The sequence below is a fragment of the Podarcis cretensis genome (genome assembly GCF_951804945.1).
Source record: "Podarcis cretensis genome assembly, chromosome: 8".
Taxonomy (NCBI): domain Eukaryota; kingdom Metazoa; phylum Chordata; class Lepidosauria; order Squamata; family Lacertidae; genus Podarcis; species Podarcis cretensis.
Window position 1 is genome coordinate 86442519 of NC_137177.1, and position 281544 is coordinate 86724062.

The 281544-nt window shown below is 46.9% G+C and overlaps 11 protein-coding genes and 3 long non-coding RNA genes across 38 annotated transcripts in view; 7 read left to right on the forward strand and 7 right to left on the reverse strand.

Annotated features, from left to right (window-relative positions):
- Positions 1-1417: 1417 nt before the first annotated feature.
- On the forward strand, positions 1418-22365 carry PPP1CC (protein phosphatase 1 catalytic subunit gamma). 2 transcript variants are annotated; one of them, XM_079987589.1, is made up of 8 exons: positions 1418-1708; positions 12207-12338; positions 13322-13552; positions 16012-16116; positions 19589-19812; positions 20492-20626; positions 21459-21519; positions 22287-22365. In XM_079987589.1, exons 1-8 carry the CDS (start codon positions 1654-1656, stop codon positions 22298-22300), a joined length of 957 nt encoding a protein of 318 aa, XP_079843715.1. In that variant the 5' UTR covers positions 1418-1653; the 3' UTR covers positions 22301-22365. The 2 variants fall into 2 exon arrangements, with proteins under 2 accessions (XP_079843715.1, XP_079843714.1); XM_079987588.1 differs by lacking the exon at positions 22287-22365 and having other exon boundaries at positions 1419-1708; positions 21459-22182.
- A 3948-nt stretch (positions 22366-26313) lies between these two features.
- HVCN1 (hydrogen voltage gated channel 1) lies at positions 26314-56783 on the forward strand. Of its 3 annotated transcripts, none has more exons than XM_079987616.1 (6): positions 26314-26995; positions 45030-45265; positions 51448-51552; positions 53542-53773; positions 55334-55446; positions 56466-56783. In XM_079987616.1, the coding sequence occupies exons 2-6, from the start codon at positions 45068-45070 to the stop codon at positions 56529-56531; spliced, it is 714 nt and encodes a 237-aa protein (XP_079843742.1). In that variant the 5' UTR covers positions 26314-26995; positions 45030-45067; the 3' UTR covers positions 56532-56783. The 3 variants fall into 3 exon arrangements, with proteins under 3 accessions (XP_079843742.1, XP_079843744.1, XP_079843743.1); XM_079987618.1 differs by having other exon boundaries at positions 26314-26950; XM_079987617.1 differs by lacking the exon at positions 26314-26995 and adding an exon at positions 38322-39662.
- Positions 56694-78394, reverse strand: TCTN1 (tectonic family member 1). Of its 2 annotated transcripts, XM_079987503.1 has the most exons (14): positions 77946-78381; positions 75863-75983; positions 72680-72810; positions 70192-70361; positions 69830-69917; positions 68879-68988; positions 68570-68590; positions 67654-67779; positions 63605-63730; positions 62629-62713; positions 61578-61716; positions 59981-60134; positions 59595-59720; positions 56694-57730 (listed from the first exon to the last, which is right to left on the reverse strand). In XM_079987503.1, the coding sequence occupies exons 1-14, from the start codon at positions 78301-78303 to the stop codon at positions 57587-57589; spliced, it is 1899 nt and encodes a 632-aa protein (XP_079843629.1). In that variant the 5' UTR covers positions 78304-78381; the 3' UTR covers positions 56694-57586. The 2 variants fall into 2 exon arrangements, with proteins under 2 accessions (XP_079843629.1, XP_079843630.1); XM_079987504.1 differs by lacking the exon at positions 59595-59720 and having other exon boundaries at positions 77946-78394.
- A 4200-nt stretch (positions 78395-82594) lies between these two features.
- Positions 82595-84447, reverse strand: LOC307222422. Its single transcript, XR_013841750.1, has 4 exons — positions 84352-84447; positions 83854-84208; positions 83548-83780; positions 82595-83145 (listed from the first exon to the last, which is right to left on the reverse strand). It is a non-coding gene; the product is annotated as an uncharacterized lncRNA (long non-coding RNA).
- On the forward strand, positions 84365-106209 carry PPTC7 (protein phosphatase targeting COQ7). Its single transcript, XM_079987544.1, has 8 exons — positions 84365-84498; positions 84818-85065; positions 86115-86343; positions 96879-97058; positions 99832-100030; positions 102195-102318; positions 104626-104755; positions 105917-106209. The coding sequence occupies exons 1-8, from the start codon at positions 84468-84470 to the stop codon at positions 105973-105975; spliced, it is 1200 nt and encodes a 399-aa protein (XP_079843670.1). The 5' UTR covers positions 84365-84467; the 3' UTR covers positions 105976-106209.
- Positions 85485-86005, reverse strand: LOC307222427. Its single transcript, XR_013841755.1, has 2 exons — positions 85892-86005; positions 85485-85859 (listed from the first exon to the last, which is right to left on the reverse strand). It is a non-coding gene; the product is annotated as an uncharacterized lncRNA (long non-coding RNA).
- A 1435-nt stretch (positions 106210-107644) lies between the features above and the next one.
- RAD9B (RAD9 checkpoint clamp component B) lies at positions 107645-126865 on the reverse strand. 9 transcript variants are annotated; one of them, XM_079987570.1, is made up of 11 exons: positions 126794-126865; positions 122790-122860; positions 121810-121873; positions 121365-121479; positions 120470-120569; positions 119016-119122; positions 116689-116795; positions 116252-116316; positions 115197-115319; positions 112381-112519; positions 107645-110933 (listed from the first exon to the last, which is right to left on the reverse strand). In XM_079987570.1, exons 2-11 carry the CDS (start codon positions 122819-122821, stop codon positions 110808-110810), a joined length of 978 nt encoding a protein of 325 aa, XP_079843696.1. In that variant the 5' UTR covers positions 122822-122860; positions 126794-126865; the 3' UTR covers positions 107645-110807. The 9 variants fall into 9 exon arrangements, with proteins under 9 accessions (XP_079843696.1, XP_079843691.1, XP_079843689.1 ...); XM_079987565.1 differs by lacking the exon at positions 126794-126865 and adding an exon at positions 126592-126619 and having other exon boundaries at positions 121810-121959; XM_079987563.1 differs by lacking the exon at positions 126794-126865 and adding an exon at positions 126368-126573 and having other exon boundaries at positions 121810-121959.
- A 60-nt stretch (positions 126866-126925) lies between these two features.
- Positions 126926-134144, forward strand: VPS29 (VPS29 retromer complex component). 3 transcript variants are annotated; one of them, XM_079987620.1, is made up of 5 exons: positions 126926-127035; positions 130811-130822; positions 132023-132214; positions 132757-132992; positions 133730-134144. In XM_079987620.1, the coding sequence occupies exons 1-5, from the start codon at positions 127033-127035 to the stop codon at positions 133845-133847; spliced, it is 561 nt and encodes a 186-aa protein (XP_079843746.1). In that variant the 5' UTR covers positions 126926-127032; the 3' UTR covers positions 133848-134144. The 3 variants fall into 3 exon arrangements, with proteins under 3 accessions (XP_079843746.1, XP_079843747.1, XP_079843745.1); XM_079987621.1 differs by lacking the exon at positions 130811-130822 and having other exon boundaries at positions 126938-127035; XM_079987619.1 differs by lacking the exon at positions 126926-127035 and having other exon boundaries at positions 129197-130822.
- Positions 134145-135328: 1184 nt separating this feature from the next.
- LOC307222416 lies at positions 135329-137747 on the reverse strand. 2 transcript variants are annotated; one of them, XR_013841743.1, is made up of 3 exons: positions 137629-137747; positions 136363-136491; positions 135329-136312 (listed from the first exon to the last, which is right to left on the reverse strand). It is a non-coding gene; the product is annotated as an uncharacterized lncRNA (long non-coding RNA). The 2 variants fall into 2 exon arrangements; XR_013841744.1 differs by having other exon boundaries at positions 135329-136491.
- An 18323-nt stretch (positions 137748-156070) lies between these two features.
- Positions 156071-192484, forward strand: PAX8 (paired box 8). 6 transcript variants are annotated; one of them, XM_079987551.1, is made up of 11 exons: positions 156071-156154; positions 156445-156549; positions 171368-171533; positions 173201-173401; positions 173600-173688; positions 178607-178735; positions 180574-180740; positions 182027-182150; positions 183077-183178; positions 189931-190020; positions 192111-192484. In XM_079987551.1, exons 2-11 carry the CDS (start codon positions 156525-156527, stop codon positions 192179-192181), a joined length of 1164 nt encoding a protein of 387 aa, XP_079843677.1. In that variant the 5' UTR covers positions 156071-156154; positions 156445-156524; the 3' UTR covers positions 192182-192484. The 6 variants fall into 6 exon arrangements, with proteins under 6 accessions (XP_079843677.1, XP_079843681.1, XP_079843680.1 ...); XM_079987555.1 differs by having other exon boundaries at positions 180577-180740; XM_079987554.1 differs by having other exon boundaries at positions 173204-173401.
- A 25509-nt stretch (positions 192485-217993) lies between these two features.
- PSD4 (pleckstrin and Sec7 domain containing 4) lies at positions 217994-249670 on the reverse strand. Of its 2 annotated transcripts, none has more exons than XM_079987451.1 (16): positions 249523-249670; positions 245667-246851; positions 245066-245138; positions 242234-242672; positions 235699-235905; positions 233295-233375; positions 232129-232241; positions 227800-227858; positions 227500-227592; positions 226485-226528; positions 224632-224801; positions 224302-224372; positions 223311-223456; positions 221696-221840; positions 221354-221497; positions 217994-218670 (listed from the first exon to the last, which is right to left on the reverse strand). In XM_079987451.1, the coding sequence occupies exons 2-16, from the start codon at positions 246744-246746 to the stop codon at positions 218407-218409; spliced, it is 3129 nt and encodes a 1042-aa protein (XP_079843577.1). In that variant the 5' UTR covers positions 246747-246851; positions 249523-249670; the 3' UTR covers positions 217994-218406. The 2 variants fall into 2 exon arrangements, with proteins under 2 accessions (XP_079843577.1, XP_079843576.1); XM_079987450.1 differs by lacking the exon at positions 249523-249670 and adding an exon at positions 249263-249411.
- Positions 249671-255934: 6264 nt separating this feature from the next.
- Positions 255935-264751, reverse strand: LOC307222389 (interleukin-1 receptor antagonist protein-like; the record flags this gene model as incomplete). 4 transcript variants are annotated; one of them, XM_079987623.1, is made up of 5 exons in its annotated part: positions 255935-257020; positions 258356-258480; positions 259643-259731; positions 260597-260642; positions 264613-264751. In XM_079987623.1, the coding sequence occupies 5 exons, from the start codon at positions 264749-264751 to the stop codon at positions 256808-256810; spliced, it is 612 nt and encodes a 203-aa protein (XP_079843749.1). In that variant the 3' UTR covers positions 255935-256807. The 4 variants fall into 4 exon arrangements, with proteins under 4 accessions (XP_079843749.1, XP_079843752.1, XP_079843750.1 ...); XM_079987626.1 differs by having other exon boundaries at positions 264618-264717; XM_079987624.1 differs by lacking the exon at positions 264613-264751 and adding an exon at positions 262609-263442.
- On the forward strand, positions 264750-269001 carry TMED4 (transmembrane p24 trafficking protein 4; the record flags this gene model as incomplete). The annotated part of the gene is made up of 5 exons (XM_079987613.1): positions 264750-264942; positions 265069-265169; positions 266288-266413; positions 266707-266853; positions 267722-269001. The coding sequence occupies 5 exons, from the start codon at positions 264750-264752 to the stop codon at positions 267869-267871; spliced, it is 717 nt and encodes a 238-aa protein (XP_079843739.1). The 3' UTR covers positions 267872-269001.
- A 1400-nt stretch (positions 269002-270401) lies between these two features.
- The window catches only part of DDX56 (DEAD-box helicase 56), a 16392-nt gene continuing 5249 nt past the window's right edge, over positions 270402-281544 (forward strand). The window contains exons 1-7 of the mRNA XM_079987514.1: positions 270402-270488; positions 270585-270746; positions 272054-272214; positions 273760-273930; positions 275592-275682; positions 279509-279753; positions 280295-280423. Coding sequence (XP_079843640.1) covers positions 270432-270488; positions 270585-270746; positions 272054-272214; positions 273760-273930; positions 275592-275682; positions 279509-279753; positions 280295-280423 — 1016 coding nt within the window. The 5' untranslated portion in view covers positions 270402-270431. The remainder of the gene's footprint in view (positions 270489-270584; positions 270747-272053; positions 272215-273759; positions 273931-275591; positions 275683-279508; positions 279754-280294; positions 280424-281544) is intronic.

The window sequence follows — 281544 nt, forward strand, 5'->3', positions numbered from 1 at the left end:
AAAGCTTTTGATCCAGTTTATTGTAGCTGAGTTTCTTCAAGGCAGGGCTTAGCCCCAGAGCACAAGAGGCAATGCAAAGGACGAGTGTCTCTGAGCATGTGCAAATTGTATGGGGGCTCAGCTGGTTAGAGCATGGTGCTAGTAATACCAAAGTTGCAGGTTCGAGCCAGGTAAGAGACAACTGCATATTCCTGCATTGCGGACAGTCGCACTAGATGATGCTTAGGGTCCCTTCCAGCTCTGTGAAACTCCCGTATGAGTAAAGTTTGCAACTCCTGTAAAATTAAACTTCTGGAACTGGGAGAGGGGAAGTGAAGCTTTATGGTCCCAATTTCCAGACACACACCAAAGTTTCTTGAACCCTCATTTTAGAAATTAAGGCTCCGCTCGCATATGAACAAGTGTCACATTGTGTTGTTGTTTAGTTGTTTAGTCGTGTCCGACTCTTCGTGACCCCCTGGACCAGAGCCCTCCTGTCTTCCACTGACTCCCGCAGTTTGGTCAAACTCATGCTGGTAGCTTCGAGAACACTGTCCAACCATCTCGTCCTCTGTCGTCCCCTTCTCCTTGTGCCCTCCATCTTTCCCAACATCAGGGTCTTTTCCAGGGAGTCTTCTCTTCTCACGAGGTGGCCAAAGTCCTGGAGCCTCAGCTTCAGGATCTGTCCTTCCAGTGAGCACTCAGGGCTGAGTTCCTTCAGAATGGAGAGGTTTGATCTTCTTGCAGTCCATGGGACTCTCAAGAGTCTCCTCCAGCACCATAATTCAAAAGCATCCATTCTTCGGCGATCAGCCTTCTTTATGGTCCAGCTCTCACTTCCATACATCACTACTGGGAAAACCATAGCTTTAACTATATGGACATTTGTTGGCAAAGTGATGTCTCTGCTTTTTAAGATGCTGTCTAGGTTTGTCAGTCACATCCTTTCCCAAGAGCTGTTTGTGCTGGCTTCATGTGAAAGGCTTAGGAAATAAACAACAGAACTCTGCGCATGTTCAAGGGTGCTCTTTCCCCACCACATGTTAAGGCTGAAAGCACTTAGTGTCCGCTTCCCCCATCTCTGTCTCTCTTTTTGAGGAGGATTTCCTTTCTTCTTTTTATCTCCCCCCAAATGCCCTTCAGCCTTTGAGGGGAAGAAAGAAAGAACGAGCGAAGAACCACCTCTCCGCTCCGCCCCCCCCCCGCACCGGTGCCGACTTATCTATCGGCGGAAGGATTTGAGCGCGCGAGCGAGAGAAACGAGGCTCTGCGAAAGACAGCGCGCGCAAACGGCCCAGCAGGCTGAAGGGAAGCGCTGCTTCCTCAATCTTCCCGCCCTTGCCTGGAAAGAAGTCCCCGGCCGCAGCTTCCTCTCGTATATCCCTGCGCGCCCGAAGGAGGCGGCTCCTTGTGAGGGGAGGAGGGAAAGGCGGCCATTTTGTTCGCCCGCCGACGCTGTTTGCGGCATCTCCACCTCCTCCTCCTCCTCCTCCGGAACGAGCGAGCGACCGAGCGAGCTGGGTTGGGGGGCGGGAAAGCGAGAGAGGGAGGAAAGGGGGCGCGCGGTAGGGCATTCCGGAGAAGGAAGGAGCCAGCTCGGGAGCGGGGGAAGAGCCGCGCGGGTCGACCCGGCGGGCTCCGGCTTCGCTCCCTCGCCCCGGCCGCTGAGAGGCGATGGCGGATATTGACAAGCTCAACATCGACAGCATCATCCAACGGCTGCTGGAGGGTGAGCGAAGAGGGCGGCTTGAGGGGACGGAGCGGCGCTGTGTGGGGGGGGGGTGGATAAGGATGTCCAGTGAGGCTGGATTAAGGGGGGGGCGAGGGCGGCGCGTGAGGCGGCTTCCTCGGGGGTCGCCGCCGCGGTTTGGGGAGGGGGCAGCAAACCATTAAAAGGGGAGGGGTTGCCCACAGTCTGGGGGGGGGGTTAGGAAGAGCGCGGAGGGGCGAAGGCCGTTTTATTTTATTTATTTATTATCCCACCCTTTAGTTACAAAACAAAAAGCCCCACTGACTATAGCTCTCCTCCTATTATGGTTACCGGTAATAATAGTAATAAATGAAGCATAATTGCGTGACGCCGTTCGCCTCCTCTTCGATTCCCGTTTCAGGCACTTTTGGGGCGCTTCTCCCTTCTTCCTCCCGTATCTTGGGAGGGTGCAATGGGGGGGAGGAAGCGTTGTTGTGTTTGGGGGAGACCCGAAGGTGTGGAGGCCAAGGGAAGGGGGTTATCTAGGGTGTCTTTGGGGGGGCTGTTGTAATGTTCGGGGGGGGGCGCCACCAAAAAATGAGGGACGTTTCTGGGGGGGGGGGTTGTACTGGTGGACGGGCGTGCATGTAGTGGTTTAGATTTAGGTATGCGTGTGACTTTATTCGTTTACAGTATATACTGCATCTAAATGCTGCTGCTGTTGTTCCCTTTGCCACAAAAAAGAAAGAAAGAAGAAGACAGGAGAGACTGGTAGGAAGGAGGAAGCTGTGATGGTTTTGTGTGTGTGTGCAATATATATTTTGAATATGGGGTACGTGGATTATTTGAGAGAGGACTCTTAACAATACAGAGATGTGTGTGTGTGTGTGTTTGAATATGGGATGTATGGATACACACAGGTCAAAGTGGTATAGAGAGGATCCCTCCCCCACCGCCCCAAACGTGTAACTCTCGGGGGGGGGGTGAAGGTTTTGCTTGAGAAGAGTAGGGATTTTGGAGGCCCTTGACAGACTCTGCTTGGGGGAAAATGAGTATTTGGAGTGGAATTGGGGGTGGGCTCCCAATATTTATTTGCACTGGTGTTTCTGTAGGGAGGGGAAAAGTGGGTTGGGGTGGATTGCAGAGGAGCAGTGAGATTGAGGAGCATTATTGGGAACAGAATTTGGGGTTGCTTGCCTGTGAAAAAGTGTTCCCATAAAGTGGAGGGGTGAAGTAAGGGGATGCTGTTGAGGGCAGGGTGGGGAGAAGCTGCTGAACCCAATTAGGAATGTTTTTTTTTATTTCAGTGGGCTCATTTTTTTTAAAGTGCCCCTTTGTGGTTCTGTGAGGAGGTGAGGTGAGGTTAAGAGTTTCAGCCAGAGGAAAGGGAAGTAAAATAGTAATTGTTGTGGGTGGGGAAAGACTATGTGGAGGATGGTAAGAGGGCCCCTCACATATGCATAGAACATATCAGGGTATCTGAAATCCCATAGCCCTCCGCTCATCTCAATTCTGACTTTGTCTTTGGACTCTCCTGAGTTGATTTGGCAGGGAAGGAGGCAAGACTAAAGGGTTCACATCCAAGATGGAGGGTCTGGAGGTGCTTTGTTTGTGCCTCAGTGATCTTTTTTCAGATTACAACAGTCTCTTCCTCAGTTCTTATACACTCCGTGTGTCTGTGTGTGTGTGCATACACAAACATATAACAAAGATAGGTGGGAGTGCACACAATTCTTATTCTGATACATTAGATGTGCATGCAGTGCTTTATTCTGATGTTTTCTTTGGGTAAGTGCATAAGTAGTAGGTTGGTCATTTTTCATTGTTTTGCCCTCTGGTTAGCAAAGTGGAGTCTTACTTCTGTAGTAAGAGAAATCAGTGTTGGTTTACTTTCCCTCCCGAAGCTGCATGACTGCTGGCCTGGGGAATCATGAGGGCGTTTAAATGTTGCTCACCCTCCTATGCCAGTCTGTTGTGGCCATTATTATGACAAGGGTGAAGCTTGCAAACAAATTAAAAATTTAATCCTTGTAGCAACATGAACATTTGACTGCTCTAAAGACATGATTGTGAGCCACATGGATGTCTGCTCATTTGAACATTTTCATCTGACTGACCTTGGTGCTGGGGTTGTTTCTGATATGCTGTGTTCCCTAAATCTTAGATAGTGCATGTTTTGATTTCTAGGTTTGGGTAAACATGCTTATAAATCTTGGCTGAGGTGAAGCGTTGTGAAGTAGCTGATGACAAATTATCCTTGTAGCAGCAAGCAATATCACATTTAGCTAGGGAGGGAGGCTGCACTAATCTAGCTTTGTCTGAGTCTATCCAGGACTTATACTTGAAGAGTTCAATCAGGGAATTAACTTTTCATTTGATGCAAAGTAATCTGCAGCAATGTGGTCTGAGCTAAATATAAGGGATATGTCTTGCTGTAGTCTCTCGCCTCACTTCAGCGTCCCTTCCAGTTTTTTAAAGATACCTTTTAAAAAGTCTTTCTCATTTATTTCAGCATAGCCATGGAAATGGATAGGATTTGTGAATGTAGGATATTTGGGGTTGGATAAAATAGAACTAGGGCTTGCCGATCGAAAGGTCGGCGGTTCGAATCCCTGCAGCGGGGTGCGCTCCCGCTGCTCGGTCCCAGCGCCTGCCAACCTAGCAGTTCGAAAGCACCTCCGGGTGCAAGTAGATAAATAGGGACCGCTTACCAGCGGGAAGGTAAACGGCGTTTCCGTGTGCGGCTCTGGCTCTGGCCAGAGCAGCGATGTCACGCTGGCCACGTGACCCGGAAGTGTCTCCGGACAGCGCTGGCCCCTGGCCTCTTAAGTGAGATGGGCGCACAACCCCAGAGTCTGTCAAGACTGGCCCGTATGGGCAGGGGTACCTTTACCTTTTAAAATAAAACTAGAGACATTGCTTCCATTGGTTTGGTGTTAGTCCTTTTTCCACCACCTTGATTTACTTAAAAATATAATTTATCATGTCTCCATCTCATCAATGAGCTTAAATTTAGGATGCCAACAATATTGATTTAGTGTAGATTGATTTCTCAGTAATTTCAGTGTTAAATTTCTTGCTACATAAACTTAGAAAAGTTTGTGTAGACATAACTCTAGGAGCCAAGCAGGGCACGTCAACATCTTAAAAGATAATATAAATCGTATGGCAATTTAATGCTAAATTTGTGTTAATAAAATGTTAAATCATTTAGTAATGGAGAGAATTTTTGAAACATTTCCACTTGGAATTTATACTTAAAAGTAGCTCAGCCCCAATGAACGTGAGACTTCAAAGAGGTTAATGTTGTAAGACATATTTGGTTGATTTGTGTATTGGATAGTGCTGTTTAATTGTATATTTATACCCAGCTCTTCCTGAAAAAGCTTGGGTTACTTTCCGTGTGGTCTCCCAGTCTTTTTCCTCACTGTTAATTGGTGAGAATTGTGTAATTGTTCAAGGTCTAAAAAGAACATCTCCTTGACTAATAATTGATACGATCAACAAGGAAGTAAGTTTAAAATTATCAGAGAAATTGCTATCTCAAAAGGTAAGAGACAATAGTAAAATCATAGAGTTGGAAGAGATCCCGAGGGTCATCTAGTCCACCTTCTGCAATGCAGGAAGAGCAACTAAAGCATCCATGACAAATGGCTACCCATCCTCTTCTTTGGACCCTCCAAGGAAGGAGAGTCCACAATCCTCCTGAGGGAATCCATTCCATTGTCAAACTGCTCTAACTGTTAAAGTTCTTCCTGGTGTTTAGTCAGAATCTCCTTTCTTGTAACTTGAAGCCATTGGTTTGAGTCCTACCCTCCAGAGCAGGAGAAAACAAACATGCTCCATCTTCCATGTGACAACCCGTGAGAGATTTTGAAGATGGCTATCATATCTCCTCTCATTCTCATCTTTTCCAGGCTAAACATGCCCAGCTCCTTCAATCATTCCTCATAAGGCTTGGTTTCCAGATCCTTGATCATCTTGGTAGCCCTCCTCTGCATACGTTCCCGCTTGTCAATATCCTCCTTAAATTGTGGTTCCCAGAACCGGACACTATACTTCTGTTGATGCAGCCTAGAATATCATTAGGTCGTCGTCTTCTTCTTCTTCTTTTTCTTCTTCTTCTTCTGTTTCTCCTGCATCACACTGTTGACTCGTGTTAAGTTTATGGTCTACTAAGTCCCCTAGATCCTTTTCACATGTACTACTAGTAAGCCCGATGTCCCCCATCTTGTATTGGTGCATCTGATTCTTCCTGCCTAAGTGCAGAACCTTACATTTGTCCCTGTTGAAATTCATTTTGTTAGCTTGCACCCAGTTCTCCAGTCTGTTACGGTCATCTTGAATTCTGTCTTCAGCTGCATTAGCTACCCTTCCCAGGTTGGTGTCATCTGCAAATTGGATGAGCATCCCCTCAATTCCTTCTTCCAAGTCATTTATAAAGACATTGAAAATGGACCCAGGACAGAACCCTGTGGTACCCCACTTGTCACTTTTTCCCAGGATGATGAGAAACTATTAATGAGCACTGTTTGGGTTTGGTCAGTCAACCAGCTACAAATCTACCTAACAGTTACCTCGTTCAACCCACATTTTACCAGCTTCCTTACAAGAATACAATGGGGAACTTTGTCAGAAGTCTTCCTGAAATCAAGATAAACTTACCGGTATGTCCACAGCATTCCCCTGATGCACCAAACCTGCAATTTTATCAAAAAAGGAAATGAGATTCGTCTGGCATGACATGTCTTAGTAATCACAGCATCTTTTTCTAAGTGCTCACAGACTAACTGTTGAATTATCTGTTCTGGGTCCTTTCCTGGTATCAAGGTCAAGCTGACCGGTCTGTAGCTACCTAGGTCTTCTTTTTGAAGATGGGGGCAACATTTGCCCACCTGCAGTCTGTAGGGAACTCACCTGTTCTCCAGGAATTGTCAAATATAGGCAGAGGCTGTAAGATTACATCTGCAAGCTCCTTTGGTACCCTTGGGTGCAGTTCATCAGGCGCTGGAAATCAACACTTGTATGCTACTGCTACTACAGTTTGGCATAGATGTAGAGGAAAACCATAGTTTCATGCTGCAGCAGGAGTGGCTAGCCTGTGGCCCTTAAGATGTTGAATTATAGGTTTCATAATCCCTGGCTGTTGACCATTCTGGTTGGGGCTAATGGGAGTTGTAACTCAGCAACATCGGGAGGACCATAGGTTACCCACCCCAATTCTATGGGAACAAGCTGTTGCCAGGTATTTTGTCTTTAGTGCCCACAAGGAGTTAGATTTATAAATGCAGCCCTGGGCCCAAGAAAGTTTGGGGACCCTGGTTTGAAACTAAAAGCAGGAACTTTCAATCTCCTGGTAGGCATTATGAGGAAGAAGTTATTGTAAAGAGAAACTGGTATTCTATCGTTTCTGGACTGAGCCAGAGTGTCCAAGGTCTTTAGTGGAGTGGATGAGAAATGACCATATACAGAAATTCCATTTTGCAATTGGGTAGCTGCTGGATCTGAGAGGGAATGATTTGCCCATGAATACTGGTCATTTCATGGCTGTATTGAAAATTCAAACTCTGATCATCTGAGTTCCAAGACATTAGCCCCTAGGTAGTTGGGGATCTGTTAGCAAGCAGTGCTAACCACTTTTCTATATGACTGGAAAGTCTTGTAAATGCCTATTAACACCAATGCAAATGCTGGCTAGCTTTTTCATTTATTATTTCATTTATTATTCTTTTGGTCCTGTCTACAAATAAAACGTAATGGCCTGGTTCTGATATAACTAGGAACTATAGTTTCCCATTATGAGAATGATCCTGCATGATGACAATTTGGCTTGTATATGTTCCTATGCCCATCATGCAAGAGGAGAGTAGGGCTGGGCAATATCTAGTTTTCAATGAAGTGATATATCGCCAACTAAACATCATGATAAACTGATAACACTGTCTGAAATAAGGTTGGCTTCATGGTTTTCCCTGCATTGTGATTTTTGCCAGTGCCTGCTCTTGTAATTTGCTGGCCCGCACATGAGGCAGGGGTGAGCTGAGCTGGCAGAATTGACAGGGGCTGCAGGAATCAAGAGAAGCATTGGCTGGCTTCACAGTTTCCCGCCATGAAAAATCATATGCATAGCACACATATAATGATTTGCGATATATTGCCAGGTCAAAAATTATGAAATGGTATGGATGATACAGACTTCAAAGCAGTTTTGGACAATATATTGCCCAGCCCTAGAGGAGAGATTATCAGTAACTTCTGCAATCATTTTAAAATGAACTGTAGTTCCCTGTTATGTCCTAACTCAAGGGCCTACGGTTTGTTCTAACTATAATTAGCTAATTGAAATTTATCGATGAAGTTCTGTCAAGTCTTATTTTCTATTAGGTCACACAAATGGCTGACTAGTATGCGAGGTGGGGCTACTGATTTTTTATTTTTGTCTTCATGAGATCTGAAGGAAGATATTAAGGATGCAAATATTTCCCATATATATCATTTAAGTATTTGTTTGCTTCATGGAGAATTTCCTTAAAGCTCAAAATGGTTTCTACAAAAATCACAGAAAGTGACTAAATCGGTTTGCTTTTAGCAGGGAAAGGGGTGGATTGACAACTGTCCAAGACTGCACTGTCCAAACCCTTGATACACACAGTGAACATTGTTGCAGTTAAGCTGGTTTACAACATGAAGGCTTATTTTAGAATAGTAAAGTTAGTTTAGAACACTATAGAAAGCAAAAAGCTGTGGAGAAGGAGTGAATTCGGGTATCAACTCTTGTACAATGTTATATAATGATTACATAATGGCCACTAGTGATAGCTGTGGGAGATGACATTAAGGTATCAACTGAGCTCATGAATAGGGTGTCTCCTCTCTCTCTGCAAGTAGCCTAATTCTGTAACCCCTCATTTAGAGGTTACATCAGCATGACTTCCCTCACAGCATCTTTTTTGTGGGATTTCCTGCCTTGGGAGGTCTGCGTCCCATCTGCCATTAAGTAAACAACTCCATTTCTGAAAATGTTTTCCCCCCTTCTGACCATAGATTATGGTGGTTTGATGTTCATACAAAGGAACAATACAACTATCAGGGTATTCACAGGGAAAAGCACTAATTTCTAAATGATGGTTCACTAAGCTACAGCAGCTTCTTATGAGATATACTGTTCAGTGATCCCTTGCAAATAGTTGAGCCCCAGCTATTTTGTTCTTACAGATCAGATTTATGATGACACTTTAAATCTCTGGATACAGTATATTCAGGGAGTGGGAATTTATTTACGCAAAGCAAAGTTTGGCAGAACAGTGTTGCTCCTTGGTTGGACCAAGAACAAATCCCTTAATTTGTTAATATTGAAGGAATGTCTGTTTACAAGAGGTTCATAAACTACTGACAAACTACACCTAGATATATTTTTTCAGATCTAGTTCTAACTTGAAATTTAAGTGTGTGTAAATGTCAAATATGAAAGTAGCAAAGGCTTCAATGTTACAGCAACTTTAATTGGTTAGATTAATTAACAATATATAATTGACTTAAAATATGATTAATTGAGAAGCATTTTTAAAAGCATTTGAGAATTCTGAACAGACAAATCACATTGCAAAATAGATAATAGATTAGCTGTAAGTACCTGCTAGGGCTGGGCGATATTGTAGTATGTTGTCTGAAACTGGTATGACATTCAGATTGTGATACTGGTTTCAGATATTGAGCTGGCAATAGTTGCTTTCAGTAGTTCCTGCAAACAACAAAAATGTCTGAAATTTCAGTGCTTGAAAAATTTATGCTATCTCTGCAACATGTGCAAATTCTGCATGCTTTCTAGAGGTAATCTCTTCTCATTTTAAGTCATACCACTTTCAGAGATCTTGGTCATACTTCTTTATTGGGTGATTTAAGTAGCAAGTTGGAACCTGGCGTGTAGGCTATGTTTTCCAGCTTCTCCTTGAAGACATCTAGTAAGGGAGAGTTTATAGGAAATGACTAGAATTCCGAATGGCATCAAATGCAGATTGCTATTCTAGGATACATTCCTTTTCATCTCTGTCTGGCCAAACTTCTCTGCTTGTGGGGTTGATGAGAATATAAGCTGAGGCAGTGGCAGAAGCTTCTGTTTCACAGATGCTGCTGAAGAGTTTTGCCTACAGGCCTTTGGTTCCCTCTTTAAGAGCATTACTACAAGCATATCGTTTCTAAAATGCTTGATCTGTTTTCTGTCTATAGAAGCTTTTAACACGGTAACACCCTTAACTGTTTAAAAGCATATAATGTAATTATCAGTGGGTCATTTCTATAAACTCTGTTGCTGATGGACACTTTGCATTTGAGGCTGGCTGCTTATAGTTTGGAAGGAGAACTTGGGGCAATTGCTTTATCGCTCAATAGCTTCATGCATAATCACACTGCAGAGATGGGGAAATATATCAATAGGTTTATGCTTTATTACTTGTGTTAAATATTTTAATTGCACCCTCAATATATAGTAGTAGTGATAATGTCACCAATGAATGCTAACAACTGATGGGGAAGAAAAATTGAAACATGTATTTGCTCATGTCACAACCATTGCCCTGCAGTTATTCTGCTGGTAATTGCAACTCCTTTCTGATACTAAACTTCAAAGTAAATCGTCTTAAACTACAGCCTTTGAGCTTTTCAAAGCTTCGGTGCAAGTACTTTAAACTGTTTGTTCTGCTTCCTGTATAACATCAATACACAGGTGGTGTCTAGATTGAAATTGGTCAATAGAATATGTTGCACTGAAAACAACACATGCATCAATTGGGGAAGGCTCTGGGAAGGCTGAGTTAGTTGCACTGCTCAAACATAAGGTAGCATGTCTGACTGGTGTGAGAGGAACATTCTTGCCATCAGGTTTAATTAATTTGAAGTAACTCTTATTGGGTTTGGTGTATATCATACTCTGGCTTAGCTTGGGACCCATGCAGTTTTCAAATTCCTCTTGGTTTTGAATTAAGATATTCAACTTTTGTACCTCTTCCCTTCCGTGTAATTAAGAATAGTTGGGACTGCAGCTTACATGGGGGTTTTGTTCCTGGGGGTTACATGCAAAAGCAAAATTTTGCAGGGCAATCGGAGATCCTGTGAAATCTCAAGACAGGCTTGCAAGTACCTCCAGAGCCCAGTAAGCAAGAGTCTCCTGCTCTTTTTCTATTTATTTAACTATTGGTGATAACTTGGAATCCTTTGCTTTGTCAACTGACAGTAACTTGGGAGTTGTATGCAGGCAGTGCCTGAAATTCCCCAGGCGTGTTTTGCAACTGGTGCAGGTCCAATTGTAACCACATGGAGATCTTTAGATGCCTGTTTGGCAACGGATATCTCCATCTGGCTGGCCCCTCCAGCTTGCTTAAGCAGGTAAGCAGAAGAGCTTGTTCAATTTATAGCCTACCTTTTCCTCCAAGGAGTACATGGTTCTCCCCCTTCTCAGTCAATCCCTACAACAACCTTGTGAGGTAGGTTAAGAGGCTGTGACTGGCCCAATGGCATCTAGTGATCTTCAAGACTGAGTAGGGATTTGAATCCTGATCTCCCAGTCCTTGTCGGACACTCTAACCACAACACCACACTGATTTCCTAGAGAGTACTTCTGTGGGGCAGCTATATAAATTAAGTAGGTAAAAATGGGGAAAGCAGAATATCACTTGGAGAAGGATCTGAAATACTTTCCTTGAAGCTTGAATTTGTTGTATTCTAGATAGTTTTATTTGATGTTTTAATGCATTGTAAACAATTTGCTTTTTTCAATTATAAAGCAGTAGAGAAATGAAATGAGTAATAACAATAATAATTTCATCTCAAAAAAGGGCACCCAGACATTCCTTTGTGGTGACCATAACCTAGATTTAAGGTGCCATTGGGCAATTAGCTTATATATCTTGAGTTTCTAACACTGTTGCAGGTTAAACTGAAATAGGACCATAAATGGGTACTGCTATTTAAAACATATTCTCCTCTTTGGGAAAAAAATTTTAACTGCGTAATCTTGTCAGCTCATCAGAAGGAGCAGTGCCTTAAATCTATGATTAATCCATGTGACTGTTTTGAGTAATATACATGTTTGGGAGAGGATGGAGTTGGAATAAGCAGTGTTGCACTAGATCAGTTGTGCTTCCTGGGAAAATAAATACCACTGGTGTAGAATCTGTTTCATATGGTTGTCCTCAAATTATAATTCTTGTATCTGTAGCCTAAATATTTCACCAGCATAAAATACATTGGTGCAGCCTATATATGAAGCATTTGTTTCCTGGACCACTAGAATTTAGGAAATAGGCAGTGTTTTCATTATTTGCCTTTTAATTCCAGCAGTGGGCAAACTTCCCTCAGCTTGAATCAGAATCTGCTTGGTAATCATGAGCCTTCTCTGTAAGAGTTCAGAAGATATTTCAAGACCCCAAATTGGTCATTTCCATTTATTGTAAATAATCTGTTTTATGTGTTTAATGATGATTGATTTGAAACTCAGTAGATCTCACTTGCTAAACATGACCATTCTTTTTTTCTTTCACAGTAAGAGGGTCAAAACCCGGTAAAAATGTGCAACTTCAAGAGAACGAAATAAGAGGATTATGCTTGAAATCTCGAGAAATCTTTCTCAGTCAACCCATTCTGTTAGAACTTGAAGCACCGCTTAAAATATGTGGTAAGCATTGAGATTTGTTGGCTCCAGCTATTCCTTTTTTAATGAACTGATAATGATGTGGCACAACTTCTTAGGTGGTATTTTCACCATCTCTGAAGATTGCAAATCCATTAAAATATTGCTGTCAAAGTACTCTAGTCATCCTATGCAAATCATGCTACTTGAGGGCAAAAGTAGAATTGATTTGAATAGAATTCTGAAGGGAAATTTCTTCAAGTAGACAGAATAAAGAGGACACAAATCCCAGAAAGACGAAGCTTTATCCTTCAACCCAGTGGAGATTTGATTTTAGGTTATGGATACAGGCAACGACCAGTTTGCCTGGGGGTTCTGTTCCTGACCCCTGTGTGCATTGGTGGAGCATGCATAAGCCCGCTTCACCACATTATTCCACTGCCCTTTTACACCCTCTTTTTCAACCACTTCCTCATTGCTGTGATGCACATGGGCGTGCATCAGTTAGTCGTTGTCTGTATCTGTTAGTAATATCCATAACCGTTTGTATACTAAAAAGTGGTGGCCCATTTTTCTTCATCATTGCATGATTCTGTAAGTTGGAGCAGAAGGTCTTGCTTTTCACAAGAAGTCAAAGTAAGTTGTGTTAGATACTGCTTAATGCAAAAGATTTAATATTAAACTGGACTTGCTTAGTCGGAATTAATAACAAATAAAATTTTCACTTCAAGCCAGCTTCAATTTTTAGGACTGGCTTTGTTGTGCTTCTAACCTCACAGATCACAAATAATAGTATGAAAGTTTGTACTTTGGAGAAAACAATGGTACAGTCCATTGAACATCTCTTTGCAAAAACACCAATGAATGGAATAGGAATTGCTAATTGGAGGAAACTTACTGTTACATATGCTTACTTTTCTTAATGTTGTGTAACAATTCTTATTCTTTAAAGTGAGTATATTAGCATGCATTTGCTTTAATGAGCCAAACTCTCAAACCATATCAACACCATTTTGTTTTGTTTTAAGGTGACATCCATGGACAATACTATGATTTACTTCGACTCTTTGAATATGGAGGTTTCCCACCAGAAAGCAACTATCTATTTCTTGGTGACTATGTTGATAGAGGGAAACAATCTTTAGAAACAATTTGTCTTTTACTGGCCTACAAGATAAAATACCCAGAGAATTTTTTCCTCCTTAGAGGGAACCATGAATGTGCCAGCATTAATAGAATTTATGGCTTCTACGATGAATGTAAGTACTTCTGGTGCTGTCTTTTCAGACTTTGGAAAGTGATTCATAGTGTAAATGGCACTATTTTTACTATAAAATAACCTCTGGGTTTGGGGTGAGTTGCTTATTAATGACAATACTGACTTGCCTAGTTAAGAGATTTTTCTATCATTTTGGCAGGTGAAATATAGTCTTCTTGTTCTTCCTTTGCTCTCTTCAGAAGAGAAAGGAGCAACTACAGTCCGGTCTTAACTGCTCTGCCAGCCTCCACTTAAGTGTTAAATTAAGCTCATATTTATAATGTTAACTTTTTCAGTTTGAGTTTGCAAGTACAAAGCTGAACCCATTCCTCCTTGAGTGGGCACTGGGTGGTGTTGTCTTACTCCAGTTGCTGGACTGGATGTGAATTCCTCCTCTTCCTTGGAGGGCAGTTCATTATCAGCCTTGCTTGAAGATAGGACATACCTTGTTACTGCTCTTCTGGTCCTTTAATAATCGATTGATTGGTTGTTTAAAAGCAAGCCTGATTGAATTGCATGCCTTTTTTGTGTTCTCTGCATGGTGGTTAAGTACAATAGGGATGCTCCATGCCATGACACAATGTGTAATCTCTGTTTCCTTTTGTTGCACTTTCTGGAATTGACTGTAAATTCAGTTTCTGGCTGTTCCATTTGGTGATATAAACCTAGGGTTTGAAAAATATACGTACTTGGTTTCAGGGCTTTATGAATCAGATAGTCTGGTTTTCCTATAGCCTCTGTCACTTGCTTGTCTTTAGTAACCAGTGTGCCATTGAGCCCACTGGTTTTAAAATGTGTTGAATCACATAATTTATATCAATAAACACTGCATTTTTCACAGATACATTTGTACTAAAAGTGGTTTACAAAGAACAGTAAAAGCTTAATACTTCAGTAACTGCCTACAGCAAACCTACTACAAACTTTGTGGTTCGTATTAATTGAGGTGGGAGGAGATCCACTTTTTCAGCAGCTTCAGATTAACATTGCACCATTACTCTCCCCAGTGATTTTATAGTACCAAATGATGCTAATGATGGCATTTGCCATAAGCCTTGCAAAGCATGCTCATATTTCTCTGTTTAACGACTTCTTTAATGGATACAAAACAATTAAGCACCTGCTTTGCATACAGAAGGTCCCCAAGTTTTATTCCCCAACATCTCCGAGTAGGGATGGGAAAGAAGAATCCTGTCTGAAACTGCTGCTGCCAGTCAGTGTAGATAATACTGAATTAGATGTCTAACTTGGTATAAGGCAGCTTCCTTTGTTCTGATTTGTCTGGGACTGCCTGCTCACTAATATCTGTAATCCCAGGAAGAATTGTTAATAAAGCAGAACATGTGATTAAAAACACAGCCAAACGATCCCTTTCACATTACAGCTTTATATTATGGAATAGTCTGCAGTTCACTGGTTCCGTCTCGGTGGTTTGAACTCCCTGTCCTTTTAATGGCTTAACTCTCCTGATGCTCAGGTGTATTTTTGTATCTTGTAGGCCAATTGCAGCATTCACACTTATATTCTCCTCATACTCCCCACCCCTTCATTCAGTGAACTTCATACTTAGTCAGGTTTCTAATAGGTTCAGCATAATTTGTTGGTTAGGCTTGCTTGGAAGCAAATTGCGGAAACTGTCATGAGTGCGATAAGAGGATTTGCACTTGATGCCGTCACCATTTGACAGCATCTTAGGCAGCATGTGCTTCAGTAAAGTAAGAGCAATGTTCAAATAGGTCTTAGGATATGGGAGCCTAAATTCCAGGTCAAGACTAAGGGTCAGTTATCAGTGGTGAAGATGCACTGAGGGATCATTAGCAAGCTCATGGCTTATTTTTGCCTTGGGAGTCTCTAAAAGCTAGAACAGTTATTAGAATAGCATCTATATGTGAAGAGGGTTGATGTGATGACTGTAAGAGCCCTACTTGACTGGACTAAAGATTCATCTAATCAAGCATCTCACAGGTAGAATGTGAAAGCACCTTTCCAATTGTTGTCCCTCAAAGCTTGTATTTAGGGGTGCACTACCTCTGAACACAGGTGACGTTTGTCATCAGGGGTTTTAGCTGTTGGTAGCTGCCGTGAATTTGTGTCACAAGCTTATTTAAAGCCATCCAAGCCACTGACCACACTGTGGCTTGTGGAATGAGCGCCATACATTAATAATGTGCTGTGTGAAGTAGTACGTTTCTGTGGTCTGTCCTGAGCTTCTTGCCAGTTTATTTCTAGAGCAGGTATTATGACAGAAGGGGGAAAGATCCTCAAGGGTTTGAGATACCCCTGTGTTTGGGTTTTAGCAGGTATGGAGAACAGTTCCTCTCTGCCAACACAGACTAAAACCTTAATGTTAAGCAGGTCAAAGATACAAAAATGTAAATGTAGGTCTCCTTGTCCTCCCTATTCTCTTCTTCTGCCATTGTTAAAATCCAAGTGAGTTCATGTACTGAAATATCTCCCTAGGTAAAAGAAGATACAACATCAAGCTGTGGAAAACCTTTACAGACTGCTTTAATTGTTTACCAATTGCAGCCATTGTGGATGAGAAAATATTCTGCTGTCATGGAGGTAAGTTGATATATGATTTACAAAGTGATACTTGCTTGACCATCTTGGGTAAGTCAGCATTAGAGCCGCTCAGACCCGTGCAGTGGGGCGGCAGCTGGGTACACTTGCCCCGGGCCCTAGAAGATTAAGCTGGCCAGGGGCCCTTGCCAGGCACCACCTCTTTTATTTTATTTTTTTAATTTTATAATGTTATTCTAACAAGACTCCTGCCCCGGGCCTCAGGCAAGCTCTGTGCAGGCCTGGAGCCACTTTCTCTGTATTACAGGGCACTGCATTTCTTTCTATCTAAAGCACAGGTTGAGCACACTGCAAAGTTTCACAGCTAATGTCAATTGAGATAATGTTTCTAACTCTTGACAGATTTTTGGTGTAACAATGTATTGAATAATGTTTGTCCAAGCAGCCTATTCGTACCCTTGTCTGCATAGGGGAACACCTGCAAATTACTTTGACCGAGTGTGATATAGGAAGGAGTTATTATATACCAGAGTTGGTCTGAATATAGTTCCCTCCCCCATACCATTTGAACTGCAGTCATGACAATGAATCACCAGAGGAACGAATTTGGTGACGGGAAGTAACCATGTATGCATTTGGTGACGCCACCATTAGAGTGAGGTGACTATAGGGTGCTCCAGCTTACATGTTACTGTAACGATGGGGCTAATGGATAATCTGAGACAGAATGAGAAGTAGACCTCTACTGAAAAGGCCTAATTTTGTAACTGCCGGAACTCTTCCACTGAAATATGATGCTATAAATGCATGCTATCTGCTTGTGGGTAATTGCATACTTGTAGGTAATTGTAGGTTATCTGGACAGTTCCCAGTGCCATGTTATAAAAATACTTGTATTATACTAACCTAGCATCTCCTGACCCATTTTTGATTTAAATATTTAGCCTTGCCACTCCGGAACTATAAGCAACTGCTTATAGTTGCTTACACAGGCAAAAACATCAGGGTTGCAATACTAGGCGTTGAATTGGGAGGCTACAGCTGAACAGATGTGTGGACAAATATTCTGACCTTGCAGAAAGGACAGGTCATACCTCTTTAATTTGAGGCAGCTGCTTTAAAGCAATAAATTGTCCTACTTTTGAGCAGCTTAGATATAGTGACTGTCTGACTCTGTGATGGGCAGCTTGCTCTGGAGATGGCTGGTGTGAGGGGAAGGATTAATTCTGTAGCCTTCCTTGCTCCTTCATTCACAGCCTACAGCAGTACTGGAAAAGAGATGGATTTTTTAGCACTGAGTTCCATCTTGAAGAAATTTATTTTTTGTGCCAATCAACCCTACGCTGTGTAACTCCTCCAAGCCAAATTCCAATGTATAATGGGGGGGTTAAAAAGCGGGTGGCGCTGTGGTCTAAACCACTGAGCCTAGGGTTGCTGATGGGAAGGTCGGCGGTTTGAATCCCCGCGACGGGGTGAGCTCCCGTTGCTTGGTCCCTGCTCCTGCCAACCTAGCAGTTCAAAAGCACGTCAAAGTGCAAGTAGGTAAATAGGTACCGCTCCGGCGGGAAGGTAAACGGCGTTTCTGTGCACTGCTCTGGTTTCGCCAGAAGCAGCCTAGTCATGCTGGCCACATGACCCGAAAAAAATTTCTGTGGACAAACGTTGGCTCCCTTGGCCAGTAAAGCGAGATGAGCGCCACAACCTCAGAGTCATTCGTGACTGGACTTAACTGTCAGGGGTCCTTTACCTTTACCTTTAAATCTCCCAAACAAAGCTGTGTGTGGTGTCCGAAAAGGTACACTGAAATCCATTTTCTTGGATCAGTTCTTGTTTGAAAAACCATGGGACATTTTTCCTGCTCCAGTACATTAACATTGATTGCAACAAAAAAAATTAATAGACTACTTGGTGTGGGTGTGGGTGTCCCAGGCACTTTTTATATATAGAAAGAAAACTAAATTGTATGTTACTGAAATTTGGGGGCATTGTTAATCATTGTGCAGATAACAATATCCTAGTTTATGAAAATCACATTGTAAGTCTACTGTGTGAATCGTGAATTGAAAAGTGCATCCATTTGTCTCACAGTCATGGTAACTGGTTGTAAGATCCTACATGGGAATATTTTAAAGACATTTTACCTCTTTAGGTAAAAAAAGGAAAGCATGCAAAATGTATATTGTACAGTACAACACTCACTCTCTCACATACATACTATTTACCACCTTGATATATTTTATGATACAGCATTATAGAAATATTTTTATTAAATAAATATACGGAAGGAGTTTTGGTTCAGTGCTTGCATAAGAAAAAACACTATCTCTGTAGTACCAGCACCTTCCCACTTATGTAGGGCTATGTTCCTGGGTACCATGCATATACATGAAATCATGTGTAGTTGGAAACACGCCTCTAAAAAGCCAAATTCCACTACAACTGCCCTCTCCACACCTCCTTTCTCAAACTTCAACTCTCCATAGGCATCAAAGGTTGGTGCAAAGGCTCCTGGAATTGCTAGCCATTTTCCCGTTCTTTTTGAGCTGTTTTTGCCCATTTCACACCCTTCTGCAGTTTAAATCAATTTATTTAATTATTTCCCTAACCACACACGCACGTGAGTCAAACATGCATTAAGTGAGGAGATGCCTGTACTATGTTGCTTTGGGTACCTGTTTTCACCGTGGTGATTCTGTAAAGGAGTTTGTTCCTCTTCCTGTTAAATTTTCTCAACTATGACCTCTTTAAATACCCTTGATCTGCCACTTTCTCCTTACTTCAAATTTTTATATTCAGGGATAAACTTACCCTACAGACCACCACTCTTGCACAGCTGTGATCTCTTAGTACCAAGTATTCAAGATACCCAGTCTTGGGTCTGAAGCATGGGGATGCCTATACAGATGTCCTATTCATGGGCATTTCCCCCTATGACTCTTTAGTCTTTTTAAAGTACAGCCATTCATATATATTTATGTGCTAGTTACAAAGTTATATCCTGTAATTCGCTTTGAGAACCTGAACCACTTGCCCCATCATCTGTGAGGCATACCAAATCAGATGCTTCCACCTAGCTGGCTCTGCAGGTGGAACATGTTTTATTTTGTTTCTACGGCCGTTTCTTTCCAGCATCATTTATGCACATAAGTCTCACGACCACTGACTCTTCTTGCACAGTACCTAGGCAGCATGTGATGTCTACAGCCTTCACACCATTCATGCAAGGCGCCATGGGGGCCTCACACCAATCACAAATTCCTATGTTCCTAATCAACTCTACTGCTACCAGTCTCCTTGCCTCGCAGTAGCATGTCCTTGGCATGAGAGGATAGTTCATACCAGAAATGGGACATATCTGAGGAATAATTTTGGATTGCACTGGACAGCTTCCTCAGAATAAGCGTAGATGAGGTTGCAGTTGGAATGAAGATATTGTCACTGCACAGTGTGTGCATTTGCTGAGTGCCCAGCATGTGAACAAAATGCAAAGCAGCTGCATCTTAATCCCCTGCAGGCTTATCGCCAGATCTCCAATCAATGGAACAAATCCGACGAATTATGCGGCCTACTGATGTGCCAGATCAAGGCCTCCTTTGTGATCTGCTGTGGTCTGACCCTGACAAAGATGTCCTGGGATGGGGAGAAAATGACAGAGGAGTTTCTTTCACGTTTGGAGCTGAAGTGGTTGCAAAGTTCCTTCATAAACATGATTTGGATCTTATATGCAGAGCTCATCAGGTAAAGACCAAATGCTAAGAGTTGATCCTGGGGAAGGAGCCACCAGCTCCTGGGCCCCACTGGACACCCCTTGGTCCACCACACAAGAAACTGGTCAGTCTCTCCTATTTTTCCCCTCCCCCTTCAAGTTCACTTGCCCCAGAACAATGCTTGCTTTACGAGTTCCTGGCCTTGCTGATCTAGCCTTGTCTCTAAACTGCAGAATGACATGAAACAAGCAGCTTGTGAGGTTAATGTGGTTTTGTAGCTAGAAGAATGACTGGGCCCTGGAGGCCTGGATTCATAGGCACAGCCATAGAACTTCCTGCATAGACCACTATGCCACTGTTATTCAGTGTCCCATGGTAAAAGATGTAGATAAATGCTCAGAGCTTCATTCATATATGTATATATATAGAGAGAGAGAGATGGTTACAGATCATCACAGAATGGGGTGGGGAGCAGGTGAGATTGGGAGTGGTTTACACTAAGACCACGTCGTGATGACATGGCACAACTGTGGTGAGATTTGAACCAGGGACCTCTGAGATCACGACTTGGGTTAGCAACAACACCAAAGTAATTCTGCTGCACTAGAAGGAGTGGAAGGAGGATTATAAAAAGGTTAGGAGTGTTAAAATTATTGCTGTTGTGTGATATTCACCCCCTTTCAATTAATTGAATTGTCTTTGCTTTAAAGGTGGTTGAGGATGGATATGAGTTCTTTGCAAAAAGGCAACTGGTAACTCTGTTTTCTGCCCCAAATTACTGTGGGGAGTTTGACAATGCGGGTGCCATGATGAGCGTGGATGAGACTCTAATGTGTTCCTTCCAGGTACAGTATATTTTTAGGGTTTAGGTGCCTCATTTTCCCCAATAATGTTGCTTCTTTTCACTTTAAAGCTGGTCGTCCTTAAATTAAACCAGAATCATAAGCACTTGCTATTTGAAAATGCGTTCCATTTCCTTTAATCTGTGCTGAGGCACCAGCTTGCCATAAAATAAGTAGGACAGCTGTAATCTGTTCCACCTTGAATTGGATTGTCCAAAGAGTCATGGCTCTTCCCTGCTGCCTAATGCTGGTGATCTGAGAGGAGGCATCAAAAATTGCAAGCAGTGGGAGGGAAAGCAGGGTGACATTTATATCCAAGGTGCTGCTGTTTACCTTTATAGCCCTAAATGGATTAGGCCAGAGGTCCCAGGAGCACCTGTTACTGAATGAGCCTTTCCCATCCCGTGCATTGAGATTCTGGTGGCACCCTGCTTAGCTACTCTCTTAAGTGAAGAAATGTTGTCTTCCTCTTGGAGCAAGGCTATTTTGGCAATAGAATCTGCATTGACATTCCTGAAGACCCTTCTATTCCCTCTTCCCTTTGGGAGTGGAGGGAGTCGTCTTTTCCTACACTGCAATATTTCAGTAAGGTGAGGCTGTTTAAAATTATTGCCCTGAAAAATAATTATTTTTGTGTGTGCCAAGACCCTGAATGAATGATTTTACAGCTCTAAGCCACCTAGCCATGCCCATTGGGTGGAAATCAAAAAATTATGGGTGTAGAATATATATAGCCAGGTTTTGGGATAACACCAGCGGCCCCCTTCTTGTGCTCTCATCTCTGTTCAGCTGCATACAGTGCTTCCATTGCTAAGAAAGAACATTGTCATTCCAGATTTTGAAGCCTGCCGAGAAGAAGAAGCCCAATGCTAGCCGGCCTGTAACACCACCCAGGGGTATGATCACAAAACAAGCAAAGAAATAATCACTCTTGGCCCTGCCTAGTTGGGACTTGTACTATAGTATATAATCATTTTTAAAAAACGGTAACTTGTATCTGTCAGCTTGCTAAGACTAGATTAATGTGTTTGTGGGGTTTTTTTTTTTTTTCTTTTCATTTTGATGGATGTCGTTTGCTGGTTGTAACAGCAAATGAGACTTTCTCCCTTCTCAAGAAGAGTTTTTTAAAATTCTTATGTTCATTTGAAGAGAGAAAAAAAATGCTTTTTTCCCTTATTGTTCCAGCTGTATACTTCACAGCAACTTATCCTGTCATTCCGGGTAATTGTACAATTGACTCCTTGAACCTGTACAGACCAGGTGGTGTGTGATTCCTGCTTTTCTTTTAGGACCTTAAGAGGCACTCGTGTGCTGCAAGACTAGGAAACTGATTACTGTCGAATTACATATTGTTTATACGAACCACTGTGAATGTCTTTTATTTTATTGTTTTAAAGGGATTGCTTTTTTTTCTTGTCATGTACACTAGTTACGTTGCTGTCAGCATTTTGAAACCACCCCATAACCTTTGCCAGCTTCCCTGGTATGATGTATATTTTAATTCAAGCACACTTCCCTCCCATATACTTCAAAATGACAATTAAAGCCATTATTTTAAAGGTTTGTGTCTCTTTTTGTGAAACCAAAGTGCATAGAGAAAACTTGTTGGCACGGCTCATAGGGATTCATTGGCAGTATCTAAGTCAGGTTTTTTCCTCTGCAGGAAGGACGACTTGAACTAGCAGAGAGTAATGCTGGGATCAGCTGGGATGCAGGATTAAAGCCTTTTGATACTTCCCCTATATTCAATGTCGAAGCTTGCTACTGTGCTATTTTAGCCAGTTCAGAAAGCTGTCACGTGTGGAGAGCTGTTCAGAGACTTGCCTGAGAATTAGAATTCCTTTTAGGGTTTGTTTGTTTGTTTGTTTGTTGCAGCTGAAGACTTATTCCACAAAGTTTAAAAAACAACCAGCTACAACAGTGAACACTGTTCACCTGTTTCTATGAATATAACACAGTATCCTGTGGTGTGTTGTTTTTTTTAATTAAAAAAACCTAATCTTTTTGAACAGATGACAGTGTACAATACAATGTGGTAAAATGCTTATTAAATGAATAACTTGTTAAATCTTCTCAGTGTCAATTTTATCAGTATTGCATGCATGCAGGGTAGAATGCAACTTTTGAAAAAAATGTTTCACAAAGAAGCTTGAGCCTACCATGCTGATGAGTCCTTAAGAAATTGAAATTGAACAGCAGCTGTTCAAAATGACAGGCCAGGATACACACCTCTGAACCATTCCTGACAGTGCAGTGACCAACTGGGCCTGGCTGTTCCTCCTGTGGTTCCCTTGTTAGAAAGAGTGAAACCCAGTGCTCCAAGAGAGTAGATTTCAACTGGGCATCTTCTGGGATGAGCATAGATCAGCTTTGCAACAGCTGGTCAGCTTGCAGGCAAGTCTAGATCATAAGGAACTGCACCTAAAGAGTGCCTGTTTCAGAGTCTACTTGGGTTGGATGGGCACAAGATTTAAGAGGCCTCTCTGGGGTCTTAACTGCCAGCAGATATGCAGGACTTTTAACAGGAAGCAAGCAGACTGCATGGATTGTCAGAGAAGGCTGTCTTGCCCAGGGGACCAACAGTTGTGCAGAGTGTGTGTTCATTCCCTTTGTTTCATACAATGGAAAAGGAAGGAACCAAAAACGTACTGCAGACCCAGGGCCCTTTTGTTAACACACTTCAAGATGCACTGCAAAATGCAGAAGTGGAAAAGGGCATGCAGAGCTCGTGCCATCAGCTCTTGAGTGAGTCACGGCTCAGAAGAAACTGCAGATATGCCCTGTATATTCTAAACTGTCTCTCATTCACTGCAGTTGCATAGGTCAAAAGCAGTGAGGGGAGGAATGGTGTAGCAGGAGCAAAGGAGCCTAGCCAGTGTAACTGTTGGGTTGATATTCCTTGCTCTTTTTCCCCCCTCCTCCCTATGCTGAAATAAGTGCTTGCATGCTTGGCATTGCAGCTCTGTGTTCTCCAGCCTTTCTAGTTTACTGCTGGGTCTTGAGACAGTCAAATCCCTAGTTTCTCCTGAATGGGGTAGGATGGAGAGAGAGAGAACTTTTTCCCAGGCCTTCAAATCTCCAGGAAATGTTAAATCTATAAAATAGTTAATACACATCTAGTTTTTCAAATCCCCAGTTTTCATGAGCTGGCATGGTTGAGAGGAGGTCCCAGCAGGGTCTCCTAAGGTTGGCACAATAGGAGCTGGGAATTTTGTCGCCTGAGGCAGAGCAGCAACTTTTGTCACATCAAAGTGTGCATCGTATCCAAGCCCAGTCAAGTTGTTTTGGCACCCGAAGCAGAAAAGCCCCATCCTTTCCATAATAAATAATGATTTGCTGTCCTTTCATTACACCCAATGGAAGATGGCCATCTCAATCTGCCTAATGGCATGGCCAGCCCTAAGGCCAGTGAACTGAAAACACCTGTGTGAAAAGTGTGTACAGACCTGCCTGTGTGTGAACTGCCAAATGGGTTTGGTGCAAGTTCACACAATTACATTGAAGATAGACCTGGAGTTGGAAAAATTACACCATTTGGAAAAGGCAAATTTCTTCACAGCCAACATGCATGCATATACAAGTCCGCATTGTACAACCACAATAGTCTCTGAAAAAGCATGCAGATATAATGCTGGGTGGGCTCTTAAGATTGGTTCATACTGTGACACAGCTTGTCATAAGCTAGAAGTAGCTACCCAGGCCTAGCCTTGCTCTGAGGCCTTGTATGATAGCAGATAGATCCAACCTATGAAGAAAACCCACCAATATGCTATGCAAACTCAGAGTGGCTGGCAAAACCCAGCCAGATGAGCAGGATATAAATATTATTATGTACAGAACATGAACATTGTCAGATGTGGATTGTTTCTACCTTTACCCCAACCTGTTGAGCCTGTGCATGTTTGCAGTATGCTCACTCTTGAAAAACCTTTCAGTTAATTCATATTAATCTCTTTAGTCAACATAGAAGATGCCTGGAATGGTTTCTTTTGGGGCTGGTCCAAAATACAGCTGCTGGGGGCAAAGGACAAGATTGCACCCCTATTCCATGTGAATGAACATAGTAATTTCATTATTTATACCCCACCCATCTAGCTGGGTTTCCCCAGCCACTCTGGACGGATTCCAGCACATATAAAAACAATAAAATGTCAAGCATTTAAAACTTCCTGATACAGGGCTGCCTTCAGATATCTTCTAAAGTTGCGTAGTTCTTTATCTCATTGACATCGGGGGGGGGGCATTCCACAGAGAGGGCACCACTATCCAGAGGGCCCTCGTATCTGGACCTGTGACCTGGCTGAACAATGGGGATGCTCCTTCAGGTATACTGGGCCGAGGTCAGCACCAACACTTTGAATTGTGCTCGGAAATGTACTGAGTGTTAAATTGTCCCAGCGGCTATTCCCAGTCACCAGTCTTGCAGCCATATTCTGGTAGCCCTAAGCAGGAGATAACCAGAGCATGCACTACTCTGGCAAGACCGTCTGCAGACAGGTAGGGTCTCAGCCTGTGTACCAGATGGAGCTGGTAGACAGCTGCCCTGAGCACAAAATTCACCTGCGCCACCATGGACAACTGAGTCCAAAATGACTCCTAGGCTGCACACCTGGTCCTTCAGGGGCACAGTTACCCAATTCAAGACCCGGGAGTCTCCCACACCTGCCTTCCCTCTGTCCTCCAAAAACTACTTCTGCCTTGTCAGGATTCAGCCTCAGTCCGTTAACCTCCATCCTCCAACCAGCTCCAGACACACAGGACATTCGCTGCCTTCACTAATTTCGATTTAAACGAGAGGGATAGCTTGGGTATCATATGTTTATTGGTGATTATCCAGCCCCCCACCCCACCCCAATGATCTCTCCCAGCAGCTTCATATAAAAAGCATGGGGGAGAGAACAAAGCCCTGAGACACCCCACATGTGAGTCTAGGGGTCTGAACACTCATCTTCCAACACCACTTTCTGGACACAGCCCAGGAGGAAGGAGTGGAACCACTGCATAACGGTGCTCCCAACTCCTCTAGACAGTCCAGATGGATACCACACTACCCAATGGTAGGACTGGTCCCACAAATGACTATGGAAGGAATGAGGGAGGCGTGGCAGGCTGGACCTCAGGCAGTTAAAGATCATAAGGCAGAAGCTTGCATAAACCTAACATGTTCTGAAAAGGGGTTGCTATGAGACAAGCTGCATGATAAAACGATCAGCATTTCCACCTGCAGTAAGTGAGTGATGACAATACTTTGCAGGATTGTCTAAATCAGGGGTGAGGATCCTGGTGCCCTGCAGATGGTTCTGTATTCAACCCCACAACATCTCTGGATGCCTGGCTCTGATGGGAATTCAGCAACAGTCAGGGTGTTTCTCTCTCTACAGAGGCATTCCCTGCTCTCAGGTGGAAATGCCTCTTCTAAACCGAGTTACAGATAGGTAGCCGTGTTGGTCTGCCATAGTCAAGACAAAATAAAAAAATTCCTTCCAGTAGCACCTTAAAGACCAACTAAGTTAGTTCTAGGTATGAGCTTTCGTGTGCATGCACACTTCTTCAGATCCACATCTGAAGAAGTGTGCATGCACACGAAAGCTCATACCTAGAACTAACTTAGTTGGTCATTAAGGTGCTACTGGAAGGAATTTTTTTATTTTGTCTTCTAAACCGAGGCATTCTTCCTCATCTTGCATGTTAGCAGGCACTGCTACTGGGGCGCAGCCACTCCGCCCGCTTGCAAAAAAAGGAAAGGGGAAAAAGCGCGCCATCAGGCAACGGGAAAGCGAGAGATGAAACTGCCGCTGACCACAATATGGTTTTCCTCGCCTCCAAATTTCCTCCTGCGATGGAGACACGAGGAGGAGGACGACGAAGTTTTTGCAAGCCAAGCGAAGAAAGAAAGGAAAGGAAAGGAAATTTCCTGTGCAAAACAGGAACTTGAGCTGGAGGCGGGGTGTCCTGCGCGCACACCCACGCCTGGATTTGACCAGCCCCCAATCCTCACCCAACTGGGGATCCAATAAATAAATTCCTGGAAACTTTACTTTCCTGGAAAAGCCCAAGGGGCAGAATGGGAGAGATTCTGGGGCGGGCGGGAGTCGCTTTAGAGTTTTATCTACAGTTTATTTATTTATTGCCCCCAGATGGTCCTCCTCCAAGCCGCCGCGATCCGGGTCGCCGGGACTTGGGCTGCATCTGCGCTCCTCCCTCCTCGTTCTCTCTCTTCATTATGAAAAGAAATCCCACTTTATGCACCAATGAATAGCAGGAAGGCGGAGAAAGAGGCGGCGGCAGCAGCCTCGCCATCAGCAGCTGTGCAGCGTCCGGTCTTGGGTAGGCTGGCGGTTCTGGCTCTGCTCCCTGCTGCAGCCAGACACGGTACTGGGGATGGTTTTTTGGGGGGGAGCGGGGAGCCAGTGGGCAGGGCAGGGGGGCTCCCGAGCAGCACTGCCCCGCCTCTTGGGGTGGCAAGCTGGAAACATGAACCTGAGGCTCCGGGCATCCCAGGGAGGAAACGTGCGCAGCCCCCCTGGTCCCCAACTCTGCCTGGAGGGGGAGCAAGGAACAAGTTTCTTTCCCTCGATTCCCCCCTCGAGGAGCTGCCTTGGGTGGGGGGCGAAGGGGTGCAGAGATGCTCCCTCCCCGTTCTTTGTCTTAGGTCCCAGAGGCCTCGCCTTCGGGTTTTTGGGGGGGCCGCTGGGGGGTAGTTTGCTGGTCTTGTGGGCTCCTGGGATTTGGTGAAGTCAGGAGGCGAGGGGTTGTTGGGTCAAAGGAGCAACAGCAAGGAGGGAAAACGAGACAGATAAACGGATGGTCTTAAAGGGGAATGGGTGGGTCCGAGCCAAAGCCAGGGTTCATAAAAACAGTATTTTAAAATAATAACTCACATATGCCACCCTTCCTTTGGGGAGCTTTGGCTGGTCTAGAGTGGTTTTACTAAAAGGGTTTGAATATTTCCCCTAAAAATTAGGAGTGGGAAATGGGTTGCCTGGGCCTTAAGGGAGCAAGGCGGCTGTGTCTCCAGTTACCCAAATTGTGTGTGAGGATGTGTCTTTTTATATATACAATTGTAAAGCTGAAGGAACTCAAAGAGTCATCTAGACCAACCTCCTGCAAAACATGTTTTAAAACCCTGCGCAAACCTCACCTGATCCATGAGGAGTTAAAATGTGGAATCGGCTCTTGACTACTTTGCCTTCCTACCTTGTTTCATCCCTGGCAGTCTAACTTCTCTCTTTTTAAAGTGTATTTAAAATTGCATCTACCCATAGCACTAGCATTTTCTAGGTGTGGTGTAGGGTTCAGGAGTGGTGCGGTGCCATGAGGAAGCCTGGAGTGTGAATGTGTGAATCTTAGAGTTGTAAGTGACCCAGAATATCATCCAGTCCAACCCCTGCAACACAGGAATCCTGGACTTCTTTGTGTTGGCTCATTGGTCCTAGACAAGAGACCCAGTTTGCCCCTTTCAGTCTCTGGCTTTGCAACAAGACTCAGGTAGCAAAGTCCCGTGGAGAGTGCATTAACTTATGGTCTGTGTGTGTGGTTTGGGAGCTGCACGGTCAGGGGAAAAACAATGCTGTCCAGGGTTGTAAAGACTGCAGAGAGAATAATTGGGTGCACTCTTCCCACCTTAGATCAAATCTGTGCTTCCAGGTGCCATAAGAAAGCTGCAGAGATAGCACAGGATAGTGATCTCTTTCAGCTTCTGCCTTCTGGAAGAAGGTACAGGGTTATAAAGACTAGGACTAGCCACCTGAGAAACAGTTTCTACCCAAATGCGGTTTTGGTTTTAAACGCAGTACGTATAAGGAGTCTCTATGGGAGTATATTGCATTCATAGCTGTCAACTTCCAGATTTGAAAATAAGGGATCAGCAGCCTCACCTGTCCTGGAGTCTACGGGATATCTAACAATCCCGGATAGCAGCAGGGAGCAGCGGGAAACGGCGCTGAAATAAGGAAATTTCCCACAAAAAAGGTGAAGGTTGACAGCTATGATTGCATTTAAAAATGGGATATCAAAGTTTTTAGGGGGCTAACCAGGTTGGGATAGCTGGGATAGCAGGCTTGTTGGTTTTTGAATGTCTTATGTAGATTTTTCAGTTTCGTTGTTCTGTATGGGACAATGACAATAAAGGTTATCGTACTGTATCGTATTGTCCTGATGGGAGCTGCAGAGAACCCATGCGCAGGACAAGCGCTTCTCCACTCCTGTCCAACTGTCCAGGTCAGAAGCCTGTGTTAAAAGAGCTCTCGGGGTAAGGTAATTTGAGATCACTAGCCATGATGCCTCTGGGCTACTGAAGGTGGCATGACACCTCTGGATATCCCTTGCTGGGGGGCAAAGTGGGGCAGGGACTGCTGTGTTTGTCTCCTACCTGCAGGCTTCCCAGTGTTGGCCACTGTGAGAACAGGAGTCTGGATGCTGATGCTGATATTTAATGATAGCAACCATTGCTGACAACAGGGGGGGAGAGGCTCAGGCCCCCTCAGCCTCTCTATCTGGCCCTCGGGACAGTCTCCCTCACTTGCCCTTAAGAGCCCTGAACTAAGACAATGCCTCTTGTCTGCTTGCCTTGGTCATTTGACCTTTGCCTGGTTGGAAAATAGAAAGGTGAGAGCCACATCTATTGCCCTGCAGAATCTTTTGCCTCTGCCCCCCCCCACAGCATGCGGCCCCCAGAAAGTTTCCCACAAGGCAGTGCAGCCTGGAGAATCTCCCCCTCCCCCGCCTGACTTGTTGCCTGCTCTTCCTCAAAGCTAGGTCCAAGGCGACTAACAACAAAATGCAAAAGAGAACAGTAAAAACAGCAAAAGCAATATAACCTTTCAAGAAATGAGTTGGCATCAAAGATAATTGGCCCTGTTCAAAGCAGTTGGCAGCACGATAAAGCAAAGCCACGAAGCCCCCTCATTATGGCCCTTGGGGACAATCCAGCAAAGACGCTTATCAGGACGAGATTCCCACCCCCCACCCCAGTTTCATCTGATCCTGCAGGGCTCCTCTGAAATATTTATTGCATGGGCGTTGAGCAAAGGTGCTGCTGTCTGATCTGGGCCCATGATGGGAAAACAGTCAGCAAGTTGTCATGAGCACAGTGCAACCTCAGCAGCCCTCCAGCAAGTTAAATTCACAAGGCCACTCTCTGTTCCCGTGAGGTTTGTGTTTGTGTGTGTTTTTGGGGCTCAGACGTAGAGCATGTTTCACATTGTGCTCTTTCAACGGCTCTTCTGCCGTTTTCCATGCTGGGCTCCTTTAGCAGGGCGGACAGGATATAAATGAGGTGGAGGAAAAGGAGAGCCTGAGAAGGACGTGGAAGGCACAGCAGAAATTAAATGGGAGCAAACAAGGGAGCCCAAGATGTTTCAGACCTTGCTGGTCCTCTTGCTGGTCCTTCAGAGGAAAGCAGAGCCAACATTCTGATTTCCAGACAGGCATCTACGGTATTCTAACTCGTTTGCCCAAAGTGACCAGTAAGGTAGCAAAAGGGGAGGAAGCCACCTTGGGCTGTGTCCAGTTGCCATTAAGGGTGGCACAGTGGGAAAGGCACAGATCTGATCCACTCGCAGGAAACTCCAGCATGCAAAACTCCAGTGGAAAGGCATGTCCGCTCCTGTTCTGCTCAATGGGGCTTACGTAGGAAGACCCCTCTGGACATCTTGGCCATGCGTAGGGCTGGCGAGATTTTTTTGCTGCTCTCAGTGACTTTACTTGGTTTGGTGTTACCCTCCTCCCCTCCTCCCCACCCAGCTACAAAATTAATTGCTAGGTAATTCGTAACTACACGGTGTTTGCTTATCAATATTTAATACACAAAATAATTTATAAATGCCTTCTTAAAGGTAAAGGGACCCCTGACCATTAGGTCCAGTCATGACCAACTCTGGGGTTGTGGCGCTCATCTCGCTTTATTGGCCGAGGGAGCCGGCGTACAGCTTCCGGGTCATGTGGCCAGCATGACTAAGCCGCTTCTGGCGAACCAGAGCAGTGCACAGAAACGCTGTTTACCTTCCTGCTGGAGTGGTACCTATTTATCTACTTGCAACGAGAGCTCACCCCGTCGCGGGGATTCGAACCGCCGACCTTGTGATCGGCAAGTCCTAGGCTCTGTGGTTTAACCCACAGCACCACACGCGTCCCTAAATGCCTTCTTAATTTGCTTTAAAATATTTCTCTTTTGGAACTTTAAAAGCCGTAGAAGAGACGTTCAGACAGCACAGTCAGGCCTCCTCTCTTTTCTCTTTCTCATTTTTTGGTCAATTAAAATGCAGCCCAAAGCCATTGTTGCTGCCATGCTGGCAAGAGATTTGCGGCTCAACGTCTACCCAAAGTGGCAGGGAGTGTTGTGACCATTTTGTATGATGGTAGATCCCAACTCCCATCATTCTTCTCTGGGGCTGATGGGAGTTGGAGTCCAACAGCACCTGGAGGACCACAAGTTCCCCATCCCGTGTGTGTGTGTGTGTGTGGATTTCTGCCTTAAATAGGGCTGGGGAACTTGTGTCTCTCCAGGTGCTGTTAGACTCCAGCTCCCATCACGGCTAAACACTTCAGGTTGCTTACCTCCTTCACTAAGTGAGGAAGAAACCTTTCAAGGGCCCTTCAATGTTAATGAAAATATCCCTGTGTTTGGAGGTAAACACAGCTGGATGCTTAAGGTGACGGTTGTGACATCTCTGTGTGATGCAATTTTGTTCCGTTTTAAATTTAGTGCAGTTGATGTTAGAGGTCACGGTTAAGGTGTGGTACCTGTCATCATGACGGTAACTCATGTCCTGGGTTATGACATTCAGACTGAGGTGTGTTTGGTCTTGTTATTCGGCTCACTGGTAAATATGGGTGTGAGTCAAACATAAATAAATCACTATGTAGCAAATTACGTGGAAATGCCAAGTCAGAGAAGTGTAAAGGGGATCAAACTGGTTTTTTGTCCTCCTCGTAGCTTTTTTTAACGACTCTTTCTACTAAGTTTATAAATAAATTATAACATATTTCATGGAAATAACATTGTAACTGTAGTTCATGAATCATAAAACAGTAAGTGTGGACAATGCCATATAAAATCCGCTAGTAACCCACAGTACGGAGGAGGAAGTATGGATGCAGCTTAGCTATATAATTATTATTACATTAAATTATATAAAAAAAGTATTGTCTTGACTTCTAAAGTAACCCTGAAAAGTAACCTTGAAAAGTCATTCAGTTTCTCCAATAAAATGGTGTCCCAAATCTTTTTTAACCATTTTGAAATGGTTTGTTATCTGTAAAGCTTTCCATTATGTGGCAATACAGATAAGATCAATATAGGGACCGGCCCTGCTGTTAGGTAGGGTGAGGCAGCTGCCTCAGGCAGCAGATTTGGCGGGACAGGAGAGGAAATGGAGGAGAGAGCTGTGGGTGCTGTGTGGCCCACCATCTATTCTCCAAACTGCTTTGCTGCCTTTAGTTGTAGTAGAGGACACTATCCTGCTGTCAGCACCAAAGTAAGATTCAACGGCCTATCAGTTGTCATCTGTGCACAGAACTGGGATGGCCAAATACCTTTTTCCTAGATGCCCGCCCCCTTAAAAAATAAAATGAAAAAATAAAATTGCCAAGCATGTAAACCTGAATGTGTATAAGTTGTGAGTTACCTGTACTCTGGTGAGATGTTAATTGGGGCAGTGCCTGAAGTTGTGTTGAGTAGCTCATCGTATCCTTTGTACAATGGCAGTAAAAAAAAGAACAAAGAACTTTCCCAGTGCTACTTGCCTTTTGAGATAGCATTTCACTTAAATGAAATCAAATGCTATCTCACAAGGCTAGCAAAGGAACATTTTATCAGAAAGTGTCTGAAGTCAGAAAAGGCTGTGTGCTGACCCCTGGAATTTGCATTCCGAGTGTTCCTTTTCTGCAAGCTCAGGACATTTGAGTGGAGAATCTTTAACCAGCAAAATTCTTCCTTCGGGCTTTAATGAGAGATGGGTGGAGGGAGGTATTAATAGGGCCAGGAGTGTGTAGCTTTTCTGAGCAAAGAGTTCAAAACCTGCCTGCCACGGTGTTTGTAGCAAAATAATAATAATAATAATAATAATAATAATAATAATAAAATTTATTTATACCCCGCCCTCCCCAGCCAAGGCCAGGCTCAGGGCGGCTAACAACCAATAATAAAAACAAGTTGATTAAGATACAATTTAAAAGATTAAGATACAATATTAAAACATTAGGGTGCAATCTCTTCATAGGAGGAGAAAGGAAAAAGGAAAGAGGGGGAGGGAATCAAGTTGACTCCAAGCCAAAGGCCAGGTGGAACAACTCTGTCTTACAGGCCCTGCGGAAAGAAATCAGATCCCGCAGCGCCCTGGTCTCATGAGACAGAGCGTTCCACCAGGCTGGAGCCAGTGTTGAGAAGGCCCTGGCTCTGGTTGAGGCTAATCTAACATCCTTAGGGCCCGGGACCTCTAGGGTGTTGCTATATATGGACCTTAAGGTCCTCCATGGGGCATACTGGGAGAGGCGGTCCCGCAGGTACGAGGGTCCTAGGCCATGAAGGGCTTTAAAGGTCAAAAGCAGCACCTTCAATCTGACCCTGTACTCCACCGGGAGCCAATGCAGCTGGAAAAGCACTGGGTGAATATGCTCCCATGGCAGAGACCCCGTGAGGAGCCTCTGCGTCACCACTCCCAAAAGAATGCAGAGTGTCTGTGCAAACTTAAATGTTTTGATGCAAATACAGAAATGAGGCCTGTCGTTTAAAGTGAATTGCATCTGTGCTATGGGGGAAGTCTTGTCTCGGTGACCTGTGTGTCCCCTAAGCTGACTGTGTGGAGGCTAACTGTGAATGAGTTGGTTCAAGGTGCCTTCTCTCTTCTAGGAGGGGGGTGTCTTTACCCCCCCCCCATTCTAACATGGAATGGAAAGTCCTTCAAATCTTCTTCTTCTTCTTTGGCAATCCCTTGTAGCTGAGTAAGATTGTCTTCCATAAACACGGTTTTAACAATGAGTCCATAAGTGACTGTGGAGGCCAATTCTGGATCCACATTTCCTTCCACAGTGGGGACATTAGTTTCCGGGCGGGAGTTGATCACGGTGTGGATTTGCCAAGCGTGCCTTCCTCTTAGCACGTTTCTCACTTATGTTCTGAGTTTGAGTGTCTTCAAAGCCCATGACATTTTGGTAAAGGCTGTTCTCCAACTGGAGCGCTCGCAGGCCAGTGTTACCCAATTGTTGGTGTTTATCCTACATTTTCTTAGATTTGCCTTGAGAGAGTCTTTAAACCTCTGTTGTTGACCACCAGCATTACGCTTTCCATTTTTTAAGTTCGGAATAGAGTAGAGTAATAATAATAATAATAATAATAATAATTTTTTATTTATACCCCGCCCTCCCCAGCCAACGCCGGGCTCAGAGCGGCTTACAAGCAATAATAAAAACAAGATGAATGATTACAAACTTAAAAACAAAAATAAAATACAGCATTAAAATAATGGAACATTAAAATATTAAAATGTAGCCTCATCGCAGGAGGAGAGGAATAGAGGACTTTCAACTAGAGCCAGTGTGTTGTAGTGGTTAAGTGCGGTGGACTCGTAATCTGGTGAACCGGGTTCGATTCCCCACTCCTCCACATGCAGCTGCTGGGTGACCTTGGGCCAGTCACACTTCTCTGAAGTCTCTCAGCCCCACTCACCTCACAGAGTGTTTGTTGTGGGGGAGGAAGGGAAAGGAGAATGTTAGCCGCTTTGAGACTCCTTAGGGTAGTGATAAAGCGGGATATCAAATCCAAACTCTTCTTCTTCTTCCTGGGATTTGTTTCCAAACCTGAGGAGATTAGTGGCCTCAATGAGCCAGCGGCTTTCTGGGCAGCTGCCCCCATCATGCCATCCACCCATCACAAGGGCATGATTCTGGGCAGCGGGACCTAGGGAAGCGAGCAGGACTGGCACATGACAGCAGGCTCCCAGTGCCAAGTTACTCTTTGGGTCCAGTATCAGCACCCGCCATGATTTTGCAGGGGAGTCTATCCTTTTTGGAAGGCGGGTGGCGCTGTGGGTTAAACCACAGAGCCTAGGACTTGCCGATCAGAAGGTTGGCGGTTCGAATCCCCGCAATGGGGTGAGATCCTGTTGCTCGGTCCCTGCTCCTGCCCACCTAGCAGTTAGAAAGCACGTCAAAGTGCAAGTAGATAAGTAGGTACCACTCTGGCAGGAAGGTAAACAGCTTTTCCGTGCGCTGCTCTGGTTCGCCAGAAGCGGCTTAGTATGCTGGCCACATGACCCGGAAGCTGTACACCGGCTCACTTGGCCAATAAAGCGAGATGAGCGCTGCAACCCCAGAGTCGGCCGTGTCTGGACCTAATTGTCAGGGGTCCCTTTACCTTTTACTGTCCCTTTTGGGATTTCTAGCTTTCTGGGCTCAGTGCCCTCTCCAACGTACAGAGCTATAGCCGCACCTGACACACCCTTCTATCCTTCCTATAGAGCAGTGTTTCCCAAACTTGGCTCTCCAGCTGCTTTTGGACTACAATTCCCATCATCCCTGACCCTGCTAGCTAGGAATGATGGGAGTTGTAGTCCAGAAACAGCCAAGTTTGGGAACACTGCTACAGAGCTTATAGCCAGAGATACCTATGCCCCCCTGGTTCTCTCTGTTCCACCAGGTTTCTGTGATGCTCACTGTATCAGGGCGGGTTGTATGGAGAGAGTCTCTTCCTTTAAATTCCTGGGAGTTTACCTTACTGGAGACCTCACTTGGAAAAACAATATAACTCAGGTGGTTAGGAAGGCCCAACAGAGACTCCATTTTCTCAGGGTCTTGCGAAAGAACAATTTTAAACAACAATTGGTGACCTCCTTTTAACGGTCCACAACAGAAAGTGTCCTCACATATTGTATCACAGTGTGGTATGCTGGCTTGACAGCCACGGACAGAAAGTACCGTATTTTTCGCTCTATAACACGCACCCGACCATAACACGCACGTAGTTTTTAGAGGAGGAAAACAAGAAAAAAAATATTCTAAACAAAACAGTGGATGTTTGATTTTTGTGGTTCATGCTGTGGCCACAGACATGTGATCTGACAGTGAGTTTGGAGTAGCCCAATGCAAAAATCCTGAGGATCCTTTGTAACCACGTTTTAAGTGAGGAGGGAAGGAAAAGCACTCAAGGGACAAGGAGCATGCGTGGGGTGGGTGGAGAAAGGATGCTGCTAATAATGAAGAAGAGGGGTATAAGGGGAGAAGGCTCCTCTCCCACTTTGCTCCTTTAAAGCAAGCAGGCTCTGCTTTTCTCCCTCCTCCCCGCTCATCCCCGGCTTAGCGAGCTGAAAAACTTTGCTGCTATTTAGCGAGCTGAGTGGGGAGGAGAGAGGGACAGAGAGCCTGCTTGCTTTAAAGGAACCAACCGGACAGGAGCCGCTTACACTTGTGGGCTCCTCTCCTCTCCCGCTTTGCTCCTTTAAAGAAGCAGGCTCTCTGTCCCTCTCTCCTCCCCACTCAGCGGCTCTTCTCCCGCTTTGCTCTTTCAAAGCGAGCCACGGAGGAGGGAAGGAAGGGGAACCATGGATCCTCTGCTCACGACTGCAGCAGATCCCCCCCGCGACCCGTAGGCATTCCCTCCATAACACGCACAGACATTTCCCCTTACTTTCTAGGAGGAAAAAAGTGAGTGTTATGGTGCAAAAAATACGGTATTTACAGAGGGTGGTGAACACAGCACATGATATCATGGGCTGTCCCCTGAGTCCTCTAGATGACATCGCAAGGGATCGTTGCCTTAGGAGAGCGAGAAAAATCCTCAGGGACGATTCAAACCCTGGCCAGTACCTCTTTAATCTTCTACCCTCAGGCAGGAGATATAGAAGTATAACCAGTCGTACCAACAGGCTAAAAAACAGTTTCTATCCGTGGGCTGTTAGGCTGCTGAACGGAAAATAATACAGTGCAACCGACTATCGGAGTTGGTGTGTTGTGCGACAAGCACACAGAGTGCAATGAGATCGAGTGTTTGTGGGGGGGGGAGAATCTCGGTTAATTTCATTGTACACAGGTTGTACATTGGCAATAAAGGTATTATTATTATATCCATAAACCCTTGGATAAAGTCTGCCTCTTAAATTTGGCCTCTCCCAATTGCTTTCTGAATTGGATTTCCCTTTAAAGTGGCACAGTATTCTTCTTTTTGGCATTGTTTCTAGATGCCTCCCAAACTTATGACAGCTGAAGAGCGCTCCATTCTCTGCCAGTGTCTGGAGCGGGGAATGCTTTGTTCTTAAGGGTCAGTTTGCTCTAAACACTGCGCTACAGTAGCTAAGAACAAAGAACTCGGGTTTGGGCCAGCTGACAGCCCTTGGAACTCAGCCCTTTATAATAATAATAATAATTTATTATTTGTACCCTGCCCATCTGGCTGGGTTTCCCCAGCCACTCTGGACAGCTTCCAACAAGAAGAACTTCAGTAGTAGTGAGTCCTCCGGAAAAACAATCTCTCAAAGGACCTGTTGATGGCATTTTTACCATTGTACCGTGGAGAGTGTATTAAATTAAGGTCTGTGTGTGGGGTTTGGGAGCTGCACAGCCAGGGAAAAAACAATGCTATCCAGGGTTGTAAAGACTGCAGAGAGAATAATTTGGTGCACTCTTCCCACCTTGGATCAAATCTATGCTGCCAGGTGCCATAAGAAAGCTGCAGAGATAGCGCAGGATAGTGCGCACCCTGGAAATGATCTCATTCAGCTTCTGCCTTTTGGAAGAAGGTACAGGACGCGGGTGGGGCCGTGGGTTAAACCACAGAGCCTAGGACTTGCCGATCAGAAGGTCGGCGGTTCAAATCCCCACGACGGGGTGAGCTCCCGTTGCTCGGTCCCTGCTCCTGCCAACCTAGCAGTTCAAAAGGACGTCAAAGTGCAAGTAGATAAATAGGTATCGCTCCGGTGGGAAGGTAAATGGCGTTTCTGTGCGCTGCTCTGGCTTTGTCAGAAGCGGCTTAGTCATGCTGGTCACATGACCTGGAAGCTGTACGCCGGCTCCCTTGGCCAATATAGTGAGATGAGCGCCGCAACCCCAGAGTCGGCCACGACTGGACCTAATGGTCAGGGGTCCCTTTACCTTTACCTTACAGGGTTATAAAGACTAGGACTAGCCACCTGAGAAACAGTTTCTACCCAAATGCAATTCTGGTTTTAAACACAATATAAGGAGTCTGTTGAGTATATTGTATTTTAAAATGGGGTTTCTGAGTTTTTAGGAGTTTTTGAATGTCTTATGTAGATTTTTCAATTTCGTTGACAATAAAGATATCGTATCGTATCATATTGTATCGGATCGGATCGGATCGGATCATAGTACAAAGTGGGGGGGGGGCAGTTGCTTTCCTTTCCCTCCCACCCCCAAAGTACCCACCCACCTGAGACCCAAACTGCTCTAGGAGTCTTCTGTTGTGGGGCAAGGAGACACACTGCAAGACTTTGTTTGTTTTGAGTCCTCTTCTTCTTTCCTTGTCTCCAACCCATTGATAGTGAGCAGGCAAGCAGGTGTCTCGCAGAGTGTGTTGTGACCCCTCACTTTGGGGCCTGCCTGAAAGCCCCACCCCCCATGGCGGTTATTTTATGAAATGCTTCTACAGTGGTACCTCAGGTTACACACACTTCAGGTTACAGATGCTTCAGGTTACAGACTCCGCTAACCCAGAAATAGTACCTCAGGTTAAGAACTTTGCTTCAGGATGAGAACAGAAATCGTGCTCCGGCGGCGCAGCAGCAGCAGGAGGCCCCATTAGCTAAAGTGGTGCTTCAGGTTAAGAACAGTTTCAGGTTAAGAACGGACCTCCGGAATGAATTAAGTACTTAACCCGAGGTACCACTGTATATGGGTCTGCACGAGGGTCTGCATCCATTCTTGGCCTTCCTCAAAGCAGATCCATTGAAATGAATGAACATTGGTAACAAGGGTCCATTAATTCCAGTGAATCCATTCTGAACAAAAATCGGTTGGCTGCAATCCTTGGTGGGCACAAAGACTTTTGTGGTGGCATTTTTTCAAAAATAAAAATAAAAATGGGTTGTGTTTAATGTGGACATAGTTCTTCATGAAGTTTTAAAAACTAAATAAATTTTTGGAACAAGGACAAGCACAGCTCCTCATAGAATACTCTGCAGTTTTATTTTTATTTTTGCAACATAACCTTGAAGCGTACCCAAGAACAGACCACCGGATTTTCTGGCAACTTGCTTTGCTTCTTCTAAAATATGTTTGAGGGAAAACCCCAAAACAGGATGGGGTGTGTGGTTGGCTTCTGTTTACTGTCCGGTTACCTGCTCTAAGCAGTTGATAGTTCAGTCGCTCATCCTGCCCTGATAGACCTCCTTGCCAAAGTTGCTCTGTATGAAGCTAAACCTGTTTTTGAGTGTTTCAGAATTGGTTTGCAAGCGACCTTGACTGTGTATCACAGAAAAGCACCTTGTGTTAACTGGTTCACTTCTAAGTAGTATCAACAGGTGCTAGATTTGGCTAAACTGCAGCTGACCCATTGCGTTCTGGGGCGGATTTGACAGGTATCAGACTCCCCACCCTCCACCCCCATTCATTCACAAAATGTTCCCGTCCAGTTGTCTGACTTTCAGACAGCTTTGCGTCAGATTCCAACCCACTCCCCCCGAATCACTCGGGACAAGTGGCTGTTAACTTGCTGAGATATGGCGATAGCTTGTGTACTCATAACAAACATGCTGAGGGGTTGTGGAGTGGGTTTTTAAATGACTGGATGTTGACTGTAACCAACATTAGTGCGCTTCTCGTTCTCTCTGTCCAACCCCCCAACCCATAGCGAGAGTTAGCTAGGCAGGAAGCAATGCGGGCGTCCTGCATCCGTCTGCATTGCAACAGTATACCTCTTATGCAAAATACCAAACGAGACAGGAAACTTTGCTTCGCTCGGCTGTCTCAGCGCTTTGCTGATACTTCCAGTCCCCGGCTTTTCCCTGCCTGCAATTGTGTTTTCTCCCCACTGCTGCTAGTGAAAGCAGAGGCCGTGCGTGGACAAAGAGAGAGGAGCAGACTAGAAGAGGTAAGAGCGAAGGCATGCTAAGCTAAGTGGGGGATCAGGGAACTACGGTGGCTTTCTAGCTGGATGGAGGAAGTGGAGAGAGGAAAGTTTTCTTCCCTCTCTCCGGACGCTGGAACTTGTGGACGTCCAACAAAGCTCAGGGTTGGAAGTTTTGGTGGAACACGCTGTCGCAGGAGGCAGTCATGGCCACCAACCTGGGTGGCCTTGAAAGAGGATTAGACAGTTCATGGAGGAGAGGGTTCTCCATGGCTGTGATCGATAGCTGCACTGGAGGAAGCAATGCTTCTGAATGCTGGTCATTGGAAACTGCAGGAGGGGAGATTCCTGCCCTTGTGCTCTGAGAATTTCCCACAGGGATCTGGTCGACCAGGTCAGAACATGATGCTGATTCGAGCGGCCACTAGCCTGATCCAGCAGGGCTGTTGTTGTGCCTGTATATTCTTATGAATATATATTCTGCATCCATCTTCATAATAATACAGTGCTACCTCGTTTTTTGCTAGGGACGCAGGTGGCGCTGTGGGTTAAAGGGAGGATGGAGAGGAAGCAGCTGGAGCTGAATCAAGGCCCTCCAGCTGCAGGTCCAGTTTTATCTGTTGGTTTGCAGGCAGTTATATCTGTTGGTTTGGGACACGGGTGGTGCTGTGGGTTAAACCACAGAGCCTTGGACTTGCCGATCAGAAGGTCGGCGGTTCGAATCCCCGCGACGGGGTGAGCTCCCGTTGCTCGGTCCCTGCTCCTGCCAACATAGCTGTTTGAAAGCATGTCAAAGTGCAAGTAGATAAATAGGTACCGCTCTGGCGGGAAGGTAAACGACGTTTCCGTTTGCTGCTCTGGTTCGCCAGAAGCGGCTTAGTCATGCTGGCCACATGACCCGGAAGCTGTACGCCGGCTCCCTTGGCCAATAAAGCGAGATGCTCGCCGCAACCACAGAGTCGGCCACGACTGGACCTAATGGTTAGGGGTCCCTTTACCTTTTTATATGCTATATGGTAATTTATGGACCTAATAGGTATCTAAACCCATTTGCACATGTTGCCATGGTCCATGCAGAATGTAGGCACCGTATATATAGAAAGGAGCAAACCAGTGATATTTGAGGGAGAAGGCTAGCAGGCAGGACTTACATCATAGGAGCCTACACAACACAAAGCACTGTTGCTGTTTGTAGGTTTTATTTCATTTCATTTGTTTTTTATCTTATATTTTGGAAATGTACATCCAGGGTTTTTTCCCATTAATTTTTTGGGGGGCCCCAAGAGAGTGGGTCCCTAAGCTATAGCTTTTTTAGCTTATACATGAATCCGGCGCTGCTTGCAGTGGCCAACCAGATGGGAACCCAGTGGGAAACTAGGCAGCAGAACATGAGCACAAGAGCCCTAACCATAGCTGTCAACTTTAAGATTTGAAAATAAGGGATCAGCAGCCTCGAAAATAAGGGATCAGCAGCCTCACCTGTCCTGGGGACAGTCTACGGGATATCTAACAATCCGGAATAGCAGCAGGAAACGGCGCTGGAATAAGGGAATTTCCCACCAAAAAAGGGAAGGTTGACAGCTATGGCCCTATCCACTGAGTGGGTCTATAGGGGAGGAGGAGGTCTTTCAGCTAATTCAGGGCCAAGTCACTCGGGGCTTCAAATCCCTTGAATTGGGGCTGGAAACCAACTGGCAAGAAAAGCAGCTGCCTTGATACAAAGGCCATTTTTGTTCTTCGGGATCCCCGGCCCAGTAATCTGGCTGCTGCATTTAGAAGCAGCTGAAGTTTCTGAGTCATCTTCAGAGCATGTCACAAGGACCCAGACTGGAAGTTATCAGAGCACAGAGTACTGTGGCCAAGGCATTTATGCCCCGTTTTAGTAGATGAACCAGGCAGCTCTTTGTCACCTGAGCCCTCCGGGCGCAGTGATGGATCCCATGAATGCTCTGTGGTGGTTTTATGAACAAAAATAGATCCAGAGAAGCAGAATTTCTAGAGCACTGGACAGGAGGTGGAACTTGATGTCCTCCAGATGTCATTGGCCTACACCTTCCATCCTCCTTGTCTATTTCCCATGACACCTGGAGCGGAAGGAAGTTTCAATCCAGCAACATCTGGAGGACCGCAGGTTCCCTGTCCACCTAGACCAGCCTCCTGCTTCCATAAGTGTCCGGTTAGTTGCCTCCAGGAAGTCTACAAATAGCGCCTGAACCCCATCCTGTTCTTTGTCCCTGGTGCTTGATAGTTAACAACATTGTTTGGGGTAGTGAATTGTCCCCCAGAACCATACATCTAAGGCTCTTGGCTCCATTCTAACCAGTCAGGTGAGAGTGATTCAACAAGGAAGGCGAGCTGATCCTTGTTGATCTTGCTTATCTGGCCAGTGTGAACATTAGCAAACCATGTAAGCTGTTAAAAGAAGTCCAGGATGTGATCAGTGGGGCACATTCTGAGTTAGTCTGCAAAGTTCTTTGCTGCCTCTTAAATCAGTGCTTTACGATGCAGCACAATGCTATCTCTGCCTGCCCAGAAGTAAATCCTGTTGAATTTGGTGGGGCAGACTTCACCGGACGTGAGGCTACGACTTTGGCTTGGACTGCTGCAATGCGCTCTGTGTGGAGCTACCTTTGAAGGTGACCCGGAAACTACAATTAATCCAAAATGCGGCAGCTAGACTGGTGACTGGGAGTGGCCGCTGAGACCACATAACACCGGTCTTGAAAGACCTACACTGGCTCCCAGTACGTTTCCAAGCACAATTCAAAGTGTTGGTGCTGACCTTTAAAGCCCTAAACGGCCTCGGCCCAGTATATCTGAAGGAGCGTCTCTATCTCCATCGTTCTGCCCGGACACTTAGGTCCAGCACCGAGGGCCTTCTGGCGGTTCCCTCGCTGCAAGAAGCCAAGTTACAGGGAACCAGGCAGAGGGCCTTCTCGGTAGTGGCATCCGCCCTGGGGAATGCCCTCCCACCAGATGTCAAAGAGAAAAATAACTACCAAACTTTTAGAAGACATCTGAAGGCAGCCCTGTTTAGGGAAGCTTTTAATGTTTATTAAGTTGTTGTATTTTAGTGTTTTGTTGGAAGCTGCCCAGAGTGGCTGGGGAATACCAGTCGGATGGGCGGGGTATGAATAATAAATTATTATTATTATTATTATTATATTATTTGGCCTTAACCTTTGGCACTGCAGCCTTTGAGGCTGTGCAGGAGGAATTCTTCATTTCCCCTGTGATGCGCCACTGAGAGCATGGCATGATTTTTACATGGTGGCCTTTTCCAGATTGCGACACTGTGGCCCTCTGACAGCCAGCCTTGCGTCATAGCAAAGAGCCTCAGCTGTCAGCTGGGGAAAGTCCATGGTTTCCTTTGTCTCGAATTCAAAGTCACAAGCCTTTGACCTGAAATGAAAGTGAAGTCTCAGGAAACGTAGGAGTGGGAGAGCAAAGTGTCTGTTTTGCCTTCAGAAGGCACCAGGCGCGACCCCTGCTGTCAGTCAGGGTCGCCATTATGAAACTAGATGGATCCATGCTCTGGCTTGGTATCGAGATCTGTCAACTGCTGTTACCCAGGCACGGTATTCAGTTTCTGGGGAGAGGACTGGTGTGTCCAAGTCCTGGTTGTAGACTTCATGGCAGCATCTGGTTGGCTGCTGTGGCAAACCAAATACTGGATTAGAAGATGGCCCTTTGGTCGGATCCAGCAGCCTGACTATTCTGATATTCTTATGCCTTCATGCTCCCATTTGCTTGCCTTGAAACCTTATTCCTTTGTCTCCTCACCCTTCCGCTACCATCCACCCTGCCTCCCACCAAAAATGAAGATTGTTCCTCTTGGATTGGACAGGGGCTTTTGAGGTTTGTTTTTTTGGGTTGGTTGGTTTCTATTTCTTTATAAAGCAGCAGGTGGTGGTTGGTTGAAAATTTGTATACAGTGGTACCTCGGGTTACATATGCTTCAGGTTACATACACTTCAGGTTACACACTCCACTAAGCCAGAAATAGTGCTTCAGGTTAAGAACTTTGCTTCAGGATAAGAACAAAAATCGGGCTCTGGCAGCGCGGCAGCAGCAGGAGGCCCCATTAACTAAAGTGGTGCTTCAGGTTAAGAACAGTTTCAGGTTAAGAACAGACCTCCGGAACGAATTAAGTACTTAACCCGAGGTACCACTGTACTACTTGAAAGTAAGGAAACCTCTAAGCAGTTTACAAAATTACAATTCCCCCCTGGAGTGGTTTAACACAATCACTCTTTCCACAATCACTCTTTTAACACAATCACTCTTTGAGAATTGCAGCTCAGACAACTCTCAGCACCCTGTAGTTCCCAGGATTTGGAGCAGGGGGGTGACTGTTTAAAGTGGTATCATAGGGCTTTAAATGTATGGTGCTGAAGGGACCAGGAAGCTACTTTCTACCAAGTTGAGCTATTACCCCAAACCGCTGCTCTGTCCCAGCTCCTGCCAACCTTGCAGTTCGAAAGCACGCCAGTGCAAGTAGATAAATAGGTACCGCTATGGTGGGAAGGTAAATGGCATTTCCATGTGCTCTGGCACTCATCACGGTGTCCCATCACGCCAGAAGCGGTTTAGTCCTGCTGGCCACATGACCCGGAAAGCTGTCTGTGGACGAACGGCGGTTCCCTCGGCCTGAAAGCGAGATGAGCGCCGCAACCCCATAGTTGCCTTTGACTGGACTTAACCATCCAGGGGTCCTTTTCCTTTACCTTACCCCAATGCTCTTCCCAGTCTCTATCAGTGAGGCTTTTGAGGGCTCTTTCAACCTCTCTCCCAGCCCTGGTACCCAAGATCCTTCTAAATGGAGGTGCCAGGAATTAAACATGAGACTTTCTCCAAGGTGCTCTACTCTTGATCCCATGTTCCCTTCCTCTGATTTCTTTTATCCCATCAGCCACTGCAGCCTTAAAGGCTAGAAACTTCTTTTACAGGGGAGGGGAATTCTTAGGATGATGAATGTTGCCCTTGTGTGGTGGAATAGCAAAAGACACGCATGATAAATGGTCTCCACCATTACCTGTGCACAAGGCAGGTAACAAAACATAGGGCATTGGGTTGGTCCTAGGAACACCCCTGCTTAACCAAACAATGGTTCTGAATCTACCTTTTCAACCATGAGGCCTAGGTCTAGGAACTTGCTGGTTGCTTTTAAATGCTGCTTACTCCAGGGGTGCTTCAGATATTTCCAAACTCTGAATAGGGAAGTAGGTATCATCCCCCCCAACACACAATCCAGACATTTTTAAAAAATAGTCTTGTACTGTGAGATCACATGATTTCTTCTTCTTCTTATCCTTTTGTATTGTCATTCCTTAGAGGAAGTCCAGCTGTCGTGTTCTCAGGCAGTGATGCTCTCAAGCTTTCCCTCCACAGTGTGTTTCTACAGGGTGATGCCCATTTGAGCTGCCACCATGTCTATGTACCTGAAGCATTTCACCGTTGTGGGGGATGATCCTGCTCAGTGGAACAATGACTACAGGAAATGGGAGGAAGAGGAGATGGAAGAGGAAGCGAAGACCCCTGAGACTGCCGTCAAAATCGACTCTTCCCCCAGGACCCCAACCTTCCGGGAGGTGATGAAGAAGTTGTTCCAGTCACACAAATTTCAGGTACGTGGCAGGTACCTGCTCTTATGTGATTGGAAACATTGGTGGCCAGGAGACCTCAGTGTTGTATGGCATGCCCAGCTTTGAAGGCAAAGAAGACAGAGGACTCTAGGGTTAAATTGGTGGCCATTGCCACCAGCAAGAGCAATTGGACTCCCAGTCAACTTGGGGTCTCCAAATACTTTGTGTGCTTTCCTTGTAATCACATTTTTTTTACTGCAGTTGTTCTTGGGGTGTCTTTTCCTCAAAGGCACTTCAAGCATGTTTGGAGCAGCAATAAAACACAGTTTTTCCATATCACGTTTTCTAATCACCTTCTTAAAGGATGACACTGGACTTCCAAGTTTAAAATTTGGCTCATAATTATAATTTTAAAAGCAATTACTTTTATTACACGTGTTTTGCAAATGTGTGAAATTCAAAGCACATTCTTTCCTCCTTATGTTGAATTCTTGCAGTGTGGTCAATCAGTTTGTCCCAGATGGGTCAGGGAGATGGTTGCCCTCCATGTAAAGCTTACAGTTGCAGCCACCTGAGATATGCCATGGAAACTGTGCATCGTATTTGTCATGTCCTTCAGGAGAGTGCCAGGGAGGAGTCTGTAGAAAGTGCTGGCCTGCAGGCCCAGGGGGTTGCCCCTTTACAAGCCACAGACTTTACGCTAAGAGAGTAGAACTTGGGGAAGGAGAACTTGAGGAAGAGACTTGGTGGGTCAGTTGCAAGGCTGGAGATCATGCGGTTAGAAAAAGAGGGCTGGAATTGGGTAGTTAGAAAAATAGTTGTTGGATAGCTCTTAGACAGCTACAGTGGTGCCCCGCAAGACGAATGCCTCGCAAGACGAAAAACTCGCTAGACGAAAGGGTTTTCCGTCTTTTGAGGTGCTTCGCAAGACGAATTTCCCTATGGACTTGCTTCGCAAGACGAAAACATCTCGCGAGTTCTTGCGATTTTTTTCCTCCCCCCCCTTTTTCTAAGCCGCTAATAGCCGCTAATAGGGGTGCTTCGCAAGACGAAAAAACCGCAAGACGAAGAGACTCGCGGAACAAATTAATTTCGTCTTGCGAGGCACCACTGTATTAGAAAGATAGCCGAGAGTTGTTTGATCCAGTGTTGTGTCTGGATCTTGTGATCCCCATCCTAGATTCTTGTTCACTCGATCCCTGTGGCTTCACCAGTCACACTTACTTCACCTCCTTTTACACGACTTTGTGTGTAAATATCAGTGGATCTTGTCAGTTCCCTGCTAGTAACCTATGAGACCAAAATCTGTGTAGAGTGGTACCTCAGGTTACATACGCTTCAGGTTACATATGCTTCAGGTTACATACGCTTCACGTTACAGACTCCGCTAACCCAGAAATAGTGCTTCAGGTTAAGAACTTTGCTTCAGGATGAGAACAGAAATTGTGCTCTGGCGGCGCGGCAGCAGCAGGAGGCCCCATTAGCTAAAGTGGTGCTTTAGGTTAAGAACAGTTTCAGGTTAAGTACAGACCTCCGGAACAAATTAATTACTTAACCAGAGGTACCACTGTATTTTTGTCAAGAGTTCACCCATGAGACCTGCAAGCAAGAGAGGACTTGCAAACTTGGAAAGAACCAAGTTCAGTGAATTCACTGACTCAGCACAGCAATGTTGTGGGGTCCTGCTTCCCTGGTTTTCCTGCTTCCCTGGTCCTGCTTCCCTGCTTTCCCAATTGAAAGAAATACACAAGTCTTCTCCTCAAGGTCTAAAACAGCCAGGAAGGCCGCGTTGTCAAAGAGACCTTCACCAGCTGAATCATCATCTGCACCAGCTTCAAACAGAACCACAAGACAAAACACAAAGCTCCTGAACTGGAATCTATGCCTAATCTGTTAGAAAGAGGGCAAGGAGCACATCTTCAACATAACTTAAGAGGTTTTGTTGTGAATGACAAGACATTGCATGCGGCACATGCTCATGGAATACTGATTGCTGCTAACAGAAAGCACCGTACAAACTTTTGAAAGCATTTTACTAGCAGACGCGCAGAAAACCCAGGAACAGGCTGTGACTTCGGATGTTGCCATGGAGCAGCTGGTAGAATAAATTCCACAGTGTTTCGATGGGAATGGGCAGCTTGTATTGCTAGTAGAATGCTCACCTACAATTATCCCATATCCACATATAAAGAAAAAATCCAGTTGCAATAGCATAGCAATATATGTGACAGGGCCAAGGAAAAATTAATTTGCAACTGTGCAACTTACTGTTCCAGCTAAGTTTACCTTTTCTGTAGTCCAAACTCTAAAACCTGATGTCTTGGTTCCTGCTGTAGTTGTATAAAGCTGCAGTTGTTGACTTTACGCTTTTTCTCTAGCATCAGGAAGAAGATAGCAAGGGCTGTCTTAAACGTATGTGACGCTGGGGTACAAAGATCTGCCCCCCCCCGGTTGCCCAGATTTTTTGACCTTTTTTAAGGGGGGGGCTCCAAAGTTGCTGACCTTTTTTAAGCCAAGGTTCCCCAGAGTTGTGGACCTTTTTAATAATAATAATAATAATAATAATAATAATAATAAATAATAATTTATTATTTATAGCCCACCCATCTGGCTGAGTTTCCCCAGCCACTCTGGGCAGCTCCCAATAAAGTGTTAAAAACAATACAGCATTAAATATTAAAAACTTCCCTAAACAGGGCTGCCTTCAGATGTCTTTTAAAGAGAAGATAGTTACTTATTTCCTTCACATCTGAAGGGAGGGCATTCCACAGGGCAGGCGCCACTCTGTCTGGTTCCCTGTAACCTCACTTCTCGCAATGAGGGAACCGCCAGAAGGCCCTCAGAGCTGGACCTCAGTGTCCAGGCTGAACAATGGGGGTGGAGACGCTCCTTCAGGTATACTGGACTGAGGCCGTTTAGGGCTTTAAAGGTCAGCACCAACACTTTGAATTGTGCTTGGAAACGTACTGGGAGCCAATGCAGATCTCTCAGGACACCACCACACATATCTCTGCTCAAGAAAAGAAAACAGGAAACATAAGGGGCCCAGCACAACAAACCAGGCTGAGGCGTCGGCAATTGAGCAAAGTTGGTCGCCTCGTGGTGTAAGCAGCGTGGGCCTCTCCATGGCCGCACGCCAATCCCAGATGCGCAGGAGGGCGGCGCAAAGCTGCCCGCAGAAGAGCCTGCTGCGGTGCTCCGACCAATGGATCTTCCCCAAACTCCAATTCTTGGGCCCCGGACTCTTGGCCTTGCCCCACACCCCTGGCACCTATAGTTAAGATGGCCCTGGAAATAGCAAAGGTTGGACAGAGTTTAATTGGCATCTGTCAAATGATGAGGCAGATCTGTGGATTTCATGCTTGGGCTCAACACCCTCACAGATGCTGGCCTGTTCTGAAAAGCTGAGCCAGCAGCATACGTTGGCCAAGATCTTTTCTGCAAACTTGATGCAGCTGAAATGGGCAATGGACAATCCGTATAAAAATCCATTAGAGGTCCTGCACACTGCATGGAACCTTGCATGTTACTGGAAATCAAATGGATGGAGCCAGTTTAGGAAAAGCATAGATGGAAGGGGAGCCAGGCAGCCATAGAAATACAGGAAATGCCTAGTAATTTAGCTTAGTATTGTTATCAGCAGCACTTCAAGGTTTCAGACAGGACTGTTCCCCAACCTTACCTGGAAATGCTAAGGATTGAGACTGGGCCTTCTGCACGCAAAGCATGTGATATCCCACTGAATATCTTCCCATTAAATCTGTCCTTAAATTGTGCAATATTCACCCACTTGGCAGGCCTCTTGGCAAATGGCCCGTTTTGCAATTTTCTTATTCTTACTTCATTTTATGTACTGGTACCTTAACATACCTGACTCATTTGTAAACCAGAAGTGAAATGGTGTGTACACACACACCTTTAATCTCCAGCAAAGAAATTGATCACGTTATGGAAATTCCACATAAGGAAAATCAAGTCTTTCAAATGTCAGGGTTTGAGTCTATAAAATGGGTGGTACTATAGTAAAAAACACACACACATGGGGTTTTAAAATAAAGTGATTTTAAAAATGTATAGTACACCACCATCCTGGTGAAGGTGGGTAGAAAATGTGATGTGGAAAAAACCTGATTGTACACAATAGCCCAAAATGTGAAAATCCAGGGCTATTTTCCAACTAATGTACAAACTAATTTTGGTCAACGTTGAATTTTTGATTCCGTATACTTTGTGTAATTTCACAAACTCTCCCCTCAACCTAATTTCCCCTTCACCTTCCTCAATTCTGGGATAGTGGTTTAGTCTAGGAAGACAGGGAACAGGGGTGCATCTAGATCAGTGTTTCCCAGGCTTGGGTCTCCAGCTGTTTTCTGACTACGATTCTCATCATCCCTAATCGCTGGTCTTACTAGCTAGGGATGATGGGAGTTGTAGTCCAAAAACAGCTGGAGGGCCAAGCTTGGGAAACACTGATCTAGATGCACCATCTCTGCTTCTCTGGGTGGCATTGAGGTGGGCAGGCTTCTCTGGGTGCCCCAGCAGAGCTCCTTGACCTGGGCATAAGGGACTGGGGGGCACGGGTACAGCTCCTTGCCAATGGCACAAGGAAGCCTAGGTATGTATCTTGTTGTTGTTGTTTAGTCATGTCCGACTCTTCATGACCCCCTGGACCAGAGCACGCCAGGCACTCCTGTCTTCCACTGCCTCCCAAAGTTTGGTCAGACTCATGTTTGTGGCTTCGAGAACACTGCCCAACCATCTCGGCCTCTGTCGCCCCCTTCTCCTTGTGCCCTCCATCTTTCCCAACATCAGGGTCTTCTCCAGGGAGTCTTCTCTTCTCATGAGGTGGCCAAAGTATTGGAGCCTCAGCTTCAGGATCTGTCCTTCCAGTGAGCACTCAGGGCTGATTTCCTTCAGAATGGAGAGGTTTGATCTTCTTGCAGTCCATGGGACTCTCAAGAGTCTCCTCCAGCACCAGAATTCAAAAGCATCAATTCTTCAGCGTTCAGCCTTCTTGATGGTCCAGCTCTCACTTCCATACATCGGGCTTAGTGGTGCGTTGCACCAGGGCGCTGACCTCTCAGGGGCATCCCAGCGAGTGAGGGAGCTGCGCAGCTTTGCCGGCAGCCTCCACTTTCCCTGCACGCCCCCCCCCCAGCTATGCCCCATCAACCATATGGCTGGCGGGCATGCAGCTTGCCTCCCAAGCCTCCGCGGGAGGAAAGCAACTCTGGGAAATGGGGGGGGGGGGGCCGCAGGTGGAATCTTTGAACCACAGCGCCGGATATGCTTAAGACGGCCCTGGTTATCCCAAATGGAAAACAGTATTGTTAAACTTGCATCCCAGCTCTAAGCAATTCCGTGTGGTTATAAAGAGGAATCCTCATTGGAGTCTCTCAACTTTCCTGCCAGGTAGCGCTGTGGGTTAAAGCCTCAGCGCCTAGGGCTTGCGATCGAAAGGTCGGCGGTTCGAATCCCTGCGGCGGGGTGCGCTCCCGCTGCTCGGTCCCAGCGCCTGCCAACCTAGCAGTTCGAAAGCACCTCCGGGTGCAAGTAGATAAATAGGGACCGCTTACCAGCGGAAAGGTAAACGGCGTTTCCGTGTGCGGCTCTGGCTCGCCAGAGCAGCGATGTCACGCTGGCCACGTGACCCGGAAGTGTCTCCGGACAGCACTGGCCCCTGGCCTCTTAAGTGAGATGGGCGCACAACCCCAGAGTCTGTCAAGACTGGCCCGTACGGGCAGGGGTACCTTTACCTTTACCTTTACACTCGGCCATGGGTAGGCAAACTAAGGCCCAGGGGCCGGATCCAGCCCAATCACCTTCTAAATCCGGCCCGTGGACAGTCCGGGAATCAGCGTGTTTTTACATGAGTAGAATGTGTCCTTTTATTTAAAACACATCTCTGGGTTATTTGGGGGGCATAGGAATGCGTTCATATTTTTTTCCAAAATAGTCCGGCCCCCCACAAGGCCTGAGGGACAGTGGACCGGCCCCCTGCTGAAAAAGTTTGCTGACCCCTGCACTAGGCTGACAGACAGTGAGCTGCCGAAGGCCAAGCCTAATGGTCTGCACCACCGCACTTGAGCCGCAGCTTTTGCCTCATTCTCCTCATCCCAGCTGCCACCTTTCTTCCATGGCTGATGAACACCTCGACTTTTCAATCTTCTGCTTGGTTTCAAAGGTTTGCATATTTATTCTGTTCTGATTTCTTCCTCCCCCAGATCTTAGTTGTCTGCCTGGTTATTTTGGACGCCATACTGGTCCTCGGGGAACTGCTTTTGGACTTGAAAATCATCCACCCTGACAAACATGAGATTGCACCCAAGGTAAGGGCAATAGGGGAGGAATCTGCATATAAATCATGGTTCATGTGTTGCAATTCTGTGAAGTGTAGAATCCAGCTTCCTCAGAACCTTAACTTCTCATTTTTAAAATAAGCCAGTTGCTAGACCTGTAAAGATGCATATATATACTTGAAGAGATTTGTGTAGTGCCCTTTCTCTGTGAAGCAAATATGGGAAGGTGTGTATGTACATGTGACCCACACATCCCATAGTTTGCTACGGGTTGGTAAAAGGTAAAGGGACCCCTGACCATTAGGTCCAGTCGTGGCTGACTCTGGGGTTGCGGCGCTCATCTCGCTTTACTGGCCGAGGGAGCCGGCATACAGCTTCCGGGTCATGTGGCCAGCATGACTAATCCGCTTCTGGCGAACCAGAGCAGCACACGGAAACGCCGTTTACCTTCCCGCTGGAGCGGTACCTATTTATCTACTTGCACTTTGAGGTGCTTTCGAACTGCTAGGTTGGCAGGAACAGGGACCGAGCAATGGGAGCTCACCCCGTCGCGGGGATTCGAACCGCCGACCTTCTGATTGGCAAGCCCTAGGCTCTGTGGTTTAACCCACAGTGCCACCCGCATCCCGCTACAGGTTGGAGCCAAGTAGAAATGTATGAACCTGAAATATATCAAATAACGCTATATAAATATAAAAACTTGACCTGTATAATAAATGAAACATACATTAAAAAAACAGAATCTTAGATCTCAAGGGAGGCCAGAAGGCGTTTTGTTAGTTGAGCAGCCTCTACTGTAAATTTAGCTGCAATAGATGTTGCAGACCTATTTGAACTAGACAATGGATATTTAATCTTATCCATAACAATGAGGGTAGCAAGCAATGCTAAATATTTCTCTGAATCTTTATGCCTAGATGTTTTGTACAGTTCAGAGTATATTGCATAGCGTGTGGAGTTCTCAGTGGAAGGGTTTGCCTTCCACAAATGCAAAACGGGTTGATCTCTGGGGATTTTCTTGAATCTCCCTTCCAGAAAATTAAGACTTTATAGGGCTGAAAATGCTTTGTGGAATAAAGGTAGATTTAGCTCCAGTAGGTATTTCTCTTCCCCATGGTACAATCTAAAGCTGGGGAAAGTATTTGAAACTCTGGGTGAAGCAATAGCATCCCTGTGCTGTTCTGCAACAGATCTTGGAACAGTGTTGTAAATATTGCATCGGCTAGGTTGGATTTCAGCAGCAAAAGGGCCACTGGATGAAGCCAGTACAGTTGTACTGGCTTTTTTTGAACAGCTTAGTTCCCGAATGTTTTGGCTTCTCAATGCTGTAAAGCCGGAAGTGACTATTCTGGTTTGCAAACTATTTTTGGAAGCCAAACATCCGATGGGGCTTCCGTGACTTCTGATTGGCTGCAGGAGCTTCCTACAGCCAATCAGAAGCCGCACTTTGGTTTCCGAACGTTTTGGGAGCTGACCGGACTTCTGGAACGGAGTCCGTTCGACTTCCAAGGTACGACTATATATCCAGTACGTTTCTGAGCACAATTCAAAGTGTTGGTGCTGACCTTTAAAGCCCTAAACGGCCTCGGTCCTGTATACCTGAAGGAGCGTCTCCACCCCCATTGTTCAGCCCAGATACTGAGGTCCAGCTCCGAGGGCCTTCTGGCAGTTCCCTCACTGCGAGAAGTGAGGTTACAGGGAACCAGGCAGAGGGCCTTCTCGGTAGTGGCACCTGCCCTGTGGATGTCAAGGAAATAAGCAGTTATCCTATTTTTAAAAGACATCTCAAGGCAGCCCTGTTTAGGGAAGTTTTTAATATTTAATGCTGTATTGTTTTTAACACTCGATTGGGAGCCGCCCAGAGTGGCTGGGGAAACTCAGCCAGATGGGCAGGGTGTAAATAATAAATTTATTATATTATTATTATTATTATTATCCTCAGTCCAAATTTACTGCTTGCTCTCCAGGTGTTGTTGAAAGTATATTAACTTTTGCCTTGTCCTCTTTGCACCCTGGCAGGTGTTCCACTACCTGAGCCTTAGCATCCTCACCCTCTTTCTGGTGGAAATTTTCTTCAAACTCTTTGTCTACCGGTTGGAGTTCTTCCATCACAAGTTTGAGGTCCTGGACGCCATTGTTGTCATCATCTCATTCGTTCTTGACATTGTCCTTCTCTTCCGGGAGCATGAGTTTGAAGCACTTGGACTGCTGATCCTTCTTAGACTGTGGAGAGTGGCCAGGATTATAAACGGTAAATCTTGAGGAATAGATGGATTTTGTTATGGAAACATTCACAGTGCACAGGCACTAACACCCATCCAGGAATTTATTGAAGAAAGCCATTGTTTGCCGTCCCAAGTATTGCCTGAACAACAAACTTGCAGCCAGACTTCCTCTTCATCATTTTATTATTTGGCCACAGACCCATTAGAAAAGAACAGTTGACAATTTAAAACATTCACTTACAATATGAAGCAAATGACTAAAACATATATTACATAGAACAAAGATAAAATTTGAGATACAAATTGCACAAGACCTTTGAGTAGAGAACAGGAACTTGGCCATTATCTCTGTTATTAACTTGTTTGTATCAGCCGAGAAATATCCAGAGTACTGTTCCAGTGTCCTTCCAAGGTGCTTCCTTATTTTGGAGCGGGGAATAATCTCTTGTGACCTTCTCTATGAAGATTACATTCAACAAAGACCTGACCCAAAGTTTTGACTACTTCCTATCTCCACAAGGACACAAACAGTCCTCACATGGGATGTCTCTTTGTACTGTAGGAGGGAGGTGGTTAAATCTGGCCCTAGAAAAGGCCTGGCGATACTTTGTCAAATGACCTAGATATGTGTCATATCTAGAAAACGCATGTCAAACTAAAAAAATATTGGCAATCAATATCCTTGATCCATTGTTCTAAAGTAGATTGTATAGCAGAATTTGATTGTAGGCAGAGGAAGTCCAGAGACTTCTGGACCATTCAAATCCAGTCCCCTCTTTCTGGTATCCTTGACCTCTCTTCCCAGGCCTCCAGGCCTTTCCTAACAGGAGTGCACACTGCTCGTGGCTTTGTCCTGCGTGCGCACACCCACACTGCCTTGTTTTCACCCTTTCTGCCTCCTCCATCGTCATTCTTCCCTTGGGTCTGCTGAGACTGTTTCCACATGTAGGTTCTTGTGACTTAGCCCCTAACGCTTGGCAATACCAGTCTGCTTGCAAGGTAAGGTAAAGGTAAAGGGACCCCTAACCATTAGGTCCAGTTGTGACCGACTCTGGGGTTGCAGCGCTCATCTCGCTTTATTGGCCGAGGGAGCCAGCGTACAGCTTCCAGGTCATGTGGCCAGCATAACTAAGCCGCTTCTGGCGAACCAGAGCAGCGCACGGAAACACTGTTTACCTTCCCGCCAGAGCGGTACCTATTTATCTACTTGGACATGCTTTCAAACTGCTAGGTGGGCAGAGCAGGGACTGAGCAACGGGAGCTCACCCCATCACGGGGATTCGAACTGCTGACCTTCTGATCGGCAAGTCCTAGGCTCTGTGGTTTAACCCACAGCGCCACCCGCGTCCCAAACCAACAGATATAACTGCCTGCAAACCAACAGATAAAACTGGACCTGCAGCTGGAGGGCCTTGATTCAGCTCCAGCTGCTTCCTCTCCATCCTCCCTCTCTTCTTTCCAGTGAGAGGAACATCCTAGAGGACAGTTGTGAGGATAACCGCTGTAAAGAGCTCGTGAAAGTGATCCCTGGGTCTCAGCCAGTAGGGCCTGGCTAACTTTCTTGTCCTCTGTATCCATTCCCCAAGGAATCATCTTGTCGGTGAAAACACGGTCTGAGCAGCAGATGTCCAAGGTGAAGCAAGCCAACCTGCAACTCACCCTAAAGGTCCAGGAGATGGAAGCTAGCTGTGCAGAGAAGGTAAGGCCGTATTTTCAGTGGCTGAAGCTCTGATCCAGCTGCATCTAACTGAGTCGGCTTGAAATTAAGTCGCAGAAGCAAAGGCACAGGACAGGGAGCAGCTTTAGCAGCCACACACCCAACCTCATATTTGATGCCAGGCACATGACGGCGAGTGTGGCTTAGGGAAAGCAGATGCATGTGACAAGTTAGGACACAGACCATGTGATTAGGCCCATGGGCTGGAGGTTCCTCATCACTGATGTATTCCTTTTGAGAGGTGAGAACATCAAGAGCCCCTCTAAGCTGATTTTCCCCTTGCTATCTCTCAAGTTTTGCTTCTGCGCTCCATGCTCCCTTAACTGTCTAAAGAGGCGTTTGGGTTCACGATGGGCAAGTGCTCTTGAACAAATCACCGTATTTTAAGAAGTGGAGAGTCAGGTGGATCTTGCAATGTGCTCCCACTGACTAGAGCAAGTAGAGGGAACCCGTGACGCTCAAGATGTTGCTGGATCAGAGCTGCCATCACCCCTGGCTGTTGGCCACCCTACTGAGAAATTGGTGCCCTCCAGAGTCTTGGGCTCCCAAGGTCCCATCCCTGGAGTTGAGAGAGGGCAGCTAGCACATGGACCTAATGCATGCTCACGGTGTCTGCCTTTTGAGGGGGTTTCATGGGGTAGCCAGTGAGAATCCACCACTCCTGACTGGGGCAGAATAAGCTGGCTGCCTCTTTGTGCTGTAGAGGATTAGTGGGTGATGCAAGCAATCAAAGGCTGCATATAATTTGTTCTCCATTACAGCACACAACCTCAAAAGATGTGCAGGTTATTCCTAGGATGTGATTTATGCTGAGTGTTCACCTAGGTTGGTTTTCCATTTAGCCTTCTGAAAAGCTGTTTGGGAGGCTGTTACAAAGTGATTAAGTTTTGACATTTGTTTCGTTTTTGTTTCTTCCACCGCAACTCAAAGCTGGGGGAATGTCCGCTAGTTCCCCATAAACAGCCTCCCAAACTGACCTCAGAATTACTCTTCTCCAACAGGAGCTGGAAATCGAAAGGCTTAATGCTGTGTTGAAGCAACATGGACTTGTCGGCCAGTCCAGATAGGGCCCAACGGAGCCAGTGCCGCCACGGAGAAGCTAATTTTGTTTCCATACTGTGCCATTTTGAACATACTCTTTTGTACATTCCCTTCCATGCCTAGAACAATATTCTATCCCTATTGCTTGTTAAGACTCAAGTGTTGAAAAAAATAATAATCCACATATCTGAAAACCAATTATTACAATCTTTAATTGTACAGCTGTACAGTTTTTAAAAAATAGCAAAAATAATTTAATAAAAGTCAAATCTGTGAAACCGGTTGGCATTGATTAGCTTCACAAAACTGCAAGTTACTATTGAAGTACCTAAAGAGGAAGGAGGAGGGATGGCAGGTGAGTCAGTGGCCTTTTCCCCCAAATTCCTTTCCCCCCAAATTCCTGGGTGTGCCTGACAGAGCAATTCCTTTAGTCTAAAAAATAAAATAAAATAAAATAATAAAGCAATGTCTTTTCCTACTTGCAGGACCATGGAAATGAATATAGGAACATGCATTGGGCTTTGGAGAGTTAGTAGTTCTGAAGAATGGAAAACATGGGGGAAATAAATTCGGAAGAAATATCAAGGTGTGTAGTACAATCCAAGTGTGTGTGTTGGGGGGGGGGCAGCAAAGGTGGGAACTGGAGCTTCCCAGGAGAGGCGGAAGCAAAGTATAGCCATCTTGATTCACAGCTCCTTCCTTTACAATTCCCTGCAAAGATGGTGACTGTCCACATATTACAAGAGGAGGGGAGGAATGGCTCTGTCCTGGGGGTAGGCACAGCACAGAAGTTGAGCTGCACTCCACAAAGCCTCCACTGTAGCACATGATGGAAACTGCATTTGCTGAAGGACCCCTCTCTCTCACTGCCAAACAGGATTATGGAGGGGAGTTGCTGCTGTTGTCTCCTCTAGTCCAACCCTGCCACAGCTTATTTGGGGCTCCTTTCCCCACATACTCCTTTTCAGACAGGCAGCCAGTCAGTATTTTGGAAGGGTCTTTGATCCCAGTGGAAGAGTGGTTTGAAACCTGGTTCCCTCTCGCTTTGAGAAAAGGAAGGAAGAAGCAGTTCACGCTGCGACTAAACAAAAGGGAAGAAAAAGTCGAAGGGCAAGTTGGCTTCGATGGTTGGTCGTGCTTTGTAACCCGGCTCAGCGGGCGCAGAGACGTCAACAAAAGTGGCAGAGCTGAAGATCTGGATTGTTTGTTCGCTTCCTGAGTCAACCTGCAAGAGACAGGCAGATGCATTCCAAACCCTGGCTCCGCTTAAAGGTAAAAGGTAAAGGTACCCCTGCCCGTACGGGCCAGTCTTGACAGACTCTGGGGTTGTGCGCCCATCTCACTTAAGAGGCCAAGGGCCAGCGCTGTCCGGAGACACTTCCGGGTCACGTGGCCAGCGTGACATCGCTGCTCTGGCGAGCCAGAGCTGCACACGGAAACGCCGTTTACCTTCCCGCTGGTAAGCGGTCCCTATTTATCTACTTGCACCCGGAGGTGCTTTCGAACTGCTAGGTTGGCAGGCGCTGGGACCGAGCAGCGGGAGCGCACCCCGCCGCAGGGATTCGAACCGCCGACCTTTCGATCGGCAAGTCCTAGGCGCTGAGGCTTTAACCCACAGCGCCACCTGCGTCCCTCTGGCTCCGCTTAGGACAGGCCAAAGAAATGTTTCACTTCACAGAATGAATCATGCAGAACAGGTCAAATGCTGAGCTCCAAAATAAAAGAGGTTGTTGTGTCAGTGTTAGCTGGCAGAATATATATGATAAGGAGCCAAGGTCAGGAGAGCTTTAAGATCAGGACCGTGCATGTTTAGAGCACCAACTCAGTACAAAAACATTTCCTTTCCAGCTATTGTGGGGTTTAGCAGCAGCTAGCTTCAGAACTGAAAGGAAGACACAACAGGCATGCTGGAGAGATAAAATGCAAGAAACACAGGGCTCCTGTTGAAAATGGCAACTGCATCTTGTTGCCCCTGCTCCTTGTTAATATGTAGTACACTCTACCCTGAATCCTGATGTCATTATACAGTGGTGCCTCGCAAGACGAAATTAATCCGTTCCGTGAGGCTCTTTGTATAGCGGTTTTTTCGTCTTGCAAAGCAAGCCCACTGACAGCTTAGCGGATTAGCGCTATTAGCGGTTTAGCGGCTTTTAGCGGATCAGCTGATAAGCGGCTTAGGGCTTAGGAAAAGGGGGGGGGGAGGGAAAAAACCCCGCAGGAACTCGCAAGACATTTTCGTCCTGCGAAGCAAGCCCATAGGGAAATTCGTTTTGCGAAGCGCCTCCAAAATGGAAAACCCTTTCGTCTAGCGGATTTTCCGTCTTGCGAGGCATTCGTCTTGCGGGGCACCACTGTACTGCATGCCCCATTTCCAGCGCCACACCACTGGCTGCTCCGAGGGTACGTGGCCATGGGAGAACTCACACAGGGCATGGGCACCAGCGGGCAAGCAAGCTGTACCATGGGGAGAGAGGGGCAGTGGATGCTTTCAGCAGCAGTCCCGTGCTGCTTGTTCAATCACATTTATTCTCCTACTTTACCAACATAAAAGCTCAAGGCACATAATGAAAGAAACATGCAATTCAAAGAGGCCCAAACAGGCTAGTGGAAGTGTCTCTCCCATGCCGAATGATTGGCTGGCTTCTGAAGTGCAAGGGTGGGGAGGTGGCAGCTGGGGAAAAGAGGCTGGGAAGGACCCCTCTCTTTCCCCTCTCTTTCTTTTTCCATTCCACCCATATTTCTGAGAGTCCCTTCCTCCCTCGTTCCACTTTAGCCACAAGGAACTTGCAGGGTTCCAGGTACCGCCACAGCTAAAAAGGACGGCTGCTTAGCAGGTCCTCCTACAGAACCCCAGGAGTCCATAAAGCTTACTTCCAAGCATGCTGGGCGACCACTTCAATGCCACCTTTAGAGCGGAAGCGTGAACAGAACCTTCAACGTGCCAAGATTTCCTTTTGAGTGGGAAAAGCCAGTTTCATTAGCCAGACATCTCTCTCATATACAGACATGGAACCTTGCAAATGTGAAAGCCAGTTTAGTTAAAAATACATGTGAGGAGCTCCCTTCTATCACAGGAGATCACCACCCACCTGGGGCAAGGCGGCTGTCATTACCGTTGCTGTGAGACTCACGATTTTCGCCTGGGGGTTAACTAAGGAGCCATATTTAGTCCATTTCACTTCTATTTGAAATGACACGGGAATTTCGCAGGTGCTCTGAAAAAGGAGACAAGACGTTTTGCTAGCTACAAGGCATCATTGGCAAAAAAAGAGAGAACTTCAGGCTCGTTCCAGCTGCCCGAAATGGATCCCCATTCCTACTTATGCTACTGAAGACCCTCCAGGATTGCAGCCGTTACATTTCCCCAGATAGAGACGGAACTTAAAATACAGGTGAAGAAGTTAGAGGGCCAAAAGTAGTAAAATTACCTCATGGCTACCCATATTGACTTAGGGCAGGGTGGGCATACTCTTACCGGTTCGGTGACGTTGTTAGAAATTTGCAGCCAGTCCAGTTCATTCTGAGGCAGAGAATCTCCAAAAGAGGCCACGTAGTCTGGGAAGTTTTGACCCTTCAGCACACTCAGGAGCGCTGGGGACAAGAGCCTGCAGTCCGCATCCTTGGTAATTCTTTCAGAAAAGAAATTTCTGTGTCAACAGTGCTGGACGGCAACCAACTAATGAACCACTCTTCAAGAGCACCACATAAAGGCTACTTGTGGAGCAGTCTAACCACGCCTTTCCCATCTTTGGCTATTCTACTCAATGCGACGGTGCTACTGGCAATGTAAGGCGGGGTTGTATATTTGGGGGTGGAGGGGGGGAGAGAAAGAAAGTCAATAAATCACTTACACCATTCCCATTCCTCCATTTTGTCTACCTGAGTCAAAAGGTGAGTTTCATTTATTTCAAAGTTAGCATAAATGCAAAGAGGGGGTCTGCGGTCAGTAAACTGGCAATTGCCCTAACAGTGGAAATGCAACCTTGGCTGGCAACTCAAGTTTTGCCAGAGTGACACTTTGAGCAGGGGGTGGCAAGTGCCCACCCTATTGGCCAGGGCTGACCAAAGACATTTTGGTACCTGAAGCGAACCACAAAATGGCTCCCTGCCCCCAAACACACCAGGGAAGGAGTGATTGAAGATCTATACCAGAAAGATGTGGCATTTTGGGGGGAGGGTGCTGCTGAGGAGGAAGCAGATCTGGCCGCTAAAGAGAATGCAGCTGTTGCTGCAACAGCAGCAGCGGGCAATGAATTCCTGGGCTACCCAATTTGCTGCCCCTGTGGATCCAGCATGCTTCGCCATTTGCTTCGCCTTGCCTCATAGGCCTGCCGGGCCTGTCCCTGGCGTGCTGGAAATCAGCTTTACAGCCACCACATCTGAAATCGTTGCAGGAGAGATCGCTCTCTCTTTCTTTTAGAAATGCCCAAGCAAAGGGACACAGCAGGAGGAGGGAGTAGTGTGTGTGTGTGTGTGTGTGTGTGTGTGTGTGTGTGAAGGAATTGTATTAGACCGTGTTTGCTGAAGCAAAGTCCAAAATTCAAGATGGAGGCACCCAAGGGGCATGAAACTCTGCCACTCTGCTAAGTGAGATGCCAGCATTTTCCTTGCAACCCAACACGGTGATAAACAATTTCTTCAGCATGGAAGTAAGAATAGGAATGGGACGTGGGTGGCGCTGGGTCTAAACCACTGAGCCTTGGGCTTGCCGATCAGAAGGTCAGCGGTTCAAATCCCCGCGATGGGGTGAGCTCCCGTTGCTCAGTCCCAGCTCCTGCCAACCTTGCAGTTCGAAAGCACCCCGAAAAGTGCAAGTAGATTAATAGGTACCACTCTGGCAGGAAGTGGTTTCAGCGTTCCACTGCGCCAGAAGCAGCTTGGTCATGCTGGCCACATGACCCGGAAAAAAAGTCTGCAGACAAACGCCAGCTCCCTCGGCCTGTAAAGCGATATGAGCGCTGCAACCCCAGAGTCGTTCGTGACTGAACTTAACTGTCAGGGGTCCCTTTACCTTTTAAGAATAGGAAATGGCATTTGGCATGTCTAAGTACAAGACTGGTTTCAGCCCTTACCGTAGTTGGCATCCAGACAGCATGCTGTACCCAAACAATATTGGGGTTCTAACTCCTTCCACAGCTAAACAATCCTGAGCAGGTGTACTCTTCATGAGGGTAAGCTGGCCAGCTTCATTTGTGCTCTGAACAATTCCAGATGTAGATTTAGAGTCAAGGGGAAACTGCACAACATCTAGAATCTGAAGGAGCGTCTCCACCTCCATCGTTCTGCCCGGACACTGAGGTCCAGCGCCGAGGGCCTTCTGGTGGTTCCCTTGCTGCGAGAAGTGAGGTTACAGGGAACCAGGCAGAGGGCCTTCTTGGTAGTGGCACCCGCCCTGTGGAATGCCCTCCCAGCAGATGTCAAAAAGAAAAATAACTACCAAACTTTTAGAAGACATCTGAAGGCAGCCCTGTTTAGGAAAGTTTTTAATATTTAATGCTATATTGTTTTTAACACTCGACTGGGAGCCGCCCAGAGTGGCTGAGGAAACCCAGCCAGATGGGTGGGGTAATAATAATAATAATAATAATAATAATAATAATAATAAATCTCTGAACTGCCTTGTCACACCTTGTCAGAGCATTATTACTTGCTCCAGGTGGTGGCCATTTTTTGATCCTGGAACTTTCTAAACAGCTTGCCCAAACCCAAGCATCACCCACAAAATGATGGGGATGACATGGCTTCTTCCAGCTCAGTGAGTTCAGAAGAGCAAAACAGGCAAAACCAAAAGAAAAAACCTTGGCCATTATCCCACTAAAACTCCCAAAACCAAAACAGCCAAGATAGTTGGCAATGGTCTGTTGTCTGTGCTGGAGTAAGACAGTTAATTCTGTGAAGACTGTCTGGCACCAGTTTCCAGTAGAAAATTTAGAAATTGCTAATTTCGTTGTATTCTTTCCCATATGGGACTACTGTCTTCTGTTCAGGATTGAACAAGTTAAAATTTCTCAGAGAAATAATCCGGAACTGATTCAGCCTTGAAAGAAATGAGCACTATGAAATGTAACTTTTTCCCAGGCAGGGACAGTTCTGCAGAGCTGTGATAAGTCATGAAAAAAGGATATCCAGCAGTCCGAAATCCAGCTTTTATTGGTAGGCCAACAACATAACCAGGGCTTCCGCTGAGATGAACAGGTTGAGTTTCTTGCTATGTGCGGAGGGGACATAAAATACAATACCACTTAATTTTCCATGAACCATTTGTGGCAAAGCAGCTAATAGGAAAAATCTCCTTCAGGATTATAGATAAATTGAATTACTGTTTTCTAAGCAGCAAACCATTTGAATAATAGAGCTCATGTTATTATTACATTGTTGCTTCAGGTACATGCAGAAGACACACAGGTATAAATGATTTTCAGAACCTACGCTTTGAAGGAAAAGAGGAACACACTGAGCGACTGAAATCCTTGTTTTTTTAAGACAGCTGTGCCCTGCCACACCATCAGCTCTAAAATATTGTTACAAACCAGCTTCCCACAAAGTTATTAAAAATATTTTGGGAAGCTGCAACCCAAAGGTTGATCTGCCAAGACTGGAAAAAGTCAGAGCATCTGTCAATAGAGGCTTGGGTTAATAAGAATCTGGGACATTGCTTGCCTGATTAAACCAAGATGATTAAATTAACGAATTTAATAAGGGCCAGAGGAGGAAGATATCAAGAAAACGGATTTGTTGAGAAGTGGAGTTTATTTATTAGATACTGGGAAAAGTGTAAGATGTAATGAAAACCTCTACACAATGTTGGGTGAAATACAGACTGAGCTATTATAAAGTTTGTTAAGTTCTGTAAGATAAAAAAAACTAGAATAATCATATGATCATCAGGACTAACATATTAGGAGGTGATTATGGATGTTTAGACAAATTAATGTGCAAAATTAACCATGCAGAGAGGAGACATAGATTGGTTATTGTATGGTACAAATGCAGCCACAGTAATTGAATTTGTGTTATATTATAATATCGTGTAACCTTTTTAAATTTTTGTTTTGTTAAATCTTTTTTGGATCTCAAAAATATTAATTTGGGAAATTACCTGAATGAAACGGATCTCAAAGGACTGCAATACAAAACGTGCCATCATGTTAATGGTCCCCAGGATCAAAGATACACCTACACTGGCAATTTCACCTGCCTCTGTGAAGGTAATAAGGTAACTTGCCTGAAATACAAAAAACAAGTAACGTTTTGCAGCTTAACTAACAGGAAGGTCCACAGCTCTTTATCATTTACTAAGGGCTGCCACCTGTGCCCACTTCACTCACCAATCCCGCCAATCCCCCAAACCATGCCCCCACTCCCCTTACAGCAGGGATCAGCAAACCTTTTCAGCAGGGGGCCGGTCCACCGTCCCTCAGACCATGTGGGGGGCCGGACTATATATTTTTTTGGGGGGGGGGGGAATGAACGAATTTCTATGCCCCACAAATAACCCAGAGATGCATTTTACCGTATTTTTTGGTCCATAACACTCACTTTTTTCCTCCTAGAAAGTAAGGGGAAATCCCCCCTTTAAATCCATATCAACGAAAAGAAAAGAACTCACACTGAAACTCGTGAGCAGAGGATCCATGGTTCCCCTTCCTTCCCTCCTCCGTGGCTCGCTTTGAAACAGCAAAGCGGGAGAAGAGCCGCTGAGTGGGAAGGAGAGAGGGACAGAAAGCCTGGTTACAAAGCACGGATCCACATGGATCCTCAGGATTTTTGCACTGGGTCGCCCCAAATTCACTATCAGATCACATAGCATGTCCATGGCTACAGCTTGCACCAAAAAAAATCACGCACCCACTGTTGCCTGGGGCCACAGTGGTGCAAAAACGTGGTTACAAAGCATGGATCCACATGGATCCTCAGGATTTTTGCATTGGGCTACCCCAAACTCACCGTCAGATCACATGTCTGTGGCCACAGCATGAACCACAAAAATCATACATCCACTGTTTCGTTTAGAATTTTTTTTTCTTGTTTTCCTCCTCTAAAAACGACGTGCGTGTTATGGTCTGGTGCGTGTTATAGAGCGAAAAATACGGTAAATTAAGGCACACATTCTGCTCATGTAAAAACACGCTGATTCCTGGACCACCTGCAGGCCAGATTTAGAAGGTGTCTGAGCTGGATCCGGCCCCCGGGTCTTAAGTCTGCCTACCCATGCCTTACAGCTTACCCAAATCACACTCTCTCCGTCGTTCTCCTCTTGATCCTGCCCCCCCCCCACGTCTTACTGCCCACCTCACACCAACACCAATTAGGAGGGTGAGGAGAAGGGAAACAAAGGGCAGCAACAGGAGACCAGGACACTTGCTGGGGAGCTGCCGCAACCTGTCCTGGCTTCTTCATTTTATGTTTTTTATATAATATTTATTGGTGTTTCAAAAAGTTACAAGAATAAAAAAAAAAAGAAAAAGAAAAACAGAACGTACAAAATACAAAAAATAGAAACAATTAAAAACAAATCCATCTTTCCATATCTTATCTATCATTTGCTTGTTTCCTTGACCTCCTCGCACCTCCCTTTTTTGTATTCTAGTTCATTAGTTGTTTCAGCAAATCCTTTCCTTCTTTGTTTTTATCTTACTAATTTATCTTAATATATTGTAACTTTACATTCTGACCTGTTAACAATCCATTTTTACTTAATCCTTTATAACATTACTGCTAAAACCACATAGCTTCATTCCAGCATCCATCTAACATTCCTTAATTTTACAATGTTTCTGTAGATAGACTTTAAATTTCTTCCAGTCTTCTTCTACCGACTCTTCTCCCTGGTCTCGGATTCTGCCAGTCATTTCCGCCAGTTCCATGTAATCCATCACCTTCATCTGCCTTTCTTCCTGGGTGGGTAAATCTTGTGTCTTCCAATACTTTGCAATAAGTATCCTTGCTGCTGTTGTAGCATACATAAAAAAATTTCTATCCTTCTTTGGCACCAATTGGCCGACCATGCCCAGGAGAAAGGCCTCTGGTTTCTTCAGGAAGGTATATTTAAATACCTTTTTCATTTCATTATAGATCATCTCCCAGAAAGCCTTAATCTTTGGGCACATCCACCAAAGGTGAAATAATGTCCCTTCAGCTGTCCTGACTTCTTCAGCTGTTTGCGTGGAGTCCCCTCCTGCCTCCATGTCCTTCTTCCTCAGCCTCCAATGTCGCTGAAGCCAAAGAGGTGGCATCAGTGTGAGGTGGGGAGCTCCACCAGCCTGTCACAGCTGCTCCTCCGCAGCTTGCCTGGGCCACCCACCACCTGAGCGGCTAGCCTGGGCTGCCCAACTGTTCGCTTACCTGCCCATGTCTCTCTCCTCTTCCCTCTCCAATGCTGCTGTTCTGTTGTCACGCGGTAGTTTGCAGCACTATCCTTCAGCAGCTACACAAACTGCAGCATGGCGACATCCTTACATTTTTATTATATACAGTGGTGCCCCGCAAGACGAACGCCTCGCAAGACGGAAAACCCGCTAGACGAAAGGGTTTTCCGTTTTGGAGGCGCTTCGCTAAATGAATTTCTCTATGGGGTTGCTTTGCAAGACAAAAAAATCTTGCGAGTTCCCGCGGGTTTTTTTTCGCTCCCCCCCCCTTTCCTAAGCCGCTAAGCCGCTTATCAGCTGTTCCGCTGATAAGCCGCCTCTCAGCTGATCGCTAAAAGCCGCTAGACCGCTAATAGCGCTAATCCGCTAAGCCGTCAATGGGCTTGCTTCGCAAGACAAAAAAACCGCTAGATGAAGAGAATCGCGGAACGGATTAATTTCGTCTTGCGAGGCACCACTGTATAACAAGGTAAGTTATCCGAGATGGGAAACCCTTTTTCAGACCAAGCGCCACACTGTCATCTGGGCAACCTTCCAGGGGAAGGCACAGGCCACCAGCTGGCAAGGTCAGAGGCACAAGAGAGCAAAGCAACAAATGCAAATGTTACTTTTGTTCAGCAGGCTAGTTTCTCTCCGCTCCATCCAGGAAATCAAGAGGTCAAAGACACATCCCAGTCAGGAAAAACGCACAAGGGTATGAAGTAGGGCTGGTAAGAGGTGTGGCCTGGGTAGAGTACCCAGGGCCGCATGGAGAGGCCTGGAGGGCCACTTTTGGCCCTCGAGCTTAAGACTGCCCATCCGATTTATATAGTGCCCTGGGCATACATTTCACCTCATCATGTAACAGAAGCAAAATACATGTTCTTGTCCCATACAATCCAAATACTGATGTGGGGTGGGGAACCCAGAGGGAGAAAGATGGCTGCTCGCTGAAATTTCTCCTTTACAGTGGTACCTCGGGTTACATACGCTTCAGGTTACACACTCCGCTAACCCAGAAATAGTGCTTCAGGTTAAGAATTTTGCTTCAGCATAAGAACAGAAATTGGGCTCAGGCGGTGCGGCGGCAGCAGGAGGCCCCATTAGCTAAAGCGGTGCTTCAGGTTAAGAACAGTTTCAGGTTAAGAACGGACCTCCAGAACGAATTAAGTACTTAACCCGAGGTACCACTGTATATTCTAACTGTTGCATTATCGTGATGTTGATTTTATGTACTGTTTTGTTTTTATGCTGCTATTTTATAGTTGCAAGCAGTATTGAAATTTTTTTTGGAAATATGAGGGATAGGAGTTTTTTAAGGAAAACCAAGCAAACTCAGTTCCACGTGGTTATTAGGCTTTTTCCACAGCTGAGTTGAAAGTGCTTCACCATGAGGTAGGATTTTAGAATGGGCTTGATGGTTTATATTATGTTCTTAACTGTTACTATTGTTCATCCAGTGTTGTTATCAGCTGCCTTGGGCATAATCCAGTGGGAAAATGCAGAAATGAATGAATGAAGGCACTGTCTTGAGTTTCCTGGGAGAACTCTCCAGAGCAGCCTTAGCAGAGCCTGCTCTAGACATAACAGAGAGTCCTTTGGTTTCTGATCCTTTGAGCAAAATGGGTCCAGCAGAACCAGCTCTTCACGCCTGCTGGCAAAGTGTCTGCTATTTTATGTTCATAAAATTGATGAAGTTTGTTTACAGTTCTACATGTCACCTGGTTTCCAGAATGGAGCACAAGCCCCTTCTCCTGTCTTTTCAAGAAATGCTGAGTTGAAATGCTAACTGCACACTTACCTCCAGGACCACGTTACTGCATGACTGACCATTCAATATGGGGAGAATCAGAACATCAGTGTTCTTCAAACGAGTGCGCAGCCCCTCCGGACTCTGCACGGTTATGGACTGAATGGTGATATTCACCTGTAAAAATACAACGGAGCAGCCTCAACAAATCCATCTGGCTGCAATCTTGTGCACAAACCAGGCAAAGAGAACTTGGCACATTCACTAAGCTTGCGTGGCTGAGAAACTGACATGCAGAGCTTCCGTGGGAGAAAGCTTGGAAAGCTCTGATGTACAGGAAGGAAAGAAAACAAATCCAAAAAATGCTGAGGGGAACAAAAACACATGCAAAACCTTAGGAACATTTAGAGGAGTAAGTAGAGCAGGGAAGGCTTTAGCGCCTTTTATCCCAGAAGATTTAAGATCCCAGCGCTCCCCTCCCTGCTGACCCTTCCCTTGGAAAAGGACAGGGATGAGGAGGAGGAAGAGGCTTAGATGTCACTACTTAAAGCTACGCTCTTCCTCTCTGTGATTGCCCTCCTCTTCAGAAAGATCAGCATGGGGAGATAGTAATCATCATTTTACAAAGGCGATCAGGGCACTTTTAAACAGCAACCCTCCCACCAACCCAGCATGCGCTTTGCTAGCACCTTCCTACAGAAAAGACCAGGAGGGGGTGTTGGATGCAATTGTGAAAAGGAAAGGGGAGGAGAGGCCTTGTGGCTCCAGGTTTTTGGCCCAGCCAACCAACAATTGTAGACCCCTCACCATTGGTATGGTGGCTGACTCAGAGCCCCACTTAATTAGAAGGTCAATTCGAAGGCAATTAAGCCTTGATTGTAGCATCAGTGTAGTAAGAGACTATATCCAATACAAAGTGCCCACATATAAACAGCAAATCTCTCAAACAGAATAAAGAGACACTTACCACGAGTCTTGACTCTGGTGTCTAGCGGGAATAATAAAGAAGAAGCATTTTAGACACAGCTGCATTAGCTTTTGCAAAAGTAACAAGCGATTAAGCCTCCATCCCAGAATCCTCCACTAATAAAATTCAATTCTTGTTAGAGAACTTGGGGTCTTGTAAACGTAAGTTATAGTTGCCGCTACAAATGGTGCTTACTTTTATTTCTGAATAAAAAGCAGATACATGTGCAATCCTGATTTCCTACCCCACCCCTCAGTTTGTTACATGCAAAATTCCACCCTCTGGCTGGTTCCCAAAATAATCACCTACAGCCAAAACACTAGAACTGGTGTAGAGCTGCATGCTGAGGCCTGGCAGGGTGGTGCACGCATCTCCCGTGATCATCGTGTTGCATTTCACTGCCTGGTTCACAAGAAACCCTGGAGAAACCACAAAATACAAGAGAAGTGCCAAAAATATTTTTTCAGGCTACTAATAAATCCAACTGCACATCGGCGGTCAAACAAAACCACTAAAACGTTTTGCCAGCAGACAGGGACCTTTTTGTTTAGACATGCTGGCCTGTAAGTACGGTATGTTGCGATGGGCACAGAGATTCAGTAATTGCTCTCCTGGTTTTTACTGTTGTTTAACCTGTCTTGCTTTTATGCTTTTTACTTGGCATTTTACTGCAATTTAATTGATTATACTGCAGAATAATAACAGCAACAACAACACTTATTAAGCAATATGATATATTAGTACAGTGGTGCCTCGCAAGACGAAATTAATTCGTTCCGCGAGTCTCTTCGTCTTGCGGTTTTTTCGTCTTGCGAAGCACCCCTATTAGCGGCTTAGCGCTATTAGCGGCTAAGCGGCTATTAGCGGCTTAGAAAAAGGGGAAAAACTTGCAAGACTCGCAAGACGTTTTCGTCTTGCGAAGCAAGCCCATAGGGAAATTCGTCTTGCGAAGCACCTCAAAAGACGGAAAACTCTTTCGTCTAGCGAGTTTTTCGTCTTGCGAGGCATTCGTCTTGCGGGGCACCACTGTAGTGGTAATAATGATATTATTTGTTGTGAAACAACCTGTGATCTTTGGACAAAGGGCAGTATACAAATTTAATAAACAATAAACAAAAATACTTGTTAGTTACCTTGAGCGCCATCTGGTGGACAGGCAGGTTACATATTTACAAAATTAAGCAATATTTGTTGTTGTTCAGATAAAGCCCAAATAGCAGGGTAGAAAGAGCCAGGAAAGGACAACACATAATCTCTGACCTGCAGGGTTACCGTGGGTACACCAGGCGAGGAAGAGAGGAGCAGGGAGATTTAGAAACCCATCTGATGTCTGTATGGGATCGTTATACTGTCAACAAAAAACACAGGCGGTTTTATTTTGAACTGTAACCACCTCCCTTCCCAGCTGGTAATGCCAAGAACCTTGGGACATTAAGGATATGGTGCTTGAGTTTTCTTGCTTTCCCCTTTCCCTCCACATCCCTTTTCCTCAAATGCTGTGTCTTTTTAGACTGTAAGCCTAAAAAGAAACTGTGCTATTTTCACTGATATGTAAGCCACTCTGAAAGTCTGGCTAAAGAGCTTTCTTTGAATAAATAATTAACAAATTATCCCCACTTTACCTTGTACTTGCTGGTACTGTTTGTACTTGTAGCCTGCCGGGTGTCCAACTCATCCACAAGTGCAAGGTTGTTTTCAATATCAAAGGTATTGTCGCCAAATTCTTGAAGCAACCTATCAAAATTGTGCATAGTAGGTATTTCTGGGGCTTGGAACGATAAGGCAGCTTTGTCTGTGGGTGGGTAGAGAAGAAAAAGCGCTTCAATGTAGTACATTTAACTGAATTTTGGAGTTTATTTTTACAGTGGTACCTCGGGTTACATACGCTTCAGGTTACACACTCCGCTAACCCAGAAGTTGTTCTTCAGGTTAAGAACTTTGCTTCAGGATAAGAACAGAAATTGTGCTCCGGCGGCACGGCAGCAGCAGGAGGCCCCATTAGCTAAAGTGGTGCTTCAGGTTAAGGACAGTTTCAGGTTAAGAACGGACCTCCGGAACGAATTAAGTACTTAACCTGAGGTACCACTGTACTGAACTTTTGGGACTCATGGAAGTTCTTCCCAAGTCTGGGATCGTACAGAAAAAATGCCACCACATATTGGGACAAGATTGGAAACAAGGTAGAGACTGCTTTAAGAGCATGTGTGAATGGCCATTGAGACCATGCTATGGGCCATCCCATAAAGTGAAGAAATTTGTCTACCCCCATCAGAGGCAGCGAGTTGCACCCAATATTTGGGGGGGGGGGCATTGTGCGTGCATGACGTCACATGCATGCCACCCCAACCCAACCAGGCTGACTTGGCCCGCCATCCCCCAACTGCCCACTGCCTTACTTTTTGTTCACTGCCATGAGACTGAAGCTGCCTCAGCAAGGCCACCTCCTCCCCCTCTGCCGAAGGCGCCTTAGTGATAATGAAAAGGACGCACCAGGGAGAAGACACTTCACCCCACCACGTCCCGGGCAGAGATCACTAGCACACCTTCCCAGGTGGAGCCCTGGTGATCATCAAAAGGATGTGCCAGGGCGAACCGGCTCCCTGGCGGAGATCGCCAGCACACCTTTGACGAAGGCGCTCCGGTGATCGTCAAAGGAACATGCCGGCATGAAGGCCCCCTCAACATTGAGGAGGCCCAGGACATCTTGGCCCACAGGAGCTGGTGCACCTGATTCCTATAAATGTACAGAGAGCAGGAATAGTGATGTCCAGGAGACACGTTAACAGGGGCTGGAAGACTAGAGCAGAACACTCAGGTGTATTTGGCTGCTTTTAGCTTTTGTTACCAACCTCAGGTCTTCAGGAGGGGGCGATATTCAGATGTTAGTCGTACTCAAGAGTTGACACACTGAAATTAAGTAAATTTATGTTGGGTATCACCCTACAGAATGGGGGTGGAGACCTGTGGCCTTCCAAACAGCTGCTAGACACTGACCCATAAGCTCCAGCTAGCATGGCCAATAGTCATGAAAGCTGAACTCCAGAAGCATCTGGAGGGCTAGTTTCCCAACCCTGCTATAAATGCCTCTAAAGTAAATCAACTGTATTAATGAAATACAGTGGTGCCTCGCAAGACGAAATTAATCCATTCTGTGAGGCTCTTCGTATAGTGGTTTTTTCCTCTTGCGAAGCAAGCCCATTGACACCTTAGCGCATTAGCGCTATTAGCGGTTTAGCGGCTTTTAGCGGATCAGCTGATAAGCGGCTTATCAGCGGATCAGCTGATAAGCGGCTTAGGGCTTAGGAAAAGGGGGGGGGGGGGAAAAACCCCGCAGGAACTTGCAAGACATTTTCGTCTTGCTAAGCAAGCCCATAGGGAAATTCGTTTTGTGACGCGCCTCCAAAACGGAAAACCCTTTCGTCTAGCGGGTTTTCCGTCTTGCGAGGCGTTCGTCTTGCGGGGCACCACTGTACTTATTTTATTATTTAAAGTATTTTTTTCTCAATTTTTCAACAAAAATAAGAAAAATAAAAAACAAACAACAAACACTTTAAAAAGATTATTAAAGCCCCCCTTCATTTACATACTGAAGGCAGTATGCAAGAAGCAAGAAATATTGGGGGGTGCTTTTTGGTAAGTAGTTTACCACTTTCTGTAAGGCTACTTTTGAAGGATTTGTATCTTGAAAGGCAGGATATAATAAAATAATTGGGACAAATTATAGGGGCAAAATTATACAACAGTAAAATACCGTAACATTGCCATAATACACAGAGGCAACTAAAGACAAACGGAGCAGACTAAGCAAGAGCCAACTATACACTTTAAAGCATCTTGAAGGAAGTTCTGACACACTGCGAGAAAATGACTGTATTGCTGGCAAAGGAATTCCACAGAGAAAGTATGAAGTTGAAGATTAGTGAGTGGCACATTGTATGTCACCCTTTCATCCTCTCTCCACCGTGTGTGTGTGTGTGTGTGTGTGCGCGCGCGCACACACACACACACAGATGACAGGCTTCTTCTTTCTCTCTTCATCTCAACCCTCAACACAAGGTCTTTGAAGAATCAACCAGACAAGAGGTTCATGCCCGACTTGGCTCTACTTACTGTTGGTGGACTGAATACAGAAAATGCTGGGGTTGACCTTGTTGGCTAATTGAAAGATCCTCTCTGGAGGATGCGCTGTTGGATCTATTGAATAGAGAGCTTCTTGCTGCCTGCAGAGATGCCTGTCACCTCTGCAGGGGAAAAAAACATAAAAATTAAAGCTAAAAAAACAAACAAACCTCTTTTCACATAAGACATCCTTATAACACAGGGCAGGAGCAGCCCACGGAATGCTTCTGGCACCTGACATAACACTGCAGCAACCACGTGCTATTATAGCTCACCACTCAAGCCTCAGACACTAAAAACAAGGCATATAAATGATAAAGATAATTTATTGCAAATGATTCTGGGAAAAGGGTCTACAACAGCTGGAGACCCTTACTGATGTCATGCAGCAATATCAAATCATACAAAGGAGTTTAACAAGGAATATTAGATATTGTTCAATAGATTTTCAACCTGCAACCTTCCTTTGGAGTGATATTATCTGTTTATATATGTATATTCCTTTTTAGCCCTATGAAAATACAACTGTTAAAAGTAATGAATGGTTTCCTGTATGAGACAAAGGAAAGCTTTCTATTTACTAGAAGTGTAAATGCGCAGCCACCTCTGAACAGCAGCAGAAGCCAAAGTGGAACAAACTGCAGGGACCTTAATTGTCTCTGTGGAGAATTTCTGATCCCCCTTTTTCTGCCACCCAAAAGGCAGGTGTGTGAAGAGAGCGCGGAGGCGGTTTCACCCCAGCGTCTCACGGGGCCTGGGCCAATGCAGCTTGTTCCTCCCTCCACTTTTCAACATTGTGGTGTGTCACTATATTGGGATGTTTGGCTGATGATACATTGCAATGTTGAAAAGCTGATATCGCCCAGCCTTACTCTGCTGAGGGCTAGATTCAAATCCTGGCTCAGTCACATAGGTTTGAGTGAATCTCTTGTCTCACCTGATACATGTGATTACTGCTATGACCAATGAGAATGGAGCTGAGAGCACATTATAGATCAGCTCCCCTGCAGCAGCTTCACCTGCCACCTCTATCGTTCGTTTTAAGCTTAGGTTTCTAATTTTTCCTTAGTTCTAACTTGTATTTATTGTTAATAAGTGATTACAGTGGTACCTCGCAAGACAAATGCCTCGCAAGACGAAAAACGCGTAAGACGAAAGAGTTTTCCGTTTTTTGAGTCATTCCGCAAGACGAATTTCCCTATGGGCCTGCTTCGCAAGACGAAACGTCTTGCGAGTTCTTGCGAGTTTGTTTCCTTTTTCTTAAAGCCGCTAAGCCGTTAATAGCCGCTAAGCCGTTAATAGCCGCTAATAGCTGTGCTTCGCAAGACGAAAAAACCGCAAGACAAAGAGACTCGCGGAACGGATTAATTTCGTCTTGCAAGGCACCACTGTATCGGTAAGAAGAATGTCAATGCAAGGACGTGTTTGTGTACAATGCCTGACATTTTAGCAGCACTTTCCAGAGGGAACAGCACATAACTTAAACACATGTGATTTGCCTCTCCACTGGCAAGGCCACACTTCTTTTCATAACAGAAAATTCATCTAAAATTCAATACACTTTTGCTTTGCTGTCTCTAAGAGATCTGAAAGTACCTGAACGTGGGTGGCAATCAGCAATGTGGGCCAGAACAATGGCAAGCATCAATCCCAGTGATGGGGTGATTCATTTCCCACAGAGCTGGAAATAAGCCCTCACAGTGAGATTGGGCTGATGTATAGAGAAGGGAATAGTTTGATAAGGGTAGCCTTTTGTCCCCAGAATTCACAGTTATTTCAAGCAATCTTCTTCTTAAAAAAAAAAAAAGTGAACAAAACCAGTGTTTCAAGCCCTGAATGCTGCAATAAAAACTTGCTGGCATATTTGTATTCAACAAAAATGCCACCAACCAGCCTGGCTTTATTTGGTTGTCTCATTCACAACATACAAAAATACCAGAGGCATAAACAGCTGTTAAGAGGAAAGCAGCTAGATTGCCTAGAGAAAGAAAACCAGAGCAAAGCTCCCCATGCATAATATGTGGTGCTTTAGTAAGACAGAGCGGGGGCAGCAGTGGGACATGAATAGCACATGCTGTATACATAAATCCATCCTTACAAACGATCCCTCGATGGGTAGAGAATTATCCTTCCAGTATGGAGACATGAAAAGCATTGCAACCCTTCTTTTTAATTAATTCTGGGATATCAAAGCCAGGAATTTTGTGCTGGATTTTGTGCAATTGATCACATATCAGAAATGCACAACTCGGCATATTCAGAGAACATCATCTTACATTTGGCACCTTACAGTGAGTTTGTGGCTTTAAAACCTGCAAGGCTAGCTTGAAAAACTGTGGGTAATGGTCAGCAACATCCTAGAAGTCAGAAAAGGGGTTGAGAGGGCAAGATAGTTCCTTTCTTGGCTAGTAGAAATTTGGCAACATTAATGTATGTGAGCAAATTCAACTCTACTTGCTCAGTTTCTCCAATTCTACTCCTCTTAGCCAATAGCCTGGATTGCCTTCTAGTGAAAAATGGTTTTCCCTTTGCAACAAAGCCCTGTTAATAAATACCCCGGGGGGGGGGGAGCTTTCTTCTGATTTAAATATTTTTTACACTGCTCTTCTGCTGAAAAAGGCCCCAGAGATTTTTTTAAAGACAATGAGAAAAATATTTCAGCCCAAAAGATATACAAAATCCTTAATGTATTTTCTGTCTCAAGCACCATTTCTTAATATCTAAACTAAACCAAAAGTATTTTATATGAATACTATTAAAATAAAAGTTCCTGAATGGAAAGCGGGGGTGGGTGTCAATTCAAACATGTAGCTTCTTACTCTTATGGGGCTGTACCACCTCAGAATACTCCATTTCAAAACCACTCTGTATATGGAACGCTCATCCATCAGAGAGACTAAGCTGCTGACCTTTCACATTCATGCACATTCTGATCTGGGGAAGCTTCCAGAGAAATTACCTCCCCCCAAGTATTTTGGGGTGCTACAGTCCTACAAGCCATATTCAAAGCTGCATATTTGAACCAGCTCTTCTTTCCATTCCGCTCAGAAGCTGCACTGCACTGGGTTTACAGACTGGTTTTTAGGCAAACATATAGATATCCTGAGGCTGTACTGCAGCACAGACCCTTCTTGAACTTATGAATCAAGCCATGAAGCACGTGCAAGCACTTACGTGACAACAGGAACTGAACACATAGTGAAGAGGCTGAAATCTGCAGCAGTGCATATGGGGTCACAGCAACAATTTACATCACACTGGTCCACCAGGAGGTCACAGACACACAACTCGGCCACTGAAAACAAACAGGTTTTCACAAATAGTACTGAACGTTAAACCTAAGGGGGGGACAAGGAAGTCCCTCTTCCAGGCGCAATACTGGATACGGCCCAACTTCTTTCTTCTATTATATACAGAGCCACAAAACCTGAAGGTTTAAAGGACTTGCTTTCATGCATAGTCTCTCAAAATCTTCTTCTCCATATTCATGCAGCTTATTGTGTGCATTTTAATACTAGTAATTTGTGTTTATATGAATGTACAATAAGGGGAAAGAAATACTGAAATGGGGATACTGAAATAGGGTCACACTTAAATAAATGAACCTGACATAATTATGACTTAGCTGGCTGCATCCCCCCTTGTTTTAAAGATTTTTAATGCTTTTGGTTTCCAATGGGCTTGTTTTATGGTATCTAATTTTAAAACAGCTCTGCATAATTTGCTGTGCTGCTCATCTGCACTGAGAGGAGCTCTCCAGAGCAAACCAAACGGTCCACCTGGTTCTTCATCCTTCCATCTGTGGCAGAGAGCAGCCAGCTGCGTGCACTTGCAAGAGGTACCTGAAGCCGCATGTCCCTCCAACACCTAACAAAATGCAGAGCGATGCGGCTTCCGAGCAGCAGGGGCTGAACTTGTGCAATACACGTGTATAAGAAATTGAGCAAAGATCTATCATAACAGTGATAATCTAAGCTGGAAATGTAAAGAAAAGGAGGGTACCTTTTATCATATGTGGTGGACCTGCCCCAAGGTGAAAGACTTCTGGGAGAAGATTTATAATGAATTGAAAAAAAATATTGAAATATATATCTATTAAGAAACCAGAGGCCTTTCTTCTTGGAATAACAGGTTTAGAATTGCCCAAGAAAGATGTTAAACTGTTTTTGTATGCCACAACTGCAGCAAGAATTTTGTTAGCTAAGAAATGGAAAACACAAGAAGTCCCTATAGTGGAGGAATGGCAGATGAAGATGATGGATTTTTCGGAGCTAGCCGACCTGACTGGAAGAGTCCGCGACCAGGAGGAAGAGGAGTACTAGGAGGAATGGATGAAATTCAAAGACTATTTACCGTATTTTTTGCCCCATAAGGGGCACCGGCCCATAGGACGCACCTAGTTTTTTGGGGGGGAAATAAAGAAAAAAAATTTATCCCCCCCCCCAGGCGCGGGGCTGAGGCGGGAAGCTGTCCCCCGAGCTTGCGGGGCTGGCGGCGGGGAGAAGCAGGCTTCTCCCGCCGCCAGCCTTCTAACCAAGTCGGGGGACAGCGGGATGGCGGCGTTCCGCCTCCCCGCTGTCCCCCGAGCTTGTGGGGCTGGCGGTGAGGCTCTCCTGAAGCCTGCATTCGCCCCATAGGACGCACACACATTTCCCCTTCATTTTTGGAGGGGAAAAAGTGCGTCCTACAGGGCAAAAAATACGGTAGTTAAATATGTTAAGATAATTTCAATTGGAAAAACTTGCAAATACCAGATAGGTCATGTTAGAGATTAATATGTTTAAAGTTAAAATAGAAAGAAAAAAATATGTTAAGTGATTAAGTTAATTTTATGAGAAAATTGGTTTTGGAAAACTGTTATAATGATATACACTGAAATTCACGGAGGGGAATTCGAGGAAGTCACTTAACAATGTTACTAAGGTTGGTTTAAATACAGTTGAGATTTATGTTTGTCTGTTTGTTTAAATTTTTTTTGGAAAATTAATAAAAAAAAATGGGGGGGGAGAGAAATACACGTGTATAAGAACATCAGAACTGCACCACTGAGGGGGCCAGAAGTCCGCACTGCTCCGCATCCTACTCTGAACAGCGACTACGACGGAGGCCTCCAGGAAACTGGCCACGTAGAGACGCCTGCGCTGCGGTTCCGAGGTAGACTCCCCCTGTATCTGGAGGCTCCATTTAGCTGCCGGGCCTACCACCTCTTCCCTTTCCTACCCTCCCCAGATCGCTCGTGGCGGGGCTGGGGGCTCACCGTCGGTCACAGGCGCGGGCCACGGACCAGGTCGGGGAGTCGTTCCGGGGTCCGGCAGCTCCGAAGGGACGGGCACCCCCGCCGCGTCTGTCGGACTGGGCTTGCTGCTAGCGGGGCCCGGGTCGGAAGTCCACGCAGGGCTGCTGGCGGGGCCTGGACTAGGGGAGGCCTGGCTGGGACTAGGGGTCGGGGGAGGCGGGGTACCCGCTGTCGGCGCCTCCGACGGGGCCTCATCCCAGCCGGTCGGGGGCTCCGAGGTGGCCGCGCTCGTTGGCGCTTCCGTGGACGAGGAGAGCGGCAGTAGGAGGCAGGCCGCGAGGAGGCCCGGAAAGAACCGCAGCGGCGACCCGGGGCCCATCCCGCCTCCCCGTCAGGCCGCCGCGGCCTAGGCAACAGCGGACGCCCGCCGGGCGGTAGCTATGGAGACGGCGCAAGGCACGACGGGAGCCTCGCCAAATCCCGCTGCAGACTTGAAGCCGGAGGCTTCGTGTAGAACAGCGCCGACCCCGAGGCATCATGGGAAGGAAATACAAGCATGGCGCTGTTGCTGTGGCAACGACCTTGAGGCCCAATGTTGTTGTTGTTTAGTCGTGTCCGACTCTTCGTGACCCCCTGGACCAGAGCACGCCAGGCACTCCTGTCTTCCACTGCCTCCCGCAGTTTGGTCAAACTCATGCTGGTAGCTTTGAGGACACTGTCCAACCATCTCGTCCTCTGTCGTCCCCTTCTCCTTGTGCCCTCCATCTTTCCCAACATCAGGGTCTTTTCCAGGGAGTCTTCTCTTCTCACGAGGTGGCCAAAGTATTGGAGCCTCAGCTTTGGGATCTGTCCTTCCAGTGAGCACTCAGGGCTGATTTCCTTCAGAATGGAGAGGTTTGATCTTCTTGCAGTCCATGGGACTCTCAAGAGTCTCCTCCAGCACCAGAATTCAAAAGCATCCATTCTTCGGCGATCAGCCTTCTTTATGGTCCAGCTCTCACTTCCATACATCACACCTGGGAAAACCATAGCTTTAACTATACGGACCTTTGTTGGCAAGGTGATGTCTCTGCTTTTTAAGATGCTGTCTAGGTTTGTCATTGCTTTTCTCCCAAGAAGCAGGCGTCTTTTAATTTCGTGGCTGCTGTCCCCATCTGCAGTGATCATGGAGCCCAAGAAAGTAAAATCTCTCACTGCCTCCATTTCTTCCCCTTCTATTTGCCAGGAGGTGATGGGCCCAGTGGTCATGATCTTCATGAGGCCCAATAGTAGGTCCAATTGCCAACAGCGAGTTTTCCAGGCTGAAAAGGGATGGCGGGTCTGCAGCAGCCTGCATGCCAGTTGCATTGCTCAAAGTGTCCCCTTGCTCCCCTTTGGCAAGAACAGAAGCAGGCCATGCCATCCCACACACTGGACCAGCTTTGGCCCAAGTGCCGTTGGTTCCAGCCGTTGACCTTGACCCTAAGCACCCAAATACATGCAGCTAGACTGAACCTTAATTTTCCGATCCAGCCACTCTGCCCTTACCATCAGAAAGTTCTTCCTGATGCTTAGCTGGAATCTCCTTTTGTGTTACTTGAAGCCAATGGTTCAGGTCCTTGCCTCCAGGGCAGGAGAAAACAAGTTTACTATATCTTCCATGGGGCAGCACTTTAGGTATTTGAAGATGACCATCATATCTCATTCTTCTCTTCTCAAGGCTAAACATACCCAACTCCCTCAACCGTTCTAATAAGGCTTTGCTTCAGACCCTTTATCATCTTGGTCACCCTCCTGTGCACCCATTCCAGCTTGCCAATATCCTTACATTGTGGTGCCCAAAACTGGGTATAGTATTCCAGATGTTGTCTGACCAAGCAGAAGAGAGTGGTACAATTACTTCTCTTGACCTTGATGCAGCCTAGAATAGCGTTAGATTTTTGTGATGTTGCATCACACGGTTTGACTCACGTTAAGCTTGTGGTCTTTTAATGTTGACTTGACCCTTAAATCCTTTTTACATGTACTTCTGGCAAGCTAGGTGTCCCCCATCTTATATTGGTACATCTGGTTATTCCTGCCTAAGTGCAGAACCTTACAACTGTCCCTACTGAAATTCATTTTGTCAGTTTGAGCCCAGTTCTCCAATTTGTTAAGGCCATTTTGAATCCAGATTCTGTATTCTGCGGCATTAACTACCCTTCCCAGTTTGGTGTCATTTGCAAAGTTGATGTGCACCCTCTCACTTCCTTCGTCCAAGTCTTTTATAAATACATTGAACGACAGGCCCAGGACAGAGCCCAGCGGCACCCCACTTGTCACTTTTTCCCAGGATGATGAGGAACCAGTAATGAGCACTTTAAGTCAGTCAACCAGTTACAAATCGACCTGTTACCCTATCCAGCCCACATTTTACCAGCTTTTCCCACAAGAATATCATGCGGGACTTTGTCAAAAGCCTTACTGAAATCCAGATAAACTATGTCCACAGCATTCCCCCGGTCCACCAAACCTATAATTCTTTCAAAAAGGGAAATGAGATCTGTGTGGCATGACATATTTTTGAGAAACCCATGCTGGGTCTTAGCAATCAAAGCATCCTTTTCTAAGTGCTGACAGACTGTTGAATTATCTGTTCTAGGATCTTTCCTGGTCCTAGAACCAGGAAAACTCACTGGTTAGTAGTTGCCTGGGTCTTTCCCCCCCTTTTTTGAAGATGGGGAAAATATTTGCCTGCCTCCAATCTGTAGGGACCTCACCTGTTCTCCAAGGATTCACAGAGATTATAGACAGAGGCTCTTGGATTACATCCACAAACTCCTTTAGTAATCTTGGGTGCAGCTCATCAGGTCCTGGAGATCTGAATTCATTTAAAGTAGCTACGTATTCCCTTACTACCTCTTTTCCTATCATTCTCTGTCTGACGCCGGCGGTGTGCAGGAAATGTGAGTTTCTACATACTGAGAATATAGAAACTTCTTTTTATGATTATGGAAGAAATTAATTATATCCCTGCAGATGGCTTCCTTCCTGCTCCACCTCACTGATGAAGTTCCCCCCCATTATAAATGCTCAGCCACTTCAGTATCTGAGCAGCAGAGGGCGCACTGGAGTATGTTTTGTTCATTCACAGGAGACTTCGAATAACATCTAAATAGCAAAACTTCCAGTTTATAGTTAATTCTCTTTGCGTGAGAGTATAATATTTTCCAGAAGTCCCAAGCTGGCAGAGGGCAGCAGTGTGAGCTGATTATTACTCATACTGCCCATTGCCAGTGTGACTCACACCTGACCTAAACCAAGAAGGATCGCTATTCAATGGTGCAAGTCTTTTCTCTCTGTTGAAACTGTTGGCCACTTTCTGATACCACAGCCAACATCATCATGTGTCTAACACAGGGGTAGGCAACCTAAGGCCCGGGAGCTGGGTGCGGCCCAATCGCATTCTCAATCCGGCCTGCGGATGGTCCGGGAACCAGCATGTTTTTACATGAGTAGAATGTGTGCTTTTATTTAAAATGCATCTCTGGGTTATTTGTGGGGCCTGCCTGGTGTTTTTACATGAGTAGAATGTGTGCTTTTATTTAAAAGGCATCTCTGGGTTCTTGCACTCTTTAAAAGAAGTGCAAGATAATTGCACCTAAGCAACGGCAACCACAGTGATCAAGCGGATGAAGGAATTCCCCCTACAATGCAGCATCTTGAGACTTTTTAGTTTAGAGAAAAGGTGACCAAGAGTGACATAGTTCGAGGGTTTTAAAATAATGTTTTTTTTTCTCCTCTCATAATACTAGAACTTGTATAGGCCAGAGATCATTAACTTTTTTGCATCCTGAGAGTCGCCTTTTCTTCTACGAACAATCTTCAAGGGGCTGCCCATTGGCAAGGCAGGGGCCAGAGGTAGAAATGGACAAAGCAGCAACTGGAAAGTTTACCACTGTGAAGTAGTCTAGTTTCAACACAAACACACACCTCTATTCTCTATCCAGGCAAGCAGGAAGCATTATCAAATTTCAAGGGTGCACTCCAGCTTGGCAAAAGTGCTTAAGGAAACTGCAAAGCATATCTGGCGAAGGGTGTGACCTGGGGAAAGAGGGTGTTGTCTAGGGAGCACCCCAAGGGCCAGATAGAGCACCCTGGAGAGAAACATGTGGCCCCTGGGTCTCAGGGTCCCTAGCCCTGATATACACTATAAGCTTCTAGGGGCAAGGTCCTGTCCCACTTCTGCTGCAAAGTGCACATGCACTGATGACAAATGTATAAACAAATTGTGATGTTCCCTTGAAAAACAAACTAGTCTAAAATGTTCTTTAAAAGTCCCAAATTGGCACCAACAGAAGATCAAAGTTCATCTCCTTGGTGTCTGTGCGTGAGCTGAATCCTCCCCACTCAAAGTCCACATGCCCTTTCTACCCAATCAATTTAAATTGCAAAACAAAGCCTTGCTGGGAATTTAACTCAAATGAGCCATGCAGAGTAAGAAAAGTGTTATTATTATTTTTTAAGATTCCTAGCAGCTGCACAGTAGCCCCTTGGGAAATCAGAAGGGGGCCTGACATTGAATACAACCCGACTCCTCCTCGGGATTTGGGTTTAAGAAACGGAACCTGCCATGCCAGCGGAATACTCTGCAAAGAAGGATCAAACCTCTGCCAAAGCGTATACCATTTTTATTTAATTAAAATAGAACATTTGGTGCAAAACAAGTTTATTCATGGCAGCTGTAACTGGCTTGTATGTGTGCCTGTGAGATTAAAACAAACGTACTCATCTCAAGTAAGATGAAAACTGTACTCGCCCCCCCCCCATGCACTTAGGATCCTTCACTGTACAGTTTTACCTAGATTTAATTCCATGGACACTTTATTATTCACGATTTTAGCTCCTACGAAAGTCACAGGCAAAATGTTGACAATTGAAAAGGCAAGGGTATTTTGCACTGGTACCATGGTGATAATGTCTTCCATTATCTCCCCCAAACATTCTCCTTCAATTAATGAACAAACAAATTGTTGAAGGTTGCTCAGAAGAGTCTGCATGAGGTTGGCAAATAGAGTGGGAGGCCTCCTGATTCCTAAACTGTCTCTGTCCCTTTGATCTCTGTGCTGAGCTGCACTTTGAAGTCAAACTGATTTGCATTAAGTGGCATCCTCTTTCACTTCTACATCTCCTCTCACGTTTTCTCTGAATCTCGAGTGGCAATGTCATCTTGGAGAACAAAGGGGCAAGCATGGCTTCTTTGCTTCTCCAATCAGTTTCCTATCAAGAATACACTCCCCTAAGATTTCATCAGGGGACGCAGGTGGCGCTGTGGGTTAAAGCCTCAGCGCCTAGGACTTGCCGATTGAAAGGTCGGAGGTTCGAATCCCTGCGGCGGGGTGCACTCCCGCTGCTCGGTCCCAGCGCCTGCCAACCTAGCAGTTCGAAAGCACCTCCGGGTAGTAGATAAATAGGAACCGCTTACCGGCGGAAAGGTAAACGGCGTTTCCGTGTGCGGCTCTGGCTCGCCAGAGCAGCGATGTCACGCTGGCCACGTGACCCGGAAGTGTCTCCGGACAGCGCTGGCCCCTGGCCTCTTAAGTGAGATGGGCGCACAACCCCAGAGTCTGTCAAGACTGGCCCGTACGGGCAGGGGTACCTTTACCTTTACCTTTAAGATTTCATTCTGAACGCCTTCCAATGAAAGGTGTGCTCAAAGCAAAGACGCATTTCACTAAAGGTAACTTCTTCTGTTGGATACAAACTCTAGATTTCATTCAAAAGACTGTCAAAGGAGAGAAAAAAATTCAGTGAAATTCTCTTGGACAAGACTGAACTATTCCAGAAGTGTCATGATCCCCCATTGCTCAATTAGATATGTAAGCTACTGAACGTGCTCTGGTCCATGGGGTCACGAAGAGTCGGACACGACTAAACGACTAAACAACAACAACAAGCTACTGAACTTTACAGGGCCTACAGCTTCAGGGTGCAGAGAGGACTGCGCTCATGCAGCTGCAATCTTACACACACTTGCGGGAGAGTAAACCTTCACTGCGGGGCTTATTCCAGACTAAACCCGCCTCCGCTGCTCCCCTCCCCCCTTTCTGCAGCCGTCTGAAGGGTTTCACGTGTCTGGACAGGGAAGGAAGGAGGGATCTGGTTGTGGGTCTGGGAATCTGCGAACACTTCCTCCACGCCCTCCCTCTCCACGCCGTGACGCCGCCGTTGCCCTTTTGTGACCTTGCAGCGAGGCTGGCAGGAGCGTCTTCTGCGGGGATTTGCATGGCGGCACCTCGGAAGAGGCGTCACAATGGTCCTCCTCACTAGAAAACACAGGAAACGAATAACGAAAACGTGAAGGCCCCAGCAGGGGGAGGGTCTGTCTCCGAGGGGGGCTGCCACCCGGCCCTCTGCTGCTCAGCCCCCTTTTGCTTCTACAAGAGAGGGAGCGGGAAGGGAAACTTACCTAGGAAGAGCCGCACATGGTCTTGTAGGGCCAAGAACTACAATTCCCGGCAATGCCGCGCTCGCCCGGCGCCGGCCAAAGAGCAGCAGAACAACCGCCTTGGGGGAGCGCGCTGCATGCCGGGAGTCGCAGTCCAGGCTCCGAACGGTAGGACGCCACAACGTCCGTCCCCCTCCCTCCCTCCCTCCCTCCCGCGCAAGCGCACTTAGGCGCAGCTGACCTTCACGAGCGGCGAACGGAGAGAGGGGCGGGCTATGCAAATGAGGGCAAGCCGCGCAGCCAATCGCGGGGCTGGGCTGGCGCCGGAGGCCCGGATGTGAGGGAGCTCAGAGGGGTTTCCCCCCCCCGCTCCTCCGCCCCGCCTCTCTTTCTCCTCGCCGGCGAAGAGGCGGGGCTGACCTCGCGCGCCTCCCTCCCTTTCCCCCCTCCCTCCCTCCCTCCCTCCCTCCCTTTCTCTCTCCTTGAGGAGCCGCCGGCGGAACGCGGGCCCGAAGCACGCGACGGGGCGGAAGATGGCGGCTGGAGAGCCCGGCTGCCGGACGCGGGAGACACGCCGCCGGCTGTGAAGGGGGAGCGGACGAGGAGGACGAGAAGAAAGAGAAGGGGAAGCGGCGACGGAGGAAGAAGAAGAAGAAGGGAGGCCAAGAGCGGCTGTGGGCAGAGCCCAGCCCCCGACCTGAGGGGCCGCCTCGCGCCCAGGCGCCTCAGCCTGAGGTGGGGGTTCAGGGCCCTCCCGGGAGGGGCGGCCGGCCGGCCGACAGGCACTCCTTTCTGTCATTTTGGGGCGCAGCTGAGAGGCGCCTCCTGAAGAGAAAAAGGGGCTGGGAACGGGGGTCGTCGCTCTGAGGGGCGCCGGGCATCCCCCTCCCTCAGGGGGGCCTCAAGGAGGAGGAGGAGGAGGGCCGCCCCCCCCCGGTCAGAAGGGAGGCACTTAACTGAGGAGAAAGCCGTCTCTTTTCGGGGAGGGGGGGCTGAGCGCCCCCACCTCAGAGCCCCATTCTGAAGAGGGGCTGCTTTCAGTGGGGGGGGGCTGACTCCCCCCGTTTTTTATTGTAGTTCTGAAGCGAGCCTGGTGGGGAGGAGGGGCAGGGGGTGGGGTCCTTGACCCCTGGCCTTTAGGCTAGGGCCTTATCCCGACGAGGAGCTGGAACTCCCTCCGGTGAACTTTGACGCGCTTGGAAGGCCTTGGGAAATGTGCACCAGGGGAAGAAGGGGTCCCGTTTAGGAGGAACGCATGTCACGGGGACCTAAGCGTGCTCACAGGAAGGAAAAACCTGCCTCAGCCTGGAGCCCTCTTGAAACTTAAGGCATTGCTTCTGTCTTTGATCTCTCATTTGGGTGGGAAGCATAGGTAATGTAGTTAAGTATAGAGGCCCCTTCTAGAGAGAGGCAGAGAGAGACCTAAGGGCTGAGTTTTCTTTTTGGAGAGGGCAGGTAAAAGTGGTGGAAAAGGAAGTCTCTAGGAGACTGAATATAGGTATAGAACATCTATATATCTATATCAATATCTATCTATACACACACACACACACACACACACACATATATATATATATATATACACATACATACACACGCACACGAATAGGAAAGGGCTCTATTTCAAAGTTGAAATAACCTTTTTGTTAGAGAAGAGTTCAAACAAGGGCCCCCCACTTTTGGAGGGGTCCCCACTGGGAACCCTGGGTCTTGGGGTGGCCCTAGTTCAGAGCGGACTACGTTGGCTCCGGTGGCACGTCTGCCCACGGTTTCCCTCGTTGCAGGCGGTCGGCTGCTGGGCTCCCCACACCATGTTCTCAGTCCTCTCCTATGGCAGACTGGTAGCCCGGGCAGTCCTCGGTGGCCTTTCTCAAACAGACTCTCGAGATTACAGCCTGGTGACTGCCAGCTGTGGCTTTGGCAAGGACTTCCGCAAGGGCATCTTGAAGAAAGGCATGTGCTATGGGGATGACGCCTGCTTTGTGGCCCGGCACCGATCTGCAGATGTTCTAGGTGAGTGATGGCTGAGGCTGGTCTTTGTGTTTGTCTTCCTCCTCATGTTTGAATGTTCTAAAATAGCACCCCGAGGTAGTATTTGAAAAGGCCTTATAATTGCATATCTGCAGGCTGCTGTCTGAGAGCAAAGTGTGCCAGGGAGACAGTGAAGTAGACTCCATGATTGTGGGGGGCTCCAGAACTGATCTTGCCCAGTCTTAAGTTCCTGTGTGGGTTGGTGTGTTGCTTTGCTCATCAGGACCTGTCCCTAATAGCTCCCCTGCAGTTCCAAGGTGGCTGCTACGTTTTTTTAAAAAGCATTTTAGGTTTCCCCATCTTTTCAAATAGCTTGAACTTAAACTCTTAAGGTGTCCCCCCCTCCCTTCTAACCCTGCAAATGAAACAAGCTGTTGGAAGCAAACACTTCCTGTCTTTAGCGCACCTTGTGTCCTTGTCAGGTGAAAAGCAAAGTGACATTGAAAGCGGTTTCAGATGTCAAGCTTCACTCCCCACACCCACTTTCCTGTGGTTTCAGAGCTCCCTGCAGATCTTCAGTGCAGTGCAGCTGTGCTGTGTCAGATGTCACAGGAGCAAAAGGGGGAAACCTCCTGAGTGCAGGCCCTTTGTGGGGGATGTGACTTCTGAAATGCCCTTTTGCTTGCTGAGCAGCAGCAACATGAATGTAGATTGCTAAACACTCCTTGGTGCATGGCTTATTTAGAGTTGAAGATTGCTCTTGTGTCTAAACATATTATGTTAGTGAAACTTGGTGTTGCCATGGTAGCTCCATATCTGTTATAATGAGTGATTTATTTTTTTAAAAAATGTTAGTTGGCTTTGAAACAATGTTTTGAATAGTACATTTAAAAGAATCTTGTCAGATGCCCATGCTGTAGTTCTGTATATGGAGGACAAAGAAAAATATATCAACCTTGGTCATGCAGCGCAGTTCATCTTTGTTCTTAGGCCATAACCCACAATGCAGTTTGGCTGTTCAAGTGTCTTATCTAGCATATGATCCATGTTGAAGGGAAGGTCAGTAGAGTTCTTCCTTTCTGTCAATAGAATTTCTTGCACTGTTAATGGAAAGGGAGTGAGTGATGGATTTCTATCAAATGAAAGACAGATTGGAGTTTCCTTGGTTCTGCATTGCTCTTTAATAGTATAGCTGGGCATTTTTTCCTCTGGCCCTTATTTTGGTTGGATTACAGTGAATTGTATGGCAGGGTTTGATGATGCTATGTCATTGTGTTGCAGTAGTCCTATGTAAGCAGCCTTGTAGTGTCACTGAAGTGATGCGGGGATTAAATCCTTGTTGTTTTCATTTTTAAATACTTTGTTTCCTGTACTTTATTACTGTTACAGCAAGCAGATTTTATTTTATGTATTACATTTATATCCCACTTTTCCTCCAAAGAGTTCAATGTGTCATATGTAGTTCTCTCCATTGTAGTTTTTTCCTAATTCTTCAGAAAGTGATTTTTGTGGCTTAGTATTCTTTGGATGACTGTTCTAACAGCCCCCCTCTTAATTTTGATTTAGGTGTTTATGCCCTCTTCAGTCAGTTAAGACTGACTCCTTAAAGCAGCTTACAGTTGAAATCCACCACATATTTTTGTGTGTGTTTGTGTTTTTGTGTGCGCTCTCTGTGTTCCGTCTCTTCTGGCCCATGAAAATACACAGGTTCCAGACTCTTTCATGGAGAAGGAACTATAGGTGAACTCAGGCTAGCTGGTGACAAAGATTAACCTCTTGCTGTCATTTTTCTATTGGTTCCTTAGCCCAATCCACAGTGGATGAAATAAAATTCTCTTTTTGTTCTTAGTTCTCCATTTTAATTTTTTTTTAAAGATACTTTTATTAGGCTATATAATTGGATATTTTGCCCTTCTTTCCCTCTGTTTGCCCTTCTTTCCCTGCATGTTTGGTAACCATGTTAGCTTTTCTCTGCTTGGTGTCCTGTGCTCTGCCTGCATCTTTTGTTCTAAATTTCAAATGTCTTCAGACACTTATGCAGCTTCACTGTTCTGGATTATCTTAATTAATTTTATACAACCTATAAAATAAAATGCAGAAGAGCTTGGTACAATTAGATTTTTTTATATATAAATAACGGTGTAGAATGTCTTTAGCCAAAGAATGAGTTTAAAATGTGTTTCACTTTTCATTCAGTCCAGATTAGCTTTATATATTACTCATTCGCGGATATAAGCATGCCAAGAAGATCTCTGCCTTCAGTTTTGAGAGTCTTTGTGGGCTGGGTGTGGGTGTGGAGTAGCCTCATGAGCTGCTCCCATCCAGTGGAAAAAAATTTGCAAGAGCTCTTGGAATCTGCCCAACTTCCAAGTCCCTGTTTGACCACAGTTAAAAAAAAACACACCCCTACACATGGCCTTTTTCTGTTGTGCAGTTACTAGATTTGAAGAGCAGCCCTGCTGAATCAGACCAAAGACCTGTCTCTTTCTGCTTATGATTCCCAGCAGTTGGTATTCAGAGACATACTGCTTCTGATACTGGAGCTATTATGACCAATAGCCACATCCTTTGCAGCTCGGTGGTTACTGCTGCTGTCCTGTGCACTGTTGCCATCAAGGGGGCTTAATTCTAAGAAAGGCATTCATAGTACTGCACCGTGTCAGCTGTGAGCCAGGAAGCCCTCAGTTCAAATCTCACCTATTGTACTATCTTAGCAAGTGGATTAAGGCAAAATATTTGCCCAGCTTCAGGCACTCTACTGCATTGTGGGAAAGGTAATAATGGCCTTTCTTGTAAAAGGGAAGGGGTTGTCAGCTGTTGACACTCTGCTGAAATTCCTACATTAATAGAGAAGTTGTGAAGAAGTGCTTTGAACACTTGCAGTACACTATCTTTATAAACGCTGATATTTTCTGGGGCTACATGGCGACTTCCTGCAGATACCAGTGCCTTGGCTGCCTGAGGTATGAAGGTTTGGTGCCAGCTATTGGTTACTGTACATGTTCTGGCCTTTCACCTGTAACTGCTTCGCTAGCTTTCCTTTCATGGCAGTTATTGTAAAAGATCCTCCATAGGAATTCAGGAGAGATCAGGGTCTGTGGTGATGAAAATTTTAACTCTGAAAGGCTTACGTGAAAAGAGCATGAAACGTGATTTTGTTGCAGAAGTTGAAGGATCTTCCTTATTCCCTTCCTTAGCACCTTGTCTGGGACAGTAGTCGACAGCAGTTTACAATGAAGCAAAAGCCACACTGAGAATGCATCAAGCATGTTTACATATATGGGGATAATTTGGATCGTTTATTCTTCAATTAGATTGTCATAGATACTTCGTAAGGAGTACATTGCTAGAGTGAGGAAAGAGCTTGGGAGATTGAAGCGAAGATTACAGGAAGCTTTCTGTAGATTCCTGTGTTTCCAAGCTGTTTTCTGCAGCCACAAGGAAAATGTGTGGGTTTTTAAAAAAATAAAATACTGAAACTAGAGACTTGCAGGTTTGTCAGAACACCAGGTCCTGGGTTTCTGTGCAATTTGGCCAGAGTTAACAGCGTACAGACAGGCACACATTGCTTGGGTTTTCCTTTTTGGCTCTTACACTGTTGACAAATCCTAGGCTGGGCGTTTTATGAGAGATGGCATTCCAAACCTTTTAATCATTTTAATAAGTACTGTTCAACAGTACTGTTGAAAAGCAATAGATAAATATGAAATCAACGACATTTCAAATATTTCTTGGAAGATCATAGAATTGTAGAGTTAGGATCATCTAGCCCAACCCCACACAATACAGGAATCTCAACTAGATCATACATGGCAGATGGTCCGCCAACTTCTGCTTAAAAATCTCCAAGCGTAGGTCAGCAATAAAAGACACTGTTATTGAAGTTAACTCTTTATTCAAGGATTCAAAACAGCACAGGCCTAGTGATCCCAGCAACTGACCACTAAGTCTTGCCCCAATGAGGCAGCTGTGAGGACTACAGGCCTCCATCTTCCCATCACTTTCTAAGGCTCCTCTTTTCCAGGGTCTTTCCCAAGCAGTTGCAAACTACACACAACCAATCTCTGCTCTGCATGTTTCATTTCTCTGCATATTCTAGGAGATAAGGGGGAGGGTAGCTGGCTGCAGTAGGAGGACCTGTTGCCTCTTCTGTTTCCTCTTCCTCTTCCCAGTCTGCTCCTTCTTCTCCCTCTGTCCACTCAATGTTGTCCCACCACCACTTCCCTGTCTCTGAGCCTTCTTTCCCTGGGGATACCCTTTGGGTTTCCCCAGCCTGTATACTTCCCACCACTCCTTGGCATCCAGCCAGTCCGTGACACCAAGGTGGAGTCCACCACCTCTTGTGGGAGTGTATTCCCCTATCAAACTGCTCTTGCCATCAGAAAGGGCTTCCTGATGTTTGGCCAGAATCTCCTTTCTTGTAACTACCCTCCGGAGCAGGGGAAAACAAGCTTGTTCTATCTTGCAGTCAAGTTTGCAGTCATAGCTACTCAGAAGCAAGCCTCATTAAACTAAATGGTGCTTACTCCCAAGTAACTGGGTATAGGACTGCAGGCTCAGGAGCATTCCAAGCTCCTGGCAGATAGATAGCCATTGCTGTATCCACAGCCTTGCTCCTTGCACTGGAAAGGTGGGAGTGGGGAAAATGCAGTTTTGCTGCATCAGCCCTCAAGCTGACATAGCAAAGTGGCCTTTGCCATCTTGTGGATGGCAGGAGGGTCAGCTAATCCTGTTGGCCCAGCTGCACCCCAACATCATACTGTTTTGACTATTCCTGGCAGGGATACTGCTAGCAGTAACTTCCACCCACCCACCTTTTAGGCTTGTGCATTGGGATGTTGTTCACGAGCAGAGCTCCCCTGCCTCATCCAAAACAGGGATTGAAATTGTTCTGTCAGTCTCTCAGTATGAATGAGGCTGAGGTTCTTATTAATTTCATCCCACCTCAAAGCATGTATCAGTCTTAATTCTTCTGATAACTCAAATCTCCTCCTTGGAAAGACAACTCCTCCAAAGCATAATCAAAACAACTCTGCTTAGTGGAAAAAAATATTCACCAGTGTAAGCCCAGTTTAGGCTGAAGGACAGTCTGTGAAAATGGTAGGTGATGAGCTAAGGGATTATTTTGTTAGCATAAAAAGAGGCTTGCATCCAGGGATCTCATTTGAACCATGCTATTGCATAATTATTCTGCTTTGTGAATGCTGGATGGGTAGACAGAGTAAAGAAAGGCACACACAAGGAACTAATGCAGAATGTCCTAAGGAGGGAAGAATGCAGACGGTGGGCGTTTTGCAATATTACTTGCATTTTTAGTAAAAAAAATGCTTTTGGCATGGCCAGGTTTTCTAGTATCTTAAGATTTAACACTTACAAGTAAATGTCTTTAGTTGGTGTGGAGGGCAGCACACAGGTCTTTTGGTCTCTGATCACTGACAGGTGAAGGAATTCTTGTAAGTGCCTGCTTGTAACTGTTTTTGGCCAAAGGTGTGGTTTGTTGTTGGCCAAAATAAAACTGCATCTTTTAGAATCGTTTGTGCAAGTGGGAAAGTAAAGCTTGGATCTGATCCTCTGGAGTTTGAATAAGTGGTTGTACCAGAAATGCCCTGCTTGCTGCCGACACAGCATACACCTGCCCTCCCCTATAGCCTACAAAGAAGTTCACTGCTACCTCAACTACCATTTGATTTTGTGCTTGCTTGCCTTGAGTATCTGTAAGTGATGCATGCACAGCATGTAACCAGGCACTAACTCTGGGGACTGTCCTCCATATACAGTGGTGCCTCGCAAGACGAAAAGAATCCGTCCCGCGAGTCTCTTCGTCTAGCGGTTTTTTCGTCTTGCAAAGCAAGCCCATTGACAGCTTAGCGGATTAGCGCTATTAGCGGTTTAGCGGCTTATCGGCTTAGAAAAGGGGGGGGGGGAACCCGCAGGAACTCGCAAGACATTTTCGTCTTGCGAAGCAAGCCCATAGGAAATTCGTTTTGCGAAGCACCTCTAAAACGGAAAACTCTTTCGTCTAGCGAGTTTTCTGTCTTGCGAGGCATTCGTCTTGCGGGGCACCACTGTAGTCAGAAGAACTGTGTAACTGCACTGCTTACCAATGCCGATGAGATATGTCTTTCTGCCCTCACCAAGGAAGCAGAGAATCAGAGTGGTTAAGAGTTATGGTAAAGAACTGACTAACAGAAACAAAGGTTAATTTAGTATGTTCAGTGAAATACAAATAAACTAAATTTTGTAAACTGCTTTGAGGGATTTCTTTCTCTTTTTTACAATCAAATGGTGCATAGATTTTGTGAAATAAATAGGGTTAACTTATCCAGCCATGTTCAGTCTTTAAATCCCATGCTTCAGATATTTGAGATTTTTTTTTGTGGCCATGGGTTTCCATTAGTTTTTAATCAAACTAGTTTTTTAGTGCAAGAGGGAAAATGTATTGATACAACATACAGCCAGGGAATTTATACGGACACTGTTCCTGTGGAACTGTCCTTGGTTAGTTCTGATGAAATGATGCTACTGCTGGTGATTTCAACACAGTGAATAAAGCTAGGTCTGTTGCCCAATTACAGAAATCTTAGTTGATTAATGGACTGAATTTGCCTAAGTGTAAAATGAAGAGTTCTGACATAAGTCTGCTTTGTTTTTAGATGTACAGGCATAATCTTTGATAAGACATGTTCTTTCCTACATAAGAGAGAAGGAACTGGACTGCCTCTTTTAAGATGGAGTTTGCCCTCTGTAGCTTTTTTCCTCCCTCCAATACTTAACAGTTAACCATGAAGCAGGTCTTTAATTTTTTAATCAGGTGAATCATTTAGTCGATCAGAAGTTTTTAAAATTGATCTTTAACTGTAAACTAAACATTTTGGCCCTACCCAATCCCCAAATCCCCTTTGATGCCCAGTTCTAAAAACAAGAACAGATGAAAGTCTCTTTTCTATGATATCCAAAGAGAACTTTATTGTATTAATTAGTTACAATGCTTTTCATTGAATGTCCTCAATCCCAAAGCAGGAACCAAATTAATAAAAGGAAACAGGAGAAAAATATTATTAAAAATAATATACAAACTTTGCAAAATCATATAAACAAGATCAATAAACAACTGAACAATTTTATCATAAGGTAAACTAGCAAAATTACAAAATTGGTATCTGAAGAAGTGTGCATGCACACGAAAGCTCATACCAAGAACTAACTTAGTTGGTCTTTAAGGTGCTACTGGAAGGATTTTTTTTGTTTTGACTATGGCAGACCAACACGGCTACCTATCTGTAACTAGCAAAATTACAGTAACATAACTTAATATTTCGAATGCAACAAAGTACAGGCCTCAGGGTTGACCTTGAACATGGGAAGTTATAGGAGACTTGAACAGTTGGGGAAGTAGGAGTTGCCTTTTTGTATATGCATGAAGGCACTTCTTTTACAGTGTGTTGTGGCTGAGTTGGTGATCTATAAAGAGTGCAGGTTGGGATTCCTGGTCTCCCAGCTGACTGTCTCTGCAGAATACACTGTTCAACACTTTCTGACTTGATGCTGAGAGTGACTTGCTGGGTTTCAGAACTGAGGAGTCTGGGGGTGATGGAATTCTAGGATGCTTGTCCAGACGTGGGAGGACTGATCAAATGTTAAGCAGCATTTAGAGGAAGGGGAAGTTGATGAGGCAACCACAAGGCATACATACAAGGTTGCTTAAATATGTTTTCTTTAGCTAATGTGCTGGCACGATTGCAATCTCCAGAGGCTTATGCAGAGGCACACTTTCAATTTACTTGTAGTTGTGTGTTTCTGCTTCTTGTATGGCTTACCAGTCAAGGCCCATTGTGTTTAAGCTGCAAGACCTGCAATGAACTTGCCCACGTTCTGTCAAATGACCCTTTCATATCTAATGTAGGCATATAAGAAAATTCCTGATCCCCACCCCAAATCAATTAATCAGATGGGGACTGTGATTTTTTAAACCACTGATAGAGAAATCAAATGGTTAATCTAATATTAACTTTTAACATATTGCTTAGAGCAGTGGTTCCCAATTGGTGGTCTGTGGACTCCAAGAGGCCATCATAACTGACCCAGGAAGTCTGTGGCACCATTCACATAAAAACTACCATAGAGATACCAACATTTTCAAAAGCAGAGGGGCCATGGCTTGTTTTTTAAAAACAACCCCTGATTTCTGTGGGGGTTGCGTTCCAGGTCATGTGTGTACAATGGTGGAGCACATATAAGCCCGCCGTTTCGCCCACTTTTTCTACCACTTCTGGGTGTGCAGCAAAGTGCGCACGCGTGGTCGTGCATGACTCCAAACAGTCGTTGCCAATACTTTGCTAATTGGGAACCACTGGTTTAGAGGATTCATGTGCATTTCCTAAAGAAGAAAGGAAGGGTGTTCTTTGGTATTCAGAGTTATGGTATCCAAGTTTTGCTTTGTATACTACTTGTGGTGTTACAAGAGGGGGATGGTCATAATGCTTGCCTTCTGGTATTGCATTGTTTGGGTGTGTGTTTTTAAAAAAATACAAATCCTTTAAAAATGGTTCTAAAAGGTTATGGACTATTTTGGGGAGAAATCTGATTAATGCTGATAGTCTGTTCAGAGTCTGGCGGTAACATGCCGACAGATTACATAGTTCATGCCAAGGTCAGCTGTAAACCCTCCATCTCCAGTTCAGCTGGCATCCTAAGTGAAGGACATTTTACAGATTAGTAAAAGGTAAAGGTACCCCTGCCCGTACGGGCCAGTCTTGACAGACTCTGGGGTTGTGCGCCCATCTCACTTAAGAGGCCAGGGGCCAGCGCTGTCCGGAGACACTTCCGGGTCACGTGGCCAGCGTGACATCGCTGCTCTGGCGAGCCAGAGTCGCACACGGAAACGCCGTTTACCTTCCCGCTGGTAAGCGGTCCCTATTTATCTACTTGCACCCGGAGGTGCTTTCGAACTGCTAGGTTGGCAGGCGCTGGGACCGAGCAGCGGGAGCGCACCCCGCCGCAGGGATTCGAACCGCCGACCTTTCGATCGGCAAGCCCTAGGCGCTGAGGCTTTAACCCACAGCGCCACCTGCGTCCCCTATTTTACAGATTAGCACATTTTTATTCATGTGTTTTCAATTCTAGGATAGAGACTTGCAGCCTTGGGGAGCAGAGATAGCTCAGTAGGTAGAGCATGAGACTCTTAATCTCAGAGTCATAGGTTCATACCACATGTTGGGTAAAAAGATTGCTGCATTGCAGGGGGTTGGACCAGGTGACCCTCGGGAGCCGTCCCAACCCTTCAGTTCTGTGATTTTGTTTAGCAGATTTATCTTCCTTTGACTCACTCCCTGATAGTTGAGACAGTGACTCACACTGCATCCTGAATCATTTAACATGAGCTTCATGCATTCCATAAAATACCAAATGTTGACATTAGCAGGCTGAAGAAAGTTTCTGAACCAAATAAGTTGAATGTTATTAGAGAGAGAGAGAGAGAGTTGTGTGTGGTGTGTGTGTGTGTGTGTGTGTAGAGGCTGTAGATACTCAGCAATACCCCTGAAAATATTTCTTACTCTTATTTGACCATGGCAAAATTCTCAGGACTTTGCTAAACGACTTTGCCTCTTATTACTTTACCCTTCAAACCCTTCTGCAACTGCAAAACTACTGCAGAAAGTTTACGGCAAAGGCCCATTCTTGATCTTGATGCCTGATGGTGTTGGATAACAATGTTTGAGAGAAAAGGGCTCCACACTGTCCAACCATTCTGGGAGCCTATAGCTGTACTAGCTTATCAGCCGACCACTTTCTCCTGGCAAATGTGCAGAAATGCACCATTCTTCTCTCCTGCCTATGTTCATGGTTACGTGGCTGGCGCATGTTTGATATCTCAAATAGTGTTAGCATCTCCTCAGGCTCAAAATCAGCTGAAGTTGAAATGTGCATGTGAATTCATGACTAAAACTGTATCACTGCATATTAGCCTGCCTAACCCGTTCTTTTCCCTTTTCTTACATTTTGGTGCTGAAACTGGTTAAGATGAGGTGAAGTGCTCATCTTCAAGAAATATAGGTGGCCACCAGCTCATAATCGATTCTGTTCAGAGGTAATCATATCTGTGCCCTGAGTTTCTTAATGCATCCAAAGGGGCACAATCGCTTTTGGTTAAAACTGGCAGTATCACAGTTCCGTTATGCAGATCTAGGGTGCTGCTTCACATGAGAATGTGGGCCCATTTAGAGATGAAGAAACTACCCCTGGATAATACCAGAAAGAAAGTAAAGGTGACTGTCCTTGGTCCTGTTGACTTCTGCATAACTTCCCCCTCCCCTGTCTGTCTTAAGCTAGTTGCATAATAAGCCCTTATTTGGGGCTTTCAGCAATCAGAAGTGATTATATACCGGTACCTCTGTGCTTTCTGCATGGCATATTGAATTAGGAAAGTGATTAGTTTAGAAAGTCTTCAGAAATATTAGCAGATATGGAGAATATTTAATTAAACCTCACCAGCTTTGCATGTTTAATGTAAATTTCATCTTCATTAATGCTGCTGAGGAATGTATTCATAATATGTGTGTATATATATTCTTTTTTAGGGGTTGCAGATGGTGTTGGAGGCTGGCGGGACTATGGTGTTGACCCTTCTCAGTTCTCAGGGACTCTCATGCGCACTTGTGAACGCTTGGTCAAGGAAGGACGGTTTATACCAAGCAATCCTGTGGGGATTCTCACCACGAGCTACTGTGAGCTGCTGCAGAACAAAGTACCTTTGCTTGGTAAGCATAAATGGTCTCTCCTCTTTCTCACATCGGTCCACTGGGGTGTATTCTTAGCCAGCCATATCTATAGCGCTGTCCAGTAGTTAAGCTGGGAAGTTCTTCAGTTATCACCTCCTGACAGGAACTCCTTGTTTGGCCTAGGTCAGGAGTGGGGAACCAGTGACCCTCCAGATGTTATTGGATTACAGCTTCCATCAGCCCCAGCCAGCATATCCAATTCTCAGTGATTATGAGAGTGGTAGTACAAGAACAAGTGGAGGGCATCACATTGTGTACCCCTGGCCGAGGCAAGCCATCTTGTAAGACTCTCACGACACATGCCATCTTCCGACAAATGCTTCCAAAATAAAAGGTGGCTTTTGGCGCAGGTGGCGCTGTGGGTTAAAGCCTCAGCGCCTAGAGCTTGCCGATCAAAAGGTCGGCGGTTCGAATCCCTGCGGCGGGGTGCGCTCCCGCTGCTCGGTCCCAGCGCCTGCCAACCTAGCAGTTCGAAAGCACCTCCGGGTGCAAGTAGATAAATAGGGACCGCTTACCAGCGGGAAGGTAAACGGCGTTTCCATGTGCGGCTCTGGCTCTGGCTCTGGCTCTGGCCAGAGCAGCGATGTCACGCTGGCCACGTGACCCGGAAGTGTCTCCAGACAGCGCTAGCCCCTGGCCTCTTAAGTGAGATGGGCGCACAACCCCAGAGTCTGTCAAGACTGGCCCGTACGGGCAGGGGTACCTTTACCTTTACCTTTTGGCCACAAAGGGGAAGTGACCCTGGTTTGGTACCACATTAAATAAGCGAGCAAACAAAAATACTTTGATGACAATTCTGCTCTTTCAGAACTGGTTGCTGATTTAGGCAGATATATGTTTATTTGGGAAAATAAACTGCAAACGCTTTCAGTTTGAAGTCCCATTGCTTCTCCTTTGAATCTGAGCCCCCCTTTTTGCAGGATGATGCATCCCTTGTACTTTGTTGCCTCTACCTTTTATTTTTGGTTGTCTAAAAGCAATATGGAGTTGCCATTATTGGTTTCAGATTTAACTTCCCCACTGGGAATACATTCCAGCTGGGTGTCAGTTTAGGAGAAGTCTAGCGGTGGGTATTTGCACTATGTGCTTTAACTTTAAACACCTGCTGAAAACTTTTCTATTTCTCCAGGCTTAAGGAGGCAATTAAGAACACATCTTTCCACAATGGTTAATTCATGTCTATTTTTAACTTTTCATGTTTTTATTCTATTTTATTTTATTATCAGCTGCTTTGATATTATTTTTGAGATTGCGGTCTATAAATATTTTTTTTAAATATATAAGTTAAAAAATAAAATTGCTGTTTACATTTTACGTTCATGCCACTCTCTTGAACTCATGAAAGCAAGTGGGTCTCGCAACAGAACACTGCAGTGTGGAATATGCCAGTTCACTGTTCCTGCCAGCCAATCAGCCAGGTCTTCCAGATAACCCAATGACCCCACTCTCCACTCTCACCCCCCAAGACACTGTGATCACTGAGCACACCCCATCCTCAATCAGCAGGTTTTTTTGGGGGGGGCTGTTGCCTCATAAGTAGTTTCTCCTAAATATTATTTGTACTTCTGTGTACCTTGGAAGATAGATCCCTATGGCATGCTGACACCTCTTTCTTGTTCCTCAATAGCCCCATTTCACCCACAGCCCTGTGAGCACTTAAGGGGGTGAGTTTGATGTTAGAGGGAGTGATGTTGGGGGTCTTGAAGGAGCAGGATTTTGCTGTGTTGAGAACCAGCCACACTAATGGAAACGGACAACCTTTAGCACACTAAGTGCAAGTTACTTTTCGCACCGCACATGCTTCTCACCTGACCTTAGCTGCTCTGCCAAGAGGTCTCTGTAAGTATGTAAGCTATATTTAGCTGGCCTCTGCTGAGCTCAGGAAGAGTCATCCCTTTTTCATTACACACCTAAAGAACAGGCATTGGCTGCAGCATTTTCCCTTCAGTTCAGACGTTGCTGGAACTGCTTAAATGAGCTCTAGTTTCAACTTACATCATGACTAGTTTTGTGGAAAAGTCCTGACTTAACTGAATGTTGGCAAGGTGGCCTCGTGCTGTGAGTGCCTGTCCCATTCATCTTGACCTTCTCAGTTCACAAGAGCATATGAGCTCCATGTTTGGCACTTGAATTTCTAGTTGCAGTGCATTTCTGATCAGCTTGACTCCTTATCCAACACTTCTAGATTTTTTCCCTTCTTTTAACTGCTGTAAATTTCTCCCTTATCTTGAATGCTTTGTTAAGCATTCCTTGTTAGGAATGCCAATATAAGAGCCAATGTGTCAGTTGCTCACATGTATTCAATGGACCAGTGATGAGATAGTAGAGTACATGTTTGCCTACTGCTTTCCAACCTCCTCAGCACTTCTTTGGGGGCCTGCTGAAATGAATGCATGTTACATGTCTACCTCCACAAATCTTGGTTGAAGAAAGTGCTTAGAGTTGGTAAGAATCCAAATAGCTGCTTATTAAGTTTCAGAATAATGGTGGCATTGCTTTTAGAGCTCTGATGTGCTACCTTTAAGAAGAGCTGTGTTGACTTACCAAGAGAACAGCACTGGAAGTCTGTTCCTGCTAATTAGAAATAGCTTCTCGCAGTAGTTGGAAAACAATAGAAATTCTGTTCAGCTCATTTCCATGTAGTTTATCTCTCTCAGGTTCTTGTCCTTGCTGCAGCCAGTGGACCCCACTTAAAGTAAAAGCAGCTGCATTTATATGTCGTTATCTAAAAAATATTTGATTTTATTTCCAGGGAGCAGCACAGCTTGCATTGTAGTTCTGGATCGGACAAGTCATCGTTTACATACAGCAAACTTGGGGGACTCAGGCTTTTTGGTAGTCAGAGGTGGAGAGGTAGTACACCGATCTGATGAACAACAGCACTACTTCAACACTCCGTTCCAGCTGTCAATAGCACCACCTGAAGCTGAAGGGGTCGTCTTCAGTGACAGGTGAGATTTTTAAGTATGAGTGGTCAGATCTAAATTCCCCAAAACAATTATGTTGGGTGCATCCCCAGTGAATTGTGAGGGGAAGCTGTGCTCACACCCCATGTCCCAGAATGTGTAACTCCCTTTTTCCAAACAAAGGAGAAGTATGGGAGATGGTCTTTTTCTGCTCAGGGGTTTTATGGTTGCCCTAAAGGGGCTTTTCTCCTCTCACTAGCCTGGCTTCACTCATTTACAGTGATCATTAGAGGCAAAGGTGTCTCCTCCTTGCATGAGGCTGTGCGAGGGTTATGTATGGAGTATTCCTCATCTCTCTGATAGTTGCATGTTACAAAACTCCACTTTACAAAACAGAGCTTTGGCATAAAGATGGTTAGGGTGTGGTGTTAGGTTCCTTTTATGCCTCCAGATCCCTGCTTCAGTTTGACTTTCATGTGTGGCCACATTTGCCAGGGCCTCAAATGCCACATTTTAAAATTTCCCTCCTCCTGACTTGTTTATGTCTTGCCGTTGGAAATATTTTTTTGGCTATAAGAGTGAATTTGGCTTAAGAGTGAATCAAGCTGCTTTTCCAAGTTGAATTCCTGGAATGGGTGCTAAAAGTTCGTTCTTTGTGGCTGCTCTGCACTTGCAGCAAGATTCGAATGGAGATGTGGAAAAAGCCTTGTCCCGCTGAGTGCATTCACTTGTGTCCAAAATAGCTCTGTGTTCGCCCAGCATGCAAATGCTGTCATGCTGTCCTGTTCATTTCGGGGACCTCCTTCTCACTCTTGGGATTTGGATTGGGAATCTGCTAATTTTGCATACTCTGGCAGTGAGGTAGCAAATGCTTGAAGAACAGAGAGGGAAGCATGTGACTGCAGCTTGTATTTCAGTACGGTTAAAAGCTTCCAGCCGTGTGCTGTGCCCAATCAAAATGAGCAAAACTCCCATTTGGCAGAACACCAAGGTCCACGATGGGAGTGTTGGAAAAGCACATTCTGTTCAATGGGAACTAGCGGCTTAAAAAGGGTACCTTAGCAAAGGACTTGAAGCAAGATTACTCCCTTCCCACCGGTGCTGCACAGCAAGGCCTTTGGTACTTCACAGGTCAAAGCAGGAGTCACTCAAAAATACTACTGCAGGGGAGAGATCATGGGATCTATCCCATGCTGCTCTACTGTGTAAGGTTCCTTCTCCCTCTTCAAAGTGTCTGTCACGAGAGTCCCAGTCTGTTGTGTCTAATGAGCAGCTTGTTCAGCAGTGCAAACACTTTGCTCGTGAAATGAAAGCTTGTGTAATAGTGATTTAAGAAAGCAAAGCCAGCTAAATAGGGTTGCCCCACTAGTGCTTAAACATTATCACAGTAGCTATGTCAGGTAAGCTGAATGTAGTGTTCTGCCCATTTTACAGATTAAACTAAACTCTGACCTGGGAGCCATTCAAATATATGTAGCTATTTGTGATCGTTGTTTTCACAGCCCAGATGCTGCGGACAGTACTACGTTTGATGTCCAGCCAAATGCAATTCTGGGCTGCATCAATAGGAGTATAGCAATAGGAGTATAGATCAAGGGAAGTAATTGTGCCACTGTATTCTGCTCTGGTCAGACCTCACCTGGAGAACTGTGTCCAGTTCTGAGCACCACAGTTCAAGAAGGACACTGACAAACTGGAACGTGTCCAGAGGAGGGCAACCAAAATGGTCAAAGGCCTGGAAACGATGCCTTATGAGGAACGGCTAAGGGAGCTGGGCATGTATAGCCTGGAGAAGAGGAGGTTAAGGGGTGATATGATAGCCATGTTCAAATATATAAAAGGATGTCACATAGAGGAGGGAGAAAGGTTGTTTTCTGCTGCTCCAGAGAAGCGGACACGGAGCAATGGTTCCAAGCTACAAGAAGGAAGATTCCACATAAACATTAGGAAGAACTTCCTGACAGGAAGAGCTGTTCGACAGTGGAATTTGCTGCCAAGGAGTGTGGTGGAGTCTCCTTCTTTGGAGGTCTTTAAGCAGAGGCTTGACAACCATATGTCAGGAGTGCTCTGATGGTGTTTCCTGCTTGGCAGGGGGTTGGACTCGATGGCCCTTGTGGTCTCTTCCAACTCTATGATTCTATGATTCTATAAACTCTGACCCGGGAGCCATTCAAATATATGTAGCTATTTGTGATCGTTGTTTTCACAGCCCAGATGCTGCGGACAGTACTACGTTTGATGTCCAGCTAGGAGACATCATTCTGACAGCCACAGATGGGCTTTTTGACAACATGCCTGACTACATGATCCTACAGGAGCTTAAGAAGCTAAAGGTAAGCAGTATGCACAGAGTTGGGTGAAATGTTTAAAAAGAGACGAGTTCATGTAACTATTTGCATATTATGTTAGTCTACTTGACCCAAAGTTTTTAAGCAAGGTGGACTAAAATCACTTCTAGGGCCCCTTCAAGATTAGAGACCCTGAAGCTTAAGCTTAATTAGTTTTGTAGCAGATCTGCCCCTTGCTACATCATTTATGTTGGAAATGAAACAGACTGGCTGTCTTTCTGAAGATGGTGGAACTCTGATTATCAGAGTGTCCCTCCAATAAGCTGAATTTTGAATGCATGAGAGTTAAATACAATGTCCTGCACTTATGCGTGATTGTGTATATGCATGACACTGGAAAATAATTAAATCATTTAATTTAAACATGGAAATGGTGAGAGAGCAGGAGAGCCCTCGTGGCTCATGATGAGACCCTCCCTGGAGCCTTAAGAGGACGTCAGTGGGGGCAGAGGAAGCCTCGAAGAGAGGCGCAGCGGAACTGACACAGGGGAACTGACACAGCCACCACTTTCCCATACGTCCTCCTGCTGGCCTCAGAGCTTCAGCTCCAGATATTATGATCTGGATTGGGGAGACAGTAGGGAAGAGAGGTGGAGAGCAGGAAAAAATGGAGGCTATTTAGAAGGTGCTCCCCACCTTTTGCAATTTCAGTTAATCAGAAAGGATATGTTTCAGAAAGCTTGATGCCGGAAAAAGTTTTAATATTGAACTTCCCAGACACTCCCAAAAATTTTCTAAAAGTAGTTGCTAAAAATGACTCATTTGACATTGGAGTACAGTGGTGCCTCGCAAGACGAAAAGAATCCGTTCCGCAATTCTCTTCGTCTAGCGTTTTTTTTGTCTTGCGAAGCAAGCCCATTGACGGCTTAGCGGTTAAGCGGAATTTAGCGGCTTATCAGCTTAGCGGATAAGCGGCTTAGCGGCTTAGAAAAAGGGGGGGAAAGTCGGAAAAACTCGCAAGACATTTTGTCTTGCGAAGCAAGCCCATAGGGAAATTCGTTTTGCGAAGCGCCTCCAAAACGGAAAACCCTTTCGTCTAGCGGGTTTTTCGTCTTGCGAGGCATTCGTCTTGCGGGGCACCACTGTACAGAGGTATCTCGGGTTACAAACTCTGCTAACTAGTAGTACCTCGGGTTACAAAATTTGCCCCAGGGTGAGAATGGAAATTGTGCACCGACGGCGCGGTGGCAACAGGAGGAGGCCCCATTAACAAAAGCGCGCCTCAAGTTAAGAACGGTTTCAGATTAAGAATGGATCTTCGGAACAAATTAAGTTTGTAACCCAAGGTACCACTGTAAAGGGGAAATCTCCTTAGTTGAGTTAGACTGATGAGGTGGAGGAGGCTCCTCCTTTTCAGCCACACTCTCCCAGCACCCCAAAGGGCCTGTTTGACCCCAGCCTGGTTTGAGTTTGGTTTCCTCCATTGGCCATGTCTGCTAAGGAAGACAGGCTGTGCCAAATGGTCTCCAAGGGAAGTTGTTTCTTTCTCCTCCTCCTTTTCCAAAATACAGTTCCATTTGTAGTGACTTTCTTTGCTTATCTAAGTCCTCCGTTTCTGATGGGAACAGTTAGGAATGCATTTGCCGGAGATAACATGCTATTGCCCTTGTGGATGTGTGGGTTCATGTGGTATTGAGTGCCACCCGCAGGCAACCTTAAATTTGGCTGCTGTAGTATGCCCTACAGATAGGGTTCCCAGCATTAATCCCTATGGAGTCAGAACGGCAACTTCTGTTGAAATCGTCGGTGATGGCTTTCTCTTGTTAAGCTCAGCATTTCAAAGGAATTAAGATTGAGGAAAGCAAATTTGGGAAGAAATTATTAATCAATCTTGAATTCTCCTGTTTGGTTTTGGTCCCGTCCGTCCGTCCATCCGTCCCCCCACAGTTTAGCTATTTATTGGTGTTTGCCTATGCAGTAAGGAGTCAGATAAAAACTGAGTAAAAGTTAGATGAGTTGAAGTCAAGGGCAAGCTGTGATTTCTAGCCAGCCAGATACCAACACCCTCAAATACTGAAAGCAGAGGGCTTCAGATATGCTCTTTAAGTCAAGTGCAGCTTCCCAAAACTTGTGCTGCTGTGGAGAGTAGGAAGATATATTTCCATACATGGTATACTTAAATATATTCGTCTTTAACTCAAAACAGATCCTTTTGGGTTAGTCACTGTTAATATGTAAGTTGGAATAAGGGAGTAAACAATATTCTTCTATTACGTGCACTTATTTGTGGCATATGAAATGTGTAACCTTGGTAAAAAAATAACATTATTCTGTCTCATACAATTGATTCAGAATTCAAATTACGAAAGTATACAACAGACAGCAAGAAGTATTGCCGAGCAAGCTCATGAACTGGCGTATGACCCAAATTACATGTCTCCCTTTGCACAGTTTGCTTGTGATAATGGATTGAATGTAAGAGGTAAGTTTTACCATTTTTGTGTGGGAAGCTTAACAATGACTCTGCAGGCTAGCATTTGTTCCAAATTCTGAACTGGCAAGAAGACTTTGTACTAGAATGAGAGACTGGCTAGTAATTGGAGTGGTGTTTTACAAAGAGTGAGATGACCTGTTCCCAGGTTTGCTGCTGACTTGCTGTATAATTTCGGTTTTCATCATGCAAGACACTTTGCATACTTAACAAACCTGATTATTTTCCATAACTACTGCATATAAGCCAGCTATATTAGAGTCCAGGGGAAAAAAGGTTTTTTAATTTTCTGGCACGATTCAGTGAAGTATGTCGAAGGCAAGCACAAACATTTCTATTTAGAGCATCAGCTTTTAGATTTCCCTGGATAGCAACAGGGCACCTGTTGGAACTCGTGGCTCTTAACTTCTGGTACTAAGTGTGTCTGGAATATGGAAGGTGGTCAACTCTCCTTCGTTGGGGTTTTTAAAGCAGAGATTAGATGGCCATCTGTCGTGGATGCTTTAGTTGAGATTCCTGCATTGCGGGGGGTTGGACTAGATGAATCTCTATGATTCTATGTCTGCCAGACGTATGTGTTTGGTTTGCTGGAAAGCGCTTGCCCTCTGCTCTGCTTCGTGACCTGCTTTTAATGGCAGTTTCTTTGAAACCTGGAAGCAAGCTTATATTACTCGGATTCCTAAACAGGGTCTGGATAGATCCAACGTTAAAAACTAAAGACCAATCTCCCTACTCAATGTGGATTATAAAATTTTTGCAAATATATTGGCCAACAGGCTAAAGGTTTTATCTGAGTATATTCCAGGATTTCTGCCTGGAAGACATATGAAAGACAACATTAGAAATGTTGTGGACATTTTGGAAAAGTTAGAAGCAAGAAAGAGCTGTGAATCAATGTTAATGTTTATTGATGCAGAGAAAGCCTTTGACAATGTTTCTTGGAGTTACATAATTTAGAGAGTATGGGGATAGGTCAGGATTTTTTAAATGGTATCAAAGCGATCTATCTAGAACAAAAAGCTAAAATTATTGTAAGTAATGTGGTTTCAGAGGAAATTGGAATTGAGAAGGGAACCAGGCAAGGGTGCCCACTTTCCCCAATTTCTTGGCCATTTTCTCCCAGTGAAAATATGTCAATGTCTTGCTTTGCAGGTGGAAAACCAGATGACATCACCGTCCTCCTTTCAATAGTAGCTGAATATACAGACTGACTGGCTGACAGCATAAACTTTTGACAACTGACTTGAGTGTTTCCTGCCGTTCCCTACTTCACACGGACTGTTTCCTGCTGGCAGGATGCCTTTCTCTGCAGCTGATCTCAGTGGCTCTTACATGTTACGTCCATTGCCTGTTTTAAAACGCAGTCGAGGTCTCTGTCGTGAACCACTACTGGAGTACACTGGGGTGCATCTGCCAGCAAGAAATGAAGAATTTCAATACTTGAAGCTTGTCTTTTCAAACTTTAGTAGTAATTACTTCATAGTGGGGAGGGTGTGTGTGATTATGGTTATAAATCATGATTATGGCTCTGAAAGAAATAAGTAGAATTGGCTATTCAGAATTCAGAACTAGATGTGCAGTTTGACACTGATAGAAAACCTCCATGAGGACAAACAAAATTGTTTTGTTAGAAAAAAAGCCCATTTTTAATTTGAGAGGTCACAAATTGTTCTGTAACTAGCATAGTTTGTTAAAACGATAGTTGAGATTTGTGTCGATATGAATTCTCTGGAGGCTTCCAAGTGCAGTGAGCCTCAAGATATATATGGTTTAGCGCAGGAGTTTTGTCTGTTACTAATTTGAAACACAAGATTAGTTCATGAAAAGTATTGTGTGTCTATGAGAGAGAGAGAGAGAGAGTGTGTGTGTGTATATGTGTGAAGGTGCCTGTTATCATGCAGATGGAAATTTGGCATATCATTTATTTGCAAGGAGCCCTGTGCTGGCTGGATCTTTCTTTTAGAGAAAAAGATTTTCTAAAGATATTTCAGTTGCACTAAAGTTTGAAGAAGCCAGGGTGTTGAGAGTTTGGAATGGCATGCTGCCTAAGCACGAATCATCTGATTTTGCTTTGTATGCCATAGGTAGCTAGGAATGATAGAGGCATTAAAGTGGATAGTCTTCTCTTTTGGGTTTGAGGAATTTGATGGTGTTTCAATGTATGTACTTCTGCTTGTGCTCCCACAGCAATCGAAGTTGCACACATGCAAAACGCTGAATGAGCAACATTTACATTTTAGTAGCTTGGTGTACAGGATTTCCAGAATGAACTTTAATGATGTTTACAGGTATCTAATAGCCATTTTGCAATATAGCATTTCCTTTCATTTACATCCACTCGATCTAGTTTATTCTTCAGTAGCTGCAATCTCCTCCCTCCTTTTTTAAGCTCATGTAAAAACCAATCGCTATAAAGATATATATTGGTCAGTTTTTCATAACTTTTTTGCTAGTAGAAAAGTACTTAGAAATGAAAAGCCATGTTTTATATAGCAGTTGGGTAATGTGGATGTTTAGATTCTGAGCTTGGCCAGTAAAGCAACCTTTTTAAGATGAAAGGGTTTTTTACTGCCAGGTTTGTTGTGTTAAAACTGTAAGATTGAGGTTACCTCAGCCTGTTTTAAATATTTTTTGTGGTTGTACTGTATATTTGCATAATTACGTCAAGCTTTTATTTATAATTATGTGACATGTACCATGTACATGTCACTATTTCAATGCATCCTACTTTTAACAGGCATTTCATTTACCATGAGAATGGGCAGAATCATTTGAAAGCTGTTTAAATTACTTTTTGTGAAATTGGCATCTTGATTTTTCTTAAAACATTCTTTTTTGTCAAAATGCCTTAACCACTTAACTTAACAAAATTATTTCTCCCCCCAGCATGGATACAGGGTGGAATAAAATGAAATAAAGAAAATCATAGTGCTATAATTCAGAAATGTGGCAAATAACTTTGCACAAATCATTTCAATCCCTTACGCTATTTTAGCTGAACAAGTTATAACTATCAATATTCAACTAGAAGGAATGTATTAATGCTGCAGTTCCAGACTTCTTTCCTGCTTTGCTAAAGGAGCAGTTATCCTTTCATTTGGACTTCCTTTGCATTTTTAATCACCAGTGTTTGCTATTGTTTATTAGAACAAGCCCTGATTAGTGATTGACTGGCCTCACCCACTTGCCCTTCCTTTTGGCCTTGGCCCTGACTTGGTGCCTCCATAGAGCAGGACAGTTTGCCTGCTTCATATTTCCTCTTCCTGCCTTTCTGCAACTACAAAGGATGACCCATCAATTAAACAAATGTGGAAAAGAAGGTGCTTCTTGTGCCCAGATGGTCATGGCCTGGAGCCTTTTGCCACTGTTCTTGGATCTTGTTCTGAGTAGCAGAACTGTAACATCTGTTGGGATTGCTGGCCTTGCTTTGCTTAGAACAGTTTTTAGTCAAGCAGTATGTATAAAGCCATTTGTCTCTTCCAATGTTTTTTATGATGATCAAATTGAGTTTTTAAACTTTCAGATACTAAGTTCCCCCTTCCCCTCTCCAGACGCCAAAGACCAGTACAGTTTATAGCTTTTTGCCATCTGTTTTTAGAGCAATACTGTATTATAAAGAATTAATATTTCTATTACATGCTTGTCTTTTTTCCATTTTAAGATGTGCACTCAAACATATCTGAACTTAATTTCTTCCTATGAACTTAAGCTGTTTGCGCACAAATATCTTTTACAAAAGAAAAAGGCAGGACTCATGTACTTGTGAAAATAACATTTACCAATCCTCAAAGCAGTAGTGTTTCCTAACAACTTGTTTAGTGTTTTGGTTTGGCACAGAGAAGACATTCCATTTTGTGTTTTCTTAAATCTGAAATGCATGGGTGGAGCCTGGGGAGATCTTACCTGCAAAATTGCTTTATAAAGAATCTGAAAGAAATTACTTGGCATAGCATCAACCTGCTTCACCCAGTAATGCAGTTGCAGCTGCAGGGCTTGCTATACGGGAATGCCTGTAATTGTGTTACTGAGTTTGTTAATATGAAGGGCTAGGCTAATGTGAAATACCCATATTAATGAAGGAAACGTAAGTCCATGGCTTTCCCTCAATTTGCTATTTCCACAACAAGTGGGGAAAACCTTGAAAATTGGGACCAGATTGGATATAGACAAAACTGTCCATAGTAAAAGCAAGCAAAGATGAAGACACTGTGAATGGAATTACTCTTTGTAATGGATTGCTTTTCCATGGGAAGCCAGGCTAAATGTAGACACTGACTTTTTCTTTTATTTGACAAAGCTGATATAATGAGGATGCCTTCTTGTTAAATGAGACTATCATTACCTGTGCTTACCTAAAAGGCAATTATGTGAATTGGATGTTTGAAGTATATAATTTGTGCAAGAATAGTATCTGTAAATACATTTTAATGAACTGTAAAGATATTTAATAAATAAAGTATTTATACAATATGCATGTGTGCTTGGGCACAGGGTCTTTTAACTCACCATCCCCACTACTGACTCAGCTCCCCCCCCCCATTCTAGGGGAACTTTACTCAGTCTTCAGGTCATCTGAACAAGGTTAATAGTATTTTATGTTGTCCCATAATACCATGATCTGTATTGTTTAATAGCATATGACTTCAGTTTTATTGCTTAAGGGGAAGAATTTATTTCATACTCCCCAAGTAGGAAATAGGTGCAAAACAATAACACCAGAATTTTCTATTATTGCATGCAGTGTGTAGACTTCAAACAACTGTCCCTCAAATCCTTTCTAATGCAGAAGTCAAAACAGAAAATATTGACAATCCATAAGGAATTCCTCTTGCATAGGTCCAACCACAATAAAATGGAATTTCATTGTAACACATTTGTGTCCTTGTACAAGTTCTGCTCATTTTGGGGCTTGTGAAGGACAAGTTGCAGATGGTTATGCAGCTGGTGATTTCTTAAGGTGAGATGCAAAGGGAGACACTGAGCAATAAGCACTGATAGAAAAACCTTACATAATGGGGAATTTGATTAAGAAGGCAAAGAACCAAATATTTTTACTGCAAAAAGCAAAAACAGTTTGAGGGTTTGGGGCATGTAGTAAACAAATATGCTAGAGAAATGACCTGAATTTGCTACTTGAACTAGTTGGACTGTTTTTCAGTACAGTGAAATTTCAACAGCAGTTCAGTTCCCATTGTCCTTCACTGTGGGAGTTGAAAGAAAGTGAATCTTAAAGCAAAGCAGACTATGGAGCCGTGTGACTAGTTGCTCTTTGTTAGGTTGCTGTGGGTAACTGCCTGTTACCAGGGCTGAAACGGCCAAATGCATTCTGACTTCACTGCTCTGAAAGGAGTATCACTGTGACACAACACATGCTTATAAAATGAGGGAGGCTTCTAAGGCATTTAAATTTACTGGCATAATATACTATGCAAACTTCAACACTACTGAGATGTTTTTCTAATAGACTTGAGCTAAAACCAGTTTATTGCTAGTTAATCTTGCACAATTTCATTTAGAAGGGAGCAGGAGAATGAAACTGGAGGTATGCCATTTTTGCAACCAGTCATTTGTCTTAAGTTCTCTTGTGTCATAATGCAATCAAACATCAACATTAATGCAATATGTGTGTGTACTAACTGGCTTTGGTTCCCTCTTGCTTGGCTTAACTGAGAAGTAAATCTCATAAAATTACAGTTGTGATAACTTGAAGAAAAATTCATCCAAAAGCTTCTAGTTTTTTAAAAATACAGGCATTTTAAGTGTGCTCAATGCATGTATGACCATGCAAACGTACATTGTCACAACCCAGAAGTGGCTGGAAAGGGGAAATGGTGGTGGAGCGGGCTTACATGCACTCCACCGACACGTGTGGGGGTCAGGAACATAACCCCCGTGCAAAACTGCCATTGCCTGCATTATGAAACAGTGGACTACAACAGAGTACACAAAAACACCTAAAATGAGCAGAAGCTTAGCTTGCCTGAACACTGAACATACATTCCTTGGCGACCATCGGAGTTGGCAGATTGATACTTTGTCACTACTAAAAAGTTGGGGAGGGTTGTTCATTGCTAAAATCTTCCGTGTCGCTTGCTGTCGCCAAAGTGTGGAATACACGAGTTACATCTTGTTCCTTGGTTGAAACTGCCCCAAAGAATAGGGAATGGAACTAGAAAAGGCAATAAAGGAAGTTAACTACATTGCATCAGCCAAAACCCTTGAAATACTGCACATATATATTAGGGCCAAATGAGATGTGATGGCAGTGGAGCTAGGTATTAAAACTATTTGTAGCTGAATCTCTAAAGTGGGAAGAGTGGCATATCTTTAAGGTACGGCAGGAGCTGGCAGCAAGATAAACCCTTAATATGCCTGAAATTCTTTCTATATAACTTACTCATTCCATCCAGCTGTATGGGAGGGAGACTTCTGTGAACTATTTCCATTCAAATTGGTTATTACAAGAACTATGTAACGTAAAAAACTAGTGTCTGCATTTTGCTCATTTTTCTCTTCCATCCACATCCCTTTTTCCTGAGCAGAATGAATTGTCTTTTTATCAGTCTTATGTAAGCCCCTCTAGGAATAGTGGGGTTAAAATGCTTTAAATTATAGACTTCTTTCCTCCCATTTTTTTTTTTCTGGTGAGATTCCACAACTGGAAATAATATCCACTGGAATAAATAAGGGTGGGGTTTTTCTGAGGGGGAGGGAGGGCAGAAAGGTTCAGCTCTTCCACTCAGCCTCAATTTATCAGCCTGTACTCTAGAGATGTGGCATGCCCCATATTTGGTTGTTCTTCTGTCATGTTCGTTTTAGCATTAATGTATACAAATTTTGACCAAGATCCAAAAAACTACAATAATTTCCATGTGTCTGGGCATCCTTTTACTCTTCCTTTGCTAGACAGCCCCTCATACCACATGCTATGCTGCCTTTAAAACAGGTGGGACGTATGTATATGGTTGGGGTCTGTTTGAAGGAACAGTTGACTCCCATGAAATATCTAAAAGTACCCTTTTCAATCCCAACCTTTTTTTTGCTACCAAAATGGCTGGGTGTAGGAAGAGTCTGCTGAATTCTAAGTAGGTCTAAGTTATTTTTCCTCAATGTAAACAAAAAAGTTAAGCAGCTTAAGGCTTATGGAATAGATAATCTTCCATTATAAACTACAGTTGCTCTTGGGAGGGACAAAATACTGTTTCATGCAGTAATCAATGGGCCCTCTACTATTCAGCTGTTCATCCTACATATCCTGCGTATTTTGCAAAGTGGGGGCAGCAGTCTTTGTTGACATTTAAATGCAGGACACCATTTTGAATCAAGATGATGGACCAAAACATGACCTCACCTGATTTTTGGAGTGAAAACACAAATTACACTATCCATTTTAAAAATCACAGTATTCTGGGGTTTCTAAAATTCCCAGGCAGCAGCAGGTACTGCCTGCTAGTAATGGAATAAATGCTTTTGCATAGGGTGGAACACTTCTGAATGGAGCACTACAAACATATCAAATTACCAATTTAATCCCAACAGAAATGTTTTTTTCTTTTTTGGGAGTGTCAAACTGACTTCACTTTTACAAATCATTTCTATATGTCTTCAGCTTTTACCTTATAATCCAGATCAGGTGGCACTGCTTCTTCCTCCGTAATGGTAAAGCCATTTGCTGTAGCTGTGGCTGTTTCTGTCTTGCTAGTGTTTCTGCTGGAGATTATGGGGTCGTTATTGCTCCTCTTTAGTGCAGAGTTCCTAAAATGCCACAGAATTGAAAGAGTTATGTGCCTTTCCATTCCAGCAAAACTCTTACTGCACAGCTACACTCTGCAGCATTTGTGACCAGGACCTTTGTCAAGGTGGATCTCATACTATTCTTGTCAGGCCTCTTCCACTGCTGCCTATTTTTTGCAGCAGTGGAGGATACCCTTAATGTGATGATATGTACCCTTCTCTGGGGCAGGAGGCTGGTATGATTTGATAGATGTTCCCTCACTTTCAAGGGAGGGGATAGATTATTTACAATCCAGCACCTTTTTGTCTTAAGGAAGGAAGCAGGTACTCTCTCGTGACCATGTGTAGATAACAAGCCACAATGTGGTCACAGGTATGGTTCCTGATCTCAAATACGAGTGAAAAGCACCAATGGCAGTGAAGAGGCTGGGAGCTTTGGAAAATAAGCAGCTTCTGGCATAGAGCTAATGATACAGTGGTGCCTCGCAAGACGAAATTAATCCGTTCCGTGAGGCTCTTCGTTTAGCAGTTTTTTCGTCTTGCGAAGCAAGCCCATTGACAGCTTAGTGGATTAGCGCTATTAGCGGTTCAGCGGCTTATAGCGATCAGCTGTTAAGCGGCTTATCAGCGGATCAGCTGATAAGCAGTTTAGCGGCTTAGGAAAAGGGGGGGGAGGAAAAAACCCCCACAGGAACTCGCAAGACATTTTCATCTTGCGAAGCAAGCCCATAGGGAAATTCGTTTTGCGAAGCGCCTCCAAAACGGAAAACCCTTTCGTCTAGCGGGTTTTCTGTCTTCCGAGGCGTTCGTCTTGCGGAGCACCACTGTACTCTGTTTGCAAAGCTAGGTGTCTGTGGTAACTTTTTGCCCACTTTCCTACATGTGTCACCATCAGTCCTGGTTAATTTGCTTTAGAGCAGCTTACCACAGGGACAGCAAAGATTATTAGAAATAGAATTGAATTAAAGTTTTTGAGCATGGCTATGCCTACCAACTTTTCCCACTCCAATCTAAGCTCTATGGCAGGGGTGGAAAAGCTGTGGCCCTTCAGGAGTTGCTGAACTACAGCTTCCAACATCACTGATTATTAGCCATGAAGGCTGGGGGGGGGGGGGGATTGGAAGTCCAGCAACATCTGCAGGGCCATGGGTTCCAGGCTCCCACTCTGTGGGGTGTTGCCAAAGCTTGTAAGTCAGGTTCTCTTGTACACCCACTGAACAATTACAATTACTAAATTAACAGGTAATAACCTCCTTTGAAAGAGGACACAGAAACAACCCATTTGAGGACAGCACTGAGTGACATGGAAAGAGTTTTTTGGGAGTTAGGACTGTGGGTCAATGACAGAAGACATACAGAAGTTCCTAAGTTCAGTCCATGGACTCTGTGGGTAGGGCTGGGAAACATCACAGTCCGAGCTTGGAGAACCCTGTCAATCATTATAGATAAATACAGAGCCAGATGAACCAGTGGGCTGACTCGCTAGAAGGAAGCTTCCTATGTTCTTAAATACATATATGTTGTGTACATTAGCTAGGAACACATAAATGCATAGGAATGGGTGCCCAAGTATTTCCCCCCCCCTTAGACCTAATTCTATCATGAAGGATTTCAAGTCCCCCCACCCTCAGGATTTGGGATTCTGTTTGGCATATGAACAAAACCTGAGAAATGTACAATAGTCTACAAATGTTGCTTTGACAACTGACAAGGGCAATTAGTGTATTATTTCAACTTGTATGTTGCTACATATGAATATGTCTAAAGCAGCTTACAACACAACAAATATGCAAATCAGCACATCATTAAGTAACCTGCAACGACTAGGTCATATCAATACAAAAGATGACAACCCAAATAATTCACTTTGATAGTTTATTTTACAATGATCTGAAATGTTATATTAGCATTAAAATGTATCAGTTAATATCAATCAAACATAAGCATTCCAATACAGCCACATACTGCAATAACAACAATAAAACTAGCATCCACTGCATGGCAGTACTATACCAAATGGTGTAAAACTTGTGACTAACAACAGAAATTAACAGACAAAAAACTATTTCCTCTAAAATAATTCTATCCTTCAAACTTGAAATGGTTCCATAATTTCCCCTAACTAGCACCCAGTTTCCATAGCTCAGCAAATCTTAACTGTCAGCAAATGCAAAAGCACAAGCTGTATCCTCTCCTGAATTTAAAGAGACCTCACCTGACTTCGTCTGAAGGCCAAATGACTCATGACTTTCCATGTCTCTTTGCATCACAACCAGCAGAATTTATTTTAAAGAATATGCTTTGCATCAGTTGGAGGAGCTGATAATCCATGCAATTAGAGAAGGTGCAGGGGAGAGTTCAACCCTTTCTACCTAGGCTGAGGGAAATCCCTCAACTATAGCTAGTATTTGCTGGGGGCGGGGACACGCCATTGATGCCCAAGGGAAATTCCCCTCCCACCACAGTGCAACTGCCAGCTTTAGAACTGGGATTTTCCTCAGGACCACAGCAGAGGAGGAATTCCTCCTCCACTCCTACTCTGATTCTGTGGGTTATCAGTCCCTCCAATTGATGGAAATGATATTTATTTATTTTTATTTATTTTAAACCCTCTACCAAAGACTAATGTAACATCAACTGTAGTTTGGTCTTGAAGTCTAGCATTTTGCAAGCATTAAGTTATTTAAAAATCAATTACCTTTTCTGGCATTGCAAAAGCAAAGGCGATTCATGAGACGGTGTCCTGCCTTCAGTATCTGCTAAGGTAGCCAAAACAAAACTGGCTTCTATGAGCATATCCTCAATGCTGAAAACAACTGGCCTATATATGTAAGAATAAGGTTGAGCTGAGAGCTACAGGCACATATAAGAATAGGTTGCATATCCATACATCTATACAGAAAAGTGAGGTGGCTACTGATACTGTCTTCTGCTCTTAAAAAGAGTTACTAAAATATTATTTGGTTTCGTCTTGTAGCATTACAGAACACAGTTAATATCCCCCCCCCAAAAAAAAAAAAAAACCAGCAATGAGCTTAAGCACTCGTAGCTGTGTGTTAGTAATAATAATAATAATAATAATTTATTATTTATACCCCGCCCATCTGGCTGAGTTTCCCCAGCCACTCTGGGCGGCTCCCAATCAGTGTTAAAAACAATACAGCATTACATATTAAAAACTTCCCTGAACAGGGCTGCCTTAAGATGTCTTCTGAATGTCAGGTAATTCTTTATCTCTTTGACATCTGATGGGAGGGCGTTCCACAGGTCGGGCGCCACTACCGAGAAGGCCCTCTGCCTGGTTCCCTGTAGCCTCACTTCTCGCAATGAGGGAACCACCAGAAGGCCCTCGGCACTGGATCTCAGTGTCCGGGCTGAACGATGGGGGTGGAGATGCTCCTTCAGGTATACAGGACCGAGGCCGTTTAGGGCTTTAAAGGTCAGCACCAACACTTTGAATCGTGCTCGGAAACGTACTGGGAGCCAGTGCAGATCTCTCAGAACCGGTGTTATTTATTAAAATAAATAAAAATAAATAGATTCTGGGACATGTTTATGTTGTCATATGATTAGCACAATTTATATTCCATAACTTCGATATAAATTTGGTTGTGCATTTGTGTGTGAAATGCATGTTCACTGCTAGTTTAACAAGTTTAAGCAATCTTAATTACTGTACAAGAGTAGCGATTATGGAAGTTCAAAGGAAAGCTGATACTAAAATGCTATATACCAAAGTACCCATCAACCTACTTTCCAGAAACATCAAGATGAATGGAGACTGGAGCAGTGATGGCTTCTGCAAAAGTCAGAAGTCCCTAAATGCAAGTGAAAGATGTCAATTAGCTCAAATATGACACACTATGGAGCATCAGATTCTTGTTTTACATTTGTGTTACAATGTAACTAGCTATTTTTTTATTACTTGACCATGGGCAACTTGGAGGCTTCCAGCTGACCAATGACAGCAATAGGATGTTAGATTACAAGGATGCTTGGTCTAATCCAGAAGGACTGTTATGCCTACTGAGCTTAGAGATGCCAGTGTTTGACATTCATTTCCCCATTATTTCACCACCCGCTATGCCCTTCAGCAAACCACCTAAACAAGACTTTGAAGCAGGTGCCCATGGAAGAGCATAACTGTGTAATATTGAGATACATCAAGGAAATATAATTAGCAATATTACCCTTAGCTCTTTAAGGCAAAATGTGACTTCAGTGTCTACTCCAACCTGAAAGTATTCAAATTCTTCTGGATTGATATGTATCTCAGTGTGCATTGCCTTTGCAAAATCTGTTCAAAATCATGACAATGGCAGAAATTAAAAACAATGGAGCCCCAACCATAACAAATGTATCCAAGCCTTTGACAATTGAACATTGGTCATTTATAGCGAATATTCGTTCTGATCCAATGTAAGAGAGACATCCAGATACTGGGTGACCTCCTCCTCCTGTTCCTTACCTCCATGGCAGAGCCATGTGATGTGACTTTTAAGACCTAGGTTGGCTCAGCAGGCTTTGCCCCATGACTGAACCAATAACAGTAAATAAAGACACTGAAGGAAAAAATGTTAAAGAAACAGAAAATGGGAGCCTCCTTTGAGAAGACCTGGCACAGATGGGTGATCATAACAGAAGTCATAATGTGACCATTTTTATACAGCAAAGCAACCTAAAGGAAGGTTGGAGCTGGATGCCTCCCTCATCCTGGACCAGATGCAACAGTTGCAGAAAGTGACCAATGTTCCATTCTCTGTCCAGTGAGAGGGAAGCATCCATTTATGGGACTTAACCAATCCTACCTCCTCTTGCAAGAGGGCTGAAGGCAGCTGTTAGTTAAGGGCAGCACCTTTTTTTCTAGGAAGAAAGGTGCCAGAACTGACCCCTCAGTGCTCTTTCCTCCCTCGCACGCTCCACTGCATGCCCTGCAAGCCCTTCCACCATGAGCTGTTGCTGTGCTCACATTTTTCTTGTCTTCAAGCAGGTGGCACTGATTGTAACAATGATTTCCAGAGTAGCCACCCTGTTCACCTGCGGAACCACATGTTTTTGGTGGCAGAGGCTGTGAACCATGGGAGAAACGGCCACCACAAGCAAGCCTCTGCCCACAAAAAGCATCCAATTGAAGACAGACTGAGAAAACTAATGGAGGGTGAGGGTTACCTATTTCTCCCATGAAAAGTACATAGAAAGTCCCTCTTCCAACTTCCTCCTTGAGCTCTTTCTCATTACAGTGGTACCTTGGGTTACATACGCTTCAGGTTATAGACTCCGCTAACCCAGAAATAGTACCTCGGGTTAAGAACTTTGCTTCAGGATGAGAACAGAAATTGTGTGGCAGTGGCACAGCAGCAGGAGGCCCCATTAGCTAAAGTGGTGCTTCAGGTTAAGAACAGTTTCAGGTTAAGAACAGACCTCCAGAACAAATTAAGTACATAACCAGAGGTACCACTGTACTTCTCTTTCAGATATTTTCAAAGCTCAAATTAATTCTGCTTCCAGCATTTACCCAAATCCTTTGGAAAAGCAAAGTGTGTACACTGGTGCACTTTCTTTCTGTGTGGGGGGAATGGGGGGGGGAGTGGGGATTGAGAAATAGCCAGACAGAGGGGATAGCAACCATGGCATTTGCTCCAAATGTGCCTATGGATCTAAAAAGGTTGACAAACCCCAGATAGATAATACATTTATGCCAGCCAGGCAGATATTTCAAAATGGACTCCTTTTTTATTATACGCGAGCAGAAATAATAGGTTATAACTTAGCTGAAACAGCCTAATGTGGGGAATGTTGATATATTATCAATTTCTGACATTAATTGACTTCTAGTACTTACTTATTAGGGACGCAGGTGGCGCTGTGGGTTAAAGCCTCAGCGCCTAGGGCTTGCCGATCGAAAGGTCGGCGGTTTGAATCCCTGCGGCGGGGTGCGCTCCCGCTGCTCGGTCCCAGCGCCTGCCAACCTAGCAGTTCGAAAGCACCTCCGGGTGCAAGTAGATAAATAGGGACCGCTTACCAGCAGGAAGGTAAACGGTGTTTCCGTGTGCGGCTCTGGCTCGCCAGAGCAGCGATGTCACGCTGGCCACGTGACCCGGAAGTGTCTCCGGACAGCGCTGGCCCCTGGCCTCTTAAGTGAGATGGGCGCACAACCCCAGAGTCTGTCAAGACTGGCCCGCACGGGCAGGGGTACCTTTACCTTTACCTTTACTTACTTATTGCTTATTTATTGTTTATAAATAAACAGGGACACAGAATGCAATCACAACTTCACAGATCATTACTGATTTTTTTAAAAGTTAGCCTTCCTTCTGTTATTCCGGCATGCTATAAAATCTGATGGTTACATTAAAAAATACCAACATATTTCTTTGCCATGACTGCTAAATAATAATTTTAGGCCATATAATGTACAATACACTTTTCCTGATAAAACATTATTGTAGCCTGAACATTCTTAATTATCACTTTATTGACTTATTTCTTAACCATACAATGAAAGTTCAATTCTTACCCATTTCCTCGTCAGTGCAAGTCTTGAAACAAACTTTTACTGGAGTTACAGCTACAGTTACTTCATTTTGACAGGTTGGGAAATGAATCAGTATATCAGACAGCTGCCTGAGAAGTTTAAAAGGGTAATAGTGTTTCATATTACAAACAGCTATCTATGCTTTTCATGAGTAATAAAAATTGGCAGCTCAGTCTCACTTAATCCATAGCATATTGCTATTCCCTTTATCTAATTTTGGCTAATTTATTTCCTTGTTCAGTCTGTTCTCTTGAGATTGGGGGATCACAATAGTGCTTAAGGCAGGAATGGAGAATCTGAGGGCCTCCAGATATTGTTTGTCTATTTGTCTATATCTATATTTTAAAGATTGTGAAACTCCCTTTCACAGGAGGCTAGGCTGGCCCTGTCAGTTTTCCTTTAGCCTGCAGGCAAACACAGGCCTTTGACCACTAACTGACTATTATGGAATGGTGTTCTGTGGTGGGGTATTGTACTTTTTGTGTATGGGTGCTTTTAAATAGTTTTAAGTGCTTTCAGTACTTTTTTAAAAGAGGGTTACTCAGTGCTTTTTTTCTAGAAGAAGTGCCACACTTAACAACAACAACAAAAAGGTGCCGAAACTGCATACCCTTGAGTACCCCCTGAAAAAAGCACTGGGGTTACTGCCTGGTTCCCTGTAGCTTTGTTTCCTGCTTGGCAGGGGGTTGGACTCGATGGCCCTTGTGGTCTCTTCCAACTCTATGATTCTATGATTCTATGATTCTATGTATTAGTTAAAAAAAAAAAAAAAATTCCTTCCAGTAGCACCTTAGAGACCAACTAAGTTTGTTATTGGTATGAGCTTTTGTGTGCATGCACACTTCTTCAGAGGTGTGCATGCACACGAAAGCTCATACCAATATCAAACTTAGTTGGTCTCTAAGGTGCTACTGGAAGGAATTTTTTTATTTTGTTTTGACTACGGCAGACGAACACAGCTACCTACCTGTAATTTAAAATTTATATATTTATGGTGTATTTTAGTTGTATCAGTTTTATTTTATGCTTTGAGCTGCCTTGGGTCCTGCACTGGAAGAAAGGCAAGATATAAATAAGATCTATATATTGTGGGAAAGTGGTTTGTGTCTGTCTGTTTGCTCATTCTCTATGAACACGAGTCAACTCTTGAGATATCATCACCTAATGTGGCATGAGGGTTTCTAAGGTGGAGGTGGCACTCTCTGTCAATGTTTGGATGCTAGCTGCCGTTTTGAATCAAGATAGCAGACCAAAACGTGACTTGGATTGACTTTGTCTGAATTTTGGTGTAACTGGTCCAAACTCACAAACTGCACCATCCATTTTCAAAATCACAACATCATTTAGCTTTTAAAAATACTTGGGCAGCACCAGGCACTCATCACTAGTAATATATTTTAAAATTAGGTGTGCTGGTAGTATGTTAACTCTATTACCTTGATTGAATCTTCATTGCATTGGGGCACAAATGCTTTGCAAACACAGCTTGCAAAGGTTCACATTCTTGAAAAGCTAAGTTATGAGTTTTCACAACACCTGAGGAGAGAGGATAAGGATAGAAATGAGCAAGCCTGCATATTAGCATTGTAAATCTCCAACAGTTTGACTTCACTCCTGAAGGCGCACTCTTCCACTGGATACCAACCAATAGTGCCCTCTGGTGGGCACTGAGAGCTCAACATCTTTTTAATAAAAAGTATGTGTAAGGTTCTCTTTGGAGTTAAGAAACAGTATTACTTTGACTAGGCCATTTTGTTACATACTGTATCTCTAACAACAATTATTAATGCAATAACGGAAGCACATCATTTTTTTCTACAGTGTGGAAAAGATTCATTAGACATACCTCTATAAGACGTCCCCTATTTTGGGGGACTCCGATTTAAGAAAATGGGGCAAGATCTATCCGTGTATAAGACGCCCCCCAAATTCTGGACATTATTTTTTAGGGGAAAAACCTAGTCTAATATCGGAAAAATACGGTATTTCCAGAGGTACAGCCATTTTAGTCTGTTGCAGTAAAACGTTTTACAGCTAAAATGTTTTAAGGCTGCTAATGAATTTATTTTGGCATGAGCTTTGATGGACTTGAGTACACAAATTTTTATTATTTACTTTATTAATTTATTTGTGCTGGAACCTGAAAACTTATTCTGCGGATATCAGGTGCTGTTTTGGAAAGTTCCAGGTCTAAGAAATGCAAGTCCAAAGTCTGTCAGCAAACAGAACTAAGTTGTGTTATTGTTTGGATCCTGACCTAGATTTTTTTTTTTTTTAACTTGCCTTTCAGCCCATAAGACTTAAAACATAATGTGCCAACTACTGACCTACCATGTTTGCAGAAAAGCTGAAAAACAACATGGCAGTCATTAAAGTTTGTATAGATGTTGCATTTCTCTATGTTCCTTTCCACTGTGTTTAAGCACCGAAATATAGGCAGGACAGCCTGAAATTTTTAAAAAAGAAAGAATTAATGCAGAGATCAGAGCAAAACTAGATTATATATGGTAAAAGGTTTGGCTACTAGCATTTAAATAAACAGGATTAAATAAAAGTTCATTAGGAAGTACATAAGGAAGACCTAGATGGGTGTGCTAGTTTTGGATAGCACTGTTTGTTATTATTGTGTGCTAATAATGTTGGGAAACAAAATACATTTTTCAAACATTCTAGCAGCTTCAATAGAAACAATTTATTACTGGAAGAAAAACTACATTTTTAGTGAAAAGTTGTGTTTTGTCAAATAGTATATATTTTCTCATCCACTGAGACTTACCTTTATTACTAATTTGTATGCAAGGTGTGTGTGGTTTTTATTCAAACCCAATTCAGGCGTATTTCTACAGGAATAGTGATGAAAGAAGATGGATGAAAAAAAGACACAGGCATAGGCTGACTGAGAAGAATTCACCGACCTGAGGGAAAGCTATGAATAGACAAAATCAGCATGAAACCACAACTTGAAATAACAAACAAACCAAACGTTTATCCTATGGTAGTATTTAGGGCATTAGGTGTTATTGTTATTAAAAACTCTCTTAAACATCTAAAATTTTCTAGACACTGCAGATACTGAGGACCCTTTGCATCTGTAGATCTTTGTAGCTATGTGTATATATATGATATGTGTAAGTTTGCACTTAATATTAATTTTAGGTAAAAGGTAAAGGTACCCCTGCCCGTACGGGCCAGTCTTGACAGACTCTGGGGTTGTGAGCCCAAATATTAATTTTAAACACCATTAAATATTATTTAATTATTATTTATTATCATTATTTGTATATGTATATGCAATTTGTATATGTAGATAATAAACACCATGCTTTTAACCTTGCTACCCCTTACACCTGGAATTTACTGACACAACAGGTATGATGCCGCTTCTCATACTTCAAATCTTTACTCAAACCCATCTTTTTTCTTTGTACCCTACACAGCAATCCTCCTGGAATTCCTCCTGGCTATTGCTATTCCTAGGGTGCCTTGGCAGGAGGATCCTGGCTCTAAAGATGTTGCAAAATATGCTATATATATATATATATTGGGGGGGGATATTTTATTCTTGTATTCCATTGTACTGTATTGTGTTGTATTTTCTCAGTTTAATTTGTTTTAAGTTGTTATACTGTATATACACATTGTATTTCCTGTTTTGTAAACTATTTTGTAAGACTGTCTTAATTGGTATATAAATATATTAAATAAATAAGTTTAATTCCATATTCATTTTTTTCTAAATTTTGAATGTTTACTTACTCCTTTTTCAGTAGGATCAAACCAAAATTCATCACTGATACGTGCTATGGCATGTATGGCCCTTCCAAATACTGCAGAGGAGATTTTGAAAGGTGCATTAGTGTTTTCACATTTCAATATGCAACGCAATCTTATATGTGTTGGTTCAGAAGTAGACCCAACAGGGTACCGTAAGTAGACATACTGACTTGCTGGGAATAAGTCACTTTGAGCAAAACAGGACTTACTTCTGAATTGATCATTAGCTATACTGTATAAGAAACCCAAAATAAATTAGGGTCACTAAGAGAAAGCACCTGAATCAGAAACAAACAAAAAGGAGAAAAACAGGGATTTAGACCCAATTGTGTGCTATTGTGGAGCAGAATGAGTGAGAAACACTCATTTTCCCATTAGAACTCTTAATGAAAGCATTCAGCCTGTTCATTTTAATTCCCAGCATGTGCATCCTTTATTAGCTTGCCCTACCATATTCTACAAAGTCAGGAAACTGAAATATTGGCGTCAACAATTGAGGCGATAATTAAAAGGCTGGAATTTTGATTGCAAGTTCAAGAATAAAGGTAAAGGTACCCCTGCCCGTACGGGCCAGTCTTGACAGACTCTGGGGTTGTGCGCCCATCTCACTTAAGAGGCCAGGGGCCAGCGCTGTCCGGAGACACTTCCGGGTCACGTGGCCAGCGTGACATCGCTGCTCTGGCGAGCCAGAGCCGCACACGGAAACGCCGTTTACCTTCCTGCTGGTAAGCGGTCCCTATTTATCTACTTGCACCCGGAGGTGCTTTCGAACTGCTAGGTTGGCAGGCGCTGGGACCGAGCAGCGGGAGCGCACCCCGCCGCAGGGATTCGAACCGCCGACCTTTCGATCGGCAAGTCCTAGGCGCTGAGGCTTTAACCCACAGCGCCACCTGCGTCCCAAGTTCAAGAATAGGAGGTAGAATAGGAGGTAGCTTTTAGACTAGATCATTTAATTTGGAGCAGAAAGATGTGAGCATCTGCAATCAATATTTAAACAAGCTCCAGGACCTTCCTCTGCAGCCCCATTTTTTTTGATTCAAAATGGAAGTTTAATTACCACTTCACAGCAGGGCATCCATCTCATAATTTGTACTGATTTGTTAGTCCCTGCGACACAACTGAGGTCATTTGTGTCTATTTACTTAATTTCTCGCCACTACAGTACTAGTATCATTTAAAGCTTCAATTGACATGGCTCAAGACGCTCTTACAAATGCTTTAGTGTGATTAACTCTTGGCTCAACCTGATACATAGCAATGTTATACCATGTATCCAAAATATAGTAACATGGCAAAATATGCATGTTATGAATATGTGTTTGTGTGTTGGTTAGTTGTTGGCATCCGGCTATTTTCGCAAAACCTTTAGCATAACCAAAGTGACCTTCCCCGCAGCCAGAATACTCATCGCAAAGTACTGGAAGACACAAGATTTACCCACCCTGGAAGAATGGCAGATGCAAGTAATAGACTACATGGAATTGGCAGAAATGACTGGCAGAATCCGAGACCTGGGAGAGGAAGTAGTGGAAGAGGACTGGAAGAAGTTCAAGAACTATCTGCAGAAATACTGCAAAGTTTATGAATGCTAAAATGATGTTGGATATGAAAATAATATGGCACTAGTGATACAGTGTTAAAAAAGTATGCAAAAACGTAATAGAAAAAGGGTGAAAGAATAAGGTTATATTATGTCAAAAGTAAACAATATGTTAAAGGTGTTTAACCATAAGGAGGAAAGATCGGAGACATAATAGAAGTGATTACAATAATTAGAAATGAGTTTTGAAGGAGGGTAAGGATTTGCTGTATTTGATTGGACAAAGAGGAACACAAAAAAGGGAGGCGTGAGGAAGTCAAGAAAGAGTTTTGTAAACATGTGTTTAAAAATTGGAGTTTTTATTTTTAATTTTTTCTTTTTTTCTTTTTTTGGTGTGTTTTTGGTATCTTGTATTGTTTTGATGATTTTTCTGTTTGTGGAAAATAAATAAATATATTAAAAAAAACAACAACAAAGTGACCTTCCCAAGGAGGGGAGTCCCTAAATGGCCAAAGACTTGAGACAGTATATAAAAATATTTTAACACCAATGGCTTGATGTAGATGTCGGCCTCTGCCTATGACTTGTTCTGAATATACGCGCGAGTAAAATTCAGCACCAGCGACAAATGCCACACAATAGGCAATGCCAAAAAAATAGCATATATTGGAAAGAAATACCCTAGCTGGTTGTATTTCGGTCCCTTCTTTCTACTCAGGGGCTCTATGGCAGGCATACAACTCTTCAAATTTTAATAAAATAAATATTTCACACCGTAACTGATCCAGTATGAGGTGATTTGAAATTAACTTTCTGTATAAAGTGCGAGACTGGTTACATTACACTCAGATTAAAGAAGTTTTTAAAAATGACAAAAAGGTAGGGTTCCAGGTGGAGAAATCGAAGTTGGAAACAGAATTGTTAGAACCAAAAACTAAGGTATTATCAAGAATGTATAACTTGCTGTTGAAATGGAATACACAAGACGAAATGGTTAAATCGGTTATGATAAAGTGGGCTCAGTATATTGGGCATAATATCATGTTTGAGGACTGGGAAAGGTTGTGGACCACTGGGCTGAACTTCACTGCATGTAATGCTTTGAAGGAAAATGTAATGAAAATCATATATAGATGGTACATGACCCCAGTTAAACTTGCCAAAATATACCATTTGTCTGATAATAAATGTTGGAAATGTAAAGAACATGAAGGAACATTCTTTCACCTCTGGTGGACTTGCCCTAGAGTGAAGGCCTTCTGGGAAATGATATATAATGAGTTGAAAAAGGTATTTAAGTATACCTTCACTAAGAAACCAGAGGCCTTCCTTCTGGGCATTGTCGGCCAGAAGGTGTTAAAGAAGGACCGAACATTCTTTAAGTATGCAACATCGGCAGCAAGGATACTCATCGCTAAGAGCTGGAAAACTCAAGATCTACCCACACTGGAAGAGTGGCAGATGCAGCTGATGGACTATATGCAACTGGCCGAGATGACTGGCAGAATCCGAGACCTGGGAGAAGAGAGGGTTGAAGAAGATTGGAAGAAATTCAAGATTTATTTACAAAAGTATTGTAATTTGGCAGAAGATTAAGAAGGATGCTAGATCATAAATAACTGCCTACCATTGAATTAGATTTGAATTTGATGATAAGTGAGATTGAGGAAAATATAAAATTTCTGGAGAATTATTAGATTAAATTAATTGAACGAGATTTAAGAATGTAAACAAGATGATAAATTGCTGGAAAAAGGTTATAATGATGTAAGTGGGAGCGGGAGACGTGAGGGAGTCCAAAGAAGTTTTGAAAAAATGTGTTATGATTCATGTTATATTGTTTATCATTTTTGCATTTTGTATTTATTTAAAAAAATTCAATAAATATTTATATATATAAAAAAAGAATAGCGTGGGATTTAATCGACATTGTTTCTACGGCGTCTGGTGAGGCACGCGGGGTAAGAGTCTGAGGGACCCCCAAATGATGACTATTGTTAACGTTCGCCATTTCTGTCACCATCCGGGGCGGCGCTACCTCGAACACCCGCAGCCCCGAAGCCGCACTTCATGGCGAGGCGACGGCGGCCACCGCAAAAAGCGGAGCAAAAGCGCCTTTCCCGCCTCGCCTCGCCTCACGAGCCGCCCGCAAAAAAAGGCGGGAAAACCACTCTGAGGGAAGACGGAGCCAGAAAAAAACGGGGAATGCGTAGAGGTCACGAGGTGGGCGACAAGCCCTATCACTTCCGGCTCTCATTCCGACGACGACGCAGTTGGAGGAATAGCTGCCCACTCCGCCTCTTACATGGTGCCCTCCGGGCCACTTGCTGCTTTCGCATTGGGAACCGAAAGTGTCTATCGGTCCTCTTTGCGGAACCTACCTCCCTTTGCCCTCGCCAGCGCCCGGATGTAAGACCTCCCCCCTTCTCTTTCTCCCCCCCCCCACGTTTGCCCTTTTTTGATTTGGAAACGAGCGGGCCCCGCCTCTTCGGCTCTGACTGGCAGGGGCCTCCGCAAACCGTGCTGGCTCTTTGCTTGTGGCTGTTTTTTTTTTTGCGTGTGCGCTTTTTATTGTCCCGCCTCGGCTTCCGTAGGCCTATCTTCCGGCTTGGCACACCGGAAGCGGCGGCAGGCAGGCAGGCAGGCAGGAAGGCGGTGCAGGAGCGGCACGGAGAGCCCCCCAAGATGGTGAGTTACCGTGGGAGGGCGAGGGCGGCGAGAAAGGCCGGGGCAGAGGCCCACCAGGCCCCGCTAGGCCCAGCCCCGTCTCTTCCTCTTCCCTCGGTGACTGGGGGACGGAGCTGTCCGTCTTCGTGGCCTCCTGCCTCGGCCTGGCGCCCCTCGAGGTCTCGCCCTCCTCCTTGCCGGCCGGGCTGGTGGGAGGCGGAGCCCGGCAGGGCACGGAGGGCCGCGGGTGAGGGGCAGCTGCTGGGCTGCCAACAGCCGGGCCGGCTGCCCTGTGGGCCCACCGGACGCTGCTGGGCACCCGGCTCCCAACAGCCGCAGCCAGCGAGGTCGGGGGGTGAATTTGGCTCGATGCTATTTAACATCAAAATATATTTAACTTCGTTATAAATGGTTCCTCCCATGTTGAACGCCCAGGATTCCCAGGCTGGCCTCGTGATTGGCATCGGGGTGCTGCCTTCAGACCTTACGTTAGGTTCAGGGGTGTGGTTTTTTTTGGGGGGGGGTGCGATGAGGCTACATTTTAAATTTTAATGTTCCATTATTTTAATGTTGTATTTTATTTTTGTTTTTAAGTTTGTAATCATTCATCTTGTGTTTATTATTGCTTGTAAGCCGCCTTGGCTGGGGAGGGCGGGGTATAAATAAAAAAATTATTATTATTATTATTATTATTATTATTGAATAACAAAGCGTCTGTTGGTCCTCAAAAGACAGACAACGTTCTTCCTGTGGCATGATCATTGCCCTGCCACCGTTATCAGGATTGCTGAAGATCCTGAATAACTAAGGATTAACTTGCCACGCTCAGGGGACGCAGGTGGCGCTGTGGGTTAAAGCCTCAGCGCCTAGGACTTGCCGATCGAAAGGTCGGCGGTTCGAATCCCTGCGGCGGTGTGCGCTCCCGCTGCTCGGTCCCAGCGCCTGCCAACCTAGCAGTTTGAAAGCACCTCCGGGTGCAAGTAGATAAATAGGGACCGCTTACCAGCGGGAAGGTAAACGGCGTTTCCGTGTGCGGCTCTGGCTCTGGCTCTGGCTCTGGCCAGAGCAGCGATGTAACGCTGGCCACGTGACCCGGAAGTGTCTCCGGACAGCGCTGGCCCCTGGCCTCTTAAGTGAGATGGGCGCACAACCCCAGAGTCTGTCAAGACTGGCCCGTACGGGCAGGGGTACCTTTACTTTTACCTTTTTAACTTGCCACGCTCAGCCCGGATAATTTCACTCCCAGTCAAAACACTCCCTCTGTCTTTATCCCTGCAGTTCTTGTTTTGCTTATATCAGTATAGCACCATTAGTGTGGTAGCACTTTTTAGTGGGGCAAAAGTGGGAGGGAGTGAAGGATAGTTCGGTGCTCCCCCCCCCAAAAAAAAGTGTTTTCTTTCTAAATTACAAGTCTCATTGTTTTCAGTGGAGCTTACTCTGCTTACGTATAGAGTACGGCTGAATTTTATACAAGAGAAATACATCTGAAATTCAGTGATATATGCAAAATGGTTTGAGAAAATGACAGTGTTGTGATATTATCTCAATGAGTTTGCTTGTCAAAGGCAATTTCCAAATTCATTTTGCAGCTAGTAAGCTTCCCTGAAGATTTGCTGAGTTTCTTCTGATTTTGTCCTGCTTTAAATTAACAAGTTTTGATTCCCTTCCTGCAATACTCACATACAGTGGTACCTCGGGTTACAAACACTTCAGGTTACAGACCCCGCTAACCCGGAAGTAGTACCTCGGGTTAAGAACTTTGCCCCAGGATGAGAACAGAAATTGCTTGCTAGCAGCATGGCAGCAGCAGGAGGCTCCATTAGCTAAAGTAGTACCTCAGGTTAAGAATGGTTTCAGGTTGAGAACAGACTTCTGGAACGAATTAAGTTCGTCACCAGAGGTACCACTGTACATTCATGGTGTTTATGGCAATAACTTTTCTCTCATAATTATGCTTGGCTAACCCCCTTAGATGCATTACGAATCCATGAACTGAGCCATCTTGTGCTGTGTGTCAGTATAACATGAAACTTACTGATGGGGATAGTTAGGAACCAGGGGTGTGGGGTGGGGGCAGGTTGTGAATAAGTAACAATGCTTGCTGGTACAAGGAATTTTATCCCTAGTAGAAATTGCTTGGTTCCAGACAAGGAGCTTGATTCCCCCCCCCCCATTGCACTGAAACAGCTATGGAAGCATCTTGTGAAAGTAAACAGAGCTGGACAGCTCCTGTAGTGCTCAGATGCAGATCTGTGTCTGCAAAGATGGTGGGGGTGGGAATTTCAACTCCTTGAGAGCACTTGCTTTCACTTCAGCCTATCTGGCTGCCATTATATGCTTGAAAATCTTAGAGCAATGCCTGATGAAATCTCTGTGACCCAAAAGGTTGGCTGAATAAGATTTTCAGTAGTTAGGAAAGGGACTTCAGCTTCCTCCACAACTCTTTCACCCTGCCCATGGTTAGCAAAACCAGAATAAATTATGTAAAAACAGTAAGTTATGGCTATGATAAGGTGTAATGCGTCAGTAAATAAATTTGGAATCACTCAAGAGAAATCATTTAGTTCTGCATAATTTGTACAGGTTGCAAAATATGCCCTGTTCATAAGAGCTTTTCTGAAGTGGGACCAGACGCCAGAGCCTCAAAGCATTTCAGGGGAGGGGCTCTCTTTACACTACTAGAGGCTCTGAGCCTCACTGATGTGCAGCATTGGATATAGCCCTTTTGTATCATTGATCGAATAGCATCAACCTCAAACCCAGCTGGATCTACTATAGCAATATGGCAAGAAAGAGGATTTTGTGAATAAAAACTTGGTTCTTACTCCTCATTGTAAACTAAAATGAAGTGGGTGTATGGAGGGTCATTCATGAGCTAATGCCAGAAATCCTGTATCTGGTTTATACTGCTGTGACACCCATTTCTGTGTATTTGTTCAATATAAGGGTTAGCTCCTTTTCACATCACCAAGCATATAGACCTCTCCCTTCCACAGAAGTGAATGGGGAAGCCAATATGGGCAGTGGACTCCTGAGCTGCATATTGGAACTCCTACATCTGCATGGTGAATTGTGTTGCATGTAAAAGGCCTTAGTGGAGAACCTGTGGCATTCCAGTTATGATTGAACTGTAGCTCCCATCTGTCCTAGCCAGCATGGCTAATAGTCAGGGATGATGGGAGGTGGAATCCAACAAATGCACAGAGGGTCACAGGTTCCATGGTGACTGCAAGAGATTAGGATCTGTTCAGGGAAGACTTAAGAAAACCCTTCCATGAATGTTAGGGATGGGGACCTTTTTCAGGCAGAGGGTCACATTATCTCATGGGGAACACAGTCCAGTGGGGGCACATTGCAAGTGGTGGGTGGGGCAAGAAGCAAATGTGGGTAGACTTACCTTTATACAGTAGGCTGTTTTCCAGCCATGAAAATGTAGGAGGTTCTGCACCTGCCAACATCTCTCCATTCTCCACTCTGGCAAACAAGGGGCATCTTCACAATTCAGGGACGCATTTCAACCAGCCAAAAGCACTCAAAGAGGACATGAAGCAGAACCATTGAAGGAGTGGTGGCATGAGATTTCCCAGCCCTGCTTTATGAAATCAGTTGCATAAATCAATTTTATTTTAACATTTCCTTTCCTAACATTCAAATTTAGTTGATGATTTGCCTATTAATTTGGCTTGAGATGTTTCCTTTTCTGTTGCATCCTTTTTATTTAACATTGTTCATGTCTCACCCTGTTTTTTTCTATTCCCCGCCCCCTGTCTGCAATCAACTTCTTCATCCAAATAAGGCTGGGCACAGAGTAAGTTTGTTCATCTTGGCCTGTTGCTAACTTTGGTGGTGGTAGGTGACAACCCACTTAGTGGCTATTAGAATGCATAAATTTATACAGATTCAAGAGCAATGTCTTGCTAGCTGCAGATGATGCTGCAACTACAGTTTTGGGGTGTGGTCAAACTCTTGCATCATGGTGCTTCATTGTGATGGCTTTGTAAACCACTGTCTCAGTTTAGAGGACCCTATCAGCTGTTTCTAAGTGAGAAGATTGATAATGGCAGACAAGTTCTTCGCTGCTGACTGCAGCAACAGGGAAGTTTGGGGTTTGCTCTACAACACAGTATGAGGATGAGACCCTGTAGGCTTGGCCAGCACTACATGTGAGTTCTGCACATACTTTGGCAAAAGTAAGTTGGCATTCTCATTGCCAGGGACCGGGGTTTGGAGCTTGATGCGCTGGTGAGCTTAAGCTGATAAGCATTTTGTGGCTATAGTTAAGTGTCCTCAGCTCCTTTTGCCAACAATAGGGGCAGTTTAATGCTCTGTATTACCACTGCCTGTCTTGCTTATGACACACCCCATTTACCTGCACCTGACTTGTGCAAGGCATTGTGTGGTGTCGCTGCACCAAAGCAACAGCCCAGAGCCTGGAAGTGTTATTACAGAATTGTCTGCTTGCGTGCTGGGGAAAAAATGTATCTGGGGGCGAGATGACTCTGTCATCTTGAGACGGGGTGCAAAATATGGGGGGACAGGTGAGCCCTGCCCTGAATAATGGATCACAAGACATGGCACACCCAAACCATTTGAATGGCAGTGCCCATCAACTTTGGGAGGGGCCCAGACCCCTCCAATATTTTATTGGGGAGTTGGCACCTTTGTCTTGAGATAACAATGGAATTACTTGGATGGGTGAAGCCCTCACTTTTCAAGGAGGAAGAACTGTGGTTGCCATGTTTGGGCTTCGTGCCAGATTTAATTGCAGTGGATTCAAAATCATTTTAAAACAGTCTTAATATCCAAGTGTCACAGGATTTGGAAGGAATTACAAAGTGCAATAAGGATGCGGTAATCCCACTGAAATTTAATGGGGCTGCCTTCGTTGTAGGGAAACTTTATCACTTCGTAAGTGAAGGAATCATGGACAAGATTGGGAACTCTGAAAGTTTCGTGACATGTTGCTGGAGACTTAAATGTGTTGTCTTTCCTTTTACTCCTTTGTAAGTTGGTTTTAGTGTTGGGAGACCTTCATATCCCACACCGCTGCAACAGCCTGCCAGCTAAATTCAAGAAGCTGCTGGTCCCTGGAAAAATTCAACACATTCTCTGCACTGGAAACCTCTGCACAAAGGAGAGCTATGACTACCTCAAGACCTTGGCTGGTGATGTTCATGTCGTTAGAGGGGATTTTGATGAGGTAACTCAACTGCTGGGTGGGGAAAGATGGTAGATTTCTGTTTGATATCACATGGATTCTCTTGAGTACAGTGGTGCCTCGCAAGACGAAAAGAATCCGTTCCGCGAGTCTCTTCGTCTAGTAGTTTTTTCGTCTTGCGAAGCAAGCCCATTGACGGCTTAGCGGATTAGCAGCTTAGCGGCTTAGAAAAAGGGGGGGAAAGGGGAAAAAACCCGCAGGAACTCGCAAGACATTATCGTCTTGCGAAGCAAGCCCATAGGAAATTCGTTTTGCGAAGCACCTCCAAAATGGAAAACTCTTTCGTCTAGCGAGTTTTCCGTCTTGCGAGGCATTCGTCTTGCGGGGCGCCACTGTAAATGGGATGTGTGTATTTTTGCTTAGCGTGTCTGACAATAGTACCCTTTTAGTCCACCAATTAACATGCTGCCATGCTGTTATTCTTAAGAATACAAAATGGCATTTTTATTTGGAATTGATAAAACAGAAAGGGAGAATGGACTCTTGGTGCATATGTGATTTTTGTGCTGTTGCTTTAATCCTAGAACTTGAATTATCCTGAACAGAAAGTTGTAACTGTCGGACAGTTTAAGATTGGACTGATCCATGGCCATCAAGTTATCCCATGGGGCGACATGGCCAGCCTGGCGTTACTTCAAAGGCAGTTTGACGTGGACATCCTAATTTCAGGGCACACACACAAATTTGAAGCATTTGAACATGAAAATAAGTTCTATATCAACCCTGGATCAGCAACAGGAGCCTACAGTGCTTTGGAAAAGTGAGTTGCTATATACCACAATGTGCTTGTCATTGCTAACTAGTTAGTTACCTGAGGTACTCATGGCTGCTTGTTCTTTGCTATCAAGTTGAATTATTGCATAAATTTATTGTAGATTTGGGTACAGGAAACATTCCTGAATCGAGTCTTAGAATTTCTTTGCAGTTTGGAATATTATTTTGATATCAAAGCACATAAGGGACTATGCGCAGTTGAACTTTTCCCAAAATTTTGATCACTTTTAATGTCTTAACCAATAAATAAAATAATAAAATAATAAAATTGTATTTCAGTAGGAGTACTGAGTTGATTTGTATTTTGCTTGATGCAACTTAAGAGGTGTTTGGTGCTAGAGGATAAAGCAGGAGATATTAGAACGGTCTCCTGAATTATATTTCCTGACCAAGGCTGCAGAAATGTCAGATGACGTCAAGTGGTTATTTGAGGATGCTAGTGGGATTCACGTAAGACCATTTAGTACAGGGATCGTAAACCTGTGGGCCCTCCACATGTTCTTGAACTACACCTCACATCTTCCCTGACCATTGGGGGTGCTGATTGGCACTGATAGGGGTCCAACAAACAGCTGGAAGACTATGGGGTCACCATCCCCCAGTGAGTTCAGCAGAGCGTTCTCTTAAACAAAGGGGCAGAGGATTGGTAACTTTAGCTTTCAAAGAACTTGCTGAGTTCAGATGCAGTCATTAAAATAACACTCACATGTTTTTTTCCCACAGCAACATCATTCCTTCATTTGTGCTGATGGACATCCAAGCTTCCACTGTTGTTACTTACGTTTATCAGCTGATTGGTGATGACGTGAAAGTAGAAAGGATTGAATACAAGAAATCTTAAAGCAAATTGCTCAACTTGGCTTTTCTCCGTGGGTTTCTTTTTTGGGGGGACGGACAATATGCGCTCAAGAGTCCACAGTGTTTCCAATATTGTTAACTTAGGAAATGAGTCCTCTTCCCCTACTGTAGACAGAAATGTTTTACAGCACGTGACTTACTAAAAGTCTGCCTTGGCTTAACTCTTTTCTTTTGCCTAAAAATTATTCATGTCTGTAAATACTGTTCCAAGTGCACAGCAAAACTCTGTCTGTTCATATGAACTATTCCCAGTATTGTAATAAACACTTGTTTAACTTTACTTTGATTAAGCTAACATTATTTATAAAATATATCACAAATCAAGAAACAAAACCCCAAAATACAGGTCTTTTGTTTTACTCATTACACTGCTTTTGTGTAGGAATACCAAATGAGTAAGAAACAACTTGTAGAAGATAAAAAAGGTGTTGCTTGTTTTTCTAGTAGTAATGGCAAGGCTTCTATGCCGGCTCACTGAAATACCTCTGGAGGAGGAAAAAAGTAGCATTTATATCAAGTGTTCAGAATTCTTTGGTTACTGAATCCTAATTTCCAGACTGACAGTATTGTTTACTGTAATGTATTCAAAATATGGCCTAACAAGTTTCAGCCAAAACTACTGGACCTTGTTCAGTTCTAAGCTCCTTTGGGAGGAAGGTTGGGATACAAATTTAATAAATATAGAATCACAGAGTTGGAAGGGAACACCCTGTAATGCAGGAATCGCAGCCAAAAAATCCCTCACAGGTGGCCATCCAGCTTCTGCTAAAAAACCTCCAGTGAAAGAGAGTTCACCTCCGTTCAAGGTGGTCTGTTCCACTGTTGAATGGCTCTGACCCTCAAAAACTTATCCTATTGTTTAGTCAGAATCCCCTTTCTTGTAATTTGAATCCATTAGTTTGGGTCCCAGGAGTCACTTCAGGAAAGTTAATGGTGGGGCTGGGTTTTGGTTTTATCAGCTTCACAAGATATATTGTCCTCTGGAAGAGTTGTTCTAGATTATCTTAAAATACTCTGTTATTTAGGGCTGCTGCACCATCCATCCTGTACAAAAGATGTACACACAGTGATTAGCAGAAAACATCTCAATATATCTGAACTATGCAAAAAATTAAAAATGCATATTGACCGAAGAGGGACGTGTTTTCCTAAAATCATAATACCTGTAGGGGTCTTTTTTGGTAGGGTGGGGGAAAAGTTACAAGTTGGCATACCAAGGACTGAAATGTGATTTCTGCAAGAGGTATGTTTACAGACAGCAATGCAGAGTTTGGTGCACAGGTTGCACAATCCACTTGATATGTACCACATGATAGAATGGGACTTGGTTTTGGTAAATTGCTCTGAAGGTGGAATATTTATTATCCACTCTATTTTTACCCAACAATTCATATGGAACAAGATGTGTATGGTAGTGGGGGAAAGTAGGATTAGCTCCTCCTACCACAAAATGAAACTTGACCATTTTTTACAGGTTTTTGTACCAAGCTTTTAATTCTGTCAGAATGCATCTCTTGTAACTTCAATAATGGAAAGCATTCTGTGCTTACAACTCTTCACACCTCTCATTTGTGATGTAGTCTCGAATCTGACATCTATTCTGCAAAGCAGTGGAAGAGTTAATCTGGTTAGGTCCACAGGTTATGAGAAAGTCAACTGTGTCTTTGTCTGTTTTGTCCAAATAGGGTGAACTTGAGATACCTATTTATTTATTATGGTCCCAGTTCCCCATCCCAAATCAATGAGAAAAACATAAATGGCAACCAGCTAGCTGTTGTAGAAGAAACACAATTCACCAGATGTTTGCAGAACTGCAATAAGACCCCCAATAATCTTCTCCCTGATACCAATTTGGGCCAGTGGGTGGCTGAAGGGAGCCCAAAGAAACATCTGGAGGCTGCCCCGGTTTGTTGCAAGGTTGGGGAAACTATTTTGGAACAATTGACAATTGCAAACATCTGCTCCTTGTGAAAACTGTTCTTCTTTGCATAAGTTGACAATGGAAACATTTTCAGAGAATTATCTTTTTTATCAGTTGGCATTGCAAAAACTAGCTCCAGAGAAATGTGTTTTTTGGATCAGATGACATGATAAATACCCTGCTGCTTTAGAGAACTGTCTCTTTTGGATCAGTCGGTATTGCAACCATCTCCTTCGGAGAGCTGTCTTTTTTTGGATTTGTTGACATCAGAAACATCTGCCCCTTCAGAGAACTGTATTTGCATCAGTTGGCATCAGAAACATCTGCGCTTTTGTAGAACTGTCTTCTTTGGATCAGTTGATATCAGAAATATTTGGCTCATGGAGCTCAGCCAGAAGACCTGCCTTTTTTTATAGATCTCATCATGGAGGAGCTCCATTTGCTTCTTGAGAAAACTGTCTTTTTTGGATCTTCGCAGACATTGCTCCTTCGGAGAGCTTCTTTTTGGAGCACTTGACTTCGCAAACCTCTACTCCTTCAGAGAACTGTCTTCTTTGGATCAGTTGACATTGCAAACATCTCCTTTGGAGAGCGTCCTTTTTTTGGATTGGTTCACTTTGCAAACACCTGCTCCTTCAGACAAATGCTTTTAAAAAATCAGTTGACACCAGAAACATGCTCCTTTGGCGAACTGTCGTGTTTGCATCTGTTGAGAGAACAGAAATACCTGCTACTTTGGAGAACTCTCTCTTTGAATCATTTGACATTGCCTTTTTTGGATCAGTCTCTTAACTCTTTACTGTTAAATACAAAAAGTTTAGAGAGTGAAAGATGGTAAAGGTGAGATAGCACTCTTGCTACATGCTGAAAAAATAGAAGGCTGGGTGAAAAAGCCATTTTGGGTTTAAGTATGAGTTCTGAATGGATTTGGTGCAAGAACTCAAAACAGTTAAGTTGATAATAGGCTGTAGCTAGGGAGACACAGCTTATGAGATCAAATCCCCAAATGTGCTTTAAAATTTGACTCTGTATTTTAAGGCCTGGAAAGTGGTTTGTTGTTTAAGTATAAGTTTCAAGCCCAATTGTTTCAATAGCTCATATTGCACAGCGGGTACAAGCTGTCTTTAGATGTAGTCAGAATTTGAGACGGAGTAATGGGGATCCTTGGGACATGGGTGGTGCTGTGGGTTAAACCACAGAGCCTTGGACTTGCCGATCAGAAGGTCGGCAATTCGAATCCCCACGACGGGGTGAACTCTCGTTGCTCAGTCCCTGCTCCTGCCAACATAGCTGTTCGAAAGCACGTCAAAGTGCAAGTAGATAAATAGGTACCACTCTGGCAGGAAGGTAAACGGTGTTTCCGTGCGCTGCTCTGGTTTGCCAGAAGCGGCTTAGTCATGCTGGCCACATGACCCGGAAGCTGTACGCCGGCTCCCTCGGCCAATAAAGCGAGATGAGCGCCGCAACCCCAGAGTCGGTCACGACTGGACCTAATGGTCAGGGGTCAATTTACCTTTTAATGGGGATCTTTAACAATTGGCACAGGGCCCATAAAGGAGAGCAGGGCATCTGGCAAAACCACAGCATTCTCCATAAAGAACACATTTCTGCAGTTTTGCCTAATATGGAGAGGTTAAGTTTTGGTCAGCTTACACACAAAGGGTTATAAAACTGGCTTGCTATATTTTGCTTGTTTGGGTGGGTGGGTATATTAACCCCTAGATGTCCAAATCCCAGAGTACTGACAACAGTACATCTTGGGAGCCAACAGTTCAAATCCCCACTCGGCCATATGCAACTCACAGGGTGACTTGGGCAGTAGCTCACTCTCAGCCTGACCTACCTCGCAGGGTTGCTGTGGCGGTTAAACGAGGGAGAGGGAACGATAGAATAAACGTAACGAACAACAACTGCCACTTCCGCCTGCGGTGCCTCTCTCAACATGGCGCCCACGATCGTCGTCTTTCGTCCCGTGACGCATCCAAGATGGCGCCGCTTCCGCCCTTCCTTCCCCTCCCTATCCATTTCCGCCTCTCCCAAGATGGCGGCGGCTGCGGAGGAACGTGCGCGGCTGCTGGAGGGCAGCGGGCGGCGCGCGGCGAGTTTTAGCTTTTCAGGAGCTATAGAGCATGTGCAGAAGGGCGCCGCGACCACCCTCTCCGACTTCTTAAAAAAAAAAATTAAAAAATTATTGGTTTTCACAATTTTATAAACAAACAAACACATAAGACAAACAATCATAAATCATAGCCTTATTGAAAATTACACTTATTAACTTTAAGTGACTTCCTCGCTTCCCCTTGGTTGAATTTCATTGCCTACCCTTTTAACGCTTTTCCAAATCACAATTCTTATAAAATTTAACTTAAACATTGACATCCTTAAATCTTCACATTATGAAATTAAACATATTAATTCATCACATAAAATCCTAATCCGATTAAATATCTGCAAGCTGTTTTCAGTTAATTTAATTTAACACCCTCTCCGACTTCTTCCCGCCCCCCCATCAGTCCCTGCAGGTTGCTCTTTTGGAAGGGCTCTGCAGAGCCTCCATGGCTCAGCGCAGTCTATGCGTTTGGGATGGCAGGAGTTCAGGAACAAGCAGCGCTGCAGCCCAACCCTCCGGATCTGAGTCCAGAGCAGGCATAGGCAAACTCGGCCCTTCAGCTGTTTTGGGACTACAATTCCCATCATCCCTGACCACTGGTCCTGTTAGCTGGGGGTGATGGGAGTTGTAGTCCTAAAACATCTGGAGGGCCGAGTTTGCCTATGCCTGGTCCAGAGGTACTCTGCCCAGAGGCACCTCCAGCTCCTCCCTGCTGGGTATTTTTGCTTGGGCTGGATTGTGCCACTCATAAGGGTCTTAAAGAGGAGGGAAGAGGCCAGTTCAGCCTTGTCCCCCCGCACACTTGTTCCCATTCTGCTAACATCCCGACTCTTCACAGCCTGCTTTCCCACCGCACCAAATCCCCAGTTTATGGGGGAAACACATTTGGATCCAGTTCCTGTCTTGCTCTTTTCCGTGACCTTTTTAAGAATAGAATAATAGTCCTGCTGGATGAGGCCAAAGGGGACCCATCCAGGCTAGCATCCTTTTCTCACAGTGGACAGCCAGCTGCGTGTCAGAAGCCTGCAAACTGACTGTGGAGGCGCAGAGCATAGCCATTGCAGCTAGTAGCCATTGATAGCTCTTTCCTTCATGAATTTGTCCAATTATCTTTTAACGCCAGCCAAGTTGGTGGCTTCTTGGACTTCTTGAGGGTTTGCAAAGGCGCTTTGAACTCGCCCGGGAGCCATTGGGCAGAGAGGAAAGAGAGTCCCCTGGGGGCTGCTGTGGTTCCTATGGTGTCTCTCCTTGCCATGGCATCAAACAGGCAGGTGAAAATCACAAGGGGGAAGGGGCAAGCCTGGGGCTTTTGCTCCTACCAGGCCTGTCTAGATAGTGGATGACAAATGTCAATTGCCATCTGCTTTAAACAGTCTATAGGATTGTGTTTTAATGTTGTAAGTCACCCTAAGACCTTCAGGTGAAGGGCGGGTAGTCCTATAATTGTAGAGTTGGAAGGTACGCGCAAGACTCATCTAGTCCCAACCTCCTACCATGCAGGAATTAATAATACTAATAAATAGCCCATCCATTTCCAAGGAAGGCCAAGTTGCCATGGGGCTGCTCAACTCCAGACCAGATTACTGGGTCATCTGTTTAAATGCAAACAGGAAAGCTTCTCCTTTTCTGTCACATGTTCTGTTATTTTTATTGTTACACTAAGAAACTCAAGGTGCCATGCACAGTTCTCCTTCTCCATCTTGTCCTCAAAACAACCCTGTGAGGTAGATTAGGTTGAGACCATGTGCTGGTCCCAGGGGGAAGGTTACCGTTGGCGTAGTCAAAGTCCGGTCCTGGGTCAATAGCCTGGAAACAGTTCCGAAGGAGCGGGGCGAGGTCCGAAGCAGGAAGCTGGGCGGGGACAGGAACACTGGAGGAACAGGACTGGATGCTGGCCGAAACAGCTCTTCATCGACGTTGCTCCCGCAACCTGGGACCGGGCTGACTGGCCTTTAACTTCTCTGAGGCCAGGGGCGGTCCCGGCCCCCAGGAGACCCGCCTCTCCTGGCCTTAAGGTGAGCACTCCTCCTGGGAGAAACCAGTTCCCTTCGCCTCTCTGCCCTGAGCCTCTGCAGTTCAGGAGAGGCTGAAGGGTTACTGGGCCCAGGGGGAGACTCACCTGAGGCACTGAGTCCTCAACCACCTCTGGAGCCAGAGTGGAATCACCTGGTGCCTGCTCCTGAGGATCCGGCACAGGTGCAGGCGCTTCAGAATCAAGGCCCTGCCCCAGTTCAGCCGGCCCTGGAGGCGGGGACTCCTGTGCAGGCTGGGATTCCTCTGGTTCAGCCTCTGAATCGGAATCCCAGGCCATCACAGACCGGCTCTCAAGGTCACCAAATGAGTTTAATGCCCAAATGGGGATTTGAACTAGGTACCTCCTAGGTTCCTAGTCTAACCACTACACCACACTGTCTTTCTTTTTGTTTGTTATTGTTTAGTCGTTTAGTCGTGTCTGACTCTTCGTGACCCCATGGACCAGAGCACACCAGGCCCTCCTGTCTTTCACTGCCTCCCGCAGTTTGGTCAAATTCATGCTGGTAGCTTCGAGAACACTGTCCAACCATCTCGTCCTCTGTCGTCCCCTTCTCCTTGTGCCCTCCATCTTTCCCAACATCAGGGTCTTCTCCAGGGAGTCTTCTCTTCTCATGAGGTGGCCAAAGTACTGGAGCCTCAGCTTCACAATCTGTCCTTCCAGTGAGCACTCAGGGCTGATTTCCTTCAGAATGGAGAGGTTTGATCTTCTTGCAGTCCATGGGACTCTCAGGAGTCTCCTCCAGCACCATAATTCAAAAGCATCAATTCTTTGGCGATCAGCCTTCTTTATGGTCCAGCTCTCACTTCCATACATCACTACTGGGAAAACCATAGTTTTAACTATATGGACCTTTGTTGGCAAGGTGATGTCTCATACAAGCAATTACCATGAAACATACTATGGGAAAAGTTGTGTTTGCTGAAACACGGATGCAACCTTGGATCAGTTGAAGCAACCTCGCCCTAGACTCATGACATGGAAGGAAATCTCACCTGCAAAGTCGGAATGACCCAGAGAATGCATAACATCATTTAACTGTTTGCTCTACCCTGCCCTTCCTCCCCAATGCTAAAAACTCTGCTATGGAAATCTAATAAAATCAGGGTCTCTTCTATCAAGGAGAAGCCCCATGTGGTGGTTGGGAGCCTCAGGCTCCTAGCTTGAAAATGGTTGCAGTGTGGTTTAAAGTACAAGCACGTGGGCCAACTTGCAGCCCCTTGTGAACCCTCAAATCTGTTTTGGAGGGTTGGGGAACCTTCCTGAGAAGATCTGGGTGGCACACATGGGCAGGAGGGCTGCTGGCACTGCTTGGAATACAACCCTAAGCTCTTTCAATTGTATATTTTGAAACATGCCTTCTCTGTTTATTTGCAGCATTCACTGCCTTCCTAGCAGACAGTCAGCCATCTAATCGCAAAGCCCTGGCAGTCTTTCCCATTTCCCTTTTCTGTTTTGTTCTCAGCTGGACGCTCTGCACCTTTGCCCCATGGTGACAGGCAGTCAGCAAAGCCTGCAAAACTGAAAGAAGGCAGCTTTCTGCAGTCTCTTCCCCCTACCCTGTGTTGTCCTCTCCCTCAGGATCCTGGCCAGCTCTAACCCTGTGTGTCCCGTGAGGCCAGGGAGAGAGTCCCATGCGCCAAACTCAGCCCTCTCTGGGCTCAGAGGCAGGGCACAGTCTTTTGCACACAGGAGGCCCCAGGGGCATTTCCAAGGGCCGCTGCTGCCAGTCAGTGTGGACAGTACATACCTAGAGAGACCAATAGCCTGACTTGATATGGGGCAGCTTCTGTGAATTTTACTGAGTGCTGAGTTTACCGCATCAGCTCTGTCGTTTGCAGGGGCAAAGATGGAGCAACTATTTTCTCTTTTCCTGAAGCACCGCCCCCCATCCCACCAACTTCAATGGGAGGGGAAATAACTCCAGTCCCCGACCTGTTGTGAAGATGTGAGGGTTGCTGTGAGCACGTTGCTGGAATGACGGGGCGTAGGATACCGCATTGCTACACTAGGTCCACATGGGTTTCTGCTCTGTTTTGGGGGAGTATTCTGCCACACGTACTGGAGGAGTTTCATACGGTGTAAATTGTGTTCTGCTAACACACCTACACCACCAGAACAGAACTCATGCTTCTTCCTGTGGCTCCTTAGTTAGCAGGTCTTTTTTTTTTTTATCAGTTTTTACAAGAACAAATTTAAAATAATAAAAAGAAAAAAACTTTTACCATATCCATATGAGATTCTCTGAATCTCACGACTTTCCCCTGCACGGGTCCTTAAAATATTTTTTCTAAAACTACATATCATTACATTCTCCACAGTTTTCGTTTCTCCAAATTATCCATATTTTTCGTTTCTCTGCAAGTTATTTTTACAGTCCAGCTAATGTTTTTATTTGTTTACAATGGTCTCTTAAGTAAATTATAAATCTCCCCCATTCTTTTTAAAGTCATTATCTTCCGAATTCCTGAGTCTCCCAGTCAGTTTTGCCATTTCAGCATAATCTAGCAGTTGGGCTTGCCATTCTTCCCTGATTGGAACTTGTTGGTTCTTTCCATCTTTGGGCTAGTAGCACCCTTGCTAGTTAGCAGATCTTTAATGCAGGATCATGCCCCGCGATGCATATTTCTGCCTGTGCATCATTGTATAGTTGAGTCATTCCCTTTTGCCCTGGCAAGGATCTGCACCCTCCTCTATACTGAGCCCAGGTGCGGTAGGTGGAAACTTCAGGCAGCTGGGATGAGCAGGGTGCATATTCACTCTCCAACATGCAAAGCGTCTGTGGAATGGAATAGGTGGCAAATGCTGCACTGTTTCCTAATCTATCAACGTTTCTTTCTTTTCTTAATCTATTAGCTATAAAACGCTCCTTTGCATCTGGGCACCAGGAGTGTTGTGAAAGCAGCGTGGGGGCGGGGGAAGCAGGGAGACTCATAAACGCTCCAATAATTGGTTTTTAAGGGTTTTTTGCCCCCCTTCCCTCCTTTCTTCTTGGTGAATTCTCAATTTCCCTATAAAAGAGGAAATTCATTTCCAGACACTAATGTAATGTCAGTGTGCAGGGTACTCAGCATGGATGATGTATAGGGGGACACTGCAGTGAGAGGACTACTTAATGATGCATAGAATTAAATCCTGCCCTCCTCAGCTGAGCCTTGTTCCTCCCTCCTTGTTCCCAGGCTCCTAGGGCATCATGGGATGTGAAGGCAGGGATTTGTATTGTCTGTACTGTGGAACAGCAGTGCCCACCTGGTCCCATCCTGACCTTCCCTTCTCTTAAGTCTCTGGCGCTCACTGGTGCTATCAGAATCCTGAGCCCTTATTCCATCTGCTGTGTCTTATGAGGGAACCTTGGTGCTGTTCAAAACCCAGCATGTAACACTGCATGTAAACAACTAAACTAAAACCCTCTGAATTATATCCTGGGTTGTTCTTGCTGCCTGGCACTGTTGAGCCACTGGGATCCACTCTTGACCTGAAGTACACGTGAAGAGGAACTGGGGGGTCACAAACTAACCAGGAACCAGGAGTGCATTGTGACAGCCAAGAAGGTTAATGCAAATCTAGGCTGCACTGGTGGAAATCATGTAGCACCCAGAACATGAGAAGTAATGGTACCTAAGTTCTGCTTTGGCTTGGCCAGGTGTACTGGGCCACACGGTTTAAAGGGGTTTAAAGTTGGGACATCCCCACAGGAACCACATATACAGTAATATGCTGGAGTGAAGTCATTTCCTGTTGCTCCAGTTAGCATGGCGTGAAATTGCAAGAAAGAGGAGTTCGTATAGAAAAAAAGATTCTGATTTCAGTACGGTGGGGCAACCTGCCTTAGAAGGTGGTAAACCTTTGGTAGAGGTTGTTAAGCACAGTCTGGGTGGCCACCAACCCCAGGTGCTATAGTACTGGATGTCATGCATCCAGGAAGGGCTTGGACTACATGAGCCTCAAGGGCTTCTGAAGACGTCCCTGGAGAAGCAGACAGCTACCACTAGGTCTTATGCCAACAAGCTATCAGCAGTTCCCAACCCTTGGTAGTGTCTGTCTTGTGCCTTTCAGGCCCAGAGATGCCCAGGCCCCAGCAGGAAGGGCCAAGTAGCACCCAGGATAGAGGAGATGATGGTTGGCCTGTCCCTGAGAAGGATGTAGGGTGTGTGACTCCAGGGGGGTTCAGATCCCAGCCCCCACAGGACTCCTCCCTGTGCTCCGACTGAACCCTTCCATGCTGGCAATAAATCTCCCTGTGTGTGTATTATTTGTTTCTTGTTGACACCCTCTCTGAGTGCTTGGGGTGTTTGTAGGGACTGTGATTATGGCTTTCACAGCACCATGTGCATTTGCTTACATTGTTACCCTTGGGCACACACTGTGTGTGTGTTCACCCATGACTGGCCATGCTCTGGGTGGGCACTGCTGGTGGTGTTGCTTGGGATGCCATGTGCTTTAGACCAGGGGTAGACAACCTAAGCCCAGGGGCCGGATGTGTCCCAATCGCCTTCTAAATCCAGCCCGCGGACAGTCCGGGAATCATCTTTTTTTTACATGAGTAGAATGTGTTCTTTTATTGAAAATGCTTCTCTGGGTTATTTGTGGGGCATAGGAATTTGTTCATTATTTTCCTTCAAAATATATTCCGGCCCCCCACAAGGTCCGAGGGACAGTGGACTGGCCCATGGCTGAAAAGGTTGCTGACCCTTGCTTTAGAGGGGGGGGGATCAGTTTTGCAATGTACGCTTCCTGGTGTTTAATCAGAATCTCCTGCTCTTGAATCCATTGGCTTCAAGAGCAGGAGAAAACAAACTTGCTCCATCTTCCTTGTGGCAGCCCTTTAGATATCTGAAGATGGCTATCATATTTCCTCCCAGTCTAAACATCCCCAACTCCCTCGACTGTTCCTCATAAGGCTTGGTTTCCAGGCCCTTGATCATCTTGGTCGCCCTCCTCTGCACACCTTCCAGCTTGTCAACATCCTTCTTAAATTGTGATGCTCCCCACTCCATGTCAGACACTTAAGGAAAGTTGAGTCACATATATTTGTAAATAAAGATATATGGCTTTGGCAGAAATGTTAGAAGGAACTAGGTATAGATAGATTGTTAATGCATTAAAAGGGGAAAAAACTAGGTTACAATATGTTAAAATTAACTATAAGACAGAAAATAGATGAAGATGGAAAGGACTTGCTGAAATAGTCAATTGAAGTGGAATACAAAAAGGGAGGCGTTGAGGAAGTCAATGAAACAAGCGTATGAAAGTTAAGATCGAAAATATCGGAAGTGTTTTTAATTGTTTTTGTTTTGTTTGGTTAATTTAATGTTTTATGTAGTGTTTTTGTTTTTGTTTCTGTTTTTCTATGTTTAACTTTTCTTTTTTCTTTTTGTAATTTCCAAAATCTTAATAATTTTTTTTAAAAATTTTTTAAGAGTCACATATATTTGTAGAAAACTCGAATGTTCGAAACTGGCAAATTGTCAGCCATTAGTGAAAGATGTGACTTGCTTAGTCAGTGATGCTATAGCTGCCTTTCTGCCACATTTATCAGCTGAAAGGAATCGACTGCCAAGTCAGTGTGTTGTTACGGACACACCCTCCTTCTCCTCCTTTTTTAAAAACCACATTGCAATCTTTAACCCACCAAGAAAGTGCCTTTGAACCTGGGGGAGACTTCACTTTAGAAAATCCTAACCGTTAGGCAACTTCATCTTAGTGTTTATCGGGAAGGTAATGGTTAACTAAGGCCTGATGTTGCTGAGTCACAGAGCATAATTCATCAACCCAGATCTCTTTACCTGTCAAGACCTATCATATAAACATTAATACCGTCTGCTTAAACTGCTTAAATTCATCTGAAGCTCCACTGTCATCGAGTAACTGGGTGGGTGGGACTGAAGCTCGAGGGACAAATGCCCCTTAATGCTGCTGCGTTGTCTGGGAACTGAGGGGCACTCCCCCCACCCACCCACAGGAATGATGTTGTGCGATGAAGAATGGCAGGCCTGCTGCTGCAGTTCGATACAAACCCACTACGCACACAGAAGCTGCTGATCTACCTGTGCATTCATTCCCAACTCATTCAGATACAGCCTTGTGTTCCAGAACCACAAACTGGCTTTTAAAAATTCCGCAGCACTTCCTTTCCTTTTGTTAACATTGCTGCTCCCACCTCCCACCCAAACACCCCGAGATTCCAGTGTGAATATCTGGGCAAGTACTTTCCCTGACACACCTGAAGGGAATTAAGAGTAACCTCGTGTATTTGGATACTCAAAGAAAAGAACCATAGGAACACAGGGCGCTTTGTCAAAACACCAAAATGGCAGCCCGGAATTTCAAGAAACCCTTTCTCAAAGACTAAGTGGTTCTGAGCCTTGTCACTCACTGGCTGGGTTTCTCCAGCCACTCTGGGCGGCTTCCAACGGAATATTAAAATACAATAACCTATTAAACATTAAAAGCTTCCCTAAACAGGGCTGCCTTCAGATGTCTTCTAAAAGTCTGGTAGTTGTTTTTCTCTTTGACATCTGGTGGGAGGGCATTCCACAGGGCAGGTGCCACTACCGAGAAGGCCCTCTGCCTGGTTCCCTGTAACTTGGCTTCTCGCAGTGAGGGAACTGCCAGAAGGCCCTCGGACCTGGACCTCAGTGTCCAGGCAGAATGATGGGGGTGGAGGCGCTCCTTCAGGTATACTGGACCGAAGCCATTTAGGGCCTTGGCGTAACTTAGGATGCCAGGGCTGTGGGAGGGGTGTCTTTACCTCCAGTAAGATGCCACAGAAGAGAAGACCCTGTCAGCCTGATGATTTCACCAAAGAAATTCAGGTCATGCAAAGGAAGCGAGAGAGGAACAGCAGCTCATTTGCCTGCAGTAGTGGGGGACAGTGGGGACGGGACTGCTACCCTGCCAGCCCAACTGGGCCACCCAGGTGCTGATCAGCAGCTGGTCTTTGGTACTTTGCCGACTCTGTCTTTGTCCATATTGTTCGTGTTCAGTTGTGGGTGAACATATCAGACGACACAGCGATTCTTCAAACAGCTCTTGTTTATTCACAGGCCAGACCAGAACTGAACTGAAGGGTTCAGTCAGCCTGCTTATATAGAGCTCCAGTACAATGTAACTGTAACAATTTTCTAAAACTATCCAATCACTGAACGTCACTTTCGATCCCTTATTTGCATAACTATCTACAGTATCCCCCTGCTGGCCCAGGGTGAGAACTTCAGTACATAACAGTTTGATTACAAACTCTGTGGGCAAAAGCAGTGTTGCCCAAAGTCATTGTGACATCAGGTGATTGGCATCTAGCTGGCCTCCCCATTTGTCAAACTTTGCCCATGGGGTGGGGGAGAGAACAATCTGCCCCACCACCTGAACCCAGTCCCCCAACCTTGACCTACTGAGGTCAGCACCGGCAGGTGACCAGCAAGATCTTTTTTTTAATTATGTTGATAAAAATACAAACACTTCATGCCACTTTTTGGCTCTAACAAGACCTTCAGAGTGTTTTATATTTTTAAAAAACAAACCGTCAGATAACAAAAATCTCAAAAAAAGGAGAGATACCTTTGACACAATTTGGTCTCCTTTTGCTCCTTTATTGAAGAAGAACAAAATATTTTAATGCCATCATCAGCACATGACTAAAGGTGTTGGTGGCCCATCTAAGAGGGATTTTGGGCCTGGGCAGACCAGAGGTTGCCAAGGTGACTGGGGTGTTTGCGAGAGAGGTGACAGGGGAAAAGTGCCTTTAGTAAGGTGTGTTGGGAAGAAGGGGAGAAGAAAGACTATGATCCATCTTGGGCAGGCTGGCTGAAGGCTGGGTGAGAGAGACGCCTTTGACTCCAGCGCTCCATTGCTGCGGGGGAAAAGCCCTACTTGATATGACCGTGTCGTCAGATCTGGACTCCCTCCATGCAGACTCAAGGTGTAAATATGTGAATAAATCATATTTCTTAAAGCTACGGTGGTCTCCACTGTGTCTTCAATTCTCCAAAGGAGCACAGACTTTGGGGGAGTTCCTGGAACCCCCTGGAAGCTTGCTATCACTGGACAGAGAGTGTGGGTGGTGCCCAACATTTGTGAGGTGAGGATATATATAGCAAGAGTAAGAATTTTTTTTGTTGTTGTTGTTGTTATTTAGGGGATTTGAATTTAATTCTAAATTATATACCGGAAACGTGGGAGATTACAAGGGGTCAAAAAAATTGGATGTACTGTGCCATATTAGAAGCAAAAAAACTTGTTTTGATGAATTGGAAGAGCCGCAAAAAGATTCCATTGAGCACATGGATTGACAATATGGACAGACTAGTTACATACAAACGAATTGCATATCGACGCAAATTAAGAATGGATAAATATGAAGAAATCTGGAAGGAATACTTAAGAGATAAGGCGGAAAGTGATGGGAAGTAGGGGGAGGAAAGGTGGGGAAATATTGTTAAAAAGGTGTAGTTATAGGTATATCAGTACTCAAATCTGAATTGTTATATTGTGCTATTAGTGTTATTTTGGTTTTTGTTGTATGTGATTTTTGTTGTTGCTGTTTGTGTTGAAAAATGATTAAATAAATTAATTTTTTTAAAAATAAAATAATCCCATTTCCGTCTTCTAAGGCATTAGTGAACTTTCCCAATTTGATGCCACCTGCAAATTTGAGGCACTCTGTGATCAAAGACGTTAAAAGCAAAAGATTTCTGTCTTGCAAGGGGTTAAACTAGACGACCCTTGTGGTCTCTTCCAGTTCCACAGGTCTATGATTCTATGAACCACCAGGGTGAGGCAGAAGCTTGTGCCCGCCCACCCAGTCTATGCTAATGAGGATCCACTACTGAGCACTTTTGGGGAGAGGAACGCCAACCAGCTACAAAACAAATAAGAAATAAATAAATGCGAAATGCTTCTCTGCCTATCAAGATGTGGGCAATAAAGTTGCGTTCACACACTCTTACGGTCTCCCTGCATGATGGACACATCATGCAGACCGTATAAAATAATAGCAGAGGAGATCTGGCACGTTCAAATAGCACATAGAATTTGCAGGGGCTGACAGGCAGATATGACAAACAGACAACAGATTTTTTTTTTCCCTGATGGCTAATGACTGAGGAATACAAACAGCAGCACGGAAAGTGAAGGTTAAGCAATGCAACCACCATTTCATGATCCACTGTGGGGGAGGGGCAGACAACATAACTAAAACTTTTACTTCATTGTACAAATCAAATGTTATCACAGAACATAAAGAGCATAATTGAAGCTGATGATGAGCTCACAGATGCCACAGGAATGTGCATCATTTGGGGAATATGCAGATTAATTCTGTGCCACGAGACTGGGGATGATACAACCATGGTGGGCATCATTTTTGGTCTCTACACCGGAGTCTATTTTACAGCTTACTGGAATTTGGTACAGCCCTTTTTATTTAAATGAGACCTTCCAAATATAACTGGTGGTTGTTGTTGCTGCTGCTGCTGCTGCAGCCCCTGGAAAGCTAAGCAGAGCTATTTATTTAAAACGTTTGTACCTGCCATTTAGCTAAAAATGATCCCAATGCGGCTTACAAAAATTAGTTAGTAAGACTTGCAGTTGAAGTGGTGGATGTGTGAAAAAAAGAAAAAAAATATTGGGATATGATAAATAACGAAATGAAAAAACTATTTAAATACACTTTCCCAAAGAAACCAGAAGCATTTTTTTCTAGGGATAACAGGGGATGAATTAAAAAAGGAAGATTACAAACTATTCATGTACGCAACAACCGCCGCTAGAATCTTAGTGGCTCAGAAATGGAAATCCCAAGAAATCCCAACTTTAATGGAGTGGCAAACAAAAATGTAGAATTGGCGAAATTGACTTATAAGATTCGGAACCAAAAAGAAGCAAAGTTCGAAAAGGATTGGAGTAAATTTGTTGAATATATACAGAGTAATGGTAAGAATTTAAAATCTGTAGCAGGATTAATGTAAATCTTGTGATGTGGATGGAGTGTAAATAAGAAACTGTAAGAAAAGACTTGAGACATGAAAACCGTTGAAGGGATGGAAGGAAGTCCGGGCGCAATAAGGGGCAGGGTAAATAAGAAGACATACAAACTTTTGAATGTATTTGTTTTATTTGTTGTTGTTACAAAAAAGCAATTAAAAAGTATTGGGGAAAAAAGAAAAGACTTGCAGTTGAAGAAGACACAAGGTAAAGAGAAGAGGAGAGAGAAATCCAGGTCAAGTAGCAGTTCTACCACAGTCATGCAGTCTGCACAGATTCTGGCCATGTAGGAGAACGATTCTCTCTGAAATTCCACCCCACTGGATCCAGGAGCAGAGCAGATGACCAAGGCCAGGCCAGGAGGACAGGAGTGCTCCTATCACACACTTCCTTCCTCAGACACTTGGCAATGGCAGTAGGGCTCCTCACAAGAGAAGGTGTCATGGAGTTGCCCTCTTTTTTTGCTGACATCGCTGGTGGTTTGGTCTTAGCAAAGAGCAATTCCTTCCTGAAAGCACTCAGTCCAGCAGAGAAGGCACCAACACCCAGGCCACAAAGACAAGGCTGATCCTCCCAAATGGTTATTTCCTAGACAACTGAGATAGTTAGGAAAGCTTGCAAGGCAGTATGAACATAAGGGGATTCCCAGCTGATGAATTGTCTCAGCTGCAAGTGACAAGAAGGTTAGGCACCTGTGGAATTTTGGCAACAAGGTGAGTAAGGCAGCAAACCCTCCTCCTTATTAATCTCACAAATCTCAAGTTTCCAAGTAATGTTTCTTGTTGTTGTTGTTGTTGTTGTTGTTGTTGTTGTTCTTGTTCTTGTTAATGATTTTCAATTTTATACATTTCAATAATTTTATAATCATTTTAACATTTCAAAACTTGACTTCCTTCCCCCTCTTTCTGCGGTTCCTTAAATTTATTTTTAATATTTTCTGCATATCCAAATTAAGTTAGTTCACTCATTTATTCATCTACTTTAAATATATACTCTTATAAAACTACAGGTTATTACAGTAATCCTGCCAATGTTCTTATCTGTTTACAATTTATTTGTAAATATTCAATATTTCCATTCTTTTATTTTAAAAAGTTTGTTATCTTGATTTCTGATTTTTCCGGTACGTTTCGCCATTTCTGCATATTCCATAAATTTTTGTATCCATTCTCCTTTTGCTGGGACTTCTTCTTCTTCTTTCCATTTTGGGGCGAGGAACATTCTTGCCGCTGTACATGAATAAATTTCTGTACACTTTGGGTAGTTCTTTCCTTGTAATTCCCAAAAGTTTCCAAAAGTTTCCAAGTAATATAGCTTGGAATATATTACCTGGAATAGGTATGCAGGTAAAAAATAAATAAAACAGCAGGGGGGTGGGGCTATATTCAGCATATTGTATAGAATGCCTCACGGTTACCCTTGATTGCAATGTCATCAGCTGTTCTGTTCCTGTTGCTTAACCATTTCCTTATGCTCTTCATGCACCTGGTGGTATTACATTGAAGTCCTAACCAGTTATTTATTTATGTGAAAATATTTAGAGACTGGTGGCTTCAGGGAGACTTTAAACAGTGTTGGGGACAAAATAGTGCCCAGTGGAACCTCACAACACAAGCTCCAGGGAGTCAAAGCACACTCCACAGTGCTACTCTGGACTCGACAGCATAGGTAGGAATGAAACCATAGAATCATAGAATCATAGAGTTGGAAGAGACCACAAGGGCCATCGAGTCCAACCCCCTGCCAAGCAGGAAACACCATCAGAGCACTCCTGACATATGGTTGTCAAGCCTCTGCTTAAAGACCTCCAAAGAAGGAGACTCCACCACACTCCTTGGCAGCAAATTCCACTGCCGAACAGCTCTTACTGTCAGGAAGTTCTTCCTAATGTTTAGGTGGAATCTTCTTTCTTGTAGTTTGGATCCATTGCTCCGTGTCCGCTTCTCTGGAGCAGCAGAAAACAACCTTTCTCCCTCCTCTATGTGACATCCTTTTATATATTTGAACATGGCTATCATATCACCCCTTAACCTCCTCTTCTCCAGGCTAAACATGCCCAGCTTCCTTAGCCGTTCCTCATAAGGCATCGTTTCCAGGCCTTTGACCATTTTGGTTGCCCTCCTCTGGACACGTTCCAGTTTGTCAGTCCAGTGCTTGGGATGCCCACCTCAGGAGTATGCCAGAGTCAGTGGTACCCAAAACCACTGAGAGATTGAGCAAGGGCAACAGGGGCTCACTCCATCGCCCAACTTTTGATAAAGTTCATTCACGCAGTCCCCAAACCAGGCCTGACCCTCAAAATACCAGGCCACTCCCCTTTATCACACACACAGCCCAACAAGACAATGACAAAAATCCACCAACAGCATACAAATCAATATGGCTAACCTGATCCAAAACACCCACCTACCCTACTCACACATGAAAACAAAGACCATCACAGCCAACCACAAATGAACAACCACACCCTAGGCCAACCCCCACCACTCTCACCACCAAAGGAACACAAACGAACAGCAAAGAACCTGCACAAGCAACGCTGGCACCAAACCCTACATATATTAAGCAAAATAGAAACATTGCCACCCGACCCCACCCCCCTTCCCCCCTCCACCCCTTTTCTTCCTACTGTCTCAACAAATGAAACTGATTTGTAAAAATCTTACATGGAGGGGGGGGGGACGAGAGAGAGACATTGCACATACTTTTGTAAATCAAGAAAATCTTTAATAAAAATACATTATAAAAAAAACAAAAACCAGGCCACTCCTAAAGAAAGCTTCCCTGGACATCTTGGATGGGAATAACTGCCAACCAATGGCAAATGCCTCCTTCTCAGGGAAGGTGTTGGAGGGAGTAGCAGCGGGGCAGCTGCAAGGATCCTTGGATGACACAAAATACCATATTTTTCACTCTATAGGACGCACTTTTCCCCCTCCAAAAATTAAGGGGAAATGTGTGTGCGTCCTATGGAGCACATGCAGGCTCCTTGGCTTCAGTGATAGCAACGCAAAGCCTCCGAAGCACAGAGGGAGCACTCCCTCCGCGCTCCGGAGGCTTCACGTTGCTTTCGCTGAAGCCCAGAGAGAGAGAGGGGTCGGTGCGCACCCACCCCTCTCGCTCTCCAGGCTTCAGGGATAGCTGCCTGAAGCCTTCGGAGCGCAGTGCGAGTTCCCGCTGCGCTCCGGAGGCTTCGAGTTCCTTTTGCTGAAGCTGGGAGAGCAAGACTCTCCTGGCTTCAGCAGAGAGGGAGAGCTGCGCAGCGCCCCTTCAGCCAAGCGGGAGGAGAAATGGAAGGATCTCTGTTTCTCCTGCCGCTTCGCTGAAGGGGCGCTGAGCAGAAAGGGGGAGAATTTTTTTTCTTGTTCTCCCCCTCTAAAACAAGGTGCGTCCTATGGTCAGGTGCGTCCTATAGAGCGAAAAATACGGTATTTTGATCCATTCCAACCTGGGCTCCACCTGGTCATGGGACTGAGTTTTCCTTGGTGGCCTGGATGCCTGCTTCTTGGTCTCACTGTAGCTTTTGATACCTGCTGGACCAGCTCTGTGGCCTGGAAATTGGGGGCACTGTATTCCAGTCCTGCTTATGGGATCAATTCCAGTAAGTAGCATTGGGAGGGTGCTTTTCGGCCCCCTGCTGGTTATGCTGTGGAGTGCCACACAGCATTATTTTATCCCCAGTGCTGTTTAATATCTACAAGAAGCTGCTGGGAGCTGTCATTAGGCACTTAGCTCTGTTTCCACGTAACATCAGAATCATGAGAGGCCATGCAAGACCTGGACCAGTCAGTGCCTGGGCTGAGTAGTAAGATGGGAGAAGGGAAATTAGCTGAGCCTGAATCCCGGCCAGACAGCAGCACTCTGGGTGGGGGGTTCCCATGTCAGAGAAACAGGTCAATCGCCTGCCTGAGATGGGGTTGCCCATCTCCTGGAAGAACAGGCATGTAGTGCTTCTGGAGCTGGCTCTGGTGCTGGAGGGCCAGGTAGCCTCAGTGGCTAGAAACACTTTTGTCCAGCTGTCCTGGTATGACAACCATTCCTGGGCGGGGAGACCTTGCTCAGGCATTAGTAAATTCAAGATTAAAGGTGAAGGTAAAGGGACCCCTGACCATTAGGTCCAGTCGTGGCCAACTCTGGGGTTGCGGTGCTCATCTCACTTTACTGGCCAAGGGAGCCGGCGTACAGCTTCCGGGTCATGTGGCCAGCATGACTAAGCCGCTTCTGGAGAACCAGAGCAGCCCACGGAAATGCCGTTTACCTTCCCGCCAGAGCGGTACCTATTTATCTACTTGCACTTTGACGTGCTTTCAAACTGCTAGGTTGGCAGGAGCTGGGACCGAACAATGAGATCTCACCCAGTTGCGGGGATTTGAACCGCCGACCTTTTGATCGGCAAATCCTAGGCTCAGTGGTTTAGACCACAGCACCACCCATGTCCCTAATTCAAGATTAAATATGTGTCATGTGGTACTTCCCTTTTGCTTGATCCAGCAAATGCAGCTAGGGCACAGCATATTCATTGTATTTACAGCAATTTATTGTAAATTCTTTAGAGGTTTTGTTACAATCAAGTGGTACAGAAATTTTGCTTTAAAAAAACAACAACCCAAAAAACAGAGCTATTCTGCATTTCGTAGCACAGCACCCCCACCCCTCCAGTGCTATGGTGATTTCGCTAAAAGTACCCTGGTCCATGTTGTGCTGTGTTATGTGACCTCACCTCATCTGCTGCCATTTCTCTCATCCTTTCTGTTCTGCAGACTTCACACTTATTATATTAAGCAGAATGGAGTGGTCCACCAGCTGGTGACAGCTGCAAAATAGTAGCTTGAGGGCAGCTGCTCAAAGGGTGGAGCCAAGCACAGACTGCGCCCCTGAGTCACACACCTCCACATACCAGAACGGAGCTACATGTGACTTGCTGCAGATCAGGGGCCCCAGACACCTAACTGACAACAGCTTCTTCTGGTTTCTAGAGGGAATCAGAAATCCTTTACTGATTCAGCAGATCTGTCAGCAATCTAGCAGTAGATCCTGATGGACTTTTACCCCTCCTCACCAGGGGGGTTGGCCCCCATCAAGGATGCAGAAATTGTGCAACTCCACTCTGGCTCAGAGGGACGCGGGTGGCGCTGTGGGTTAAACCACAGAGCCTAGGACTTGCCGATCAGAAGGTTGGCGGTTTGAATCCCTACAATGGGGTGAGTTCCCATTGCTCAGTCCCAGCTCCTGCCAACCAAGCAGTTCAAAAGCATGTCAAAGTGCAAGTAGATAAATGGTACCGCTCCGGCGGGAAGGTAAACAGCGTTTCCATGTGCTGCTCTGGTTCGCCAGAAGCGGCTTAGTCATGCTGGCCACATGACCCGGAAGCTGTACGCCGGCTCCCTCGGCCAATAAAGCGAGATGAGGGCTCCAACCCCAGAGTTGGCCACGACTGGACCTAATGGTCAGGGGTCCCTTCATCTTTACCTTTTTACTGTGGCTCAGAGTGGCTTGGAGCTTACCTGCCTGTCTGTGATCTCCCCAGGCTGTTCTGGGCAGCCAACATCTCATTGCCAGGAGCACAATGGAACCTCAGTCAGCAGAACATGAGACTCTTCATTCCAGGTTTGAGCCCTACGTTGGGTGAAAGATCCCTGCATTGCAGGGGGTTGAACAATATGACCCTCGTCATCTTCCAACTCTACAATTCTCCAGTTCTAGGTACGTGTCTCTGCTCCTCGCCCTTCCACTACCGGTGCCTGGAAACCCAGGGTGAGCCAGTGCAAGCAATACTGAGTGAGGTGGCTCCCTGTGTTATGCAAGGGCACAAGTAAGCATCCCACCACAACAGGCACTCTCTGCTGCCCCAGCCTGGCCTGGGCCGGCTGTCAGTGGGGGCCACAGCTGGGCCTAGCAGTCCAGGCCAGGTGACGTGGATCCAGGAAGGAGATCTCTCCACCAGGTCAGGCCAGGCCAGGCCTTGCTTTGCTTTCCTCCCCTCCTGCCTGGTTTCTTTCACAACAGCTCCTGAGCAGTTCTTTTTAACTCTTAAAAGCACTCAGCCATGACCCCCCTGCTTTCTCTCCCCCTCCAAAACCCCAGGCAGCCAATCCAGCGCCTCTTCGCTTGCCGAGGCAGAGCTGCGAGGGGGCTGTGTGGATAAAACCAGCTTGCCATGCCTCTTTTCCTGGGGACAAAACGGCCGGAGAAGCCGCCCAGGACCAGGAGCTCCTTTCTCCGGCTGGCCCCGGTGGAGGCGACCAGGTACAGGGTCCTCCTAGGGCGCCAGAGGCAGGAGACCCGCGCGGGGGTGGGGTGGAGAGGTGCCAGGGCCACGCAGCCCCCCGGGGACCTTCTCAAATCCTAGGGTCGTAGAGAAATGGGTACTGGGGGCCCTTCCAAGAACCCTTGGCCCTCCTCGCCTTGGGTGCTTCCGAGGTCTGCTTACTGAAACACGCGCGTCCAAGTCAGGGCCAGCAGGTGCCCCGAAAAGTGCCCTTTGCTGGGGCGGCCCCCCACCTTTCCTCAGGCCGCTCTCGCTTTCTCTCCCCCAGCAGCAAGAGCAGGGCTTCGGATCCCTCCAGGAAAAGGACCCGGCGGCCTCTCGCCCGCCCCCCGACGAGCCGGCCAAGCCATGCCCCATAACTCCATCCGCTCAGGTAAGCTTTCCCGTGGCGGTGGGGCAGAGGGAGCAGGGTGGGAGGGAGTGGGGGACTCACTCGCCCACTCCCAACCTATACGGAGGATGAGAGAAGAGCCTCCCCCCCCCGGGCTGCATACCTTCCACTCCCAACTGGCGCCCCAACTGTCGCTGCCCCCCCCCAGCTGGGCTGCCGGTCTCTTCCAGCCCCCACGCGCGTTGGGGAAGGAGGTCCGGGAGGGCGACGCCGCGCACGAGAAGGCAGGGCATTCCCGGCCCTCCTGCGCGGAAGTTGCGCGCGCCCAGGGCCAGCCCGGGCGCCCCCCTGCCGCGGCCAGCCAGGCTTGCGGGGAGGGCCCACACAAGGGGGGCGGCTGAGCCCCATAGCGAGCAGCCCGAGCGAGTCGCTGGGCTCTCACCCGCCTCGCCAAGCGGGGCGCAAGAATCCGCCTCTGCGCTAGCCTTGGTCCGCTTGCGGAGGGAGGCAAAGGCGTCCTCTGTGGCCGGAGAGGGGGGGGTCGCTCCTGACCGACTCGCCCCACCCAGGGGCACCGGAAAAAGCCTCCTCCAGCCCCTGCCCCACAAATGCACAAGCTTGGAGTGAAGGGCTCGCCTGCCGTTCAAACTCCCCTGGGGCTCCCACGTAGCCACCTCCAGATCCCCTGCTTTTGGGGGGTGAAGCTGTTGCGCAAAGCAGCTCCATGTGGGGCTGAGCCCCGGGGCGGAGAGGGAGCTGGGCTGCTACGCGAAGCGCACCTCCTTCTTCTCACCCTTGCAAAGTTTCGACGTGCGGGAGACGTGGATCGGGATCAGCGGGGTCTGGCGCGCCCCGCGCACACCTCTGAGCGCGCGGGGGGAGTCACAACCCGCCCACCTGGCCAGCACGGGACCCCTTTTCCAAGTTGTCCAGACATTTGCGGGGTTGGAGGCAGAAAGGCCGCCGCGAGGCCTTTGCCGGCTGAAAGTCAGGTCTGTGGCTCGCTGGCCAACCAAGTGGGGCCAACGCAGTATTTTCGTTTCATCCTGAGCCGATATTCAACTGGGCTCCTAGTTGGTGCCCATTGGCGTAGGCAAGGTGCGGCGGCGGGGGGGGGGTAGCTGCCCCTTAAATCAAGTAAATCAATACATATACTTTACTAACTGAGGTTCTGCCCCCCAACATAAATCCTGGCTACGCCCATGCAGGTGCCCGAGATCTCCACTGGTCATCAATTTCCGTATTATTTGCATTTTCGTCTTCTCGGAGAGCAACTATGAGATTTCTCAGGAGGCAGAGCGCGGGAGAATTGCCAGCGGTGGGTTGGAAAGAAAAGGGAAAATTTAGTTTCCGTTAGCGAGAAATTTGGATGTGGGGTATTGCTGCTTTTGCTGCACGGTTCGCCATTATTATTATTATTATTATTATTATTATTATTATTATTATTAGTTGTTGTTGTTGTTGTTGTTGTTGTTGTTGTTGTTGTTGTACCCCACCAGTTGTGCAACCATTTAGGATTTTAGAGGTCAAAATTTTGCTTCTTTCTCGGCGCTACAAAAACTCTCAGGGTTGCCACAATATGGCAACTCACTGCAGCATTGGGTCGCCCAGCTAATTCAGTGTCCGTTGCCCGCTGAGCAACACTTTTTCCCCCTAAAGAAGTTCATATTCGAGTGAATGCTGGGCCAAACATTACGTTTCAGAAAAAAGCAGGTTCAAAGGAGTCCAGCCGCTGCCACGTGTCGGCCTCTTCGGACTGAGGCGCGTCTGATCCCCTGAGTCAAGTCTCCAGCCCTTCCAGACTGGATCGCGGGGCGTTCCGAATCCCATCCACTCGGCTGCTTCGGGCCACGAGCTCCGGTTCGCGCGCTCGCCGGTGCCTCTTTCGAATCCGAAGCAAGTCCCGCTTCGCCCCGGGAGGCTTCTGGGCGGGCCGAGGCCCCCTCTCTCCCGTAGGGAGAAGCAGGGAGACCGGCGGCGGCTGGCAACGACGGGGCTCCGGGGACTCCAGTGCCACCGCAACGGCTGCGAAGGGACCGGAGGGACGCTCCGTCCGGCCCGCCACGTCGGTTTTGCAGTCCCAGGCCTGCCTTCTCGTCGACCATCGCTCCGTCGCGCCCCACTTCCCTTCTCTTTCAAGGGCTCCCTTTTTTTTCCTTTCCCCTGAACAAGGAGGGCCCTCGAGGCGTCCGCTTCCATCTCCAAAATTCCGTCTCACAATTTCAGCGGCCGTTTTCTTGGAGACGTAAAAGCATAAGAAGTGCCTGCATTCTGGATCCGGCCAGAGGCCCATCGAGTCCAGCATCGTATTCTTGCAGAGAAACCCGCCGGCAGGATTCGACCACAAGCGACCTCTCCCTTGCTGCGCTTTCTAGCAGCTGGCATTTGGAATAATTTCTGCCTCCAACTGACCCAAACGATCGCGTCCCACTCGGAATATTTCTGCATGAAGGAAACGCCTTTTGCAGACCTAGCTTGGCCACAGCGGAAGTAAAATCAATCGATCAATTCAATAAATATATAACAAGATCATCTGAATGGTCCCCGCTGGCCACGTCGAAGTCTCCCATGAAGACTGTCGGTATATTGCAGGAGTTCTTATGGCGCATTTTTTCGCCACACCGTCCCAAGCGCTCCTTCTGCCCCAGGCGCAAACGGGGCATTTGTACAAGATTCTCGCTGCGGCATCCGGACAACCCTAACATCTCTTCAAGACCTCGGCAACCCCCTTGCAGAGGAGACGGATCCGTCCCCGGGGCTCGGGTCTTTAGCTGGGCTGGCCGCTCCCAGGTCCAAGGGGCGGGAAGGCGCTGGTGGGACTGGGAGCGAGGCGCAACCCTTTTATTTTGGATTGGTCTCGTCGTGCAAGCAGCTTGAATGAAAAGGTGCCCGGTGTGTTTCCATCTTCCTCTGAGGCAACCTCTGCACCCAAAATGGTTTAATGACAAAATAAATAAAAGAGCCGACATAAAATGGGGAGGCTGCGTCGCCCTCTTGCCTCGACAGCGACCACCTTCAGGCTCCTGTCTGCCGCCTTTCGGGTTCTGACAAGATTCGGCTTTTCCAGAACCTTTGGTGACATAGGTGCCAACTTCGTGGGGCCCTGGGTGCCCGAGCACCCACAAAATTCTCCATGAAGGGACCGGGCACGCACAGATTTCGGTGCCAGGGCACCCATGGTCCCAGGCACCGACGGTCGCGGGGCCAAGGTTGGCACTCCTGTCTGGTGATGACCGGCGCGCTGGAGCGAATTTGCTTTTCTGAACACGTCTTGATTCCATCCCATGTTGGAATAAGGAGGGAGCAAATGCCCTCGGAAGTCCGTGGCGCCAAATCCACTGCCTTTATTTATTTGTTTATTTATAAAACTGGCGAAGAGGGAATGTGAGTGAAACTTGTCAAAGAGCAACAGGCGCGGCTACTGTGCTCGTAGAGACATCACCTTGCCAACAAAGGTCCGTATAGTTAAAGCTATGGTTTTCCCAGTAGTGATGTATAGAAGTGAGAGCTGGACCATAAAGAAGGCTGATCGCCGAAGAATTGATGCTTTTGAATTATGGTGCCGGAGGAGACTCTTGAGAGTCCCATGGACTGCAAAAAGATCAAACCTCTCCATTCTGAAGGAAATCAGCCCTGAGTGCTCACTGGAAGGACAGATCCTGAAGCTGAGACTCCAAGACTTTGGCCACCTCATGAGAAGAGAAGACTCCCTGGAAAAGACCCTGATGTTGGGAACGATGGAGGGCACAAGGAGAAGGGGACGACAGAGGATGAGATGGTTGGACAGTGTTCTCGAAGCTACCAGCATGAGTTTGACCAAACTGCGGGAGGCAGTGGAAGACAGGAGTGCCTGGCGTGCTCTGGTCCAGGGGGTCACGAAGAGTCGGACACGACTAAACAACAACAACAGTGCTCGATGGAACAGAGAACGGAACCGGAGCTCCACCGGGAGATACAGTGGAGGGCGCGTAAGACCTAGCAGCTCCTGGGAGGCGGGTACGGTACACACGTGCAGGATGACCCGCTGGTTTCCAGCCCAGAGGGCAACGGGGCCGGGACGTTGGCTTTGGCTGTGCAGGCAAGCGAGGCCGCCCTTATTTTCCCTGCGATGCCCAGTTTTCTCCAGGCGGACACCCCGGTTTTGCGGCGCCAGCTGTTTGCCCCCCGACTGCTGCTCCATGGAAATGGCTTGCTTGAAGCCAGCTGGCGGGCGACGGGTGCAATAAGAACCAACTCCTAGGGGCTGAGGTTCCTTCTCCCTCCCAATAAAATATTTGTGGGTGTCGCCGCGCCGCCCCCCAAGTTGATGGGTACTGCTATTCAAATGGTGTGCATGTGCTACGTCTTGTGATCAGTTATGTTGGTTGGGATCTTGGGCAGTCGGGCCGAGGAAATCTGATCTGGAAGTCCGTCACCAGGAGCAAAAACCAAGTGAGAAGCGATCGGGCTTGATCAAACTTCTTTTCCTCTCTGCTGTTTCCGGATCTTCTGAGACCCCGCGGAATTTGCTGCATTTCGCGCGGTGTCAGAGCAGAGAAAGCAACATGCTGGGACGAAGACGATGAGAAAGAACTCCGGGACCCCCAGCTCGCAGCTTGAGAGGCCGGCGAGGCCAAATTCTTACCTGGCGCTGCGAGGTGCTGGGCGCTTCCAGACGAGCCTTCGAATGTCCTTCATGCAATTTTGCGTCTAGATGGAATTCGGTTGCAGCTGGAGGATTTTGCTGCGCATTTCCCGTTTGGGAGCCATTCCATGCCCGAATCCTTCTCAATTGGCTCGCTGACTTAAGAAACCTCATTCCAGGAAGAAATTAATTAACACTGCTATTAGCTATTTGATTAGTAGGAAACGGCAGCCTTCCCTTCCAAGTGCCGGTGTGCAGGAGCTGGCTGAAAACCTGAAAGGTGCTGACCCTCGCCAGCCCAGGGATACCGCGGGCGCTGCTTTGAAAGTGAACTTTTTCCAGTTCCGCTGGGCTAGGCTAGTGCAACGAGCAATCAGGGGAAATCACGTACCCCGGGGGGTGCTGACGTGGTGAAGAGAAGCATTCCAAAATATATATATTTTTGGGGGGGTTGGGGGGAGGGAACAACAAAGCCCACACAATTCTGTCGTGTTCATCCTGTAGATGCACAGACCCCACCAAGTGCAAGATCCGTCCTCGAGTCCCCACTGCTGCTACTTTCAAGAGCATCCACAAATACAATTCCTCAGGCTGGGGTGGGAGGTGAGCTTCTCCTACTTTTACCCAAAGCGCCGCAGTCTTTGTGATCTTTGCAGCCCCATCCATGGTGCTGAAGCGGATGCGATCCGCACGGTCCCTTCCAACTCTGCAATTCTATGATCCTATGAACTGAGAAAGTAGGTGAAACAACCTTCAGTTGTTGCTGAACCGCAGCTCCCACTGTCCTTCCTGGCTATTGGCCACAGTGACTGCCTGGGCAGACGGGAATTGGGACCATGGCAACATGTGGAGTGATTCTGCGTTATCTGTTCTCCTTTGCCCTGTTGGGTCAGCTTCCACCGAGACCAACTTATAACACGGGATAAGTGCACCACTAATGCACTATTCTTGCGTCAAAAACATGTTGCAGAAAATATCTGCTACAGTAAAATACCAGCCTCTGGAAGGGCCCTCGGTTTCCATGCCGCGTCTTCTTCTTTTTTGGTGATCATTTGTAGATGAGTAAGGGATGCGGGTGGTGCTGTGGGTTAGATTTACTCACATCCAAAGTCTTGGCAGGATTCAGCACATACAATGATGAAAATCAGTGATGCAAATCAGACAGGCAATCATCCTTAAAAGTTATAGTCCAAAATGGAGTATGCTCTCTGGACGAGAGTTTACAGACATCCTATCCCATTGTGGGTAAGAAAAAGTGTGTGCAGTGACAGGAAGATTTCGTTTCTATAGTTCCCCTTCCTGCTACACAAGTTTAGAGGATATGACATCATAGAGTCCCCTGTCTGTGACTGTCCAGCAGCCATGCATTTCTGATTTTGGCTGCACATCCTTCTCACAAAAAAACAAGTCCTGTGAATAATTATTTAAGGCATTGTATAATAATAATAATAATTTATTATTTATACTCCGTCCATCTGGTTGGGTTTCCTCAGCCACTCTGGGTGGCTCCCAACAGAGTATTAATAATAATAAAAAAGCGATTAAACATCAAACATTAAAAACTTCCCTAACCAGGGCTGCCTTCAGATGTCTTCTAAAAGTCAGATAGTTGTTTATTTCCTTGACATCTGATGGGAGGGTGTTCCACAGGGTAGGCACCACTACACTATATGTTTAGCCTGGAGAAGGGAAGAGAAGACTGAGGAGGGGTCAGAAACCTTAGATCAGTGGTTGGCAGGGGGCTGGTCCACTGTCCCTCAGACCTTGTGGGGGGGCTGGACTATGTTTTTTTTTGGGGGGGGGAATGAACAAGGGATGATGAGCGGCGTGCAAAAGGGCTCCAGAGAGGGGCTGCTTTAAATGGCGGCCGCTCGAGAGGGGTGCTCAGCCAACTGCGGCTTCTGCGGCTTGCGAGTGGCAGGGGCTGGCGGAGGGATGATGAGCTGCACGTGAAAGGGCTCTGGAGAGGGGCTGGCACCAACAAAGCCCAGCTCCCTTCCTCCTCTAGGCAGGGCAGGGAGAAGCCAGGAGGAGGGAGGGAGGAGGCGCCACCATGGTGTGTGTGAGGGAGGGGATGAAATGGCACAGCCCGAACGATCAGAATCAGATCCATGCTGATCCACTCAGCAATTCCCAGACCATCGGTGGGCTGGATCCAGAAGACAATAGGGCCGTATCCGGCCCCCCTGAGCCTTAGTTTGCCTACCAATGCCTTAGACCTAGGGTCAAACGTGCCTCTCCAGACCTCTTTGTTGTTGGAGAACAGTAGATATATTTCAGTGGTGTGCAGAGAGAAAGTCAGGTATGGCTACTGATTGTAAGGGTCAAGGAAAGTTTTGGTTTGGTACTCGCAGCAAACAAAGCTATCCTAAGTCTTGGCTGGAGGAAAGTGGCAGAGCACTTTCGCTTGTCTGGATGGAGAAGTTTGTGTGTGAAGAAAGCTCTGTTTTTGCATGACTGGCACGTAGCCTACTGCATAAGTGACACCTGCTCCCCTGCTCAGTTTTGCCTCTAAGTCCCACCCCATCACTGGTATGGTTGCCCCTGCAGGATAATGACCCATGAGCTGAAAAAGGGTTAATCTTAAGGTGTTTGCTCCAGAGGGCAAGAGTAGAGATTACAGGAGTACAGGAGGTTAGATTTTGTTTGAACATTAGGAGCAATCTCTTGATAACAAGTGCGGAATGATCCTGACACCAGTTAAGCAAGTGGGGTAGCGATGGACTTTCTCTTCATGGAGAGGGTGGGCAGTCATTTATTAAGAACATAGGAAGACCTTTGCTGGATCAGGCCAGTCACCCTGCTCTCATTGTGGCCAAACATATGTCTGTGGGTGACCTACAACCAGGACTCTCCCTTTCTGCAGCTTCCAGAAAAGGGTATTCTGAGTTACTTCTGCCTCCGACTTGGAGGGCACTAGTAGCCATTGATAGCTCTCTCCTCCATGAATTTGTCTAATTCTCTTTTGAAGCTGTCCAAGTTGGTGGCCATCACTGGAGGATTTTCGGGGGGGGGGGGAGGAATTCCATAGTTTAACTATGTGCTGTGTAACTGAGTACATTTTACAAACTTCAGTCATGTCACCAAACTTAATGACCTTTTCTCTAAGCTAAAAAGTCCCAAATGCTGCAATCTTTCACGTAGGGGAGTCGCTCCACCCCTTCACTGTTTTGCTTGCCCTTTTCTGAGTGTTATTGGGGAGGCTCTACCTCTGGATACCTGGGACGCAGGTGGCGCTGTGGGTTAAACCACAGAGCCTAGGACTTGCTGATCAGAAGGTCGGCGGTTCAAATCCCCGCGACGGGGTGAGCTCCTGTTGCTCAGTCCCTGCTCCTGCCAACCTAGCAATTTGAAAGCACACCGGTGCAAGTAGATAAATAGGTACTACTCCAGCGGGAAGGTAAACAGCGTTTCCGTGTGCTGCTCTGGTTCACCAGAAGTGGCTTAGTCATGCTGGCCACATGACCCAGAAGCTGTACGCCAGCTCCCTCGGCCAATAAAGCGAGATGAGCGCCGCAACCCCAGAGTCGGTCACGACTGGACCTAATGGTCAGGGGTCCCTTTACCTTTACCTTTACCTCTGGATTCATTTCTTTGAGCAAGGGGTTGTGCTGGATGCCCTCCCAAACCCTATGCACTTCCCTGGGTTCATGATTTAGGGCAGCATTTCAGATAGATAAATAATTTCAGAAGCGGCATTGGCAAATCCTTTTGGTTTTCAAGAAGAGAACTGGGATCTATAGTCTGCCCTTTGGACTGCATTACTTCCACACCAAGGTCCAAATAGTGATGACAAGCACCAGGAAGTATTTTCAAGAGATGTTGGCAGATATCTCTTTAGGTAGAAGGACAGAATTCTTGAGTTTTCAGTTCAACATATTATGAAGTGGGAGACATATTAATAAGCTGAAAACCCGCCTGTCAAAAAATGTAAAGCATTTGGAAACAGTTTCCCCCCCTCTCTCTTTTCTTTCTTTCTTTCTTTCTTTCTTTCTTTCTTTCTTTCTTTCTTTCTTTCTTTACCTTCTTTCCTTCTTTCCTCCATAATTGTTATTGCCCTCTGCATGATTGCTCTGGCCTCATATTCCATCTCCCCTCAGAGGCATTCGCAATTCTGTCGTTATTCTTGTATTAGTGCTGAGCCCATTAAAGCTAATTTGTTCACCCTAATCTCTATTTATTTTTCCCTAGTTGATATTAGATTTGCCTCTCTATTGCGCTCTCCTGATTCTTTTCCTTTTGGTCTTTCTAATGGGTTTCTCTGTTAATGGTACCCAACCTTCCTTCCTTCCTTCTTGCTTCCAAACCCGCAGATCCTCCCATTAACTCCTCGCTGTCCTCCTTCTGCTCAAACCCCTGATAGGTGGCTTTTTGCAGTTTTGCCGCTCAGGCTTGAGAAATTACCTGTAGCTCTAAGCAAAGCCCAAAAGCACTTGGACAATGGTGCTTCAGTGAGAAAAAGAGTCTCATTGGCAGCGTCTGTGTGTTACCCCTGCTGGGCTGGGTTCAGGACCCTCTGCAGGCAACGCTTCCTTTGTGCAATGAGGCGGTTACTCCTTTTTTTCAGAGGATCCAGACCTCCTTCCTCCTGGCAAAACGTCTGTTGTGGAGATGTTACATTTCCCCACGACTTAAAATAGGCTTAAAATAGGTACTGTATCAAGGAGCAGGTATCAAGGAAACCTATTGGCTCATGTCAGTAATCACACAAGCTCCATTTGAGGATCACTAAAAAATAAAAATAAAACTACCATATGAGAAATATTAAAAGGGACACGGGTGGCGCTGCGGGGTTAAACCACAGAGCCTAGGAATTGTCAATCAGAAGGTCGGCAGTTTGAATCCCCACAACGGGGTGAGCTCCCGTTTTTCAGTCCCTGCTCCTGCCAACCTAGCAGTTCGAAAGCACCTCAAAGTGCAAGTAGATAAATAGGTACCGCTCTGGTGGGAAGGTAAACGGTATTTCCGTGCACTGCTCTGGTTCACCAGAAGTGGCTTAGTCATGCTGTACTCTGGCTCCCTCGGCCTATAGAGCGAGATGAGCGCTGCAACCCCAGAGTTGGTCACAACTGGACCTAAATGGTCAGGGGTACCTTTACCTTTACCTTTTTATGAGAAATATTGCATTCCAACATCTGAGGTTTTCAGTTTTTTTGGTTTACCATATTGCCCTACTTAGGTCACCCCATTGGAATGATAATATGTGGGGCAGGACTTCAGAGAATCTTGAACTCTTGGTATGATGTGAATGCACTGATCAAATATCTGAGGAAGCCTTGCAGTCCATAGCAGAGGCTTAACCCCAGTACAGTAGTTAACAACCGGCTGATACAGGGATGGAAAGCAGCCCCACACACCCAAAAAATAAAATAAAAATGCACAGGTATATCCCCGGAGAAGAAGGAAGTGGGAAGAGATTTTAGTTTGCTACTTAGATTCAAGTGAGAAGGTGTCTAAGGCTAACACACTGCCTGTACAGGGTTTTTAAAAAAATCACTCTTTTCACTATAGTATTGTGAAATCAGGAGTTCGTTCCAACATAAATGGAGGCAAAATGCAGCCATAAATAAACAGAAGGGAAATACTGGGCATGTTCAGGGGATACCTGAGTTTTGGAGAAGTACAGAAAAACTTTTTCAAAAATTAAGGGGGTGCCTTCCCCCAACCCCTGCAGCCCAGTGCTCAGTAACCCCCACTGAGCCTCTTGGGCTTGCCGATCAGTAGGTCAGCAGTTTGAATCCCTGCAATGGGGTGAGCTCCCGTTGCTCAGTCCCTGCTCCTGCCAATCTAGCAGTTCGAAAGCACCTCAAAGTGCAAGTAAATAAATAGGTACCACTTCGGCAGGAAGGTAAACGGCATTTCCGTGTGCTGCTCTGGTTCGCCAGAAGTGGCTTAGTCATGCTGGCCACATGAACCGGAAGCTGTACACCAGCTCACTTGGCCAATAAAGCGAGATGAGCACCGCAAACCCAGAGTCGGTCATGACCGGACCTAATGGTCAGGGGTCCCTTTACCTTCACCTAGTTAGAAAATAAATCATGGAAACTGGGGAGGGGAATGGCCTGCAGGAAGAGCCAGCACGCTGAATGCAGCCACTCTGGCAAGGAGGGCATTTTGTATATCTAGTTTCAATCTTGTTGCTTGTCCACGTTCTCTTTTAGAATAGAGCAGTTGGGAGTGTTACTGGACAGAAATAAGTTTAGCTACCAGGAAGCGAGGGAGAGGGAAGGAGGAAGGGAGGAAGAGCTGAACTCTATTGCTTCCTGCTTACCATAGGTCAGGAAAATTCCTGACAAGTCCTGATTTTCAGGTGTAAAAATGGCATGGGGGTGGGGCAAAATTCTGCTGAATTAGCAAAATGTAAGGGAAAACCTGGATGTATGTCAATGCAACGGAAAAAGCAGTGGAAACAGCTGGAAAAAAACATTATTTTGGGGACAGGTTTCCCCAGAAAAGCAGAACAATTTTGGTAGTTTCCTTAAAAGAAGAAAGAACCAATTTTGAAATATGGCAACCCTATGTACGGAAGTGAGAGCTGGACCATAAAGAAGGCTGATCACCAAAGAATTGATGCTTTTGAATTCTGGTGCTGGAGGAGACTCTTGAGAGTCCCATGGACTGCAAGAAGATCAAACCTCTCCATTCTGAAGGAAATCAGCCCTGAGTGCTCACTGGAAGGACAGATCCTGAAGCTGAGGCTCCAATACTTTGGCCACCTCATGAGAAGAGAAGACTCCCTGGAAAAGACCCTGATGTTGGGAAAGATTGAGGGCGCAAGGAGAAGGGGACGACAGAGGACGAGATGGTTGGACAGTGTTCTCGAAGCTACCAGCATGAGTTTGACCAAACTGCGGGTGGCAGTGGAAGACAGGAGTGCCTGGCGTGCTCTGGTCCAGGGGGTCGCGAAGAGTTGGACACGACTAAATGACTAAACAACAACATGTTTGTGCATTCTATGTTGGTGGGGTGGGCAGGATCGCAGGCTTCCGTGCTCTCTGTGTGATTCTTGGAACTGGCCTTGTAGGCAGGTCATGTCCTCCTGCCAGAGGCGGCTGCATTTGCCTGGAATCTAAGCTGTGCCTCTGATGCGTCAGTTTTAACTCTTGGCCGTGTTCCCTGGGAGCGGGGAAGGGAACTGAGCGGCCAGAGGTCAAGAATGTTAAACGTCTTGACTAGGACTAGCTGTACCTGCGAAACACAAGCCTGGTGATGCCACTGCTCATTATGATTCAAGGAAAACAAAAATGGTCGGGAGAACAACCTGTTGGACTGGGTGTGATGGCCTGGGATTCGGACTTGGGTGCTGAACCTGAGGGATCCCAGCCTGCACAGGATTCCCCGCCTCCAGAACCAGCTGAGCCGGGGCTGGGGCATGAGCCTGAAGGGTCCTCACCTGTGCTGGGTCCTCAGGTGCAGGCATCAGCTGAGTCTGCTCTGGCTCCTGAGGTGATGGAGGACCCATTGCCTGCAGGTGCTCCACTCTCAGCCCCATCAGGGGAAGCTGAGGTTGCCTCTGGGTCCAGTAACCCGCCACCCTCTCCTGAGCTGCAGAGGCTCAGGGCAGAGAGGCGGAGGGAACTAAGTTCCCACAGGAGGAGTGCTCGCCTCCAGGCCAGGAGAGGGGAGTCACCTGTGGACCGGGGCCGCCCTATGCCTCGGGGCATATAAAAGCCAGCCAGACCCAGTCCCAAGATGTGGGAGCAGCATTGTTGGTTGCTAGTTCCTGCCTGAACCCTGTCCTGCTTTCCTGCCTGAGCTCCTCACCCGCCCTGGCTCCCTGCTTGCAAGCCTGTTCTTGACTTCACCCGGCTCCCTGCCCTGCACCCAGCTTCAGCTACTACGGACTGCCTCCACATTGCACCTTTGACCATAGGCCGGACTTGGACCTTGTCTCTTGGGTAACCCACGGGACCAGCACACTGTGGCTGGCAGCAGCAATGGCAGAAGAGAGGGTCGGGAGGCAGGCTGGAGGGGGGGGAGGGATATGCACTGCCCTGCTGGCATCACAGTCAACTCCGGGAACAGGCTCATTCACCTCCCCACTCCACTTTTGGGAACATCTGTACGATTTTCTCAAGTCTCCTGGCAGTTCATCCCCAGCAGAGTGACATTCAGAAGTTGAGCCTGTCAATCATCCTTGGATGCTGAGAGTCAGACTACATGCAAGATGAAAGGTCTGTGAAATATACTCGGAGTCGAGTGTGGATTTCATGCTCTTTATTCAGCTCATAGTAGTGAGGAATGAAAGTTTCCCCAAAATGTCTGCTTTATATACATTATTTACACAATGGGCCCCACGTGATTGGCTAATTCGGGGATTCTCCTGTAGGCCAATCAGGTTGCGGATTCACTTCCACCTGGAGATGGATTGGGTGGCTCCTGCGGACCAATCAGACTGCTGCATTGTTCTAGGACCAATCAGATGGCTGCATTCTGGATCCTATTCAACTCAGTACATAACAGTCTGGGACTGGAACCAAACTTACTTCTGAGCCCCAGACCAGACAGACACAAGAATAGGGGTTTCTTAACTATTTGCTCCTGCATCATGGCCCCTAATCCAGCTCCGAGCTGTTATTCTCCCCAACAGGTAATTGAAACTTTGAGGGACAGGCATTTGAACTAGAGCTGTGGCGTTGGGGGGGCATGGGGTTAGATTTCCTGCACTATAATAATAATAAATAATAATAAATTTTATTTATACCCTGCCATCCCCAGCCAAGACCGGGCTCAGGGCGGCTAACACCCGATATAAAAAAATTGATCGAAATACAACTTAATAAACAATATTAACATACAACATTGAAACATTAAAATGCAGCCACCTTTCAGTGGAAACTCAAATAAAAAACTTTTTTGGGGATGAAAACGTCAAGTCTTCACTAATGTTACAAATATCCATGGTCCAGTTCAAAATGGATATTCTTCTCTGGAGGAGAGCAAAGAAACATCTTTCCCCATTGCAGGTAGGAAAAAAAGAGTGTGTTGTGACAGGAAGGAAGAGATAGGGATTCGTGTATTTTTAATCTTTTGTTGGAAGCTGCTCAGAGTGGCTGGGAAAACCCAGCCAGATGGGCAGGGTATAAGTGTGTGTGTGTGTGTGTGTGTGTGTGTGTGTATAAAAAGTGTAACACTTCATGGTGAGTATTGACACCTATTTTTATAGAAAAAAATGCACTGGATTAACCCATTGTGTGTTCCTGTCACCAGGTTTGGTTGTATAATTATTGTTGTTGTTGTTGTTGTTGTTGTTGTTGTTGTTGTTGTTGTTATACTTATACTCCGCTTATCTGAGTGGGCTGTAACTATTATGACTGATTGCCCCAGTCAGACATCATAGAGTCCCCTCAGTACAGGTTCTGAAACTCTGGGGGCCATAGAGCCTGTTTGCAATTGTCTAGCAATCATGCAATCCCACACACAAACCTCTGTCCCACAAAAGGTGGGTGCCTTTGTCCTCTACCTGTAGCCCGTCCCCAAACAATGGCAACTCTAGGTGGCATCTAACTTTCCTATTCTTTTCCCCCCCAAGGCTGGGAAATTACTCAGCACCCTCTTCGCCATCCAAAACTATTGGGGTGGTGGTGGAGTAAAGTACCCCAAGAAGAGGAATAGAAACCCTTCATCCTCCAATTAACAGAGCCCCACAATCCATCTTAGAACAGGGGTCAGCAAATTTTTTCAGCAGGGGGCCAGTCCACCACCCCTCAGACCTTGTGGGGGGCCAGACTATATTTTTTGGGGGGAAATGAACAAATTCCTGTGCCCCACAAATAACCCAGAGATGCATTTGAAATACAGTGGTACCTCAGGTTAAGTACTTAATTCGTTCCAGAGGTCCGTTCTTAACCTGAAACTGTTCTTAACCTGAAGCACCACTTTAGCTAATGGGGCCTCCTGCTGCTGCCGCGCTGCCGGAGCACGATTTCTGTTCTTATCCTGAAGCAAAGTTCTTAACCCGAGGTACTATTTCTGGGTTAGCGGAGTCTGTAACCTGAAGCGTATGTAACCTGAGATACCACTGTAAAAGCACACATTCTACTCATGTAAAAACACGCTGATTCCCGCATCGTCCGCGGGTCGGATTTAGAAGGCGATTGGGCCGGATCCGGCCCCCGGGCCTTAGTTTGCCTACCCATGACCTAGAACCTTTTGTTAGCAAAAATAACAGCAGTGGCAACAGCACTGAGACCAGCTCTCCCCATCCCTCTGGGGACTGGGTTTGTGTCTTAACAGGACACGGAGGACTGAACCAGTTGGGCGGGGCATTTGTGAATGGCCGGCCCTTGCCAGAGGTGGTGAGGCAGCGCATTGTAGACCTGGCACACCAGGGCGTGAGGCCCTGTGACATCTCCCGACAGCTGCGGGTCAGTCACGGTTGTGTCAGCAAAATCCTTGGCAGGTAAGCATGAAGGTGGCCACTCAGGGCTCTGCAGAGCTGGGGTGAGTAATGACCGTGCCGGAAGACGGATTGGCCTCTCGCTCCGAGAATCCAGCTGTGGCATCAAGAAGGAGCTCTAGCCAGGGAGGCTGAGAGTAAATCTTTCCTGTAGCCATTTTCAAAGGCCTCATCCTGGGAGCATTCCAGAGGTCAGGGGTGGCCAGCTGGAGGGCTGTGGGCTCCATGGAACAATTTGCCATGCCCCTGATGGCCCAAACAAATTTAAATCATATTGCGGCATAAGTTTTTGCTTGGCTTTATTGTGTTGCTGTTTCACGAGCGTTCCAGGCTTGCGCATTTCCCCTCTCAAGGAAGGAGATCTTTCGGAAAGCTCATTTCACATGTACTCAAAATCTCTGGATACCCTTATCATCCACATTACAGAGCCTGACCATGACTGTTCATCCCTTAGAGTGGTGTTGTCGACGCAGCAGACACTAATGTCCAAAGCAAGGAACTGTGGCTTAACGCCGGTTTACTAACCACGATCTTAGGCCGCCTCCAAATGAGCTTCTGTCATTTCAGCTAAACGATAGTTTTGCAAGCTGGGAATGTTAAGTGACTAAGTGCTGTATTATTGGGACTTTGTAAATATAGGATGCCATGTAATCCTCTTGTGTTTTCTTCAAGTGGAAGTGTCCCCTTTTGCCTGAAGAAACACCCTGTGCTTGAGGTGTAAGAAAGAAAATCTGCTGTATACTGTGGGTTTTCCTGGTTGCCTACAGTGCAATTGCTTAACGCAATTTTTGAAAGTATTCACCTTCCTACATGGATGTCTGAGCTAGTGAAGTGAGATGGACGGCCAGTTATGTGAGGCTGCCTCTGAAAAGTGCTCAGAAACTTCAACTGGCTCAAAGAGCTGCAGCGAGATGGGGGCAGGTTATAGGAAACAGATGATTCCCTTGCTGGAACAACCCCACTGACTATTAACCTGTTTTTGAGCACAATTCAAAATGGTGGTTATGGACCTATAAAGCCCTACGTGGCTTAGGCCCAAGCTGTCTGAAAGGCCCTATTCCCTCATGCAAACCTGCCTGGGCCCTGAGTTTTTTGGGGGGAGTCTTCTCAGTCCCACCACCTTTTTGGAGGGCCTTCTTGGTGGCTGCTCCCAGACTCTGGGTCTCCCTCCCTGGAGAAGCCAGACTGGCCCCAGCCTTGCTGTCCTTCCGCCAACAAGTGAAGACTTTCTTGTTCCAACAGGGTTTTGGAACCTGACTGTTTTTAAGGAAAGTGCTGGGGCTGTGAAGTTTTCAGTAGTAACAATCTGTATGTTTTAAAAAGTACTGTGTTTGTGTGTTATTAAAGTTTTATTTTTAAAAATTGCCCCTCCCCCAATGTTTTTAGCTGTTTCTGCTTTAACCGTAAACTGTTTTGAAAAAGCTGGGATGTAAATAAATGTAATAATCCTAATCCTAAAAATAAATAATTAGATGTGAGAAAGCTGCTGTGAGAAAGCAGATTGTTATTTTTTACTCCGCGAGGAACCCATTTTGAAATTTCCACTCTTGGCAGGAGCCCATCTCCATGTTTGCAGCGAGTTTTCAGCCGGAGGGGTGATAAAACTCTAGGCAATGCCAAGAACATTTCTTGTTGTGAGTGTGGTAATCCTATTACTTTGTCTATTGGAGTAGGTACTACGAGACGGGCAGTATACGGCCAGGGGTGATCGGGGGCTCCAAGCCCAAGGTGGCAACCCCAAAGGTGGTGGAGAAGATTGGAGATTATAAGCGGCAGAATCCCACCATGTTTGCTTGGGAAATCCGGGACCGGCTGTTGGCAGAGGGAGTCTGTGACAACGACACTGTTCCCAGTGTCAGCTCCATCAACAGGTGAGAGCACTCACCACATTCCATTGTGGCGACCGTAACCTGGGTTTATGGGGCCATTGGGCACCTAGCTTACACATATCTGAGCTTCTAAAACTGGCCAGGTCCAGCTTCTGATCTCAGCAATGCTGCTAGCAGACGCAGGACCTTGTGTTCTTCCACAGACACCCTCTCCCAGCTCTTGTCTTCTTTTCTCTCCAGGATCATTCGCACAAAAGTTCAGCAGCCGTTCAACCTCCCGATGGAGAACTGCATGGTGCCCAAAACATTGAGCCCTGGCCATAACCTCAGTAAGTGCTCTTTGGATGGCTCCCTCCTGATCTGCACCCACTTGGCTCCACTCTCTGGGTTCAACTGAAAATAATAATAATAATAATAATAATAATAATAATAATAATAATAATATATTTATACCCCACCTATCTGGCTGAGTTTCCCCAGCCACTCTGGGCGGCTTCCAATCGAGTGTTAAAAACAATACAGCATTAAATATTAAAAACTTCCCTAAACAGGGCTGCCTTCAGATGTCTTTTAAAGATAAGATAGCTGCTTATTTCCTTGACATCTGAAGGGAGGGCGTTCCACAGGGCAGGCGCCACTACCAAGAAGGCCCTCTGCTTGGTTCCCTGTAACCTCACTTCTCGCAATGAGGGAACCGCCAGATGGCCGTTGGCGCTGGACCTCAGTGTCCGGGCTGAACGATGGATTGAGAAGGTGATTGGGCTGCATCCGGCCCCCAGGTCTTAGGTTGCCTACCCCTGCTGTTGACAGGTGTGGCAGGAAGTCCTCCTGGCTGGAGTAACATCCCCCTGTGTGTCCACTCTGGGCAAACAGGAAGTGTTGTACATGACTACTTATGTTACATCCTACATTTGGTACTACACTTTGACTTGCACATCAAAGTGCAAGTAGATAAATAGGTACCTCTCTGGTGGGAAGGCAAACGGCATTTCCGTGCGCTGCTCTGGTTCGCCAGAAGCGGCTTAGTCATGCTGGCCACATGACCCGGAAGCTGTACGTCAGCTCCTTCAGCCAATAAAGTGAGATGAGCGCCGCAACCCCAGAGTCGGGCACGACTGGACCTAATGGTCAGGGGTCCCTTTACCTTTACAGTTGGTACGAGAGAGAGAGAGAGAGACAGTGGCGTAGCGTGGGTTGTCAGCACCCGGGGCAAGGCAAGTAATTTGCGTCCCCTAACCCGTGGATTTGCGCCCCCTAACCCTAATCCCCAGATGTTGCGCCCGGTGCGGCCGGCCCCCCCTGCACCCCCCACGCTACGCCACTGGAGAGGGAGAGAGAGAGAGAGAGAGAGAGAGAGAGAGAGAGAGAGAGAGAGAGAGAAAGGGAGAGGGAGAGTGCATACAGCAGCCTCCGCCAGCCTGGGCTCTTCAGGTGTTTTTGACTATAACTCCCATGAGGTCCATACTTTGCATGCAGAAGGTCCTGGGTTCAGTCCTCAACATCTCCTGGCAGGGCTGGGAGAAACCCCAGCCTGGAATCTTGGAGAGCCACTGCTAGCCAAGTGCCGACAGATACTGAGCCTGATGGCCCAGTGGTCAGAGCCAGGAAAAGTCCGCTTCCGATGTTCTAACACTTGCCAACCTTCACATGGAGTCCAGCATTGCTGTAGCGAAGGAGTGCAGGCTTTGAAGATCAGAGAATGTTGGGCTGCAGGAAATGCCAGCAGCAGGGAGACCAAGAGAGCCCTTGTTCCTGCAAGGGACAAGGCACATGTAGGTAGGCCAGCATTAAACCAACTGGAGGCCCTGGACTAGGAGACCTCGGGAGGCCCAAACTGAATAGCACCTGATCCTGAGAAATAGAACCTCGTTCTTTTCTCCTCTGTTCCTAAGCAACTGGGCCTAGATAGCAAAATCTGCCTGTTTTTTACAAAAGATTTTTGGCAAGAGGTCGAGGCCTCCATAGATTATGAGGCCCTGGGCTGCAGCCTGTTCAGCCCATATGTAAATCTGCCACTGCCTGCAGGTATTTGGTTACCTGTCGACATAGGTAAAGGTAAAGGTACCCCTGACCATTAGGTCCAGTCGTGACCGACTCTGGGGTTGCGGCGCTCATCTCGCTTTATTGGCCGAGGAAGCCAGCATACAGCTTCCGGGTCATGTGGCCAGCATGACTAAGCTGCTTCTGGCGAACCAGAGCAGCGCACGGAAACGCCGTTTCCCTTCCCGTCAGAGCGGTACCTATTTATCTACTTGCACTTTGACATGCTTTCGAACTGCTAGGTTCGCAGGAGCTGGGACCGAGCAACGGGAGCTCACCCCGTTGCGGTGATTCAAACCGCCGACCTTCTGATTGGCAAGTCCTAGGCTCTGTGGTTTAACCCACAGCGCCACCCGCGTCCCTACCTGTCGACATACACCTTTTTTAAAACCGTAAAATGCAAGGTTTCTTATAAGCCAGAAGTGCACAAGAGAACAGGTGACAACCAGCAGCACAAGTGTGTCGCTTCAAGCCAGGCAACGACTGCAAACCCCTTGAGCTGCCTTTCCTCCCCTTTTCCTGCCCAGTCTCCCATAACTGCAAGAGCAAATCTTATTTTTAATAGAACTCTTTTGCACAAGAGCAGTTCTGCACAAAAGAATAAAAGTATTGTGAAGGTGACTTCAATAACTGGTGGAGAAGGGCTGGCTGCATCCTTTCCTTTGGACTTTGGGCTTTTCCCCCATTTTAATTTGGAGGTGATTCTGCTGTATTATTACAGCAGCGCAGGGAGGAGAGGAGATGGAAAGCAAGGGGGAGCAATCCGAGGGCAGCGTAGGAGAATATGACAGCAGCCCGATAGATTCCATGAGCCTCTCCAGCGAATCGGAAGATTCACAGAAGGGGGCGCCGATGGGCAGGGCAAGGGGCGACCCAAGGGGGACACCCCAGAAGCAAGGGGCCAGCGGGGACTCCCAGAGCTGCAGTTGGAAATCAGGACCAGCTTCCCCACCAGAGCGTAGTGGGGGGGAGGAGTCCCAGGTGTCAGAGCCCACATATGCACCACCAGCGAGAGAAGATGAGTCAGGGTTGACCACGCCTCCATCGGAGAGCGAGTTAACGGTCAAGAGGAAAGTTGCAGGCTGGGCGCGCGCGCCAAGTTCAAAGGTACAGGCGAGCGGCACAGAAGGTAGCCCGGATAGGGAACCAGGTCCTAAAGCCCGCCGGAAGGAGGGGCAAGAATCGTCAGGGTCAGCGTCAGAGGAGTCCAGGAAGGATGAGACCCTAGCGGGCAGGAGGGCCCAGAGGAGAAAGGAACTTAGGAAGAGGTGGAGCAAAGCGAGAGTCTTAAACTGGTGTGGAAGGGGAGGAGACTCAGACGGGACTTCGCCGGTCTAAGGTCGGGACGTAGAGCTGCACGCTGCGGCTTTAAAATGGAAACTGAATCTCAATAAAGACTTTTGTACATAACTACAGCCTAGCGTTGGTCCTCTGTGAGCTGGGACCTGGAGGCAGTTCTGACAATAATTATTATTTTTAAAGTAGGAGTAGGGGGTGTGGCGAATGATGGCACCCAGCAAAACTAATGTGTGTCCACAATCAGGTGTCGTGTTGTTGTTTTTTGAGATTTTCTTCCCTTATAGCGTTATGCATGGATCTGGAAAATCTTTATGTAGGGCGGGGGATGGGGGGCAGTGCAGTTTGCCACCTGGATAAAGAGGAGGTCATGAGGATGTTCAAATATATAAAAGGATGTCACATAGAGGAGGGAGGAAGGTTGTTTTCTGCTGCTCCAGAGAAGCGGACACGGAGCAATGGTTCCAAACTACAAGAAAGAAGATTCCACCTAAACATTAGGAAGAACTTCCTGACAGTAAGAGCTGTTCGACAGTGGAATTTGCTGCCAAGGAGTGTGGTGGAGTCTCCTTCTTTGGAGGTCTTTAAGCAGAGGCTTGACAACCATATGTCAGGAGTGCTCTGATGGTGTTTCCTGCTTGGCAGGGGGTTGGACTCGATGGCCCTTGTGGTCTCTTCCAACTCTATGATTCTATGATTCTAGGATGCTGCAAAAATGAAAATAGAGACACAAGCAGCTTCAAATATACATTAAACTCCACTGTGGTTGAGCCCTAAGTATTGAAAGGTTCTTAATTATTTTTTTGGGTGCGGTGGGGAGGGAGACATGTAATTGGTTTTTTTTTATTGTAGAGAATATTTTTTATTAGTTTCTATAATCAAACCCATGTAAATAAGACATTCCCTATTTTAATACAGTGTTACCCCTGTACAAATGAAAAAAAAGTTTAAACATTTCTCCCCCCCCAATTTTTAAAATTAATTTTCCACATTTATAACAAAAATGACATATAAAAATGCAAAACAAAACACCTTACAATACTAAAAGAAAGAAAATTTTAAAAAGAATAAATACACTTATTACTTTTAGAATCCAAGTTAACTTTCATTGTAATCTGACTTCCTCGATTCCCCTCAACTGAATTTCATTGTAACACCTTTGTAACAGTTTTCCAAAATCATCTTTCTAATACAATTAACACCTTCAATTAACAATCTTCCTCTCTTTTCTTTTTGTCTTAAATCCATATTACTATACAACGTCCTTGTTCTAGTCCTAGGCCTATCAGATACTTTCATGTATCTTCTACCGGTAATTATCTTATATTACAACATTTAACTAAATAATCTTTACATTTCTTCCAATCTTCTTGGTGTTCCTCTTCTTTCGGATCGCGGATTCTTAAAGTCAGGTCGGCCAGCTCCAAAAAGTCCAGCACCTTCATCTGCCATTCTTCTACAGTTGGTATTTACAAGTTTTAACATTTCTAGGCCAATATGGCTGTTAATTTCTGTACAATGCCAACTCACAGTACAAGTGGATATCTTTTCCCCAAAGCTTGTAATTGTGATTTTTTGTAAATAGCCCTACTGATGTTGTTTGTTAAAGTGATTTCCCACCCTTCTCCTGAAGAGTGATAGAAACATCTGATAGCTAGCTTGGAATCTCTGCCGTTGTTCCATGGCAGCAAAGTGAAGCTTTGGTCCTAGCTGGAGGGGAGCGTTCCCAAGCTGAGCACCTAGGCCACCCTTGCCCCTTGCCATGGGGACGAGTTCTCCACTTGGCCAGTCCTCCTAACTGCTCTTCACCTCCACAATCCAGTGTGCCCTGGAAGAGGGGTTGGGGGCATTTTCCTGGGAGGGCCTGCTGACATTTCTCCACTAACCCCCCCACTGCTGTATCTCCTCCAGTCCCCAGCTCAGCTGTGACTCCTCCTGAGTCGCCCCAGTCAGACTCTCTGGGTTCCTCCACCTACTCCATCAACGGCCTTCTAGGGATCGGTTCCCCCAGCAGCGACCACAAGAGAAAAATCCAGGACAGTAAGTGACGCTGGGCTGGGAGGGTGCGGCAGGGTCTGACTCTGGGAACCTCTGTTGTTAACATGTAGTTTCTCCAAGTTGTGAGTGCAGGTTCAGAAGTGCTGTGGTTGATGAGGGGACTCTTATACAGCCACTTGTTTTGTGCCAAAAAGGACGGAAACCGCAAGCTAAGGCTCCAGACTGACTTCTGTTTGGTTCTAAGTTTGCTCCATAACCAGCAGTGGTGTTCCATAGTCTCACATTGTGCCTGTTTAACTTTGGACACCTCACTTGCCCACAATAACTCTGCTGCACGTTATGGGGGGGGGGGGGGGTGAATGCTCCTGTAAGCCAAACAAATTTTCTTTTCTTTTTTAAGATGATCTTTATTGGTTTTTTATAATTACATACTATACAGACACATATTATATTACATTTTACATTTATTCTTGCTCTCATATATATATGTATGTTATATATACAGAAAATGATGTGAAATAGGGAAACCAGTAGAACGGAAATAAACCTCATAATCAGAAAATACAAAGAAATTTACTGGACAATAATACCAAAATGAATTAAAAATGTATATTATGACCAAGGCTGAACAGTATTTATAAATGAATATAGACAGACAACAAGAATTGTATATATAGAAAGATTTATTTGTTTACGGGCATTTCATGGGCAAAAATTGAAGAAGAACAACTATACAGTATACAAAATGGATAAAGACAATGCGAAAAGTTAAAGCCAAACAATGTTTCATTCAGTCTCTCAGGCGGCTTAGATTTCATTTGGCTAGGGCAATTGTATGAGTGGAATATTGATAAAATAGCAACAATGGCTCAAACTCGCCGCCTTAAACTCCCCACAGGTGAAAATACAGTGGTGCCTCGCAAGACGAAATTAATCCGTTCTGCGAGTCTCTTCGTCTTGCGGTTTTTTCGTCTTGCGAAGCACGGCTATTAGCGGCTTAGCGGCTATTAACGGCTTAGCGGCAATTAATGGCTTAGCGACTTTAAGAAAAAGAAAACAAACTCGCAAGAACTCGCAAGACGTTTCGTCTTGCGAAGCAAGCCCACAGGGAAATTCGTCTTGCGGAACGACTCAAAAAACGGAAAACTCTTTCGTCTTGCACGTTTTTCGTCTTGCGAGGCATTCGTCTTGCGAGGTACCACTGTAGATGCTGACTCACGGAACCTCATCAAGAGGTGGCTGCAAAGTCAGATTTCTTTGCTACTATCACTGAAAAAAAAGTTTTTTTAAAAAGGGATGGTTTTATGAAATGAACATTATATAGGTGGGGAAGAGGGAGGGAGCCTCAAAGCCCTTTCGGGGAGGGAAAGAATCCCCCCTCCCCAAACTGTCCCATCCTGATTGGTCCACCGAGTGATGAGACATGACAGAAATGGTGGGTGTTACTGTCTGAAAATTCTATTTGCTAGACAATGAGGGAACTGCAAGAGGATATGGATGGGAGGTTCAGGTGAGCTGCAAGGGGGTTTGGCAAGGTCTAAGGGGGTTTGGGGAAAGGTTGGGAACAAGGAGGAGCACAGTCCTGAAGACATGTGCGCACATGGCTCTATATTTGTGTATATAACACGGCGCAGTTGCAAGAAGCCCATTTACCGAAACGAACCTTGCCATCCCTGAGAGACCCACACCTGCCCCTTTGCATCCAGGAGAGCTGAGCAGGAAGAGAGCGTGGAACAAAACCACATCCTGAACCCCCCTGCGCGAAAATGCCGTGGGCTTGGGGGAGAGAGAGAGGGGGGCATCCTTTCCCACAGGTTAAATCCCAGCAGGTAGGCTGGGCAGAGGCTTGTCCAAGTCGGGCTGATTGCGGCTTCCCTCAGCAGGTGACCAGGAGAGCGGCCAGCTCAGCACAGACTCTCAAGGCAGCAGCACCCCCCACAAGCACCTGCGCAGCGAGGCGTATGGACAGCACCTGCTGGAGTGCCCTTTCGAGAGACAGCACTTCCCAGAGGCTTACGCTTCCCCCAGCCATGCCAAGGGAGAACAGGTATGTGCTGGAGCCAAAGGCCGCCATGACATCCTTGAGGTGGGGGTGGAGGGCTGGAACTCAGTGGTAGGTGTACGTTTTAGATACAAGAGGTTCCAGGATCCATCCCTGGCACCTCTAATGTGTGTAATGTTCAGGGAGGCAGGAGAGGATATATTGTTTAATTATAGCCTTCCCAACTTGTGTTAACAAGTTCTATGATTTAGCAGAGTAACATTCCCCTTTTAAACTTACACAGCTGATAGCTTTGCCAGGGTTGCATAAGTCTCCAAAATAAGTTTCCTGGTAATTCCCCTTTTATTCCCTCCTAAAAAGAATAGACACGGCACAGTCTTGTATAAAAGTATAGAAGAGTTTACTCACACGTTCTGTTCACAAATGGATCCCAGAAGGCAGACTTAAGTTACAAAATATATACAGGTGGAATCTATCCCATAAGGAGATACAGTGGTACCTCGGGTTACAGACACTTCAGGTTACAGACTCCACTAACCCAGAAATAGTACCTCAGGTTAAGAACTTTACTTCAGGATGAGAACAGAAATTGCATGGCGGTGGCACAGCGGCAGTGGGAGGCCCCATTAGCTAAAGTGGTACTTCAGGTTAAGAACAGTTTCAGGTTAAGAACTGACCTCCAGAACGAATTAAGTACATAACCAGAGGTACCACTGTAGTTCCTTTGTCCTCTCTTGGCTGAAGAGAGCATCTCTGGCTAAGGAGATGTTGCTTCTTCAAGGAATGGAGTCAGAGAGAGAGATGGCTGCCCGCCCTGTGCTATTTTGTTACCTGCACAGGTAGGGTCACGCCCACCTCTGGTCACATGTAGAGGAAGTTTGTCCCAGCACAGGAGGAAACAGGAAGTTTATCTACTGGCTGGACAAACATCCTTCTTCACGTCTAAACATGTCCACTCTAGGAATGTTGTGTTTGACTGCTCTGTGTTTCACACCCCACATAATGTTGATGCACCAGTGGTGACTCCTTAACCGGCAGGCGGGGGGGGGGGGGACATGGATGGAGGTGGGGGAGAAGCTACAAGGCTGAGTTAGAGGTATGATGAATATATTCATAGAACCATAGAGTTAGAAGGGACGCCACACTCCAACCCCCTGCAATGCAGTAATCTCAACTACGCAGGAATCCCATCATATTGTGAAGGGATTCAGGGCTCAATGACACCAAAGGGATGTAGGGAACAAGTAGGGAGTCCCATGTGTGGGGAAAACCAGGGGGCCGAGGACTGTGCTCAGATCCTTGATCTCCTGCTGCCCCCACCCCTTTCTCAGGCAGGTATCTATGCCGTGCCCCTGCTCAACACATCCATGGACGACGGGAAATCTATGCTCACGCCTTCCAACCCATCGCTGAGTCGTAACCTGGCGGCCCACCAGACATACTCTGCTGTGGCAGGTAAGGCCTGCCCATTCAGGGACGTCTAGGCACCCAACACGAGCACACCTGTGGGTGCTCCAGGCCCCACAACAGCTCCGAAGGAGAAGCGGGCAGGGTGTGCCCTGTGCATATTTGTAGCAAGTTGGTCACACAAGGGCCTGCGGTTTGTGGAGAGGTCTTTGTCAAAGCCTTAGCCTGAATATCAGGAGGCATAGCTGTCAACCTTCCCTTTTTTTGCGGGAAATTCCCTTATTCCAGCGCCGTTTCCCGCTGCTATCCTGGATTGTTAGTTATCCCGTAGACTGCCCCCAGGACAGGTGAGGCTGCTGATCCCTTATTTTCAAATCTGAAAGTTGACAGCTATATCAGGAGGAGAGCAATGGGCTTTCCCCGAGTGGTCAGGGGGTCATTTGGAGAGGTGAAATGTGGGGTGGCACATCAGTTAGGTACAGGTAAGGGTAAAGGGACCCCTAACCATTATGTTCAGTCGTGGCTGACTCTGGGGTTCATCTCACTTTAATGGCTGAGGGAGCCAGCGTACAGCTTCCAGGTCATGTGGCCAGCATGACTAAGCCGCTTCTAGCAAACCAGAGCAGCGCACGGAAACGCCGTTTGCCTTCCCACTGGAGTGGTACCTATTTATCTACTTGCACTTTGAGGTGCTTTCGAACTGCTAGGTTGGCAGGAGCAGGGACCGAGCAACGGGAGCTCACCCCATCGCGGGGATTCGAACCACCGACCTTCTGATCGGCAAGTCCTAGGCTCTGTGGTTTAACCCACAGTGCCAGTGGGTATTGGCTGGTGCTTCGGGAGGCAGGCAAAGACACAAGGGTTCAATGCAGTTTGTAGATTCCTGGGCACCTCAGCTGCTAAGGGTGTTTCCTGGCATGTCTGTTGATTCTGGTTTCCTCTGTCCCTGTCTTCCCTCTCTCTCCCTCTCTTAGGGCGCGAAGTAGTTGGCTCCACCCTTCCAGGCTACCCTCCCCACATCCCAACTGGTGGGCAGGGAAGCTATAGCTCATCTGCAATTGCTGGCATGGTGGCAGGTAAGGCGCTCCCTGGGAAAAGCTTCAGGGGAGGAGGAGGCGGAAGGGATGGGACTCAGGGCAGTGAGGGTGCCCATGGCTGGCTTTGCCCCTCCCACGCACTTTCAGGCTTTGCCACCTCCCCAGATTGCAGGGAAAGTAACATGTGGTGGGTCTCATAGCTTTGTCCTGCCCCCCTCTTCACCCATTCAACACAACCCTGTCACTTAAAAATGGATGTGGCATTTTTAGAGAATAGAGAAAATGCCTCCTACCGGGGTCTTTCCATCCCCAATGAGACGCATCAAACTTCTGGAATTATGCAGCACAGCATCTCCCCTTCCAGAGCAGCCAGGAAGCACACACACACACACACACACACACACACCCGCCACTGCAACCCACAAGCCTGAGGCCACCCAGCCCCATCTGCCCCCTTAAAGGGCCAGCTTCTGTTGGTGCTGCTTCCCCCAGTTGGCATTAAGCCTTCTCTGCCCACTGGGACCATCCGTTCCGCCGCCCCACCTCCCTCCCTCCCTCGTTTCTTTGGGTTATTTCAAGCTCCTTTTCCTACTCTGCTTTCATTGTAAGAAATCATGTTGCAAAACACAATGTTAGACTCACTCCAATAAAAGTCTTGAGAATGCACAGCAGCAATAAAAACCGGAAGACTTAAAAACAGCCATCACTCATAAAACACTTTCCAGAATGAAAACGTTTTCTAACGCTGTCTAAAAACAAGGAACAGAGGAGCTGGGCTCCCCGAAGGAGAAAATTCCGCCGCAGCTGTGGCGCCACCACCAATATGGCCTTGTACCTGGCAGTCCCTTTGCAAAAGTGGCCTACTGTGCAAGGCCTCTGAGGCCAACTTGATGCAGACCCTCCAAGTATCCCTATTTTTCAGGGACATCCCTGATTTAGAGAAGCCATCCAGGTTTCTGATTTGATCATGGAATGTCCCACTTTTCCTTATGATGTCTTTATTTTCATTTTCATTGGGGAAATGTTGGAGGGTATGGAGTTATCCGACCCCATAGCCATCTGAAGGCAATCCTGTACATTGGTACCTCGGGTTACATACGCTTCAGGTTACATACGCTTCAGGTTACAGACTCTGCTAACCCAGAAATAGTACCTCAGGTTAAGAACTTTGCTTCAGGATGAGAACAGAAATCGTGCTGCGGCAGCAGGAGATACAGTGGTACCTCAGGTTAAGAAGTTTCAGATTAAGAATGGATCTCCAGAACAAATTAAGTTCTTAACCCTAGGTACCACTGTATAAGGAAGGTTTTTGTTTTTTTAAAAAAAAGTTCAATGTTTTATACCGTATTTTTCGCCCCATAGGACGCACCGGCCCATAGGACGCACCAAGTTTTTTTGGGGGGGAAATAAAAAGAAAAAAAATTATTTCCCCCCCCCAGGCGCTTGTGGGGCCGGCAGCGGGGAGAAGCGCTCTTCTCCCCGCCGCCCGCCTGCAGACCAGGTCCGGGGACAGCGGGAAGACGCGCTGCGCCTCCCCGCTGTCCCCGGAGCTTGCGGGACTGGCGGCGGGGAGAAGCACACGTCTCCCCGCCGTCAGCCTCCAAACCACATCGGGAGACAGCGGGATGGCGGCGTTCCGCCTCCCCGCTGTCCCCCGACCTTGTGGGGCTGGTGCTGCGGCTCTCCTGAAGCCTGGAGAGCGAGAGGGGTCGGTGCGCACCGACCCCTCTCGCTCTCCAGGCTTCAGCGAAAGCCTGCATTCGCCCCATAGGACGCACACACATTTCCCCTTCATTTTTGGAGGGGAAAAAGTGCGTCCTATAGGGCGAAAAATACGGTATATGTTGGAAGCTGCCCAGAGTGGCTGGGGCAACCCAGTAAGATGTGTGGGGTATAAACAGTAAAAAATTCATTATGAAATGGGACTTCCTTATTTTCATCGGAGAAATGTTGGAGGGTATGCTTGACGGCTGGAGCAAGTTCAATGGGGCAAACATTTTCCTCCACGAAACCTGATCCTAGCCATTAACGAGTTTGAAAAATGAGCTCAGAAACGATTTGGCCTCTTCTCCAACTGGCAAGTCGGATAGGTATAAGAGGATCTGACTTCCTGTGGCCATTTTGCAGCCTCTAAGGAGGGGGTCAGCAAACCTTTTCAGCAGGGGGCCTGTCCACTGTCCCTCAGACCTTGGGGGCGGCTGGACTATAATTTTTTTTGGGGGGGGGGGAACGAATGAATTCCTATGCCCCACAATTAACCTAGAGATGCATTTTAATTCAAAGCACACATTCTACTCATGTAAAAACACGCTGATTCCTGGACCATCTGCAAGCCGGATTGAGAAGGCAATTGGTCCAGATCCGGCCCCCAGGCCTTAGTTTGCCTACCCATGCTCTAAGGCCAAATCCTGTGCACGTTGACTCTGAAGTAAGCACAACTCTGTTCAAGGGTGCTTGCTCCCTAGTAAGCATGTTTTGCTTGCCAGCCTAAGCTGCGCATGAACTTTGCAAGCCTCGAATTGTGCTGTCAGGAGGAAGGCCTTGTCCGCTGAGGCGGGAGAAGCTGGCAAGCTGGTGCCGCCGTTCCCTTTGGCTTGGCGGACGTGCTGAGCTGGTGTGTCCCTGGGTTACCTTGGAGATGTGGTTAATGCAGCGTTGAGAATACAGAATCTTCTCCCTTGCGCGCTCCCTCCCCTCAAGCGTGAAATGAGATTGGTCAGGAGAAGAAAGGAGAGATTGGGGGCTGTTTTTACACCGCTTGTAATGAGAGCACTCAATCAAATGCCCCTTGAAATCTTGTTCCCCTCCCTCGCAGTCAGGCTACAGCCCCACCCCCCTCACCAACACCAGCATCCAAATGGTTTGAGGACCTGCTCTAACCGACACCCCCCCCCCCCCTGCACACACACACACACACACACACACACACACACACACACAGCTGAAGACAACCTAAAGACAAATACAAAGACACCTCTATCCGCTAAACCAGGGGTAGGCAAACTAAGGCCCGGGGGCCAGATCACCTTCTCAATCGGCCCCCGTACAGTCCGGGAATCACTGTGTTTTTACATGAGTAGAATGTGTCCTTTTATTTAAAATGCATCTCTGGGTTATTTGTGGAGCATAGGAATTCGTTCGTCGCTTCCCCCAAGGTCTGAGGGACAGTGGACAGTCCCCCTGCTGAAAAAGTTTGCTGACCCCTGCCTTAGAGGCTGCAAAATGACCACTGGAAGTCAGATCCTCTTATACCTATCTGACTTTCCAGTTGGAGGAGGGGCCAAATCGTTTCTGAGCTCATTTTTCAAACACGTTAATGGCTAGGATCAGGTTTCGTGGAGGAAAACTTTTGCCCCATTGAACTTGCTCCAGCCGTGAAGCATACCCTCCAACATTTCTCTGATGAAAATAGGGACGTCCCATTCCATAAAGATAATTTTACTGTTTCTATCCCACACATCTTACTGGGTTGCCCCAGCCACTCTGGGCAGCTTCCAACATATATAAAACATTAAACATTTTATATAAAAAAAACCCCTTTCCCTATACAGTAGTATCTCAGGTTAAGAGCTTGATTTGTTCTGGTGATCCATTCTTAACCTGAAACTGTTCTTAACCTGAGGTACCACTTTAGCTAATGGGGCCTCCTGCTGCTGCCATGCAATTTCTGTTCTCATCTTGAAGCAAAGTTCTTAACCTGAGGGTTAGCGGAGTCTGTAACCTGAAGCATCTGTAACTTGAAGCGTATGTTACCCGAGGTACCACTGTATTATTTATTCAAAATATAGTCCGGCCCCCCACAAGGTCTGAGGGTCAGTGGACCGGCCCCCTGCTGAAAAGGTTTGCTGACCCCTGGGCTAAACCCTACATGGGAGGAGCACCAACATTAGTGTACGTGACATATTTGCAGTACTTGGAGGAAGTATTAGAAAAAGAATTATGCATGGAATTAAACATTGCACTGATACAATCAATCTGTGCAGATGTTTCCGCCTGCCAGATGGAACAATCTCTCCCCCCCCCCCCACTCTTCTGGGACTCCAGAGAAGATTTGAGGGAGGTGTGTGGGGAGAAGAAGGGGGAAGCCCCATTGTGGAAACGGGAGTTCTGTTGCTGGCTTCTGTAGTACAGTGGGTTAAGGCCACATCACACTTCAGAGTGGTGAAAAAGCAGGCCCTCCATGTGTCCCTATTTTCCAGCGATTTAGAGAAGCCATCCCAGTTTCTGATTTGATCCCTGAATGTCCCACTTTTCCTTAGGACGTCCCTATTTTCATCCGAGAAATGTTGGAGGGTATGGAGTTATCCAACTCCTGAGCCAGCTGAAGGCAGCCCTGTATAGAGAAGTGGTTTTTTTTAAAAATGTTTAATGCTTTATTATGTTTTTATATACGTTAGAAGCCACCCAGAGTGTCTGGGGCAAACCAGTCAGATAGGTGGGGTACAAATAGTAAATTATTATTATGGAATAGGACATTCCTATGAAACATTCAATCCTTCCTCCTAGGGAATTCTGCGAATTGTAGTTCTGTGAGAGGAATAGGGGTCTCCTAACATCTCCTGCACACTTTTTTAAAACCTACATTTCCTAGGATGCTCTTTTTTTTTTTGAGGTGGGGGGGGGGAGCTATGACTGTTAAAGTGATATACAGTGGTGCCTCGGGTTAAGTACTTAATTTGTTCCGGAGGTCCGTTCTTAACCTGAAACTGTTCTTAACCTGAAGCACCACTTTAGCTAATGGGGCCTCCTGCTGCTGCTGCTGCGCCGCCGGAGCACGATTTCTGTTCTCATCCTGAAGCAAAGTTCTTAACCTGAAGCACTATTTCTGGGTTAGTGGAGTCTGCAACCTGAAGCGTATGTAACCTGAGGTACCACTGTAATAGTGCTTTAAGGTTTGGATGTGGCCGAATATAGCATCCAGACTTCTGTGGATTATTACTTATCTGTCAGGAGGAGCCCCTCCCCCCGCCCTTGGTGGAAGTTTGGGAGTGAGAATATAAACTGCTAATAATGCTTGACTAAATCGGGCTGTGGTTTCCTTATGAAGACACTGATGTGGGTCACCGTTTTCTTTCCATTTACAGGTGTATAGATAGACCTCTGCATATCTAGAGAGCCCCCCCAACTGTTCAGATGCTGCTGCCTTCCTTTGGGGTGCCCCTGTTTCACCTCCAAACTGAGAAGGACCCATTACAAAATGTTGCAGCATAGAGCGTGTAGAAAGGGGGGGGGGTCAATCCTTTTCACCTAAGAATGCATCCTCAGGGAAGGGGAATTTCAGAAGCAGAGAAGAGACTAATGACACCCCCCACCCTTGTCTCTCACCCCACTTTCTCCTGCTGGAGCGCTGCCCTACCCTAGCTTGCGCATTTCAGGGCACGGTAGTTCTGAAGACTGAACCCTTTGAGCCTCTGCCTGGCTTCAGGTGTCCCTTGCTCAGCCTCTGCTCAACTGTCACCACCAGCCTGCCAACTCAGAGGTTCTTGCCAAGGCCACTGGGCTTTTGTAAAAAACCTTTTCATGAACAGGCTTCGGTATTTCTGCGTATATGAGGAGTCCCCCGAGTTTGCAGAAGCTCCTCCCTTAAATTTGGGTGCCCCCATTTCACTTCAATCTTGAGAAGCACTAGAGCCCAAGTCCCCCCCTGTGGGAATGTTCAGGGAGGCAAGAGAGGATATATTATTTATTAATATCCTTCCTAACTTGCTCTAGCAAGTTCTATAACTTAGCAGAGTTTTACATTTTCCCCTTTAAATGCACAGCAGATAGCTGGTTGCAGGCTTGTTTAAGCCTCTCAATATTAGATTCCTGGTAAGTTCCCTTAAAAGGTCGCAAACGACTCTGGGGTTGTGGCACTCATCTCGCTTTACTGGCTGAGGGAGCCAACGTTTGTCCGCAGACAGCTTCCGGGTCATGTGGCCAGCATGACTAAGCCGCTTCTGGTGAACCAGAGCAGCGCACGGAAACGTTGTTTACCTTCCTGCTGGAGCGGTACCTATTTATCTACTTGCACTTTGATGTATTTTCAAACTGCTAGGTTGGCAGGAGCAAGGACCGAACAATGGGAACTCACTCCATCGCAGGATTTGAACCGCCGACTTTCTGATTGGCAAGCCCTAGGCTCTGTGGTTTAAGCCACAGCGCCACCCACATCCCTTACATCCCTCTTAAAAGAATCAACAACCTTGAGTAAAGTATATATAAAAGTTTACTCACATCATCAGTTCACAGTTGGATCCCTGAAGGCAGACTTAGATACAAATATGTACATGTGGCTCTACCCTGTATGGGGGTTAATCCCAGTGACTGCAGACTGGCAGTCACTGCAGTTCACCCGACGAAAGGAAGGTGAAAAAGAGGAAGTGAAAAAGAGAGAGGTGTGCTGTGTACCTTGCCCTTTTGTTACCTGGGCAGGTAAGGTCACGCCCATCACTAGTCACATGCAAAAGGAAGGATGCTCCAGCCAGGAGGAAACAGGAAGTTTTCGACTGGCTGGACCAAACATTCCCCCGCATGTCCACTCTAGGAAAACAAGGAATGTTGTACTTGATTGCTATTTGTGTATCCCATCCCACATACTCTTAGAAGGCAACAGGAGGAAGATGGCAGAGATGATGGCGACAACCAGGTTTGGCATCTTGATTTTTGTGGTGCTCGATGAAAACAAATCTGTAGCCTTAACACCACATCAACCCTGCATTTAGCTGTTGTGGAAATGTCCCCACTTGCAGCCCCACCAGCGAGCCTCTCCCAGCTGCCTCTGACGCGTGTTCCCTTCTCTTTGTCTCCAGCAGGGAGTGATTATTCTGGCGGCGCCTACAGCCACGGCCCTTACACCAGCTATGGAGAGCCCTGGCGATTCCCCAACTCTGGACTGCTGGGTGGGTCTCCTTCTCTGCGGCTGCAAGGGCAGGTGGTTGGGGGTGGGGGGCTTTCCCAGCTTGGCCTGGCAGCTTGTGTGTCAGGTCTCCTGGGACCTTGAGGGCCAAAGCTGAGGGCTTAGGCAGGTGAGGACTGTTTCTGGTGCTCTCTGACACAGAAAGGAGGAGACCTATCCTTGCAACTAACCAGCAGCAAGGAGCCTGACTGGGCTGACCTGACCTGCTATGAATGCTGGAAAGTAGAACTGTTTACTTGTTGCACTTCTGCTGAGATTCCTGCATTGAAGGGGGTTGGACTAGATGACCCTTGTTCCCCCTTCCAAATCGAAGATTGCTCTTTGCAAGCTCCCAGCCCCAACATGACCTTCTCTTGGCAGAGTTGTGAATGCAGTCACTGCCTGCGGCTTCCAGCAAAATATTAAAATACAGTAATTCTGTCAGCATCGCCCTTGAGCCAGTGTCACCAACTGGACTCATGCATTTCAACCCCGACTGGGCTAGGCGAGCTGGGTAGCACTTCCAGAGACCACCTTTTACACAGGAACAGGTCAAAGTGCTGTGGACTCACAGCTTAGAGTTGTGAGCACTGGATTCACTTCCACAATATAGTCGTCGCACAGCAGAGTATAGCAGAGTCTGGCATAAACGACTCGGAGAGCAGCTCTGTAGAATATCTTCTTTTATTCTATAACTATAATACAAAACTATATACAGAGCTAAATAGGTCTAAGCATAAATGAATGCTGCACTGAGTGTCTGCAGCTGCTCTTAGCAGCAACCTTATCTCTACACACGATCTCTAACACTCAGTCTCTCTCTCTCCCCGACACACTGACTGACTGACTGACTTGGTGCTGGAGCTGAATAAGTAGAAAGCAGAACACTGCTCCTCCTCTCTGGAGAATCAGCAGACTCGTCAGGAGATTCTTGGATATGGGAGGGGTGAAATCTCCTCAAATTCATCAAATATTAAAAGCTTCCTTAAAGAGGGCTGCCTTCAGATGTCTTCTAAAAGTCAGATAGTTGTTTATTTCCTTGACATCTGGTGGGAGGGTGTTCCATGGGGAGGGCACCACCACCGAGAAGGCCCTCTGCCTGGTTCCCTGTAACTTCACTTCTCGCAGGGTGGGAACCGCCAAAGGCAAAGCTGTCAACGTTTCCCTTTTTTTAAGGGAAATTCCCTTATTCCATATAGGATTCCTCACAAGAAAAAGGAAAAGTTGACAGCTATGGCCAAAGGCCCTCGGAGCTGGTCTTCAGTGTCTGGGCAGAACGATGGGGGTGGAGACACTCCTTCAGGTATACTGGACCAAGGCCGTTTAGGGCTTTAAAGGTCAGCGCCAACACTTTGAAATGTGCTTGGAAAACGTACTGGGGGCCAATGTAGGTCTTTCAGGACCGGTGTCATGTGGTCTCGGCGGCCACACCCAGTCACCAGTCTAGCTGCCGCATTCTGGATTAGAAGAGGTGCTTTCTCCAGTGGAAAGCAGGTACAAGATGATGAACCCTTGTGACAAAGGCTAAGAACAGTGATTATCTGATGAAAGAATTTGAATGGGATCCCCAGATTTTTGGAGGGGTGGCGGCGGTGGGGAGTTAGACAAAATAAACCCTTGTAGGCGGGCTTCCTTCCAACCCCATTTCCTTGCCACAAGTGACCACGCAGAGAGGTCTGACTGAGACTCTCATTTTCCCAGAGGCCCACAGCTCTGCCCAAATATTTTGAAACCCAAAGTGACCAAAGCCCCACCTCCGCTTCTGCAGCCAGTCACACACCTTGCACAGATGCCAGATAACTTTCTGCTTCTCTTGCGGGAAGGAAGCCATTTGACCAAAGTCCTGCACAGGAAGGAAGTAGCCTGGCCCTGTCTCAGAATAGGGGGCAGGGAAGTCAGTCACCCCCCGGGCTGTTTTGATGGCATCTTAACATGAACCCTGCTGAGGTCTGCAAAGGCTGTGGGTACGAGATGATTAATGTGTATTGAGCTGGAGTGAATGGTTAACCCGGGCAGGTTATTTGCTAATAGCCTCTCTCTCTCTCTCTCTCTCTCTCTCTCTCTCTCTCTCTCTCTCTCTCTCTCTCTCTCCAGGTTCCCCCTATTACTACAGCTCATCTTCACGGGGCCCTGTACCTCCCAACACCACCTACGACCACCTGTAGATGATCCAGTCCCTCTGGGAGCCAGGCCAGCTCTCCTGCGCCACTCTGTTTATAGCCCAGCGGCAACGAAGAGGGAGGTGGACTGGTTCAATCTACAGAGTGCCCCAGTGGGCAATGGAATCCACACAAGCAGTTGCAGCAATTGCAAGCATGCAAGGCCATCCTGTTACCCATGAAGCTGGGAAGGATGGAGGAACAGGTGGCATTAATGCGCTTGCGTCCCTGGACTCCAAAAGTGAGGACAGTCTAAACACCCTGAAATCGAGGAACTCAAACCAATGAAATCAAGTGATGCTTTATGAAGTCGCTATACTACTGTTCTCTCTTGCACGAAGGCGGGTGAAGGTGCTTGTGCAAACTGTGGGTCTTTGAAAGGACTGGACACTTGGAGAGGGGCAGAGGGAGTAGTTGGGAGAAGATCAGGCTTGGGGCCAGGACAGGGAGCTTGAACACCTGGGCTGCTTCTCTCCTCACCCTAGGGGAACCTGGCTGCAGTTTAAGTTGCTTGCTTGTGCAGGTTGCACCATCCCTTATTTCTGGCTGTTCCTGTTTCGTTCTTGCCATGTTTGAACAGCAGGAAAAGGAAGGCACAAATGCAGCCTCAGAGATAAGGACCCCAAATGCAACTTTTGTGGGCGAAGGCAGATGCAGCTGATTCAGTTACGGATGGGGCGAGGACAGATGGGCTGAGCGTCTTTCGGTCAGAAGGAGTGGGGCACAAGAAACAGCTGGTGGGAAATTTCCCAGTGGAGGATTCTCAGCCTGCAAGTTAAATCTCACAGTTCCTCTCCTGGTGGGCTCTTTCCCCCTTGTCCTCTTTTACTGGCTTGCTCTAATACAGGGGCCAGATCCGGCCAGCAAACTGCTCTTGCCAACATTTGCAGACCTGATCTCATTTCAGCGTTGGCAGGGTACTTGCAAAGTTGCCAAAGCAAGATGTTGAGGGCCTTGTCCTTTTTGAGGGGTTGAGCTCTCCCTTTGCCTAGTCACAGTGGAAACTGAAGCAGAGCTGCTGGAACATGGTAGGTGTCGAGTTGCACTGTGTGTCCACGTCTAAATGCCATTGTTTCATGCTGTAAAGACAGTACTTTACACAAGCTGCATCCCTGGGAAGTGGGTGTGAGTTTTCGCCCTGCCTCCATCAGCACAGAACAGTCTCCTCCCCTGCATCCCTTTGAATAAAAGCAGTTTGTATTAATGACACAAAACCCTTGGCTCTGTATGGATGTGTATAGATGCTAGAAGAGGAGATATTTATTAGATATTATCTTTCTTTCATTATGTTGAGGAAGCAGCATGCCATACCTTTGCCCCTCCAAAGGGAAGCTTTAATAGGCTAGTTTTAGCCTTTTAGTTTAAGAATCCAGGATGCTTTAAGGCAGACTGGTTTCTTCTGGTGTTTCCCCCTTTTCTCCCCTTAAAACTATAATCATACAAACAGTCTTGTAAAAGTTTAAAAAAGAATAACATTTACTCATTCAGAATACTTGTTGAAGGGTAACAGATACAGCAGTTTTGTTCAAACTGGCTTAAAATGATAATCCAGTTACTTTAGTTTAAAATTAGTCACGTTGCTGGAATGGAGGTGAGAGCAAAGAGCAAGCACCCAGCCAGGTGAGATGTTAAATATGCATAGACCCTTCCCCTGACTGGGCACCTGGGCGTGTCTCTCAGAGCCCTCTCTAGGAAATTTACAGGACTCGATGAGCTTCAGCTCCTATCTGGTGCCTATCTAGCAAACATGCATTGTTGGTTTGACTGCACTGCAAATATCCCATGTACCCATTCTCAGGCGAAACAACACACACACTTTTATGAAACCACCCAGAGTCCCATTTTGACTGAAAGGTTTTGGAAGCTGTCTCTTGGCAGACGCTTGGTCAGGATATCTTCAGTCATCTCTTTGATGTGCCAATAAGCCAACTACACAAGTCCGTCTTGGATGGCCTCATGTACATAGTGATACTTCATCCCGATGTGCTTTGTCCTTGTGTGGAATTTCTCATTCTGGGACAACTCTAGGCAACTCGGGTTGCCCCACTTACTTCCTATGGCCTTCTTCCCAGGAGGCAGGTCAGTAAGGATTCAAGTGTTGTTTTGATGCAATGCATCCTGTTACGGCAAAATCTGGGTGCGAGGATGCTCTGCCACCCAGCTCATCGGACTAAGTCCGTGGGTCCCTGCGGAGGAAAATGAGATCAGCCGGAGACAGGAGCAAACAGCAGAAGATCCAAGTTTATTGCGCAACAGGTTCAAGGCAAGATTGAACCGTGAGAAAGGGGTGACATGAGTTTTTGAAACTCCCTCCATGTCCCAGAATACAGTGCAAAACACGTCATGAATACATTAAAGAGAGGTTTGGTTACACAGATTACATCATGAATATATTAAAGGGAGGTTGGGTTACACAGATTAACATATGGAAGAGGGAGGGGGGAATATGCAGAGCTGGAGATATGCACAGATAAACACTTCCTGGGGATGAGAAAACAATAATCCCAAATATGCATAGTCTGGCACCTGACATTGCCTGGAGGAAAGGCTGATCAGAGCGATTTGACAGGATTAGGGTCTTGACACCTTGAGGGATTATGCTGGACAGGGGGGTGTGATGGAGTCCTAGAGAAATTGAGCAAACTGGCACGTTGATTTTCTATGAATTTTATAGATTTTAGTCCCTTTTGACATTGACAATTGGAAATAAATTGATATATTGTAGCGAAGAAGAAGGTGAAGAAGACATGCCCCCCCCTTCCGTATCAGTCCCCCATTCGGAGATAGATTTGCATTAAAGTTCTGTAAGAACTTGCAAATCTTTTCTCCGCACCCTAAATCTCGGTGAAGGTAGGGGTGCCGTGTGAGTGGGAATAGGCCCTAATGGAAAAGGAGGTGGGTTGAGCAGGGCAGCAAAGGAGGGAGCAACACTGACCAATACAATGTACATGCGTGTTATAGATATGCGCTAACTAATAACTTAGTATCTACCGTACCAGAGGTGTGGGTTTATGCAAACCTGAAAGGGACTTGCAAATCATGCCTCTTAAGGCCATTTGCAAGTATAGTAGTGCAGATAGCTGGATATAGGATATCGCGTAAAAGGACACCTGTCGTATTTTGTTTAATAGTGGTCTATGCTTTACATTTAGCAGGAAGGTCCACTACTGACTGAAAAAAAAATGCAGTTTGCTTTGTTCCCCGCCATTTTTGTGTTCTCAGGTGTCAAGGTAGCTCTTCTGTGGTCTCACAGTAGTGGCAATCCCTGGTGAATCCACTTAGGGCTTTCATATTAACCATGTTGCCTGGCACCCATCACAGCTGGCACAGGTTTGGACACGTCCTGAGGGAAATATCCTAGCCTTGGCCATTCCATGGGATTTTATTATTATAGGCTCTGGTCTTGCAGTCATGGGAAGTTGCTCACTTGCACATTAAGGACCAAAAGCTAATTGCAGCCTGGATACACTTGCCCAATTCAAACTGAGTCCAATTTGAATTTATCTTGCCCCATGGTTCTCAACTTCCCAAACCAATCAGTTAAAATAAAACCACTCTTAAAGGGCACTCGTCCAAATAAGTCAATTTAACTCTATAAGGGATGATTCCTGCTAAACCAAAGCATATATACCTTCCTGAAGCTTTTCCTTGGTAAAGTGAGTTTTAGCACATTTTTAAAATGGGTAGGGAAGTTGGCAGAGTGCCAGGTGAAACAACGAAATATGGTTATAAATTCATCTAAGTCTAAACATTGGACTACATAATAGCCTGATCTGTTAAAAGGCATAAAATGTATGAGGATCCTCCACTGGGGTGTAAGGAATAAGACATTAGACATAAAACACACACAAAAATAGCCACAAAAATAGCCCCAATTCCCCCCATTTGTGGAAATAACACACCGTCAGACACATTTCAACATTCCTACATAATAACACATAATACAAAACAAACTAATAGTATCAGTTGCATATCTTGAGACAATTGTGATATTTTTACGCATGTATCGTATCTTGAGGTTCAAAAGTGAGAAAATGTCCTTGCAATTCAACTCCTCCCTCCTTTGTCAGCCCCACTCCCCCGGCAGTCTATATCCTTTGAAAGAGATAGCTGTGGGCGCTTTGAAAACTTTGGTGTCTGTTGCTGCAGGTGGTGGCGAAGCTTTTTCATCATAGGTCTGTAGTAACACATCTGTAGAAGTGACATCCTGTAAGGGGCAGGGTTTTGGAGACTTAAAAAGACAGGAGTTAGTAAGGGGAAGGGGCAAAAGGGAAAAAGGATGTCCTTCAATTTACGTGGGAAGCTGCAAATAAAAATCTTAGCGGATTAAGCATTTCATTCATTCCAATATTATTATCACATTTCCATATAATTACTGTTATTATCTGCTAAGTTGGTTTGCTTTCCTTCACTTTGGAGAGAAAGAGAACTGTAAAAAATACAAGGTTAAAATAATAATAAAACACACACACGCACACACAATGACCTATGAGGAACAAAAAATAAATAAATGCTAAGACACACAATTTCAAGAAATCTGAAGTAACAATGAAAATAAAAGAGTGTTTCTTGATGTGACAACATTGGCTAGAATGTTAATAGCAAAATACTGGGAAATGACTTAATACCAAGAAAAAATGAATGGCAATTTAAAGTTGTGCAAGTACCTTGAACTAGCCAAAATGACAGAATTAATAAGAAATGCTCAGGCAAAAGGTAAACAAATACCATTCCACAAACAATGCTTGGTTGTGCTTCGATTAATTTCATAGACATCATGGAAAAACTGATTAAATAAATGAAAAGAGATTATTTGTAACTTTAAAAGTGTCAAAGCCACAAAGAGATGGAAGTCACTACTACAGCAGGGATTTCACAGAACAGAAAGAAAGTTGTTGTGGGAGGAAAAAGGGACAAACACTTTGTTATCGGGGTTCACATATCCTGTTAAAAGGGAAAAATTATTTCATGCGAGAGGCCTGTCAGGAAATGCTGTTCCTAAAATGCACACAAAGCCTGTTATAAAAGTTAAATCTCATTGGGGGGGAGGACTATTCAAGAGTGGAACTCACAGTGGGAGCGCTTTGATATTTACCTGTGAAAAGAATTTGGCATGTTAAGATTTCAAACTTGGGACACATTAAGGGTGATTTCTCTCAATGGTTCCAAGTTTTACATAAACCTCCTCTCCCCCCACAGTTCCCCCTCCTTCCTCTCTCTCTCTCTCTTTTCTTTTCCTATCCTTTTTTTTTTTTTTTTTTTAGCTGATCTAGTCTCCGTGCATGTGTGGAGTTCATGTCTCAGCAAATCTTCTATACTATTGAGATGTCGCATCTTTTGGCAAAATTAGAATTTGAATAAGGGAAGGGTAAGGAGGAGTAGATTTTAAAAGAGGGTTAGATTTAAAACAAAAAAAACGAGAAACTCAGCAATTGAAGTATTCACCAACAAAAGCTAGCAATTTCAGCCCAAGCAAAGCGACTGCTTCCTTTATGTACAGGAAAGGGCTAATATCCCTCTGGCCATTCGCGGAACAATGCCACACCCTTATATATGGGGAAAATGGCCAGAGAGTCAGAATTCATAGGATTTTTTAACATTTTAAGTTATTTCGGCCTTCCCATTTGCAGACAAAATTTTTCCTGCCCCTTTATTTACAGGATTGGTCAAGGCCCATATGTATTTGTATGTGTTTAAACTTTGAATTGACTTTGAAGTCTGATTTTTAAATAGTAGACAAAATGATAAACACTGTAATCACTCAAATGCTTGATATTACCGGTTGTGCTTCAAAACATCACAGCTTCACCTCTCACCTTTTAAAACTAAAGAGCGAAGCTAGGCTGGATTTCAACTCCATCACCACACCAGAATTAAGAATTACCCTGCAATGCTTGCGGACACATGTCCTTCCACACAGCCACAAATTGGGAGAGTTGAAAGAGACCCTGGGGTCATCTAGTCCAACCCTCCAAAATATAGGGTTCACAGCAAGATTTCACAGCAAGATTTGTACTACCAAAGAGACACACACATACTTATGTACACAGGCACTACTGGGGAAGAGAGCACACTCAATGCTCCTATCATGTACTAAGGAAGAGGAAAATAAAAGTATCCAGTTTTATACAGAACCCTCTAAAGGAAGAACAGTTTCCTAAGATAAGATAGGAAGAGAATCTGGGAGAGAATATTTTATAAGCATAGGGTTATTTCAGTTGATATACCCACTCAAATAATAGAACCAGTCCTGGATTTGATTTAATGTCTCTGAACTACGATTTTTAAATAACGATATAAAGGAAGGTGAGATGTCGGGTACTTTTAGCAAAGAATGTGCCCCCTTCCCTTGTTGAAGGAAGCTCACTCAGGAGTAAATTCACTTGGCACAGAAGTAAGAAAGGGGGGGGGGGGATCTGAAAGAGACAGAACCAAGTGGGGGAGGTAATTTCCAATAAGAAGCCAGGAAACCCTAGTTGATCTTGTATCAGGACTGGACTATATAGATAGACAATTGTTGTCTATCAAAGCTTCTACCTTTTATGTGCTTCATGAAATAAATATACTGCATTTTAGCTTGAGAGAGCAGTTGTGCTCAACTACGCTTTTGCAGCAGAAACATCTAATTCACATTAGAAACATTCACATTCCAGAAACATTAGAAACATTCACATTCCAAAATAGACTGTAGACTCACAATCTGAAAAGTTGCGGCAAAGCAAGAGGTGGGGTAAACATTTGCACCCTTCATTCTCATTTGGTCTTATTTAAGACTGATAAGGTCCAGCATGGCTTCCTTAGTTTTAAAATTTTGAAGCAAGCTTGCAGTTTAAACTATGCGCGCTTAAGAAAGGCAGTCTGTCAGAGACAGAAGGAACAGACAACACACATAACAGACAACATGTAAACACACATATTCTCATATATGTATTAACACACAACACACATAACAGACAACATGTAAACACACATATTCTCATATATGTATTAACACACAACACACATAACAGACAACATGTAAACACACATATTCACATCCTTTAGTTGGTTATTGCAAGGAGTTGGGCTGCTTCCTTTAGCAGTGAAATTAGTAGGAAGGTCCCACATGGTTTTAAGAGCCTCCTTGCCTCTTCAAACACCACCAGTTAACCAAACTGGCAGGGCTCACAATGCTTAGTTGACTGGGTACCCCTTTATATAAGCATGCGTTGTTGTTGTTGCTTTTGTTGTTGTTTTCTTTTTTGGGGGGGATAGAGAAGGGAGAAGGAGAGGGGTTGATTAGGATTTGGGTAACTTGTACAGGGGGCTATAGTAAAGAGGGGTCTTTCGTCGCTTGGCGACTTCCTTAGTGGGTTTTTAAAGAGCTCTAGCTATCCGGTTCCTTATATTTCCTTCCTATTTCCTTAGTCAATAACCTGGGGTCCTTTTCCACTCTGCCGATCCTGCCCAATTCCTCATGGGCTATCCCTCCTGGCAACCTCCTACCTATCGCCACAATCTCAGGAAAAGGGGCCCTACTGAACGCCCGCGCCGTGCGGTGCCAGATCGGGTGATCCCTGGATAGAGTTTTGAACCGAAAATCCCCCTTGCTTTTGGAAGCGGGCTCACGCACGCTACACGTGTTACGTGGCACCGACCAGTGAGGCTGGGATTGATACAGAAAGCCAGACCCCTTCCTGCCCCCTCCGTAAGGGCGCTCGGGAAGTTCGGAAGAAGAATTCCAGACCCTTGCTTCAACTGAGAGAGTCCGTTGCGGGGAGTCGGCTGTCTTTCCAAGCCGGGTCTCTCCGTCTTATTTTCGGACCCCCAATTGGTGCAGCTGACTGGAGGGTTTGAGAGGAGAAAGAGATAGAGCTCAGAACCCCCTTTTGGGTCGAGCAGCAGTCCACGGTCTCTCTCACCAATTGGACCAAGAGACAGGCGAGAAGGAGCGATAGAGAGGAGGGCAGAGAATTCAGTTGCCAGGAGATTTCCACCCCTTTCCCACCAGTGCACTGGATTTTTCCTTTTCCTTATACTCACGTGTCTTCTATGATGATCCCGGGATTGATGAATAAGCCGGCTGGATCCCTCTTTGCTCCCCGGCTGAACTCCTGGGGCTTTCGATTACCGCCCGGAAGATGGCCGGGGGTCCAAAGGATCTTCCCAGGCAAAATGGCCTGGTGCCGGCTGAAGATTTCGGGGCCCCCGGTCAGCAACGCGGGAGAACCGCATGCCCCACGTTGGGGCGCCATCTGTTACGGCAAAATCTGGGTGCGAGGATGCTCTGCCACCCAGCTCATCGGACTAAGTCCGTGGGTCCCTGCGGAGGAAAATGAGATCAGCCGGAGACAGGAGCAAACAGCAGAAGATCCAAGTTTATTGCGCAACAGGTTCAAGGCAAGATTGAACCGTGAGAAAGGGGTGACATGAGTTTTTGAAACTCCCTCCATGTCCCAGAATACAGTGCAAAACACGTCATGAATACATTAAAGAGAGGTTTGGTTACACAGATTACATCATGAATATATTAAAGGGAGGTTGGGTTACACAGATTAACATATGGAAGAGGGAGGGGGGAATATGCAGAGCTGGAGATATGCACAGATAAACACTTCCTGGGGATGAGAAAACAATAGTCCCAAATATGCATAGTCTGGCACCTGACATTGCCTGGAGGAAAGGCTGATCAGAGCGATTTGACAGGATTAGGGTCTTGACACCTTGAGGGATTATGCTGGACAGGGGGGTGTGATGGAGTCCTAGAGAAATTGAGCAAACTGGCACGTTGATTTTCTATGAATTTTATAGATTTTAGTCCCTTTTGACATTGACAATTGGAAATAAATTGATATATTGTAGCGAAGAAGAAGGTGAAGAAGACATGCCCCCCCCTTCCGTATCAATCCATATCTCCTGTGCAGCCTCCCTCCATAGACTGACTTCTGCAGCTGGCATCTCCCCTATCTCTTCCCACGTGGAAGGTCCCCTGAGGTAACGCCGACCCTGCAAAGTAGGGTTCTGGATGAGTGTCTAACCTGTGGTCCTGGACTTGTGGTCCCATCGGCTTTCTCACCCTCCAGGGGAGGCTTGTCTCCACTGAGCTGCCCCCCTTCACCTCTGGTGCTGCTGCCAGGAGTCTGGTCCTCTACGTCTTCTTCTTGTGCATTGCTTGCAGAGGGAGCCATGACACTAGAAGGCAGATCTGGACATTGAAGTTTGTGATGAGAAGTATACAGTGATACCTCGGGTTAAGTACTTAATCCGTTCTGGAGGTCCGTTCTTAACCTGAAACTGTTCTTAACCTGAAGCACCACTTTAGCTAATGGGGTCTCCCACCAGCTGCTGCCGCGCCAACGCCGCCAATTTCTGTTTTCACCCTGAAGCAAAGTTCTTTTTTAAAATTTTAATAATTTTTATTAACCGACCAATCAAATCAAATCACATCACATAAATTCTGAATTACAAAGCCGAATTTTAAATTTTTGTTGAGGGAACCCATATTTCAAGATCCGAAGGGGGATTCTGATCATCTTCTTGCTACTGCGTTCATATCCAAATCAGGCCAAATAAAGTTCATAATTCTATCCAGTCTTATCTTGCTGTTTCCACATCTCATCTTGTTCGTATATTTTCTCTTTTTTCTTTAAGATCTCTTCTGATAATCTCCTTAAGCAGAAAAACACCAATTATATCCTGTGTGGATTTTTTCGTTCGTCCAATCCTCATATCGAGATGGTTTCCATATATCATCACTTTCATAAATAACATCGCTCTTTCCATCATTAATCTCAGGATCTGTCGTTCTTAAGTCCCACTGAGGAGTCTCACCCATAATATAAAAACAGCTCTTTTCCTCCTCCCAGACTCAAGTCCTCCGACAGAGCTTGCCAATATGGCGACGGTATTTTTAACTGCGTCATTCCAGAGCTCTTAAACCTTCCACGCTCTTCTTAAAACATGCTTTGGTTAGAAAATTTATCTCCACACAGTCGTAAATCCACAGCTTAAGTCATTAAAACGGCATTTCTGACTTGTGGGGGGGGGGATTCCTGTTTAATCACATAGAGAAAAGAAAGGAAAGTTTCCCCCCCTCCCCCATCCAGTCCCTTTGCCATACCGAGTCTTGGCATATCTTCTCATGATTGAGTCTTGTTCCTCCGACTCGTCTTGTTTATCAGAGAACTCTTCAGTTAGCAGTCTTTACTCCCCCTCCTTCCTTGAAATATGTGCATTCGCTTCTTCCTAATTGTTCCTTTTGAAGTTCTTGCAGCTAGCGGCGCGGATCAGAGACAGCGTCCAGGAGCACCGAGATCCACAGGAGGGCATTCTGCCTAGTGCCCCCATCCCCACAAATTCGGGGGTGGTATAGGGCACAGCAGGCAAGGGCAGCCCCCCCCCAATCTTGCGGGGGTAGGGAGCTGAAGCAAAGTTCTTAACCCGAGGTACTATTTCTGGGTTAGCGGAGTCTGTAACCTGAAGCGTCTGTAACCCAAGGTACCACTGTATAAGGTCTTTGGCTTCTTCTGATTTCTCAGAAAAGTCCACAACACTATTCCTTGTCTCAGCTTTGTTGTGCTCAGATGGGAGACAGATTAAAGGGTAAAAGGACCCCTGACTGTGAGGTCCAGTCCTGGACGACTCTGGGGTTGTGGCGCTCATCTCACTCTATTGGCCGAGGGAGCCGGCGTACAGCTTCCGGGTCATGTGGCCAGCATGACTAAGCTGCTTCTGGAGAACCACAGCAGCGAATGGAAATGCCGTTTACCTTCCTGCAAGAGCGGTACCTATTTATCTACTTGCTTTCAAACTGCTAGGTTGGCAGGAGCAGGGACCAAGCAACGGGAGCTCACCCCATTGCGAGGATTCGAACCGCTGACGACCTGATCAGCAAGCCCTAGGCTCTGTGGTTTAGACCACAGCGCCATCCGCGTCCCTGGGAGACAGATTACCACAGCTCAAAAGGTGTGCATTTAGCTCCCTTTGTTAGCAGCAGTCTGCTCTGGAGATACACCACAGTTGCTGCTGCGCCTCCCCACATGCGTTGGGGTAGAGATGCATCTTTTTAACACGCACCTTGCCATCTCCATGATGGATCTGAACTTTCTTTCAGCTACCGATTTCTGTTGTGGGGTGTAAGGAACAGTGGTTCTGGAAGCTGTCTCTTGGTAGACACTTGGTCAGGATACTTATAGGACTCTTGAGATTCAGCTGTCCTGTCCTGTGTCTATTTAGCAACCATGCATGGTTGGTTTTGACTGCATTTTAAGTATCCAAGAGGCTCGTGGTCATCAGCCTTCAATTTGGGGAAATAGAGAAAAAAGAAACCCTTCTCTTTCCATCTGTCAGCAAAAGAAGATGGGGACCAGCTGAGGGAAGAAGAACCATGCTTTGTGGTCCCAGGTTCAAGTGGCAGTTGAAAGAATCCCAGCAAGTAGCAGCTCCCTGATGGAGGAGACATGGATCAGCTGCACCAGATCAATGTACGGCAGGGACTGGCCAGGCCACAACCTCCACTCTCTAGTAGGTTTAGCTCTCTTGCAATGCACCACTGGATAAGACTCCTGACCTTCCCTTTAGGAACTGCTGTTTGCAACTGGAGACCTTTTTGTCCCTAGCCCAGGTGTGGGGAACATCTGGCACTCTGGATGTTGCTGAACTACAGCTCCCATCATTCCTGACCATCAGCCATGTTTGCTGAGGCTCATGGGAGTTGTAGTTCAGCAACTTATGGAGGGCCAAAATTTCTCTACACCTGCTCTAGGATCCTTTGGTGGTATGGACATAGCCCCTATATCAAATAAAAAAGTACTTAACTGAGGTTCTGCCCCCCCCCAACATAAATCCTGGCTATGCCCATGTGGGGTGGTGATAATGCAAAAGGTGTTCTGGTAAAAACTCCCAAAACTTCAAAGTATCTGCACTTCTTTTTTAATGAAAAAAGCATGGTGTTTTTTTTAAGCCAATGCTTTGTAAAACAAACTTGCAACTTCTAAAGATTCAGCTTTTTAAAGAAGCCAAAAGTGCTTTCATTTTTTTTTTATAAATATTTATTGAGATTTTTTTAAATACAAAATGCAAAAATGATAAACAATATAACATGTATCATAACACATTTTTCAAAACTTCTTTGGACTCCCTCACGTCTCCCGCTCCCACTTACATCATTATAAATTTTTTCCAGCAATTTATCATCTTATTTATATTCTTAAATCTTATTCAATTAGTTTAATCTAATCTCCAAAAGTTTTATGTTTTCCTCAGTCTCACTTATCGTCAAATTCAAATCTAATTCAATGGTAGGCAATTATTTATGATCTAGCATCCTTCTTAGCATTCGACCAAATTACAATACTTTTGTAAATAAATCTTGAATTTCTTCCAGTCTTCTTCAACCCTCTCTTCTCCCAGGTCTCGAATTCTACCAGTCATCTCGGCCAGTTGCATATAGTCCATCAGCTGCATCTGCCACTCTTCCAGTGTGGGTAGATCTTGAGTTTTCCAGCTCTTAGCGATAAGTATCCTTGCTGCCGTTGTTGCATACATAAAAAATGTTCGGTCCTTCTTTAACACCTTCTGGCCGACAATGCCCAGAAGGAAGGCCTCTGGTTTCTTAGTGAAGGTATACTTAAATACCTTTTTCAACTCATTATATATCATTTCCCAGAAGGCCTTCACTCTAGGGCAAGTCCACCAGAGGTGAAAGAATGTTCCTTCATGTTCTTTACATTTCCAACATTTATTATCAGATGGTATATTTTGGCAAGTTTAACTGGGGTCATGTACCATCTATATATCATTTTCATTACATTTTCCTTCAAAGCATTACATGCAGTGAAGTTCAGCCCAGTGGTCCACAACCTTTCCCAGTCCTCAAACATGATATTATGCCCAATATCCTGAGCCCACTTTATCATAACCGATTTAACCATTTCGTCTTGTGTATTCCATTTCAACAGCAAGTTATACATTCTTGAGAGTACCTTAGTCTTAGGCTCTAACAGTTCTGTTTCCAACTTCGATTTCTCCACCTGGAACCCTACCTTTTTGTCATTTTTAAAAACTTCTTTAATCTGAGCGTAATGTAACCAGTCTCGCACTTTATCCTTCATTTTCTCCAAACTCTGCAATTTCCAATTGTCTCCGTCTTTTTCTAATATTTCCCAATATTTTGGCCATTTGGCCTCCATATTGGGTCTTTTTCGGGCCTTAGCTTCCAGAGGTGAAAGCCACCTCGGAGTTTTGTTTTCCAATAAGTCTTTGTATTTTGTCCAGACATTAAAAACTGCTTTCCTGACAATATGGTTCTTAAAGACCTTATTGATCTTAACCTTATCGTACCATAGGTATGCATGCCAACCAAAAGCATTGTTAAACCCTTCCAAATCCAATACGTCAGTGTCTTCAAGAAGTAGCCAGTCTTTTAGCCAGCAAAAGGCTGCGGCTTCATAGTACAACTTTAGGTCCGGCAGGGCAAAGCCCCCTCTTTCTTTCGCATCAGTTAGTATCTTAAACTTAATTCTGGGCTTTTTGCCCTGCCAGACAAATTTAGATATATCTTTCTGCCACTTCCGGAAGCACTCTGTCTTATCCACAATCTGCAATGTTTGAAACAAAAACAACATCTTTGGCAATACATTCATCTTAACAGCAGCAATTCGGCCTAACAAAGAAAGCTTCAATTTTGTCCAACTATCCAAATCTCTCTTAATTTCAAACCAACATTTTTCGTAGTTATCCTTAAATAGACTCAGATTTTTTGCTGTTATGTTTACCCCTAGGTACTTTACTTTTTTAACCACAGTTAGTTCTGTTTCTCTCTGAAACTGTTCCGACTCTGCATCTGTCAGATTTTCCCCCAACACCTTAGTTTTCTGTTTATTTAGTTTAAATCCCGCCACCCGACCAAAATCTTGGATCAGTTGTGTCAGGGAACTGCCATCGGAAGGACAGGTGGTGAGAAGGCTTCAGGAGAATAGGAGAGCCTCTTCTTCAGCTGAAGAGGGAACCAGTAGGGGGAGTGCGGGAGCTCCAAAGGAAAGGGAGTCGGAGGGGAGGCTCTGGGATACTTCCAGTGGGAACAGCGAGGAGGTATCAGAACAGCCCTTAAGGACTCCCACCCCCCGCCGGAAACTGTCACGCAGGGAATCCAGGAGGCGCATGTCTGTGAAACAGCTTTTATGTTGGAAACGCTTCCGCAAACGCCCACTGTCAGATTCTACCAGCGACTGAGGGAGCCATGCTCAAGGGCTCCTCTCAAGGCAGGGTTTCACTACACTGAGTGAGCTCTGAGGGATCGAGTTTCAACGCACAAGCAGCTCATTATCCCACCACAGCAATCTGACAGTCCCTGAAAGCAGCTTGTGCAAAGAGAGGCATCATGAGCAACCCAGCCGGAGCCGGAGATGGGGGAGCAGCTGCAGCCGGTCCTAGCCTGGAAGAAAGGTACAGGATGTTGGAGGTACAGTTAGCTCTGCAAACGGCGAGGTTGGAGGAGAGGAGGGCTCATGATGCAGAAAAGGGGAAAGCCGCCCAGCTCTCGAGGAAAGTGCCAGGACTGGTGCAGAAGTTTGGGGGTGATCCCAGGAATTATCAAGCCTTCAGGACTGAGATGCAATATGCCCTCAATCTGCAGTTTGATGATTTTCCTGATGAGGATTCGAGGGTTGCTTTTGTGATTGGGCATCTCGAAGGCCCGGCCAGAGATTGGGTGAGACCACTAATGGCAGCCAATAATGAAGCCCTAAGGGACACAAGGAAGTTTTTTCGCGCCATGGATCTGATGTTTTCCAGCGAGATTGAGCAGGGAGTGGCGCGCAGGCAATTAATGGCGTGTAAACAAGGGAACCGATCTGTCCGTGAGTACTGGACTGAGTTCACCATGTTGATCCATAAATTAGGATGGGATTTGTCAGCGGAACCGATACAAATGCTGTTCGAAGAAGGACTATCTTCGGCAGTGAAAGACGAACTTTCCCGGGGGCCCAGGGCGGAGTCTATGGACCTTCTGACTAAATCAGCGCTGGCCATAGGCTCACGCCAGGAGGCCAGAGCCTTGGAGAAGCGGGAAGGGAAAGGGGAGCGTTGGAGGGATTTCCGCATTCCAGAGATGCCAGAGCAGCCTTCTCTGCCAGCAGAGCCGATGGAGATCGGAACAGCGCGCGCGCGCGCAATTTCAAACCCCAGTGAAGGGCGGAAGAAGGAGGGAAAAGGCGCCAAGAAATGTTTTCTCTGCCAACAGCCAGGTCATTTTGCCAGGGTTTGTCCGCAAAGAAAGGAATGGCAAGGAATGGCGGGAGCTGTTGGGGAGGAGGGAGAAGCAGCTAAGGAGCAAGTAAAAGCCAACGCCTGGCTGCCACCGACGGGGCACAGCAGCCAGGCCAAGGAACAGTAAATGTGCCCACGCCAGAACCCCCAAGACCAGCTCTTGTAATAGAGGTATTGCTGGAGCTGGCAAACGGACACCCACTAAAAGTGAAGGCGTTACTAGACTCAGGCAGCTCCTGCAACTTTATGAGTAAGGAGTTTGCAGCCGCCCATCAGATACAAACCATTCCTTTAAAAAATCCCCTGCAGGTGACCACGATTGATGGGAGGGCGCTGTTGGGGGGAGAAGTAGACCAGCAGACTGTCCCCATGACAATGAGGGTGGCAAGACACACAGAACGGATAGCGTTTAATATAGCCACGTTGGGAGGAGCGCCCATCATTTTGGGGATGAGCTGGCTAGCGCTGCATGATCCGCTTGTGGGATGGCATCAGAGAGTGGTTTCCTTTGGGTCAGCGCATTGTATGGGACACTGCACAGAAAAAGGGGGCCAAGTAGGCACTCAGGCCACGTTAGCAAAGATAGAAGCAATGGAACAAGGTAGGGTACCACGACAATATGCAGATTTTGCCGACGTCTTCAGCGAAAGGGAAGCAGATAAACTACCCCCGCACAGACCCTTTGACTGCCAAATCAACTTACTTCCAGGAGCGCAATTGCCAGTGGGCAAGGTGTATGCAATGTCTGACAGAGAGATGCAGGAGCTAAGGGAGTTTATTGACAAAAACCTCAAGCGTGGGTTCATCAGGGAGTCACGAGCGGTGGGGGGTAGTCCAGTGTTCTTTGTAGACAAAAAAAACTCGGACAAACCGAGATTAATTGTGGATTTCAGGGCCCTAAACGCAGTGTCCGAACCCGTGAGCTTCCCTATGCCCAGAATCGATGACATTCTGACCCGGGTGAGAAAAGGGAAGATTTTTACCAAGCTGGACCTGAGGGGGGCGTATAACCTGATACGTATGAGAAAGGGAGATGAGTGGAAAACCACTATGTTCACCCCCTTGGGGGCATTTGAGTACTGCGTTATGCCTTTCGGCCTCCAGGCGGGTTCAGCAGTATTTCAATCATTCATGAATCACGTACTAGGACCATTGCTGTACAAGAACTGCGCTGCGTTCTTGGACGATGTACTGGTGTACTCGGAGGATGAAGAGCAGCACGTGCGAGATGTGCGAGAAGTACTGAGCAAACTGCAAGAAAACCAGCTGTGGGTGAAACTGGAGAAGTGTCAGTTTCACACCAGGGAGGTGGAATTCCTTGGGTACCGGTTGTCGGACAAGGGGCTGGCCATGGATCCTAGCAAGGTGCAAGCGGTGCTGGAATGGAGGCCACCGAAAACTAAGAAAGATGTGCAGAGGTTTTTGGGGTTCGGAAACTTCTATCGGAAGTTCATCAAGAACTTCGCCCATTTAACAGCCCCCATCACGGATTGTCTCAGCAGTAAGAAGAAATTTGTCTGGACGGAAGAAGCGCAGCGAGCTTTCGAAAGTTTAAAGAGGGCGTTTGCTTCGGAAGAACAACTCTTACACGTGGATCTGCAGCAGCCGATGAGGGTGGAAACCGACGCGTCTGACAGAGCGGTGGGGGCCGTGCTTCTGCAGCCAGGAGCGAATACGTCGGAATGGAGGCCGTGTGCCTTCTTCTCGAGGAAATTGAACAAGTCTGAGAGGAATTATACAGTGTACGACAGAGAATTACTCGCTGTCCACGAAGCGTTCAAGAGATGGAGACACCTGTTGATTGGAGCGCAACACAAGGTTCAAGTGCGGACAGACCACAAAAATCTAGAATACTGGAGAACAGCCCGAGTGTTGAACCAGAGACAAGTAAGATGGGCGCAAGAGTTCTCCAAGTTCAATTTTGAGATTCGCTACGTGCCAGGGGCTGAGAATGTCAGGGCGGACGCTCTCTCCAGAAAACCTGAGTACTTGGAGGGGGAAGGAGGGGCGGAAGAAAGACATATCATCTCAGAGGACCACTGGGTTTGTGGGGCGGCATTGGTGGGGCAAAGAGAACTGGTAGAGGGTATTGAAAACGATGAATATGCCCAAGAGAAACTTAGGGAACTCAGGGAGACAGGTGAGAATGCAGGGGGGTTTGAGGAAAAGAACGGAAAACTATATTACAAAGGGGCGCTCTACATACCAGGTGGGGAACTAAGAGGGCGGGTGCTTAAGCAGTTGCATGACAGCCCCACGGCGGGGCACTTCGGGCAGCACAAAACCATGTGGTTGGTTACCAGGGAGTTTTGGTGGCCCAAGGTGCGGGAGGACGTGCGGGAGTATGTCAGGGGATGCGACAGGTGCCAAAGAGCAAAGGGAGAGAGGTTGGCGCCAGCGGGGTTATTAGAACCCCTACCCACCCCAGAAAGGCCATGGGAGATGGTATCCATAGACTTCATGACCGATCTACCGAGATCCAAAGGGAAAACCGCGGTCATGGTGGTGGTAGATCTACTAACTAAGATGTGTCACTTTATAGCTTGTTCACATGCAGTGACAGCGGAAGAAACCGCAAGGTTGTTTGTGGAGCACATTTTTAGGTTGCATGGCGCCCCCTTGAGGGTTTTGAGCGACAGAGGAAAACAATTTACTTCTAGGTTCTGGAGGAAACTAATGAGCATGTTGCATGTGGAGGTAAGTTTTTCCACCGCCAGGCACCCAGAAACAAATGGGCAAGCAGAAAGGGCAAACGGGGTTTTGCAACAATATCTGAGGTGTTATGTAAAGGACAGAGAAACGGATTGGGTGGACTGGTTACCTCTGGCAGAATTTGCCTACAACAACGCGGAGAACGTGTCCACAGGGATGAGTCCCTTTCTAGCCAATTATGGGTGTCATCCTCGGGCGTTTCCAGGAGAGGGCGGGGGAAGGTGGAGTGTACCTGCAGCGGAAAATTTTGTTGAAGAGATGGAAGCGATCCACCGTCAGCTCCAACTCAACTTAGAGAAAGCCAAAGAAGAATATAAGAAGCAAGCTGACAGAAATAGGAGGGAAGGCGAAACCATAAGGGTGGGTAACCGGGTGTGGCTATCCACCCAAGGACTGCCGTTCAAGGGAGGGTGTAAGAAATTGAGACCCAAACGGTTGGGACCCTTTGAGGTCATACAGCAGGTCAACCCAGTAGCATTCAAACTCCGATTGCCCAGTCACATGAAATTGCACCCAGTATTTCACAGGTCATTACTGTCGCCCTACAGAGAGGGGTGTGAGTGGGGGGAACATGAGAGGGAGGTCACCCGGACACCCGTCATAGAAGAGAGAGAACGCAACATGGATGTGGCAGGGATCATTGATTCCAGGTGGAAGGGGAATCAGGTGGAATACTTGGTAGAATGGGAGGGGGAGGAAGAGTCAGAAAACGCATGGGTACCGGCAGAGGAAGTTAAAGACGAGATTTTAATAGAAACGTTTCATCGGCGTTTCCCAAGTAAACCACAACCAGTGGCAAGGTTTAGGAGGGAACACTTCGGGACTACAGATGAGGAAGGGGAATTTGAAGGGTTCCCAGAGTCGGAAGTGGAGGTGGAAACAGATTCCGACGAAGAAGAGGAAGAGGGGGAAAGAGGCGGTAGGCCGTGGTTAGAAGTGTTTGAATCCTCAGAGGATGAGGGGAGTTCCTTCCAGGGATTTCCGTCCTCGCCGCCAGTAAGAGAAGAGGCGGGAGGGGGTGAAGGGGGCCCTGGGGGGGAGGTGGATGTCAGGGAACTGCCATCGGAAGGACAGGTGGTGAGAAGGCTTCAGGAGAATAGGAGAGCCTCTTCTTCAGCAGAAGAGGGAACCAGTAGGGGGAGTGCGGGAGCTCCAAAGGAAAGGGAGTCGGAGGGGAGGCTCTGGGATACTTCCAGTGGGAACAGCGAGGAGGTATCAGAACAGCCCTTAAGGACTCCCACCCCCCGCCGGAAACTGTCACGCAGGGAATCCAGGAGGCGCATGTCTGTGAAACAGCTTTTATGTTGGAAACGCTTCCGCAAACGCCCACTGTCAGATTCTACCAGCGACTGAGGGAGCCATGCTCAAGGGCTCCTCTCAAGGCAGGGTTTCACTACACTGAGTGAGCTCTGAGGGATCGAGTTTCAACGCACAAGCAGCTCATTATCCCACCACAAGTTGTAATACTCTTTTTGTACTAGATTCTGGCTCCTGCAGGGTCAGAACTAGGTCATCTGCAAAAGCTTTAAGTTTATATTGTTTCACTCCGACCTGAATCCCTTCCACCAACCGGTCCCCTCTAATCATATTCAAGAGCACCTCCAGAACTGATATAAATAACAAAGGGGAAATCGGGCAGCCTTGTCGTGTTCCTTTTTCAATTTTAAACTCTTCAGTAACCACATTGTTTACTATCAATTTAGCCTTTTGTTCTGAATATATTGCATCAATCCCATTCTCAAAACCCCGACCCACTCCCATTTCTTTTAAATTTCCCTTCATAAATTTCCAAGAGATATTATCAAAGGCCTTCTCCGCATCTATAAAGATTAGCACTGCTTTTGTGTTTATATCAGTTTGCAAAAGTTCCAAGATGTCAATAATGTTCCTTGTATTAGCAAACATGTGTCTACCTGGGAGAAAGCCTGCCTGATCTTTATGAATTACTTCGTTTAAAACTTTTTTAAGTCTACTTGCCAAAACATCTGCAAATATTTTGTAATCCACATTTAAAAGGGAGATGGGACGGTAGTTCTTAAGTTGTGTCTTTTCAGCTTCCGATTTTGGTATCAATGTGATGAAAGCTTCCTTCCACGATTCCGGCGCCCTCCTCCCCTCCATAATTTCATTGCTAACCTCCATCAGTGGTTGTATCAAATGGTCTTTTAATATCTTATAATACTTGGAGGTTAGCCCGTCTGGCCCTGGAGATTTGCCCAGTTTCATGTTTTGAATGGCTTGTTCAATTTCTTGACATGTTATTTTACTGTTCAGGAGAGATCTATTTTCTTGTGACAACTTTTTAAGTCCATTTTTCTCCAAAAATTGTTTAATCTCGACCTCATTCTGCGGCCCTTGGGTATATAATTTTTTGAAATATTTCTGAAAACACTTTCTAATCTCCGTGGGGTTCTGAATGTTTCTTCCTTCAATTTCCAAATTTGTAACTGTATTCAATTTTTGTCTCTTCTTCAACTGCCAAGCTAGCAGTTTCCCACATTTATTTGCCGATTCAAAGGTTTTTTGTTTCATTAATTTAATCTTCCACTCTATTTCCTGATTTATCAGTTTAGAATATTGTGCTTGATAGAGTTTGATTTCTCTCAAGATCGGCAGGGACTTCGGGTTTGATCTTAACTTCTTCTCTAATTCTTTTATTTTCTCCAAAATCTTATCTTTTCTATTGTTTTGTGTCCTCTTCCTTGCAGCATTCTGTTGTATCAAGAACCCCCTCATCACAGCTTTACTTGCATCCCAAATAATTCTTTTTTCCACCGTAGTGTTCATATTTATCTCAAAATAGTCCTTCAATGCTTTCTGGGCCTTCTTAATAATCTCCTGATCTCTGAACAAATTGTCATTCATCTTCCACAAAAGTGCTTTCAAAGGAAGTGAGTAAATAAACTTGTTTTAAGACATTTGGCACTGTGGATTAGCAACCCCACTCTTGATCACAGAATTAAGGACCCATCTAGTCCAACCCCCTGCAAAGCAGGAATTTCAATGGGGTCCCCCATCCAATTTGAAACCAGACCAGACCCTGCTTAGCTGTAGCAAATACGCCTAGTGGTTTTATTATGGTTGGTCATATCAGGTTTCTGCTGGGAATTGGAAGGATGTCATCCCTGGGACCTAAGAATTTAGATGTCACAGCAGGAGAGCTGGAGTCTGTGAATTCTAGATGAGAAGGTGCTATCCAGGCCACTCAGGTTTAGCTTGACTTTGTACACTCAGGTGGAGCCTCAGTGATAGATCGCATGTAGGCGGTCCCAGGTGGCTTTTCCATTCCAGGTAAGGCTCTGGAGAGCCACTGAAAGCCATTGCAGTCAGAACTGAGCTCGGTGGGCTGGTGATCTGACCTGTTTTCAAGCAGTTTGGAACGCTGCTTTAATGTGCTTTGGAAACCTCCGAGTCAGCAGCTGCCAAGGGAATCAGCTTCCCTGCGGGAAACGCGACTGGAGCAGGAGGAGCTGTCGGGGTCGCCTGCGCCACTGGAACAAGGAAGAGTCAGCGGCTGGCGGCCGCTGGGCCAAATCCGGCCCTTTGTGGGCTAGAAACAGGCACCCTCCGCCAGGCACCCAAACTGCAGGCAGGAGAGAGGTTGAGATGGTGGATTCCGTGAGGCTGTCCATAGAACCGGGCCGGGGGGCTTGCGGAAGGTACCGCGACCCGGGAGCCTGGGTCGGGGGCGACCCCTCTCTTAGCCTTGCTGGGCGGCCCCCGGGGAAAAGAGCTGGGCGCGAAGGCGACGCCCCGTCGGCCGAGAGCGGAAGAAGCCCCCGCGGCCGGGGAGAGGAACAATCGGAAATAAAACTTCATGGAGCAGAAAATCAAAGGCAGATTATACAGATGTGGCAATTTGAAGGATCATTGCCTCCGTCCTGGTTGCAACGGCGGCAGCTGGAATTGCCGCGCCGCCCGCCGAGGGCAGGAGGAGGAGGAGGAGGAGGAGAAGGCAGCGGAGCCTGCCGGGCCAGGACTGTCCCCCGACGGCACCGGCGACCGCGCCCTGCGCTGGGCTTCCCGGGGCGCGTCCGGGTAGCCGCTGCGCCCTGGGCGCACAGGCGCTCCCAGTGGCGGCGGCGGCAGAGGTTCGACGGCGCCGCTGCGCTCGCTCTGTGCCCGGCGCGCCTGAGAAAAGCCCCTCGAGGAGGGCGGCCGCGGCTGCCTAGAAGGCGCTCCTTCCGCGGGAGGCACTTTGCACAGGCTCAGAGAGCTTCTTCTGCTCTCCCGGCTTGCTTAATGTAGCCAATGGCTACCGAAGCTCCTGACTTCTGTGGGGAACCCTTGAAAGAGACAGCGGAGCTTTGCTTCTTAAAGTTAAAAGCGGCAGTCTGGGTTTTCGGGTTTTGTGGCTGTTGGGGGGGGGGGGGTCCGACTCCAGCCTGCTATTCTTTTGCTGTCTTTTTCCTGTCCTCGGGGGCCAGGAAGGTTCCTCGCTCCGGTTAAAGGAATGGCCAGTTCCGCCTTTGTGAACCCTACAGCCCTTGCCAGGGGAACCAATCAGTGCTGCTGCTACTTTGGATTCCACAGTAACCAATCCGAGGCAGCGATCGAGGGTCCCTAAGCAGAGTCAGAATAACTCTCTTTTTTTTAAGAATAATTTTTATTAACCGACCAATCACGCAGCTCTGACAACATCAGATCAAACCAAATTACATAAATTCCAAATTACACAGCCGAATTTTAAATTTTTGTTGGGGGTACCCATATTTCAAGTTCCGAAGGCTTCTTACTGCTGTTTTAATGTCCACAAATCTAACCTTATGATGTTCACAGTACTATCCAGTCCTTTCTTATTATTTTTTCACATCTCTTGTTGTTATTTTCATATATTTTTCCTTTCTCTTTGTGACCTCTGACAGTCTCCGCAAGCTGGTTAGAACAGTTTGTAATCCTGCGTGGTTATTATTATTCTTTTATCCAGTAGCCATATCCAGACGTTTTCCATATAACATCACTTCCATACATCAAAACAGTCTTAGCGTCATTAATCTTCACCAATCTGCCTCCTTTCTCAAAACCTCTGAGGAGATTCACTAGGAATGCAGTCTGAAAACCAAGTCCATTCTTCCTCCCGGCTATAAATCCTTTGGCAAGATGGCGACTCCGAATTAATTGCTGCGCCATTCCCAAAAGCTCTTATTGCTTCTTGATCTCCATAAAGCATACTTTTGGTTAAAGTTTATCTCCACACAGATCTTAATCATCCTGCTTGGGTCAGTTCAACCGACGGTTCTAATGAGGAGGGGTTCTTGTAAATCACATAGAAGGAAAGTAAAAAAGGTCCCTCCCCCCATTCAGCCCCATTGTCAACATACCCCGCCTTTGGTGTATCTTCATCGTAAAATATTCCTGTTTCTCCAGCCCGTCGTCTTCTTTCGCGGAGGTCACTTAAATTAGCAGACTTCACTCCCCTTCTTCACTTGAAATATGTGCATTTGCTTCTTTTGTAATTATTCCAAATTGCTGCAACTAGTGCGCGATCAGAGACAGCGTCCAGGAGAGCCGAGGTCCACATGGGAGCATTCTGCCTAGGGCCCTCACCCCCTTCTTTCGAATTAGGGGGTGATTTATGGGCACAGCAGGCAAGGGCAGTGTTCCCCATTTCCTTGGGGCAACAAGGGAGGCTGCCTACTCCCATAACAGCCTCTTAATTACCCCGTGTGGGTCGGAGAGATGGTATTGTCGGCCATCTTCCAATGCGCCCCCTAGTGGCCCCCCCGAGTCAGAATAACTCTTAGTGCCCCTCCAGTCGCTCCCTCTCCCTCTGAGCCACTCCTGTCACCTCTATGAGATGCCCCTTGTCCACCCACTCATAGTAGACTTTGATAGAACAGGGAGGGGGTGCCACTCCTGCCCCCCATTGCAATGGTGATCCTGGAGCCAGCTAGCCAGCCACTTTGCCACCGGAGGACGTACCTGTGCCTGCCCCCAACAGCAGCTGCTCTGGCCCCTCTGTGCCACACACAAGGGGTACAAGGCCTCTTCCCCAAATCTGGGGGGGGGGGAGGAAGGGGTATGGGGAAAGGGTCACCACCGCTCTCAACTGCTTGTGGTTGCTCCTGGGTTCAGGGCCTTCCGTTCTGGTAGGCAGTGCGGGCTGCATAACTAAAGTCTCATTTGGCAGCTTGCAATGCATTGCATTGCATCCTTTTGGGACGCGGGTGGCGCTGTGGGTTAAACCACAGAGCCTAGGGCTTGCCGATCAGAAGGTCGGCGGTTCAAATCCCCGAGACGGGGTGAGCTCCCATTGCTCGGTCCCTGCTCCTGCCAACCTAGCAGTTTGAAAGCACGAAGTGCAAGTAGATAAATAGGTACCACTCCGGCAGGAAGGTAAATGGCGTTTCTGTGCACTGCTCTGGTTCGCCAGAAGTGGCTTAGTCATGCTGGCCACATGACTCGGAAGCTGTACACCAGCTCCCTTGGCCGATAAAGCAAGATGAGCACCGCAACCCCAGAGTCGGCCACGACTGGACCTAATGGTCAGGGGTCCCTTTTTTATTGCGTCCTCTTGCAGCCGGCCAGTGGACCTATTTTGGACATTGCGGAGGTTTCTGATTCCTATTGTGGTGAAGGCTCCGAGACCCGCTGCGACCAACCAGCTACACACTTTGAGGATAAAGATTGCTCAACTTTGGAGTGATCTTGGCTCTGTACTTGTCGCACCTGCGGTTAAAATACCCAGTGCAGCTGTTGCGGGTGTTTCGTGGGACCAGTTTCACCTTATGCAATCAGCTGGTGTGGGCAAGGTGCTGGCGGCAATGTGACTGTGTGCCCCCTCACCCTTCCTGGTTCATTAAATCTAGCACAGAGGGGCTGACTGGTTGGTTCCAGAGCGTGGCTAACTCTTCACTAGTCCCTGCTGCACTGAAAGCGGCCGTAGTGTGACTTTGCCTAAAGAAACCGGTTCTGGACTGTTGGATGGGAGCAACTATCAACTAGCTGCAAACACCCCATTTTAGGCAAAGGTGGTGGAGGGGGGGCAGGGGTGGGGCAGCTGCAAACATTCACGGAGGACACCAATTATTTAGATCCATTCCAATCTGGGTCTGGATCTGGCCACGGAACCAAGTCAGCCTTGGTTACCCTGATGGATGACTTCTGCAGAGAGTGGGACAAGAGGAGAGCAACTTTGCTCCAATCCTATGTTCAGGGTAGAGTCCAGAGAGGAGCACTGGGATAGTGCCTTTTAGCCCCCTGGCAGCTCTGCTATGGGGCGCTGTGGGGGACTAATCACAGTTCTACAGTGGTACCTCGGGTTAAGAACTTAATTCGTTCTGGAGGTCTGTTCTTAACCTGAAACTGTTCTTAACCTGAAGCACCACTTTAGCTAATAGGGCCTCCTGCTACTGCCGTGCCGCTGGAGCACGATTTCTGTTCTCATCCTGAAGCAAATTTCTTAACCTGAGGTACTATTTCTGGGTTAGCGGAGTCTGTAACCTGAAGCGTATGTAACCTGAAGCGTATGTAACCCGAGGTACCACTGTATTTGGTATCTACATGAAGACACTGGGATCAGTTACAGTGGAATCTTAATCCGTTCCAGGAGTTCATTCGATTCCCAAAATGGTTCGGGAATCAAGGTGCAACTTCCTGCAGCCAATCGGAAGCTGTGGAAGTGGACCCGTACGTTCAGCTTCCAAAGAATGTTTGAAAACTGGAACAATCACTTCCGGTTTTCGATCATTCAGGAGCCGGAACGTTCAGCTCCCAAGGCGTTCGGGAGCCGAGGTTCCACTGTATTAGGAGTTTGGGGGTGAGAGGCCTTCAATTCTCCCCAGGCACCCTCTCCCTCTGGGGCAAAAGGGTCCTGGGAGCCGCTCCACCTCCCCACCAGCCCTCAACATCCAGTCTGAGTCCCTGCATATCTCTGTTTATTGCACAAAGGTCACAGCTGCCCAGTGGCAGCGATTGAGGAATGAGGGACTGGGATTAAGGCAGCAGAAGGCCGAGCCCCCGAAAGCGGAGCCCAGCAGCAGCAGGCAGGCCACTTCCCTGAGTCTCTGCCTTGAAGGCGGGTGGTGCGGGCGATGCCCTGGAGACTGTGCCCGCAACAGCCTCTGCCCATCTGTTTCTTGAGACGTTGCGCCACCTGGAGTCCAAATTCTGCAAGCGCCGATTCAGAGGGCAGCGCTCCTCCTTTCGTACCGTGTGTCCACTTTGGGCTTCGAAGGATGGCACCCAAAGGGATGGGTGAGGGAAAGAGAGAAGGGCCTCCCATCTCCAATGAGGGCGATGGTGGCAACACTGGAGGGCGGGGGGGGGGGGCGTCACAGCAAGTGCTTATTGCGCCTGGGGATGATTTTGCGTACTGTCCGGCGCTCAGAAATGTTCCGCTTCACCTTGACCCCCGCAGGCAGCCCGTCCACGTTCAGGGAGGGGCTGGAGTGGGACTTCTGCAGGGACAAGCAGGCCTCCTCGGCCGGCAACTCGCCCGCCTCCCCCAGCCGGACCTCCCACTGGTCAAGGTCCTCTGTGTCTTCTCCGGCCAGCTTCACCTCCAGCAGCCTCACGTAGATCTCGTAGCGGCGCTTCTGCACAAAGGGACAAAAGAAGGCAGGGCGTCATGTGGGGGGTGGGGAGGGGAAGGCCGCCTCTGGCCGGCAGCACCTGAGGGAGTCAACTAGGGCAGGCGCCCCTCACACACAGGGACCAGGGAGAACGTTCATCCTGTTAACGGAGGATTTCTCCCCAACTTCTCTTTCTCACCCAGGATTAAGGATGCAAAATACAGTGGTGCCTCGCAAGACGAAATTAATCCGTTCCGTGAGGCTCTTCGTATAGCAGTTTTTTCGTCTTGCAAAGCAAGCCCATTGACAGCTTAGCGGATTAGCGCTATTAGCGGTTTAGCGGCTTTTAGCGGATCAGCTGATAAGCGGCTTAGGGCTTAGGAAAAGGGGGAAAAAAGGGGGAAAAACCCGCAGGAACTCGCAAGACATTTTCGTCTTGCGAAGCAAGCCCATAGGGAAATTCGTTTTGCGAAGCGCCTCCAAAATGGAAAACTCTTTCGTCTAGCGGGTTTTTCATCTTGAGAGGCGTTCGTCTTGCGGGGCACCACTGTATGTCCATAGTTAATGTTTCTGTAGTCTAAAATCACGTACAGTGGTACCTCCGGTTAAGAACTTAATTCGTTCCAGAGGTCCATTCTTAACCTGAAACTCTTCTTAACCTGAAGCACCACTTTAGCTAATGGGGCCTCCTGCTGCTGCCGCTACCACACGGTTTCTGTTCTCATCCTGAAGCAAAGTTCTTAACCTGAGGTACTATTTCTGGGTTAGTGGAGTCTGTAACCTGAAGTGTATGTAACCTGAAGTGTCTGTAAACTGAGGTACCACGGTAATTATCAAAGCTTTAGAGCTTGAAGACACCGCAAAAGAGTCGTCTGGCCCAACCCTCTGCGATGCAGGAATCACAACTGGAGAATCTGACAGGTGGCCTTCCAAGAAGAAGAGTTTGGATTTGATATCCCGCTTTATCACTGCCCGAAGGAGTCTCAAAGGGGCCAACATTCTCCGTTCCCTTCCTCCCCCACAACAAACACTCTGTGAGGTGAGTGGGGCTGAGAGACTTCAGAGAAGTGTGACTGGACCAAGGTCACCCAGCAGCTGCATGTGGAGGAGCGGGGAAGCAAACCCAGTTCACCAGATTACAAGCTTTTAACCACTACACCACACTGGCTCCCCCCAAATCAATAATAATAATAATAATAATAATAATAATAATAATAATAATAATAATTTTTTATACCCCGCCCATCTGGCTGAGTTTCCCCAGCCACTCTGGGCGGCTTCCAATTGAGTGTTAAAAACAATACAGCATTAAATATTATAAACTTCCCTAAACAGGGCTGCCTTCGGATGCCTTTTAAAGATGAGATAGCTACTTATTTCCTTCTGCTTAAAAGCCTCCAACAAAGGAGAGTCCACCGCTTTTCGAGGGAGTCCGTTCCACTGTCAAAACTGCTCTTATGCTCAGGGTACATAACCACATTCAACAGTGGCAGGTAACGGCAGATTTCTCTTTCTTTCAAAGGAGCAGTAGTGAAATTTATTGAGACAGATGTGTTGCACTCACTGGGGAAGGTTGCAAAAGACCGCAGGACTGCGAGGAGACATTTGGATAAGGAAAAGCTCGGAGCCAGCAGCCTGAGAGCAAACCAGCCAGGAAAGACCTCAACAACATGCAAACTCTTCATTCGTAAAAACCTTGCCCTGGAGAAGTTATGTACAGTGATACCTCGGGTTAAGTACTTAATTCATTCTGGAGGTCTGTTCTTAACCTGAAACTCTTCTTAACCTGAAGCACCACTTTAACGAATGGGGCCTCCTGCTGCCGCCGCACCGCCAGAGCCCGATTTCTGTTCTTATCCTGAAGCAAGGTTCTTAACCTGAAGCACTACTTCTGGGTTAGTGGAGTGTGTAACCTGAAGCGTATGTAAGCCAAGGTACCACTGTATATTTTTACAAGTTCCGTATTTTTCGCTCTATAAGACGCACCAGACCATAAGACGCACCTAGTTTTTGGAAGAGGAAAACCAGAAAAAAAATATTCTGAATCCCAGAAGCCAGGATCCCGCTTGCTGTCCTGGCTTATGGCATAGCCGCGCGCAGCCTCTTCCTTTAAAGAGCATGCGGAGCGTGTGTAAGGCTCTTTAAAGGGAGCGCTCAGCAGAGCCTCCCGCCTGTATTCGCTCCATAAGACGCAAACACATTTCCCCTTACAGTGGTGCCCCGCAAGACGAACGCCTCACAAGACGGAAAACCCGCTAGATGAAAGGGTTTTCCGTTTTGGAGGCGCTTCGCAAAACGAATTTCGCTATGGGCTTGATTCGCAAGACGAAAATGTCTTGCGAGTTCCTGCGGGTTTTTTCCCCTCCCCCCCCTTTTCCTAAGCCGCTAAGCCGCTTATCAGCTGATCCGCTGGTAAGCCGCTTAACAGCTGATCGCTAAAAGCCGCTAAACCGCTAATAGCACTAATCCGCTGTCAATGGGCTTGCTTCGCAAGACGAAAAAACCGCTATACGAAGAGCCTCACGGAACGGATTAATTTCATCTTGCGAGGCACCACTGTACTTTTTAGGAGGGGGAAAGTGTGTCTTATAGAGCGAAAAATACGGTAGGTGTTCTGACCATTCAAAGTGGGGAGGAGTACAGTGGGAGCATCCTCTGCAGGTTCCCCTCCCGCCCCCTGCAAAAGACAGGCCTGGTCCTTGCCCACCTCGTAGAGCAAATATTCCTTCTTGAGCTGATACTCTTCCAGGTCGCGGCCCCGGCCTCGCTTGCTGGGCAGGTTCCGCTGGTGCTCCAATAGGTCATCTGACACCTGGTCCATCCAGGATTCATGGGAAAAGTGCTGGTCCTCCTGCAGCAAGAAGAACAGGTTGTTGCTCAGCCTTACCTGCCCAGAATCTCGCAGGAGGTTGCAGCTGGGGAGCGAGTCACAGAAGGGTTTGGGGCAGCCCATGGGTTGCGCTCTGATGCCCACCCCAAATCCCCCCATCCTGCCATTTCTGCGCACCAGCCGCAAAGCAGCCTGTTGAGGGAGGCCCAGGACACACACCAGGGAGTTCTTGGAAGGTGCCGTCGGAAGAACTGGCCGGATGAACTTCCTCTGGGAGCCCACAGCTGCTGGGAAGGGTGGCGAGGAGAACATGGCAGCCACCAGGTTTATGCGGGAAACCCAGGAACTCATTTCTGCTGCGGTCCTAGGGAAACGGGAAAGGGCAGGGAGAGTTATATGAATGCACGTCTCTTTATTCCCCTTTTAATTTTAATCTTTTGTTATATTGCAAAGTAAACACATCAAAACAAAACCATTAAGAATAATATCCAATAAAACAGAAAGAAAAAGTAAAGAAGAAAGAGAAAAAATGCAAAGAAAAGTAGAGAGTAAAAGAATAAAGAAAAGTATAATATTTCAATATCATAAACAATATTTTACAAAATAATAGACTTCCATCACTCTCACAATTCCTTCCACCTTTCATATTTTATCTGTATTTCAGTATTATTTTCATCTTAATATACAGATGTGTATATATGTATACTTCCCCTTTTCCATTCACAAGGTCATTCTAGACACAGCCAATTTTTTTGCATTTGAACCTTGTCTTTCTAAATAGTCAAAGTTCTTAACCCGAGGTACTACTTCTGGGTTAGTGGAGTCTGTAACCCAAAGTGTTTGTAACCCGAGGTGTATGTAACCCGAGGTACCACTGTATACAGCAATATCCCAAGAGCCATCACATCCCAGCAGGCAGAGCTGGGCTTCAGCCGAGCAGGATTGGGTCCCATACCTCTCCTCTTCCTGCAAGAATTTGTTTACTGTCGGGCCTCTTCACCCGGTTAAACGGGAACAGCAGAAAACACGACTCCCCAGGACTGCCGACGAAGACTATAGTCAGCATTTTAATGGACAACGTTAAGTGACAGGGACAGATTTTGAGGCACGCCAGAAACCAAAGCCTGTTTCTCCGTTTTGAATACACCCTTAAAAAACTAAAACTGTTTGTTCTACGCTTGCTGATTAAGAATGTTGCTGCTGCATCGCTAATACCACAAGAACTGAAGTGATCCTGTCTTTCCGAAAGGGATTTACTGGTACCTGCCCAAAGCCGGCCATTGTTGCTTTTTTGGGGGGATCTGTGAAACTTACGGATCACTCAGGTAAGGAGGAAGCAGCTTGGGAAGGCTGCTTCCTTTGGACCCATCCATGACAGGTGTGCTTCTGCCTCAAAGGTAAAAGGTAAAGGTACCCCTGCCCGTACGGGCCAGTCTTGACAGACTCTGGGGTTGTGCGCCCATCTCACTTAAGAGGCCAGGGGCCAGCGCTGTCCGGAGACACTTCCGGGTCACGTGGCCAGCGTGACATCGCTGCTCTGGCCAGAGCCAGAGCCGCACACGGAAACGCCGTTTACCTTCCCGCTGGTAAGCGGTCCCTATTTATCTACTTGCACCCGGAGGTGCTTTCGAACTGCTAGGTTGGCAGGCGCTGGGACCGAGCAGCGGGAGCGCACCCCGCCGCAGGGATTCGAACCGCCGACCTTTCGATCGGCAAGCCCTAGGCGCTGAGGCTTTAACCCACAGCGCCACCTGCGTCCCGAGGATGTCAAAAAGAAATTCTGAGCTAAGGAGGTAGCCTTGGCTGCCCGCAACAGAGGCCTGCAAATACTCACGGGGCTTGGAAGAGGAAGATGCGCCAGTCGGCCGTCTGCAGCCGGAAGACGTGGGGCCGCTTGGTGTACTTGCTGGCCTTCTCGGCCAGGGCGTGGTGAACCCCGATGGGCTCCTCTGAGGCAGAGGCGTCTGGCCGGCTCTCATCCTGCGAGAACAGCAGGGGCAAGCTGAATCGGGGGTGCGGGGACACAGCAGAGATTTTGCCTGCAGCACTAACCCCAGGTAGATGAGCTGAGAGGCGCCCGAGGCCAGCCAGGCTAGGCGGGCAGGAGGCCAGACCCAGGATAACATGCACAGAGCCACATGCAGGGTCCTGGGTGGAACTGAGCCGGCAGTCAGGGCAGAGGGTCCCACTCAGCCAGCCTGGGAAGAAGCCCCTGGTTAAAGAGACACAAAATGGTCCCTCTAGCTCAGGACGCCCTAACCCAGATGAGCAGAGGCTCTCCAGGGTCTCAGGTGAAGAAGAAGAAGAGTTTGGATTTGATATCCCGCCTTTCACTCCCTTTAAGGAGTCTCAAAGCGGCTAACATTCTCCTTTCCCTTCCTCCCCCACAACAAACACTCTGCGAGGTGAGTGGGGCTGAGAGACTTCAAAGAAGTGTAACTGGCCCAAGGTCACCCAGCAGCTGCATGTGGGGGAGCGGAGACGCGAACCCGGTTCCCCAGATTACGAGACTACCGCTCTTAACCACTACACCACACTGGCTCTCATGGTGGAGGTGGAGGGCATTCCCAGCCCAGCCGTACGGAACTGAACCTGGGACTTTCTGCATGCAAAGCAACTGTGAGACTCCAGGGGTCAGAGGAAAGGGTGGGTGGGAAGTAAAGAAGACAGAAGAGAGAGAAGGGCCAAGCACTGCACAGCCATCTGGGGAGGCAGCACAGAATTGCTGTCCTGGGGTGCAGCACAGCCCTGGTCTCCCACAGGGAGGGTGGCCTAGGAGCGCAAGTCCTTTGGTTTCCATGGTGGTCTGGCCTGCTCCTGGTTACCTTGGAGAAGTAGAGGACCATCCCTTTCAGCACCGTATGAAACATCTTCCAGCCTCTCTTGCCCCAGGGCGCTGCAAAAGAATGAGATGGGGAGCGGTCAAGTTGGGTCCGCCACCTGCACCTTGGTGCTCTAGGGTTGCCCAGGAGGGGCTGATGTCCCCATAGGACTGAAGGTTGCTTTGGACCACTGTGCCACAAGAGTGCCCCAACCACTGCCCACTCCCACCCGGCTTGCCCACAGGCCTGGCATGCATGTGAGACGGCTGATATCTCTCGCAGGCCCAGGTCCCTGTGGGCTGCTGCTCGCCGTGCCCCCGGCCCAGCACTCACTCTTCTTGCCATCAGCCTCTGCGTGGACCTTGCGCGCCAGTAGGCCCTGCCGGTAGGTTTTCGCCTCGGGGTCGTGCGACAGAGTCAGGAAAGGGTTGGCTTTCTTCTGGCCGGATGCTGAGGGCGAGAGCAGCGCAGCGCTGAGCGACTTCTCCTCCTCATCATCATCCCTGCAGCAGACAGAAGGAGAAAGAGGCTTCGTGAGGGTCTGTCTGAAAAGGCCTTTCGGGGGGACAGAGGACAGGGTGAGCAACAGCTCCTGATTCAGCCCCTGCAGAAAACAACTCCTTTTCCAAAAGCTGACATGACTGCCACAGGGGCGACCCCCCCACCAAGGCATTGGGCTGCCCTCCCCTCCCACAAACAGAAGCTGATCCAACTGGAAGCAGAATCTGATGTCAACATTGATGTTGCTTAGGGGAGCCATCTGTGGAGGAGGACAACTTAAACACATTGTGGAGTTCCCAAAAACAGACCAGAGGCAATTGTATCTCATCCAGCAGAGCTTTACTGCTACTGAAGGCAAATGAGCATAATGGCCACAAATCCAATACATTCAGGATCGGCACAGTCCATAAAAAATCCAGTTGCAGCAATCTTAACTCAAACTTACAGTAACTTATAAACCTTAACACTATAGCATACAGAACAGAACACCACACCAGAACAAAGAGATAGAAAGAGAAAGTAAGCTGTGGCTCCTTCTGGCCTTACTATTATAGTCAGCATGATCGTGACAGAAAGATAACAGAACCAGTTTAAACCAGCTGTTCTCAGCTTCTCGGAAGGAATAACCCAAACAAGAACCTTCTTCCTGTTCCTTTCACATAGAAAGAAACCTTCCAGAACCCTATTGATTTAAGTAGAACAGGAAAGATCTCTACACATCAGATCAATACTTTCTGTACTAAGAAATGCAAACTGACAAGGCCACCCGTGTCCCAGTAGGGAACCTACTGTGAATTGAATGTAAGTAAACTTCTTATCATTACTTTTAAAAGAAGACTGTTGTGTCTTTATTATTTTTAAGAGGGATAAAAGGGGAATTCACCAGGATCAAACCCAATCTGGACAAGCCAGACAGGACTGCTTAACTCAAGAGATTCAAATGAATATACCAACTAGCTTCCCATTATATACAGTGGTGCCCCGCAAGACGAATGCCTCGCAAGACGAAAAACCCGCTAGACGAAAGGGGTTTCCGTTTTGGAGGTGCTTCGCAAAACGAATTTCCTATGGGCTTGCTTCGCAAGACGAAAATGTCTTGCGAGTTTTTCCGACTCCCCCCCCCCCTTTTTCTAAGCCACTAAGCCGCTTATCTGCTTATCCGCTAAGCCGCTAAAAGCCGCTAAGCCACTAATAGCGCTAATCTGCTAAGCTGTCAATGGGCTTGCTTCGCAAGACGAAAAAACCGCTAGACGAAGAGAATCGCGGAACGGATTAATTTTGTCTTGTGAGGCACCACTGTACTGGGGAATGTACTCTGCTACTGACTCACTAGCGTGAGCGAGGAAGGATAATATTAATCAATATATCCTCTCCTTCTATCCACAACATCCCCACAATTCTATGGTCCCCGTGGTGGGAGAAACCGCAAAGGCAGACCAGGGCAGCTGCCCCCAGCCTCAGCCTCCGTCCTTCACCTGAAGTCCTGGCTGTGAGCCACCTTTGGGAGAAGACTGGCTGAAGCTTATTTCCTGGTCGGTTTGTGGCCCCTCAATTCTCTCTCTGCCCCCAGGGCATTTGGGGCTGGACGGCTCCATGCAGGAGCAGCCATGGGCCTCTCTTCTGCCCACTCAGAAATTCTGACACCCACCCCACCCCCCAGTGTTGTTGCCACCACCTTTACTTACGCAGCCCATTCTAGTTTCTCTTGGCGGATGGAATGATATAGCTCCTAGAGAGAGAAAGCGCAAAAGAGCACCATCAGTCTACGATTCTCTCTTCACATCCAGGCCCCACCATGCCGCTTGTCCCCCCAGGACCCGCCACACCCCCGAGGAGTCAAAGGAGTCTGGCAGAGCAAGTCTGTCAGGATTTCCCCTTCCCATCCCAAACCGAGCACCTGATCCCTTGGGGACAGATGCTCAAACAAAGCAAGATGCCAGAGGTGCTCAGAGTCACGCTTTCCGCTGGACGAGACAGAACGCTTTAAAAGACATTTTCGCTTCTTAAAAAGGTCTGGCCCGTCGTCCAGGAGAACGTGAACCCAGGAACGTCTCCCCTTCTGTGTCCCAAGTTCCCAACACATAGATAATTTTTTTGTATGGGGGAATTTCCAAGCGGACAGCTGCCCGTCGTCTCCCTGGCTAGCACCTTAAGTGGCAGAAGGCTGCCTGTCACAGGGTGTGGCGATTGCTCGAGAGTAACCAGGCAAGACTCCAACCTGTCTTTTCCAGGCTTTATTCTTGGTGCAAACTATTTGCAGTGAAGAGCGTCGTAAGTTCATGTCTGGCTCAATCGCTAGCAGAATCCGGGAGTGGTCGGTTTTTGTACCTCCCCCAGCATAAAAGTCGCGTCACCCCCAGCCTTTTCCGCCCCTCCCTGCGCCGAAGACTATGGTGCAGAATGGGCGCTGGCAAAGGCGTGCTTCCCGTCTCTCCGGCTTGCTCAGGCTCGGGGTTGAGGCTCTCCCTAGCATCCTCTGGCCCCTGCACCACTTCTCCACTGGAGGTGGGGCTTTCCTCCTGGCTGGAGAAGGAACTGCTTCTCAAGATTTTCGGAGGCTCCCTATAACACAACTGCCCTTCCATCTCTCGCCTCTGAGCTGATGGCAGTTCCCTGACACTGCCCAACCAAGCTAAGCCCCCAGTCTCTCCAGCCCCCCCCCCCCGAGGACGAGGGGAAAGGGCTCCCTCTCCTTTGTACCTTCAGCTGTTCTTTTGGGAAGTTCGTGCCACCATCGTTCAGCCCGTCGAGATTGGTGAGGAAAGCCTGGCAGGTCATGCTCCGCCCGATATTCTGCGTGCCACAAGCAGGGAAGGGAGGAAAGGTGCACATCAGGGCAAAGGTAACGCAACGTCCAGATTGTGCTTCCCTCAAAGCCCCCCTTCTTTTTCCCTTCCCTACATGCACAGTTAGACCCAGAAGCGCAAGGTGGGAGGCGAGCCCTCTTTCCATTAGGTCTCCTGCATACAAAAGCCACCCCCCCATCCCCCATGGACTTACCTGCCCGTGAAGGTCAGTGTTGAGGAGCATGATGGCACAGGTGAGGGTGTGAACAGCATCTGCAGAGGGAGGGAGGAGACCGAGGGGAAGGTCAGGGGAGGCCCACAGGCTCAAAGGACCCAGGCCCCCTGCTCCCAGAATGCCAGCAAACCCCTTTACTCAGAAAAGGGGCTCAGGACCAGCAAGGAGCCTTGGGCTGGAACCCAAGAAATGAAAACAAATCTTCCTGCCTGCAGTTCCTGCTCTTAACAGGAGTACAATGTCCCAGGCTGGATTAGAGGTGCATTTCCCATCCCCTATTAAAGTCTGCAGCCAGCAGACCCAGGTTCTGAGACCCCCTAAAGACATGCAAACTGTGGGATGTAAACACAGAAGCAGTCAATGACAACATTCCTAGAGTGTACATGTTAGAACATGGGGAGGGATGTCTGTCTAGCAAGCAGATAAACTTCCTGGGGACGGACTTCCTCCACATGTGACCAGAGGTGGGTGTGGCCTCACCTGTGCAGGTAATGATAAAAGCACAGGGCAGGCAGCCATTCTCTCTCTTGCCTCTCTCTCTGACATTTTCCTTCGATGAGGAAACATCTAAGGATGCTCTCTTGGCTCCCAGCCAAGAGAGGAGATAAGGACTATCTTGCTACAAGATAGTATCTAAGTGTATGTAACCTTTTTAAGCCTGCCTACCTTCTGGGATCATATTGTGAACAGAACGTGAGTAAACTCTTTTATACTTTTATAAAGACTGTGTTGTGTCTTGTATTTTAAGAGGGAACAAAAGGGGAAATTACCAGAGTAATTATTATAGTGGTTCTAGCGAACCTGTGCAGACGTTACCGTTGCAAACTAAAAGGGGAATGTCATAAACTCTGCTGATATTTTGGGAACTTGTTAGTACAAATTGGATTAGGATATAATCTCACAATATATCCTCTCCTGCACCCCTGAACATTCCCACACAAACTGGGCAGGCCCAACTGCCCAGGAAGGCAAGAGGGGGCACAGCCCCTGACCCCACCCCACCCACCTTGTCCTTCTGGCCAACCCAGAACTTTCGAACTCAGGTTAATTGGGAGGGCAGGAAGCGATGTCCTGAGTGGTGCAGTGCAGTTTGGGGAGGACCTGTGAGCTGCAGAGTGGGATGAAGGGCAGGTCTCTTAGCTATGCAGGAAGGAGAAGAAGCCTGAGGCTGTGAGGACTGGCCTTTGCTTGGCTTAGAGAGCCAGTGTGGTGTAGTGGTTAAGAACAGTGGACTCGTAATCTGGTGAACCGGGTTTGATTCCCCGCTCCTCCACATGCAGCTGCTGGGTGACCTTGGGCCAGTCACACTTCTCTGAAGTCTCTCAGCCTCGCTCACCTCACAGAGTGTTTGTTGTGGGGGAGGAAGGGTAAGGAGATTGTTAGCTGATTTGAGACTCCTTAGGGTAGTAATAAAGTGGGGTATCAAATCCAAACTCTCTTTCTTTTTTCCTGCAAAGCTCATTTTTGCTGGGCAAGACATACCGTATTTTTCACACCTTAGGACGCACTTTTTCCCCTTCAAAAATGAAGGGGAAATGTGTGTGCGTCCTATGGAGCGAAGACAGCATAGCGCCGCGACCCTCTGCCGGCTGGAGAGGTGATGTGCGGCTATGGCAGGAGCCTCTATAGCCGTGCGCCACCACTCCAGCCGGGAGAGCGCACGCGGGGCTAAAGAAGCCCTGCTTACCCTCTCCCAGCTGGAGAGTTGACGCGCAGCTATGGCAGCAGCCTCTCTGCTGCGCGCCTTTGCGCTGCTCCCCGACCTGCTCTTTGGGGCTGGTGGTGGGCTTCCCCCCGCCAGCCCCAAAGAGCAGGTCGAAAGGAACCTGAAGCCTGGGGAGCGAGAGGGGCGGTGCGCTCCGACCCCTCTCGCTCTCCAGGCTTCCAAGGTAGCCGCCTGAACGCACCTTAAACGGCACCTTGTTTTAGAGGGGGAAAACAAGAGGGGGAAATTCTCCCCCTCTCTGCGCAGAGCCTCCTGCCCCTTCGCTGAAGGGGTGCTGGGCAGAGAGGGGAAAAAAATTCTCTTGTTCTCAACCCTCTAAAACAAGGTGCGTCCTATTGTCCGGTGCGTCCTATGGTGCGAAAAATACGGCATATCGCAAGAGACCTGCTCCTTCTAATGCCCGCCGTAACTGAAAATGCACCATGTTGTCAACCTTCTGTGTGCCTGGAGGGCTCTTTAAGGACTGTGGCTGTTTGCTGCTGCCCAGAGAGGGACTCAGCTGCTGCTGAGGGCCTGAAGGGCCTCGCCTGGCCTCCTTCCATCTGGGCAGAGAGGGCTCCGTTTTTGTTTTTTAAATTGCTTTTGTTTTTTATCTATGCCATTTTAAATTGTAACTGATATTGATGCTATATTCTCAGTGTGCCGTTTGCCCTCCTAGGTGTGTGACATCATACTGGGTTCATAACGAAAGGGTTAACTAATTATAAAATGACTAACCAATGGGAACCCAAGGGGAGGAGTTAAGAGTTAGAGTTAGGGTGGTTGAGAAGTCAGTCTGGAGTTAGAAGAGACAGAGAGGATAAGTCTGTGGGTTGGACTAGTCTGATGTGAGAGATGGAGAGAATTTGTTAAGAGGAGTCAGTCAAACAGTTGAGAGTCAGAAGGTATTAGGAAGGTATAGGCCGGTAAAGAAACTGACAGGATATTATCTGAGAAACCATAAACTTGTTAATGATTATAAAAGATACTTGTTTATTTGGTACAATTTTAACAACTGTCTGGACTCAGTGTTTTACCCAAGAGTAACGGGTTGGCAGCAGCAGGGAAGCGAGCACAGTGGTAGCACAGGGATCAATAGACCATTAAACGTCCGGGGATCCTGTGTGATCGCCACACTCAGTTTTAGATTTTATGATTTATGTGGAAATCATTTTCCATTTGGTTGTGTACTTTTGGATGTGTTTTATTTATTGCTTATGACTTTTGTTATGTTGGTAATTATATAAATCTTGTCATGTTGTAAGCCGCCTTGAGCACTGTTAACTATGGAAAGGCGGTATACAGATAAAATGATGATGATGATGTTTTGACAAGGGGCAGGAGCAGGGGGGGCAGGAAGGAATAGCTGTTCTCTCTCTCTCTCTCTCACACACACACACACACACCTCTGCCCAGATGTGCACCTTGCTACAGAAGCTGTGCAACAGGACAGCTCACACCCTCCAGAGAAATCACGGGGCCTCCAACCTCAAAGTGTGCAGGCTTGTTGGCGGTGACGTCGAAAGCAAAAGCCACAAAACCTTCCAGCACATTCTACCATATGTGGTGGACATGCAAGATGACGAAAGCATATTGGGAAATGATTTATAATGAGTTGATTTAAAAAAATAATAGTAATAACTTTTGCGAAAAAACCAGAAGCTTTTTTATTAGGAATTCTAGGTCCAGAAATACTAAAGGAGCAGAAAAGATTGCTTTTGTATGCTACGACAGCTGCGCGAATGTTATTAGCCCAAAGATGGAAGGAACATAAAGTACCTACAAAAGAAGAATAGCTGACAAAGATGATGGACTATGCCGAAGTGGCAAAAACGAAAGGGAAGATCTGAGATCAAGAGGATAAAAAATTCAATAAAGAATGGGGGAAAGTTATAAGTTACTTAAAAGAACACTGTAAACAATTAAAAACATCGGCAGGATTCTAAAAAAAACACTTGCAATGTAATGAGAACTATGGTGAGAATTGAGCGTTAAGAAAATATGGAGAACATTATATGATGCAGTTGGAAAATAATAACTATGGAAACCACATAGGGGCGGAGGAAAGTTCAGGAATTCAGAGAATCCTGTAATGACTTATTTGTGACAATACCGTACTTTTCGCTCCATAAGACGCACCTAGTTTTTAGAGGGGGGATGCAAGAAAAAAAGTATTCTTTAAAAGGAGCGCTAAGCATAGCCTGTATGCATCCCAGGCTCTGCTCAGAGCTCCCTTTCACGAGCCGCGTGGAGCGTGTGTGCGGCGCTTGCAGGCTTTTCCCCGAGGAGGGAGAAGGGCAGCCCGTCACTGCATTTGCTCCATAAGACGCACACACATTTCCCCTTACTTTTTAGGAGGGAAAAATGTGTCTTATAGAGCGAAAAATATGGTAATCATTAAAGCTAAAGGTGAATAAAATTTATTTTAAAGCCACAAAACCTTCCAAGTGGAAAGGATCCCACGCAGTTCAGGATACACATGGGCCACCTGGGACTGTTTGCACACTGACGCCCAAACTGCATAAGACGAGGGATCCCTCCCTACTTCATTTAAGCCCTGTCTGGGGCTGCAGGTGAAGAGCTGGCCTTGCTGGCTGCCTTACCTGGGCTGAAGCAGACCTCGGGATTGCAGCTGTGATAGCGCTCGGAGAAATGCTTCAGGATCCGCTCCCGCTCCTGAGTCTCCCCGGTAAGCACAAACGCCTTCAGGAAGGACCTGCAAAGAGGAGGGAGAGAAGCGCGTGAGGAGAGGCAGCCCTGAGGCAACTGCCCTCCTCTGCCGGCTCCCAGTGTCAACTACATCACTCCACGAAGCTGGAAGGAAGTTGGGACCTCCCAACAGCTTCTGCATCCTTCCCAAGGGTGGAGCTCAGCACACACAGGCGGCAGTGGTCCAGGGACACTAGGGGAGACAGGATAACGCCTCACCTGCTCAATTCCTTGCCCATGTCAGCAGGACCTGCAGCCAGAATCCTGCTCTCTCTCCCCTCCCTCAAATTATCAAGGACCCCTGCTGGGTGAGGCCTGTTTCTGCCCTCATAAAGGTAAAGGTAAAGGGACCCCTGACCATTAGGTCCAATCATGACCGACTCTGGGGTTGTGGCGCTCATCTCGCTTTATTGGCCGAGGGAGCCGGTGTACAGCTTCCGGGTCACGTGGCCAGCGTGACTAAGCCGCTTTTGGCGAACCAGAGAATTGCACGGAAATCACCGTTTACCTTCCCGCCGGAGTGGTACCTATTTATCTACTTGCACTTTGACGTGCTTTCGAACTGCTAGGTTGGCAGGAGCAGGGACCGAGCAGCGGGAGCTCACCCTGTCACAGGGATTCGAACCGCCGACCTTCTGATCGGCAAGTCCTAAGCTCTGTGGTTTAACCCACAGTGCCACCCGCGTCCCTTTCTGCCCTCCTAGAATAGCCAAAACAGGAATTCCACCCCCCTCCCACAGACCTTCCTCTCTGCTTCACTTGGATGCTATATTGTAAGTGATCCCTTCAAAAAAATGACCGCTCTCTCTTTTCCCCCACTAATACAATACAATGTAAGTTTCTGGTTGTAACCTGCCGTGTTGCCCTTTTGAGGTTGATTCAAAGTGTGTAGAAACCTAGGGCAGCCCCCTGACTCTCTCGTTGGGCTGTTCCTTGGGAGGCCAAGGCCTCTTCCTCCTTTGGTTTAGCGTACTTCCCAGGGTGGGGGACATGGCCACCCGCCTTCCCATTCAAGAGCAAGGTGGAAAAACACACACGACCCCACAGTAAGGAGCGTCACCTCAGGGCTTGGTCCAGGGTCTGTCCGCTGAATTGGAAGAAAGTGAGGTAAGCTTCTCTCACCAGCCGGCTGAAATCGTTGCTGTGGACAAAGACATAGGAGAAGCTCAGGCCCCCCCCCAAAGGAATCGGGGAGCAGCCTTATGGGGAACTCACACACCACCACTACCACTCTGGTTTCTCCAGCATCAGCTGCTGCCTCCCCCCAGGCTGTAGAGGGACTCCCAATTCTGCCCACGGGCTCCTCAGCCCGGCCCTCGTATTCTTCCCACAAAGCTGGCCAGGTGCAAAAAGGGGGCAGCCCCTTTCCTGCACCTCTAGGAACAGTTGGGCAAGAAGGGGTTACAGCAGGTAGCAGGTACAGTGGTACCTCGGGTTAAGAACTTACTTTGTTCTGGAGGCCCGTTCTTAACCTGAAACTGTTCTTAACCTGAGATACCACTTTAGCTAATGGGGCCTCCTGCTGCTGCCGTGCCGCTAGAGCACAATTTCTGTTCTCATTCTGAAGCAAAGTTCTTAACCTGAGGTACTACAGTGGTACCTCGGGTTACATACACTTCAGGTTACATACGCTTCAAGTTACTGACTCCACTAACCCATAAATAGTGCTTCAGGTTAAGAACTTTGCTTCAGGATGAGAACAGAAATCGTGCTCTGGTGGCAGCAGGAGGCCCCCTTAGCTAAAGTGGTGCTTCAGGTTAAGAACAGTTTCAGGTTAAGAACGGACCTCCGGAACGAATTAAGTACGTAACCAGAGGTGCCACTGTATTTCTGGGTTAGCGGAGTCTGTAACCTGAAGTGTCTGTAACCTGAAGCATCTGGAACCTGAAGTGTCTGTAACCTGAGGGACCACTGTATCTGCCCTTCTGCTACCCCAGGCACCAGGGAGCTGCTGGCCATCATTTGCCCGTGCAAATCCACTCCAGTGTCAGGATGACTTTTCAGCCCAGAAAGGGTGCCACCAGGAAGGCCTGGCTTGTTTAAAGTTCCTGCCCTCTGGCTCATTGCAAGAGCATAAGAACATACTGAGAAGAGCTTGCTGGATCAGGCCAAGGAGGATAAGGCCCAGCATCCTGTTCTCACTGTGGCCAACCAGATTCCCGTGAGAAGCTCACAATCAGGATTCAAGCATAAGAGCATCTCTACCCTCCTGTGGTTCCCAGCAGGAGGCATTCAGAAGCATTTTTTTGTCCAGATGTGGAGGCAGAGCCTAGCTAGCAGCCCTCAATATCCCTCTCCTCCTCTGTGAATTTGCCCGGTGCTCGTTTAACGCCATCCAAGTTGCTGGCCCAAGCCTGCCTCCTGTGGGAGTGAGTTCCACAGGTTAACCACGTGCCTCAAGAGGCCGCAGCCGTGTCTAGCTAGGAGAGCAAAAGTGTAGTGATCAGGTGGGATTGCTATGAGGAATTATAACAAATATAGAGTAAGCAATCTGTGTCACCATTGCATTGCGTTGACTGGGTTTAAACTATTTTGATATGATTCTTCATCAATCCACACCTCTGAAGAAGAAGAAGAAGAAGAAGAGTTTGGATTTGATATCCCGCCTTTCACTCCCTTTAAGGAGTCTCAAAGTGGCTAACATTCTCCTTTCCCTTCCTCCCCCACAACAAACACTCTGTGAGGTGAGTGGGGCTGAGAGACTTCACAGAAGTGTGACTAGCCCAAGGTCACCCAGCAGCTGCATGTGGAGGAGCAGAGACGCGAACCCGGTTCCCCAGATTACGAGACTACCACTCTTAACCACTACACCACACTGGCTCTGCATCCCTGTTCCATTCCTCTTTCTTCACAAGTCAGGTACCCACTTAGACAGGCAGGCGTCCTGGGTCATCAGAGATATTGGGCAGTTTCTTTGATGTAGCTTTTCTGATATGTTAATCTTAGGATGTTAATCTTAGGGCCAGGAAACAGGATTCACATAAAGGTGATCATGATCGCTGTCCTCCTGGCCACCTTTGTTATCATGTGTACTGATTGTTTATAACCTCTGGGGTTGCTGAATGCGCTCCTTTGTAGTTTTCATTCGTTTACCCAAAAGTATGCATGCCTAACTAGTGTTTGTAGTTGAACTTTGTCCCCACGTGGGGTTTGCTGAAATGCTCAAATCTGATTGGTTCTTACGAACACTCTGTAAAAGTTATTTTGTGAATAAAACGACCTGGGCCGAGGGGTGGGGGGACAGAGATTATTATACGCACCCTTCCCAGAGTCTTGCTGGTTCAAGCCTCTGGGTGTATTTTTATTAATCAGAGTTCAATCCTTCCTTTCCTTTGTGAACACCTCACAAAAGAAAAAGGGAACTGAGCCGAAATAAGCCAGCTGGGCAGGAAGGCGATCTGAGTCACACCACTCCAACCGGGAGAGAAGCCCCTGCCTCTGTTCCTGATCCAAGACCCCCTTACTTCTTCCGGAGAAAAGATGCCACCTGCGACCTTTTGAAGCCATCCAGGTGGTAAAGTCGTGTTGCCAGCCTCGTCGCGGCAGCCTGGTCCGCAGGAGGGGCGCTGCCGTTGGCGTGGAGAATGCCGTTGGGCTCTGCCTGCTCCTTGGCGGGTGGCGTCTCCTCCCCTGAATCGGTGCCCTTCCTAGAGGTTGGCTCTTCAGGGCGGCTGCAAGAAGGGAAAGCGATTACAGTGGTGCCTCGCAAGACGAAATTAATCTGTTCCGCGAGTCTCTTCGTCTAGCGTTTTTTTCGTCTTGCGAAGCAAGCCCATTGACGGCTTAGCGGATTAGCGCTATTAGCGGCTTTTAGCGGCTTATCGGCTTATCGGATAAGCAGATAAGCGGCTTAGAAAAAGGGGGGGGAAAGGAAAAAACCCTGCAGGAACTCACAAGATATTTTCGTCTTGCGAAGCAAGCCCATAGGAAATTCGTTTTGTGAAGCACCTCCAAAACGGAAAACCCTTTCGTCTAGCGGGTTTTCCGTCTTGCGAGGCATTCGTCTTGTGGGGCACCACTGTATAACAACACACAACAAGATGGAAGAAGTGAAATGTTGAGATCACACATGGGTGAAGGGGACTGGGGGGTATATGGAAACCTGGCAGCAGGCACGAAATTAAAAGACGCCTGCTTCTTGGGAGAAAAGCAATGACAAACCTAGTCAGTATCTTAAAAAGCAGAGACATCACCTTGCCAACAAAGGTCCTTATAGTTAAAACTATGGTTTTCCCAGTAGTGATGTATGGAAGTGAGAGCTGGGCCATAAAGAAGGCTGATCACCGAATAATTGATGCTTTTGAATTATGGTGCGGGAGGAGACTCTTGAGAGTCCCATGGACTGCAAGAAGATCAAACCTATCCATTCTGAAGGAAATCAGCCCTGAGTGCTGGAAGGACAGATCCTGAAGCTGAGGCTCCAATACTTTGGTCACCTCATGAGAAGAGAAGACTCCCAGGAAAAGACCCTGATGTTGGGAAAGATGGAGGGCACAAGGAGAAGGGGGTGACGGAGGACGAGATGGTTGGACAGTGTTCTCGAAGCTACCAGCATGAGTTTGACCAAACTGCGGGAGGCAGTGGAAGACAGAAGTGCCTGGCATGCTCTGGTCCATGGGGTCATGAAGAGTCAGACATAACTAAACGACTAAACAACAACAACATTTATAATATAATTTGTTAATTGTGTTGTATTTACATATAGCAAAGGGAAGCCTAGAGCAATTAGATATATTTTAATTTAAGTAAACTATGTAATAGGCTTCTGTTAGAAAATGAATATGGATTTTGAATTTGATGTTTGTATATTTTTTTGGTTTTGAAATAATAAAATTTTAAAAAGGAAAAAAAAGAAAGGAAAGCGAGAGGCCAGTTGCAAAGCGGGGAGCTTTCATGGGGAGGGCTAGCAGCCGCGTCCCATGGGAAAACACCGAAGCTGCTGCCCCTTGTCTCTGTGGCTGAGTAGTGGCCAATTCACATGGTCCAGCCCAGGGTGATACCACCTCTGTTTTCAGGCTGGGACTGCCAGCAATCCATCTACACATCATTTTCGTAACATTTTCTTTTAATGCACTGCATGCGGTAAATGTATAGTACAAGAGCTAAGGAGTGTTGGAAACGTAAAGAAAAGGAAGGTAGTTTCTATCACATGCGGTGGATTTGTAAGGAGGTAAAAGCTTACTGGGAAATGATATATAATAATAAATAAATATTTTTTTATTTATGCCCCGCCCTTCCCGGTTCAGAAAACCAGGCTCAGGGCGGCTAACAACAAATTTAAAACACTTAATTGATGCAACAAAAAACAGCATAAAATACAGCATAAAAATTGAATAACAGTAAATTCAGAATTCAAAAATCAATTCAGGGGAAAAATATATAATGAGTTAAAGAAAATGTATAAAAATACTTTCGTTAAAAAACCAGAAGCGTTTTTACTGGGTATAGTAGGGGAAGAGATACCAAAGGAAGATAAAAAAAAAATCTTTATGTATGCAACAACTGCAGCAAGAATTCTTTTAGCTCAAAAATGGAAGCAACAAGAAGTCCCAATGAAAGAAGAGTGGCAGATGAAGATGGTGGACTGTGTGGAATCGGCGAAGCTGACAGGAAAAAATCCGAAACCAGCGTGATCAAGAATTCCAAAAAGATTGGAGTAAATTTATACAATATTTGAAGGACCATTGTAAGCAATTAACAACATTAGCAGGGTTGTAAAAAGACTTGTAATGATAATGGTTCTTTCCCTGTTTCGATTTGTTTAAAAAATGTGATATTTTGAAGAAGTGAAACATAAATTGGAAAACATATAAACGCTTTGAGATAAAGGTTAACTTTGAAAACCGTGAGGCGGGCGGGAGGGAGGGAAGTCGCAGGCTCTTATGAGCTAAAGAAGTAAAATGGATAAAAATGATGTCTCTAAATACAGTGGCGCCCCGCAAGACGAATGCCTCGCAAGACGAAAAACCCGCTAGACGAAAGGGTTTTCCGTTTTGGAGGCGCTTCGCAAGACGAATTTCCCTATGGGCTTGCTTCGCAAGACGAAAATGTCTTGCGAGTTTTTCCGACTTTTTCCCCCTTTCCCCCCCTTTTTCTAAGCCGCTTATCTGCTTATCCGCTAAGCCGCTAAAAGCCGCTAAGCCGCTAATAGCGCTAATCTGTTAATGGGCTTGCTCCGCTAGACGAAGAGACTCGCGGAACGGATTCTTTTCGTCTTGCAAGGCACCACTGTATTACAAAATGGAAAATTCAATAAAAAATTATATAATAAAAAGAGACTGCCAGCAATCCAAAGCCAGGCTGGCCAGCAGGTGCCCCCTCCCTTGAAAGTGGTCTGGTCTGAACTGACAGGAAGTCTTGAGGGAGTGAGGACCCTGGAACTAAAAGGAGGTGCAGCAAGGGAGGCATAAAAGAGACCCTGAAAGACCCTGGACAGTCAAGTTAGCGAAAATGTATAAAGTCAGTAATAAATGTTGGAAATTTAAAGAAAAAGAGGGAACATTTTATCACATGTGGTGGGAATGTAAAAAGGTGAAATGCTTCTGGGAGATGATATATAATGAGTTGAAAAAAATGTTGAAATATACATTTATAAAGAAACCAGAAGCATTTCTATTGGGCATTGTGGGGAGTGATATAAATAGAAAGGAATGTAAGCTCTTTTTATATGCAGTAACAGCAGCAAGAATATTATTGGCCCAGAAATGGAAGCAAGAAGAGTTACCGACGATTGAAGAATGGAGGATGAAGTTAATGGACTATGCAGAATTAGATAAACTAACAGGAAGGATTCGAAACCGGCGAGACCAGAAATTCACGGAAGACTGGAGTAAATTTACGGACTATTTGAAAAGTAATTGTGAAGAACAGACAACGTTTGTAGGGTTGCAAGAAGTTCTGTGAGGAGTATTATTAGAAGCATTGTAAAAATGGACAAGGGGGAGGATGATGTGTTAAGAGATGTAAAGGCAATATTAAGTTAAGAAATGCATAAGAAGTGGTTAAAACGGTGGATCATCAGAGGTGATGATGAAGGAAGTCTAAAAAGATTGTATAAGTGATAAGTTTTGTGGTACACATTATAATGTATATGTTAAAATTAATAAAAAATATTATATATCTATATCTATCTATCTAATGTATGATGGTCGTCCTTGTTTCTGTTTTGCTTCGGTTCCTGTTTGTCTTTTGTAAGTTTAGGCGATTTTAAATCTGGAGGTCTAAGTATAATATGTTGGTATGGGAAACTGTCGTGTAACGGGCCAATGGCCGTAATAAAGATCAATCCAATCCAATATATCTATCTATCTATCTATCTATCTATCTATCTATCTATCTATCTATATCTACATATATCTCCTCACATGCTGGGTGGAGTCCCAATCCAAAACAAAGAAAGGCCCCTGGACAGACAGATACTGATAGTCAAAGTAGGCAATACTGAACAAGATGGACTTGGTAAAAGGCAACATAATAAGAGCCTGTTGGATCAGGTCAATTCTAGTCCAGCATCCTCTTCTCACAGCGGCTGATCAAATACCCATTATGCGAAACCTGCAAGATTGTGCAGAGCACAAGAGTCCTCTCCTGTCCTGTGGTTTCCAGCAACTGATATTCAGAAGCACGACTGATTCCATAACCATCCTGGTTGGCAGCCAACAATAGCCCTCTCCTCCTCCACAAATTAAAGCCATCCAAGTTGGTGGCCCTGTGGCGGTGAGTTCCACAGTTTAACTACGAGCTGCGTGAAGAAGTACGATGGATGCCCCAATCCATCTGAAAAGGACAGCCGCTGGCACATCAGCCCCTTGGAAGTTTGGCTGCTGCTGGGGCAGGACCCCTGTCGCCTCCTCTTCCCGCCCCCCCCCAGTGGCAACCCAGAGTTCCCCTGCAGTTGGCAGCCTAATAATAATAATAATAATAATAATAATAATAATATTTTATTATTTATACCCCACTCATCTGGCTGGGTTTTCCCAGCCACTCTGGGTGGCTTCCAACAGGACACTAAAATACAATAACCTATTAAACATTAAAAGCTTCCCTAAACAGGGCTGCCTTCAGATGTCTTCTAAATGTCAGGTAGTTATTTTTCTCTTTGACATCTGATGGGAGGGCGTTCCACAGGGCGGGTGCCACTACCGAGAAGGCCCTCTGCCTGGTTCCCTGTAACTTGGCTTCTTGTAGTGAGGGAACCGCCAGAAGGCCCTCGGCGCTGGACCTCAGTGTCCGGGCAGAACGATGGAGATGGATACTGCCTGGCAGTATCGCACTATGTCTGTGGGTCTGTGTGTGGGCCAGCGGTGGGCTGCCCCTCTGCCCTTCTCCCTCTAGGATGTACGGAGCAACGCTTCTGTTCAGATGGGTGTTGCAACACGGTGCCCTTCCCTGCCCCACACGGCTTTAGAGCTGGAGCAGCCCTGAAGGAAAGAGATCCTGAGAGCCACAAGCCATAATAATAATAATAATAATAATAATAATAATAATAATAATAATAATTTATACCCCACCCTCCCCAGCCGACCGGGCTCAGGGCGGCGAACACCCAATATAAAAACAAATTGATTGAAATACAAGTTAAAAACAAGATTAAAATACAGCATTAAAACATTAAAATACAGCCTCATTTCAATGGAAACTCAAATCAAAAACTTTTTGGGGAAATGAAAATGTCAAGTCTTCATAAGGGTGGCGGATCCGGCAGAAGGAGGAAAGGAGGAAGCAGCAGAGGACAGCTGAGGCTCCTCAAAGCTGCTAGGGAGGGGTCAAGGAAGAGACTTGAGGGCCTCGGATATAAGGTTGCCAGCTAGATCGACGTGATAATGAGGACTGACAATGAGGACTGACAAAACCCGGAACCAGAGGAAGGGACGTTGGATGAAGATCGGATTTATTTGCATTTTTTTTCTTTTTTTTCTTTTTTATTAGAAGTGTTTTATAATAATTGATGAGCATTAGAAAAATGTTGGAATGAAATTATTTGGTTTTAGTAAAAATGTTTAAAGAATTATGAAAGAATGTTATGGTTATGAGAAGCTGGTATGGACAAGATTTAAGTTTTAAGATTTAAGATTTATTTTACTATAGAAAGATAAGATTAAAATTGTTTAGGGTAAAGCAAGGATAGATTTTTTTACAATATGGAAAGGATTTGCTGGGATAATTAATAACTAGGATACAAAGAAAGGGAGGAGGAGGACGTCTAAGAAAGAAAGTGACGACAGTTGAGGATTTGGAAATAATGAATTTGTTTTTTCCTTTTTTTCTTTTTTGTAAATATTTTTAATTGTCTGTGTTGTTGTTGTTGTTGTTTTTTAATAAATATTTTTATTAAGTTTTAGAAAAGACAACAAGCATGAAAAAGAAAAACAATTACCGTATTTTTTGCTCTATAAGACTCACTTTTCCCCTCCTAAAAAGTAACGGGAAATGTGTGTGCGTCTTATGAAGTGAATGCAGGCTGCGCAGCTATCCCAGAAGCCAGAACAGCAAGAGGGATTGCTGCTTTCACTGCGCAGCGATCCCTCTTGCTGTTCTGGCTTCTGAGATTCAGAATATTTTTTTCCCTTGTTTTCCTCCTCCAAAAACTAGGTGCGTCTTGTGGTCTGGTGCATCTTATAGAGCGAAAAATACGGTAATTGTCTGTGTTGAATTGTTGAATTTTCTCTTTTTTCTTATCTATATGGTGGGAGGGGATTGTCTTCTTTCTTTCTTTTTTTTAACTTATCAATCATTTTTATTTTTGTATTTTTCTCTGTTTTTTATTTCATTTTGTAATATTTTGAAAATTTCAATAAATATCCTATAAAAAAAAAAAAAAAGCTGCTAGTGAGGCAGTTGCTGCCTCTGCAAAGGAGACACTTCCCCACACATGGAGGCTGCTGCTAGGTTGCATCTGCCCAGGCCCAGCCTCTTAACCACACCAGGAGGATGTTGTGGGCGTCTAGCAGATGAACCGAGGCGAAAGGCCCCAGGAGACACCCAAGGGAACAAACTTACTGTACGGCCGGTGCTTCTTCTTCCTCCTCGTCCTCCTCCTCTTCCAAGGTTTCATCTCCATCCACGACGGGCACCATCTCGAGACCCTCTGCTGAGCTCTCCAGCTTCCCTTCCGCACCACCGAGGGAGGCCAAGTGCAAATCTGCCGCAGCAACTTCCTCCTGCAGGCAGGAAGTACTTCTGGGCTCCTCCACCCATGCGCACGAAGGCAGTGGGTGGCCACGGGATGGGGCTTGTGGCTTGTGCTCCTCCTGCCACCGACTCTGCTCTGCAGCAGGAGCCGAGAGGGCCCGGAAGCTGGAAGAAGCCCAGCTGATCTGTGCAGGAGACGGAGGTTCTGGGGCAGGGTGGCTCTCCAAAGGCTCTTGCAGCAGAGCGGTCACCAGGGAGGTGCTGCAGACGGAAAACAGCAGGCCTTCCTGGGCTGGCAAGTCAACACCTGGGCGGGAAGGGAGGGAGGAATGGATGGGACATGCATGACTAAGCCGCTTCTGGCAAACCAGAGCAGCGCACGGAAACGCCGTTTACCTTCCCGCCGGAGCGGTAACTATTTATCTACTTGCACTTTGACGTGCTTTCGAACTGCTAGGTTGGCAGGAGCTGGAACCGAGCAACAGGAGCTCACCCCGTCACGGGGATTCGAACCGCCAAGCTTCTGATCGGCAAGCCCTAGGCTCTGTGGTTTAACCCACAGCGCCACCCGCGTCCCTCACTGGACCCCAATACATTTGTTTTAAAAATGGCTATCTAAGGTATCTAACTGTTGCAGATGCAATAGGGATAATGCTTCTCCAAAACATATGTTCTTTCATTGTCCTATATTGAAAGATTTTTGGCAGAAGGTAACAAACGATCAACAGAAAAGTACGGAACAACCTTACATTTACAGAGCAAAATATCCTCTTGAATATTTACAAAAGGACAATACGAATAGACTCTCTGTGCCCTTACCACAGCAAAAAGACTGATACTGATGAATTGGAAAAATAAAAATGCGGCTCCCTTCTACAACTGGATTGAAGATTTATACAAACTTGCAACATAAGAACAACTTGCATATAAATGCAGACTTGCCATGGACAAATTCAATGATACTGTATCTGGTATCCATTCTTAAAAGGTAAAGGGACCCCTGACCATTAGGTCCAGTCGTGACCGACTCTGGGGTTGTGGTGCTCATCTCGCTTTATTGGCCGAGGGAGCCGGTGTACAGCTTCTGGGTCATGTGGCTAGCATGACAAAGCTGCTTCTGGCGAACCAGAGCAGCGCACGGAAACGCCGTTTACCTTCCCACTTGAGTGGTACCTATTTATCTACTTGCACTTTGACGTGCTTTGGAACTGCTAGGTTGGCAGGAGCAGTGATTGAGCAACGGGATTCGAACCGCCGACCTTCTGATCGGCAAGTCCTAGGCTCTGTGGTTTAACCCACAGTGCCATTCTTACAAATACTGTAATAGGTTAAGATCTGGTGAAGTACAATAACAACCTTGTAAAGAATACAGTTTGGGGTCCCCCCCTATCTTCCCTTCTATATTCTGTTTCTCTTTTGCTCTCTTTTACGTCTCACAATATTTAGTGCACATATAATTGCGTACTTTTTGAACTTTCAATAAAGATGTTTAAAATCTTTTAAAAATGTAAAAAGGGGGGGGGGGAGAAAAAGTGTGGGTTCAGGAGAGTGACCCTGCACATGAGTGCAAGGACATTTCCACAGTGAAGAAGCTAAAGAGCCTTAGCATTTCTTGCAGCGGGAGTGAATTTGCATGTGTGTGCGTGTTCTCTTAAGCCAAAGGCTTCTGGATTATAGAATCTCTCTTCACCCAATCACTGGGGCTGAACAAGCAGGCCAGAGGGCTCCACTTCATTTAATTAATTCTCATATGTTCCATAATTTCATAATTTTCATATGTTCCATACCACTTTTCACCGAAAGACCATAGCAGCAAGACCAATTAAAACCAACAGAAACCATAAATAAAGAACAAGCAGCCTGAGATTACCTGATCTCAAAGGTTATTGGGAAGATAAAGGGCAGCTGAGAAGTGAGCCAGCAAACCTCTTAAGTGTGGGGGGTGGGGTGGCAGTCACAAAGGAAAAGTCCAGCTTTCTAGGAATAGCTGAACCTTTGGTGCTCTGGGCAAACCGGAGGAGATGGGCAGGAGAGACCGTGAGTGTAGTTACCTGATGCTCTTAAAAGATGGTATGCAGCCCACGGCCTCCGTCCTGTATACCTGAAGGAGCGTCTCCACCCCCATCGTTCTGCCCGGACACTGAGGTCCAGCTCCGAGGGCCTTCTGGCAGTTCCCTCGCTGCGAGAAGTGAGGTTACAGGGAACCAGGCAGAGGGCCTTCTCAGTAGTGGCACCAGCCCTGTGGAACGCCCTCCCAGCAGATGTCAAAGCGATAAACAATTATTTTACTTTTAAAAGACACCTGTTTAGGGAGTTTTTAATGTGACGCTGTATTGTTTTTGATATTTGGTTGGAAGAAGAAGAAGAATTTGGATTTGATATCCCGCTTTATCACTACCCGAAGGAGTCTCAAAGCGGCTAACATTCTCCTTTCCCTTCCTCCCCCACAACAAACACTCTGCGAGGTGAGTGGGGCTGAGAGACTTCAGAGAAGTGTGACTAGCCCAAGGTCACCCAGCAGCTGCATGTGGATGAGCGGAGACGCGAACCCGGTTTACCAGATTACGAGTCCACTGCTCTTAACCACTACACCACACTGGCTCTTGAAACTGGAAGCTGCCCAGAGTGGCTGGGGAAACCCAGTCAGATGGGTGGGGTATAAATAATAAATATATTATTATTATTATTATTAGGACTCACCTGGGGGAGTCATCTGGTCCAAATCATTGCTGGAGGGTGTGTGGTCCAGCTGGTCCGGGAAAAAGCTTTGGACCTGGAAGACAAAGCCCAGAGGTCAGAGAAGGGCAGGGCAGGGCAGCCCGGCCTTGGAGAGCAGCTCCGGCCCCCTCACCCCACCCTGGGAAGACCCTGCCTGCCTATGGAGCCTCCTGCCAGCCCAGTCCATGGGCGATGTTTGCTAAGCACCTGCGGGGGGAGAGAATGGCAGCCTGTGAGCCGCTGGACCAGGGAGGGAGGGGAGCAAACGATGGTGGGGGCTTCCGAGGGGGCCTTGCATCCCATCATGAAGCATGTCTGCTTGTAGGGAAGGCTACCGTGCTGGAGGGAGGGTGGGCAGCCAGGCTGTTATAGAGAAGCAGCATCAGTAGTACACCGTCTTTGAAGATGGGGAATTGTTAAGCACCCTTCCTGCAGCCAGCAGGTCTCCTTCGTTCCCAAGGTAGGCTACGCAGAGATGGCTGACCTTTCGAAGGCCAGGCGGAGCTCTGGGCTACGACCACCTTTCCCTGCAGCCTGGCCCAGGGAAGCAGCAGCAACACCGGGCTGGATGCTCAGGACTCACCTCCTTTGACGTGTCCGACAAGGGAGCAAAGCAATGAGGCAGCTCCCTCTCCTCCTCTTCCACCGGGCAGGCACTTTCCAGCTCCCCTTCTGTGATCACCAGGGGAGACAAGGAGCGGTAATGAGGCACGTAGCTTGGGTAAGGGCCTGGGGATGGGTTACCACCAGGATCTGGCTCAGGCGCAGGCTCGGAGTCCGTGGATGCAAGGCTCATTGCCACACCTGTCTGGCACGGCAGGCTGTGGGCACAATCCGTAGAGGTCAGACCGCAGGTGGGAATTCCTTCCCCATCTTCCTTGAAGGCCTTTTCTTCCATACAGCCCAAGAGAGATGGTCCTTCGGAGCTGGTGGTTCTTGGACTCGCACAAAAGAGCGGGTTGTCGTAAAACAAGCATTCCACCTCTTCCTCTTCTTCCTCCAGTGAGCCTTCATCATCATCATCATCCTCGTGCCTCTCTGAGTCCTCCTCCGGCTCCTCCCCACTATCGCTCTCCAGGAGCAAAGGCTCATGGGAGGTGGCCGAGTCCTGCGAGACGGGCATCCCCAGAACCTTCTCAAGGCTAGGGGAGGAACTCCTCAGTGGCTCCTTCTGCCGGTCAATTGCCCCTTGCAGGTCCAGGAAGCATAGCTCAGCTTGAAGGATGCTGGCCGAGAAGAGAGCTTTGGTGGCATCATTGCTGTAGCCATCCAGGCTCTTCGGATTTTCCGGCGGCTGCTGAGATGCTTCCCTCCCAGGCTGCACAATCTCCAGGTGCTTTGAAGAAGGGCAAGTTCCAGAGTGGAATTCCTCAGCACGGCTCTGAGCCAGCGGCGGGGATGGTTTCTCAGAGGACGTTTCACCTCTGCTCCAGCCAAGGCCCTCCAAGCTACCCTGGAGGAGGTCTATGTCTTCCAGGCCCAAGAATGGAAGGGGAGTCATGGTTTCAGTCTGGGGGGTTTCTGAAGGTGTCAGCAGGTCACCCGCCCCTCCTAAGCTGTCTCCAGTTTCACAGGTCACGTCTCTTATTCCTAAATCAGTCAGAAAGTCTATTAGGTCCGAAGGACTGGAGGATCCAGAAGGCTCCATTCTGGCGTTCACCATGAAAACGTCCAAAAAGGTCCAGTTAGGCTAAGCCCTCATCTTGTTTGTAAAGGGTTGAGCAACGCAGGCCTCCTGCGGGCGGGATCCATGCCTCTCCTGCTGTCGCTGGAAAAGAGAAAGCAAACGTTGACGTTATCACGAAACAGAAGTCGGGGAGGGAGAAGCTGCTGCAGACAGAACCTGGCCAAAAGGTCACCTGGAAAGGGCCCTGCAGGTGTCACCAGGTTTAAATTAAAGGTAAAGGTAAAGGTACCCCTGCCCGTACGGGCCAGTCTTGACAGACTCTGGGGTTGTGCGCCCATCTCACTTAAGAGGCCAGGGGCCAGCGCTGTCCGGAGACACTTCCGGGTCACGTGGCCAGCGTGACATCGCTGCTCTGGCGAGCCAGAGCCGCACACGGAAACGCCGTTTACCTTCCCGCTGGTAAGCGGTCCCTATTTATCTACTTGCACCCGGAGGTGCTTTCGAACTGCTAGGTTGGCAGGCGCTGGGACCGAGCAGCGGGAGCGCACCCCGCCGCAGGGATTCGAACCGCCGACCTTTCGATCGGCAAGCCCTAGGCGCTGAGGCTTTAAGCCACAGCGCCACCTGCGTCCCTAGGTTTAAATTGGGGGTGCTTAAATTGTCCATCATTTCACTTTCGACATTATCAGCGGTCTCTCCCCACAGGTTCATGGTGGGAAAGGACACTCTTCTCGTATCAATGGACCACAATTCATCATGCTAGAAAGGATCATTTCAGCTGGTGGAAGCCGAACGCAGCGTACAAGGGGCCCAAATCTCCCCCCACCAATCCATTGGCATGAAGTGCAGCCCCCCACCACCACAGCCCTAATAATCTTGGGCTAGAGCCAGGGAGAAGAGTCGGTGGAAGAAGATTGGAAGAAATTTAAAGATTATCTACAGAAATATTGTAAAATTAAGGAATGTTAGAAAGATGTTGGAATGAAGTTACATGGCTTTAGCAGAAATGTTATAAAGAATTAAGTATAATAGACTGTAATTGGATTAAAGGAAAAAATAATGTTAGAATTTGTTAAGTTAAATGATAGGACAGAAGTTTGAGGAAGATGGAAAGGATTTGCTGAAACAAATAATCGAAGTGGAATACAAAAAGGGAGGTGTGAGGAGGTCGCTGAAACTAGCAAAAGAAAGTTAATAACATTGAAAGTACTGGTTGTGTTTCTTTTTTCTTTCTTTCTTTTTTAACTGTTTTTGTTTTATTTTTGTTATGTATATGTAATATTTTTGTTTTTGGGTTGTATTGTATGGTTTTGTTATGTTTAATTCTTTTTCTTTTTTCTTTCTGTAACTTTCAAAACTTTAATAAATATTATTTTTTTAAAAAATATCTTGGGCTAGAGGAGGAGGAACTGGTTGGTGGCAGTGGGGTGGAAGAGAGAGACTCACCAACTCTGGGGCTCCCATCAGGACAGATCAGAGATGAGACAGCGGCAGGTGCCGACTGACCAAACGAGCAGCCTAGCCCAAAGGGATGTCTTTGCTGCCGAAAAGAAACTAGGTTTCTCTTCAGTATTTTAAGAATTTATACACCATATCTCTGCCCCAAATTAGGTTGCTAATGGGGACTAGCTATACACATCCCATCCCAGCAGTTCTTAAAGCACAACACCGAGTGCAGATCCATTTCTGGGCACAATTCAAAGAGCTGGCGGATAACTAGGGGGTCCTGGACGGCTAATCACTCTGGTCCATGGAGAGACACCTTTCATCCCAGCAGCCAGCCTCAAGGCCAAACCTCCCTGGCTCACAACCTTAAGTGCGTGCGGAGCAGGGAGGGGGCTCACTATCGAAGACCCTCCTCAGGAAGGCTTGCCAGGCATCAACTATGACATTTCAGTGCCAGGCAAGCCCCTGTTTGTTCGCCCTGAGATTCCAGCAGGCAATGATAGCCAGCCTTGACTATTATGTAACCCATTCTTCTGAATTTTACGAGTTTGCTTTAATTTGGTCGTTTTTGGTTTTCGGGTGTTTGGCACAAAGCAGCTGCCTTTGTTGTTCTGTTGCCTTCTGACTTGGAAAAGAGCCTTGCTGGCGATTTCCAAATAAACAACCCCCTTTCTCCCCCCCCTCCCCCAAGCTGGCGCCCTCCCCGGTGTTTCGGACCACAACTCCCATCGCCCCCCGCCCCATGATGCTCTTCTGGCCGCTTGTGCTCCAAAACACCTGGCGAGGCCCAGCTGGGTGACCCTGCCCGGCCAGCCTCCTTGTTCTTGAAGAAGGGCGGCGTCTCCTCCGATTGCGGAAGGGAGCACGTGGGAAAGGGGCCAGGGGCGCCGGGAAGCGAGGCAGGCAGGCGGGCATTCCCACCCAGGCGGGGAATCGGCACAACTCGACCCGCGGCGCAGGTGGCCTTCCCACTAGGGAAAACCAGGCAGGTAGGCTGGCGCTTGGAAACCGGCTGCCCGAAGGGTAGGGGGGGGGGAGACCCCGTTTCCAAGCTGCTCGGTTCCGGAAGCGGCTCTTGGAAAAGAAACTGGGCTCCGAGTCCTCACCTCGGGCCTCCCCGGGCAGGAATAGTCTACCTGCGAGAAGCCTCCGCCCTCCAGCTGCCTCCATCCGGGCCGCGCTCGGGGGCGCCGCGGAGGCGGCAGCTGCTCCCCGGGCAAAGTCCCCCTCCGTCGGGGCCGCCAGCGCGCAGCGTCTCCTTCCCTGGCGCCCAGCCCCGCCAAGGGAGCCCGCCCGGCCCGCTTCCCTTCCGGGGCCGTCCGATCCGAGCGGCCCCTTCCCACCGGCTCGCTCCGGCCGCACTTACCCGACCGCGCGCCCGGCTCCGCTCCGCCTTTCCTGCTCGTCGGGCGGGACTGGCGACGGGAGCCCTCCCCGCCGGGCCAGAGCCAGGGCCGCAGCCGCAGCCGCATTCCCCGGTAGCCTGGCCTTCCTGCCTCCGAGAGGCGGCGTCGGCCGAGCTCGCTTGCTCTCAGCCGGCGGAGGCTTCGCGGCCCCGACCCGAGGGCACCTTTGCGCACGATGGCGCGCCGCGGGCCGAGGCTGGGGACGGGCCCTTTGCGCCAAGGAGCAAGCCCGGAGCAGGTGGCCTCTTGCGCCCGAGTCGCCTCCGCGGGGCGGCTTTTGGCACAGCGTCAGCCCCCTCCACATCAGCAGGGCTCGAGGCAGCCGAGGAAGCCCCGCTCTGCCCTTTCCCCAGAGAGCAGTCAGGATGCATCCCTTTTGCCTGGTCCACTGGGGGGGATCCCATCTCTGGCCCCCAGCCTGGCCTTTTCCCCCTTGAGCGAAGTGGGGCAGGTTCTGGGCAGCTGTTTCAGCAGGGATCCCGGACAACAGCACAGGGTTTAGGGTGGTGTGACCTGTCCCCCCTCCCCCAGGGTGCCAAGCGGAGGGGGGTGCATCATAATAATCGTAATCATAACATTTTTCTCAATAATGTGAAGTTTCAGTTAGCTTATTAAAAAAGCAGCTGTACCAAAATGAATTATTTTGAAAACAAGAAATATTAGAGAGGTTTTGCCAAATTTTGTTCTCATTCAGATGTTTTCCAGGTGGGCCTGTGGAGAGGGGCAGGATGGAGATCACTCACCTCCATGTTCATTGCCCGTTGGCATGGAACCAGATCCAGCTGAATCCTTCAGGCTGCTTCCGCTATGGGGTGCCCCAGAAGCACTTTGCACCCACTCTGTCACTGCACAACACCAGGCCAGCCCTGGGCAGTGGGAGGGATGTAGAACTGACCCTGCAACATCCCCTGGGAGGGGCAGAACGACCTGTCCTTCGGATCTCAAGGACAGTGATCCCACTCCCCGCAGTGGGGCTCAGCCCCAGACCTGCCCAGGGAGGGCTTCAGCCATCAGAGCTACTTTCCCACCCCGCACCCCCCAGATCTAGGTAACGGATGGGGAAGTTTCAACACAGACTTACCCAACAGCTGCCTGTTGCCCAGGGCTTGTGTCCATTTCCTGAGCAAGAAAAATGGGGCAAACTTGCTGCTTCCTGTTTGCCTGCAAGTCTACACTCACCGTCAGCACCCGTCTCAGGAAGTAACTGTCAGACTGCTCCTTTGGGGGCTGAGGGGCCGTCCCCCTTGCAGGGACACAACAAAAAAATGTTGGCCCGAAGGATGTGCCTTTTCATCCTCTGCCAAGGTCACCCAGTGAGAAAAGGGCGTCTAGAGGGGAAGGCAAGCAACTGATTCATGGTTGCCCTCCCCTCTTTCCAATTGCACTGGGGGAAAACCGCCTCCAGGGTGCTCACAGACCTCCCTGCACTGGAAAACAGCAGACTGAGTCACCCCGGAGAAACAACGTGGGTACCATGCAGTGGCCGGCCACCCTCCCACCAAAGTCCCTGCTGCAGGTGGCCCAGGCCTTTCAGCCCCCAAGTGGAAGTGAGAGGGTGGGCAGCAGAAACAAGCTTTGGCTTAAAGTTTTGGTTTGAAGTGGTCACATCCCATGTGAGCAGCTGCACTAAGAAGCCGTAGAACAATGAAAGGAACATAGGAAGGTGCCTTTATACTGAACCAAACCACTGGTCCATCCAGCTCAGTGTTGCCTACACTAATTGGCAGCTGCTCTCCAGGGTTTCAGACCTAGCCCCCCTCCCCCCCGGAGATGCCACTGGAGAATGAACCTGAAACCTTTTGCCTGCAAGGCAGTGATCTATATGGCCATTCCCCTATTAAAACGGTCAGCATCCCAATTGCCTTTGCAGAAAGGGAGGGTCCTTCTGGGCTGGCACTGGGCCTCCTGAGGCCCTCATGCAACCTGCTTAGCGTTAAGCCAAACCGCACCACACGCTCAGGGACAAAGTGCACAGATCACGTGACGGGCCGTGTTGCAGCTTTGTTTTTCTTCCCTGGCTAGCAGCTTTGGGACCCAGATTGGGTTGCATTGTGAGGGGAAAGGAGGCTTTGAACTCGCACACAAACCGTGTGGTTCTGATCGGGATCAGAGAGTCCTTTCAGGTGCTGTGTATTGCAGGAGAGATTCATCCATCGATTCCAGCACAGGCCTAACAGAGTTTAACCTTTTGCTTAAACCCGCCTGTTTTACATTTTGGGAAGTATCCAAGTTTGACAGTCACAGCAAGGCAAGTCTGGGAGTTGAGACAGCGAGTGTAGTAATCTGATGCTCTTAAAAGATGGTCTGCAGCCAACAGCAAGACTCCCCCCCCCAAAAAAAAAAAAAAAAACTGAGCTGGTTCCCTGCCAACTCCCCTTTACTCACCTCCCGTTTTGCCAGCTGAGTTCCTCCGTCCAGGTCTTAGATGGTCCAGATGGGTCAGATAGGCCTGGGGCAAAATTCACGGCAGTGTTGGTGCGTATAGTCTCCCTTGAATGTTTCCGCTCCAGATGGTTTGTCTTTTCACAAGACTCTCCTGTCCCCTTGGTCACGCTCGGCCATTTGATCCTGTTTCGCCTCTTTTGAACGAGCTTCGTAGTTTCTTCCCTCTTGCAGAGAATCTGCCTGTCTACGAAAGAAGAGAACGGGATAGGGAAGGATGTTGGCGATTTCTCATCCATGGCAGGATCCTGGCATCGCTCTCGCCACAAGCGTGCAGCTGCTGCGGTCTCCAGAGGAAGCCGCAGCTGGGGATGCGCAACAGAAGCCGCACAGTCCATGGTGACCTCTCTTCCCACATTTGAGAAAGAGGCATTGGGCAGAGACGCTGAGTGGCTGCTGCTGCTGCCAGGGGGCCATTGCCAGGTGGTGAGTGGCACGGCTGAGCCGAGCCCCCACAAGCTCTCCCTGCTTGCCGGTGCTGTGGGCAAAGATTAATAATGAACAAAGGGTCTTTCTCACTATCCGTGGAACCAGCAGTGGAGGAAGAGGGATGGAGGCCAGAGCCCCCCCTCTTAAGCAGGCTTAAGCTCCCCCCCTCCCCCAAATGAGGCAAGAATGAGGTCTGAGCCTGGGAGGAGGAAAACCAGGGGACACCAGGGCAATAAGAATCAGGAATGCGATTTTATCTTGCTGGCTTCTAATGTTAAGCTTTTTGCGGTAATCCTTTTTAATTTTATTAATCTCTACCGTGGATAAATAAGAGATTAATAAAATTAAAAATCTCTACCGTGGATGGGACGCGGGTGGCGCTGTGGATTAAACCACTGAGCCTAGGGCTTGCCGATCAGAAGGTCGGCAGTTCGAATCCCCGCGACGGGGTGAGCTCCCGTTGCTTGGTCCCTGCTCCTGCCAACCTAGCAGTTAGAAAGCACATCAAAGTGCAAGTAGATAAATAGGTACCACTCCAGCGGGAAGGTAAACGGCGTTTCCTTGCGCTGCTCTGGTTTACCAGAAGCGGCTTAGTCATGTTGGCCACATGACCCGGAAGCTGTACGCTGGCTCCCTCGGCCAGTAAAGCGAGATGAGCGCCACAACCCCAGAGTCGTCCACGACTGGACCTATTGGTCAGGGGTCCTTTACCTTTACTTTTACCGTGGATAATTTCTGTATTTTACTACACTGCTGATTTAATTCTTTATGTGCACTACTCTGGGATTTTTTTTTACAAGGAAAAGTGATAGATACATTTTATTTTGTAATATTATAAATATAATTTTTATTAAATTTTCAATTTAGACAATATTCATTTAAACAACCTTAATATATCAATGACTTCCCTTCTTCTCTTTCCATGGTTCATTTTGCATAACATAAATCCCTTCATATTTTATATAAACTAAACCATTCAGTACTCCATTATTACATCCATCAAAATTTACATACACTGTTGAATTTATCTCATTGTTGCCAACGTTTTCAAGTGTACACGATTCCCCCCCCCATATATTCAATAAACATTTTCCAGTCTTCTTTAAACACATGTTCTTCTTGTTCTCTTATTCTGTATGTTGATAGATACATGTTTTAAGCAGATCAGTGAATCTTCCAAGGGCTCCATGGCAGAGTACCTGTTCTGCATGTTCAGCCCCCAGGTGGGGCTGGGACAGACCCTGAAGAGGTGCTGCCAGTACTGAACTCAATGTGCCAGTGGTCTGACTAGATGCAAGTCAGTGTCCTATGTTCCTGTCTTAAGAGTGCAAGTATATACTCCAAAGCCACTAGCTTTGGGAAGTGGCAGGAGACCCTCTGGCATGTGGGTGTCATTGCCAGCACATTGGTGGGCTGTGGGGGTCTTTTGGGTTTGTGTGCTGTTGTTGCTTTTTCTCCTGTTTTTGATTATTATTATTACAGTGGTGCCTCGCAAGACGAAATTAATCCGTTCGTCTAGCGGTTTTTTCGTCTTGCGAAACAAGCCCATTGACACCTTAGCGGATTAGCACTATTAGGGGTTTAGCGGCTTTAAGCGGATCAGCTGATAAGCGGCTTAGGGCTTAGGAAAAGGGGGGGGGAGGGAAAAAACCCCGCAGGAACTCGCAAGACATTTTCGTCTTGCGAAGCAAGCCCATAGGGAAATTCATTTTGCGAAGCGCCTCCAAAACGGAAAACCCTTTCGTCTAGCGGGTTTTCCGTCTTGCGAGGCGTTCGTCTTGCGGGGCACCACTGTATTATCTTCCTTTCCTGGGCTGTATAAGCCTAGAACTTGGTGGCTGTCCCCCTGAAATCTGGGACTGTCCCTGGAAAATAGGGAGGGTCTGCAAGGGGAGACCCCAACCCCTAGGGGGGGGGGGGCTTTGACTTCTAGGCAGCAGCTGACAGTGGCCCTTCTGCTTAGTCCGTCATACAAGGCCTCTGCTCCTTCTCACAGAGGAAATGAATAAAAGTGTGGGAAGCTGTTGAAAGAGAACTACAGTGGCACCTCAGGTTAAGTACTTAATTTGTTCCGGAGGCCCGTTCTTAACCTGAAACTGTTCTTAACCTGAAGCACCACTTTAACTAATGGGGCCTCCTGCTGCTGCCGGAGCACGATTTCTGTTCTCATCCTGAAGCAAAGTTCTTAACCCGAGGTACTATTTCTGGGTTAACGGAGTCTGTAACCTGAAGCATATGTAACCCGAAGTACCACTGTGTTCCAGCTAACAGTGGGGGGCAAGGGGATGTTTTCAAAGGGAGAGGTTCTGTCTCAGGTATTGCTGCCCCATCAGGGTTGCCCAGGCTCATTTGAACCTTCCACTCAGGTAAACAGGAAGAGAACCCAGACTCCCTCGCCCTTAAAGAGGAGGGTTTTGCTCAGGGAGTCTGCTTTAGGCAACAGGGAGGGACCCTCACTCCCCCTTCCTTTGAATCAGGAAGCCCCCTCCCCCTTTCTTTTCCATGGGACCCAAGCTAGGACCACCCCCACCACCCCAGTTCTCCTGCTTACCCATTATTTCATGGCGAGACACGGCAGAATCCCGGTGCCGTGTTGGGAACATCCAGGGGGAGTTCGGAGTCTCAACAGGGTCAGGTGTGCTGTGAGGAAGCACACACACCCCCCCCAGGACTGCTGAAGATGGAGCGAGAAGGAATGCAGAAAGCTGTCACGGAGGGGAGGAGGAGCATGTCAGGCGGCAGGACAGGTTTGACGCCAGTGGATTCCCCAGGCGAGAGAGGAGGCTTCGCTCTTGGCCAGGGTTCCTGGAGCCAAAGGCTGGGAGGGCAGGAACAGGTTGCAGCAGAAAGGTTGCTGAGATGCAGGAGAATGGAAAATAGGGTTGCTGTGTTTTCTGGATGAGGAGGGCCCTGGGAAGCCAAGGGGCTGGTAGGACCGAGGTGACCTGCTCCCTTGTTGTTTTTGCTGTTGGGTGTTGATGTAATCGTGTAACAGCGTTGGAATGTTGTTGTATTTCTTCTTGTGTTGTTTTATTCCATTATAATGACATTGTTTTCTGCATTGCTTGATTTCGAAATGCATTTTTGGGGTTGTAAGCCGCTTTGAGCGTGATGTGTGTAGTAAAGTGGCATACAAATAAAATTATGAATGAATGGTTAGCCATGCTTCCATTTCTCCAAGCGACACAACACACACAAGAACATTAAAGAACCATCGCCAAGCATCACAGATGGATTGTATCCATAATCCAGGATAATCAATTTAATGTTGTTTTAAAAGGTCACAAAAGAAGGAAATCAAAGATGTGCGTGCGTCATCAACAGTTAAAATGTCATAGCTACCCGTTTTCAGGTGCCCCGGGAAATATATTTCAGACTGCTGCTGTTGTTGTGATCTGGGGGCTTCAACTTCCTTGCAGTGGTTCTCATTTATTGGCTGTCCTGCAGTGTCACCCCCCCCCCCACCCACCAGCAACTTGTAGATAAATAATACCAGATTCCTTCATTTATATTATTTATTTAATTATTAATAAAATTTGTACAGCACCCTTCATATTGTAGGTCTCAGGGCAGTTCAAAACATACAACTTCAAGATTGTATATAAACACGTTAAACATAATAAAAACGAGAGCAAAATTTCCAGAGAGGCAGCATCTTTTGGCATCTTAAAAGATATGCAGAATCTGCTCAGGGCTGTGTCTACAGGTGACCTGTCTGCCCAAAGGCTGCTCAGTGGCATGACTGAGGAGGGGGGTCACAAGCCCCTCAGAAGGCCTACCCTTCATTTCAACCAAGTTCTTCACATTCTGCTAATTTATTTTGAAACAAATATTATGTTCAAGCCCTGACGCCCCAGATCTTTTCTCCTTATGAGTCCAGTGGAGGGGAATTTGAAGGCAGAAAATTTGACCTCACTGGAGATCTCAGCCATGCCACAGAAACCATGGCATGGTGGCATGGCAGTGTGGCTTCAGAAGGGAAGTTCAGGGGTGGCAGGATTAGTGCTGGAGACCATCAGCTGGGGGAAGTGGGGCTATTCACACACAGCCTGAGCCTTAGTCCCAGGGACATCTACGCGGATACGAAGTGCTGGATCTTGTGAGGCAGCTTGTTTGCCCTTAATGACCTGCCTGGAGTGGACCCCATGATGGCTGGGAGGGATGTCCGGTGGGCCTCTCCACCCTCAGCCACCTTTACAGCTGCTCCATCCGAAAGCTTCCACTTTTGATGAGTGTGGGAGGGCTAGGATGGCTGAGAGATGAGGAAAAAAAGAGAGCAGCGGTTTGGGAATCCTCCCAGGTGCTTCAGGAGCCCTCGGGGCAGCTGTGCTAGGCACTTGGGCAGGTCTGGGGGCGGGGGGTGCCCCTCAAAGCTCAGCAAGGCTGAAAATAAAAGTCCACCACATGAGAAGGCCCCGGGAGCTGCGTGAGGCCCAGAGGTTCGTTGGCTCTGGAAGAGGTGCACAGGAACCAGCCGGGATGGGCCGCCGACTCAAACCGCCAAGCCCCGTCTTTGTTAGAGGAGAAGAACGTGAAGCGGCTGGACTCCTTCCTGCCACCTTTGGGCAGATCTGTGATGTTGACGGTCTGAGGAGGAGGAGGAGAGAATAGGGAGCGATCTGGTGAGGGAGGGAGACAGGCAAAGGGAGAAGGAGGCTGACCCCTGTCTGCTTTGGGCTAGTGTCCCTCTGACTAGTGAGGGGCAAGAGAGCTCCTAAGGAAGACAGAACGTAAGAAGAACCTGCTGGATCAGGCCCATGTCCCTCATGGCCCAGCATCCTGTTCTCAAAGTGCAAGTAGATAAATAGGTACCACTCCGGCGGGAAGGTAAACGGCAGAGGCCAACCAGGTGCCCCAATTGAAAGCTTGCAAGCAGGATTCGACCGCAAGAGCCCTCTCCCATCCTGTGGTTTCCAGCAAATAATAATTCAGGAGCATTTTTGCCTCCAACTGTGGAGGCAGAGCAGGCCTATCATGGCTAGTAGCCCTTAATAATAATAGTAATAATAATAATAACAACAACAACAACAACAATAACAACAACAACAACAACAACAACAACAATAATAATAATAATAATAATAATAATAATTTATTATTTATACCCCGCCCATCTGGCTGAGTTTCCCCAGCCACTCTGGGCGGCTTCCAATCAAGTGTTAAAAACAATACAGCATTAAACATTAAAAACTTCCCTAAACAGGGCTGCCTTCAGATGTCTTTTAAAGAGAAGATAGTTACTTATTTCCTTCACATCTGAAGGGAGGGCGTTCAACAGGGCGGGCGCCACTACTGAGAAGGCCCTCTGTCTGGTTCTCTGTAACCTCACTTCTCGCAATGGGGGACCGCCAGAAGGCCCTCGGTGCTGGATCTCAGTGTCCGGGCTGAACAATGGGGGTAGAGACGCTCCTTCAGGTATACTGGACCGAGGCCGTTTAGGGCTTTGAAGGTCAACACCAACACTTTGAATCGTACTGGGAGCCAATGCAGATCTCTCAGGACTGGTGTTATGTGGTCCCGGCGGCCACTTCCAGTCACCAGTCTAGCTGCCGAAATGGCCCTCTCCTCCATGTAAAGCAGGCATCCCTAAACTCCGCCCTCCAGGTGCCTTGGGACTACAATTCCCATCATCCCTGACCACTGGTCCTGTTAGCTAGGGATGATGAGGGTTGTAGTCCCAAAACATCTGGAGGGACGAGTTTGGGGGTGCCTGATGTAAAGGCATGGACTTGTCAGGTAGCAGCTACCCAGACTCTTTCCAAGGCCAGCCTGCCACTGAAGGGCAGAGTCCTTCCTGCTCCTGCCACCCATCCCTGGCTCTCTGCTCTTAAGCTGGCATGTGGCAGGAGGAGAATTTACGGTGAGGCTTCCCGTCCCCTCCGCAAGCACATCCTATGGGGATGCCAAACTGCCTCTCCTCACCTCAAGCTGCAACGCAGGCCAGGCGCCAGAGGAGCAGGCCAGACACCTCTTCCCATCCTGAATGCTCAAGATGATGGAGAACTTCTCGTGGTCAAAGGCCCGATTGTGAATCCAGTAGATCTTCTCTAGGGATGGGAAAGAGTAGGTGAGAGAGTCTGTTGGCGTCCTGCGGGGAATCCCAGTAGAGAGGCTGGAGGTGTGAGGGCATTCCCAGGGGTCATACTGGTGGGTGATGTCAGGGTTAGGGGCTCAGTAGCAGAGGAGGGACACGGGTGGCGCTGTGGGTTAAACCACAAAGCCTAGGACTTGCCAATCGGAAGGTCGGCGGTTCGAATCCCCGCGATGGGGTGAGCTCCCGTTGCTCGGTCCCTGCTCCTGCCAACCTAGCAGTTCGAAAGCACGTCAAAGTGCAAGTAGATAAATAGGTACCACTCCAGCGGGCAGGTAAACGGCATTTCCATGCACTGCTCTGTTTCGCCAGAAGCGGCTTAGTCATGCTGGCCACATGACCCGCAAACTGCACACCGGCTCCCTCGGCCAATAAAGCAAGATGAGCGCCGCAACCGCAGGGTCGTCCGCGACTGGACCTAATGGTCAGGGGTCCCTTTACCTTTTAGCAGCCAGAGGACGAGGGCGTGTTCTACCCTTGCCTCTTTTGCTGACCTGGAGGGAGGTGGGGGGGGGACGACCTTCAAGCCCAGGATGTTGGTGGCCTTGCATACACAACCTGCCTCTAGCTTAGAGGGCCACAACCAGGGAAAAGAAGGGTGTCCAGTTTCCTTTCCCGGCAACTGATGCCAAGACACGGGAGCCCATAAGAGAAATCCAGAGCTGATAGAAGTTGGGGACGGCAGAAGCAGTGAAGAGGCAGAACAAATGTGTGAGAATGAGCAGGAGAAAGTCTGCAGGAGAGGGAAGCAATGGTGGAGGCAGGAGCACACATGGGCGTGCACACACACACACAAACACGTTCAGTGCCAGGCAGGCAATTGAGGGCAGCACCAGCGCAGAAGGAAAAGAACAGGCTGTGCTGATGGAAGGAGAAATTTGCATGCCTCCCTTTGAGATATCATAGAATATAAACGGACCCCACTGATTCAAGCCCTTGCAATGCAGGAATCACAGTTATGTTCCAGGCTCCCCAAGTGGTTCAACCCCGGGTCCTATCTGTCCGGAGGGAAGGAGGCATTGGTTGTGTCCACAGTATGGGTCATATCCAACCCATGAGGAATAGTTCTCCCCCCACCAGCCTGTAAGCTTCAGGAAAGCAAAACTCTGCGGACTCACCTTCCAGGGCAGAATCAGAGCCTTGCAGGTATCCAGCTACCAGCTCATTGTTCTGGAGGTAGAGGGACTTCTGGTTGACATCCCAGATTCTGAAAACAACAAGGCTGCCTTTACAAGAAAAATCTTTCCCTTTTCTCTCACCTGCCACAAAACTGTTAGTATAATCCTCAGCATTATCCAGATCTTTAGGTGTGCGAGCATGCACAGAGGACCGAGCTGCCTCGGACTTGACCAATCAGTATGGACACCTCATTACCCATACCAGGCTCCACAGGCACAGCCTGCCATTTACAAAACCCACCAGCACTGGCAATGCCAAAGACCCTGGCCAGGGCGATGCTTGTCCCTTTCTAGGCAGAGTGGCAGCGGTTCATCACCCCCAGCAACTCCTCTCACCTTTGACTCATCAGGCTTGCCTCCCCAACCCCTTGTACTGGCAGCATTGCCAGGCAACCTCAAACGCGCCAGAAGAAAATCAGATGCAGAACTGGACTGAAAAGAAACACCCTGCATTTATAATGTGATAAAATAGAGCTGTACTGTATTCTTGCACTGGGCAGTGTGAATGGGGAGGGAAGGTGTGTTGTCAATCCATCCCATGAGACAAGAGATTCCCTTTCACACTCTTCACTAGCTGCAAGACTCAATAGTCATCTACTTTGATGAGAAGCTTGTTTGGTCTTAAGAGAGACACCTGACCGCAGGCAAAAAAGCAGAAATCGGGCATTGTCAAATGTGCAGGATCTGCTGTTTCTATCCAGTTTGCGAGGCTGGAGCAGCCTTGACTAGGATGTCCCAGGACAGAGAAGTTTTTTGGGTGGGCACAGAAGTTTCTGTATTCTCACAAGCATCCAGTTAGCACCCTCTCCCTCCCAGGTTACATTTGCCACTTACGAAGCAGCACCCACTCTGCCATGGAAACCACCTGAACACAACTGGGCCCAGGGCACTTACCTGGACCTGAAGACGGCTGCCTGGGCAAAGACCTTCTTCTCCCCATCTGGACAGAGAACAGAAAGGAGGAAGAGGAGGATGTGACTTCCAGGGTATTTGTGACACTCCATTCTAAATCAGGCATTACCTGGTAGCTCTGCTTGACCAGCAAGGCTGATCCCTTTTTATAGATCCCTCGGCAACCACTGGGTGGGAATGTACATGATTGCTAGACACTGTAATTAATTCTGTGGTTGGGTCCCAGGATTTCCAGCAGCTCTTTTGCATGTTGCAATTCATGTCGCAACTTTGGACGCTGAAACTAAAGTTCCCTAAAATGACAGATGAAGCTCCTTCCTCTTGCTACGTGCAAAGGGGAGGAAAGAGTAACACATAAACTGTTAAGTTGTGGGTTGACATAACATAAACAGAGCGACAAGAAACCCTGACGCATTTTTAAATTATGCCCATAGCAGGGAATACAGATATTCCAAATGCTTCACTCTTCAAAAGAAAGCAAAGACTCAGTTCCCCGATAAGAGCTGCAGCCAGCAACCCCATCTGAGCAGAGCATTATCTCAAATCTCAAAGCAACAGCTGGTCTCTCTCTGTTTAAAATAGGCTCACCAACGGTCCAAGTTTCTGCACTCCGCTACCCAACCACCCTGTTCCGGCATTTCCGGTTACAGAATGAACCAATTCACCACAAGGCGAGCATGAGAAGGAGTTGGTCTTGCTCCCTTGACTTGGTGTCTTGCAAATGACCAAAGTTAACAAAGAGGCAACACTTGAGTACACTAAAGCACGCTATACTGTACCAGCAAAGTTGGAGAGTTCCTGCTCCTGTTGGTCACACATGGTTTCAATCCTGGTGCCTGGGTGGCCTTATGGGCCTCACCCCAGCTATTTATGGAGCACTTTTAGGAGGCGTGGCCAGGCTTGGGATGGTGTTGACAGAAAAGTGTAACCACGAAATATGCAAGAGATAATTGCATCTTGAGACAAAGCTCTCTGGAGTCATTCCCCAAACCTTGAGTGGTCTTTTGCAGTGTTAGGAACTGCTGCTCAATTATGGATCTTCTCAATTTTGCACCCCTTCAGCTCTGCAACCTTTATGGGGGGAACTGCCCAGATCACCCTAAATCCAGCAGTGGAGGAGTTGCCTGCTGTTCGTGGTAGAGCATGATGAGGCTGTTTTAGGGAGTGTCAGAGAGGGGGTATTCTGTCCCTGCTCTGAACTGCTCTATTTTTATCTGTATCTCCTCCTATGCTTGCAAGAAATCTTTCTTCAGCATCTCCCAGTGTGATGGTTGTTCCTTGCTCTGTGTATGGTTGTAGGGGTGCTGGTGCCAGCTGAGTGTGTTTGGGACATAATAAGATATTACAGAGACCAATAAGATATTATAGACAAAAGCCTAAAGGGCATAGCTGTCAAGTGTCCCTTATTTGAAGGGACAGTCCCTTATTCCAGCACCATGTCCCGCTGCTGTCCCTTATTGATGGATGTCCCTTAAATTTCAAAGGAAGCAGCTCCTCTCCTTCCCTCCCTGCTGGCCAGGGAGGAGGGAGGCTCCAACTGTGTTGCTTGGCTGTGCTGCTCACCCAATAAGAAGTCTAAGAACGACTGGGGGGTGGAGCTTGCATGCCTTGTGTGTGGCTAGTTAATGCAAGCGGAGGGGTTTTTTGAATGCTGGACGCCATTTTGTTGCACGTGCTGCTGCAAACTTTGCAGTGCAAAGCCAGGCCGGGGAGCCATCTTAAGTTGAGGCTGCATAGGCCTTGTGGTGCATGTGATTCAGATTCTATTCATTTGAACCTCTGGTTACAAAGTTGGATAGTGTTCTCGAAGCTACCAGCATGAGTTTGACCAGACTGCAGGATGACAGGAAGACTGGAGTGCCTGGAACAGGTGAGGCTGCAGGTCCCTTATTTTGGCTGCTGGTCCCTTATTTTCAAGGCTGCTGGTCCCTTATTTTCAAATCTGTAAGTTGACAGCTATGCTAAAAGGCTGTCACACGAAAGATGGAGCAAACCTGTTCTGGAGGGTGGGACTCGAACCAATGGATTCAAGTTACAAGAAAGGAAATTCCAACTAATCATTAGGAAGAACTTTCTGACAGTAAGAGCTATCAGTGGAACGGTGGTGGACTTTCCTTCCTGCAAGGTTTGTAGCAGAGGTTGGTCATTTGTTATGGATGCTTTAGTTGAGATTCCTGCATTGCACAATTCTGATTCTGAACTTGGGGTGCTTGGGAGGAATCAGCAGCTTCATGTGGATTTGTTTACAGCATCATGCTTGGTTGGCACTTTTTGTGTACATCCGTGACTGGCTGTGTGTGGTGGGCAGTGTGCATTGACTGGGTGACTAAGGATACAGTGTGCATCATTGAGTCCCCTCTGCCAGGCTTGGACTCTCTGGCAGTACTAGACCACTTCCAAAATACAGCTATTTTTAAAGCTTTCTGTAGTTTGATATATAAATGACTGAAGCAAAGTATGTTTACCCAGGACAGCTTGTCTCATGTGAAGAGGAAGCTGCTATTCTGAGAAAAAAGGAACTTCAGATTGGCTTACGTTGAAAGGGTACATTATGCTTACTCATACACCAGAATCGTGTAGGAAATGGTCTTCTATGGACACAAGCTGAGGTATGAGGAAATGAGATCATTTCCAATAAGACTTGTCCGTATTCAGGAACGCATGGCTGCAAGATGTTGTGCAACGCATGTCCAGCCCCCATAAAAAAATTATGCACGCCTGTGGTCACTTTTGGTGTGTGTCACCAGCTGAACACGATCCAGCAGTGGTTATGCTAATCGTGTTAACAGAAACGGAGGCTTTTAGATAACAGAAGCAAGCAGTCCTACTCAATTCCACATTGCTCTGGCTGCATCTGTATACCTTCCGAGTGCCACGTTACAAGAGCCTACTGGGTCCACTGCAGCATGTACGGAGGAGGGCAGCCAGGAGAGTGAGGGGGGTGGCTAGAAAACCAGGCACCTGGAGAATCAAATAATTGTAGAGCTGGAACGCACTCCAAGGGCCATCTGGCACAACCTCCTGCAATGAAGGAAAAACTGCCCGACAAGCCGATTAAACGGAAGGCACCCCAGCGGTCTTCAAATGCCGGAATATATGCATGCCTGGTGGGGAATGTGTGTTCCCCGCCCCCACTCCCCCCCCAATTTTTTTTTAAATATTCTGGGATTCAATGCTATTTTTCTGCTAGTAAATGATCAGTAAGGGACGCAGGTGGCGCTGTGGGTTAAAGCCTCAGCGCCTAGGACTTGCCGATCGAAAGGTCGGCGGTTCGAATCCCTGCGGCGGGGTGCGCTCCCGCTGCTCGGTCCCAGCGCCTGCCAACCTAGCAGTTCGAAAGCACCTCCGGGTGCAAGTAGATAAATAGGGACCGCTTACCAGCGGGAAGGTAAACGGCGTTTCCGTGTGCGGCTCTGGCTCGCCAGAGCAGCGATGTCACGCTGGCCACGTGACCCGGAAGTGTCTCCGGACAGCGCTGGCCCCTGGCCTCTTAAGTGAGATGGGCGCACAACCCCAGAGTCTGTCAAGACTGGCCCGTACGGGCAGGGGTACCTTTACCTTTACCTTTAAATGATCAGTAAACTCCAAAGCAGCTGATGGCATCTGCCTCGCACTGGGCGGCTGCGCCTCTCGCTCAGTTCTGCTCTGACAAAAGGGCACCAGGAGGAAATGCCGGACCAGATGCATAGCTGTCAACTTTTCCCATTTTTTAAGGGAAATTCCCTTATTCCGAATAGGATTCCTCGCAAGAAAAGGGAAAAGTTGACAGCTATGACCACATGCCCGTTTGGTTCTCCCATCGAGAGGCCTCGTCCTCCTCCTCCTCCCTGCAGGGGTTAAAAGGGCCCCGAGGAGGCTCCTTCCCAGCCTTGGGGTTGGGCTCGATGACCACGCGGGAGCCCTTCCTTCTTGCGGCCTCTTCCGCTCGGGCTTCCGGGAAGGGCAAGCCTCCCCGGGCTTTCTGCGCACGCGCAGCCTCCTCCGTCGGGCCGAGTCACCTGACCGGCGCTGTTTCCCCCCCCCCCTCGGCGCATGCGCAGCACTCGGCCTTGTTTCCACCTCCGGCGGGGGGTGGTGTTGGGGAGGGCAGCCTCGGCGCATGCGCGGCAGTTGACAGCGTCGGCCAGCGTCGTCCATGGCAGGCGGGTGTCGCTCGGGGGATCCCGCGGCCTTCTCGGCCCGGCCGCCGGGCTGGCGGCTCGCGGCGTCGGCGGCGTTGCTGGTGCTGCTGGCGGCGGGCCGCGGGGCGCAGGCGCTCTACTTCCACATCGGGGAGACGGAGAAGCGCTGCTTCATCGAGGAGATCCCTGACGAGACCATGGTTATCGGTGCGCATGCGCGAGGAGGAGAGAGGGGGCGGGGGTGGGGGAGAGCGCGGGGGGTGCGCGCGCACACCGGCTCACCTGTCGCCTGTCCCCTGTTGACGGGGGCGCGCCTGTTCCTCCCCTCCGCAGGGAACTACCGGACGCAGCTGTGGGACAAACAGTCGGAGGCCTTCCTGCCCTCCACGCCGGGCCTGGGCATGTTCGTGGAGGTCAAGGATCCCTATGGGAAGGTGAGCAGGTGGAGGAGGAGGAGGAGGAGGGAGCGGGAGCTGCTGTTTCTTGGCCTGACAGCAGCAGCCAAGGGGGCGCTGAGCAAGGGGACCCTGCCCGCCACCCTCTGTTGGGTTGAAATAAACGACAGACAAATGGCAAGTGTCATATGGGAGGCATTTCTCGAGCATGTCTCGGGGAGTCCCTTTTATTGAATATTACAGCATTGCCACATATGTGCTTGTTGCTGATTGGTTAACACAAATACAATGCAAGGGTTGCATATAGGCATTAATCATCAATAGATTAAAGGTTGGGAAAGGGAACACAGAATTGGACAGGCGTGAAAACCTCCTTATTAAACTATTACTAGTGATTGATATAGCATTCATCCGTAGATGTGGTCAACCAAGCACTAAGAACAGGTCAGGATGCAATGTCTCATGAACTCAATGTGGACTGAACATTCTAGGGTGATGAAGGAATGTCTCAGCTTAAAATGGTTAAGCCAGAGTCATGTGTAGAAGCAAAACTTCCCATCAACCCTCTCCTGCCTGGGGCCTTTCAATAGTTTGGGGGCCGAGTGTGTGTGTGTGCAGGGAGGCAACATGCCTGTTGCTTCCCCACCTCTGCATCAGGAGTGAGGGAGAGAATAAAAAGCCCCTGAAAGGGCCAGGCAACTCCTTGGTGGGGGTGGTGATGGTCTGCGGTCTTCAGCCCTGGCAAAAGCTCCAATCAGATATCATAAAAGATAAAGGGACCCCTGATCGTTAGGTCCAGTCGCGGACGACTCTGGGTTGCGGCGCTAATCTTGCTTTATTGGCCGAGGGAGCCGGCGTACAGCTTCCAGGTCATGTGGCTAGCATGACTTAAGCCACTTCTGGCGAACCAGAGCAACGTATGGAAACACTGTTCACTTTCCCTTCGGAGTGGTACCTATTTATCTACTTGCACTTTGACATGCTTTCGAACTGCTAGGTTGGCAGGAGCAGGGACTGAGCAACGGGAGCTCACCCTGTCGTGGGGATTCCAACCGCCGACCTTCTGATCGGCAAGCCCTAGGCTCTGTGAGCAGAAATGGAAGCAGAAGGTGAGATACCCCTACCTGCCTGACTTTGCTGCTGCTTGATGGTTTCAGATGGTCCTCTCCAGGCAGTACGGCTCTGAAGGCCGCTTCACCTTCACTTCTCACACCCCAGGAGAGCACCAGATCTGCCTCCACTCCAACTCCACCCGCATGGCCCTTTTTGCAGGCGGGAAACTGGTAAGCAGGCTTCTCTGTGCCCTTTCCCTCTTTCCGTCTTGCTCCAGCCAAGATGGTGGGGGCTTCTCTTCAGGTGCTCTGCCCTCATGAATTGGACCCCACCTCACCCCCTGGTTATTGCTTGTGTAAGGCAAGAGAGAAGCTGGTGTAGAAGGCCAGAGCTCTTTCTACATTTGCTGAGCAACTGAGGTGGAAGGGAGGAGGAAAGAGCCCTGATGAGACAGGGGTGGGGAGTGGGTTGAACTGCAGTGGTGGCTCTTGAATTGGTCTGTGTGTTGCTGTGTTGTGTTCAGCGGGTGCACTTGGATATCCAAGTCGGGGAGCACGCCAACAATTACCCAGAGATTGCAGCCAAGGACAAACTGACCGAACTCCAGCTAAGAGCCAGGCAGCTCTTAGACCAGGTGGAGCAGATCCAGAAGGAGCAGAACTACCAAAGAGTAAGTAACACCCACAACGGATTTCTTTCTTTTTTTTACCGTAATGCCATTCAGGAGGAGGAGCGGGATCTTGAATGGCATTATTGGGGGGGGGGGAGGGATCTACCCTGTCCATGGTTTGTGAGGAACTTGTCACACCTCAATCTTTAAATGGTTCCTACCTAATTACACACGGGTGGCGTTGTGGGTTAAACCACAGAGCCTAGGACTTACCAGTCAGAAGGTTGGCAGTTCAAATCCCTTCGACGGGGTGAGCGCCCATTGCTCAGTCCCAGCTCCTGCCAACCTAGCAGTTTGAAAGCACGTCAAAGTGCAAGTAGATAAATAGGTACCACTCCGGCGGGAAGGTAAATGGCGTTTCTGTGCACTGCTCTGGTTCGCCAGAAGTGGCTTAGTCATGCTGGTTACATGACCTGGAAGCTGTACGCCAGCTCCCTTGGCCAATAAAGCGAGATGAGCGCCACAACCCCAGAGACGGTCACGACTGGACCTAATGGTCAGGGGTCCCTTTACCTTTACCTAATCACTAAGGACTTAAGGAGGAGCATCTTGAAAAGCTTTGCTCATCTGAAAGTTCAGAGAAGCACTTGCCAAATCCTAGGAACTTCTTTGGGAGGGGGGCATTCAAGCTCCGTTGGTGCAGCCCGACTGGAGTTAGGGTGGCGTTTGTTGTGGGTTTACAGGTGGCATACCTGCAATAGAACAAGATTGGCAGGAGTTGTTCAGAGGGGGGTAGTATTGGAAAGCTCCTACATCTGCAAGAAGGACCGACCTGCGTAGATGGAGAAGTTGGGTTGTATGGGTCTGGTGTGGGGAAGGGGAGAGGGAAGTACCTTCTCTGACTCTCGCCACCATGTTCACTTTCCAGTACCGAGAGGAGAGATTCCGCATGACCAGCGAGAGCACCAACCAGCGGGTGCTGTGGTGGTCCATAGCCCAGACCATCATCCTCATCCTCACAGGCATTTGGCAGATGAGGCACCTCAAGAGCTTCTTTGAGGCTAAAAAATTGGTGTAGCCCCTCTGACAGCACAGGCACCGTTGTTCTTCCGGTTCCACTGAGCACTTCTTGACCCTCCTGGATTTGGCACAACTGAAAGGACAGATGGAAGCACAGCATGTGAAACATCTTTGGACCAGCATTTGCATACTTCTTCTTCCCTGATGAAGGGGGTGCCCTGCCCACAGAAGTCTCTCACATGCCACCCCATTCTTTGCTTTGCTGTGTTGCAGCAGCTGGAAAAGCCTCTGTGGGCAGTGCCCTTGTGCAGATCCAAAGGAAGAGAAAATTGCTTTCTAAGAGACTGAGTAGGCTCTTTTTTAAAAAAGTGCTTTCCTGTTTCTGGATCCCGATTGGTGGGAGTGACTTCTGGGTTGTTCTGTTCTGGTGGTTCCGTGTCATTCTTTGCTCTTAACACATGAGGTTTGTGGGGGCAGCCCTTGTAGTGGAGAACGGCCTGGAAGAGGAAATGGGAGGGGTGGAATAACATTTATACTAAAACTGGGTTTTTTTTCTTTCTGGGGGTGGGGGGTGGGTGGCCTGATACCTACTGGAACTTGGGGCGGGGGCTGCTTAGGACAACAGCGGTGGTTGCCTACAGGGTTCTGGCAGCATCTCCTCTTGTAACCCTCCCCAGTTTCCAGCAGAGGGTCTAGATAACCATTGTGAACAAGGGGTTAGCAAAACTTTAGGCTCCAGGTGTTTTTCAAGTGCTAGCACAGATGGGCTCTCTAGACTTCTGCAAATGAGCCTAGTTTAAGGATACCCACAGGTAGTATCTTTTAATTGCACAGAGAGGAGTTTCCACTTGGATGAGTAGGGTGTTTTTTTTTACGGCCCTGCTAATGCCTCTAGTGTGGATGGCAAGAAGCTTGCTAGGAGACAGCATTAAGTGAGTTGTCATTTATGTACCATGGAGCTCCTTAACAGCCTTTCTTGAGTTTGGAAAGAGAGGCCTCTACCTATGCAAAAGTATGCCTGATGATTTGTAGGTGACAGCAGAACCGGAGCATGGAATGGTGGAGAATTTGAAATCCAGTTATCTCCCCCTCCTCTTCCCTGTGTTTTATTTCCTGCCCACTACGGTAAATTCTTAATAATGTTCCTTGTTACAGTTCTGGAGTGAAATAAAATTTCCTGCGAAAGGCTTTCTCTTCCTTGTGTTATTGATTTGGGGTTTGGGTGGGGGTACGGGGACAAGGGGGCTGAGCTCAAGAGGAAAATGGCTCTGGGACTAGGCTTATCCTGCAAGCTTCTTCTTGGCAAAGGAGCCCCCCACAACCAGCAGCTTCAAATTTTTTTTTGTGGGGAAGGAGTAAGGTGGGCCAGGCTCTCTAGAGAAGGCTCTGATGCTTTCAGGTTCCTCTGGGCCCTTAGGCAGTGCCTGGCATGAAGAAGAGTTTGGATTTGATATCCCACTTTATCACTACCCAAAGGAATCTAAAAGCGGCTAACATTCTCCTTTCCCTTCCTCCCCCACAACAAATACAGAGTGAGGTGAGTGGGGCTGAGAGACTTCAGAGAAGTGTGACTAGCCCAAGGTCACCCAGCAGCTGCATGTGGAGGAGCACGGACACGAATCCGGTTCACCAGATTAGGAGTCTACCACTCTTAACCACTACACCACACTGGCTCTCACTGGCATGCAAAGGATCATAGAGCATGATGACAGATTACTTAAATGCAGGTGAGAAAGGCCCAGTTTCTCACTCCCAGTGGCCAAGCAGATGCAACAGACTTCAGCCAACCTATCGGTTCCTTGGTAGCTGCTCTAAACCCAAATAGGGTTGGCGAGTTGAACCAGATTTGGGCTTCTTGTTGTTGTTTAGTTGTTTAGTCGTGTCCGACTCTTCGTGACCCCATGGACCAGAGCACGCCAGGCACTCCTGTCTTCCACTGCCTCCCGCAGTTTGGTCAGACTCATGCTGGTAGCTTTGAGAACACTATCCAACCATCTCGTCCTCTGTCGTCCCCTTCTCCTTGTGCCCTCCATCTTTCCCAGCATCAGGGTCTTTTCCAGGGAGTCTTCTCTTCTCATGAGGTGGCCAAAGTATTGGAGCCTCAGCTTCAGGATCCGTCCTTCCAGTGAGCACTCAGGGCTGATTTCCTTCAGAATGAATCGGTTTGATCTTCTTGCAGTCCATGGGACTCTCAAGAGTCTCCTCCAACACCAGAATTCAAAAAGATTTGGGCTAATAAAGACCAATTTCGGGTTGATTGCCCTGCACCTCTCTGCCTGGCTGGCGGTGCCCCTTTCACTCCCGGGACCCAGAGGAGGCTGCTCGCTTGGCCAACATTCCCCCCGTCTAGGCTATGGAGCAGGTCGTCAGTATTGAAAGGGCTCCCGGCAAGGAGTTCCGCCGGTGCGCGCTAAGCCAGGGAGGCAGCAAGTCGCGTTTGGCTCCGAGACTCCACGCTGCAATACCAGCCAGCGAAGCCAGCGCCGCTCGAGCTGCCAAGGCCTGCAGGGGGCGCCGTTGGGTCCGCGTCTCGCTGCTCGGTTGGGCCGGCTAGAGCGGCGGCGGCTTCCGGCTGGGGAAGCGGAAGCGGAAGCGGCGGCCGCGCGGACAGGAGCAGCATGGAGGGAGAAGCGGGCAGCTTCGCGCACCTGGGGCTGGACGCGCGGCTCCTGCAGGTAACGCGGGCGAGGTTGGGGAAGGGGGGAGCTGCGGCCTCCAACGCCTCCTCCTCCGGGCCTGACCTCCTGTCTCTCGTTCTCTCTGGCGGGCAGGCGACGGCGGAGCTGGGCTGGGCGAAGCCGACGCTGATCCAGGAGAAGGCTATCCCGCTGGCCCTGGAGGGCAAAGACCTGCTGGCGCGGGCCAAGACGGGCTCCGGCAAGACGGGCGCCTACGCCCTGCCCCTCCTCCAGCACCTGCTCCGGGGGAAAGCGGTGAGCGACCCGGGGCCCCTTGCGGCTCCCTCCCTCCCTCATCATCATCATCATATACATGACAAAGCCATTCTTCACCTTCTCACCCCTTGCTTTTTCCTGTAAGACCTATCGCAGTCGTTAAGAGTCGTCAACAGGCTCATCACAGCTATCTGCCAATCACCCAATCCCACCACCCTTCTGAGTAATACCCCTCCCCACCTTCTCACTATATAGAAGGGTCTGGAAACTTCTGTTTCAGTGTATCTGAAGAAGTGTGCATGCACACGAAAGCTCATACCAAGAACTAACTTAGTTGGTCTTTAAGGTGCTACTGGAAGGAATTTTTTTTGTTGTATCATCATCATCATTTATTCCCCGTCCATCTGGCTCCGGGCTCCGACGGCGCGGCAGCAGCAGGAGGCCCCATTAGCTAAAGTGGTGCTTCAGGTTAAGAACAGTTTCAGGTTAAGAACGGACCCCCGGAAGCAATTAAGTACTTAACCCGAGGTACCACTGTACATTAAAACATCAGTCATGAAAAGCTTCTCTAAACAGGACTGCCTTCAGATGTCTTCTAAACGTTAGATCAGGCATCCCCAAACTTCGCCCTCCAGATATTTTGGGACTACAGCTCCCATCATCTCTAGCTAACAGTACCAGTGGTCAGGGATGATGGGAACTGTAGTCCCAAAACATCTGGAGGGCCGAATTTGGGGATGCCTGTGTTGGATGTTTATTTCTTTGACATCTGATGGGAGGGCCCGACCCTCTCCCTCGCTGCAAGGCTCTTTGCGGCTCCCTCATCATCATCTTCAACATCATCATCATCATTTATATCCCGCCCATCTGGCTGGGTTTCCCCAGCCACTCTGGGCTGCTTCCAACAAAAGAGTAAAAATACAGTGGTACCTCGAGTTACATACACTTCAGGTTACAGTTTGGGGTGCCTGTGTTAGATAGTTGTTTATTTCTTTGACATCTGATGGGATATTTATTTCTTTGACATCTGATGGGAGGGCGTTCCACAGGGCAGGCGCCACTACCGAGAAGGCCCTCTGCCTGGTTCCCTGCAACTTCACTTCTCGCAGTGAACGAACTGCCAGAAGCCCCTCGGCGCTAGATCTCAGTGTCCAGGTTGAATGATGGGGGTGGAGATGCTCTTTCCGGAAGAACTGGAATGTGGAGCTGTACAGTTGGAAGGGACCCCACACCCGGGGCCAACTAACCCAGGCTCCCGCAGTGCAGGGGTCGCACCTAAAGAGCCCCTTTTGTGATGGCCTGGGGAGGGCGGGACTCTTCTGACCGGGTCTCGTCTTGCCTCCTAGTCAGCGCTGGTGGCAGAGCAGGCCGTTCGGGGACTCATCCTGGTCCCCACCAAGGAGCTGGGCCAGCAGGTGCTGCAGATGCTCCGGCAGCTGACCTCCTACTGCTCCCGAGACCTGCACCTCGTTGACATCTCTGGCCAGGCGGACTTGGCAGCTCAGAGGTGAGTGGTGGGCCAGGACGGCTGCCTCTTGGGCTGGCCATGTTTATGAAATCCCCAACCCCAAAATGCTTTCTGATTCCTGGCCTGAACTGCACTGGCTGCCAATTTGTTTCCCTGCCAAATTCGAAATGCTCATCTTGACCTATAAAGCTGTAAGCAGCTCACAACCGCAATACCTCAAGGACTGCTCTCCCCATATGAACTGACCCAGACCCACAATCATCATCTGAGGCCCTTCTTTGTGTGTCTCCTCCATGAGAGGTCTGGAGGGGGGCAACTCAAAATCAGTCCTTTTATATAGTGACTGCCTGTTTGAAAAGCTCTCCCCGGGGAGTCTCACCTGGCACCTACCTTACATACATTTAGGCGCCAGGTGAAAACTTTTCTTTTCAACCAGGCCTTGGGCTGATTAAACATTCTATGGCCTTTTAAATGTCTTTGTAGAGGGGGGAGATTTTTGGTTTTGCTTTATTATGTCCTTTGTGTTCTCAGTTTGTATTTTAATGTTTTGAACCGCCCTGTGATCTTTGGATGAGGGGTGGTATTCAAATATAATAATAATAATAATTCCTGTAAATGGGTCCTTCCTCATTGGCACGCTGTGATGGTGGTTCTTTCAAGGGGCCTTTGGAGATGGAAGACAGGCTGGCCTCTCTAAAGCATTCCAGAGCCTCCCTGGAGTCTCTTGTAGTCGCGCATTTTGCTTGTGGCCTCTGGTTGCTTTCTGAGTGGAAACAATGAATGGGGGTCCTCTTCTGCAGTTGACACTGCCCTCTTGGGCAGTTAAGGGTGGCAGCCTCTTCCCATCAGCAACCTGTGGTTATGGTTGCATCGCAGACCCAAAGCTTTCATTCAAGGTCAGGCAAGTACAGTGGTGCCCCGCAAGACGAAAAACCCGCTAGACGAAAGGGTTTTCCGTTTTGGAGGTGCTTCGCAAGACGAATTTCCCTATGGGCTTGCTTTGCAAGACGAAAATGTCTTGCGAGTTTTTCCGGCTTTTTTCCCCTCCCCCCCCCTTTTTCTAATCCGCTAAAAGCCGCTAAGCCGCTAATAGCGCTAATCCGCTAATGGGCTTGCTTCGCAAGACGAAAAAACCGCTAGACGAAGAGACTCACGGAACGGATTCTTTTCGTCTTGCGAGGCACCACTGTACAGTGGTGCCCCGCAAGAAGAACGCCTCGCGAGACGGAAAAACCCGCTAGACGAAAGGGTTTTCCGTTTTGGAGGCGCTTCGCAAGACGAATTTCCCTATGGGCTTGCTTCGCAAGACGAAAATGTCTTGCGAGTTCCTGCGGGGTTTTTTCCCTTTCCCCCCCTTTTCCTAAGCCGCTTATCAGCTGATCCGCTAAACCGCTAATAGCGCTAATCCGCTAAGCCGTCAATGGGCTTGCTTCGCAAGACGAAAAAACCGCTAGACGAAGAGCCTCACGGAACGGATTAATTTCGTCTTGCGAGGCACCACTGTATATGTGGTTGTTTCACAGAGACTGGGCCTTCCCATCTCTGACTGAAGCTTTTGTGTGTTCTGGATTCTCTTCCTTCAAGGCCCATCTTGATGGAGAAGCCGGATGTGGTGGTGGGGACGCCATCGCGGGTCCTGGCTCACTTGAGGGCTGGCAGCCTGAGCCTGCAGGATTCCTTGGAAATCCTGGTGCTGGATGAAGCTGACCTCCTTTTCTCCTTTGGCTTTGAGGAAGACTTGAAAAGTCTGTTGTGGTGAGTTTATTCTGGGCCTGGGTTGCTGACTTTGAAAGGCCTGGGGCCAGCCTGTGGTTCCATGGGAGGGTGGAGGGGGCCTAGGAGGTCTCTGAGTTCTTACAAGCAGTACCTGCTCAGGTGTCCTGCTCCATCATTTGTTGAATGTTGGATGCTATGCCAAGGGGGGAGGGGGGATAGTCCTGGAGCTAAATAAATGCTTTTTGTATCCAGCTAGAATCCATTTGGACGGGTGGCACTGAGGGTTAAACCACAGAGCCTAGGACTTGCCAATCAGAAGGTCGGCAGTTCGAATCCCCGCGACGGGGTGAGCTCCCATTGCTTGTTCCCTGCTCCTGCCAACCTAGCAGTTCAAAAGCACGTCAAAGTGCAAGTAGATAAATAGGTACCACTCTGGCGGGAAGGTAAACGGCATTTCCGTGCGCTGCTCTGGTTCGCCAGAAGCGGCTTAGTCATGCTGGCCACATGACCCGGAAGCTGTACACCGGATCCCTCGGCCAATAAAGCAAGATGAGCGCCGCAACCCCAGAGTCGGCCATGACTGGACCTAATGGTCAGGGGTCCCTTTACCTTTACCTAGAATCCATTTTGAAGCTTGTTGGATACATTTTATTTGGTTTTGTGGCATATTTTATTGGTGAAATTGTGTACAGTCATACCTCGGGTTGAATGTGCTTCGGGATGAGCGCGTTCGAGTTGCGCTCTGCAGCAACCCGGAAGTAACAGAGCACGTTACTTCCGGGTTTCGCCGCATGCACAGGCGCTCAAAATGACGTCACGAGCATGCGCAGAAGTGGCGAAAGGCGACGCATGCATGCGCAGACGTGCCATCGCTGGTTACGTTTGCTTCTGGGGCTCCGGAATGGATTCTGTTCGCATCTAGAGGTGCGACTGTAATATAAACAGAAATCCTGAATTGAAATCAGCTTTCAGGATGGAAAAAGTTGGTGCCATCACACTAGGAAAAGAAGCTCAGCATATTTACCGTATTTTTCGCTCTATAGGACGCACCGGACCATAGGGGGAGAACAGGGAAAATTTCCCCCCCTTGTTCTCCCCCTCTAAAACAAGGTGCGTTCAAGGTGCATTCACCCAAGCGTGTGGGGCTGGTGGTGGGGGGAAACCGCTGCTTCCCCCCACTGCCAGCCTCAAAGATCCCTGAAGCCTTTGGAGTGCAGCGCCCCGCTGCCCTGCAGAGGCTTTGCGCGCAGCCATCCCCAAGCTAGAAGAGCGAGACGGAGCCCTCCGTCTCGCTGTTCTGGCTTGGGAACAGCCTTGCTAGCCTCTGCAGGAGAGCGGGGTGAAGGCACCCCGCTGCTCTGGAAAGGCTTTGCGTGCAGCCATCCCCAAGCTAGAACAGCGAGACGGAGTGCTCCGCAGCGCTCCGTCTCCCTGTTCTGCCTTTGGGCTTAGCGGCGCAGCCTGCATTCGCTCTATAGGACGCACACACATTTCCCCTTAATTTTTGGAGGGGAAAAAGTGCATCCTATAGAGCGAAAAATACGCTATATTGAGGTTATGGAAGCAGAGGGCTAGGTTGGGGCTGTTGTGCCTGCAATGCCCTGGAGGCATCTATTTCGCTGCCTTTGGGTTCTGAGTGCTGGGCAAGGGGGGGCTTTTGGAGCAACCTTACAAATGATGGGCTCTTGTTTCCTCTCCAGCCACTTGCCCAAGATCTACCAGTCTTTCCTCATGTCAGCTACCTTCAATGCAGATGTCGAGGCCCTGAAGGAGCTGGTGCTCCACAACCCTGTAAGTTTGTGGGAAATTGGTTGGAGGTTGGAGGATTGGTTTTGGACTCAAAGGAGGCAAAGTGAAGGGCAGAGATTTCCTTCTCCTATTGCTCTGGGGTTGTGGTGGTGGTCGAAATGCTCTTCACAGATAGTAATGGTCCCGTGTCTGTCTGCCCCTTGCAACCTGCGGGCGTTGAGTTGGTTCTGGCAGTCTCCTAGCAACCCGTGGCACAGAAAGGGAGCAATTAAGAGTCATTTGGGGAGCAGGCCCGTTGAGGTAGTCCCCAGCCAGGAAGGGATTCACATATGCCTTTTTTAAAAAAATAATTTTTATTGATATTTCCATGTATACTTCTTCTAACACTATATCGTTAACAATTTTTCATATTTCATTTTTTTTTATTTTAGATAATATTTATTAAAATTTTAAGGGTTACAGAAATAAAAGGTAAAAATACCACATTAAACAAAAACAAAACAACAGATAACAATATGAAAAAACAGAAAAATAAAATCCATTAAACAGAAACAAAAACGCAAAGAAAAATACAGCAAATCTTCTCATTACTTATCTTTCATTAGCTTATTTCCTTGACCTCCTCACACCTCCCTTTTTTGTATTCTAGATCAATTATCCATTTCAGCAAATCCTTTCCCTCTTTTAAATTTTTAGTCCTGTAAATTATCTTAATATAATGTAACTTTACTTTTCCTCCTTTCACCAATTAACAGTCGGTTATTCCCAAATCCTTTATATCATTCCTGCTAAAATCATATAATATTATTCCAACATCCTTCTAACAGTTATTAATTTTACAATGTTTCTGTAAATAGTCTTTAAATTTTTCATTTCAACCCTCCTCCCCTGGACTTCCCCCATACTCCCCTTTTTGTTTTATTTCCATATTGTTCACCCTGCGTATTGTTTCCCCCAAATTTTCTCAATACATATAGACTTATTTTTGTTGTATGCAGTTGTGCTTGTTTACTCAAACCCTGCCAATGAGTCCATTTCTTTATGTTGCTTCTTCATATATGTTGTAAATGGTTCCCATTCTCTTTTAAAGTTTTTGTTGTCCTTGTCATGTAGTTTTTCTGTTAGTTTTGCCCGTTCTGCATATTCCATAAGTTTCCCTTGCCATTGTTCTTTCATTGGTATTTCTTCTGTCTTCCAAGTTTGTGCTACTATAATTCTTGCCACTGTTGCTGCATACATAAATTATCTCCAATTTTCTTTTTTCACATCTTGGTCTAAAATTCCTAGAAGGAATGCTTCTGGTTTCTTAACAAAGGTCTTTTTAAACATTTTTTTCAATTCATTATATATCATTTCCCAATAATTTCTAATCTTTTTGCATTCCCCCCACATATGATAGAATGTCTCACCCTTTTCTTTACATTTCCAACAAGTTTTTGATCTCTTTTTATACATTTTGACCACTTTCTCTGCTGTTTAATAATAATAATAATAATAATAATAATAATAATAATAATAATAATTTATTTGTACCCCGCTCATCTGGCTGGGCCTCCCCAGCCACTCTGGGCGGCTTCCACAAAGACAAAAAATACACTAAGACATCACACATTAAAAACTTCCCTGAACAGGGCTGCCTTAAGATGTCTTCTAAATGTCAGGTAGTTGTTTATCTCTTTGACATCTGATGGGAGGGCGTTCCACAAGGCGGGCGCCACTACTGAGAAGGCCCTCTGCCTGGTTCCCTGTAGCTTTGCTTCTTGCAATGAGGGAACTGCTAGAAGGCCCTGGATCTCAGCGTCCGGGCAGAACGATGGGGGTGGAGACGCTCCTTCAGGTATACTGGGCCGAGGCCGTTTAGGGCTTTAAAGCTCAACACCAACACTTTGAATTGTGCTCGGAAACGTACTGGGAGCCAATGTAGATCTTTCAAGACCGGTGTTAAGTGGTCTCGGCAGCCGCTCCCAGTCACCAGTCTACCTGCCGCATTCTGGATTAGTTGTAGTTTCCAGGTCACCTTCAAAGGTAGCCCCACGTACAGCGCATTGCAGGAGTCCAAGTGGAAGATAACTAGAGCATGCGCCACTCTGGCGAGACAGTACGCGGGTAGGTAGGGTCTCAGCCTGCATACCAGGTGGAGCTGGTAGACGGCTGCCCTGGACACAGAATTGACCTGCACCTCCAGTCTGCTCTTATGTTTTTGTTCAAAACTTCAAGACCAGAATGAATAATAAAGATGATAATGGACATCTTTGTCTCGTTTCTTTTTCTATTTTAAATTGGTTGGTTAGCACCTGGTTAATAATTTTGCACTCTGTATATACATTTTGTATCCCTTTTATAATTTTTTCTCCATATTCCATTTACGATACAATATGATAATCTTTATTGTCATTGTACTATACAGAACAACGAAATTGAAAAAAATCTACACCAGACATTCAAAAACGAACAAGCCTGCTATCCCAGCCTGGTTAACCCCCTAAAAACTCTGATACCCCATAATTAAATACAATATACTCCCACAGAGACTACCTTAAACTGCGTTTAGAACCAAAATCGCATTTGGATAAAAACTGTTTCTCAGGCAGCAAGTCCTAGTCTTTATAACCCTGTACGTTCTTCCAGAAGGCAGAAGCTGAAAGAGATCATTTCCGGGGTGCGCACTATCTCTGCAGCTTTCTTATGACACCTGGAAGCATAGATTTAATCCAAGGTCAATTCCTCCTCCTTCTCCTCCTCTAACCCCAGTGATTCACAATCTCTGGAATCTTGCACACCTGTAGCTGCTCCCACACAGCAATAATAATAATAAGAATAATAATAATAATAATAATAATAATAATAATTTTTACCCCGCCCTCCCCAGCCAAGGCTGGGCTCAGAGCGTCTAACAGGTTGAATGAATACAACTTAAAAACAAGATTAAAATACAACATTAAAATATTGAAACATTAAAATATTAATGTTTCTACATCTGTATCTGCTGCTATTTCTGTCCCTGTACAGCAGCATTTCGTGTCGGCCATCACTTTCTTTATAAAATCCCAAGATATATTATCATATGCTTTTTCCGCATTTGTAAACATCATTGCTACTTTTTTCTCAATTCTTTCTTCTAAATACTCTATTACATTTAAGATATTTCTTATATTATCTTGCATCTGCCTACCTGGAAAGAATCCCGCTTGGTCTGGATGTGTATAAACATTTAAGACCTTTTTCAATCTATTAGCTAAAATATTAGCAAATATAATCATTGTTCAATAATGAAATAGGTCTATAGTTTTCGACCAAGGTCAAATCTGTATCTGGTTTTGGAATCAAAGTACAGTGGTGCCCCGCAAGACGAATGCCTCACAAGACGAAAAACTCGCTAGACGAAAGGGTTTTCTGTTTTTCGAGGTGCTTCGCAAGACGAATTTCCCTATGGGCTTGCTTCGCAAGACGAAAACGTCTTGCGAGTTTGCTTCCTTTTTCGTAAAACCATTAATACCCGGGGAATCCGCGCTCTGCAAGACGAAAAAATCGCAAGACGAAGCAACTCGCGGAACGAATTAATTTCGTCTTGCGAGGCACCACTGTAATATAAGCTTCCTTCCATTCACATATGGTTGCCATCAATTTTGATTTTAATTCATTTTTATAATGTTTTATAATGTCATACTGTTTTAGTGTTGTTAGCCGCCCTGAGCCCGGCTTCGGCTGGGGAGGGCGGGATATAAATAAAATTTATTATTATTATTATATGCCTTGGCCCTGCTGCAGTAACGACTAGAATAGATTAAGCTGCCTCAACAACGTTGGTTGGTAGGCAGCATATAAATACTCCAAAATAAAACGAAGCCTGTTTTCACCTCCTGCACAGGTGACCCTGAAGCTGCAGGAATCGCAGCTGCCAGACAGCTCCAAGCTGAGCCAGTTCCAGATCCGGTGTGAGACAGAGGATGACAAGTTCCTGCTGCTCTATGCACTGCTGAAGCTTTCGCTGGTGAAGGGCAAAGTCATTCTCTTTGTCAGCACCATCGACCGCTGCTACCGCCTCAAACTCTTCCTGGAGCAATTCAGCATCCCAGCCTGTGTCTTGAACTCCGAGCTGCCTGTTCAGTCCAGGTGAGCCTTGCTAGGTAGGTGTGGGGGCAGTCTTGCAGGCAGCAGCAGCTGCTGCCATCCTGGGAGACGGGAAAAAGCAGCTTCAGGTACAGTGGTGCCTTGCAAGACGAAATAAATTCGTTCCGCGAATCTCTTCGTCTTGCGGTTTTTTCGTCTTGCGAAGCACGGCTATTAGCGGCTTAGCAGATTAGCGCTATTAGTGGCTTAGCGGCTATTAGCGGCTTAGAAAAAGGAAGAAAAAAAGGAAAAAAACTCGCAAGAACTCGCAAGACATTTCGTCTTGCAAAGCAAGCCCATAGGGAAATTCGTCTTGCGAAGCACCTCAAAAGACGGAAAACTCTTTCGTCTAGCGAGGCATTCGTCTTGTGGGGCACCACTGTATGGTGCTTTGGCCTTGAAGGGGGCACGTAGGGGGAGAGGAACAAACGGGCAGGCCGTGGCATCCTTGCCTGTCCACGATGCAGCCCCAGGCACTGCTTGCCATATCCAGAGGTGAATTCCCCTGGCGAAACCACAGTTTCCATCAATTGATCTGTTCCAGGTGCCACATCATCAGCCAGTTCAATCGGGGTTTCTGTGATTATATCATCGCCACCGACGAACAGGACCTGGGAGAGAAAGAAGGACCGACGAGAGGGAAGAGGAAGAGGAAGGGCAACAAAGCAGGAAAGTAGGTTTGGCTTAAGAGCCACAAATACGTTCTGTTTGACAACGGATGGTGTGAAATAGGAGACTTGGGGGGCTAGGTGCCATCGGTGTGCAGCTGACCCTCAGCTCTACTTCTCCATAATCAGGAAATGCCATGTGGGCCCTGGACTAGGGCCTGGAATAAATGTTAGGGTAGATCATAGAGTTGTGGAGTGGGAAGGGATCCCAAGGATCTTGTAGTTTAACCCCCTGCAGTGCAGGAATCCTGCCTGCACCTGGTTGAAAGGCAGATGCACTGTCCCGCTGCGCCACAAGGAAATAAGCTGAATTTGAATCATGGCAGGTGACTGGTTCCATCTGTGGTGGCAGAGGTGGCCCATTTATGTTCCAGCCGGCCTACCCTTCAGCCGATCCGATTTGGGTGGCATAGAATTCTCTCCTCACCCCAGACCACTTTTTTCTGAAGGAGCGTCTCCACCCCCATCATTCTGCCCAGACGCTGAGGTCCAGCGCCGAGGGCCTTCTGGCGGTTCCCTCATTGCGAGAAGCAAAGCTACAGGGAACCAGGCAGAGGGCCTTCTCGGTAGTGGCGCCCGACCTGTGGAACGCCCTTCCAGCAGATGTCAAAGCGATAAACAACTACCTGACATTCAGAAGACATCTTAAGGCAGCCCTGTTTAGGGAAGTTTTTAACGTGTGATATTTTACTGTATTTTTGGTTTCTATGGAAGCCGCCCAGAGTGGCTGGGGAGGCCCAGCCAGATGGGCGGGGTATAAATAATAAATTATTATTATTATTATTATTATTATTATTATTATTATTATTATTTTCTATCCAGTGAGTGATCCAATGACTTCTATCCAGCTGGGCAGTCAGAAGTGAATTTTACAAACCTCCTAAAGGTAAAGGTAAAGGTAAAGGTAAAGGTACCCCTGCCCGTACGGGCCAGTCTTGACAGACTCTGGGGTTGTGCGCCCATCTCACTTAAGAGGCCAGGGGCCAGCGCTGTCCGGAGACACTTCCGGGTCACGTGGCCAGCGTGACATCGCTGCTCTGGCCAGAGCCAGAGCCAGAGCCACACACGGAAACGCCGTTTACCTTCCCGCTGGTAAGCGGTCCCTATTTATCTACTTGCACCCGGA

Coding starts and splice junctions, on each gene's coding strand:
- PPP1CC (XM_079987588.1), top strand. CDS start 1,654: ATGGCGGATATTGACAAGCTCAACATCGACAGCATCATCCAACGGCTG. Junction 16,117..19,588: donor AATATTCTGCTGTCATGGAG/GTAAGTTGATAT, acceptor AATCCCCTGCAG/GCTTATCGCCAGATCTCCAA. Junction 19,813..20,491: donor TTATATGCAGAGCTCATCAG/GTAAAGACCAAA, acceptor TTTGCTTTAAAG/GTGGTTGAGGATGGATATGA.
- HVCN1 (XM_079987616.1), top strand. CDS start 45,068: ATGTCTATGTACCTGAAGCATTTCACCGTTGTGGGGGATGATCCTGCT. Junction 45,266..51,447: donor TCCAGTCACACAAATTTCAG/GTACGTGGCAGG, acceptor TTCCTCCCCCAG/ATCTTAGTTGTCTGCCTGGT. Junction 53,774..55,333: donor AGTGGCCAGGATTATAAACG/GTAAATCTTGAG, acceptor CCATTCCCCAAG/GAATCATCTTGTCGGTGAAA.
- TCTN1 (XM_079987503.1), bottom strand. CDS start 78,303: ATGGGCCCCGGGTCGCCGCTGCGGTTCTTTCCGGGCCTCCTCGCGGCC. Junction 69,918..70,191: donor ACAGTACCAGCAAGTACAAG/GTAAAGTGGGGA, acceptor TTTTGTTGACAG/TATAACGATCCCATACAGAC. Junction 57,731..59,594: donor TGACAGCCGCCTTGCCCCAG/GTGGGTGGTGAT, acceptor TGTCTCTTGCAG/GTTGACTCAGGAAGCGAACA.
- PPTC7 (XM_079987544.1), top strand. CDS start 84,468: ATGCCGGGAGTCGCAGTCCAGGCTCCGAACG. Junction 84,499..84,817: donor CGCAGTCCAGGCTCCGAACG/GTAGGACGCCAC, acceptor TCTCTCCTTGAG/GAGCCGCCGGCGGAACGCGG. Junction 102,319..104,625: donor AGGAGCTTAAGAAGCTAAAG/GTAAGCAGTATG, acceptor CAATTGATTCAG/AATTCAAATTACGAAAGTAT.
- RAD9B (XM_079987563.1), bottom strand. CDS start 126,419: ATGAAGTGCGGCTTCGGGGCTGCGGGTGTTCGAGGTAGCGCCGCCCCG. Junction 122,861..126,367: donor AGGTAGCGCCGCCCCGGATG/GTGACAGAAATG, acceptor TCTCCTCTGCAG/TATTTGGAAGGGCCATACAT. Junction 120,570..121,364: donor TCAGCTTTTCTGCAAACATG/GTAGGTCAGTAG, acceptor CTCTCTCCTCAG/GTGTTGTGAAAACTCATAAC.
- VPS29 (XM_079987619.1), top strand. CDS start 130,676: ATGATTTGCCTATTAATTTGGCTTGAGATGTTTCCTTTTCTGTTGCAT. Junction 130,823..132,022: donor CAAATAAGGCTGGGCACAGA/GTAAGTTTGTTC, acceptor CTCCTTTGTAAG/TTGGTTTTAGTGTTGGGAGA. Junction 132,215..132,756: donor TTAGAGGGGATTTTGATGAG/GTAACTCAACTG, acceptor CTTTAATCCTAG/AACTTGAATTATCCTGAACA.
- PAX8 (XM_079987551.1), top strand. CDS start 156,525: ATGCCCCATAACTCCATCCGCTCAG. Junction 173,402..173,599: donor AGTGTCAGCTCCATCAACAG/GTGAGAGCACTC, acceptor TTTTCTCTCCAG/GATCATTCGCACAAAAGTTC. Junction 178,736..180,573: donor CAAGAGAAAAATCCAGGACA/GTAAGTGACGCT, acceptor GGCTTCCCTCAG/CAGGTGACCAGGAGAGCGGC.
- PSD4 (XM_079987451.1), bottom strand. CDS start 246,746: ATGGTGAACGCCAGAATGGAGCCTTCTGGATCCTCCAGTCCTTCGGAC. Junction 227,593..227,799: donor ACACTGACCTTCACGGGCAG/GTAAGTCCATGG, acceptor TGTGGCACGCAG/AATATCGGGCGGAGCATGAC. Junction 224,373..224,631: donor AGAGGCTGATGGCAAGAAGA/GTGAGTGCTGGG, acceptor ATTCTTTTGCAG/CGCCCTGGGGCAAGAGAGGC.